The 204177-nt window shown below is 40.6% G+C and overlaps 7 protein-coding genes across 11 annotated transcripts; 4 read left to right on the plus strand and 3 right to left on the minus strand.

The window, feature by feature from the left end:
* Positions 1-28173: 28173 nt before the first annotated feature.
* palm2akap2 (PALM2 and AKAP2 fusion) lies at positions 28174-119982 on the plus strand. Of its 3 annotated transcripts, none has more exons than XM_084934869.1 (17): positions 28174-28731; positions 39575-39626; positions 52031-52111; positions 61185-61306; positions 72338-72452; positions 73245-73266; positions 74086-74211; positions 75118-75948; positions 82526-82611; positions 110492-110710; positions 110832-111194; positions 112346-112444; positions 112550-112651; positions 112838-114299; positions 114510-114688; positions 115413-115451; positions 117237-119982. In XM_084934869.1, exons 1-17 carry the CDS (start codon positions 28688-28690, stop codon positions 117363-117365), a joined length of 4071 nt encoding a protein of 1356 aa, XP_084790995.1. In that variant the 5' UTR covers positions 28174-28687; the 3' UTR covers positions 117366-119982. The 3 variants fall into 3 exon arrangements, with proteins under 3 accessions (XP_084790995.1, XP_084790996.1, XP_084790997.1); XM_084934870.1 differs by having other exon boundaries at positions 115413-115439; XM_084934871.1 differs by lacking the exon at positions 115413-115451.
* Positions 119983-121476: 1494 nt separating this feature from the next.
* Positions 121477-133065, plus strand: slc46a2 (solute carrier family 46 member 2). Its single transcript, XM_084934873.1, has 7 exons — positions 121477-122258; positions 123266-123436; positions 124010-124228; positions 124899-125070; positions 128463-128546; positions 130427-130583; positions 130665-133065. The coding sequence occupies exons 1-7, from the start codon at positions 121785-121787 to the stop codon at positions 130711-130713; spliced, it is 1326 nt and encodes a 441-aa protein (XP_084790999.1). The 5' UTR covers positions 121477-121784; the 3' UTR covers positions 130714-133065.
* Positions 133066-133321: 256 nt separating this feature from the next.
* On the minus strand, positions 133322-148431 carry snx30 (sorting nexin family member 30). The gene is made up of 9 exons (XM_084934872.1): positions 148109-148431; positions 144550-144765; positions 142892-143002; positions 142617-142775; positions 142057-142246; positions 140590-140789; positions 138677-138766; positions 138189-138341; positions 133322-137144 (listed from the first exon to the last, which is right to left on the minus strand). Exons 1-9 carry the CDS (start codon positions 148241-148243, stop codon positions 137067-137069), a joined length of 1332 nt encoding a protein of 443 aa, XP_084790998.1. The 5' UTR covers positions 148244-148431; the 3' UTR covers positions 133322-137066.
* A 657-nt stretch (positions 148432-149088) lies between these two features.
* LOC146383564 (SOSS complex subunit C-like) lies at positions 149089-155372 on the plus strand. The gene is made up of 4 exons (XM_084934877.1): positions 149089-149416; positions 152945-153041; positions 154034-154121; positions 154887-155372. The coding sequence occupies exons 1-4, from the start codon at positions 149392-149394 to the stop codon at positions 154983-154985; spliced, it is 309 nt and encodes a 102-aa protein (XP_084791003.1). The 5' UTR covers positions 149089-149391; the 3' UTR covers positions 154986-155372.
* kiaa1958 (KIAA1958 ortholog) lies at positions 155365-159079 on the minus strand. Of its 2 annotated transcripts, XM_084934876.1 has the most exons (6): positions 158815-159075; positions 157617-157926; positions 156653-157133; positions 156389-156568; positions 156081-156272; positions 155365-155997 (listed from the first exon to the last, which is right to left on the minus strand). In XM_084934876.1, exons 2-6 carry the CDS (start codon positions 157917-157919, stop codon positions 155690-155692), a joined length of 1464 nt encoding a protein of 487 aa, XP_084791002.1. In that variant the 5' UTR covers positions 157920-157926; positions 158815-159075; the 3' UTR covers positions 155365-155689. The 2 variants fall into 2 exon arrangements, with proteins under 2 accessions (XP_084791002.1, XP_084791001.1); XM_084934875.1 differs by having other exon boundaries at positions 156389-157133; positions 158815-159079.
* A 673-nt stretch (positions 159080-159752) lies between these two features.
* LOC146383566 (sorting nexin-18-like) lies at positions 159753-172187 on the plus strand. Its single transcript, XM_084934880.1, has 4 exons — positions 159753-161140; positions 161466-161759; positions 162042-162424; positions 167721-172187. Exons 1-4 carry the CDS (start codon positions 160419-160421, stop codon positions 167945-167947), a joined length of 1626 nt encoding a protein of 541 aa, XP_084791006.1. The 5' UTR covers positions 159753-160418; the 3' UTR covers positions 167948-172187.
* On the minus strand, positions 172140-192178 carry LOC146383567 (chondroitin sulfate proteoglycan 4-like). 2 transcript variants are annotated; one of them, XM_084934879.1, is made up of 22 exons: positions 191980-192178; positions 188686-188849; positions 186996-188102; positions 186486-186896; positions 186293-186414; positions 185180-185288; positions 183764-185092; positions 183564-183656; positions 182432-182929; positions 182198-182326; positions 181400-181585; positions 181129-181311; positions 180132-180308; positions 179716-179914; positions 179506-179637; positions 178186-178364; positions 177887-178082; positions 177624-177795; positions 175656-176052; positions 175393-175545; positions 174537-175115; positions 172140-174391 (listed from the first exon to the last, which is right to left on the minus strand). In XM_084934879.1, the coding sequence occupies exons 1-22, from the start codon at positions 192041-192043 to the stop codon at positions 173258-173260; spliced, it is 7713 nt and encodes a 2570-aa protein (XP_084791005.1). In that variant the 5' UTR covers positions 192044-192178; the 3' UTR covers positions 172140-173257. The 2 variants fall into 2 exon arrangements, with proteins under 2 accessions (XP_084791005.1, XP_084791004.1); XM_084934878.1 differs by having other exon boundaries at positions 183764-185288.
* Between the last annotated feature and the right edge of the window lie 11999 nt (positions 192179-204177).

The raw sequence follows: 204177 nt of genomic DNA on the forward strand, positions 1-204177 counted from the left end.
CGAATGCAGACACTTACCTCAAAGGACACGTTCATATATATATATACACACACATATACATATATATATACACACATATGCATATACATACATATATATATATATATATATATATATATATATATACTACACTTCTTGTAGTTGATCACCAGGTTTGCACACATCTCAGGAGGGGTTTTGGCCCACTCCTCTTCACAGAAACTCTCTAAGGCTTTAGGTTTCTTGGTTTCTGATTCTTGGCAACTCGAAGTCTCAGCTCCCTCCACAGATTTTCTATAGGATGGATTGAGGTCTGGACACCAGCTAGACCATAATGTGCTCCTTCTTTAGCCATGCCTTAGTTGCCTTGGGGGTATGTTTTGGGTCATTGTCATGCTGGAAGATCCATCCTGAGGAAAGGAGGTTCTTTGTAATTGATTGATTGATTATATTCTGTGTGCCTTTCACCAGCCAGTCAATTACCTTATTTCCCAGTGGCACTTGATAGGTGTCATGCACAGTGGGATTATTTTGCACCAGTAGTGGGAGCGGTGAGACTAAACTAAAACAGAAGAGTTGTTACTGTAAAAACAGAGAAATGAGCTGACCTTTGCCAAATTTTCCCCTGAGCCAGGGGAAACTGCATGCTTGGATCACTACAACCAGCAGGACCACAAAAAAAGCCAGCACTGCTGGCAGAAAATTACATTACTGAATGGAAATGCATATTTTGATGTTTCAATGTTGCATAAAATATTAGAATAACTTGTCTTTTACATATATGACCTATATTTCTGAAACAAAAGTTCACACACTGAGGCACAAATAATAAAAAAAACAAAACAAAACAGAATGTGTCCACATACAGCCTGTATTGGGAAGGACTAATGGTGATCTGTTGCTATAAATAACTTGGCTCAGGAGGTTGTCGTGGTAACCAACAAACTGATGCCAGGGTGGGAATGCTCAGCCCCTTAAAGAGAAAAGCAGACTCAGCGGAGGGATGAGTAACCAAAACGGAAATCTGTAAAGGCGATGGGGCTGATACGACGACAGGAAAGGAAAGGATAAACGTTCGCATAAGAGGAGAAAAATACAGGAAGATAAGAGATGAGACAAGTGGAAAAGGAAAAAATAGAATGGGAAAGTATTAGTGTGGATATCGATGAGGATAGGGAAGCAAACATAATGAATGTTGATAAGTGATGCATATACAATGAAGAAAGCATATACAACTGAAAGAAAGACAGAAATCTGATGAGGCTAAGGACTGGAGGAAGATCAACAAAGAATGTAAACACATATATAGAGGCGTAATAATGAAAAGATTAAAGATGAAGGGACATAACATACTATAGAACCTAAAGCATTCATGTGGTCAAGAGTTTTCAAAGGCAGAAAAATTATGAAATGGGCACTCTGTCATTCACATCCGTGCCATGCACACTTTAAGCAATCAACATTTTCTCAGTCCAGTCCAGCAAATAATGCAATTCTTGCACTCTTGTGCTTGTCTCATATTCATTTGAGCCTGTGTCTTGCACTTGGTTTCACTTTGTTCCACTCACCTTAATTTCCTTTTTAAAAATAGCATGCTTTGGGTAAAATATTCACATTAACTCTGCTATGTTGAAAAATGTTGCTTACCCAGTACATTTAATGTAACAGTAAGTGGCCTTTACAATGATGAGCTGGAGGCAAGGCATCTTACTATCTTACTATTGCCATAAACCCAGTGTGCGAGGCCACTGAAGCCAAAAGACACTGTGTGCTTATCTCTGTGACCAAACAGCAGTATTCAGTGATGAAATGGATAAAATCACATCACCTGTTTTTCATAGTTTAGGTTCTGTCTCAGCATTCTTGTTAAAAGTATAATTTGAGCTTTTCATTGATATGCTTTGTCACATACTATCAGGTTTCAATTTAAAGACCAGTTTCACTCTTGTGCATTTATATAGTGCTGTGCAAAATTCTTGATCCACAACTCATACAAGTCCTCATACAGTGGACTTGTGATTAATGGGAACTGGTTATTCTATAATCATTTTCAATGGACCAGCTCTAGAATCCTCGCTGAACCTGAAACCTTTTTTAGTTATGCTGCAATGGGCTTAGGCTGCTGGGGGCTTCCCATGATGCATTATTTCTTTGTTTGCTAAACATAATAACAACAAGAGGTCTGTCAAATGTTAGAGAGCTAATTTGAAATGATAAGTAATATATCTCCCAGCCCATCTCTGATCAGACTTTTAGGAAAAGAAACCTACTTTTATCAATGGAGTGTAAAAATAAAGTGTATACTGCACAAATACAATTAGGATATCGGTCACAAGGTGCAATCATGACCTAAACAAATAGTAGAACTTGTATTGAATGGGAGTCCCTGCTTACCTTCCAGGTCTGGGTGTACTGCCCGAAAAGTGGGTTTTTCACTCCATTTGTACATGTACAGTAGAATCGCAGGGGTAGTAGCCTAAGTCTTGTTGGGCTGGTTTTAATTTAACAGAGTTACATGATTTTTAAAATACCAAGGGTGTCAAAATTAACCTCTTGGTAGTTCTAATATTAAACTATGCCTTTTGATCATTGCATCATTGCATGTATGTCCTTATTAAGGACTTATTAAGGAATTATGTCAATATGTGGGCATAGTCTAAAGATGTATTGTTAACTGGTAATTATGTGATAATGTATTTCAGGTCATGTTACAGAGTAATGTAGAAGTAAAAGTACTAGTAGTGTGATGAATTCGTTTATCTGGAGTGCATTTAAGTAACATAGGGCATTACTAAAGATACAAAAAAAACTGTAACGAGTAATGACCCCAACACTGCTGGCTGTAGCATCTAAATGAAGGGTATTGAAATAGTCAGACTAAGATGAGATGAAGGCATAAATGACCTTTAGAAAGTCACTGAAGGAGAAAAGTGGCGTCAGTGTGATTAAGTGCCCTAAATTGAAAGAAAGTTTGTTTCTCAACAGCATTTTTTTGTTCATCTTTTTGGAAAGGGTTTTGTGTAGATGTCTGGGGCCAAGGTCACCACTGATGTGGAGGTCATGAGTTCCAAACAATTAGACTTCTGTCTTTAAAATTAGAAGAAAAACACTAAAAGAATTTAAAATAATAAATAAATGAGGTTGTTTTCTCCTCATTTCGGTTAAGAAAGCAGCAGCTATACAGCTAGCCATGACCACAACTACCCATGTACTGTTCATTGATATAAAACTATAAACTGCTTATGCTATAAAGAGGTAGTCTACTTCCCACCATTGACCATGCAGGACAGACAGATGATGGTGCTGACCTAGACTCTTCATGCCTCTAACAAGACCCATACAACAGCTGTCTGCCTTAATATGTGCGAACAGAGACTAATGCTGACATGAAGCTTTAACGGGATCACAGGGAGAAAAGTGGGGGGTGGGTCCCAGCTGGGAAGCCAAAATGTTTGGAGGGGAGGATTGATGTAAAAGAGAGGGGGCGATAGGGGAGTGGGAGCTGTAAAATGAGTGGGAAAAATCAGAGGGGGAGGGTCGCAGGGGAGTGAGCAGCAAAGTATGGCACAGTTGAAGTTGGTTTGAAGGGAAAAGGAAGAGAGATGTGTGAAAGTGAGAGGGATAATAGGGGTGGGGATATTCAAGGGGGATGTGGGCTTAACGAAGAGGGAGATCGGGGTACAGGGAGGATTATGAGGCGAGACAAAAGCCCTCAGAGCTGGAGATTTTCATTTGCATCAGCCACAAATCATCACATCCTTTCTGTGGTATTTTTCTGACATGTTTCATTCTATCTTCATCTGTTTGATCATAAACACAGTCAGTAGAGAATCCTCTCTAATGCTGTGTCTACATTCCTCTTCTTATAGGCACTTTCCTTCTGTTCCTTCTCTCCTGTTTTTTTATGTCTTGCCATTTCTTTGCTTTTCCCTGGTTGTCTCTCGTTCTCCATTTTCATCTCGTTCTCCGTTTGAAGAAGAGCTAAGGAATATTTCCCCAGAGAAATCCTACAAGAGCGAAGCTCTCCGGAGTGTTTGTCTTTTCTTCCAGCACAAAATACAAATAAAATCAAACTTAAAGTTTTGCTTCTGAGCAACCTCTCAAACGGTTCCTACAGGATGTGTGTACGCCTACTGAGCGCTATTAAATTTGACATTTCGAATGTCTTCCATAAACTGTCCTCTGGTCGCTGCACTTGAATTACTTTGAACAAATGGGATAATCTGTTTCAGGAGAATATGCAGTCTAGCTTAAAGTGTCCTTTTCTATAATTCTGAAAGGTGCTCAGTGCTCACAGTGGAGCACTTAAAAATTTAAATAACAGAACATTTTGCTCATTGAATACCAGGTTTCAGTGCTCTTACTCATGTCTGTGTGTCAACAGAGTGGCCTGGTTTCACATTTTTCAAACCACACATATAGCAAATTTAAAACCACAATTTTCATAAATGGCTTTTTTTAATTGTTTCCCTTTGTAATATGAGAGCTGTGCTATTAGGTGTTCTAATCTGAGTAACTGAACCAGACCATTCAGTTGTGTTTGTGAAGCGAATTTAAAGCCTGAGGAAGTATTTTTAACACTATTTTCTGCCAAATAATGTTTTTGTTTTGCCAAAGTATTCACTCACTGTGTCTTTACTGTTTCGCTAGCTCAAACCTTCCCAAAGTGTGGGGCCCGCCCCCTAGGGGGGGCGCAGAGCCATTGCAAGGGGGCGCGGTATGAAAAGGGAAAAACAAAAAAAAACGCTTGGATACTGCTAGCACGGGGCTCCCACACAAACTCAAAGCAGGAGATGAAGCATAGCTGAATATGTTTCCAAACCAACTTCATTCTAAGCCAAAGTCTAGAAAATATGGTGAAGCATATCTTCCCTTTGGCTTCACCTGCACAAGTGCCGAGGTAGGTCTCCCTGCAGAATTGGTTTTCACTTCGTCAGGAGCAGCGCTGGGCTGTTCACATCACAGACAAACAGTATCCCACATTCTTGATTTTTAGTTCACAAACACTTGTTGTAATGACTAACTACTCCTGACATTTTGGAGATGTTAGCTCTTTATACAGTAAAGTTACAGTGGGATACAAATAATATCAGGCTGATCCTGCCACGATTTGTTCCCTCGGTTCAAATCACGGACAAACAGCATCCCACAGTTTTTTATGTTTTTAAACCCATTTTGCACAGAGACGCATTTTTTGAAAAATGTATTGATAGCAATGTTGAATATTATTACACAGGAAAAAAACAACTACACGTAAAATAATCACACCGTGACGCCTCTGCCTTTCTAAATGGAGGGACAGTAACTGCGTGTTTATGTAAGCGTGTAAAACCTGAAGATAGAGAAAACAAAGGGGGGGCCCAGCAAAAAAAGTTTGGGAACCACTGCGCTACCTTAGCTTAGCTTGTAGCCAACTCGCTAGCAGCATGGCCTCTTCATCTGTCCCTCCTGCACTTTCCTGCTCACTGTGTCAGATGTTTAGTTACTCCTCGGCCTCCTTTAGCAGTAATGATACTTGTAACCAGTGTTGCCAACTCCTCAGTAAGGAAAATCGCTATTGGCTGTCCTAAAAGTCGCTAGAAGTCGCCAAATGACGTCATCGCCTAATTTGCATAATTGGTCATGCTAATGTAATTGTAACCTGCGTTGTTGGAGAGAGAAATAACATCGTGGAAGACACACAAAGTGAGTAAAAAACGTCCTAAATGCAGTTAGAATTTATTTAGAACAACAAATTACATTTCTTTTAGCAATTATTGTTTTTTAATGTCACAATTCCAACCCTGCTTCTTTATCCGGGCCTGGACCGGCAAAAGTGACCCGAAATTGGCACTCTGGTGGAGTTACTGTGTGTGAGAGTGTGTGTTTATAAGTAGTTTTAAACTTTGTGATCCACAAAACAGCATAACAGTAAAAGAAGAATTGACTGCGTTACAGTCAGTGCGGGAGCAGCGGCTTCGCTCATGCGCGATTCATTTGCCGTTTGGACGCACAGGTGTGAACGTCTTCTTCCCTGATAGCAGCTGGGGGAGGACTATCCTCCGCCTGGGAGCGCTTTGGCATGGGTGAGGTGCCCAAGGCAGCATCGCTGCCTGTTGAGAGTAAGAGCGATACGCGTTTTCACGTCAAAAAGTCGTCATAAATAAGTCTCCAGTAATACCAGAAAAAGTCGCCAGATTTGTCGCTAGTCGCTTTTTAGAAAAAAAGTCGCTAAGGGGGTCTGAAAACTCGCTAAATATAGCGACAAAGTCGCTAAGTTGGCAACACTGCTTGTAACAAATGTAGCATATTTGCAGCTCTGGAGGCCAAGATTACTTAACTGGAGACTCGGCTTCGCACCCTTCATTCATCCGTAGCTAGCCAGGCCCCTGTAGCTGGTGCAGCCGAAGATAGCGTAGGCCCCGCTAGCTGTTCCCCGGCAGACCCCAAGCAGCTGGGTGACGGTGAGGAGGAAGCATAGTCTTAAACAGAAGCCCCAGGTACACCACCAACCTGTTCATGTGTCTAACCGTTTTTCCCCACTCAGCGACACACCCGCCGGGGGTCAAACTGTGGTAATTGGTGATTCTGTTCTCAGACATGTGAAGCTAGAGACACCGGCAACCATAGTCAATTGTCTTCCAGGGGCCAGAGCAGGCGACATTGAGGGAAATTTAAAACTGCTGGCTAAGGGTAAACATAAATTCAGTAAAATCATAATTCACGTCGGCAGTAATGACACCCGGTTACGCCAATCGGAGGTCACTAAAATCAATATTGTGTGTAACTTTGCCAAAACAATGTCGGACTCTGTAGTTTTCTCTGGTCCCCTCCCCAATCAGACCAGGAGTGACATGTTTAGCCGCATGTTCTCCTTAAATTGCTGGCTGTCTGAGTGGTGTCCAAAAAACGATGTGGGCTTCATAGATAATTGGCAAACCTTCTGGAGGAAACCTGGTCTTGTTAGGAGAGACGGCATCCATCCCACTTTGGATGGAGCAGCTCTCATTTCTAGAAATATGGACAAATTTATTAAACCCCCCAAAATATGACTATCCAGAGTTGGGACCAGTAAGCAGAGTTGCAGTCTTACACGCCTCTCTGCAGCTTCTCTCCTCCTGCTACCCCCCCAAAAACCCATCTCCATAGAGACTGTGTCAGCTTCCAAAAAGACAAAAAACAAACTAAAAACCAGCAACAAACAACTTAAACATAAAAAATCACAAAGAAAGAACAATACAGTATCCACATCTGAACCAAAGAGTAAAACAGTGAAATGTGGATTATTAAATATTAGGTCTCTCTCCTCCAAGTCTCTGTTAGTACATGACTTAATAATTGATCAACAAATTGATTTACTCTGCCTTACAGAAACCTGGTTGCAGCAGGATGATTATGTTAGTTTAAATGAATCAACACCCCTGAGTCATTCTAACTACCAGAAACCTCGAAGCACAGGCCGGGGAGGCGATGTGGCAGCAATTTTTCACACCAGCCTATTAATTAATGAAAGACCAAGACAGAATTTTAATTCATTTGAAAGCCTGATGCTTAACATTGTCCACCCCAGCTATAAAACTCAGAAACCAGTCTTACTTGTTATCATATATCGTCCACCTGGGCCTTACACAGAGTTTCTCTCTGATTTCACAGACTTTTTATCTGATTTAGTTCTGAGCTCAAATAAAATAATTATTGTGGGTGATTTTAACATCCATGTAGATGCTAAAAATGACAGCCTCAACATGGCATTTAATCTGTTATTAGACTCAATTGGCTTCTCTCAAAATGTAAAAGAACCCACCCACCACTGTAATCACACTCTAGATCTTGTTTTAACATATGGCATAGAAACTGAACATGTAACAGTGTTTCCTGAAAACCCTCTCCTGTCTGATCATTTCCTGATAACATTTACATTTACAATAATTGATTACACAGCAGTGGAGAGTAGACTTTATCACAGTAATGTCTTTCTGAAAGCTGAAAGCTCTGAAAGTTTAAGAATATAATCCACCCACTGTTATCATCTTCAATGCTCATAGAGCAGAGCAGCTATCTGAACGCTACCCCAACAGAGGTCGATTATCTTGTTAATAATTTTACCTCCTCACTATGTTTGACTCTGGATACTGTAGCTCCGGTGAAAACTAAGGTCTCTAATCAGAAGTACCTGACTCCGTGGTATAATTCTCAAACACGTAGCCTAAAGCAGATGACTCGTAAACTGGAGAGGAAATGGCGTGTCACAAATTTAGAGGATCATCATTTAGCCTGGAGAAATAGTTTGTTGCTTTATAAGAAAGCCCTCCGCAAAGCCAGAACATCTTACTATTCATCACTGATTGAAGAAAATAAGAACAACCCCAGGTTTCTCTTCAGCACTGTAGCCAGGCTGACAAACAGTCAGAGCTCTGTTGAGCAAACCATCCCTTTAACGTTAACTAGTAATGACTTCATGAACTTCTTCACAAATAAAATTCTTATCATTAGAGAAAAAATACCAATAATCATCCCACAGATGTAATATTATCTACAGCTACTTTTAGTACCATTGATGTTAAGTTAGACTCTTTTTCTCCAGTTGATCTTTCTGAGTTAACTTCAATAATTACTTCCTCCAAACCATCAACGTGTCTTTTAGACCCCATTCCTACAAAACTGCTCAAAGAAGTCCTGCCATTAATTAATGCTTCAATCTTAAATATGATCAACCTATCTCTAATAATCGGCTATGTACCACAGGCCTTCAAGCTGGCTGTAGTTAAACCTTTACGACCCAGCAGTCTTAGCTAATTATAGGCCAATCTCCAACCTTCCTTTCATATCAAAAATCCTTGAAAGAGTAGTTGTCAAATAGCTAACAGATCATCTGCAGAGGAATGGCTTATTTGAAGAGTTTCAGTCAGTTTTCAGAGCTCATCACAGCACAGAAACAGCTTTAGTGAAGGTTACAAATGATCTTCTTATGGCCTCTGACAGTGGACTCATCTCTGTGCTTGTCCTGCTAGACCTCAGTGCAGCGTTCGATACTGTCGACCATAATATCCTATTAGAGCGATTAGAGCATGCTGTAGGTATTACAGGTACTGTGCTGCAGTGGTTTGTATCATATCTATCTAATAGACTCCAATTTGTACATGTAAATGGAGAGTCCTCTTCACACACTGAGGTTAATTATGGAGTTCCACAGGGTTCAGTGCTAGGACCAATTCTGTTTACATTATACATGCTTCCCTTAGGCAGCATCATTAGAAGACATAATATACATTTTCACTGCTATGCAGATGACACCCAGCTCTATCTGTCCATGAAGCCAGATAACACACACCAATTAGTTAAACTGCAGGAATGTCTTAAAGACATAAAGACCTGGATGGCCGCTAACTTTCTGCTTCTTAATTCAGATAAAACTGAGGTTATTGTACTCGGCCCTGAAAATCTTAGAAATATGGTATCTAAGCAGATTCTTACTCTGGATGGCATTACCTTGGCCTCCAGTAATGCTGTGAGGAACCTTGGAGTCATTTTTGACCAGGACATGTCCTTCAATGCACATATTAAACAAATATGTAAGACTGCTTTCTTCCATTTGCGGAACATCTCTAAAGTTAGAAATATTCTGTCTCAGAGTGACGCTGAAAAACTAGTTCATGCATTTATTACTTCTAGGCTGGACTACTGTAATTCATCATCAGGAAGTCCTAAAAACTCCCTGAAAAGCCTTCAGCTAATCCAAAATGCTGCAGCAAGAGTACTGACAGGGTCTAGAAAGAGTATTGGCTTCCCTTCATTGGCTTCCTGTTAAATCCAGAATTGAATTCAAAATCCTGCTCCTCACATACAAGGTCTTAAATAATCAGGCCCCATCTTATCATATCACCCTATTAGAGCACTTCGCTCTCGCACTGCAGGCCTACTTGTTGTTCCTAGAGTATTTAAAAGTAGAATGGGAGGGAGAGCCTTCAGTTTTCAGGCCCCTCTTCTGTGGAACCAGCTTCCAGTTTGGATTTGGGAGACAGACACTATCTCTACTTTCAAGATTAGGCTTAAAACTTTCCTTTTTGGTAAAGCATATAGTTAGGGCTGGACCAGGTGACCCTGAATCCTCCCTTAGTTATGCTGCAATAGACGTAGGCTGCCAGGGATTCCCATGATGCATTGAGTTTTTCCTTTCCAGTCACCTTTCTCACTCACTATGTGTTAATAGACCTCTCTGCATTGAATCATATCTGTTATTAATCTCTGTCTCTCTTCCACAGCATGTCTTTCATCCTGTCTTCCTTCTCTCACCCCAACCGGTCTCAGCAGATGGCCGCCCCTCCCTGAGCCTGGTTCTGCTGGAGGTTTCTTCCTGTTAAAAGGGAGTTTTTCCTTCCCACTGTTGCCAAAGTGCTTGCTCATAGGGGGTCATATGATTGTTGGGTTTTTCTCTGTATCTATTATTGTACGATCTACTGTACAATATAAAGCGCCTTGAGGCGACTGCTGTTGTGATTTGGCGCTATATAAATAAAATTGAATTGAATTGAATTAATTTTGCAGAAAAACAAACAATATTTCACATCTTAAACTATATGTACACTGTACCTTTTGGGGCACAGGCCACTTGAAACAGCATGTTAATCTTGCCTTTTACAGCTTTGTTTTTTTTTTGCATCACTATTTAATATTCATTGTTTTAATGTGCATGATGGATTATCTATTATTCGACTGTCGTTTTTTACTTAACTTGTACTTAAAATTTCTCATAGTTTCTCCTGCTTTGTAAAATACCCAGATGTTAGACAAAGTTAACCCAGTCCATAATACGACCTGCACCCCAAAAAGTAAAGCATATTGTTTGTTTTTCCACTAAATTACCAGGAAATTGCAGAGTACTTAAAATGACTTACTCACTACTTAAATTTATACTTAATCTTTCATATACAGTATAATTATTTCTTATTTGTTTCCTGTAATAACCTGTCTGTTTACGCCCTTATTCTAGGTTACCTAACTTTAAGTGTTTGTATGCAAATATAATAACATTGAATTTTAAATTTAAAAAAAACATTGAAAATCCATTTAATTACAGGGGAATTACACCCTTAGTCACTGGCTGTATTATAATGTGCTACCATAAAATGTTCTATGACCTTTACTAGCAAGTCACTAGGGTGGAAAAGAACAGACTAAAGCTCACTTCTGCCCTTTTGGAAATAGTTTGTTTGTTCTGTTTATGTGCTACACATTGAAATCACAGTGATTCTGCAGTTTAGACGCTCAGAAGTCACTTCTTCAGGTGGATGGTTTTAGCTGAATGAAACCAGATGTGCTCTAAGAAGCTTAAATAGGGTTATGATGTCAGCAGAGGAAGGGTTTAAATGGCTGCCATAGCAACACCAATTAAGCTATACACTATGAGTTATAAAGAATTATAAAGAAACAGGCTGGCACACTATTAAAGGACTTTGACTGAATTCATTTTCACAATATATAATAATTCAGGCTCCAATTTGATCATAGTCTGGAGTGTATACTTGTAAACCTCAGACTGAAAATCCACAATAACTCACATCTTACGTCTAAATTAGCCTCAGGGAAAAAAAACAACCCATAATTCTCATCTCATTTTTAAATGAGAATGACCAAAAAATCTTGCTCCCAAACTCATGAATACTTTCAAGAAGGCTTGCATAGATAAACATTTTCATCCACTTTGCTGCAATTTCATACTTATGCCCTGGGGTTCTCTGTCAGAAACACAGATCTGTGTGGTCTGATCTAAAGACTGAGAGATCATTCATACACAAACACATATATACAGTATGTGCACATAAGATCTAGCTGCCTGTTTGTGTGATTAAATCACTGTTGTAAGACAGAGCAGCCAGCATTCATCTCCATTATAGACTCAGATGGTTAAAAGCTTATGGAAGCAATATGAGTCAACACACACACACATGCACACAAACAAATGCACACCAGGACAACAAAGTGGAGCAAACACAGTAGTAATGGATTTGGCTCAGGGCACCAAAGTGTCCAACAGTGGAACATATAAAAAATATATCTATTGTACTCAAGTACTTTATATTTTGAGAGTTTGATTCAATTCCACATTATAAGTGCACACAGTAGACACGCAGATGATCAAACCTATGATAAAATAAAAAACTATCCATCACAGGAGAAAAGTAATTTATTACCGGTCAGAGCAGAAATGTGCTCCCCATGCGGATAAATAATGTAGACTTACATCTGCAGGAGATAAATAATACAGCATGCAATCTTTTGTTCAACCACTTCCTTTCTTCCCTCTTATGTTTTGTCACCTCCCCACCTCTCACAGAGTCTCACAGGTCAGTGAAGATAGCACAAGCTGCAATGTGATGCAAATCTACCAGCCACCCGTCTGTACACTAATATATTTAATGCTGTAAGATTCTTCTTTCAAAACGAGGGAACACAAAGTCTGTTTAGCCTGTATTTCCATTAGCTTCACTCAAAGGTCACTCTTTTTCAGCAATGGCTTTGTCCTCATAAACTTACTGACTGTATGTGAGCATAATGCTTGATTGCAGCAGTAAATTTTTTGTGTTAGGTAATTTACACTGTAGGACACAATGCAGCAGCTGTTATAAATGTCAGGACTACGGTAATAACACCATCTAAATATTAGGGTAGTCTGACATTATATCTATGGTTTAAAATCACTGTGCCACTGGAATTACACTATCTGCTGCAGTAATTCTAACTGGAGATAATTTACCCTGTTGTGTTCACATAGACAAGTATATCTCTATTCATTGCACTATGACTATGGTGCACTTACATAGAGCCACCGTTCATTTCTGTATATTTTGATTCCAAGGAGTGAGACTTTCATGTGCGCTTTTACTGCAGTCTTGCGAAATAACTCTTCAGGATTTCTGAAGTGTTTCTTTTGACTTTGGCTGCTTTTTCACTTATTTTCAGTCCAGTCCTTGTACCTGGTATTTTCATTGAAATGTTTTAACTTAAAGGTTTTTTTATTTGTTTATTAAGCCTCTTAACACTGACCTATAAATCATTCAAGGATAAGGCACCTAACTCAAGACGAAGCAGTCTTGTGTCTACATATAACAGACAATTTAGCATAAACTCTGTTTTAAATTGTATCTTTAGACACTTTTTTACTAACAGGCCATTGCAAAAACACATCATTTGGTCACATTTCTTTAGATGAATATAAGGAAAATGCAAAAATAGCATAGTTTGACAGGCTTGTGTTGATAACAAGGTGACTTCAAAAGACCTATTAGATGAAAACTTGGCATATCTCGTCATGTGTATTTGAAAAGTTGAGAAAATTAGACACATGTAGTAAAAAAAGAACTGACAGCCAGATGAAAAGTATCTGAAAGTCATGTCTTTGTGTGTCAGGCCTGACACAGAACCTGAGAGATGCATCTGGACCTTCACTTGATCCATGTAGTGTTCATCAAAGCCTGATCAAAAATGGTGGAAGAGTACAGTTCAATTTGTTTTCAACTGTTTTGTTTTTACATTCATTGGGGCCCAATATGCCCAAATATCAAAAGAAATTAAAAATGCATGCCATGGAAGAGTTCGGGTCTTAGGAGGTTAAGCTGTGTTGAAAATAAAGGTTGTCATACCAATTATTGACTTGGAATTTTATTTTGGAATTTTACAGACTCCTTATTCAGTGTATTTCTATATATCTTTTCAGTGATTTGCTGTACTTATTTCCTGTTCCTAGCAGATTATAAAGAAACAAAAGGGTGACTCAAGGCTGTTGCACAGTACTGTACATGTTACAAAATTTATAAAGATAAGATGAAAAGGTTACAGGTTATTCATAAACAGAAACATACTAAATACTTAAAGAAACAGCAAAATATCCTTTTTATGATGAAGATATCATTAAAGAAATGTGAAATTACACTTGCCACTCTTATTCATCTGCATCCTTTAAGCATGTTTACAGCAACATTGACTGCCATGTGCCCAGCAGCTACTAGAAGCATATGTGTGTTGGCACATGTGAGATCACCATATTTCACATTTAGTTTTCCGTTTGGTGTTTGCTCGAAGCACACACACTGTGAAACTGATCAATTTTGAACATCAAAAATAATTTCACCTTATATAAAGATCAAAAGCTAGACAGCATAAAATGCAATCAAAGATGAAACTGGCAAACCTGTAGCCAGGATGATGTCACGTCAGACCTTAGAAAACTCTTTGTTTTTATAATCCTTTCAGGATGACACAGCGTTCTCAGCCAGGACATTGTTTTCCAATATTTCCTTTACCTGTTATGATTTTGAGACATGGTTATATAGATTGTTTTACACAAAGCAATGTCTGATTAAGCATAAGATCAACTCTGGGCATATGCACACGTGTACTCAACAGATCTGGATAAAAACAGTGTATAGAGGTGTCTAAGTGTGCAATATGCACTGACTTGATGTTAGTATCTGATAGCTTGAATGCCTTTGACTGTTTTTACTATAGCAAATCAATCTTATAGACATACACCATTGCTATCATTGCTGTTTGTGTAATAAATAAAATAAATACCAGTGGAACAGTAGTGGAATGGATGTTAAATATTTATGCTGGAGCTAAATTATGTTGTTGAAAAGACACTAGGAGTAAAAGGAGGCAGAGAAACAAAGACATTTTCTTTTCTTTGAGAATTTATGACAATGAGAGAGAGAGAGAAAGAGTAGGAGTTGCAGCCTAAATTAGGGAGACAGCATCTAAGAGGAAAAATAAAGGCAGGGGGATCCAGAGCCTGAGAAAAGGGATTATGTAGGCAGCAAAGGAGCAGTATTACGAAACCATATTTGAGATTCAGAAAAAGTACCCCTGAGGTTTTCTTTAACATTTAGGTTAACCTTTCGTTACAGTGGGTGTGTAGACCGCTTGCCCCTGCTCGGACTATAAAAACACAAGCAAGTGTATCACGCCTGAGAGGATTCAATCACGCAGAATGTCCAGACACACAAAACCACTGAGGGAAGACCTGTTTCAGCTGTGAAACATCTTAGCAACTGATTTCATTTTCTGGTGGATTAGTACAGAAAAAAATGTGTATATTAAAATCTATATATTTGAGAGTTGGTCAGCCATTCTCAGAACATGAAATTAAATCAATAGCAAGTTGATATGGGGAACTGATTATTTTTTCCAGTCGATTTTATCGACTGCAGCTGTGTTATTGTTGCTGGCTGTACTTCCCTTGATGTTGGAAAATGTATGACCTGTTTAATCTCACTAGCCACTAGATACACCTATCCAAATGTCTAATCAGCCAGTAACATGACAGCAACTCAGTGCATCTAGTCATGTAGACATCATCAAGACGACCTGCTGAAGTTCAATCTGAGCATCAGAATGGGGAAGAAAGGGAATTTAAAGGACTTTGAACATGGCATGGTTATTTGCACCAGTCAGGCTGTTCTGAGTATTTCAGAAACTGCTGATCTGCTGGGATGTTCCCACACAATCATCTCCAGGGTTTACAGAGAATGGTCTGAAAAAGAAAAAATATCCACTGAGCGGCATTTATCTGGGTGAAAATGCCTTGTTTATGCCACAGGATAGAGGAAAATGACTAAACCCCTTCAAAGAAGGCAACTAAAATAGGTAGAAGGTAACTGAATAAAAGCCTGTCATTATAAATAAGATATGCAGATATGCAAAAGAGCATCTCTGAATAGTAGTGGTGTGCAATACTGCAAATTTTAGTATTGATCTGATACAAATAAACATAGGCCCAGTACTGCTAGTAATAGTAACAACACTGATAATTTTAACTTGGGCAGCTCATGGATGCATCCTGCCTTGTATGAAGGGATATTTTCTTGGCACTTGTTAGGCTCCTTAAAACATTGTTTTGCACAGCTTGCCTGAGTATTATTGCTGACCACGTCTTTCCCTTGTTGAACACAGTGACCAACTGGTGGCTGTTTCACGCAGGATAATGCACCATGTCACAAAGCTCAGTCATCGCAAGCTACAGCAGCTGCTTGATGCTGTCATATCATTATGGACTAAAATCTCTTATCTCTGTTTCCAGCATCGTGTTAAATCTATGCCAAGGCATTTCTAAAGGCAAAAGAGGGACCAGTGCATTAATGAAGTGGTTGGCAAGCTCCAATTAAATCTCCAAATTGATAAACATGAGTTACAACTTACGAACAAACAAATATGTGTACATTTACTGAGAGCAGTAGAAGTGGTAAAAATTAACTACACTATTTGCAGCATAGTGGAATAGTAAAAGTGTCTTGTTTAGAAATTCTACATGTTTTTGCAAAACTATTAATGGGAAGAAGATATAAACAGCAATTTTAGTGAAATAGGAGAGGAGGAGAGGTTGCAAGTGATCACAGATATATATAAGAGAAACAGAAACATTAGTAACCACTTAATTTTGCATTTATAGCTAAAAGGTATTGCTGCTAAAAAGGGGCTGAAGCTGTATTTGCTTTGCAGCTGGAGGTAAATAAATTTTTAATTAGGGTTTAGCTGCAGCAAAATATTACAAAACTGTGTCACTTGTTGTCTGATGGCAGTATTTCTGAATTTAATGAGCAGCAAATTCATTATGACTTACATAACAGAAACTTCTTTGTGTGTATACAGTCAACGTTTCACAAGTAGGTTACATTTCAGCTTCTATCTCCACCACCCACTACAATATAAATCTAATTTTTTCAAGTGTAAGTATGAGACAAGTGCAAATTAACACAGTGATTATGATGCTGCCCTGCCGTAAAAAAATATTCTCACTTAAGGAAATAAACGTTTTTTGAGAGAGTTTCCAGTCCAATCGTGTGCTCTGTAAATATCTTTATTATGCCCGGTAGGATGTTTACTTGTGCTCCAAGGTAAATAAATAATGCAATGTTTAATTAGTGTAACTCTAACTTTGCTAGAGTAGCAAAGGCTGCTCTTCACATACAGATAGCATTCTCACAGTGGTCTCCTACTCATCATCTAAGAGCTTTTTAATGCTTGCTAGACAATCTTTTTATTAGTTGAAATAGCTTCTCTGTGTTTTTTCCTTGTGGCTCAGGAGGTAAAGTTGATCGGCGACTACTTTCGAAGGTTGGTGGTTTAATTCCCCCCTCCTGCACCAGAAGTTACCCATGTGAGAGTGTGAATGTTTGGTTAAAGTGCTTTGGCCATGAAAAATGTGTTTGCGTGAACTGATGAATAAGACTCACAAAGAAACAGAGTAGAAAAACGCTGCATAAGCACCATATTTGCCATTTTTCCACCAACTTTATCCTTAGAGATAAATCTGTATCTATATAGCCTGCTGCACATTTACCTCTGATGTGTTCACTTTGCCGTGCAAACAGCTGATAACATGAAACACGCTTGTTGAGTTTAGCTACCTCTCGCTGTTTTTAACTGTAGCACGATCATCATCGTTATTTTCCCCAACAGGCCTCACCAAGAGTGGAGTTTATGTTTGTTAGTTCCTCATCAGCTGAGAGACACTTTAACAGAATACATAATAAAAAGAGAGATTAATGTGAATACTTGTAAAGGCCGTTGTCTCCCCCATCTGCCACAAACATAGGACTGAATATGCGAGGAGTCAGAAGGAGACAGAAACATTATGAATGCCTGAATGGATGCATATTCAGGCTTTTGAGAAATGAACTATTAAATTACACTTATTATCAGAAAAAAAAAGTTATCCGAGTATTTCAGTGTGCTACTTTGTAACACATTATCCCAACACTGTCGTAATAGTTGGAGTTGGCTCTCTTTTCCCTGCCAACATGATCCACTATGAACCTCATGGTAGTAAAGACCTGCCAGTTGATCTTCGCTGCAGGACAGCAGTTTTCTCAGAGGTCTGGGTTTCGCCAGTTCTCTGCAAGTCAGCGAGTCAGTTTGTTGTACAAGCAGGAAAAGTCTGAGACTGTGTATCGACATATCCAGCTAACAAAGATTCAGTGTGTGTGTGTGATGTTTGTGTGTGTGTATGTGTTTGAGAGAAATAGAGGGTAGAGTTTTATAGACCTGCAAGGGTACACTGAGAATTAAATGTGAGACAATGCCATTGTCCTTCACTGTTTGTGCATTTTTACACTCACCTTTCACCTTTCAAAAACGTGCTCACCCTCTTGGACCTTATTAAAGATGTAAGAATAAATAAAACTCACAAACACACACACACATCCACATAAACACAGGAAAACACAAGACTTCCTTAAGCCTTGTCTGTCTTTAAGTATACTGCTGGGTCCTCCTGTTTTCTCCTACGCAGCACTATTTTAACAATGTCCCATTATTGCACATGCACACCCACATACACACTCACATTCACACCACTTGCCCTTAGGGAATTATGAGCCATTAATTGTGATATCGATGTTGTAGTTGTGGCGGGTTAGTATATTTTACCATATCTCTTATGCCACAAACGCCACAGTGATGCAGCCAACACAGAGGATCCACACTGTGTGCACGCTCGTGTTTGTGTGTGTCAGAGATTTTATGCCTGCTTTGTCTTCATGTGAATGAATTGTGTGTGTGTGTGTGTGTGTGTGTGTGTGTGTGTGTGTGTGTGTGTGTGTGTGTGTGTGTGTGTGTGTGCATGTGTGTGTGCAGGCATGCAGTGGTGCGCCGCTCTCCATTTTAATGGCAATTCCGACAGAGCCTTTCCCATCTCGCCGTTGTCATGGCAACCAAGCGGGTAAGCGGCCACGTTAGTCTCGGGGGCCCTGGCCTTCTTTTGCGTGTCACAGCTGCGCGCTCACATGCACATATACAGACACACACACACACACACACACGTGCATGCATAGACACCAAAACAAACCTGCAGAAATCATAAGTAGAAGTACATTCAACCCACAAAACAAACATTTACTTGCCAGTGTGCGCACACACACACACACGCACATACACACATTGTTACAGTACTGTATGTACACACAGCACCCACCCACCCTCCGAGCACAGGGTTATCCTCACAGTTATTCCCACACAGTTTCCCCTCCTCCAAACCAGTACTTGGGATTTCCCAGTAAAATGCTAACAGTAATGTTCCTCCCTTTACCGACTGCTTTATAGCTCTATATATACTTCACATATACTCCACCGCCCCAACAGTCTGAACCGAAGTGTTAGCCCTGTGTCTGTGTGTACGTTATGAATATGACTAGTCAGCGAACAGGACACAATTAACAATCTCCTCTCTGATGTTTTATTCACACTGCTCATAGATGGATAAATGTTGACGGCAGATAGACTCCACATTGCCATCAGACCAGAACTCAGAAGTTTAGTTTATGCTTCAAGCTTTTATTCTGAAAAACATCACTAAGGAACTGGCAGAAAAATTTAATTAACATGGTTTTATTTTATCTTCTCAACTGTTGAAAGTGTTGAACCATGAAAACAGTATTCAAACTTGAGATTCTGTAAATGTTTGGGTATTTTTTTCGACATAAGACATTTTGGAAAGCATTTTTCCTGATAATTTCAGGAAAATTAAAAAGTGTTCTTATTACTGTGCAATCTGAAAAATGAACTTCATTGCAGAAATCATTTTTACATCTCTTGCAGATATAAGTGAATAATATGGCTTTCTAATTAGTATTTGCACTCCGTCTTGCCTTGCAACAGTGATGCAAGACCATTTGGACAATTTGCTCTGAGCACACCATTACACAGTATCCAAGGGCCCGAGTAACACAAACTGTGATCAGATGGTGAGCCACTCCGTGCACATATCATCACCCCATGCCAATTTTGTGACTGCACAGACTTGTCTACAGAAACACTATACATGCAGTTTTCAAGCAGACTGACTACTCGTCCATCATGTCTGCACCTTTCTTACTTACCTTCTTACTCAGCTGATAGCTATGATATTAAATACCAAAAAAATAAGGTAAGTGTCCTTTGTATCCCATATTTGGTTTGTCACTGTCCATTTATTTTACATTTTGATGGCAGACTGACCTTAAAAAACAGGTGCTAAAAATAGCAGTGAGCCTCACCTGTTCCAGTAGTTGCACTTCAGATCAGAGAATGGGTCTCTTTTGTTTAATATTTTATTTCTTTTAATAACTTTTTCCTGACTGGAAGGATGTTGCCATCCTGCATGTTCCTCCAAATCCTGCCTCGGATGTTTATGAATTGTTTATCACCACCGTAGCAAACACACGTATTTGCACAACTGAAGTGGGTCAACCACTCAAACTGTCTGTATCAAAGTTAAGTATCTGCAAATGTTTTTGTACCGCTTTAAAGCACTAGCAGTGAGTGAAAATTTGCATTGTCATTTACTTGTTTTGATTGCGTTAAAAATGTCTTATACAACTTTTATGTTAAAAGTTTGTGCACATTGTTCTTATTATTGGGAGCGATCGTGGCTCAAGAGTTGGGAGTTCGCCTTGTAATCGGAAGGTTGCCGGTTCGAGCCCCGGCTTGGACAGTCTCAGTCGTTGTGTCCTTGGGCAAGACACTTGACCCGTTGCCTACTGGTGGTGGTCAGAGGGCCCAGTGGTGCCAGTGTCCGGCAGCCTCGCCTCTGTCAGTGCGCCCCAGGGTGGCTGTGGCTACAATGTAGCTTTCCATCACCAGTGTGTGAATGGGTGGGTGACTGGATGTGTAAAGCGCTTTGGGGTCCTTAGGGACTAGTAAAGCGCTATACAAAAACAGGCCAGTTACCATTTTTATTAATTATATTTCTTGTATAACTGCCTTAAGTAATGAAAATCTGATTCATAAATAAAATGCTTGGTAGTGTTCATTTAAACTGGTTGGTTTTCTGTCATAGACATGGCTTTTAAGCGTAGTCCACACATTTGTAAGAGGGCTGAGTTCAGGGCTTTAGGAAGGCCAATCCAGGAGCTTAATGTTAGTCTGCTTTATCCATTTAAAAACCATTATTGATGTGTGTTTAGGGTCATCATCCTCTTGGAACACCGATTGTATCCGAGTTTTAGCTGTTGATTTGAGATTAAGTTGAGCCACCATGCTGGACAGCTACTACAGTGTGTTCAGGTTTGAAAGCCTTGGCTTTACTTTTCCAAACAAACCTCATTTCTCATTCAAGCTTGAAGGTGATAATTTTGGAGCAGGGCCTTCTGTCTTGGTCTGTGCCCTCTCAGTCCATGTTAATGTAAACCTCAGATGGTTTTCCCTCAGAAGGGTATAAAATCTTTAAACATATTATTACACCGTTACTGAAATCCTGTTTTAATTATATCCTGGGGGGTGGCAAAATACCAGTATCATGGAACTAAGCGCTTATCTCTGTAATTTCAAAGTCTGGAAAAGACAAAACTGGATGTAGCTCCTATAGACATACAGTGGCCCCCTTGAACTTTTCCACATTTTGTCACATTACAGCCACAAACATGAATCAATTTTATTGGAATTCCACGTGAAAGACCAACACAAAGTGGTGTACACGTGAGAAGTGGAATGAAAATCATACATGATTCCAAACATTTTTTACAAATAAATAACTGAAAAGTGGGGTGTGCGTAATTATTCAGCCCCCTGAGTCAATACTTTGTAGAACCACCTTTTGCTGCAATTTCCTAATTTCCTCTCATCTGAGAATGATAGTTTTGATCATCTTGCAGATCCTGACAAAGTAGTCGCACATCTGAAAAGCTTACTAACAGATGAGTTTGGAATTTGCAGTTATTTAGAAATGGCTACGAGAGATCTTCCCAGCTTGTGTAAATCTACAGTTCTTCACTGAGTTCCTTGGACTTTCCTTTGGACTTTTGTTCTGAATACTGGTTAATCCAATGCGATCAAACAAATTGTTTTTATGCTGGCAAAAAGAAACTACCAGTTATAGTCAATCAAGCTTACCAATAAGAAGTGTTTGTGTATATTTGACTCTATATATCATTTTGACCCTGTGTGGATTAGAATAAATCCAAAATAAATTCAAACTTGTGCATCCAGTTCTTGTTTGTTTGCTTTTTAAGTCCTTAAAACTAAAGTATTAGCTTTAATTCAAGGCCAATAGAGAGTTGGACAATGACACACTATTAAAGATGATTTTGAATCACCAGTTAAACTTAGAGGCTTGTTTAAGTTTCCATGTCCATGAGCACGTTTGGATCAACTTGGGTCTTACGGAAAGTTTGCAATCAGACGACAAGCACGAGACTCTGTGTAAAAAGCCGCTTAGCTTCTATCTACCATGCAGATTTGTCCATAGAGATATAACACTGCTCCAAATATGCATTCACCCTTAAGGTGGAATTCAAGGAACAAGAATGAATACTGCTGTTGATGTCCATAGTCCACGTGTGCAACAAAGTGTAATTGTCATGTAACAACCACTTTGGGTAAAAGCCAGAATGTCCAGAGGGAACTGATACAAGCACAAGAACAACCTGCACACTCCACACTGAAAGGCCACTAATTATTTTAGGTCCTTCAGGTATGTTTTGATGCCTAATGTTCTGAGATTTCATTTCATTACAATGAAAGCAAGTTGTTCGTGTTTAAAGTGTTTTTGTCCCCAGTATTAGTGAAGTCATTTGTGTTGGAGTAAAATCTGTTTGAGGCACTAAGTGGGTCAGAGTAAATCCCAGTTGTGGTTCCTGTGGTATACCTGGGTTATTTTAGCTCAAAGACTTTCTTCAACAACCAAAACCCAGCGGAGCGGAAAGCAGAAACCACTTGTCTCTGTCTGTTTTTCAAAATGTGTGTGCATCTGTCTGAGAGTGCAGGAACCAGGCCTGGCATTTTTGTTATACAAACTACACACACTAACAAGCTAAATGTCTGACACAGTGTAGAACTTACCTTGAAAAATATTTGCTAAACAGCAGAGCACTCTCTGCATGTTCAGATATACAACATCAGCTTTTGAGACGAGGCTGAATTGTAAGTTGTCATAGACATTTTTTGAGAATTGTAATGAGAAAAACAACACATATAGGGAGAGATAATGTGACTATAAATTGCAGTAAATCTCTAGTGTAATCTCTAAGGTAGGAACTTACTGGCATACTTCCACTTTAAAGTCTGACAGCCAGCGCCCTCTACTGGACGCTTCAAGGAAGCGCAAGTCCAGCGACCGTCAGTTCTTTAATCATTATTTTTTAATTGGAAAGAACATAGATTTCATAACTTGCGGCACATCTTCATTATTGCACACATAAAAATGTGAAAATTCCAACATAATCAAAAATAACCTTTGAATTATAACATTAGTCCAACAAACTTTTCTATATGAACTCATAAACCCATAACACTTTAAATCCTGCATATTTAGGTTATTATATCCTTTGTTACAGTATAAATAATGCCTCATTACATCTGTTTTACAGTAAATATATAATTGGCCACAAAATAATGACAATAATTAGCTTTCTTTTGCAGAGTAGACTGAGAGTATAATCACATAAATCTTATTATCTTTCAAACATTAGTTTCTTTAAAATACATAAACCCTGTTTTCAGGATCTCTTAAAAACAGAGTCATTGTTCCATTTGTACTTACACCTATATGTCTTTTTTTTTACATGACTTATAAATTATCAATCACCTTTTAAAATTTTAGAATGGCTTTATAAATAGTGGCTCCATAGTGATCCCTGGTTTGTTCCTGGGACAAACACAAATCCCTACTGAACAAGGAAGTAGCTTTAATAGCTTTATAAATCCATAAGATGGCAGTAGACTTCATGATTTTAAAGATATTCTGCAATCATCATCATCTTGGGTTACATATGCAGTACGACTGTATGATATTACAGGGTAGTTCACATTATGAGTCACTTGATTATCGAATGCTACTAAACCCAAATGTGACTAACTGGTGGCCTGGGCACAAAACAACACCTCATAATATTCAGTTTCTCCTGCATCAATATTCTTTACTCAGTCTTTGAAAGGCAGAAAATGTTAAGTCCCAGCACTAATCTGAGGCCACAACTCATAATATCATAACTGCAGGGGAGCAGAGTGAAAATGGAAAAAAGCCACATGTGGCAGATTCTAATACTCTTGCTAAATGTCAACAATGAGCCAAAACATGGAGAGAAAAATATATATATATTTTTTTAAATGTCATTTTCAAACACATCCATAGAGTTGTAATTGGTATAATAACCACAGCTTCAGACTGTATTTAAAAGTCATCCTGAAGCAACACATATTCCATATGAATGTTTCCTAATATTAAACAATTAGCGCCACATAATCTCAGAACTCAACATCCTTAACAGTTAAATTTCACAGATAAACTCATGCCCCCCAGTCTTCTTTAAATATTACATTGAAATGGATTCTGTTTTTTTGTTAATACAAGTTATTTAACATTTGAATTAAACTAAATTAGTCTGCTCTCTAATGGATCAGTTCTTCTGCATCCTGCACAAATTTCAGTCAAGTTTTAGGTTTCACCTCACCCTGCTCATCTAAGGGTGACAATGACTTATTTTTAAGACATCAAAGTCTGTCACTGTGCCCTACACATGCTCAGTGAAACAGATCTTCAATACAAGTTCAAGGCTCCATTCTAGGGCCTTTTTAAATATATATATATATATATATATATATATATATATATATATATATATATACATATAACTTCTCCTGCACACAAAACCGTGTTTTAACTGAAGCTGGTGATCATAGCCCTTCAGCAAACTCCACAACTACTAGCTGAAATAAAGAGCTCAAAGGTTTTATCAGTAGAATATCTAACAACCCTTTTATTTTCTGTTGCCTTTTCATGCCTTGTTATGAAAACATGGATCTCTTCTGTGAAATCCTCTGCACAATGCTGTTGTGTTAATGCATATCCATTTATGTTTTCTGTGCTTTGAATTTAACTGATCCAATTTTCTGTCTCATATGTCTCAACTTTTTCTTAAATGTGCTCATAAACAAATTGAGTTCAGTAAATAACCTATAATATTAAAACTTTAAATTTCTCAAAGTTATGAGTTTATAAATGAGTCACTTCTGAGCATCACTATTTCTTCTATATTAGAAAAAGACTTAAGAAGAACCAAGCCCATGGGGATAATTCATTAACTGTATATGTTAAAATCTATATATTACCATTATAATATACTGCCTACGCTCAGCAACGTGAATAACCAAACACACGCTAGTAAAACACAACCTCCAGGGTGGGATTGAGTGTTGGTGTGTGTAAAAGGGGGTGGAGGGTGCAAGAGTGATGCCCATTTAAGGTCACTACCTAAACCTAAAGAGCTGCCTCTAAATAGCTGACATACCAAGCAACACGATAACCATGGACTCAACACAAACTGATGGGAAGGGACACAGAGGGAGAAAGAGGGCTCAGCAGTGAGGAAGCAGATGAGTTGAGAAGAAACCATACAAGTGATGACAAAAGTGTGACAACCAGGAATGTGAAACATGTCAGTGCTTTATGAAATGTGATATTCACTTTGTCCTTGAGCCAGGTAAATGACCTGCACAGCGAAAAACTCAAGACCAAGAACATTTATGGCAGTATTGAGCTATAATACAAAATAGCTTTACGACTTATTTAACCTCCTAAATCTTATAATTTGTCCTTTTTTTATCTGCACCACCCTCCCAACAGTCTGGAATATTATGAAACACAAAAACAACTGTGAATATCTGGCACACACAACTACAGACCATATGTTGTGCAAAAATACCTGTCTTCCCCATTATGACGCTCAGGTTGAACTTCAGCAGGTCGTCTTGATGATGTCTACATTCTGAGTCTAAATGTGTTGAGTTGCTGCCAAGTGATTGGCTGATTATATATTTGCATCAGCAGGCAGTTGAAGAGGTGTACTAATAAAGTGGCCAGTGGGGGAATATTGATTGGTTTAAAAGTGTGCTCCACTTAGCTAGTGAGATTCTGGGATAGATGACAGACAGATGGGTGACGGTGGTAGATGAGTAGCACCTTAACCCTAAGGGATTTGAGTTTTTGTTTTACTTCAGCTGTAATCTTTTGTATTGCATTGTAAATGTTTTCATGTCCTTCTTCCTGTCAGTGGGGGGAAAATATTGGTTAATAACAGCAGGAAAAAAGGAAAGATGTCAGAGTGAGGCACGTTCTCATGGACTTGGTCAAATATTAAAAGAAGGAAATAAGAGAAATCAGAAAGATTCGATTCTGCTTTTCCCTGGCCCCCTTTCATTGCTGCTAAGTGTGCATCCAGCAGGTTATAGAGCCCATAAAAAGACATCTGAGCTCCTTGTTCTGCTTTCTGAGAAAAGTTCCCATAGACTAAACAGCACTCACTACCCTGCACTTACAGTAGCAACCAGTAGTCAGTTTAAAATATCTGATGACATCCAAAAAGCCACAAACCACTTTTACATTGGGAATATCTGTAATATGTTGTGTTAATTCAATACCTGATACACAATCCTCTTTGTGTTTTCAGTTTGTTTGTGGTACTTATCTGAGAGATCTGTAGTTAGACACGTGAAACTGCTGCCAGCTGTGTATATTTATAAACTGTTACAGTGAAAGACAAATTAAAGAACACGTTACAGTTTTGTTAGATATTTTTGGAGTTATAGAGAGAAAAATGGACATTTATCTTTCAGTGTGCTGCACTTCTCCTTGACGTATTAGATGTGTCATTTCTCAAGATGAAATCTGAAGGAACTAACTGCAATCTCCCAAATGTAGTCATTACATGTCCAAGCAAAAATTCTAAACTAAGGTTTTTTTTATAGCCTGTGGCGGGAGATTTCAGCCAATCACAGGTCTTGCTGGGTAAGAGCAAAATAGTCTACATAGATAGACGTACATGGCTGAAGAGCTTAGAGGACTTTCACCCAGAAAAACAGGCTTCATATCCAATCTAAAACCAAACATCTCTGTGGACATTTGGTTTAATTTTTCAACACATATGACACAAATAATTTAACACGTGATTGTCTGGTGTGAGGGGCTCTTGTTAGAGATACGAGAGCTGCTGGGGTAAGGACGCATTTTCAGTTTCTGTTGTGTTTTAGTTTTGGATGCATTCTCGCTGTAAAACGCCATACTGGGTACACCTGTTCAGCTGCTTATTAACGTAAATATTGAATGAACCACTCTGATAACAGCACCTCTGTACATTTAGGATTTTAGAGATGTTTATGACGGCCTGCTGAAGTTCAAAATGAGCATCAGAATATTGAAGAAAGGTGATTTAAATTAACTCTGAACATGGCATGTTTGCTGCTGCCAGACTAGTCTGAATATTTCAGAAACTGATGATCTACTGGGATTTTCAATCCTAGCTAAGGTTTAGGAAAATGCTCCGAAAAAGAGAAAATATCCAGTTCTCTGGAAGAAAATCAATTATTAACGTTAGATTTCAGAGGAGTGTGGTCAGACTGGTTGGGCTGATAGCAACCAAAGTATTACAGAAGAGCATGTCAACCCTTGAAGCAGATGGGTTACAGCAGCAGAAGACCATATTGGGTGACATCCCTGTTAGCTCAGAACAGGAAACTGAGGGTACCGTTTGCACACTCACAAAAAGTATGCAATAGAAGATTGGAAAAACGTTGTGTGGTCTGATGAACACTCTAATGGCAGGATCAGAATTTGGTGTAAACAACATGACAACCTGGACCCATCCTGGCTCATATAGGTGAGATGGTGTGGGGGATATTTTCTTGCCACACTTTGAGGCCACAGCCTAGTTGAGTATTGCTTCTGACCATATCCATTTCATGTCAAAAAGCTATCTCAAATTCATTTCTGGAACCTGACAATGTGTTCACTGTCCACAGTCACCAAACCTCCATCAAACAGAGCACCGTGAATGTGATGGAACAGGAGATTCACATCATGGATGTACAAATCTGCAGCAACTGTGTGATGCTGTCACATTAATATGGACCAAAATCTCTGACAAATGATTCCATCACCCTGTTAAATCAGTGCCATGAAGAATTAAGGCAGCTCTGAAAGTACTAGCTAAGTGTAACTAATGAAATGGCCAGTCAGTGTAAGACAGTGTGTTCTGTCATGTTCAAATCAGTGTTATAACACAGCACAGTCCTGTCACTCTTATCCCTTCAGAAATCTTCCATTTCTGAAATCTTTTTTTAAATTGACCAAACAGTGTCTTTTACTATCCCACCTGTCTCTTTAAAGAAACCCCTCGTCATCCTCAGAGGGGAAAGGTTGTTTGCAAGAGGTAGTTAGTGAAAACAGGCTGGCCACTCCTTTCATTATCCTTCAACTCCCTAAAGCCATTGTTTCTCTCTCTTTCTCTCTGCTGCCTCTTTGCCGCCCTCTCCTCCCTATCCCTGGCTATATCTCTGTACAACAGTCCTTGCTTTCTTTCATCACTCCCTCCTATACCATATCTTTTGACTAAATTCTCTTTCTCGCTCTTTCTGTCTATATGTCCTTCTCGCTCTCTCACTCACACACATACACGCACATGCTTGCACCCGTTGCCTCCTGCTAGCAGAGCGGAGTGATGCAGGAGCGGCGGCAGCAGCTGCTCTGACACATCCTGGCGTATAGAGAACACACACCGAAAAGGCAGAAGGAAAGAAGGAGGAGGAAGAGGAGGAGGAGAGGAGAGGAGGAGGTGGAGAAGATACAGAGGCAAAGAGGGAGGAGGACGAGGAGGTGAGGAGGAGGAGGACATAACTCTGTCAAAAGGACACTAGAGGACAGGAGTGGGAGAAGAGGACGAGGAAGGAGAGAGAGGAAAAGGGAGCGCAAGAAGCAGGTGTTGCAGCCATGTCAGACACACCTTTGCAGCGGAACGGCACGGCAAACGCCCCGTAAGTAAACCACGTTCATCTTTATGTTTCTATCTCCATCCATCGCTCCCTTCCTCGCCCGCATCCCTCCTCTGCTCTTCCCTCTCTTCCCTCCATCTGACAGCCGATGTTGTCATGGGAACGGGAGCTCCGTCATGGTGAGGCTGCTGCTCAGTCATGACTGGAGAGGAGACACGCGGCACACCGTGTACACTCCTCCCTCTCTTCATCTCACTCTGCCTCTCTTTTCTTCACTTGCCTTCGCACTCCCACCACAGATATCTCACCTTAAAGCACATCAGCCATTTAATGCTACGCTCTGTTTTCCTCTCTGTGTTGCTGTCTTTGCTTTGTGTCTTCAGCCTGTCTCTGTAGAAAATCAGCTTTGCACTCCTTTTTGCTCATTTTCCTCCATCCCCTTCCTGATCTGTGGTGCATGATATATGTATATATATATATATATATATATATATATATATATATATATATATATATATATATATATATATATATATATATATATATATATATATATATATAGAGAGAGAGAGAGAGAGAGAGAGAGAGAGAGAGAGAGAGAGAGAGTATGTGTGTGTGCAGTGTGTTAAGTTGTAGCATTGTCAATGTGGATGCTGCAGGCTTGGTCCAGCTTTTCTGTGTCAGCACAGTCCGCCATGCTGCAGACCCCTGCTTCCTGTGTGTAATTTTTGTGCGTCTGTGTGTGCGTGTGTTCATTTGTATAGCTTTTTTTTTTTTTTAACTCATGAGAAATAAACCAGTGCAAAAGCAGAAAGAGAATGAAATTTTAAAAAGCCACTTGGTGAAATTTAACTGCCAGTTATTTTCTAGACACAGCATGAAAGTCAGCCTAAAATGAAGCAAGTAGTCATGAAACCACACAGCCAAGAAAAATGAGGAAATATGTGTTGAGAATTGTGTTTGGGATTAAAAACGATCTCTGTTGCACAATGCTTTGCTCGTTCTAAGAAAGAACATTTAGATTATTCTTACATATTTAAAGATAAAAGAGTCTTTTGTAACGAGGAATGCTGTTCCAAACAAAACCCTTTATATCAGGAAATTATCTTATATGAGTTGAGAAGACAGCTACAGTTTTGTAATGTGTTTTGTAAAGCGAGCCTGTTGCTTTAAGAGAAAATAATATCATGGGTGGTTTGCAGTGTGTTTGCAGATTTGGTGTTGGTGGATGTTTATATTACAGTTCAGGGAATAACAATTAGGAGGAAAGACAGTAGTTTGCAATCATGAAATCATGAATATAGTCAGCAAACTGTCCAGATTCTTGACTGGAACATCAGACAAAGACAGACAGTCTGAAGTTGTTAAAACGTGACTAATATTTGGTATCCATATCCAGAAAGCAGACACTTATTTATTTAAAATTAAACTCCCTGCCAATACAGGAAAACAGGTGATTATATACCTAAACTAGCTCACACAATAGTCTACCATTGTAATATACTTCTGCTGTAGCTGTGGCCTCTCAAACCAATTTCCCCAGGCATAGAGTTCTCAAATCCTTGGCATAGATGGGCATAGCTTCTAAAGGAAAACTGATGTGTAATTGTGTAGAAGTCCATGGGAGAATGGCCCTCAGTTCCCTTACTCTGTGACCTCAAATACTTTCCTATTAAATGTAATATTTTGTAAGTCATGGTCCCCATTAAGGTCAGAAAGGAGGATAAGGCAGGTGCTTTAGGGGGGGCCTCCTTTGTGATTGATACGTCAGTACCATCATTTAGACAGCAATTTAACAACTCTAAAGATGGTATATTTTTTTATAATTCATTCACTCTGTGCTGCTTTGACTGCCACACTGTTAATTTTGCTTGGTGTGTGGCGCAGATGTCTCAGTATTGTATGAATCATGGCATTAAAACATATTAACTTGCATCTTTTTCTTCCTTACAACACTGCTGAACCTTCGCCTTGAACTATGAGAAGCTTAAGATGCTCATCATACTAAAAATGTAAAAAAACAAAAGAGATAATGGATGGTCAGTTGATATTAAATTACAATATATCAGCGTGGTTAGCGGTCAGTCTGTGGTCTCACATGTAATGTGATCTCAAATGTGGTTTTGTTTCTGTTAGTAATGATAGATGTTAGAAGATGTGAGTTCATCAGTTCATCAGATTGCCTTTTCAATATCCATTTATTCTGGCTATGATGTGTCCTTGTGCAGGGTTTGTTTTCTATGTTGGAAAAAAAACCTCCAGAACTATCAGAAAAGCAAATGAGTGATCAGTGATTTGGTTTGAGTGGCATCCAACTTGACTTACTGCAGCTAACTACAGGCTTAGAGCCTCAATCTGCAATCGTCAGACACTTTGACTGACAGTTTCCAGTGTCTTTTTTTCCCTTTCCTCCTTCATAGCCACACCCATGATCAGGAAAGGCCAAGAAGGTGCAGCGAGGCATTAAGCAGACATGCTTTGCTGCTGCATCAATAGTTAATGTTATAATTGGAAAAATGAGGCAGTGCTGTTGTGATTCAGCCAGTTTATCACACCCTATCTGTGCTTTCCTCTGCGCTGTGGGCTCAGTTTAATCACCGTGTACCCTGTGCTCTCCCTGGGTTGTCCACTGATTCAGCAGAAAGACGAGGTAGTAGTTGTGGTCATGTACATTGCAGACGCCACAGTGGCAGATGGCCCACTCTCTGCTGCTTTTTATTGCATATACAGCCAAGTCTTAAAGGGAAGGCGTATAAATATGGATGGTATAAACTGATTAAAATTTACTGGAAGCACATCAAGATAAAGAAACACTAATATTTTAACAGTCATTTGTCCTACTGTTCAGTGTTTTGATTGCCACTTAAAATGCATTGGAAGCATGTTTATATTTGGACAGTTTATTGATGCAGACTGTATAATGAAATGAAACGATCAGATCATTAGAAATAATCAGCAGATGAGATACTAATGAGTTTCTGCCAAAAGGTCTGTGTGAATGATTTAAAGATAATGAGTTATATAAAAAAAATGAAGAAATTGAAAAAAATTGTTTCACAAGTGAAATAAAAGGTGAAATGAAAACATTTTTAGAGCCCATTCATTCAGTTGAGCCCACTCTACTGAATCTGCTCTCCTCAGAGTCTCAAATGTCTTGTTGATGTGCAGGGATACAAGCAAATCTAGTGGTCTGACTCCTTTGACACTATTGATCAGCATGTGTTAATCATGAGACTGAGGCACTGGGTGGGTATATCTGTTGCAGTCATCATTAGTCCCCCTCTCACACTGTAGCTCTGGAAGCTACTTTCTGTGACCTGTTTTATTTCTCTTGTAATTGCTTCTTTATATCAGATTTGTTAAATGCTTTAATTTAATGGTTCATTTTATGACATTGTCCTTTACATCACTTTTAAACCTAGAATTAAACCTAAACTAAAGTTTTTAATTCTAAAAATATCGTCTGTCCTGCGTAAAGTCCTGGATGTCGGCTAACTGAGATTCTTATTTATGCCCCAGCCACCTTGGTCCCTCAGATCATTTGAAATCTGGGTCCAGTCTCTCCCTACATTAAATCAGCAGTTAGAATAGGGAAACTGTCACTTGGATTTGCAGGTCAGAACTCTGGTTGGATCCTGTTTTTATCAGTTGAGAAACATCAGTAAATTGCTCCTATTACATCAAAATCTGAGATTTTTATTCACGCTTTTATTTCTTCTCGGCACGATTGTTGTAATTGAATCTTGACCCGAATCAATAAAACCTCCATGGATCATCTGCAGATTGTATAAAACTCTGCTGCAAGGCTCTTGACTAGATCCTCCAAGCGCTCCCACGTTACACTCCTGTTGCTCTCTCTGTGCTGGCTCACTATTCAATTCAGAATTGAATTTAAAGTTCTGGTTTTCCTCCCTTCAGGGTTCTGCATGGTGAATCACCTACCTACAGTATATTAGTGACCTTTTACAGCCATATGCCCTCAGCAGGACTCTCAGGTTTTCTGATCAGGGCCTGTTATCTATCCCAAAATCCAGACTAAAACCTCAGTTGTGCCCCTTCAATCTATAATTTGCCCTCGAGTCTATGATCTGTGAGCCACAGAAAGACTCATCTTTTAAATTATCATTTGTGTTGCATTTTACTTTGTTTATGTCTGGTCTCAAGTGGTTTCAGTACCTTGTCTGCAGAGGCACTATATAAATAAATTTACCTCCTAACTTATATATAAACAGTAATATATTAAAAGATCATTAAAAGATTAAAAGATAGTAAAAGATCCAGCCTTTTTCCTTCCAGTGCATCAAAAATCACCTAAAGCCAGAACACAAAACAGTTGTTTTTACAATTAACATGCTTTCGTTTTACTCACAGATTTGCTCTTACAAATAAAAAGTGCCCGAGGATGAGACGTGCAGATTACAGCTAGACATTCGGAAAAAGAAGGAGCCAAAAGAACATGCTGAGGTTGTGAGTTTCTCAAGGCCAAGACCTCTGGCTTCCCATCTGCATCTCAACTATATAGCAGCTTTTATGGATGCATGCAGTGCCTAAAATAGCATGCACTGACATCCATGTGCACTCCCCTCTCTCAATGTAAATTGTCAGTAAATTCAGATAGAAATGAGAAGTTTGCTTCATTATAATCTCACTTTGCAGTTGACTAGAAACGTTTTAGATTATATGTCATGTACAGTATTCAGCTTTGAATTCAGTGTGATCTAGGTGAGTTATTCTAATATGCTTGTGGGTAATACACAAGGTTATGCTTCCTTAAACGGTGTATAGGTACCCTGATCTGGTTTTATGTTTTGTGTGGTTTTTTGTGTGGAAAGTAGCTGTTAACAATTAACGGCAACGGTAAAGAAAACCTGAAGAAGCTGATTCACATGAGACTGTGGCAGACTAAATACAGACAGCTGGTTGTTGAGATGAGCAAGTAGTAAAGTAAATATGTGTGATGAAATACTGAAAGCTAGTGTCTTACGAAAGTGCATGCTTCAGAGGCTTTTCTACCCTAAACTGCCCTTCATAAAGGCTGATCATTACATCTAAAAAGGACTTTATGAAACTACAGGATTTAAAAATGAATGGGGAAAAGGTGAAAATGAGTTTGAAAGAAAACCCCATAAATTTGTGCATTTTAAATGCAGACAGGCAGACAGACTGTGTGACACACAAACCCAGCTTGGCTTCTAAGTGATGTATAAAATATGAATGAGATCAAGGTCTGGCAGTACCATAGCTAGAAATATGTCTGTTTGGGTTGCTTTTACTCCCTCCACATCCTCTTTCTCTTCCAATCTCTCAAACTCACATACAATAAGTAATAGTTTGTAGTCTGTAGCTGATGTGTGCTTTTAGTTATTTGGGGGAAAACTGAAATGTGGGAGTATGGAGCTCAGGAGAGGCAGGCAAAAGTCCCATTAACATTGCACACACAGATGCAATTTTCTGTCTTACTTTCCTTGTCCATATTTGCTCATTCCCTTTTCCACCTACTCTTACTTTGCATGTTGTTACATTTGTGCGCACGTGTGTGTGTGTGTGTGTGTGTGTCTGTGGGTCTCACTGCTTCTGGTTCCACATCTGGAGGCCATTAAGTCTGGGCTGGAACTGGGGGGGTAGGCGGGGCTGGGCTAGCTGTGCAGTGAGGTCATCGCGTCCTCGTTGCGATGCAGAAGAACAATGATGCTGTTGTCTCCGTCAACGACAAACCAGCGCGTCTGACGCCAGAATGAAGGGGCTGGAGGAGGAGGGAAGGTGGACAAGGAGAGAGTTAAAAGTACAGTAGGCCAAAAACAAGAAAAGAAAGAGAAGTACGATGTATTATTAGTAAGGAAGAATGATTTGTAATGACAGTGCGAGCAGCCAATATGAGGTAACTGGTATAAATCCAGGTTAAACTAAAGCACTCAAACATGCCAGACTTGAGCTCTGATTACAGTCATAAATTGTTTATTTTCAAGATCCCAAATAGTTCAAGGTTATATGGGATATGATTTATGTTAAGGATGTGGCAATGCGTTCTAATGAAGATGACTTTCAAGGTGTAGCAGAATGATATATTAACAATTTGGCCCAAAAGAATATGTGACCAAAAGAGTTACAAAAGTTAATCATTAGGTAGCATCAGGTACAGGACAAATCTGATTTAAAAATAATTTTACTGCATAAAAGAGACACTTTCCAGCAATGTATTTGCTTCACAGTTGTCCTCTGAGACATTCAGTGAGGTGATTTTTGTCTTTTTTTGTTAATTCTTACCAGATGATGTACATAAAGATGACTGAACATTAGTTACTATGAATATTTCAGTAAGACTGAATAAGTAAAACCTGAAGCATAACTAAATACTAAAACATTTTATAGCTGTGACAAAAGACATGCAAAGCTAAATGAATGCATCAGCGGTCCTGAATCCCACCAGGCTACAGTATCTGCGCCAGAGTTGACTGTGTGCTTTTTTATGCAATAACACTATAATAACACATTTATCATTTCTGGTTGATTTTCCCAGAGTATCTTCAGTGTGTAAATATTAAAACTATACACACTCACTCAAGGGACAGCTGCAGTTTTTTTTTTCATCCACATTCTTGTCTTTGAGTAATGCAGTGGCTGTTGTGTCCTTGTGTGTCTGAATGCAAGCTTGTGTGTGTGCGTGTGTGTGTGTTACATGCTTCTGTATTCCCTAAAGAGTTATCCCGGACTGCTGCTGCTGTTTCTCCTTATAAGGATGTCTGCTTGTGGAAGGAGGGACGAAGAAAAAAGGAGAATGAAGAAGAAGGGCACATTTGAGGGAGAAGAAAGAGAAAGTGAACAGATGGAAGGAAGGACAGGTGGGATACGAGTAGGAATGAGAGCACTGGGGGGGGGGGGGGGGGGGGGGGGGGAGTGATAAAGGTAGGGAGGATAAGATGAAGAAAGGGTATTAAAGGAATTGGAAGGAAGAAAAGAAGTTGAAAAAATGTAAGAAAAAATGAGTAAGAACAAAAAAGAGAAAGAGAGCAGGAATGCAGCAAAGGAAAGAAAGAATGGGCAGAAAAGGTAAGACAGGAAGATTAAAAAGGTCTCAGAGGTGTGAAAAGAAGAATATGTGAAACTCAGGTGAACCTAGTGAGTTGAGGATGAGGAGAAGCGAGAACTGGGCCACAGGTAACAGTGACCCATTTAAAAAAATCACTGCCTTATCTGTGTGTGTGTGTCTTTCAATGATGTCTTTTTGCAGTTTATCTTAACAAAGATGCTCCACTGATGTTCATCTCCACACCCAGCTCATGGAGCGACACAATAATCTTCCTTTTTTGATCCTTTTTTTTCACCCTGCGTCTGATCCTCTAATGTAGGCAGCTTCTGTTGATGTTGCTTTGATTTGCACTAAAATAAATGGATCACCAGAGAGGCCAGAAAATGGAACCTGCCAAGTCAGCTTCTTCGATGATAGCGTGATAACCATGTGTAGTCTAAAATTTAGAACTGTGCAGGTTTGGGCTTTTTTATTTCTCTTCTAAAACTCACATCATACAACACATGTTTTCACGTAACCATCACATCAGAGCCCAGCGATAGCAACAGCAATAGCAGGGAAGTATTGCAACACCTGTTCGCAGCTGCAAGTTTGTGAACATGGGTGACCTGTTATTTCAAAGGAATTGCATCAATTTGTCATTCCCTGTGAACAGTTTGACGCTGAATCACCACTGTTTAAACATCTATTTAAGACATCGCAACATGGTGGAAAAATTGTTTTGAAATGAAAGATGCCATCACCTGGACCTCTTCCTAGCAAAGCTGAGCTTCTCTGCCAGAACTTATTTATTATCAATATGTCGCTTAGAACAAAAGAAAACATTTTAATCTGCTGAGCTAAAAAGCTTTAGCATTAGCAACATTTAGGTTGAAGGTTTGACCTCCTGAGACTCTGTGTCCTCATATGGAGACATTACATGTTGTCTTCTCAGCACATTTTGCCTCAGTCTTCTCAATAGTGTTTTATACTTTATAGAGCCTGAATGATATGTTATCTTTATGACTAATACAGATATTTGGTGATTTGGTGGATTTTTATATATAAATATTGCCAATATTTGGCCCAAAAGAATATGTGACCAAAAGACCCATGAAAGGCAAGATTACTTAACAATTCTTATGTGTAGTTATTCATTGACTCCTTTAGGCTCTACTTGACTCTACTCAGAGAGATGACTGTTCCTTTTGTGATTTTCCAAACACATATGTTGCCAGGGGGGAAGTTGTGCCCTCTTGTAGACAAACTTTGAGATTTTAACATTCATAACATTGTTGAATGATGCTTCTCCCATCTCTTCTTCACTATTTTCATTTTCATTTATCAGCCATTATAAATACCAGTACTGATAGATTGGCAAATGGCTAATATCAGCTGAAAATATCAGTCGTCATCGGTATGTCAGGCAGACTATACACTGCAAAATCTCCAGTGTTAAATTGACACTAGAAAGTGTCTATATGTGTCCACTCTTTTGAGTGTTAAATTAACACTTTTGACAGTGTTATATTTCTAACAGTAAGATAGTCAGTGTTAAAGATTAACAATGACTAACACTGAGCTGTGCTGATTTTCTATCACTGGAAAATAACTAAAATGCTAGTAATATTTCAGTGTTAGAACAAAAAACACTGCTAATGTTAGTCATTGTTAATCTTTAACACTGTTAGAAATATAACACTGTCAGAAGTGTTAATTTAACACTCAAAAGAGTGGACACATATAGACACTTTCTAGTGTCAATTTAACACTGGAGATTTTGCAGTGTAATATTTTGTGAAGCAACACTGACCTTATTTTGTTGTGGTATAAAATAAACCACCTATCTCCAGATGAGAGCATACTTTTTTTAAAGAGACACATTAAACTAATTTCTAAAACAGTAACGATTTCCTGTTCAAAGAGGAAGTTTAGATCATTTACTAACCAGGTCAAACTAATCACAAATAGATAGTACAAAGTAAAAATGGATCCCAAACCATAGCTTGAGTGTCAGGAGGTTAAACTGCTTACTCTGAAAGACACAAATACACATGAATTTTACTTTTTCAGTTCAATAATAAGATCAATATTTCCATAGCAAATGGAAACAAAGTCTGCTCTGGCCATCGCTGGACAGTTTTTGCTGTTGAACTGTGCACCCAGGGGATCAAAATATCCCCTGGGTGCTGTCCATAAAGGGTGACAACAAGATCACTTTTATCTCCTACTCCACTATTACAAGATAACACTATTTCAAGTAATAACACATCCACAGATGTCTCCTTTAGTTTTCAGCCTTGTATGCTGAACAGGTTCTGATCACATGACACCAGGGACCTGTTGGCAATGTATGGATGTATAAATTCACTCATGTATACATTAGTTTATCCATGCAGAGGTCTAAAAGTCAAAACCAGAATCTTTAAATGGACTCTGAAGTTCATGGGCACTCTTCACTGCAACTGAATTAGTAACAGTGAGTGAGTACATACAAAGCTTAGTCAGTGTTCCTCAGCAAATGTTCCAAGGAAGCTTTGTTGGGACAAATGAACAATGAATTACAATCATTTTAATTCAGATCTTGACACTATGGAACTCAACTTGACCATATTTCTTAAATGATAAAAGCAAGAAAAAAAACTGAGGTTTTAAACATATATAACAGAAATATCCAAACCAATATAGGCCCTAATAAAGAACCTTGTGGCACACCATAAGTTAAGAGAAGTGGAAGAGAACCTGAGCTTAGAAGTGGACAAAGAAAAGGACTGAGGATATGAGTAAGGATTGTTACTTGTCAGTGGATTAACACACAGTTTTCTGAGCTCAGAGTTTAGACGTAACCAGAGCATCCTGCAAGTGTTCCAAGGAAGCTTTGACTCAAGTCGTGAGTCAAAGGAAATGAAAAACCACAATAACTAAACTGATTAGCTTCTATGGCACCATTGTGCAGATGTTTTTGATAGAATTAGATTGGTCAAAAAGTCAAAAGTAATAAGTAAAATTATTTACAGGCAATCTGAAATAAAGGGCTAGGTTTTAATGCTTTAATTCCCCTAAACAGTGATTTCCTTTTCTGTATGTTTATCTCCTGCTCCTAAGAAGTGATCAGTGATTATGGCAGGAGGTATCACTTTGTTGACTGATTTCAGTAATAACACGGCTTACATCCAAGTCACCTTTAGGATAAGGAGAAAGGAAAACTGCTGAAAAAAGGGGTAAAAAAATAGTCCTATAGTTTTCCTTTTTTTTTCTTGTCTTGTCTATTCTTGAGCGCCTTTGGGGAGTTCATCTTTCAAATTTGACAAATTACTCTTTTCCTTCTGTTTTCCTTACTTCTGCAATTTTGATTTCACTGTTTTTTTCTCTACCTCGTTCCTTTTTCTCCCCCCTTTTTTCTCACACAGCTCGACCTCCATACTGCTAGTTCTCTCTCCCTTTCCTTCACCATCCTTCTCTCAGCTGCTCCTCCCAGCTGTTTAATCACACATGGCTCATGCCTAAAGAAGAGAGGGAGGGAGGGAGGGAGGGGACAAATGGGAGGAGAGACAGAGAAAGAAAGAGTGGGTGATAGACAGAGAGCGAGAGACAGCAAATGCAAGCAGTGGGCTGAGTGTGAGGGCACATGGCCAGTGAGTGAGAAATCTTTTCTTCCTCTCAGCGCAAGCCTCTTCTCCCGTTGTCTCCTCTCTCTGGTTGGATTATTGCCGAGGAAAGACTTCATCTGGATACTCCTCCTCCTCTCCCTGTCTCCCTCTCTCTCCTCTACTTTCCACCTCTCTTCCTACCTCTCACTGAGGGACTGCAGCTCTCCTTCTTCCCCGATCTCACCTCTTGTTCTCCTCTCACCCCCCCTTTCCCCTGCTTCCCCCTCAGGATGTCGTGTGAGGAGGCTCAACTCCACAAAGAGAGGCTGCAGGCCTTGGCGGTAAGTCACTCTGTTTAAACAGGTTTTTTTTCTTTGCTCGGCTCTTCTCTCTCTCTCTCTCTCTCTCTCTCTCTCTCTCTCTCTCTATGTGTCTTTGACCTTCTGTCTGTGAGGTCTGCGGTGTCCGTCAGAAATAATGTTTCACCTCAACGTTATCGCTTTCTTTCATTCACAGTATAAAATTTCACATGGCTGTCTCACACCTCCGGCTTCCAGAAAAGTTTTCCGGTCCTTTCTGCTCTTATAGCCTGCCATTCCCCCTAAGTGTACCATTGCCATTTACTTTTTAGTGTCACTGAAACACATACACGGTGCAAGAACTGGTATCCACTTTTATGTCTGTCATTGCTTCCAGCCAAAGTGTACTGAACTGAACTTAAATGACATAAAACCAAAGACGGAAAGTCACAGTGATCCAAGGATGAAACCCAAACATGGACTAGAGGGTATCTTATCTAATGTTTAGGCAAATTAATGTCATAAGAATCAAACTTAAAAGAAGTTGGCTTCATGATCAAACTGAATCTGTACATGTCTGCGCAGATAATCGTTTGCCTACATATTCCGATATGTAGTCATTGCTGTTTCCTTATAGTGAAGTTTTAATGAAGAAAAAATAAATTGGGCACTGCTAGTGATCTTTTCTGATAGAAATCTTGCAACAAGGAGATACATATGAATATGCTTAACATGTTGGAAGCCCTGCTGCATGACATCACAGCCTCCTACACCCATTTTAATCAAATAAAACAAAGCGATTTTTGTTGCACTAGTTGTAATGTGCAGTATTCCCCTACTAGCTGTCTGTCTTACAACACTGCTTTGTTTGTCTTGTGGTTCCTGTCAGCTGTCATTGACATCCATATCTCCACAACTTGGAGGAGAATCAGCTTTTTAGTCAGGTTTTGAGGTATACTAGCTTCGCAGTTGTTTGGTAGTCTAGAATAAGTTTTGATAGTTGCCGTTGTGTTTTACCATCAGAAAGGCATCTGTGGAAGCGTTTGGCTCGGGGCTGATGGGACTTTAGAGCAACAGTTACACCGAGGCTCACTGCCTGGGACTAAATTTGGCGCCAGCTAGGAACCACAGCATACCACGCACACTTAAGACGCTCAGAGACACAGGAACACACACACGCATTTATACACAAGTGTATGTGCGGTGGTTGGGGTGGGGGCACAGCAGCAGCAGCAGATGGAGAAACTATTTTGGCCATGTTTAAACATGGCAGCCATACCAGGCAACATGCACTTACACCAATGCAGGACTTTTAGAAAGAGAGTGGAAAGTTCTCACGGCTCAAACAAGCAGAAGCAAAAGACTCTGTTTCTTGCATAATCCTTGAACATTTAAAACTAAAGTGCTGAAAAATCAGTTAATAAATAGCACAAATGAGTTTTGGTTTCTTGAATGAGGCCATGAAAAACTGCAGAATATTCTGACTCTTGCTGATACTGTAGTTTAACAGGTAGCACTGGAGATCCCACTGTAAATGCCAAGAGCTTTGACATATAGTAATGGGCAGCCGCTGAATACAATTAAACCACTTGGGCCTCTTTGTCTCATCTAAATGAACATTTGTCTTGTTTCAGCTAAGTGTGTATACACTATATCAAAGACAATAATAGTGCTAATAGCTTTCAGCCCCAACCAGCCACTTAAATAGAGAAGGGCTACCATTACACTAATAGTACTAAGCGCTCCGTAAGCCGAAAACTTAGCCAAGCAGCGGAGGTTAAGAGTAAATACAGGAGCTGGACAAAGTTATAAAAACCTCTTCTGACTCATTCGAGTGCAAGTGTTTAGCCGTGTGGTAGCAATTTTAGCAAGCATTGTTTGTCTTCTGCAAAGATATAGAGAGGTGATTTCTGTCTGACTGGCTCTCTGGATAAGCATGAATAAACCCTTGCAGAGCAGTATGTCGTGCACACATATATACACACTCGTCGTCTGCGGTCTGCAGCTGACATGCTAATGATTTCATCAATAATTGATACTCATTGTCATCACCATCAGCGTCCATCCTCATCAATACTTTAGCAGATCTTAAGACAAATGGAAGGCTTCCTCAGAAAATCGGAACAGTCTTTTCTGTGTATGAGCCGTGCACAGTGTCATTTTCATTGCTTTATCACATGGTACTGACTTCAAGTTTGAGGCCACTACCATCCATTTAAACTGCATAAAAATTCACAATCAGGTAGCAGACATCTGTTATTAAAGAATTAATTTACTGTAGAGATTCATTAATAACGCATGGTGCTAATGGATGTGAAAGATGTCTGAATTCATTAGATGATTTACATCTTCCTTTAGGTATTCTAGGAGCACTTTGGTCTTCTTGGCATGTAAACAGTCAGTTTATTTCCTGTTTAGACAAAGAATTAATGACACTTAACACCAGCAACTGTTGTCTATTATGTGCTGACATCCAAATTAGTGACTTCTAAAGAGAAAATAAACACTGATTGGTTTGTTCTTCAGATAATAATATTGCTTTGAGCATTAATTGATCAGTAAAACAAAGAAACAGCAAAATTACCAGCATTTAATCTAACAGTTAATTAGCTAAGTGGCTCATTTGTCCATCCCACATGCGAACAAAGATTCCCACAGTCTGATAGTGATTATGGTCTGTCAGCTGCCAGTGGCAAGTGGTTTCCATGGCTACTAATTGGTTAGATTAGGAAACAGTTGTGATGTCATGTTGTTAAATCCAGGCCTCGGTGTATTATTACTATGTAATTATAGTAGTCAGATGGAGCTCAGCCTGGCCAGGGTTCCCCTAAAAGCTGATGTGAGTGTGTGTGCATGTGTGTTTGTGTGTCTTTGTAAACTCATGTGCTTTTACCAAAGTCTTGCATGTGGTTTCCAGATCAGCCAGTGAATGCCGGGTGCTTCATCATTCTAATTAACTGTTGCCCATGTGGCGTACAAGCCACAAGCATGGAATGGCAAAGCATATGTAAAAGTCTATGAGTCTTTGCCTGCGCTCATTCACGGACTTCTCTGTAGTGTCTGTGATATGTTTACATAGATGACCTCAGCCCTTTGGACTCTTAGCTGCCCCCCCTTCCAACGCACACACACAAACTCAAATGCACACAAGCCCACAAATTTTTCGGGGCCAAGTCAGAGGGAAATTAAGAAGTGGTACACGAGGATTGAGATGATGGGAATGTGCATTTTCGGGAAAGACAGCAAGCAAAGCATTGACATCAGCTTGAACCAGAAGCAACACAGAGATAGTTACAGGACAAGCATTTTGGATTTTTCATTTAAAAAGATAACCTTTGGATCTTTTGCTGCCTCTTTAGTATGGTTCACAGCACTGCAAGCCTGATGTTCCATTATGATCTATAATACTTTGTGGGTTCAACCAGAAATTGATATTGTCCAAGATCTGTAAAGTGGCTGATTTTCTCTTAGTTATCTCTAAAAGAGAAAAGTATGCCTGGGGTAGGGTGAAGTTAAAGGGGATGCTATAGGTAGAGCTTGGCATTAAGATTTGTGACTACGGCTTGCAGTGGAGGGCTGGGGTAATGGGTTGAGTTAAGTGGGGGGCTGGGCCGCCTGCAGGCATTTGTTGTTTCAGTTTGTGCATTTCACTTACCTCCAAACTGGCAAATTCTCACTGAAACATGTTGTTTTTCTATTTAACTTTAGGCTTAGCTTTCATTTGTGACTTTCTTTTGTCTTCTTTTTTCACAATATTTATGAAAACTATTATTACCTCAGTGGAAACTGTTTGTTCCTGGGTCAATCATTTGCTAACACCAAAAGACATTTCTTACTAAACCACACATGTCCCTTCAGTGGTGTTCACAGGCTTAAGTACCATTTTAGAGGCATATCTTTAGTTTTGCTGACATGGAAGAAACAAAAATGGTCAAACTAATTAATAATATATCATATATGTTAAGTCTGTTTTCCCACATAAAATTGCCCAATATTTTCCCTGAATTTATGTCAAAGGTCTCCAATGAGCCAACTGGATCCTGGAGAACTGATAGGTGGTTAGAGTAGGTCTGGATTGCGAACTTTGGTAACTTATGGGGGTGGGGGTGTTCCTGGGGGAAATTCATATTGGAAAGGAAGAGGAGGTGTGGTTTGTTGAGCGGCAGGAGGTCTGGGGCACGGCAGGCGTTACATGCCGTCTAAAATTAGCAGCAGCTGCCTTGGGCCAACAGGACATTTTGGTATGCCTCTATCTATGTGTGTGTGTGTGTGTGTGTGTGTCTGTTTCAATGAGCAGGGTTGGAGTTCACAGAGACTTGAGAGATGAGAGGATGGGATTTAGCTGCAGAGAGCTCTGCAATGTGGAAATAATCCACATTGCATTTGGGCTTAGTTGAATAGTAAACAATCTAGAGTGACCGGGCAGAGAAATACCGCAGAAGTATGGAGGACCAAAGATGTCAAAATCATAACTGTATTACAGATGTGTCGCACCTACAGGAGCTCCTCGGCCATGGAAATCCATGCCATGAAGTCCCTGACACAGTTTTTGTATTGATATTAATACCGAAGGAGGAAAAGAACTCTTTATGTGTGGTAGCGGAGTATGGGTGACTTTTATGCAGTATGCACCTCAGCGCATAGCAACCTCAGCATTTCACAGTCGATGACGGACGGAAGAAATGTCACAAACTTCTCGTAATTGTGGCATCCTCTTAGAGCAACATGCTCCAATTTAGTGAGCTCTATAGAAGGGAGCTCACTTTGCGATTCAGTTTTTATAAATGTATTAATTTTTTATGTTTTTCTTTTGTTTTTTTACTTTGTACCTTTGTGCTTTGTAGTGTATTATATGCTACTGTGAATATTTCCCTGTTAATTTCCACAGATTCATTTATTTCAGCATTTTCTTTTTGCATTTCTCAGTTAATTAAAACACAAATGTAAATATATGTAAAAAATAAATAAATAAATAAATAACTTTCACTTTTAATAATATTTTATGGATTTATTTCGTTCGTTCATCAGTTAATGTGCCACTTTCGGTCCTCCATATCAGAACAGTCAGCCTGACACGCAGCAAAAGTCATTTTAGCAACTATACCTAATGACAGTTTCATAGGTCTCAAAATAAATGCATTGTGGTTTACTATAAGCAGCAGCATTGCTTGATACTCATGTAAAAGCTGTCTGGAGAAATTTAAAAAACTGAAACTCTGCTGTGTTTATGTATATTTACATCATGTGATTTTAAAGGTAGGGATCCTCTCACCTAAGAGGAGGACATGATGAATAACATCAACACCTGCTGCCATCGCATGACAACGGCATGCAGGATGTTTAAGCAATGTGCTAAATTAGCATTTTTTGTGCACAAGCACTAGCTAAGGCCTTACCAAGTGAGCATTATGTTAACTCTAGGCATAATAACAAATTAGAAATGTCTGAATTAGTTATAGTTATTCAATTCATATAGCCACCACCTTGATTAGTGAAAGGGATACTTTCAAACTATAGACTTTCAACTATTTTCTGCAACGCTTGCTAACCCTGACCCACGACAGCTCTTACCAAAATAGTCTTTGATTAACTGTGGCTGATTTTGTTTCTTAACTAATCAATAAATTGTTTCAATGCTAAATTTATGCATGCACACTTTAGGTTTTAGCTGATGGCTTATAGAATTGTGCAGAGATCTTTTTAGCCGGTATCAGTGCAGAATCAAACCCATGACACTTGAACCACAGGTCCATTTCAGTCTCTGTTCTCTAAGCTGTCAGGTATGCCTGCGTGCAGAATGGAAGATGATCTTCACAGTGAGATTTCTGTGCTGGGTGTGTTGGCATGTACAGAATGTGACCTATCTGATCTGTAGCCCACTTCAGTTCACTAAGTCAACATCAGCAGAACTTTAATACTTACATCACTGTTTAATCACATTATAATTATACCCTCCTGACCTAATCATCGATGTGTGAGATGTGCACCACTAGTGTGGAATGTTGTTTATAAACCAAGCAATTCGCTTTCAAGCCCACGTCTGTCTTGGGAATTGTTAATCAAACTGTCCAACAGAACAGATAAGTAAATTGGGTCAACATACAGCACAGCTTTTTTTGTTTTGCATTATAGTTTGTTATAGTACATGGCAGAGTTGTGATTGATGATTCTCAAAAATCTCATACCAACTCTTCCAGTTGACACACAGTTTCACACAGCAGCTACAGGGAGGCACACAGCCCCTCCCCTCACTAGCAGCTGAACAGTGGTTGACCTTCACAACACTGAAATACCCTCTATGAGGAATTTAGAGAGGTCACTGAAGCTCCTATTTTACCAGCATAGATGTATTGAACTGTTATAAAGAATGTTAACCTGGCCAGTGTACCTAGTCTTTCAATCAGCAATCAATCACATTCATTTTTTGTTAAGTTATCATGTCATATTTAATTTTATATTGATTTTGTGTGTACTTCTCCCCACTGAAATCCAGACTTCTGTCTGTTATTGATGACACACAAAACCTTTTAATTAATTTAATGTATTCCACCTTTTATTTAAACATTGGACTCAGAGTGAAAACAGTGTGCTGCATATAGTAATTGAAAAATTTGGGCTTTGTGGAGAAAAGACAGAAGATGTAGGTACACCTATAGTCACATGTTAGTACTGAAGGTTATTTCCCTTAATGAAGTAGCCTGGAAATGAGTCTGCCCCATATCACTTCTAGTTCCTATAGGCCAGCGGTCTCCAACCTTTTTTGCGCCACGGACCGGTTTAATGTCAGAAAATATTTTCACGAACAGGCCTTTAAGGTGTTGCGGATAAATACAACAAAATAAAATGATATGACCAAGACAAAAATTTTGTAAATATAATAATAAATGTGAATTCACTGTGTAATTGTGTAACTTTGTTACCAGCGTCCTCCTGAAACGCGCCAACAACATTGAGAGTAACATCCTCCTCTCTGACCCTTAATGCTCTCTGGTCGCTATGGTAACGCATAAATATTTCTTTCAAAATAAGACACACAACTACAACACAGGAAACTGAGTTAATGATAAAAACTCTGAAAACAATACATTTCACACCCGAGCCTCAACTCTCGCGGCTCAGTACCAAACAACTCACAGACCGGTACCAGTCCGTGGCCTGGGGGTTGGGGACCGCTGCTATAGGCTCCAGCCCCACCCCTGAATCATTTAAGACAAAATGTGTGCATTTTAAATAGTGGTATAAAATGTGCTATTCATGCTCCCAGTGCTGACTACTATTGCGCACACACAGACTCTACTTGGGTAGTAAAGTGTATGAGTAGATGAATATTCATTTAAAATCTAGTAAGTTAAATTCTGGTGCGATCGCAGATTGTGACTGAGATGGGTGTGATTGCTGTTCATCTGTGTGTAAGGATTGTGTAATTTGTCAATTACTTCCTGTCCCTCACAGGAAACTCCTATCAAACATTAAGTTTGGTAGGATGTCGACTTCTATGCCTATTAAGTTCTTTTTTTTTTTTCTCGTATCAACTGAACAGGAAAAAAGAGTAAGAGTTCACTGAGCTGAGCTTAAATTTACAGGAAATGTAACCAGACAACTGACATTTGACTTCATCTTCACTGCCGAAACTTTAGCTCTTTAGGATGAAAATTCGATCAAGAGCACTTGGTTGTCTTGTGAGGTTAAACACACCAGCAAAACTGTGACAAATTAGAGTAAACTGTACACTGGAGATTAATCATTTAAGTTATTGAACACAAATGTCTTCACCCTTTAGACTGTGACAAAAAAGATATACGCTCTGCATACAAGCTGCCCTGTAAGCCAAATAGGGCCAAACACTGTGAGTCAGAGTGTGGGAAGTCATGAGTGTGTCACCAAGAATGTCAACATATTTTTCTGAAGAGGAGGATGTGACCACTCGGAGAGAGTACAGTGAACAGAGCGGGGCTCGGGGTCATTATTCCTGCCTGTTCAACTCCACAGGGGAAAAAACTTATTTCACTTTTTATTAAGCCCTCATATTCTATTGAAGACATTCTTTTACTGTTACAGTTCAGACTCATACAGACTAATCTATTCAAAATTACTAAAAGTTATTCCACCAAATTTGGTAATTCGAGTGCCATTTTTAACATTACACAAAAGCAATTACTTCATTGTCAAGAAAACTCTGCAGGTCTCTCAAAAATGTTCTCTATTTAGCAACCAACCACTATTTTAAAGTATTATATTCAGTAGCCAGTTCTACAGTTTACATGACAGCAGAGCTTTTCTGTGGACAGGGATGCCCTATACATTTTATTTCTGGGATATGATGATGAAAACCAAATGGCACCCAAACCATCTTTGATCTGGCGATGTCAACCATCATCTGTGCTTATGCATTCCTATATAGTAAATGATTGTCAGACGTACAAAGCACACACACTGGCTGAGTGCTGTTTATTTAGAGAGTATATTAGTGTGGGCTTTTCTCTGTCTACGTATTCAAGCCTGTGAGTCTATTTGCTTTTGTGTCTTTCATGTGGGCGTGTATTTGCCTGCGTGCGTGTTTTGCCCATTCCCTGACCACATGTCCTCGACAGTCCCTGACATCTGGTGACCATACCTCTGCTTACGCTCTCTGACTATACTTCGCCAACCATGGGAACCATGCCGCTGTGTAGGCTGCTCCTGTATGTGTGTGTCTGTGTGTGCGACAGAGGGAGAGAAATGACTTCAGATTTGGTGTATATATTTTCACAGCCTGTGTGCAGTTTAATAATATGTTCTGATAGTCTGCTATAGTCATATAGCAGTTTTGCACCTTTCTTTTCAGGGGTTTCTTGTTTTTCTTTGTTTCTAAAAAGAGCAGGTCCAAATGTAGCTTTTATGTGCTCCATCTTGGGTCCATTTGGTAATTTCCTGGCACCAAATGAACATGTTCGCACCACAGTTGGAAAAGAGGCACACCTGAGGTTGTGGGTTTGCTGAATAGACAGTGCAGGGTAATTTTGGTGCACACTTTAGCACAAAATTGCATTTGCTCCTGCTCAAACTACTTCTTATCCTATCACAAACACAGACGCCGGGTTTTAATAGCTTTAGTTGGCAGGCGCATACACAGAGACATCCAGACTCACTCAAGTGTGGTCTACTTTCCATTTCTTAGACATTATTTTCATCTGTTAAATATTACCAAGGAAAATTTGTTATATAATACCATTGAGTTCAGTTAAATGTTGTTATAAATGTTGTGATAAGTGAGCATCCTTCAGATGCGCTATCCTCCCAAAAACAATCCCACATGTCATTAGTTCAAGCTGTTATTATAGCCTCTAATTATGTTTTATAGCATAAATTAACCCGTGAATAATTGCATTTAAAATTTGCACCAGTATGAGCAACCAAGTAATTTAAGAAAATTGAGCTACCTCTCATTTTGCAAAATTACATATTGTTGCACAAAGTATGAACTTTTCCTAATTCTAACCAGTGTGGTTGACTACACCAAAAAGCAAATGAAAATAAAAAGTCAAAGGTTTGTGTGCTTATAACTAGAGCAGACTTCTTCTTCTTCTTTCTTTTTTTTCTTTTTTTTGGGCACACACTGAAAACATTCTTTGATAACATCTCAAAAACAGATGTCTGATAAATTATGTAGAAGACTTGGTGATACCCCTTCAAGGATCAAGGTGGTTGTGTGCTTTAGTCTACCCATGAGTGTAGCTATGTTGTCAGAGGCAACTGGCACCTGGTAGGGTCTCACAAGGCAAGGGACTTCTAGGGAAAAATGGATACAAGGGTCAAATCTCTTAGCTGACTCAGGTGGCCAGGTCTTCATTCACGGAGCTCAGCCCAAATGAGACACATATGATTGGATTGGATAGGCCACTAAAGGGACTTTGGTGTTTGTTAAAGTGCTTATAAGGCCTAGAAGGTAATCTTGCTGTTGGGGAATGTTTTCTGGCTGTCATTTGCACTGACAGAGTCCAGAAGACTAAATCTTCTTTGAGTCTCTGGTGGTGTGCTTTACGGTGGCCCTCTCGGGAACAGCATGCCTGGTCGCAGTGGAGTTTTGTTACTAGATTTCTGTGCTGATTACAGTAACAAACACCATGTTCAAGTGTAAAGGTGTTCATAAGTACACCTGGCAGCATGCTGGAGATCCATGATCGATGATTAGAAACTTTATCAGATCTGCAAAAAGGCCAGTCAGCTGTCAGCTGGTCAATACCTGTTGGTGAGTTGGATCAGGTGGCAGGGAGGCCTCTGCGCTTAAACTTTATGTTTAGGCAGCCCTCAGTAACACGTTGTGTGCAAACAAGGAGGTGCATGTAGAATCTGCCAGTAACAGTTTTATATTACTGCCTGGCATGATTTACCAGGACAATTTTATTTGAGTATTTCTGTTTGGAAAATTTGTGTTTGTGCCCAAAGTGTTTGTGTGCCCTGTACAGGAAAAATAAAGCCCGGGATCTCATTTCCACCCACATTAGAAACTCTTAGGCAGAGAAAATGCTGGAGAGGTGCTGATTTTGATGCAGAGCAGTCACAGGGTCTTTAAAGTAACAGAATTGTATTTTTTTACATGCTGAAACATCACAAGCAACAGCAACAAGTCCCCCAACCTTTTCATTTACCTATCTTGTTTCTATATTGACTCTTTTATTTCTGTTTTCACCTGTTTCCTGATAACATCTATTGAATTCTCCTCTGCTCTATTTTTATTCCATTGTATTCAGCTCCGTATTCCCTTCTCCTCTTTTTTCTATTCTGCATCAGTCTTCACTTACTTTGTCTGAGAAATGGTCCAAGGTTCATTCATATTTGGGGGGTTTCCCCTTATGGCTATATTTAGTCAACAGGAAACGTCCCAGAAATCCTCAGTCTACTCCCACAGAGTAATGAGTGGGAGAGATGAAGCCACATACACATCCACATTGTCTCATGCTCGTCATCCCCAAGCAGGCTTATACTGGGACCTGCTTTGTTTGTACATTTCCATGCATTTATGTGCATGCTTTAATCGTTCTAGTTTTTTGTGTGTATTTTCTTTGTTTTCAGCTTAAAACCTTCCACTCACCATGCACCCACCTCCTCTCCCACCCATTATTTATCCTTTATCTCCACATAAAGGAATGTTCTTCCCACCCCAAGTTCAATGACAGTGCCACGTGGAGTAATCAAGGCCAAATCTCTGCTCTCTATATGGCTTGTGAGCACCAACCCTTCTCAAACCTCAATAAGCTTTCACCTCCAACCTCTCTAATACTTTCCTTCCTTCCTGTGTATGCCCCTTGGACCATATTTCTACCCATGTCTTCATAAGGAGACATTTAATTGCACATATGTACAGTATGCGGACAGCGTACAGTGTAGTGGAATTTTTTTTTCAGAAAAAACAATTACTATGAATAAAATCTGGCTTTAATGGAGCATCCGTGACAGTACTCGACCAGTAAACTCTACCACACCTTATCATTATTAAACTGAGATCGACAGTGTATCGCATTTCAGTCTCTGCACACTTCTAAACTGAATTTGTTTAAACCTTAATCTCTCCATTAAACTTGTCCCAAAGGGATCTTTGTCTTGCAGATTGAAATGCACCATTAAAATGTAAACACATTCAATCAATAAAACAATTGTATTCTTATGCCTAGGCGCTGCTGAAAGCTGTCTCTGAAGGCATTATGTTTTCCAGTTGTTCATCCATTTATCCCTCAGATCTCACATCTCACAGACTACTTGTGGGAATTTTGGAAACTTGGCACGAACATTGCCTCGAAGTCCAAGATGAATTTTGAATTTTGTGGCCAAAAGGTCAAAATTTCACAATAGATGTTTTAGGACATAAGTCAAAAATTCAGACATAATCCATCCATCTTCTTGATCAGTTATCCAATTCATGGTCATGAGGGGGATGGAGTCTATCTCAGCCGTTATAGGGTTTAAGGACAGGTTGCCAGTCTATCACAGGACTAACACATAGAGGCAGACAATTAAATGTATAGATTTCTGTAAAATGTATAAAAGGACAGGATCAGAAATGAGTATATCAGAGGGACAGCTCAGGTTGAGTCTGGAGGCAAAGTTAGAGAGGTAAGGCAGAGATGGTTTGGACATGTGGCAAGGAGAGAGGATGGATATACTGGACAAAGGATTTTGAATATGGAGTTGCCAGGCAGGAGTAAAAGAGGAAGACCACAAAGAAGATGTAGTGAATGAGGACAAGCAGAGGGTTGGTGTGGCATAGGAAGAGGTTAGAGATAGGAGATGGAGGAAGATGATCTACTGTGGAAAAGCAGCTAAAAGAGGAAGAGGAAGTCAAGCATCAGCTCTACTGTGACATCATTACTTTTATTCTTTTCAGGCAATATTAAATGCTACAAACTCAAGACTCAACTTTACAACAGTAACACTTTGATTTTTAACTCTTACATTTCTTTGTCTCACAGGAGAAACGGAAGCGGCAAACTGAAATTGATGATAAAAGAAGCCAGCTCGATGACCTGCTGCTGCAGCTGCAACATGTCAAGGTATGTTGTGTATTTATGATACATATGTTGGGTACATATGATACATATGTATAAGTATTATTTACAGTTCAAGTAACGATTAAATGCCCTGTTGTTTTTATATTAGAGCAATAAAACGTCATCGCCTGTCTATGTGCACATGTGCAAAGAAATATCACCCTGGACATGCTCAGTAGCTGTTTATCCATCTTTGCATAATTCAGTTATAACACTTATGGTACCACTGTAAGGGCTAAGTTTGAAAATTATATATTTATTAACATTTTTAAAGACAACAGACAGAGAAATTCCAACATTCACTCAGTTGAACTTGGATGTCTGACAAAAGTCCTGGATTGTGATGTACTTACAGACTTTTCTGCTTACTCGTGTTACACAGAGCTATTCATTACTTGAATGCACTGCGTACAGCTGAGCTAAAACAGTGTGAGCATGTGAGAGATACATTTTTGACTAAGGTACTGGTTGATTAAAATTAGGTCAGCGTAAAGGTGAAGGGAAGGTGAAGAGTGCAGATTAGGGTTAGTAGTTCACAGGGGAATGACGTGAGTCATGATGCTCTTATGAGTTATTGCTCTATCCTCTTTCTTCATCTAGATATAACCTCGACCCTTGAGAGATAGATCGATTTGACAGCTTCCTTAACTGTTTTGTCTCATTTCAGCATGCTGCTTTTCCGCATGCAAGTGTGTTTAATTACTCATGAGCATGTGCGAGTGTGTTTGTCAGTTTTTGGCTGAGATGTTAGTGATTCCACCTCAGTATCTCCTGGTGTGCAGGCCTATTAGAACAAGAGTTTCCCTTGGCTAAGCAGGCCCTGGCATGGCTGTTTTCTTCTTTACAGAAAAACACTCAAATCCAAACACACAAATATATCCCCTCATAGTTAATGCCAGCCACTACCGGTAAGCCAAGATTTTTGTTTCAAGTAAACACAGATTTGATGTCCAAATGAAACGTAGGACAGAGGACACAAGCTGCTGACACATTATGAGTTTATAAAATGAGCAGCTTCCAGGCATCTGTAATTTATGCGGACTTCTTCTTTCAGCTACTAAAGAATTATTTGACCTTGTACACAAAACTCACCCAACCAAACCACTGTCAGGTGGAGACACAACAGACTGAGGCATCCCATAATTTTCAAGCTTTGACACACGATGTGACGCTGTTTAAACTATATGTCACTGGACTTTTATTTAAGTGTCGTCACTGTGTTTATAAAATGTGTGCATGAGCAACACAAGTCAAATATGGTGCTGCTCTGGTGATGTATAATTGGTTTAACTTCAAAAGATAATATTAGGAAAATCCCACAGCCGTAGCTGCTGCAGAGTTGCAGGGTGGTTAAGAGAATAGCTGCGGGTACTCATTAAACTACATAAATATCTATGGGAACCAGTTTTAATATTTGCAATAAAAATGCATTCCATTCGCTAACTAGAGCCATTAAACACACTTGGCATGAATGAATCCTTTATCAAATAAGTCTGATTCCACATACTAGTGTTTTCCACCATTTAACACCCAGTTATGGGAACATGGGCAAAACAAAAACATTGATTCAAGACATGTGCACTTTCATTAAAGCATGCAGTGCAGTTCAGCCACTAATTGGGGTTTACAGTAACTCGTATATTTGGTTTTGAGCCCTCTGAAGAGTCGAGTTTCCCAGTTAGGGCTCATCTGCAAAGGGTGTTTATCATTCTAAGCATATGCATATTTTATACGTGACATTTTTTAGTGTGTGTGTGTTTGCTTTGAAAGTGCTGATGAATCAGTGCTTCTTTCTAATGTCTGTTTTCTTATTTGACCCGATCTGGGTTATTCTTCACTGAAAGTAATAATCATAACAAATTACACATGACACAAACTGCTGACATTTCAGACTACTGTGATGACTGCTATTTAGACTAATAGCCACTGTTGTTTTATCAGTGCTGCACTGATGTGCTACAGTGCTACACTTACCAACTTTTCAGTGGCACTTCAGCTAAGTTTGAATTAGTCTTCTTGCAAATGACAAAACTTAACTTTGAAAACATCCATGTTGATGCCACCTACTGGTTTCTGCACTTCTGCTTTGAAGCCTCAGATTCTGGCATCCATCCTTGTTTTGTGAACTCTGAAAATTAAAGAAAGAAATCCCTGTTCAGCTGCGATGAAAGCTTGGTTTACATTTCTAACAGTCAAACTTAATCACGGATGGAGTTGGACTCCACCAAAGGGTCTTTTGTCCCTAATTCTGCTTATAATTTGTATGGACAGAATTTCTAGGCACAGCTAAGTGTTGAAGGGTGTTCTCAGGTGGTCTCGGGAGCTCGACTCTGCTTTTTGCTGATGATGTGATTTTGTTGGCGTTATCGAGCAATGACCTCCAGCTTATATTGGAGTAGTTTGCAGCCAAGAGTCGAGCTACTTGGATTAAAGTTGGTACCAAGTCTGAAGTTCTCAGCCAAGAAAAGGTAAAGTGCCCACTCAAGTTTCCATCTAAAGTGGCGGCATTTAAGTGTCTTAAACGTGTTCACAGGTGAGTGGTCAGTGTAGTGGGACACTGACAGGGCGATTGATGTGGCATCTGCAGTGATGTAGACAAGTTTGTTAAGGTGAAGAGAGAGCTGAGCAGGAAAGTGAAGTTGTAAATTTCTTGGTCAATCTATTTTTCCACCATTCCCAATCTTCATGACCTGTGGGTATTGACTATAGAAATTAGATTTTGGTTACAGGCAGCAGAAATGAGCCAGGACACCTGGGCTCTCCCTTAGAGATTAGGGGAGAAGCTACTTCATCTGAGGTGGTTCAGATAAATGAAAAACCAAGAGAGGTCAGAATGGATCTTAATCTGAATATGTTTGCTCTATCTGCAGAATCAAGCCCCCACTGATCTTTAATGATCTGTGTACTTTTCTTTCATACAACACCAGTAGGCCTGAACTCCAGATGTAATCAGCATCTGGTCACACAGTTCCATTTAATGGCCATTACCTCTAAGTGCCACGCTGCCAGGCAGCATGAAGCAGGCTTTGTTGAGCGCTCTCTGGAGACCCAGTGGCTTGGGAGAGGAAACGGGAACTAGAGCCCAGAGATTTGATAAGGACCTCTGGGCTGCATGATTCAAGCTTCTCAGTGGAGGCGATGATGTGAGTCTAGAACTTTGTAAACATCGGCATGACTTCAGAGCAAAGTTTAACCTTGGCTATGAATTCTCTTTTTGAAGCAGTGTCTCCATCTGGGCGTTACATATTTTGATAAATTGGTTATTTCACTTTCTGATGACAAGCACAGACATTCATAACAGCCTGAAACCCTCCCTTTAATAGCCGAGTTCAGAGTGGTTGTGTGTCACAGCTCAACAGGAAATGGAAAGTCTGTTAAACAGCATGAGAGAGAAGCAAAGAGCCGTCTGGTTCTCAGGGGAAACAAGTTATTCACCAATGCTTTTTGATAGCTGAAATGCTACGGAAAGCTGTTATATATATATTATGGTATTGATAAAACTCCACAGTGTTGGTAAGAGGTCAGGCACAAATATAGCCAACAATGCATCTCTGAATAAGTGATGGTTTCTAAATCATATAGAGAATACCGCTGTGATCTCGATGTGGAATGTGGAATTTGCTTAATGAACTTGAAACTAGCTGTTTACTTTAGAAGTTCACTAATGTTTGTGATGGAAAACTGCAGTGCAAGAAAATCAAACATGGATGGGAAAATTTAGCAGAACATAGTTTTTAAATTGTTCGGTTTAACTGATAACCAGGTTGTGCAACTGCCTTTCAAAATATTTCTGTCATACACTCACCAGACACAGTGCAACTTGCTAGCACCTCATGAACCACTTTTTCCCCCTTCAGAACTCTTTATTGCACACATTTAACAAGGTGCTGGAAACACTGAGATTGAGATCTGGTGACTGTGGAGGCTATTTGAGTACAGTGAACTCATTGTCATGTTCGAGAAACCTGTTTTAGATTATTTGAGCTTTGCAGCATGCTATACACTGTTGTCATAAAGGGATGGATGAAGTCAGCAGCAACACTCAGGTATGCTATGGTGTTTAAAAGATGCTCAGTTGGTACTAAAGTTACATTTAGTTCAATTCAATTGTTTTATATGGCGCAAAATAACAACAAAGGCTGATTCAAGGCGCTTAGAGCCAAAAGTGTGCTAATAAAAACACCTCCACACAGCAGCCTGAATTGTTGATACAAGGCAGGATGGATCCATGATTTCATGACCTCACCACCTGAATGATGCAGCCAAGATCATGAGACCAGGCAACATTTTTCCAATTGTCTGTTGTTCAATTTTAGTGAGCCCATGAAATTGTAGCCTGTTTTGAGCTGAAAGACGGTGCACACGGTGCAGCCTTCTGCTGCCCATCCCCTTCAAAATTCTGCATGTTGTGCTTTCAGAGATGCTCTGCATATACAATTTGGCCGTTATCATTTGACATTTGCCATCGACGAGGCTTTTTTTCTTTATTGGACCATGTTCTATAAACCCAGAGATCTTTGTGCGGGAAAATTCCAGCAGATCAGCACTTTCTGAAATACTCAGGCCAGCCTGTATGGCTCCAACAAACATGTCACTTTCAAAGTCACTTAAATCACCTTTTCCCCATTCTGATGCTCAGTTTGAAACGCTGCAGGTCATTGTGACCATGATTATACATGCTTACATGCACTGACTTGCCACCATGTGAGTTTCTAAATATTTAATTAGGTGTGTGTGTGTGTGTGTGTGTGTGTGTGTGTGTGTGTGTGTGTGTGTGTGTGTGTGTGTGTGTGTGTGTGTGTGTGTGTGTGTGTGTGTGTGTGTGCGCGCGCACGGTGGGGGAGTCACACGGGTAATTTTCAGCTCTATGACCTCCAGCCAAGCAACAGTTTGACAGTAAACAGCTAAAAGGTGAATCAGTGTTCCCGTTCCACTCTGTTGCGGTAACAAAGCAAAGCTCCAGACAGAAACGGAGACATTAATGGCGTAAACAGAGCTCTGGCATTATCTATAAAACATTAAAGAAATCCAGAGCCTGTGTGATGAGAAGATTGGCACCCTGGTTGATTTTCTGTGTTTAATACTGCAAGAATCAGACAAATAAACCTGGGGTTTAATGTGGGGCTTAATCTATATTGTTTATCCATGAAATGTAAACACGGGGCTACAGGGACCACATGCAGCATATGGAATTTTTGTGTGCCCAGATATGTCTCTGGGACAAATCTGGAGACAGAAATCGAGACGCAATAAAATACCATAAAACACAGAACAATGTTGTTGGTTTTGTTATTATAAGGCATAGCGAAACAAGAATTGTTTCTTTAGCTTATTAGTATCTTACAAATCATTTAAACAGAAAGAGAGAGACAGTAGAAAATCTGCTTCATATTTTATCCCTGTTTAGTCTAATTTGAGAAATGTTTGTGCACCAAAATACCATCTGTCTCTTCACACAGCAGTAAAATGATCAAAGGAAAATTTTTCACTAAACTGCTTGTTTAGTAAAAGTTAATAGAAAAGCACCATGCTCACAGTGAATGTACTTAAATTTCTTTCCCTTTTTGGAATTCGAGAAAAAATAAATTTGTTATAGTTCACAGAAAAAAACACCCTTAGTTGAAGAAAACAACCTTGACTGTACATGATGATATTTAGCCTAACAAAATAACCTTGTTTACATCACGGAGAATGGTTGCTGTAGCTCTCTCGGGCTTGTGGGATTCGCCTTTAACAAAGAGTAGTTTCCTACGAGTAGCAGCTGAGTTCAGAGTTCCTGTGTTACATAAAAACTCCTACATGTTTGGTTATTTGTTCTAGCTGTGCTCGGCAGTGATTAAAGGAATCTAGCCCCCGTAACGGTGCTCCGGTGGCAGTTACAGTTTTTCTCAGTCGCTTTGGTGCGTTCCTCAGAACACCATTAACATTTGCACAGCAGTTAGTGCATTTCCCAAAACAATTAGTGCAAACTGCAAAACCTAGTGGATAGCCTGCAAAAGCACGTCACATGCACAGAATTGATTATCCATACCTCAAAAGCAAGTATCCATGTCAATGAAACTGTCAGTGCCATCAAAATGAAAAGTCTTGACACCATCTTTATGAACAAGATAGTCAAATGGCATTGTCATGTTTCCACTATGACAGTTTATAATTTCAGTGTTTCCCATTGCAAAAACAATTGGTGACACCTGAAAATGCTGACGACAGCACTATGGCCTACCTGTACAGCCATCTGAAATGTGCAGTAAAGTCACTGTAGATGTTATGGGAGTCTTGGGAGTAACTGAGACACTGAATACGTACGTTACACATTTCCATTGTGTAGAAGTGTTTGTAATCCTACAGAATTGTGCAAAAGAAAAATATGCTACAGTCACTTGTTCACTGTAGAATACATGTAAACATAAAATCACCCATTTGGTAGAGCTGTGCACTAATGTGAACAATAAACAGCACATGTAACAGTACAGTAAATCATTCTGGCACATCCAGACGTTCCTGTCTGTCTGGCCACATATTTTCATCTACATCACAACAGATGTTATCCCTCGCAATGCAGCGAGGAAAGTATCTCCTGGAGTGGCGAATCCATCCTCTGCAGGACCCTGCTGTGATGTCGTCACATGCTGCATCCATGGCTGCTAGCAGGGCCATTTGCTCATGTGGATGCCGGTCATAAACTTTCCACCTCCAGGCAGAGAAAAACTCCTCTATTGGATTAAGGAATGGGGAATATGGAGGGAGATATTCAACCAGAAGTCTGTCATGTGCTGCAAACCACTCTCTGACCTGATGGGAGTGGTGAAAACGGACATTATCCCAGACAACAACATACTTGCTGAGTTGGCCTCCACCTCTCTCATTCTCAGGGACTAGGTCCCTGTAAAGAGTGTCTAAAAATGTCAGGAGATGTTGGGTATTGTATGGACCAAGAAGGGGGATATGGGTGAGGACGCCGTTGTCTGAGATGGCTGCACACATGGTAATATTCCCTCCGCGCTGACCAGGGACTTCAGTGGTTGCCCTCTGTCCAATGCGATTTCTTCCACGCCTTCTGCCTTTGGCCAGATTGAAACCTGCCTCATCAACATATATGAATATGTGCAGTGTTTCCCTGGCTTCCAGCTCCAGTACACGCTTTAGAGAGAGACAGAAATGCAATGTCACAATATGCCTGTGTACAGTAACAAACAGTAATGCATGCATTTGGTAGAACACATTGTAGAGTATGTGCTGTGGAATTGCAAGTGTACTGCATGAAACTACGAAGTACTGTAAAACAGTTTGCAGTGCAGAACATAGAAGACCAGCTTTACCTGCACATACTGGTGACAGATCTCCTTCACCCTGTCACTGTTTCGTTCAAATGGCACCTTATACAATTGCTTCATGTGGATTTCATTTTTCTTGAGTACTCTGTCAATTGTTGAAATTGAAACAGATTCAATATTGCCAAATACCGTGTGATTCTCTATGACAGCGCTTTGTATTTCTCTCAGCTTTATTGCATTGTTTGCAATGACCATTGCACAAATGGCTTCTTCTTGCTGTGGGGTAAAAAGGGGCCCTCTTCCGCCTCCGCGAGGTTGTCTTACAATCCTATGTGGTGCAGAGTGAACTTTTTGTGAAATTGCAAATACAGTACAGTAACATGTGATGTGTCTGAGATGGCACAGTACAGTACAGTGTATTACTGTTTGCATACCTGTTTTCCCTACGGAATGTTTGGATGATTGAACTGACAGTAGTTCTTCCAATATTGGGTTGCACCCTTCGACCAGCCTCCTCCATGGTGAGGCCGTGATTGACAACATGGTCCACAATTGTAGCCCTTATTTCATTAGGAATCCGCCTATATCTGCCTCTTCTCCCTCTTCCCCTTCCCCTTCCTCCCCGCATCCTCACCCCTCTTCCACGGTGCTGACCTTCCATTTTGTGTCACAGAAGTGTAGAAATGGTACACACTAGCTCCTGCGCAGTTTATATATGCTTGCCAATTGGGGATTCACAGGATTCATCCATAATTGACAGTGAACAAGTTGTTTGTCATTGGTTACAACTAAACTTTCACACGCCACCTCATGAGTGACAGCTGTGATTCACCTGAGATCAATTGTTCAATTTCGGAGACATTTCCAGGAAAAATGATACAGAAAGGTATAGGATTTGCTTGACAGATGGCCAATATTTGGCATGTGATAACTAGTTCAACAATTTTGTGTGTGATGACTCAAGCAATGGATGTATGACTATTAGTTTTATTGGGAACGACTATTCAGCATCCATAGGTATGATTACTTTTGACTGACATGACATAAGCAAATGGAAATGTCAGAAAGCAGCAGGGAAATGTATGGAAGCAACTGATTCATGTCCAAAATCATTTGCAGTTTGTTCAGAGAGAGGAGAAATTGCTACTATGATGTGCACAAATGACTGAGTGTTGTGGAGGTTGAACTAATAGTTATGAGAATTTCAATTCTGATCTGAGAAACGCACCAAAGCGACTGAGAAAAACTGTAACAGCATGTTTAACAAAAACAGTTCTAGAGTCTAGTGAAAAAAATGCATCCGTGCTTCTAGTTTTTAAACCTTTGCATCTCTATTTCCCACCAACCTCAGTTTATATGCTAAGCCAACCAGCTGTGGAGTCATGGCATCATGATCTTCTGATCAAACAGGAAAATAGGTTAATCTATTCCAAAAGCAGTGGTTAAACTTGTGTGAACTTATGACAGAACAACTCAGATTGATTGTTACGTATTGGCAGCCTGTCTGTTCTTGTAAATTAGATGGGGATTATCTGCAAACCTTAAGTCTGAGAGTGATTGCACCCTGGTGGGTCATTGCTGGGTCTCCTTCCACCAGTGGTCATCCAGAGGTTGAGAGTATCATATGCTCAGCCTTGTGGACAGCCACTTGCAATTAGTTGCAGACAGCAAAACAAAATTCAATACAATTACCAGTCAACCACGGATTTGTTTCTAGTCACAAGAAGGTTCCCATTCTATTTGTACTCTAGAGTGACTGAGCCGTTGCGTGAACTGAAACCAGCATTTCTTTGCGTCCTCAGTCCAAAGCTATGCGTGAGCGGTGGCTGCTCCAGGGCATGGGAGTGGAAGAAGAGGAGGCACGGCGGAAACAGCTGGAACAAGATGAAGAGCAAGGGAAGAGACTGGAAGACATGATACACAGGTACAACACATGCAGTAACGAGGCTTGGGTTTAGTTTGCTCTTCATGGACATTCTGGCAGTGCTGCTGATTATCTTCTGTTGTGGTTAGAGTACAGTGCAGGACATAATACATTTGAAGTGGGATTAAACAAAAGGCAGAGCTGATATTAAACAGATGTAAGCAGCGGATTAGATTAATAATAACAAAAGTTGTCACATCCGGGTTTTTTTTAATACTGAGCTTCTTCTTCTTCTTGTTGGCACTCTGCAGCCTTGGCCCATTTGACATATTTCCAAGAAAATCAGTTTTATTATCCCTTTTTGCTCCTTCTAGTCTTATATGTAGTCATCAAATAAGGGCTTTTTTTTTTTTTTTTTTACATCTAATTCACAAAGAACACACTGGACATGCAAAAAAAGGGACATAGGAGGAAGAGAGTGAGATACATTTAAAGAATCAAAATAGAGTGATGTGACTCTTTTTGTGCTTCCTGTTTCTGTGTCTCCGGGAGGAGCTTCCTGATTCCCATCAAGTATTGCTGTGAGATAGTCACTTATTCCCCAGTGAAGTTGGGGGCATGAGATCATGAATAAAGTCCCAGCCAGTTCTTTCTATTGTGATTCTGGGTGTGAGATTGGGGTTGGGCTACAGCTTTTCTTTCCTGAGACAGACAGAAAGCAGCAGAAAGCAGAGGCTTTGTCTGATTTCTAGTACTGCTTAATAGTAATGATGTAGACGCTGGTGTGCAATAAAATGAAACTGCACAAAATAAACGAGTGAGGTCTTTTCATTCTGGATACAAATTAAAAATGTAAAAAATATGTCCACATGAGATGGCCTTAATATAATGTTGATATCCCCATATTTGGCAGGACCTGAAAAGATTAGCCTATTTAAAATAATGTATGCATGCTCAATGGTACAGAATTCCTAGTGAGAAGAAAATAGGGGGTTCTCCTCTTTTATTAGGGAAGAGAAACAGGAAGAAGCATGAAGCAGTGGAAACTGTTAATGTTGTATTTGGGAAAAAAGAAAAAGATGAGGAAAAAATATTCACAAAATATTCTGCCAACAAAAACTAGCATGGATTCATAAAGAGTAAAGCTTAGCAGCATAGCAGGATAATGGCCTGTAAAAACAAATCAGTTAAAATGCAGTGGAGAGTCGTTGTCTCGTAGCTCGTGTATATGGGTGAGTGAGATCAGAGCACGCTCCGAAAATCAGGCTTGAGCAAAGGCTCTGGGTGAATTTGGCATCAATGAGTGAGGCTCACTCCACCACCTCATTTATCAAATCTCTGTATGAAAGAGACTCTGTTAGCTACCGTAGGTTATCACTGCTGCCGAAATAACATCAACATGAAGCGTTGTCACGAACTCCAGGATAACATTTGCTCTTCTATAAACAGAACAGCCGTGAATGGTCACAGAGACAGCTTTGTAGGCCAGAATACAGTTGTGATGGTGAAGCTGCCTCACGTGAATCACTTCATTCAGCTGCAGCTGAATAGAGTTGCTGTCTGATTTTTATTTATTTTTTAATATTGCAGTTGTGGTTTTAATTAGTTACAAAAGCAATTAAACTGTAAAGATTATTATCTGCAGTCTGGTTTCACTCTCCTACAGTCCAGCCTTTTGAGCTAAATCAACTCCAGCTTTATTTATCACTGCAACACAAAAACAAAGTGTTGCACAGCAATCACAAGTGACAGTCAAACTCTCTAGACAACTGTGTGGCATTGGATATTTTTTGAATTCTGCATTCTCAAATCCTAAAAATACACACTGAGTTAGAACAACCGCAGTTAGCTCCAATAACAGCAACAGTGGGCCAGAAAGTCCTGAAAGCCATACTTTTCTTGATTCCCAGAAAGTTTTGGAGTAAATGTAGAAGTTGGTCAATGCCTTGTTGTCTTGCATACTAATCCTTTGTTTCGCAAGGTAGACTGAGAGAGAGAGAGAGACAGACAGACAGACAGACAGACAGACAGAAAGATAGATAGATAGATAGATAGATAGATAGATAGATAGATAGATAGATAGATAGATAGATAGATAGATAGATAGATAGATAGATAGATGTGAATCAGGGTCTCAGATGGCTGCTGAAAAGTGCTTTAACAGGAGCTCAGCTGTTTGGCATTAAAGTCTCAAGGCTTTCAGAAAACAAGCTTTTCCAGTGGGCAGGGCTGGACTGGGACAAAAAGATTCCGTTTTTTACGGGACGGTTGGAAACTCTAATAACTAACCTTATAAATAAAATAAGATAAAACAAGTTCACCATCAGTAACATCATAGCACCCGCCCAGCAGTATATAAACTCTGTCATGCTAGCTAGCACGCAGTACGAGTTATTGTAACTGACTGTAAAAAGTCAGCATAACGAAAATAAACTACACCTAAACTTGGTTTATATCTGACCCAGATAGACTGCAGTCGTAACTTCGTACCTGAAGTTCAGTTCACTGTCTCGGGTCTCTGCTCCTCCTGCCTTTCCGTCATCTACCTGCCAGTTCGTTGCATCTGCTGGCCTCCACCACTTGCTAATGTTACTGAATCTGTGGAAGCTCCGCAATAGCCACCACCAAACAATTGAGTTATTTTTACACATCTCCCAGCATCTGGCCAATCCACCACCTTTCAGTGTTTATACCGTCACGGGAAAAAAACGAAAAAAAAAAACAGCAAAACAAAACCCATCGGCCCATTAATACGAAAAATCACCATCGGCCCACCGGGCAAATGCCCGGTATGCCCGATGGCCAGTCCAGCTATGTCAGTGGGTAAAATAAAGCCACAGTGCTTGTGTGTGGGTGTTTGGGGAGTGTCTTTATAGTCACACAAATCCTAAACCTGAAACCCGGTAATGAAAACATTGTACACAAATAAACATGAAAAAATAAGTGTATGACCACCTGAATGAGAGGCAGATGATGCATCAAAGGAAATTACTTCATAAGTATAATCAAATGGAACTCCCACACAGTCGTGCTTACTGCTGAAATATTTATTAAATTATAACGTTTCAGTCTGCCCGTCCTAGATTGTAGGTAGATTGATACCATATTAGCATTCTCTTTTATACACACACACAGACACACACACGCAGGAGCTAATCAATTATCACATTATCCAATCAGAAAAGCAAATGACTCAGTGATTCAATAAACACTTTAGCAGTAAAGGAGACGGCGTATAAAATTAAACATCAACAGTAGGAAAAAAGTGTGATGTCATGGTGTGAAGGTGGGAGATATTGGAGGACTTCCTGCTTTTAACACAAGCTTCAGTGGACACTTTAAAGACCGAACGAGACAAAGACACAGCAGTTGCTCTTTTAGAGATGCTTGTCTCATTTCATGCACCGGAGAACACGTAAAGAAAAAAGAAATATAGAAAGAAGAGGAACAGCTGTGCTGCTTGCTGAGCATTAAATGCAATACAATAAGTGTTATTGGATAGTCCAAAGGAACAGACAAACCTAATGTAAAAACATCACTAAATAAGAATTTGGTTAACATTAGGAAAGTATCAGCACTGACTAGCTTTGACCTTCAACTGGTGATCACGTAAAGTAAAGGGGGGGTGGGGGTGCAGTGGTATCTTTGTGTAGGCCATTTCATCCACATACAGTACTTGGACAGCACAGACAGGAGGAAGGAGAAGACGTTAACTTTGCAGAGCCTGGAGAACACACAGACACAAGGAGACAGAATGAGAGAGTGGAGGCAGCAGTGGTAGTTTTACAGATATCCCTATCATTACATGGACAGGCTAAGTAAACACAGAGAGGAATACGGCACTGTGACCCGAGCTATACCCACACTGTGCTGCTTTTGGATCATTGCTTGTTTCATGTTGCACAGACAGCGTTGTGCGGATGTCGCTGTCACTGTTGGGGAAACGTGTGGTTTTGTTTTGTTTTTTATGTACAGCTTGTCCTCCTACATATTCAAGACATGGAGAAATATGGTTTAATCTTTTTTAGAAATCAGAAAATAGCTTCACTAAAAGAATGCAGGTTTTGAATTCAAAGGTAGGCCAGCGCAGTCTTTATTTAAACATGTAGAGCGCGTACGTGTGCACAATCTCACTTTTCTATTTGTGCACTCGCTAGGACCATTTTCCCTAATTTTCCCAGTAAATCTGCAGTGACCTCCATTGCACAGCAGATCAATAATGCTCCATCTTTTCATCACCTTGACTAACTATCAATAGATTACCAGACCAGAAAATCTGCAAGTGCAAAAGAGGCAAATGGGGACACATGAGGTCCAGCTGGCAGTCTGACTATAGCAAAATATACTTATTGCAACAAGCCCAGTGAAATGCCCTGTGTTGTGTTACATAACACTCCAAGAGTATTTGTCTTTTGCCTCGCAGTGGCAGTATGAGAGCAGTTTCTATCTGTGTTTCAGTTCAGATCATTCCACGGCAGTTTCAGCTTGTAGAGTTCACCATATCAGCATTTCACAATCACACATTTGCCTCAGCTGTAAAACCAGACGAGACAGAAACCATTTTAGCTTGAGCCAAATGTGACTGCTGTGAAAACAAAGTCTTTCCTCACCAAAACTAAATTAAAGGCCAAAATTAGTCCCTCGATGTGACATATTTGAGACAAGAACACCAAGCTAGAATCAGCTAGAATAGAATAGTTAGTAAATTCCTTACATTTTGTGGGTGGGACACCAAAAAGGAAAGACTGAATTGTGTTTATTGTGTGCTACATTGATTTTCTCTTCCACGGATGTTACATTGCAGGTTTCAACATAAATACTTTATAAGTTAAATTTGAGCTAAAACAGTTAACTTGACAGAAAGTAGTCAAAAGTAATTTGATAAGGGATACATTTGTTTAGTTTGGTAGCAACAATACTTTATACTCTCTACTTCTCAGGTGTAGTGATTTTCTTTTGTAGCTGGACTATCAGCATCTATAAAACAATTCATTAAAGGTCCACATTTAACTCACTAAAAAACATCGCAAGAAGTCATAGACTTTATTAAAACTGTCTAAATTCCTTAAAATCATCAACCTTTTTACTGTTATTTAATACTTATACATCTAAAATATAGTGTTTTTAAGGTTATAGACAAACCCCTTTCAATTTGCAGCAAGCTGGGAGAGACAATGTATTTTGTGTTAAATCTACATCATAGGTACATTGTAATTTATGCCTAAATTATGCTTCTGCTGTGAATCTGAGTTTGCGGTGTAGCCCGCTTAAGTAACCATTGCCATTGCCAGGTGTGCATTTACAACACATAAGTATAAATCCACTGTAAAAAGCCTGCACTTTACACATCAACTTGCACTCCTGTCTGTTTCACTTCCTGTCAGCCGTCAGTTTTCCTTCCTTTGCACTCTCATTAGTTAAATTCATCTATGATCATTTATCCAGTCAGCCTCCCCAGTTTATACTCCCTGATGTTTCAGTCTTACAGTTGCCAGATCATCTGTTTTCCACCAGCTTCTAGTGTCTCCATTGTTCACAATACAGTAGATCTCATCATGTGTTCATGCTTCCTGCATGTATGACCCCTGCCCAAATTAAAGATTTTTATTATTTCCCCTCATATTATTGTGACGTATATGCTTTGCATTTGTGTCCATACGTCTTACCTTTTCTTGCTCTCTGTAGCACAATCTGTGACTGTAAACAACTGAGCAGATTAAGACTTATGCAGCATAATGCATCTTTAACTTTGTGTGCGAGCTTTAGCACAGGACAGTTAATCATTCAAGCAGAAAGGATCAAAGAGCTGCATGAGTTACAGCTGCCCTGTGTGGGTGTGTGAATGCAGGCTATAAAATGATCATAACCAAAGAGTAAAAATAAGAGATTACAGAGCTGGAAATGGATCGTGTGCAGCTTGCATCTTTGCCAAGTGATTTGACTCAACAGAACAACACTCAGGAGGGAAACAAGACAAAGTCAGGGTCTGAATATAGATTTCTGGGCCTGTGTGTACAATCTTAAAGAGTGATTTCACTCTTTGACTACATAATGTGTGGGAGTAATTGTTTTGTGAGTTAGCAAATTTGAAATGGAAAGCAGGCGTTCCTTTTGGAGTAGGGAGAAGAAGACGAGAGTCTTCCATCCTACTAACCTATTCATGTGGCTAACTTATGTGTTGTGCTAAATGTTTTTGTTTGTTTGCATTTGAATTTCAAGGCTAGTGATACTAATTGGTGCTGAGTCACTTTACCAGCCTGCACACTCAGGATGCACACAAATACAGAATTAAAAGAACACTGACAAACAATTATATCTCATTAAAACCTTAGAGCACACTATAAACCAGTTATTATAGGCAGCACAGTGGCTCAGTGGTTAACACCATTTCATCACATCAAGAAGGGCCTCCATTTGAACCAAGAAACCAAGTTAGGAGCTTTCTGTGTGGAGTTTGCAAGTTCTCTGGTTTCTCCTACCCCTGAAAACCATGCTGTGTTAACCCTGCCTATGTGCAGCCTACCCTACTGTATATGTATTTATACCTTCAACCTCCTCGCTGTTCTAAATATTGAAAAGCTATAAATTGAAGTACAGCTTCACTTATAAATACATGATGTGGTTGGAGCTTCTTCCTCTCTCGTCCTCTCAGTGTGTCTTTGCTTTGTCTGTTGCTGTATCTCTGACAGCCTGCGTGCACATGAATGCATGCTCTCACACACGCACACACTGAAACAGATGTCGGCTCTTCCTCCTCTTGTGTGATGTGGAAAGCAGTTGCTGCTGCGCACCCAGGCGTATCCATGGCAACTGGACTGTGGTTGGCTGACAAGGCGGGGACAGTGACATCACTGGTCTCATTCAAGGAGTGCCACAGAGATAATAATGCTGCTGACTTCTTTTGTAGAAGAAGTGTAGCAGGAGAGTTAAAGTCATGAGCCTGGTTCTCTGTCTTTCCCACCCTAAACCAACTAGCTTTCCAGCTATAAGCACTTCATTTTACTTTTTTTATTTTGTTTTTCTGATTTTCACAAGTCTAAATTTATTTGATGGATATTCTTAATACTAATATGTTAAATATTATGGTGTTTTACTAATAATTAACAAGTAACGGACTTCATATAGAGTCTGGGATTAGGTACAACAGCTGCAGTTTTTCCTCACTGAAAAACTACCAACCAGTGTAACAACCCTCTCACCCAAAACTAAAGTTTACGGAGTTTTATTGTTGGCATGTTAAAGGTTTCCCCACTAGAGGGTGCCAGACACCCACATCACTAATGCCAGCGTCACTCTGTCTTTACTTTTTTGCCCGCATTGCTAGAGATCATGCATTTGCGAAGAATAGACTAGTTGTGTAAAGGGTGTTTACACAAGTGTCCTGACATTGGTTTGAACCAACGATTTCACATTTGGTGTCACCTCCTCATAAGATTTGTTGCCACTGACATTCAGTCCAGTCCTTTTGTAATTTGGCAAACCTCATCCTCCCTTGCTTTCTTGCCTTAAAAATGGCGACTTGACAGCCACCCTTCCATTGAGACCATTTCTAATGAGGCATCAGTGAACAGTAGATGATTTAGCTGAAGGTCTAGATGCATCTTTTGGGTCCTGTATCAAGATTTTGATATATTTCTTTCCTATTTCTTAAGGAAATTACTTTCAGATGCAACTCATCTAATGTAGATTTTTAGCCCTGTCATTTCTTCATCTGTCCTCCTCTTTTCCAGTTTCCTCAGATTTTTTTAAGCACACATTGCACATCATCCTAAATAATGTGTATATATATATATAGATGCTTTCCGCTATTGGCTCTTTTGGGAATCACGTTGTTAATACAGAAAATACTATTTTCTATCCGTCAAACTGTTATCTTTGCTATTTCCCACAGATTCAACAGAAAAAAGTGAATAAATTATGGTTGTTTTTTTGTTTTGTTTGTTTGTTTGTTTTGCAAACAAAGTGCCTAAGGATATAATTTAAAAGTGAATAAAGCAAGAACTTTGAAAGACCTTTAGAAAGTCTGATTTCTTGGAAATAAAATATAAAGAAATGAGACTTTTGCACTATACCGTACACTACCTGACATTGTTAAAATGTAGCAGGATGAGAAAACTGTCCAATGTCCTGGCAAAAATCTTGCTTCTCTTCCATTTTGACAAGACCTCTTGCAGCTCAGAGGAAGCTGAAGTAAAATCCTTTTCCCACTAGAAAGGAAATGAGCTCTGGGGGAGCTGGAATAAGCAGTCACATGAGTGGCAATAGCTTGTAGAGACATCTACTGTGGTTAGATAATACCTACTGTAGGTAAAAGCAAAAGATTTGGGAATCTTTAATTTCCTGTGTACCACTGTACAGTTTATGTGTGAGTGATCTAAACGCCACAGTACTCTGTATGTTTAGACTCTTTAGACTTTTAAACCAATATTTTATCTTCAATTTGCAGCAGTGTTTTTTCTTGGGTATTTTGACTTCCAGATGCCAGTTTAGTTGTGACGTTTGACAGGATAACATCTGGAAGTTTGATACTCTGACACCTATGTGGGAGTGCATGGTACTGAGTCACAATTATTCAGTGTATCTGAGCAAAGAATGAACAGTGTGACTTCATCACAAATCACAGTAAGTTCAGTTTATTCAGTAGCCATATTTATACAATCAGCTCTGGCCTCTTGACTGCTAATTAGACGTGTCACTAATTACATTTCTCCAGCTTGTACAATTTTCAGTTCCATCAGGTGTCAGCAATATAAAAACAGTTTGACAGATGTTAAAGTAAATTGCTTTACTTCAATTCAGTCATTCTGAAAAATATAAAAGTTTAATTAAAAATGTTTTAGTAGGTTAGAATTGCAGAAAAAAAAACGTGTGAATATAATCAGGGACACTGTAACAGTTTACATTAAGGTAGTTGTTTCTTTGCATTCATATAAGTAATATATTCGCTCCTTATTAAGCAAGCATTTATGCCTTATTCTGCATCATGACTTATACTTCTAGTCGTGAGAAAGATCTTACTTTGAATGGGGAACAGATTCTGAATTAGAAAGACCTCATTTAGAGTTATTTGTAGTTAGTTTTGTTACATAAGAAGAGATCATATTTAGTTAGTGCTACTAAGACTAATGTTGTGCTACTCACAGACTGTAAAGTTGGTACCTCTTTATAAAGCCGTTTTCTGTTTGGAAATAGGAGTCATTCAGAAAAATGTTGGTGTAAAGAAGTGGCTTACAGTGACTTTTACGGAAACATAATCCCACACACCAGATTTTAAAAATCCCAGCTAATTGCTTTAAGAAAGAAGAAAAAAGAAGAAAAAAAATGTGATTATTTTGAACTGTGAGTCATGCTAATCGACTCAAATGGACGCTAAGAATAAAAATATGGAGTTAGAAAAAGCTCAAAGGTCACTTATAGTAATTAACTTTTGTACCTTAAAATAACGTGTGGCCTTTTTCTATTTTTTCCACGTTGTGACCTTGTAATATCGCACATTGTTCTTTCATAAACAGATAAAACTGATTGTATGACATATTCATATGATCATTTTTAGACATTCATGCTAAGATTAGTGTGCTACTTAAAAAAATAATAATTACACATTGTGGTGCAGTCCTTGCCTCTAAGTTCAGTGTTGAGTAATTGTTTCTCCTACCATCAAGGCTAGAGTTAAAGATAGAGGATCGCTGTATTTATAAATAACTGACTGCGGTCATTTCTTCCAAATATGAAGATGGGAGAAAATGCTCACAAGTTACTTAAAACTTAATAAGCTAAATAAATCAAAAAAAAGCCCCAAATGTTCCACTTCATCATGAGTCAGATATGCTGTATTATGATCATCAGTACACACTGATAAGATGCTGGGGCTTTACAGAATAGAGAATGGTTTTACAACAGCTGCCTTGTATTTTGCAATATATGTTTTCTGTAGCAAAGGCAGACCTGTTATTTTGGAGTACCCAGACCCCTGAACTGTATTATTTCAAGCAACACTGACTCACCGTCACAGTTAATTAACAGCACAGTTACATAAGCTAATTATTTTTGCTAAGAAACTAGTTTTCACAGGAAAGCAACATTTCACATAGAAGTACTAAAAAACTGATTTTTGCAATCTGCATATTTACCACATCAATAAAAAAGGTTTATGAGCTCATATGAATGAAGTGTCCTTGAGCCTCACAGTAAGTCTTTGTACTGCTGCAGTGCTCTTCAGTTAGCTGAAGGTGAACCTGGGTAGCAACGCTGACAGACAGTGATGTATAGACTGTGTTTTTCCTTTTTTTAAAAAAATAATATTTCAGGTTTTCAAGTGACTATTGACAATACAGTGAAAGATTTTCAAAGCAAATCCTCCAAAATATCTAATCAGATATATGTGGTCTACTCATTCTAACAATCAGTGCACTTGTTTCTGTAAACTCCTTCAGATAAGATAAAGTGTTCATGGTCGAAGGTGCAAATGGGACGACTGACCTCTACTAATTCTTGACTGCTCCGGGAGAATTGTTGCTAGCATTGTTGTGAGCCATAATGTGTCTTTTACATGATGTCACACACATTGACTCACAAATTCCTGATGTCCCAGAGGATTGTATCCTGAAGTAAGGAAGCTTGGTCCTCCTCCCTTACTGCTTCCTAGTATTGTTGTTGCATCCATCTCTTAAATGTCCACGTCAGCATTATGTGTGTACTTCCATGTGAACATTTTAGGTGCAATTTAAAGGATGGCAGTAATGACTTAACAGTCCTTAACAGCCATTTGTTTAAAAAAAGTTATAATTAACTGAATGCATTTGCATTGCATTAAGCCCTTTGAATAGCAAAAGCAAAAACATGTTGTTATCATAGCAACAGAGAGAAATGGTTCATAAACCTGCTGAAGGAGGATGTGGAGTTTTTCCTGTTGTACAAAGCTTTTAACCAGATGATGGCATGTTTTTCTTTGCAAGTTCTTTAAAACCTACCAAATCTACCTGGTCGTTTCTCATGTTAAGCATCTGGATGATATGCTGATGAAAATTGTGAACCTGACAATGAGCCACAGTTAACTTTGGATTTGTCTCTTGTGTTTTTGTGTATTTATAGGCTCGAGTCTGAAATCGGTGCACTCGAAAGTGAAGAGTCTCAGATTTCAGCCAAGGAGCAAGTTCTTCGAGAACGCCTGAAGGAGACAGAGCGCTCAATAGAAGACCTGCAGAAGGTATAAAAACATGAAGTGATTCATGCATTGTTGAATCAATACAGACTTACTATACCCCAGCCCTGCTCAGGATGTGCAAGTCTTCTTTTAGTAGTTCAACAGCTCATTTTAATTTACCAGCTGTGCTTTAGGTCACAGTAAAGGGTATTCCGAATAAACTAACAAGTAAACAAACTGCATTAAAAGTGCTCAAAAAAGATGGTCGTGCAATGTGTGATCAAAATGTTTTTTGACTCCGATGATAAACAAGAAATGTGAGTGATCCCTTTTGCACTTCTGCATCGCTACTGCTATTTGACCACTGGAACATGCCCATCTTCAGTTTCATATTGATTCTCAAAAATGCACTGTAATCAAACATTAGCTTTTGTTTTTGTTTCATGTTGACAATAGTCAGTTATAATTAGAGCTGCAGCTATGACCCAAGCACCTAACACCAGTCTTCAGTGGAGTAGTGCATAGTTTCTGAGACTGAAAGTGGCACACTGGGTTATGAGTCCTTTTTTTCCCACACTCATAAGGTTGTGCACTGTAGATTTATCCCCCAGGGTCAGTTTCTCAGTGGAAACTTCTATTTCCTGCACATTTTCAGGCCACATCAATGCAATCCTTGCTCAGTAGCCATTCTATTTACCACATTTAGCTCCTTAGAGTTTGTTCTCATCCCCAAACTTGTTGGACTCAAGTAGCACCGAAAGTAGTAAACACAAAAATACAGAATTGACTGCTGGTGCACACTTTCCCCCAAAAAACGAAGTTCAAACTTCTTTTTTTGTCTTTTCTCTCTTTCAGAGTCTGATGTCGCAGGATGAAGGTATGGGCAATGACACCCGTGCGAGCCTACAAACATAGACATGTTAACTGAAACTGCACAGAGGTGTGTGTGATGTGTGCATTTGTGTGTGTGGATAATAGTCTCGCTGAGGCAGGAGAGATGCAAGCCAGAGCTCGCTCCTGAACCCCCAAACACACACTAGCAGAAACTACATAACACCGGCATGAAAAAGCACTCAAAGAGCGCGCGGCTCAGCGAGACTATTGAAGCTCACACACACACACACACACACACACACACACACACACACACACACACACACACACACACACACACACATACGCACGCACAAGGCCATGACTCTGCAGCCTGCAGTCACTGGCTTTATCCTCATCCCATTCACCAGCAAGCCCTGTAAGCCCCAAAAGCTTTGTTCCTGCTGTCACACACACACATAGACACAAAAGAACACACACAAAGCAGTAACATATACACAAATACGGACACACACACACACTTCTGCTGCATAAGCAACGAACCTCAGGGGTACTAGAGTTGCTGCGGACAGAGAAACAGAGCTGAGGAGAGTTAGATGGTGTGTGTATGGGTGGGTGGATGTGTTGAATAGAGGCGGGCAGGGTCACACATGGGTGTGGTTAGTTACCCTGTTGTGAGGCCGGGCTGTTTGTGTGTTTTTGTATCAGGGTGGACTCCACATCACTGAGGTGTGTGTATGCGTGAATACCCGGTGTGTGTTTGTGTGTATTGGCATGTAGTTAATGTAAGTGTGTGTGTGTGACTCACAGCCTCACAGCTTCATCTCATTGTCATTTCCCCTCCTGTGCTCCTGCTCACTAGATGCCACTGGCTGCATGTCTGCTCCTCTCTCGGACCGCATGGACCCCGATCCCAACCACCTCGCCCTGGCCACGCAGCACCAGACTGGCCCACCTGCCCTGGGCGACAACGCCAGACCAAGACCTGGTAAGACTAAGGGAGGAGAGGAGGGTAAGGGAGGGGGAGGGGGTGGAGAAGAGAAGAGAAGAGTGAGGGAGGGAGGAAGGGAGGACAGGACAGGACAGTTCTGGGCCTCAGCCAAGTTGGATTATAACCTGCATAAACTCACACGGAGTCTGAAGCAGCACCGATACGTTTTCTCTAAACTAATCAAATCTCATAAACTTTTTTAAGTTAACTTAACCACATGTATGGAAGCACATGGGCTTCGGTGCTTTTCATGATTGTCTGTATTAGAAAACGTGGAAATTTAATTATAATAATGTAATGGATTATGTATTAGTAGGTGCTAACACAAGGTCAGCTTTGTATCGGTTGCGGAAGCCACATTATTCTTTACACAGGGAAGATACTGAGAGCATGGGGAAACTATTAACATAGCTTTTTACTTATCACCTTTAAAGAAAAAAAAGTAGGGGAAACATATAAGTTTCACTACTATGCTTCACAATGCTGCAGATTTTGAGGTAAGGAAAGATCCACAAAATAAAATCTCAGCTTCTAGGGAACTGTGGGAAACGTGTAGTATAAAAAGTATTAAGCTTCAATTCATATATTTGTAGAATGCCAAACCATTTGTTCAGGCTTTGATCGAGATATTTTCCTTTTATAGTTTGATTAATTTTTGAGAATAAAATAAAATCCTGGTTATGTGTTTTTTACTAATTGCACATTTAGCAGTAAACAGAAAACACTATGTCCCTGTCCTCACGCCTCACTTCATCCACTTTTTTCCCTCCCATCATCCCCCCTTCCCTTTCCTCACTCCAATCCCAAACCCCTCCACTGGTCCCCCACCCCTTCACTCTTCCTTCCTTGTTCCCCACTCCCTTTTTGCATCAAATCTTCCCTTCTCCCTTCCCTCCTTAACAGCCATGTTTGCCATGGAGATCAACGTGCAGCACGACCCGCAGACTGGTGAGCAGCGCATCCTCTCGGCCAACCGCGTGAACCCATTGGATGCAGCTTCACGTGGGGTCAAAGTCTACGACGATGGCAGAAAAGTGGTCTATGAGGTCACTTCCTCTGGGGGTGTGTCCACCACCACCGTAGAGAATGGCTGGAGCTCTGAGCAGGTTGACCAGCTGATCCAGAGAGCTGCCAGACCTGTAGTACGAGGCGGGGATGGCGGGAGGGGTCAGGTGACAGTGACTCCAGCTGCCCCACAGGCATATGTTTCTCCAGCAGATGTTGATGATCTGTCCCCACCCTCCTGTGCCCCGCCATCCATCCCTTCTAGCCCACCAGCCCAGGTTACACTCCAGAGGGAAAGCCGTCTGGGCATGATGCCCCCCTCCTCTGCTGCCGTCACGACCCAACCAACATCCTCAGGCCACCCGGGCACCGAGCTCACTTACCCGCCCCAGGCGAGCGTGGAGCACCCAGTCACCATGGTGTTCCTCGGCTACCAGGACGTTGAAGACATGAGCGAGAGCAGACAACTGTTGGGATTCGACGGCGCTGTGAAGGCTGAGGTTGTTCTCATCGATGAAGATGATGAGAAATCACTGAGAGAGAAAACAGTCACCGACATCTCCGTCATCGACGGCACAGCAGCAGACCTCGTGTCGGGCCGGCCAGTCACGTCTGAAGCTGTCAGCACCGAACTGTCTTCTGATGGCCGTGAGCCTGACAGTACCTCCTCGCCCCCTGCAAATCCAGAAGCCAACACGGTCCCCCCACCCGGCCTCACCCCTGCTACAGGTACAGACAAGAGGAAACGCTGCCAGTGCTGCATCCTCATGTGACTGAATCTTCTCCCTTCTTCCACCCTTTTATTATTACCCTCTTCTCCTCTGTCTTTGGATGATTACTAACAGAAGCCCTGCCTTCCTCCTCCTCCACCTCTGGACTCTGATCGGCTGGCACACTCATACACGCATACACGCTCTTGTCTGACTGTTGACTTTTTACTCAGTTGCATTACCACCTCTACATCTCTTCTCTTTCATTATCCTCTCTGTCAACACGGAGGCTCTTTCTTTCCATCTGCCGTCTCCTTAGACAACACAGAATATTTTGGAAATTCATGCAGGAAGCAAGCTGCTGTATTGCTGCTATACTTGTGGTGAAATCAGACAGAGAGATGGACAAAATTGATACTGGTTGACAAACAGCTTAAAGAGGGTCATACAAAGCCAATCTCAGCGGTCAGTAAGACTTTATGGACAATCAACTCACATTGATATGCTCTCTAACCAAACAGTATGTCTGGTTCTAAGGACAATCAAACAGCTCATCTCCTTTACTAAGCCAGTTCTTAAAATATTAAAAAAGACAAACACAGCCTCAGTTATATATTTTTTTTACTTCTTTACTCACTCACAACCCTCCTGCTGTTGTTTTAACACATAAGACACATAAACAACCACACACGCGACATACAAACTCAAACAACCAACTCCTTTCCTTGCGCAGTCTCTCACTGTTGAGGAAGGAAAGGTGGGTACTCGTTGCCTTGGTTTCTTTATGTGCCTCTTTCATTCTACCACACTGATAGTCCTAACAGAGATTAGAAGTAATTAGATATTAATTTCTTTTTTTAATTAGCTAGCTAATTTTTTTTTTGTTTTTTGAAACTTAAAGGACTCTGAATTGTTGAGACAATGTTTTCCTCCAATGGGAAAGCGAGTCTTTGATGCTGTAGTTAATTTCTCTCTCTTTCTCTCATCCATCTGTCTCCATCTTCCTCTCTCTCTGTCGCTCGTTCTCTCTGGTGTTTCCTCCATCGACTTCAGCTATTCCACTGCTGAGGTCATTTCCTCTGATTCTGGCACTTCCTAACTCAACAGCCAATGAGAAGCTGTGGAACACCTTTTGGCAGCCATTAGGATCTGCACAGTCAATTTTCCAGTGTTTCAAAACACTACAGAGCACAGGAAGCTAAGGGCAGCTTAACAAACACTCTGGCAGTGAGGGAACACGCATTTATACCTATAGAAACAACCACTAACAGCCTGGGCACAAACATGTGAATAATGAATATTAACGAGCACTACCACTACTAAATTACAACTATAATAGCTGTGCTCAAATGAGCTTTTAGACAGTGATCATGTGCAAATTACAATCAGCGTTTTTTTGTCCATTAAATTCACTTCATTGTCTCCACCAGAGATCCATTATACTCTTTCAAGTGCAAAGAGACTGAAAACACTGCCAGCTGTTGCTATAGCCGTCAACCAGGCCCTCGTTTACAAGGGTGCTACAAATTATCAAGGCCTGGTTGTCATTATAACATAGTATATGTTACACTGCATTGGCTTGTTTTCAGAAAAATCTCTCAAAAGCAGCAATTGTGCTCATTCAGTTGAATGATAATGGATGCTCTGGAACGACTTTACTTCATTTCAAGTGTCTTTCATGTTGGGTAGAACAGGGAGGATGGTGGTGCTCAATATAGATCTTTTGAAAAGATTTTTGGAGAGTTAATGATTACACTTTGCCATTGTACCCTGCAGAGAGACAAATGAATGAGGTCACTGAAGCTATAGGGACCAGATAAGAAGCACGTGATTGAAGGAAATGACTGCGCTTTTTCGGCCATGTTGGAAGGTTCTTATGACCCAGATAATTAGATTTAGGGGTATTCTGTGGCTCAGGTGTGCCCCTTGATATAGGAACTATAAAATCATGAATATAACTAAATCTAAAACACCGAACGGAACCTAAACTATTTAACTAAAGGGAATAAATTGGACACAGGATGCTAAACAATCTTTTTTTTTTGAGTGCACTATTTTTCTTTCTTTCTTTTTTTTTGCTTTACTCATCCTGATTCTACTGAAGAACATAGTGTTTTTTTCCACACTGTGTACCAACTCTGATCATCACAAATAAGAAACAAAATAGTATTTAACAAAAACTAGCAGATTTCAATAATTGCTTATTTTCTTATGTGGCTCTGTGCACAGCCATACATCCTTTTAATAAACATGCTTCAGTGTGATTGGCCACTGCTGGTGTCAGTCAGTCCAGCTGGCTGTGTGATTGGCTCGTCTGGTTTCCAGTGTAGATACAGAATGTAAATATGCTCTATATTCTATTTAGTGATGATTTTATTTTCCACATCTATATAGAGATCTAGAGATAATTATAGTTATTATGGTACTAGGCATTGTTAGAATGTCCTGTGATACCATATAATGACTGTATGAGTGCACACACGAGAGCTTTGTATAATTTCATTCTCTCACTTCACTGCTGTGTGTATTATTAACACCACCCATCTTATGACCACCACAAGCTTTTTTTTGGCCAAAAATAAAATAGCCAGATGTACTAGACATAATTATTTTATTTATCTGCACACAACAAGTGTGAAGGCTGGAGACATTTGCCTGTTCAGATTTACTGAAACATGAACAATTACCTACAGCTATTTGTTTTTAAATAGTGAGGACACTATGCAGAGAAGGGTTTTAAGGAAAGTATAATGTTAGTTTCACTAAAGTGTGAAGGCGATAGGAAGTAAAGCAGAGCAAAGAAAAGAAAGAAACACCTATAAATGAAAATACAAATCCCAAAATAGCAAGACGGATCTTGATATCAGAACCTGACTGATCCAGTTTGCTTGTTTGGGAATGTGCCTGTGTTTTTCATGTAATGCAAAGAGGTATACAGTGTATGAACAACAAATTTGTTGAGTTTACCAGCCCCACTGCCACGCCTGCAGTACTCCTCTGACTCTGTAGGGGTCTCTGTTTTCCTGTCTGCCTGCCCTCATGATTGTATGCACTGTTAAAACAGAAAGGAGCCATTTTCTATTGTTCACACTTCTCTCTCTCTCTCTCTCTCTCTCTCTCCTTTCTCTGGTTATGACTTCACACTGTACTCCAGTCTTCACTCTCACTCTCTCGCTCTGTCTTTTCTGATGTCTGTATCTTCTCTCTATCTTTGGTCAATAAAGCTGAGTTTCTCCAGTTCCCCCCTGCTGTCTCTCGCTTGTTGTTCTTTCCATCTATAACTAACATTCACTTTTTTATTGGCTGCTGACAATGAGAGCACAAGCTGTCCTTACTGCACCCAGCTGTTATAATACCCACTGCCACTAACGAGCACGCATATTGTGTTTTCAATGGTCACCTAAGACACTCTGGACATCTACAAAGACACTTTACAGACCAGTATATATATCTCAGTTGTGATGGGTTTTTAATAGCATCCCTTTAAACTATACTGAATATAAATACATTTAAAATGCAGTCGGTCAGGAGAGGTGAAGGAGAGGAAGGTGTATGGTTGTCTACAATTCATACATACAATTTTAAAAACAGTTTCAATAAGTTAGAAATTAGAGTCACTGTGTAGATGCACATTAGAATAATTTCATAGTATTAGTTACAAATATTCTATACACAACTATTACAAAATACAACAAAATCTTGAAAATATAGATTAACCGAATGCACAAAATGCATAATTTACAACATTTTTTTTAATGTGAATGGTTTGAATTTTGAAGTGGCCTAACTGAGACACTGTAACTGGCCTAACACAGACACTGTAACATGGTGCGAGTCTGTTCCTACAAAAAATATCAGCATATTAATATAAGATGCTGTGCAAGTTTTTTTTATGGATTTCCTTTACAGTATGACTTATCACTGTTTATGAAAATCTGCTCTAGTAGTGCTGCAACAGTCCTACAGGGAGAGATACTGGGAGTATGTGATATCTAATAAAATGATATGATTCAAAAGAAAAGGTTGATAAGACAAGTGTTAAGAAAGCATTCAGATTCCGTGAGTAAAAGTACTAATTTTACACTCTAAAAATACTACATTACAGGTAAAACTATAAATGGGACAGTGTATTTATAGCTCCAAGAGAAAGGAAAACACTGGTATATATTTAGCATCTCAGTTCTACAACAGTCGGTGTAGGTTGGAGCTAATTATTAATCATTTCATTTACTGGTGCTCTAAATATGTTCTTGCAAGTCACACTAATCATCTTTTTTTAACTGGAAAGAAATAACACTACTGACAAACATCCATCATCAGGCACAATACTTTCTCCAAGCAAAAGTTCAAACCAATAAATTGTAACAAATGAAAAATTCTGTTTCACATGTATACGACTTGGGGTAGTTCGATCTATAACAAAGCATGATATTGTGCAAGCTGAGCACAGCTACATTCCACCATTGGGCACAACCTCAGGAAGGTAAGTATTTGAGAAGGTAGATAAGAAGGAATGTAGGAAGGAGGGCAGAATGACTGACAAGCGAATTTACTTTTAGGAAAGTAGCGCGCAGTTACAAGGAAGTACAAGTACACTAAACAGTACACTAATAAACAGAATCACTTGTCCACTCGTCTGATTTTACTGACAACTCACAACTTCACAACAGTAAAAGAAAAGGGTGAGGTAGAGAAAAAGAACCTGTCACACTATGAATTTTGCACTCCAGAAACATGGACAAATAGTGCTCTTAAAGCACACTTCTGTAGGACTAACAGTGCATTAGCAAACAGTAAACCCCTCAAATTTAGTTATAGAGATTTTACACAGCAGTTGTGCTGTATCATCTTTCCTAATAGTTTGTGTTTATATTGGTTTGCAAATCTTTTCCATAAGATATAATTCAGGGTGATAAATGATTCTCTTAGGGAAGTCGTGACAACCAGTATCTGGAAATAGCAATCAGGTTGCATACACACTCTCAGTGCACAGGATGGGTGTGTATTGTGTGATAATCAACAGTAATTGACTTATCTTTAGCCAATGGCAGCCTAGTGCCTTTAACAGAAACCAGGACTGCTGATAATTATTGCACACACAGGCATACTCACACACGACAGGATAATAATACATGTGCCTAGAGCTACTCCACTATACGAGCATGCATCATTGAGATGAAGGAGATTTGGCCAGCTTCAAGCCCCCTTATTCACCTGCACAGAAGTTCCTATTATATCACCTGAACAGAAGTTCAGTAACGCTAAAGCACAAGAAACAGAGTAATGATGGAAATTGTTGGAAAAGTTGGAACTAAGAGTGCACATGGCATAAAATCATTAAAAAAAAACAGCAAAAATGGAAACAAATTCAAAAGAGAAATCATATGACAGATGCAACTAATGTACAACGTAGTCATCCTGAGTTTTAACAGAGTGCCAAGTATTATTTCCTTTTATACTACAAGGTTTATTACAGGTCTACCACTACTGGTGCTGATGGTACTAATTCTGCTACTGCTACCTCTGCATGCCACCTTTACTAACACCACTTTCATTAATTTCACAGCTGTCCTTCTTATTGTTCTTTTTAGTTTTTCCTTGCCAGAATGTAGAAGTGTAAGGTAGTTTCATGGTGTAGCAGAGTTTAGTATTGAATAGTTTCATCTATAATGCTTTAGAAATGACATTATATTTTACAAATATTAACAGTAATATGTGCAAAAGCTAAACCATCTAAAAAGCAGCAATAATAGAATGTTAATCAATCAAACTTGTAATCAAACCTTAAAGAACACTAAATCTTTTATTTTAGAACAGCAGTAAAATTGCTGCTGCTAACTGCTAACTACTGTAGCTTCAGCAGTGGCAAAATTAACATAGTTGTGACAGGCATAGTAGTAGCAGGAGTTTAGCCAGTACTATCAATGATTGTCCTGTAGAAGCCCAGTAGAAGTAGTTTCAGAATGAATCTATTTTGACAGATCCATGCTGATATTTTCTACTCCTACAGCAGTGTTGCTTCTTCATTTGCAGTGAGCATGGGTGTAAGATATGAAATCAGATGTAGTCCCAATGAGGAAGAGGGTCAATAAATGGGCAAAGAACCTGATCAAGAGAAACTACAGCCACAGCGTGTGATGAAGCATAAAGATTTACTGTCAGCATAATGCTAGTGCAGATTAGAGAATTTTTAAAAATTAACAACAGAGGCATATGCAGAGGCATATGAATCCAACCCATACATATTCCCAAAGGAATACGTTAGATGCTTTATCTGATAAACTTTTAGAGTATCAGTATAGATCTGCATGTAGAATATTAGGCTAAAAGAGGGTTATTTATTTACTTCATAAGAAATATAAAGACGGTATTCAGTAAGTGAAACGCTCATAGTTTATACTGACTGATATGTTCTCAAGAAGTCAAACCTGGGATCAATCATTGTCCTGTGTTTTGTGTTTGGAAGTGTCATCAGAGGTTTGGTTTTTAAGCATTTCTAAATATTGAAGCATGTAATAATTGTGTTCATTTTGATCTGATTATAGATCCACAGTGCAGGTCTGGTACCAATAACTTCCTGTTTGTTTGTTTTCCAGTCTACAATCGGACATCTGGAGTTACTTTGACAACAGCAAATGGATGCCAATCTCCAACTGCAAACACAAATCTTCACACTGCTATGGTGAGTAACATGTATACAGAAGTCAAGCAAGTTTAATTTAAAACTTCATATTGCATCTAGAAAAAGGGCAAGTGTTACCTCACAGTATTATTCACATAATGTGTTCAAACGTTAGTCAGAAACCTTGGTTTGATATATAAAGAGGAAAGGACTACCCTAGATAGCTCTCTCAATTTCAGTCAACTCATGGTCTGTAAGGTGCCCTCGTCCTACAGCTGCAAAACAAGCCAAAATCATCACCCATGCACTACTAGGGATGGGTATTGATAAGATTTTCACGATTCCGATTCCATTTTCGATTCTGTTTAACGATTCGATTCTTTATCGATTCTCTTATCGATTCTTTTTAAAAAAAAAGGAGAACACTAAGGTCGATTAGCCTAGAACTTTGTTTTATATCTTCTCTTTGAACAAGATAGAAATTTAGGAGTAACATGGCCTTACAAACCCAACAGTGAGATCTTAAGAGATCCAAAGCCTACGGCTCTTCAATGGGGTGTCACAGGGTCCCCAGGAAAAAAAATTGTAAATGTAAAATAATAAAATAAATATTCTTCTGTAGCAATAACAAAGTATAAGATAAATTATTCTGTAGCAATTACACAAGAATATCCAGTAATGTCCCTGCCTACAATTAAACACATTCACTTACCGAAAATCGGGGCATCTGCCGTGGCAAATGGGTGCAAGCCTTTTACCACAAACTTAGTCACTGCTCGGTGACATTCGTCTATCCCGGCCTGAAAGGAGACGCTACCTGTAGACTGCAGCGAGAACTGCCAGCATCTGAGCCAGCCAGACTCTCTCTCTCATCATGGTCACCTAAATGCACAGTAATGGCAGGTTTTGTAATAAGGCAGATCGCGCTAACATAATATGCACTGTTAGTTGATTATTTACCTGCCGCATTAACGGGAGAGGACGTGCAAACGTTACCGCTGCTGCTGGGTTGAGATTCACGAGTCCGGAGCGGAATTAAAAACACGACATTCATTTAAGGTTATCGCGTGTTTTGTGAGCAAATGCTTTTGCATATTCGTAGTGTTTCCTCCCTTAAATGAAATATCTACTTTTCAAGTATTGCAAGTCGCCCTGTTGTCATCCGTTCTGGTAAAGTATAACCAATCTTTTGAGCGTTTGAGCCGCTTAGGCGCCGTGTTTCCTGCCAGGTAAATGACGCTCCGCAACGTGGTGACGTCATTCGGGGCGACTGGAATCGATAAGGGAATCGTTTGCAAAAATGGCAAACAATTCCAAGGAATTGAAACAGTGGGAACCGGTTCTCAACAAGAACCGGTTTTCGATACCCATCCCTATGCACTACCATGTTTGACAGTTGGTCTGAGGTGTTTGGGTTGCACTTGTCATGCAACTGCACGTGTCCCTAACCATCGTGAATCCTCGCGTTAACTTTTATTTAGTACAAAAAAGCTAGTATTCATCCTCCAGCTTCACTGTGTTTATATTATACTAACCATAGCTGTGTAGCTAGCTACCAGTGTTGGGAAGGTTACTTTTAAAATGTATTCCACTACAGATTACAGAATACATGCCCCAAAATGTATTTTGTAACGTGTTACGTTACTCAATGAGAGTAATGTATTCTGAATACTTTGGATTACTTAATATATTATCAGGAGTTTTACAACTACATGAATGCACTATTGCTGTGTGATTTATTACTATTACTGAAGGATACTCGCCATACCAATACCAACTAGATTTTTAAATCTTAATATAAAATGAGTAACAGTAGGGTGGACATTAGGTAAGGCTGCACTTTTTGCAGCGATCTTGTATAGAAAACTATTCCGTGCATATATAAAACAGGTCCAAATGGTAGTAAAGGGACCTCTGGCTAATACGTCAGTTCCGTGTCGGGCTCGTAGCCGAACACTAGCTTTACTTTGTTGTCTGGGTCAACTTTGCTAGCAAGAGACAGAGAGAGGCGTTGAAAGGCTGCTCCAACGGAACTTATTGTTTCGGAGGAAAACATGAACACAGAGTACAGTCGAGTCTTAATAGCTCACTTACAACTGGGCTACACTGCCCATGAGGCTACATTCTTTAGGGCTATGCCTGTAACACTCTGCCTATTGCCTTCATATTAAATAATTTTTTGAACAAATTTTTTTTTAAATATTTCTTTACGTCATTATGCGGGCCGCAAGTAGAGGTGACATGGGCCGCAAGATTCAGACACTGGCATTAGAGCCTCTTAATGTGTGTTTTGTTTGAGTTTCCACCGGCGTGGATTTACCAAAAATAGAGAGGGCATAGCCTAAATATGAAACAGGAAAAGACCGATGTGTAATCCATTTATTTCAACAAAGTAACTGTATTCTGAATACCACATTTTTAAACGGTAACTGTAACGGAATACAATTACTCATATTTTGTATTTTAAATTCTGTCTTCATTTGGAAGTGATAGCAGAGCTGTATGTTTCAATTCTTATGAAATCCCTCAGTCAGATTGTTACATTGTTACACCTGTGTAAAGCATCCGTACTGATCAGTGTTCATTTGACTTTGGGACCAGAAACGGAGTTTGGACCTGGAAACGGCTAATGACGTCAGACTTAAAGACGGGATAACCCTCTTAAGTCCTAGCGTTAAGGGTGCACTTACTTTCTCACAGGACTACAATCATTTACATGACTCTGCATTAAATTACACCAATGGTTAAAATGAGTAAAAATGTAAATTAAATGTAAAAAATATGAATAAAATATAACTAAAATTATTAAATAAAAACCAGTAAAAACTTTAGCTCAGTAGATGACATGGCATAAAACTGGACTAGACCATTCACTGGTATAAATATAACTAGACTATTCTAGAATGTAAGTATTTCAGTAAATATTCTAACTTCAGAATCCTTTAGAGTTCTAGAGCAGTGTTTCTCAAACTGTGTTACGTCACGTGTACCACTACTGGTACTTGCGCTCTCTCTGGTGGTACGCAGGAAATTTCCAATTTTTTTTTAAGATTAAATAATATACCATTGTGGAGGTATGCAAAGACGACATGAGAGTTCCCGAGGCTCTTCTGGGAGCTGGAGTCAACCAGAAAACGTCTGGAAAAAGTCCTCTATGAAGAGCAGCCTTTGCTTATCTGCAGCAGTTGCAGCTGCTACAGAGCGCTGGCGGGCTCGTTTCCCTCAGCCTTAAAACTGCAAATGCATCATTGAGATGAAGGAGATTTGGCCAGCTTCAAGCTGGCCAAAACTGCTGCCATCCCAGCCACCATCGATGAGTCGGAGGCCCCCAGGAGAATGGGGGCGCGGGAGATGCCATCAGTGAATTGGGAACTATCGCATGGATGCCGAAGCTCCTGGTAGCCAGGAGAATGCGATCCACTTCTTCTGTGAGTGAGCGGTAATCCTTCACGGCCAGCAGCGGGGAGTTGGCGAGGCCAGCATCTGTCGGAAGAAGACGTGAGTGAAGAGGAATCCACTGTCATCCATTCCTAGCAAGGACAGCATGCTCTCCATGAGCTCGAGAGCGGTACCATCACACGGCCCAAGAGAGAGAGGAGTTTCTTGACCCGCTCTGCGTCTGAGAGGGAGTAGCACTGCAACAGCAGCAGCGCCTTGAGAGCGGTGTATTTCCCTTGGGTGGGGGCATCCCGGAGAAGGGTCATCACACGACAGGTGGACAGCGGAACCAGCAAAGCCACCACATGATGGTATTTCGTGTCGTCGGCTGAAACGCTACAAAGAGCAAACTGAGCTTCGACGTGCACGAATCAAGAAGGAGGGTTGTGAAGCCGAAAATCCGGCAGCTTAACCACCAAAGCAAAAATGAAAACATACAGCTCTGCTATCACTTCTGACATAAATGAAGACAGAAAACAAAAGAGCAGTGGCGTTTGTAGGGTTACTGAAGTTGGGCTAGCTGGTATATAATGATGTGCTGTGTGGTGGCTAGCTACACAGCTATGGTTAGCACATTATAAAAACACTTTTTTCACATCACGCTTTGCGCCACGTTATTGTTTACATGAGATGAATTGCAGAATGGCAGATAGAGACAAAATACTGTTACTGTCAATCTTACTATCTTCAGGTTTTACATGCTTACATATACACACGCAGTTACTGTCCCTCCATTTACAAAGTCAGAGGCGTCACGGTGTAATTATTTTATGTGTAGTTGTTTTTTTCCTGTGTAATAATATTCAACATTGCTATCAATACATTTTTCAAAAAATGTATTGATAGCATTGCACAGATCAATATGTATTGTATTGATCTGTGCAAAATGGGTCCAAAAACATAAACAACTGTGGGATACTGTTTGTCTGTGATTTAGACAGGGGGGAACAAAGATAGGTTTCACCATATTTTCTAGTCTTTGGCTTAGAATGAAGTTGGTTTGGAAACATATTCAGCTATGCTTCATCTCCCGCTTTGCGTTTGTGTGGGAGCCCCGTGCTAGCAGTGTCCCCCCCCCCCACCTAGGGGGCGGGCCCCACACTTTGGGAAGCTCTGACTTAAAGATTGGATATCCCACCTGCTGTAAATGTTTTAATGCAGTACGGGTGTTATTTTTATCATTATGTCACATCCTGTTTATGACAGTTACAATATATAACACTCACATAAGAAATAAAATTGTCTCTGTAAACTGTATGTGGTTTTAAATAGGCCAATACTACTGTACTTTAATGTTGGTCATAAGGGTGGTACTTCAAGAGCCATATATTTTATGAGGTGGTACTCATTGTGAAAAGTTTGAGAACCACTGTTCTAGACTGTTCCAAGTTGTTGTTCCTCAGAAAATGCCACACGAGCACATTTGAGAGGGAGGTGTTTGGGGGTTATCAGAGCAGGAGGTGTAGGGGCTGAGAGGTGGGGTACAGAGGCAGGGGAGAGAGTGGGGCCTGGCCGGGCTGCAGTCAGATTGTTTTGCGGCTGAATAAATGAATGAAATAAAGGCAGCATGGTGGTAACCTGATCCGCGCGGGTCGGTCTCATTGTGCTTGGCTGGAGCTCGCGCTGGCTGGTCGCTCTCCGATTGTCTCTGGAACGGGACAGAAAACACTCCCAGGACCTCGCGAGCCCTACATTATTCAGCGCGCGTGCCTAAAAAAAGGTAGGGAGTGAGAGAGAGAAAAGGGGCAAGCGGAGAAGGGGGAGAGAAAAAAAGAGGAGGAGACCGCTAGTTGGAAAAGCTGGCGCGTAAAAGGAGCTCAGTCCCATCTCAGTCAGAAGCCACTGTTACCGTTATTACCGCCCCTGGGAGCACGTGAACAACCGTTAGGCTACTTCTCTTGTTCGTTTGTTTTATTTAACGTCCCACCGGCGGTTGGTGCCGCAGTTTGAACTGAGGTGAACGCTGAAGAAGAAGAAAACGTAGGAAGAAAAGAAGAAGTAGCGGTTAGTCCGTTTCCTCCGCCGGTAAAAACCAAAAACTAATCCCGGTTATTATCCGCTAATTGGCCGGTCTTAAGGAGCTCCGGAAATCAGCGATTTGCTGCACATCAATCTCCACTCAGGTAGATTAAATTATAACATAAGTAGTTCCTAAAACATAGCGGAAATGTGTCTGAGCATAAGTTTATGCTGGGAACTCATTCAGTGAAAGTAAAACGGTTGCTTTGGTTGAATGGCGTGTGTGTCAGCTGGACTTGGGGGGGGGGGGGGTCCTCTGGGGTTTGTTAGCATGCTGAAAATGTTGTCAGCTGTGCATGTGTGTATGTATGTGCTTCTGGTTAATAGAAACAGAGCCTGTAATTACACTGATTATCTTTAGAGTGGGAGGACACAGGATACTGCACTCTCCTCTACTGAGAGAAAAAGAGAGGGACAAGCAAAGGAGGTCAGTGGACCAGACTGCTTGCTGCAGTAGTCTCTACAGCATGTCTATCTCTCTTTCTCTTTGTGCACCTCCTCCGCCTCCTCTGCATCACTTTAACCTAGATATAGGAATGACCTTAACCTGGTTTCCATCCCCCATCCAGCATACTGAATGACTGGGCAGAACCAGAGGGACGTTTTATTAATGCTGCTATCAGTATTTGTTTTTTTTTTCTGTGTTCCATTATTGTAGCTTCTCTTTTCTTGTATCTTAATGGCTCATTTTTCAAGGGCTTCTTCAGTTAGGTCACCTTGACCCTGAGCTGGAGGAGCAGCTAAGAAAATTGATGGATGTGCAGTTAAATAAAGGTCCTGCTATTGTGAAAAACATCTTGGTCAAGTTGCAGTATACACAGTTTCTGCCACGCCCCTGCCCAAACAAAAAACATAGGGGTTGCATTTTTGAAGACTAAGTATGTTATGTTAACATTTTATTTTAAAGGTAGTTACAGAGTAATAGGGGATTATAGTAATAAGGGAAGCTAGAGAAAGAGCTGCCAAATGAAGCCAGACTTCATTTGTTTGCTGGAGATTTTTTTTCCCCATTCTTTTCTTTGCTCATAGCTGTTGCCAAGCAACTTGAAATTCTTTACTTTGAAAATCTTCTTGCTCACTGGTGAGTGGACATTGCTAAGGTGGATTTCTTTTTTTTTGTAATCTAATCAATGAATGACTTGACTTGATCCTGGAAATGTTCAATTATCGCCATGCCGTTTTCAGTTTTCAATAGAAGCATATATTACTGATGTTGCAGCTGAAAGTAAATAAACAACTTAACTTGACCCTGTTTTCTCATCACTTCCAGTTTTGCTGATTGGTTTTGATCTCATTGATTGATTTTACTTCATGGTAGATTTTCCTTGAGTACAGCTTGCTGGTACAATGCCAAAGGCACGATGGAGGCTTTGAACATTCTTCCAGTTATCTTGTAAAGAGATTCCCCCCCCCCCCCCCCCCATTTAACAGCATGTATTTACTTTTCACTTGGTTTACAAAGCAGTTTCAGTAATACAGGCAAACACAGCCAACTGGGAAGAGGAAGTAAAGAGGCCAAGACATCACCAAAGCAGTATAATCATGGAATTTTAACCCAACCAGGAGTGAAATCTTTGGGGCTGATGCATAGACACATTGGTTTTTTAAGTCCTGTTATGAAGCTGTTGTCACCTTGGATAATACTTCTTTCTGACTTTAATGGCTATAATTTATAAAATTTACTTTTTTAAATGTTGTGTACAGTATGGCCTGAAAGTAGCAAGAGATGAGCACATAAAGTCACCAGGAACTATCACATTAGGAAAAACTGGCAAAAATTGTGGTGTGTGCAAAACTTTTGCAACTGTATGCAATCAACTTGCGATCTTGCTGCCTTTGAAATGGTTGCTTCAAAGATAAGGACCAGGTCTATCAAGCCAGAACCTTATAGATTTGAAACTGAAATTACAAAATTCCTCCACAAATAGAGATGTAGTTGGTGCAGGTTGATGATTTAACTCCAGAAGGACAGAGATGAACTGTAACATTGTTTTTATTTAGGACTATAACCAGAATATGACCAATGGCAAACAGTTGAGTTGAGTCCAGTCCACAGATGCAAAGAAATGAGTTGCGGAGGAGTTGGGTTTAGTCTGTCAGTACAGACTGACCCAGGTTGAGTGTAGTATTTGCAGCAAATATTTGCAAACCTTCACCAAACTGTCTGAGAGTGATTGCAGTCAGTCTGAGTCAGATCTCGATTGTTTGGATACAGGTTGCCTCCCACCAGGCGACCTGTGCAAGTGCCTTCCATTAAGAATTGTTGCCCAGAGGTTAAGGATGTTGCACACTCAAACTTAAGCAACCAGTTGGTTAATTCAGCTACATATAATCACTCTCTGACAAAAAATTTAATGAAATCACCAGGCAACCAGTAATTATTCCTAGTAGCAAGGATGTTGCCACCCTATTTTTACGCTAGTATTGCCAAACTTAAAGTAAAACTTTTTGCATCCAGAGGCACTTTTATTACAGTATTTAGAGGCTTATTTTTTGGGGGGGTGGGGGGATTTTTGATGATGATATATTTTTTCAAAGTTTACCTGGCATGTCCCACTTCAAAATCTAAAAGAAATGCACACCCTCACACCTCCTGCAGTTGCTCTCTGGTCTATGAGTCAGGCCCATCCCGTAGCCGGAGAACCACTGTTTTATAGTAGTATAGTCCTAAAAAAATGTAATAATCAAAAACCATAACTGATTTAAATTTGACCACTGTGCGTATCAAAATATTCTCTTTGTGAAGCATAAAATTGTACCCACCATCCCAGCACACCTGTATAAAATATAATGGGGTCAAATATGATGTCACAAGGTCACTTTACTTTCCAAAAAGCTGGGTCTCCTGATGGCCTATAACTCTCACATAGAGTGACAAACCATCCCTTTTGCTGCAGAACTGCATCTTTGTAAAACACAGACAAATATCTCAATCAAGCCCATTGTGAGATTTTGGCCCTTGTCTATTGAGTAAAGTTCAAAGTTTAGAGGTAAACAGGGTTATGGTAGAGATTCAAGTCTGTTTTATCACCCAGACTCCATTTAGAATAGCTGTTCATGCGTGTTGACTATTTTGTTAGGTCATCATTTGAAATCGCTAGCTGGTTCTGGAAATAACGAAGCCACGCAGCAAACTGCCAATTCAGGCAGACTGTTTGCCAATACCTCTGTTAGGCCCAGTGACAGAAAAAATCACAGCCAGCTCTCCAATTCGATTCTATAGTTGATGACAGGATGTATCTATCACATACTGAATGTCCCATTGAGACAGTCAGTGGCTATTAGAAAAGCACATTTTCAATCCACACCCCTCTCAGCACTATGGATAGTGCAAGGACATTGACAGGAACAACAAAGTTATCAGTGATGTCTACCTCAAATCTCTCCTACTTCCAGGAAACACACACACACACGCACAATCACAGGTTATGTAACAGCTGTGTGTTTGATAATGCTGAGGCTTGCTGAGCCAAGAGTACACAGGAGGTGGAAATAGAAATAGGGTCCTGCAGGAGGGATGGGATGAGAGAGGCCGACAGGTTGACAAAGGATAATAGATATGGAGAGGGATAAAGGATGGAGAGGTTAGTGATGATGTTAGTTGGAACACTGGATGGAAAAAGAGTGAAGAAAACGTGAGAAAGGAGGTGGAGGATGCTGTTAAGAAGCCTGTCTAACCTCAAAGTTCTCGAAGTGTTGTTGACATTAACTAGCCAATCGCCTTTTACCGTTTGATTTTTTGATGGGTCTTCAGTAGCTGTTTCCGAAGACGAAGTCCAAATAATACAGTGAGTAGTGCTCAACGGATACAACACATTGTGGCAATACAGTAGACTGTGACCTCTTTGTACACAAATATTGAGTGTATTATCAGCTGACAATGACTGGATGACATGAATAGGAAAGGCAACATGTGGCTTGGGTGTTTGTGATGGAAAGCATGTCATGTGAAAGCTCCTCAGGCCAGTTAATGGACTGAGCCTTGAAAATTATTTTTTTCCCAGCATATAAACAAAGCCTCTTCATTTCTGTGCATGTCTCAAGTAGTTGGAATTTTAAGTAGTTCTTTGGGGTGTGAATAACATTCTGTTGCTATTTTTGTTTAGCTCATAGGACTTGATGACAGCTAAAAGTGACTAAGGGACACAGTGGTGTCTTTATGATTCTGTTTTATTTAAAACAGAAGTGTATGCAAATGAAATCAATTACAGGGGCTGTCAAGAGTTTCCACAGCTTTGATTATATGTACAGTGAAATTTAGCAACACACAGCAAAGTAATGCAACAGAGCATACGGGTGATACCTACCCTTATAAACCCACCCGTTTTTTCTAAAACTGTGGGCATAGGTCCCAAAAATATTTGGATTCACCAAATCTATAAAGAACTATTTAAAAAAACAAACAAAAGAACTGCCCCTTGGGGGAGGTGATTGAGAATGGTCCTTCCACCTACTCTAAAGAGTCTGGTAGCTTATTTAAAAGAAATCTATGCATTTTTCTGTTATTTCATACCATTTCACAAACAATACTTGATTAAGCATCAGTGACCGCAACCCAAATTATGCCTCAGTCACATGAGAGTAAAAATAGGATGGCAACTAGAAAAAAATCAGTTGTTGCCCTGGGATGATATTGAATTTAGTGAGCATTTGCAAGTAGCTGGAAGTAGCTGTCTTGTGAAAGTAGTGGTCCCCCAGGGGTTGAACATACAACACCTCTGACAGCACTCCCTGTCAGACATATTAACATGGGGTTGTAAATAATTGCAGTCTAATATATAAGCATAGACAGGTTGGCAGCACATTGCAATCAATCTCAGTCAGAATGTGTATTGAAGAGTGCTACTTGTCTGCGACACGTCTCTTTTAAGTAGGGAACTTGAGTCAGTTTTTTGCTAGCTGGTTGTCTACTGGTTATATTACTATATAAAAGCCAGGCTGCTGAGTGTTATTTTGCAGTCAAATCGCCACACTGGAGCAACTGCTTCACTTTAAGTGAAAGCAATTAATGTGAATTTCATTGGAAGGATTAAGGGGATTTAAAAAAATTTCTTTATGAAGGACAAAAAATTCTGATTTGGACTTTTTAAAATGTGGGAATAGTGTTTCTTTAGTTGCATAAACAGTAAATTAAACTGCTGTTATAAACAGTTTAATTTAAATATTAACTGTTGTTTACATTATTTTAATTGTCTGGAGCCAGGTAATACACTAATATATCCAGTAGTGAATAAAAGAAAGTTTGAATCCAGCTTCTAAAACAAGCCAGAATTGCCACATTCCAGCTTAGAAAAAATGTCATCCAGTGTATTGCTATTTGTGCTCGAGGGAGGAAGAGAGCTAGTGGGATGCAGGAAATACAACAATACAATCCAGCTATGTAATGGCTGCCAGTACACAAACTCCACTACCCGCTATTGTCTGCAACATCCACCAAGTATTGTTGTACTGAGCAATAGAAGCCATTCATTTAACACAAAGCAAGATCAAGCCACCTGCTATCACAAATGCTGTTTACAACAACACACAAACATAGACAATGAAAGTGCATTACAAAAATGCAGAGGATGCAGCACAAGAGAACTGCTCTTAGACATAACACTTTTATACTGACATGGTCAGGAAACAGAGAGCTGAATTGCCTGTAGATGGAATAGTTTGGCTCAAAACTGAAGCAGAAGAATAATCAGTGTTGCATGGAAGTCAGGAGGGATGTTGACCTCTATTGCCAGGGCTACAAGCTTATCGTACTTCAGCTTTAGACTGGGGTATCCCATGTAGGCTTTAAATTTTACAGGCTGTGTGTTGTGAAGTTGAGCCAGAAAGGTAGAAGCTGATGTCCAGCCATCTGGTTACTAACAACAAGAACGCCTTATTTTTCCTTTGGGTTCAGCCAGGCAGAGTTGCAATCAGTTGTGCAGGATTCGCAGTTGCTGATGCTGTAATTTTTACAATTTCTCTCTGAGATGTGTGAGTGTATGTGTTTGTGCGTAATGACTGATTCTGTTGTACAGTCCTGGGGGGAGTTTCCTGTAAAGGTTACCCAAGGTTATGGTATTTGGAAGCAAAACTCGGGACACTTACGGTTAACATTTCATTGATGCGCATTTCAGGAATGTACTGGTAGTGAGCCAGCTGAGACATTTTTGCAGTGTTACAGCAAACAGCCACAATATTAGCACCAGCCGTCCACTCAAGATCGGACTTGTCAGGAAATGGACACTCGATCTCTGGTGATGTTCCGTGGTGTCTGACACCTGGACCCTCTATGTCCTTGTTCTTGACTTCCTGCAGATGCTTGATTAGACTGGGACATAGGGAGTTTGGAGGTCAGCTGTCTCTTTCACCCCTCGTGCATTTTTATGTTTTGCACATCATTAATTTTCTGTTCTCTCCTATCACTCATCGCTCAGTTTCTTTCTATAATTCATAACAGCTCTAAAACAAAGCTGCCATTTGTCAAACCACCAGGTCTTCTCCACACACACACGTGGTACACATGTACCAAACAGGAATCATTTATATTGTATTTGCTGCATAATAATATTAATAATAATTCACTTTAGATATATCGCAAATTTTAAAATCTGTGTTTATAAAGTGCTTCAGAGGAACAACAAAATAAAACAAACCATTGAGACCAACTACTGGAAGTTCACAGGAATTGAAAAGTTTAAATTTAATTTAATAAATGTAATAAAATTAATTTAATTTAATAAAACTTTAGCAAAAATGGAAACGCTTATCTATAAAAGTCTGTTTTGAGATGCAGATGACTCCACCCATCTGATTTCCTTGGCCAGACCATTTTAGGGACTCAGGGCACTGACTGTAAACGCTCTCCCTCCTCTAGTTTTCAGGTGTGGTGCTGGAATGTTTAAAAAAAAAAAAAACTTTTCTTGAGGACCTAAAGGTTCATACTGGTGCATAATCTCTAATATAAATATCATTATTTGAATCATGTTAAAAACTAAATGAGTGCTGCTACATTTTGACGTATTCTCTTCCCAGTGCTTTTAATTTACATTCTTCCTTAAAAAAACAAAAATCAACATGGATGGAAAAAACAGTATTCAGATAAATGGATAACGCAGTGACTGTCAGGCTCAGACATGTTTGCTGTCACTTGCTGTTTTCGTCCTTTGCGAATCCTCCTTCCTTCTAAATACTTGAGGCTAATGAGGTAGCTTCCGGAAATAGACTGGTGATTAACACACTGCTCCTTCCCAGTGTGAGGCAGAGCAGAAGTAGTTAATGCTATAAGCTAACAGCAGGAAACCGTTCACTCTCTTAGGACGGCAGTGTTAATATGCTCTGTCTCATGGTTGGGAACAAACCTGCATGTGCTACTTTCGCTGGGCAGCTATGAGTATGTGACATATAAGTATAGAGATGGGAATGCTTTATCTAAATTGATCAACTCACACAGAGGAAGCGTGCACTGATGATGGATAATGAGGTTAGACTCAAATCTAGATAAATTTCTATTGATCTAGTGTCGTTACATAATTTATTGTAGCTTTATAGTTTTAGTATTGACACCAGCTTTGTTTGGAGGCTCTTACTATTTACTGGATGGTCACTTAATCATCAAACGTTCATTTTGTCTGTTTTTAGGACAGTTTTAGAGATGCCGTCATGAAGCCAACTAAAAACCTAGCTTTGTGTATCAAACAGTCTTTTTGTGTGTGTGGTGCTGTAAGTCTTTCTTTACTCTTTGACCCAAACAATGCTAAATTTGAACTGATGTGTTGATCTAATCTTTAGCCTCCATTGATGTCAAACATGTGACACTCATAGCTGTGCTAAAGCTGTGCTAATTTGATTAGCTGCGGACTGATTGACTGTAGTCTTGCATTAAAAACTGGCAACAAAAGCAACGGCACGCATCTGTGATTTATATCTTGATGGGAAACAAATTTTAATTCAGCAACCGATCCAGCAATTTGTGGTTGAACTGCTAAAATCCACTTTGCTTTTATTGTACACCACTTCCTAATGGCTTCTTTTGACTCTGCATAAAATCCACAAAAAAATTGGCACGCTAGCTTCTCTGACCACATATCTTAATTTTATTGCAAACCTTTGCCCATTTGCCTGTTAGCTTCGCTGTGTGGTCTCTGCACCAAGGGTACTTTGGGACAAAATGGTAAGGTGGGCTAAATCACGCTGGGAAAGGATTAGAATTATATGCTTGGTGGCTTTTTCTTCACACACACATGTGCAAAACCACATCCTCGAAACAATCAATCTCAGCCATCCATGTGTCTCCGGCTCAAGTGAAGGTTTGCTCCTTCGTGTCTGTTCTTACTTTATATTTCTCATCTAACCTGTAGGTTTTCATTCTCATGATCTGATACTATACAGTCTATATTTGTCTGACCAGTGTATCTTGGAGGTTACTTATTCTATAACAAACGGTTTGTCATTGTCCAACAAATTTTGTGTTCACTTTGTGGATGTGTGCAATGTGATGAAACAAGGGGAATGATAATTGACTGCACGCACTGCGGCCTGCTGGATTAACAGCAGGGGAGAGCTGGACTGTTACATAACCAGTGGAGGAGGAGGCTATCCGTGAACCATACACAGTAGTGGAGCTCAGCAGTAAACTGTTCCACAGTAAACTATGAAAATAAGCAGCTAAAAAATATTCCAATTACATATATATATATATATATATATATATATATATATATATATATATATATATATATATATATATATATATATATATATATATGCTTACATATTATATGGGTCTGACTATTAAAAACAGATAAATACATATGATCACACACTGGGTATATTATATCTTCCTAATGTCATATATATATATATTAACTCTAGTTTAAGATGTCTGGTCCATTTTACTGATTAGTTACTAATCAAATTAACCTATTACACCTAATTTCATGTCTGTGTCTCGGTTCCTGCTGGCAGAAATTAGTGCCTACAGTAATTTAATCTGCAATTTGTGTCATATGATTAATGACTTTTTCGGGTGATGCTGTGGTAATGCTTGATTTAACTTTTATGCACATATTCAGTTTTTAAAGTTGGTCCTTGACTGTTTTGTTAAAAAAAATGTTTTGTAGGGTATTCATGGTTTTCCTGGCTCAAAATGGGCCTTTGGGGTTGACTATATATATAAAATTAAGCAGATAGTTTTTGTTGTCTTGGTTAGGTCATTTGACAGGGTAAATTTCAAAAATAATAATAATAAAGCTGTGGTTAAAATACTTTTGTCACAGGTTTTTCATTTTGGTGGAACCCCAAATCTGCATGGCTGGGCACCAGCCCATTATTCCTAATTGTTTCTTTTAAATCTCTCCTGGGAATCCTGTGATAGGTTTTGTTGACACTGTTGCTGTTTAGGGTAATCAGCATGACCTGACTTTAAAAAACAGGTTTTGAAAAGTACATATTCTACACCAGCAACTGACTCACTGTACCTCTACTGCCACATAATACATACTGTGCATATTGCACCAGTTCACTGGGCAAGTAGCCCAGTACTGTTTGTTTTGCTTTCACAGTATGAAATATTATTAAACACACAGAGATCTATATTAAAGCAATGGAGTCATGGTCTTTAAAGACATACTGTTAGTAATATTGGGACAGCTGTCTAGTGTTACTGTGTTCAGACTGCTTTTTCTTCCAGTTAGCTCTGTGCTTGTGCTGTGAGTGTTAATCTGGCTGTCTGTCCTATGCTTGGAGAGCCTGTGTAAACGACTGGTCACACTCTCTGACTACAGACCTTTCTGCTTAAGAGCCCTCATCGGTGAGCATGACAGTGTGTGTGTGTGTGTGTGTGTGTGTGTGTGTGTATGTGTGTGTGTGTAGCATTAGTATTCAGCCTGGAAAATCTCACTGAATCTGCTGTTAGGCCCTTTGTTGTTGCTCCATGAAGGGGTCTCAGGGGTTCTGGGTTTGAGTGTGAGTTGTGTCAAGAGAGGTATTTAAAGGAATACGAGTGATATGACTCCAGACATGCATTGCATTTCTGTGTACCACTCAAGCTTTGAAAAGGGACCTTAACATGATTTCTGTCTGGTTGTTGTTTCAGGCTCTCTGGCAGTGGGTAGGTGAATATTATTTTGCAGTGCTGCAATAAGCTGTCATTCTGTGTGTATGTCTGTGGCTTATGTCTGTAGCTTAGTAGAGATAAATAATAGACAGACTTATTATTTTAGTCCTAATAGAACAGGATGGGCTCTGCTTTATTTCTGCTGTGCTGCTTGGCTGTGAATTGTTTAATGTGGGGGTTGCATGGACTGCAAATGAAAGCTGTTACATCCATCAGTCAGTATCCACAGTAACCCCCACCCACTGGCCCCACAGGCGAGTAGATCAAAGTTTTACTAAGCCTTTTATTTATAATATATATTGGTAGACTTATATTTTCTATTAATAGCGTAAATAAATAAATGATGAGTTTTAAGAAAGACATCATTTTTTTTGCTGACCACCAGAAATTGAAAGTAACTCCAAAAACCTTCCAGTCCTGCAGGAGTCTTTGGGAAAACAGCTTTCTGACTTAACCTTTGTAAACACATTTGTGTCACTCTATTTAGGCCAGATTGAATAAAACATATCATAAATTTTGGTCATGCTGTGTTTCATAGTGCAGGATTATCCAGGCTTTGCTCACTGGTTTGTGACTGACAAGTTGAGAATTTTCACAGTCAGACCTGAGTCTCTCTCATCACAATTTGTTTCAAAACATCAAGTTGGCAACAGCGAAATCGCTCATCCTGAGGTTTTCGGGAACGAATGAATGACTGGCAGCCTGGATGCTGTCAGGCAGTCAGCCTGCAGTTGACTGACATGATGTTTCAGCCAGCTGGTGCCTGTCGGTGTGCATATTCTCCATGTGCCTGCCTCTGTTCTCTCCAGGTACTCTGGTTAGGTTCCCACCAGTTGGGTTAATTGGTGATTCTAAATAAGTTGTAGTTGTAAATGTGTGTGTCAGTGTGTCTTTACGTGTTATATCTGTGACAGCTGGGATAGGCTCCAGCCCCACCGCAACCTGAATTGGATAAGTGGAGGAAAATGGGTGGCTGTATAGATGGAATTTATCGCAGCTTATTTGCATTCTGACTGGTTTTATTTTAACTTGTTTTTTATTCTGTAGCTTTGTCGCTGTGTTAAAACAAACCAACACTTTTCTTCACATTTAAGCTTCCTGAGCAGGTGGCTGTCACAGTGCTGGCTCTTTGCTGCTTGCTCTGTTTGTTAGAGAGCAGAGGCAGTAGCTAGATGACAGCCCCATCTTTAATGCTGTCAACCTTTTTGAGAAAAAACAGAGGCTGCTTGAGCTTAATCTTCATTTGTGTTTTTAGTGCTACAAAGACCAGTAGCTTATGCAAGAAAAGAAAGAAAAAACCAAAGTAGTTATAAGTAAGAGGGTTTGCTTCAGCCAGTTTATTTCACAGGTGAAACAGCAACTGAACAGTCCACTTGTCCAACAAAAATGTGTTACTTGGACATATTATCATGTTTTAATCATTTATTTATTTCATTAACAATCAGCAACTGGACAAAAACAATTGGATAATCAACTTGTTGTCTTTCGAGTTATTTAAGTTGACCCAACTGACCACATCATCGATAGTAGTCTGCATTTGTGTGTCTGTTTTTGTGCAGGTGGCATGTATTTTTGGATGTATTTCCTGTGTTGAGTGCCATTTCCATGGACACAATTTACCACAGCTTCCTGGTTTCCTGTTGAGATGACCCTGTGAGCAGTGATAGGCTTATATCCAATCAGTTGTTTCCTTTAGTTTGCCGGATCTTTTTGTTTGACTTTTGGAAGACTGATGTGTTCACCGCCCATCTTTTATGTTGTTGGTGTGGTCTTCATTTAGCAGGACTGTTCTGAGATTGAAGGATGGCAACATTTCATTGCAGACTCTAACTTTACTCAGTATTAGCCAGGACCCCTCTGAAAGGGGCTACTTTTGATAGGATGTTGTAGCCTGGAGAATTTGCTTTGACAGACATTGTATCAGTTAGACTGCACAACAGATGACTGACACATTTCACCTCAACCAGATGTTATGAAGCCAGCCTTTTTTTGGAAATAGATAATATTTCCCAAATCTTCATGAAAATTGTTTTTAGGTCATTTAGAAAATAGATTGGTTCATTTTCATGGTTTAACCCTCTTTAAACCTCCTATAAATGTGTAAAAGCAATACTTTTACAAATTCCAAAGGAGAATGAAGCATTTTAATTTCAGCTATGTCTTTATTTGTCACGGGAGGAGACACAAATCTTTTTAGGGTTGCATCAAGAAGAGCATCTGGCAATCTGTCAATTCAAACATGCAGTGCTAATCGCTGTGGTGACCACTTATGAAAGTAGCTCTGTCCTTATTTGTTATATAAAATAGAATTGTTAACAATACTAAGGAGTTTTAATCTGATGTTCATTTTAGCTGGGATAATGCAGAAAATACAAACTTACTGTTTGCAGATCTAAATGAATTATGACTATACATTGAATGTAACATTCAGCTAGGATTCAAAGATTTTGTTATCATGCAAATTTGTTGTTATTGAAAGTTAAACTATCCATAGTCTCCTGGCTGCAAATATGCTTTAGTTGGGCATTTTAACATGGCAGTCTGTGGGGACTGACTCAGTTTTGGAGCCAGTTTCAAGTAGCCATTGGCATAACTGCAATTTGAAGCTTGACTTCATTTTACAGTCCCAGAGGTTGCTGCTTGCCTGCAGGCTTTGTGGTCTCCCGTGACCTATAAAAAATATGTCACTCATTGAGAACTTGCCTCAAGGAATCCAGATTTCGCTCCCATGTTGAACTTTGCCAAATTAACCCTTCGCATATTAGGAACCTCACACTGTGTTTTTTGGGGGTTTGTTGTTTTGGGGGTACAATATGTGAAAAAGTTACTTGTAACTTTATGCATAAGTATTGTGGTGGGGGTAGAGCTGTGTCTTTCTGCCATGCTGTAATAGTTAAATGTGTCATTTGCTGTGTTTTTAATCAACCATGATCAACTTCCATGACATAAGATTGCTCCGGGCATCAATAGTGTTGACCCAGTTGCATGGAATTACACATAGAAATACACACATGACTACACAATCACTCACACTGCTGCTGTGTTCCTCAGTCTGTGACTTTCTTTGTTTTCTCATCTTTCACGGTTCCTCTAATACATCCAGTACTAAGTTTGCAGAAATTAGCTTATCACTAAATTACTAGCACTGGCATACACAAATGACCATCACAAGTTTCTTTGTTCATTACACCCCTCCCTGAAATTAATCTCCCCGGTGCATATGCAATAATTGGGTTAGTGTCCCACTTTTCTGTGACCACTTTCCCTTCATCATATGGCCCAGAGTTATTTCGAGCCTGGGAACTCACTGATGGCTTCTGATTTGTCAGTTCAAACAGGGGCACTTAAAAGGGGCAGGAGTGGCACAGCTCACATTTAATTTAAGATTTAAGTCGTTTTTCATTGTGGTCAGGACTGAATTCACAGTGAGGCTATCTCCTGTCACGCTCAAGTACAACTTTTTCTGGGCTTTCTTTCCTTTAGATTAGAATAACCTCTCTTACCTCTGTTTTCCACATATTCATACTGATTTCTTTCAGTTTTAATAAGATCTGAAAAAACATACTCGTTAATACTAAAATTAAAAGGTGTGAAAGATGACATTTCACTCCTGATAGTCAAAGAAAACAAGATTAGTGAGTGCACTTTATGCCTCTTCAGGTGTATCGCATCTGGCTGTGCTTCTTTTCAGTACAGTATCGCAAGTTACCAGTAAAAAGGAGGAATATAGTTAAAGAGAGCAAATTTATTCCCAAGGTTGGGAAATTACTATTAGAAGTACACAAAGTTTTAAATAAACCTATAACAAAAACAAAAAAGCTTACATAGGGTGGAATACCTGATTAAAATAAATACAATATATAAGGATAAAACTGTTTATTGAAGTAAAAATTAACCAAAATATACAATTAGATAATTGTACAATTAGATAATTCTAATTAGAGTACAATTAGATTAAAAAAATAAAATGTCTACAATTTCCACAAATATTCATATAAATGTCATGTAATTAAGACATTTCTAAGAAAAATAAAAAAACAATATCATTGTATGACGTAGGAAAGATTTCCTGTGTCTATCCATGTGGCGGTGGAGCCAAAAAAGGGAATCTTCTTATCTTCAGTTACTGGTATTTAGCTGTTTGTAGCACCATCCTCTTTTGTTTTAGGAGCCACTAACACAATCGGACTAATTGCTCTCGTAAACTGGACAAAAGTCTTTCCACTTCAGCTGCGTCCTTATGTAGTGTTTGTGAGCAGAGAAAGTGAACCGTGACCAAGATCAGCTCTAATTTCTAGGAGCCTGATCCTATGACCCAGCAAACACACAGAATGAGACACGCAAACAGCGTTAGAGTAACGCTTGAATACAAAGACTGATTCATATAATTAGATGGTTAATGCTGGTATTTGCCATTTGTGCCTGTGCTTTATCTTTAACAAGGGGGACAAGCCCATCAAACAACATGAACACTAACTTGCAGGTTTAGATTTCTCTACTGAAAGCACTAATAGTAAAATACTTTGAGGTGACATGGTTAAATTAATTTTATTAAAAGGTGAATACAGACAGTGAATCAGTCTAACCTTAATATGAGCCTGAGTCAACAGTCCTATGCTATGATGACAGAAGAAAATATCATTACTCTCTTATCAGCCCCTCCTATTTTCTTCAGTCATCATCTCCTCATCATCGCCTGCTTCTCGCTGTCGGCTCCATTCCGACAAGAGTTATAGGTTAAAGGGAAAGTAGGCAAGCAGCATGCTCTGGGGAAAGAGAGAGTTTGTGCAGGAAGGGAGGAGGCACAGGATGGATGTTTTGTTGCCTGTGCTTATATGAGGGCTTGCACAGAAGGGGTCTTTGTGCATGAGCACGTGCATGCGGGGAAAGACATACACATGCACACAGTTTGCCCATGACATCACAGCTTACCGTTGCAGCCTGGCAGGAATGTGATTGAGAAAGGAGAAGCTTTGTGGAGGAGAGGAAAAGAGATGGGAGGGGAGGAAAAGGAGGAGAAGAAGAGGAGGAAAAGGCTTGGCTAGAGAAAAGTCCGGCACTCCCACTATCGGGAACGAGACAGGCCAGGGCTGGACAGAGCTAAATAGGAAAGCGGATAAAGCTTAAGGAAAGAAGATCTACGGATGTTATACAGTGCAGCTTTTAAACATTACACCATGGAAGTACAGATATCTCAAAAATAGATTAATCCAGTTGTACTTGAAGACACCATTAGGTGAGTAGTAACTAGTAATTTTTGTTTAACAAATTCATTTTTATGACATTTCTTTACATCTAGTTATTTAGTTCATTAGATTGTACTTTTATTTGGGAGAGACATGGTAAAATATTCTGTTCACGTTTTCTTAGTTTTCCTCAAAAATGTTCAAATATATTTGTTAGAAAGAAAAATCCTGTGAATTGTCATCTAGAGCAGGTAACTGTGAACTTGAATATTGTAACAGAGAAGAAGGGAAAGTGATAGAGGAGGGAGAGAAATCCAATCCAAGGCACACACCCTAACAGATTTTTGTAAGTTATGTATGGCAAAGTTGAAATGCTGTTGATTTGCTTGTCCAGATGTTTGAACGTCATGTTAAACTGCGCACTTTGGGCTGTTTAACCCCAGCTGTGTATCCCCCTTACTCAGTCCACCTGTCTGGCTGCTGTCATTGCCAACCTATTACTCATCGTGGATTAGTTAAACCACTGATTTATGCCATGAAATTTCAAATTGTCTAGCGTGAATAGTGATTAAACAAAGAAGATGTGGTGAATAGCACTGTTTGGCCTGGGTCCCCAATCCAGGGTGTTTGGGTATGAGAACACAGGGCTAAACCAGCACCAGGCTCTGGTTACCACTCAGGATCATATTCAGTCAGGAAGCAGATACGACAACACCAGCTGTACTGGGTTACACAGAAGTGTAGTGTGAGTGTTTGTGTGACTGCGTCATCATACTTTCACTTCATGTTTGCCATGTGTTTTGGCGGATTTGCGTGCTCTAGCGAAAGACCATGACGTGATATTAAAGTTATGGAAAATGTGTGTATGTGCGCGTGTGTGTGTGTACAGCCTGTGAGTCATGAAGTGTGTGTCCATGTATTTGGGTAAATTCTCATCTTATTGAGTGTGTTCCCCACTACCACCATCCAACATCTCCAGCATGCAGCTTAGTATGTGTGCTCAGATACAGAGTATGTGTGTCTATTTGTGATTTTTGGGTATCACAGCCAGAGCCTAAGCATTTCCAGATGTGATAGCTGGAGACAGGCAGAGACGGAGGCAGAACGTGCGACTCTAGCTGACTCATATAGAGTCATGATTGTATTCCACTGAATTCCCACCCAATATAAAATCATAATACACCCAATGTAATTTAATATGTTATAGTAAGATGGGTGCAGGGCTATTTAGACTCCTAATATCATGTTTTACACTCATGTTACTCTTACAGCCAAAACAATGCTATTTATCCTTCATGTATATTTGACTGCTTTTGGAAATGTAACAGCTATTGGGCACATGTCTGAAGTTTTCAAACATTCAAGCATATTATGAGCTGTGTCTCTTTTCCATAGACAGATGGTTTCTTTTCACACTCACAAACAGATGCATGCAGACAGCTTGCTCCTTTAGCCAGACAGGGAAGGTGTACAGTGTCCTTCATCACAGGTATTAGAGCCCGAGCCTTGAGGACAGGCAGCTATGCCTGGAATGTCAGTTCACCTCTATTGGAGTCAGAAACACACAAACACATACACGCATGCACACCTGCTATACAAATACACACCCTTGAAAGAACGCACTCTTGCGTGCATGCACCGATGCACAGCTACAGTCACATACACACTCCTTTTGTGTGTGTGCAGCAGAATAGCACTGCATATGAAACATTCCTGTACTGTAGTACTGTTTTCCTGGGCCAGTAACAGGATATCCTCCCCCTCTGTACTGTCCTGCCTGCTGGACACGGACTCCTACACACACATTCCAGCACATAAAAACACACACACACACATATAAATGTGTGTAATATTTGCAGCAGGTCAAATAAGTAGACAGAGGAGCTTATCTGGGCATGAGTGTGTGTAAAAAGAAGGGACATCTGGTCCTCACATGATCCCGAATATAATTAACTGGGTGAAAAATCTTTTGACTTGTTGAAGGCAGAGTGTGAATGTATGAGAGATGAGAGATGGAGAAAGGGAAAAAAGAGCCTTGAATTCCTTTTGCTGAAATGATAAAGTAGTAGCAGAGGCATTATAAGTCGAAGACTCGGCACTCCGGGAATCACTAATTGAAATCTATTCCACAACAGCAAAAATGGTGGTAGAAAAATAACTTCCAGGATTATAAAAAAGGTCTTTAACTAATATGGGGGAAAAGTCAAACAACTTTTTGTGCAGTTTTTATTAGATTTGAGTTATGATTTGTTCAGTTTTTATGAAATTTAAATTAAACAAGGTAGAGCTTCAAAATAGTTGCCCAAATACATGCCCTGAGTCATTTCATCATGTCTGTAAAATTTAGAGACTTGCCTGTAGTAAAAGTAATAAGACAGCCTGCGATTAGTTTTATGATAGTTTAACCAATCGCTGTACAGAGAAAGTAATTATAAAATTGGTCTTAGTCAAAACTAAAGCGCTTTTTGGAAGTGGTGTTTTTGTTAGCTGTCCAAATGTCTCTAGAGACTGTATCAGTCTCGCTCACTGTATCAGTACATTTCTTTTGTCTGCAGGATTGAGTAAATATTTTTTGAGTCCATGAATGCGTTTCTTTGGCATAACTTTTTATTTCCCTGATCTCCCTCTTTGAGAATTTGATTTTGTAAAGAATTCACTTTAAAGGCCAGCTGCTGAATTGCAACACAAGGTGGAGGCTTATTCCTTATCGTTGATATGAGCAAGAGTTAAGAGTTGCACACATATTGTTTTCATTTGTCATTAGCAGACATAGTGCTTAAGATATTGGGTATTGTGAGGTTGTTGTTAAGTACTGTGCTGTGTGGGTTGCATACATACACCTTCACAAATACATGAGGAAATGCTTTTTTTCTGGCAGGCAGCGGGAAGCTGGATTGGGAAGAAGAGTTATTATACGTTTGGATAATTATTATTTATATTTGACTCTACAAATCTTGGAAATCAGATACTTACTTGGGATGGCATGACCTTGACCTCAGTGACATGTGAAGAAGTCCTTTTTTATCATGATATAGCCTTCATTGCAAACCTTAAATAAATATCTCTAAAATTCTAAACATGTCTCAGAGTTATGCTGAAAAACATAGTTCATGCAATAAAGTCTTCTAGGCTGGACTCATTAATATCAGGCTGTTCTAAAAGTTGTCTAAAAAGGCCCCAGTTAATCCAAAACTGCAGTGAGAGCACTAGAGACAAGAAAGAGTCCCATATTAGCTATTCTTCCTTGGCTTGTTTGGGGTTCCTAGAGTTTTTAAAAGTAGAACTGGAAGCAGAGCCTTCAAGTATCAGGCCCCTCTTCTGTGGAATCAGCTCCCAGTTTGGATTTGAGAAATAGGCACTCTCTACTTTTAAGAACTTGCTCTCCTGGATCACGTGACTCTGAACCATCCCCTAGTTATGCTGCACCGAGCATTTCTTCTTCACTCACCTCGTTTCACTCCCCACATGTTTCTGTACCACTGCAACATGTCATTAATGTTGGTCTCCTCTCTCCCTTAGCCTGTGTAATTTCCTGTCCCCATATGCTCTCTTTTTCTTTTCTGTTTCCTCTAACCATACCATCGGTCACAGTGGATGGCTGCCCCTGTCTGGACCTGGTTCGGCTGGAGGTTTCTTCCTGTTAAAAGGGAGTTTTTCCTTCCCACAGCTTGCTTGCTCACAGGGGGTCACTTGAGTGTTGGGGTTTTTCCCAGAATACTGTAGGTTCTTACAATATAAAGCGCTGTGAGGTGACTGTTGTTGTGAATTGTATTTTTGAATTCTTTTTTATTTCATTTTTACTTTTTGTTTTTAATTTAGTTCAGTTTCATTTTCATTCCCAAGTTGGTTGGTTTGTTTGTTTCAGTTTAGTTTGTGTTTGAAAAGTTTAGTTTCAGTTTTGTGTTTGTTGGTTTCATTTTGGTTTATGCCTTTTAAATTATTATTGTATGAAAGGTGTAACAGATGGGCAGGATTTAGGGAAACCATTACAAGAATTACTATAAAAACACAGAACTTTTTCTAAGCAGTTGACTTACTGTCTTGTAGACATCCATCAAAGCTTCATCAGGGACGCTGTGATAATAGATTTTTTCCAAACTAACAAGCACTAAAGCTAAGCAGATTTCCTATATATTTTTCTTTAATTTTCAAAGGTTTTTTTTGTTTTGTCTTATATTTTATCAAAAGTCAAGTTTTTTTCATATAAAGTTTTAATTTTTTAGTTTAGTTTTAATTAAATGTAAAAACTTAAAACTTTGGTTGGAAGATGTTAATATATTGCCAAACCTGTTCTCACAACAAGTTATTAGCAGATTTCTGTTAACATTTGTAAAGACAGTAATTTCCCAGAGGATAAATGTTAATAAACTCCATGCTCTCCTCCCTTTTCCTTTAGCACCAGTATGAGACTGACATTTGTGGTTTCTGGTAAAATCCCCCAACTATTGGATGGCTTGTTATAAATTCTGTAAGCTGCTTTTTGAGCCCCATCTTCCAGTAAAAATATTATTCATGTTAATGCCTTAAAACCTACAAAACAAAGTAAATCTCCATTAATTTTAGGTGTCTTGTGTCGTAATTGGCCAACATTTGCATGTTAAACCCATATAGGGGGGGAGGGGGTCACTGAAATCCTGATTGAACTGGCATTGTAACCATGCTGATGTTAGTAATTAGGACAAAAAAACACTGTCCCTGAAGACTCACAAATCCATTAGACAGTGTTTTGGTTTTTTGAGGTCTATTGTTATTTTACACACTAGATTTTACAAGAGGCACATTAGAGAATGTGTTAATAGATAGATAAAGAGAGAGAGTATGGAAGCAAAAAGATGACCAAGATGCCCTCAGACAACATTTTTATTAAAAGGGAGGTGGAAGAGAGCAATAAAGAAAAGATGAGTAGGGAGGTGAAGGGAATGTAGAGGAAACTGTCCCTTCACAAAGCTTTTTAAATAGAGCTGGTCAAATCCTCCAAGAGACTTCACTGGCCACTGTTTCAGCATTTGAGCAATCCCAGAGAGCAGAGAGGAAGGAAAAAGGTCAAAAGGGGCGGTGAAGAGGAAGTGTAGATCAAGAAACTGAAAGGGAGCAAAAAGAGGGAGTGGTACGTGAGGAAAAGAAAGTGATCCAGGCTTAATTTTCATGTTGACAATAAATCCAGCTGAATTATGCCACTGATTGTCCAAAACCACGTCCTGTGAATAGTAAGAAGAAGGAATGTTCCCAAATGGTACAATATGACAGTCTGGTAGTTTATCTGAGGCCTGAGGTGGAAGAGAAGAAAAAGCTGCTCACTTTTGCAGAGCTGTGTTATTAAGTAATCAAAATGATATGCGAAATTTAATTTTAATCACTTTAAGCATATTTGCACTGCAAAAGACACTTACAAATGTGGATTGCACAACACTGGACATTATATTTCTTCATTTCCACTTAATACTGTACAGCTGCTGTTATTGTATATATATATTTATATTTCTTCATACATTCTTATATATTTCTATGCTGTGTATTTGTGTATTGTGTATTTTGTTGTACAGTTATTTTATTTTCAACTTTAATTTATATATTTTATCTTATTCTTTCCCAGTCAAATTTACCCTTCATTCTAATTTGTTGTTGTACAGTTATTTCATTTTTAACTTTAATTTTTGTATTTTATTTTATTCCTTCCTAGTTAAATTGACCCTTTTTAATTTTCATATTTATTTCCTATCTTATTCATAGCCTTTTTTTCTGTTTCTTTAGGTCACGAGCAGTTGTGTAAGCATTTCACTGCATACCATACTGTGTATGACTGTGTATGTGACAAATAAAATTTGAATTTGAATTTGAAAAGATATGATTTTAAAAAAATGAAAAATATCCTCCTCATAAAATCCCAGTGCTCAGGATGACCTCGTGAAGTGTTTGATATGTCTGACAAAATGTTGAAAACACCCAAATTTTCAGATTTGTAATCCTGGTGACATATTTTCTACTAGTACTACTAGTACTTCTACTCGTATGTGAAGTTGACAGCTACTTTTCTCTCTAATAACCTGTTGGTTAATGGTTAATTTATCAGCAGACTAGTTTACTAAAGTTATCCTCACTAAATCCCCTCACACAGACTGAAATATTAAAAAAGAGGGGTCAACAACTCCTCATTAAGCTCCTGTTAGAGATACACACATGCTTAAGGATGAATTATAATGGCTACAAGGCAGTAATGAAGGAAACCAACATTTTTAGACAGTAATGTCCAGGAAAAGAGAAGGTCAATAAAGGCTGAACTGTGTAAATTTAGCTTCTTATTAAAGGTTTATCTGGAATGTGAAGGATGATTCATTAAACCAGGTTGAGGATCTGATCTGTGCATACTAATGCTTCAATCAATATGGACCTTACAAGACTCTCAGCTACTGCCTGTATCATTCTTCCTTGAATGACTACAAGTGATATGTAAGTTTAAAAAGTGTATTTATAGAATGAAACATAATATATTTAAAAAAAAAAAAACCTCTTATGACAGAACATCACCATTTTGCCTTATCTGGTGATATGTGCTTCATAATGTTGTGACATACTTTCAAACCATGGTATAATAAGTATGATGTAGCCGTGTTAGCTGACCTTACCTGTGTATTTTTATAATAGTGTGCAGTACATATTAAATTCCATTAGATGATATGTAGCAGTTGTCTATCAGTCAGACAATTAGTCGGAACTGGCCCAACGTGCACCACATTAGGAAAATCTTTTGTGTTTAGACGACATTCATTCTTCTCAAAATAGCTACTGACAACATGGCCCTGAGCCTGGTGCTTAATCTGAAACACTTAAGTGCAGCTCCTCCTAGAAAAGACGAGTGAATGTGTGTAAAGGTGTATCTTCAACCTGAAATGTCTTCAAAGCTGACATAGCAAACAGAACGCCTGAGTGCTTTGACTGTTGTAGCAGTTTTCTGTCATACAGAGCAACTGTGTGTATTTTGTCGCCCCTTAGTGGTGGGAACCAGTCAGAACAGTGTTCTGCTGCAATGCAGACCAAAAAAAATTCATGTGTGAATTGATGTGTCTAAATGATAGTGGTTAGAAGCGGCTGGCCTTTCAAAATAATATCTAAAGTTATTAAATGTCCACATTGTCTTTAATAAACCAACTATCAGTCAACTTTAGCCGGCAGAGCTTCTGAAACACCAATGTTTCTTTGTTGATAGAAATCATGGCAAGCAGAGGATGTCAGTGACTCAGTCCCGAGAGAGCGAGCCCTGAAAACTGTCAGTTTCCAGGAGTCAGTCAGCGTTATCACTGACAGGCCTGCAGCCATGGAACTGGAGAGCCAGCAGATCCAGCACGACTGTCTCAGCAGTCCCAGTAACAGAGCCCACAGTCCAGTTGGAATGAAAGTAGAGACTCCTGACAGTGAGGTAGTGCAGGTATGCAGATCAAAACAAGTTAACTAAAAGGTTTTAACTTCTTGTTTTATTATTTGAAATTGGCGGCACATTCTGTCACAGTATTTTTCCGTAATTTGAAATATGACCGTTGTTTCCACAGGAGATCTGCTACCTGGACCAGGTGTTAGATGCAGCCTCAGACACACCCACAAATGGGAACTCCTCTCTGTCACGTCACACCAAACCCATCAGCATAGATGGAGCTTCTCCTTCTGTGTGTGTGTCACCCTCCTCCCCTGTCAATCACCACTCGATCGTTGTGGAGGGACAAAAACAAACCACGTTTCTCCACCAGGACGAGTCTGCCGTTAAAACCAACGGGCACGCGCAGGGAGACGAGTCTGGGGGCAGCAGGGCAAAGTTTGAGCTGCGAGCATTTCAGGAGGAGAAACGCCCAGCCAAGCTGTTCACCCCTGGAGAGGAGCAGCAGGTCAGGGTGACGAGGAGACGTCCCTCAGAGGAGGTAAAAGGCTGCTGGATAATGTATCAGACTGTAACAAATACGCTATTCAGAAACACAGCCACAGGAGACCACGGTTTGTTTTATCAAATCAAGTCTTATGAAATAAAAATGATGTAAAACAAGCAAAGATGAGTTACTTGGGGTAGGTTTACCCCATTCACTAGCATGCTTTTGTTTATAATGATAAATAATCATTCTAACACGAAAAACAACAAAATAAAATGAAAGGATTAGTACTTAATGCAAAAATGTGCTTGCTTTCAGTCGCTCTATTTTAATACCAGAGGCCTACTCTTAAAGACCAGTGTTCCTTCATTATTACTATACAAAATATAAAACATCTGGAAACATTTTTTAATGTACAAACTACGTAAGTAGAAAGGTCATGACTCAGATCACTGTAATGTTACTGCCACATAAGACTTCATATTGAATTGTGAAATACAGGCTTGAAGGAAGGAATTTTGAAATTGAAAGTGTGTGGTAACTGTCAGTGGCTCATGATATGACATCAAAGCCCAAAAAGACATATGTGGTAACATAAATAGAAACAATGGTAATCCCCTGAAATTCTGTCAACAGAAGGGGCTCAAAACGCTGTTTTTGATCCTAATTGTAATATTAAAGTGTCATACTAAGACCACAGTCCAAAATGTAACCTCCCACAGGCCTCAGGAGAAGCCTGAAAACTGCGACACTCTCCCACAATAGTTACACTTACTCATGCACTAAAAGATTTGGCCAAGACTCGGGATTTTGCAAGGTTACTATTTGCAAGGAGTACAACTTAATTCCTTGAGAAATTGTTCCCGTCATGCTGCAGATTTCCAAGGAAGAAAAACTGCTGAGTAATGGAACAGACACAGAAAGAGCTTTAGTGGTTTGTTCTGAAAAAAAGACAGCTCTGACCGAGATTTATGAGCACCTTACACTGAATGATCGAGACACAACTGCTGCGATTTTACCGCAACACGATTGTGTGACACTGACGTTGCTTGAAAAGCTGTTAGCATTACTTGTAAGATGGCATTAACCAGTACACAATACACAATAAAAACTTTCTTTGTTTCCTTGTTGGTGCACTAGTTTATTGGAAATTCTCTTTGTACATTTTCACACTCTTCTTCTCCTGGTTTGTTTTTCCATGTCAGGTTCAGGAATTGGAGCGTGAGCGTCAGGAGCTGATCAGAGACCAGGCAGTGAAGAAAAACCCTTCGATTGCCCAGCGCTGGTGGAACCCTCCTCAGGAGGTAGATCCCCATTTAATCTCTGGTTGTTTTCTTTTTTCATTTAAACTGTGTTGTCCTAATGACAAATTGATTGGTTTGCCATTTTGTTGTTTCAAATCATTCAAGATCCCTTTGGAAGAACAGCTAGAGGCAGATAAGCTCGAGTCTCTCAGGAGGTACCAGGAGAGGAAACAGCAGCGACATAATCACACTTATGCATACACACAGGTAAGACACACAAACACATGCACAAAACAAAGGAGCTCAAGCTCACACACTCAAACGTGTTCTTTGACTTTGAGGAAGCATGATAAATTTGGACTGTAATAGATAAAATAAAGATGTCTTAAGCCTTGTTGCTGTGCAGTTTTCTAATTGACTCTTTTGTATTCTGTACTCTCATCTGTTTTGCAGCCTCAGGTGTCAGGCCCTCCCACAGTGGTAACCCTTGATTCGGAGCTAACCAGGAAGGAGGACATCGTGGAGGAGCAGATCAACTTCTCCTCTGCTAGGAAGCAGTTTTTGCAAGGGGAGGCTACCAAGAAGGATGTAGCTCCTCAAATATACTCTGCCAAACCCTTCTCGAAATCCACAGCCAGGGGCAGCCACGGGAGCAGTGACATTGTTGCAGAAACTGGGGAGACACACGTGACCTGGTCTGATGAAAGAACTAAAGATGAATTCACATGTGCGCTAGCTGTGATGACAGTCCTACCTGAGGAAGAGGAAGCAAAAGGTCATTTCCATCCAGCTTTTCACCCAGAGGAGTCTGACTCAGGACTGGACGAGTTATCAGTCCGCTCTCAGGACACTACTATATTTAGCTTGGATAATGTTTCTGACAGCGGGGCTTCGCTACCCCCTACCCCATTGCCACTTACCCCTGTGTCACCACCTACCCCTCAGCCAACTACTCCAGTCAACGGGCAGATGAGTGGCAGTCCAACAGAAGATGAGCTGGAGTACCACGCTGGGGTTCTTGTTCAAAATGCCATCCAAAATGCCCTAGCAGCTGAAAACGTAGAAGACTGGCAGCAAGCTGACTTGAATTCTTCACAGCTGAGTACCCCTACATCTCCATGCTCTGTATCCACAAGCAGCCCAGTGCCAGTTTCTTCCTCCCCTGTGTCTTCTGGTGGAGCCCCCAGTTTCCAGTCACCTGTGTCCTCCAGTCCTGCGCCATCCAACTCATCCCCACAGCCAGACAGGCAGCCAGTGGTGAGAGTTGTTTCCCAAGAGAAGCCATCAGAATCACAAGAGGCTCAGAAGCAACAGCAGTCCCCAAGACCAGCACAATCACAGCTCCAGATGCCTTCTCCTCCACCGTCTCAGCCTGTCTCACCACCACAGAGGCCCAGAGATGGTGGTCCCAGGATTAAAATCCAGTCCTCCTACACCAGAGCGCTTGCTTCATCAGCTCCAGCCCCAGCTCCTGCGCCTGTGCCTGCTCCTGCCACAACAGCTCCTGTCTCTAGGCCAACCCCTGTATACCGTCCCCCATCTCCTCCAAGCCCAGAGAAACCAGAGTTCAGCTACTTCAGTAAATACTCAGAGGCGGCTGAACTGCGTAGCACGGCGACAGCAGCGCGAGGGCCAGAGGTGGAGGCGGCTAGCGGCCCATTCCGCCTGCGCTCCAAGAAGCAGCGAACTCTGTCCATGATTGAAGAGGAGATCCGAGCAGCTCAGCAGAGAGAGGAAGAACTGAAGAAGCAGAGGGAGGTGCAGCCTACCGTTGTTGTCCGGCCCAGCGGCACTTCCAGCAGTAGTCATGGACCTGTGAGGACGGGGATGCGGCACGCCACTATTTCCCCCACAGATAAGATGAAGAGCAACAGTTTGCCAACTAGACTCACATTGACAGCACGGACAGCGCCAGGTCAGTTAGTACTGCAGGTCCTCACAAGGGTCATACAGTCATCATATTAACAAGCTTATTAGTTTATTTTAAATGCCAGAATCAACCCAACAACAATAGCTTTGGCTCCAAACGATGTAAATGTAACAATTATTAAAAAGAAAAGAACTAAAAAAATGTTTAAATAACCCATAGTATGGATTTTTTTAAATTTATTTTTTGGGTTTGCAGGAAAGATTGAGAAAGTTCGACCTGCGCCACCTGTCTCCCCCTCGACCTCTGAAGGAGCCCTGTCTGATGCTGGCAGTGAGGACTCTGGAGGATCACGACCCAAAAACTTCATGCAGACTCTTATGGAAGACTACGAAACACACAAAGTGAAGAGGAGAGAGAAAATTGAGGACAACAGTGTAAGTATTTCAACCCAGGGAAAGATAAATGACTAGATACAGAATAAGAGAAAGAGACTGAGGTGCTTTTCACTGCAAAATCAAAAGCTTTCTGTTGCAGAAAACGTGTAATACAAAGCACCACAAACTAATGTAGTAGTTGTGAGCATCAGTTATTATAAATCCCCTGATCTCTGTGAAAGTGCCAAGAGATGACCCAGTTTGTCACATAATACGTATTTGTTCAGCCGGGCACCTGGTATGAGCACATACTGTACATCACCAAAGGGTAATTCCCAGCCTGGAAGAGAACAGAGTCAAACAGTCAGAGTGAAAGTAAGAGGGGCTTTCTGTCCTGACCCCATGTTTTTGTCTTTTTTTTGTTGTTTTGTAATAAATGTAATTCGACACCAGAATGGTCATGTATTCAAAATGGGGTCTCACGAAAAGGTGAAAGGTTTGGCACGCAAACAGAAAGAAATTGTTGGAAATGTTGCGTAATCAGAAATGACAGACAGAAGTTTCACTTTTCAGTTCATGAGCACCGCACGCTCAAGTTCATATTCACACACAGCAGATCCACTGGGAGGGAACGTTTCATTCCAGCTGCTGTAAGATCACATACTTCAAGTTACTTGCAGTTGTTAGCTGCTAATGTTGTTGCTAATTGTGCTGTTGTTTATCCATGATGACATCACATGTGTTGACTTCGTGTACTGTTGCTTCTCTCCTGCTGCTCGATCAGTATGCCCGTTTGTTGCTGGCTAACGAGGTAACCACTGAGGTACCTGAGGAATCTCTTCCCTCCTGTAACTGCCTTTACTGACAGACCTGGGTCAGACCATGCACATTAGATTCATATACAACAGAGTCCAAGTAGATGGCAAAAATCAGCTTTATGCAGTGCTGTGCAAAAGTTTCAGGTACTAAATGTGAACTAAGGATGGATTTAGATCCACTTCCATAAATCTTTCTTCAGGGTACAATAAAAAGAAATCTGGTTAATATTTAGTGTGAGGACCCTTTCCCTTTACAGCATCATGGCCTCTCTGGATTCAGAATAAGCTATTTCTGAGTCAGTGTTGATACTAGGGTGAGCTTGAATAGTCAGTTTTGTTTAGGAAGAGTATTTGGACTAAGTGGCCCATGGGAGCCATACTAAGAGCTGGCTGGATTCTCTAAAGACTCAGGAAAAGTGCTTCAGTGCTTCCACCCCGTTAGCTGAGAATATACTGGATTATCCTCTATGAAAGAAAAGAAGTTACAGTTATGAATGTGGTTTCCATTTAATACCATAACCTGCTGTTATGTTTTGAACATCATCAAACTCCCAGCTGAGGAATAAACATGAAGCTCCTGTAATAAAACCTTTATATATAAAAAAGAGCTCTATAAAAATAATCAGAGTGAGTTTAAATTTGCATTACTTGTGTGTGTCTCATTGGATCGTTGGGATCATAATTTATTAATTGGACTTTGGGTCCCTCATCACATTCAGTTATTAATAATAAGAATCTAAATGTGTTTATTACCTAAAACCTTTGCACAGAAGTGTAGCATATATCAGTATCACCTGAAGAAACTGCCTATTCACAGTGATTTTGACTTCCCGAGTCCAGTTACAGAGTCAGAATGAGAAGAGTTCCACTTCCACTTTGTTGTTTTCATCTTCTAATTGTCCTTCAGTCAGTCTTTTAGAAATGAAACCAGTGCTGAAAATGTAGATGGTAGATTGGAAACCATAGACAGGGCACTTTCTGAACAAAACCCACATGTGTTTTTATGTCTGCTCCCAGGTCTGGTTGTACTCTCATTTCCTTGTTCTGCTCTGTGGTGTTGGTGCTGGTGCTGCATGTGCTTGTCTGTGGATTTGGTGTGAACCTTTAATCCACACATTCCAATTTATGTACATGCTGTATAGAGTGTTGATTTAAAAAGTTTCTTTCAATATTTAAAACAGAAGGAGCCATTTTAATTGTGCCATATAGCTATATATGATAAATATGTTTGTAAATGATATTCAAAAATGTGTAGTCGTTAAAAGATACGGTACTTGGGTGTGCTTCAATCTGACACTACGTAATTGGCCTGAGCTTTGAGAAACTCATGTCCATACTTTTCTATCATCATGACTGCTGTCAGCCCTCTGCCACTACCCACAATCCACTTCACCTACACCCTGTCCTGATCTACCCTGGATTCCAGTTGACAAAGAAATCTTTTCCCCTTGTCTGTCTGCTTGAAGGTGATTGTGAGTATCAGCATGGGTGTGGGAGAGGAATAATGACTGGACACGTTTAATGTGGTGTTCAAGCATGAATTTTCCCTGAAATGGAGTAAAGTTACTTTTGTTGTTGCTGTCAAACACTGCAGGTGCTCTTTATTTTTGTCATTTAATTAAAGTGATTAGATGTGCGCGCCCTCAGTGTTTGACATACACTGCATGTCATGTTAAAGTCACTGTGGTGTGCGTGTTTTGGGGTTTTTGTTGTTGTTGTTTTTTATGTTTGTAACAATTACATCGCTCCCGGTCGCACTTGCATCTGATTGGTTGCTTTGTAATCATCAGGTTCTGGAGGCCACTCGTGTGACCAGGAGGAAAAGCGACATGGCGCTGAAGTGGGAAGCCGGCATCTATGCCAATGAGGAAGGCAAGGAAGAAGAGGAAGAGGAGGAAGAAGAGGAGGAGGAGGAGTAAAAAACTCCCTTCAGAGACAAATAACAGGCCAATTGGAGAGAATGAAGGAAGAGAAAGACTGAAGGAAAAGTGAGAAAGCAGGAAGGAAAACTATTTATTTTATTAAGAGTATCTGAAGATCACATGACCCCAGCAGTGTGAACCAGTGGGGCTTTTTGGACCTGAAAACTGAAGGTATATTAGCATGTTAAGTGGCTGAGGATGTGGGAGATATGTGAAGGTGGTCACCAATGAAAGAGACACTTCAAAGGTGTTTGATGGTGGTTTTAGAGCAACGTTTAGTGTTTTTAATAGCTGGTAGATGCTAAATGACTGAAATATTCTTAGGATTTTTCACCTTTATGCTATTATTCAAATAAGATCTACAGCTTTTATTTTGACTGGTTGCCTGAGACTCTCTGATGGTGGTTTCATCTGCGCGTGCTATATAATAACCGCAGTCGTCTTCTGAAAGTGTGGAAAGCTTTTAATCAAGAGGACGATATAAAAGATAGGCAGATGCAGCTATTCAAAGAAAAGAAAGTTCTGAGAGGAAGTAGACAAGGAGAGGCCAGATCACCCTCTTATTTTTTGTAATTTCAGAAATACTTTTACCTGGATTTACTGCTGGAAAGCTATTGTGTTTTCCAGGAACCGAACCGAAAGGTGCCCCAGAGCGTCACTTTCAGAGCCCATAATAGCACAGTGCAGATATGACACAAGTTTGACACGCTTGCCAGGAGCTTTTGCCTTCTTGTCAAGCATCTTTACTGAATTTTGAGCGGTCAGCATCCTTTTTGTGTTAAATGCTAGTCAAGAAATTAGCAAAACTAGCAAAACTAAACTTGCCTTAGACCGCCAGTGCTTGTCGGTGCACGGTATGTATTGTATCCTCTCCTATCCTGCATTACTACACTGTCGGTAGACCTTAGGGAAAATAAGCAACCACCTTAGATAGAAAGTTTGCCTGTAATCGCTTCTTTTCCAGTGCAAACAGAAAGAAGGGGGGGGCTACCTGCTGGTAGTGCTTGCACCATTTGAGTGAATGTGTGTGTTAATTAAAGGGCTGGGTCAGGGGTTTTATATTAAAAAAAATCACTTATTTTACTTTTGTTGGCTACGTCGCTTTGTTGACCTGTGCTTTCTGATGATGTAAGCAGTTGTTTCATGTATTATACTGAGGTAGGACTGTGTATTTGACCTATGAACGTCTGTATCTACTTGCTAGCCGAGGATAAAGTTTGATGAAAAAAATAATCAAAAAAGGTTTTTATAAGAAGTCGTTATACCAAAACAGAATGTTATTTAGAGAAAACCCACCAGCCTGAGCTCTCCACGTCCTTTTTAAGACGTACAAGTGTGCGAATGGATTCACACTCCTTTCCTAACCTGAAACAAGCACAGCTGAAAAAAAACTGCAGTGGCAAAAAGAAGGCAATAAAGGTCTTTTGAGACGCTGAGCTGTGCTGTAAGTTGGGCTTGTAAGGGTTTTTTGTTTTTTTACTAACTGTATTGTGACTGAATTTTGCAGAATGACATTGATTTTGTGTTTTGAAGTGTTGAAATCATACAAAGTGACGAGGAAAAACAAGATTCAGCTTCAAGAGTAAAACAGTAAATACATTTTAACACAACCACACTTCTCCCTGGAGTATAACAGACTGTCTTTAATTTAAAATGAAAAGTAGAAATGTGTCAAACTGGCTGTGGAAACGGTATTTCTGGACAACTTTTGATTGTATTCCTCTGTCGTAGCCTGTGAGATTCGTTTCTGCGTCCAGATGTGAGGAGAAACAAAAGTGTTTATGTAAACCAAAAGTCACAGTTTTGACCTGTCCAAGTGCCCTTCAGCAAGGCAGCAACTTCTCTCTTTGCTTCCAAACACACTGAATGTACGCTGAGCTAAACCACAGATGTAATTGCTGGACATCTACTAACCTATCAAGTCAAGCCACCCTTTGCAACTTATTCTACTCGGCTGTCTTGTGATATGCTTTGTCAAGAAAGCGTGGCACAAACGCCATAAACCAAAAGTGAAAATCAAGGACTCATGCCTCTGCAGTGTCCACTTCCACCAAACCCGAAACAAATAATATTAAAACCCACACATATGTTCCAGAGAATCATCCAAGTTCTCCTTTCAGGGTCTTCTGTGGTGCAGCAGAGGTGCAGTGTCTTTAACGCTGGTATGAGATTATTTTTGACTTAAAGGCTAAAAGACAACAGGACGGAAAAGGTTTTCATCCTTGTGGGAACCAATCAAAGTTCTCATTAGAGTCGCTTATGAAACGTACACACAGAGGAATTAATGAATGGTGTGATTTATTATTATTATTACAATTATAATTATTATGCTTTTGATGTTTGAATTTATGGTGCAGAGATGATTTTATTTATCATTTTAAATGCTGGTAGCTTGTTTTCGGCCTACAGAGCTTCTCCAGTGTGGGACTCACTGTCTGTGTGTGTGATAAAGCAATCTTATTACTACAATATAAACACAGTATAACCCCTGTTCCTATGTTAACCACTTGTATGCTCATACTCTGCTTTGTTATTTTATAGCACATGTAAGGCTCACAGTTACACACCCACTATACATATTATGAATATTTTCTCATTAAAAACAAAACCTGTACATGTGGGTTTCATGAGTGGTTCATTTGCATGTGTTTTCCGTGTTAATACTGGAGGTGGAGGTGGGGGGATCATTTCATTGTCCATATACATACACTAACCAAAGGGACACTTCATTAGCTACACTTTGCTACCCTATCCTCTGAATGTGGCAGCAGAGATTGACTCGTCACACCAGGCAACAGTTTTTCTAATCTTCTATTGTCCAGGCGTTCTGACTGATGTCCCACCAGGATAAGGCCCAGAGGAATACCCAGGAAACGCCTCGGTGTCCCCTACTGAAGAGCTGGATGAGGCAGTTGGTTAGAGGGACATTTAGGCTTCACGTTAGAGACTGCTGCACCCGTGATCTGGATAAGCAGTTGAAAATGGATGGATATTGTCCCGTTTTGGTGTACAATAGAATTTCAGTCTCCGTTTCCTGTTCTAAGCTGACAGGAGTGGCACCTGGTGTGATCTGCTCCTGTAGCCCATCTGCTTCTGTGGTTAACTGAATTACTGTTGCCATCCTATCAGCTCAAAGCATTCTGCGCATTCTCTGACATCAACAGGGCATTTTCATCCAGAGAACTGCCACTTACTGGATGTTTTCTCTCTTTTTGGATCTTTCTCTGTAAACAGACGAGCAGTTTGTGAAATATTCAGATCAGTCTATCTGACATCAACAACCATGCTGTGTTTAAAGTCACTTAGATCATATCTTCCTAACTGTGATGTACAGTTTGAATTTATGTCTTTTTGACTGTGTCTACCTGCCTAAATACTTTGAGATGTCTCCATATGATTGGATGATGAAGGAGCAGTTGAACAGCTACCCACTGACTTGGCCAGGGAGTATACATAGAGTACACTTTACATTACAAACATTTTGAAGGAGGTATGTCTCATTATCGGACCAGAACTGAACAAGCAAACACTTCCTTGAGTTCTATTTGTGAGCTGTAAGCAGCAGCTTTTGAAAGTACCTTGTAGTTAGTGAATTGTTGAGCTTGTGGGAACCCATTGTGAATGCGCTTTTTTCAGTTCAAATTATTTCTATCAACATACAACAGAGACCACTCTAGCAGAAGCCTATCCACAAAGACTGCAGTCACTGCTGTTTATTGGAAGGAAATTAAATGTTTCCTGTTTCAGGCTTCACCTGTTAGAGGATTACCTGCTTTGTGGTTTACCTTGAAATGAGCTGGCAGTAATGTCTGTATATGTGCTGTTGTATGCATGCGATATCTACTTCGCCTACAGCTCTTCATGGAAATTTACAGGAACTGCACATTTGATTTGGCTTTGCAATACCTGTGTAATTACATGGGTGGTGCGTGCTGGGGGGTTTTTTTTTCAGCATTTTTCACATTTTAAGGTCACACACTGATAATTTATTTAAAAGTGTAAATGAAAATGAAAGTATACCAGCTGAGATGGATTAACTGCCTTCAATGGGTTCATATCTAATGCCATGTTTTGGATTGCAGCTCAGTTGTGTTTCAGTTTTATATCTCAAACCTAGATAAATGCAACGAGAGATGATTTGTGTGGAGATATAATAGGGAGCACAGAGAAATGGTAATGATGAAAATGTAAATAGTGGCCCAGAGCCACTGATGAAAGAAGGTGGTTTCCTAAAATCTGACAGAGTGCACTGAAGCCAGCTGATCAGCAGCAGGGGATGAGGAAGTGGGCGTGTTTCCTCGGTGAGGCTGCTTAGTTTGAAGCACACGCGCGCGCACCCTTCACTTACTACTGACGGAAGAAGTCCTAGAGGACGGTCATCTTTATTTTTTTTACAAAGTTACAACAATCCAGATCATGGTGGTACCGAACTTGTGTCAAGCAGCCTTCGCGATGCTTCGGCAGATCGAGCCGATCATCGTGCTCGAGCAGCTGGGCAGCACTCTCTTTGATACCGCGCTGCAGATGGTGGTCAGGGACCGCTGTGCCAACGCTACCGACCCGGGCCACTCCAGTGAGGATGCCCAGCAGAAAGCCATGACCGACTTCTACATGATCAACAACCTCATTATCCAGCTGACTGCCATCCTTCCTGCGCTGTTCCTGGCAAGACTGAGCGACCGCGGCCGGAGGAAAGCCCCCATCGTGTCCCCCCTCACCGGCTACCTGTTGTCTAGGGTCATCCTGCTCCTGGTAGTCGTTCTAAAACTGCCGCTGCAGGTGATGTTCGCGGCGGGGACTCTCCTCGGGCTCTCCGGTGGGTTCACCGCATATTGGCCCGGTGTAATGACTCTAGCTTCGCTCGGCTCCACGGCGGCCGACCGCTCCAAGGTGAGTTACAGGCGTGCTGCAGCTGCAAAGCCGTGGAAGGAGCGCCGAGAGGAGCCTCAAAATAACTTACTTTCAATCACAAAACTTTGTGTGTGACTGTAAAACTGATGATAATGTGCAAAAAGTAAGAATTACAAGGATATAAACGAATGAGTTGGGCTATTAAAGAAGAACGTTTCTTTCTCTCTTTCTCTCTCTCTCTCTCTCTCTCTTTTTTTTTTTTTTACCAGATTTTTCAGTCTTTCGCTATTATTTTTTTCAGGGATTTCCCTTATTCAAAAATGGCCTTTAGGTTTTATTGCTCATGTGAGCACAATTGGTCGATATACGAGTCTGCGTCACCTCTTTTAACTAAAATCTATGCAATGCAGATGTTGTACCTAAAAGAAACACAATAAAACTCAAATATATATTCAGTGAACTTAAAAAAAAGTAAGCTTATACTTTTAACATAAAGCCATAAACACTTTCTAAGTCTGAGAGTACTGTGCTTCAGGAAGCACGTTATATGCACACAGGCGATCAAAAAGAAAATTACATTTAATTACCAAATCACCCAGGGTTAGCCCCCTCTGCTGTGGAGCCAGCTCCCAGTCTGGATTCCCTCTCTACTTTTAAGATTAAACTTAAGACTTTCCTTTTTGATAAAGCATGGTGATAGTTCTAGATCAAGTGACCCTGAATCCTTCCTTAGTTGTGCTGCAATAGGCCTAGAAAGCTGGGAGCTTCCCATGATGCACTGTTTCATCTTCACTCCCTGTGTTAATACACCAATCTGCATGTAGTCATTAGTTATTATTAAGTTATTATTACTACTCTTGCTCTCTTCCACAGTGTTTCTTTGTCCTGTTTGCCTCCCTTCACCCCCAAACCCGTTGTGACAGATGGCTTTTACTCCCTGATTCAGCTGAATTGAACTGAAAAAAAAAACCCCAAACAAAAGCAAAACAGTTTACTTTAACTGATTTATATTAAAAGAAAAGAAATAACCCTGTGCCCCCTTGCAGGTGTTGATGAGGGTGGAGTTCACGTATGGGTTAGCAGGCGTGGTGGGCAGCCTCGCTTCTGGCCATCTGTTCCACCTGTACAGCTCCAGTTTGGGACGTGGGACCATCCTGCTTATCATCAGCACACTGCTGCATCTGCTCTGCCTCTTACACTCCATATTCCTGCTGCAGGTCAGTGTGTGCATGTGAGAGGGTTCAGAAGGGCGAGGGTCCAGTGTAGCCATGTGTTTTTTGTGTATTTCTAATCAGATTGTTTATTTTTATTCTTGGACTCTATTGGAGCAGCTTTGCATGATTCACAGTATATTTTATAATGGCCCTTCATCCACTTTGCTTCTAGCTCCTCCCCCCTTAAAGGTAAGTTTTTTCTGATTAGCTGCCCCTTCAAAACAAAACGGCTCTGAACACCAGGTAGAGATAACCACATTCAGAGGATCTGATCCTACTGACATCATACAGAGCCAAAAGTAGAAAAAAAAACAAAACTTTTTCCTCTTTGGTGACCTCACCATGACCTAATGACCTAAAAGTACATCTATGACATAAAATAAAGAACAGCAAGCTAAATTGTCGATCATTAAACATGCTGCTGTAATAATAATGTAAATAATTACATTAATCTGTAATTATGTGTCTTATAACTAGAACCATCTTTATTCATGTTCTGCCTTCAGTTTTAGCCACGCGTGCTCGCTCTACCACCTCGCCGAGCTCATATACCACGCATGTCCGTCTTTATTAAAGGTGAAAGGTGTAAGTGATGGAGAGCTGGAGGAGAACCACCACCTCCTGTTACGCGCCTCCACTAACTCTTCAGTTGTCGAGGCTCCTGTTGAGATAAACCGAGTGAATGTGGCTCTGCTGTTTGTGGCTGCCATCCTGTACGACTTTGCAGTGGGCGGAGCCATTGAAGTACTGGGCGCCTTTGTGCTGAGAGCACCACTCAGCTGGAACGCCACTCTAGTAAGTTTTTTTACCCCATTTTTGTGATTTGATGCAAAAAAGATGGGATAAAAGTAACACTGCTAGTTTTAAGTCTATTTTAAGCAGACGGGACAATTCTAAATATTAGCGTCTAAGCTTAGCCATCGGTTGGCTTGTGATTGGTATGTTGTTAGCTAATGAGCACACCCTTGTTCATCCTCCTTTCTGACTGTATGACTATAGTCTTCTGAACAGACTGAGGGAGCTGAGGTATGTTTTCCCACAAATGTCTATACCAGGGGTCCCCAATCCCAATCCACAAGGGCCGGTGTCCCTGCAGGTTTTAGATCTCACCCTGGGTCAGCACACTTGAATCACATGATTAGTTCATGGCCTCTGGGGAACTTCAAGACATGTTAGGAAGGTAATTTATCCATTTAAATCAGCTGTGATGGAGGGCACATCTAAAACCTGCAGGGACACCGGCCCTCGTGGACTGGGATTGGGGAACCCTGGTCTATACAGCCAGGAGTGTTTCTGCAACCAGAGGAGTTTTAATGACCCTGCTGGTCATTAAAAATAATGCAGATTTAAGGCACTTAAGCATTAATGCCATCTGTTCTAGTTGCATAGTCTGTTTATTATTGCCTCTCTATCGCTGAACATCTCTCCCTTCTTTTTTTTCTCATTTCTTTTCCTCTTTCTTCAGGTGGGGTACGGGAATGCAGCAGGCTGTGTGATCTTCCTCACCAGTTACATAGGTGTCATCGGGTTTCGACGCTGCTGCAGCGACACCTCGCTCATTCTGATCGGCATGGTGTCCTTCGCTGTCGGGATCTACTTCATGTCCTTTGTAACGACGACCCTCACTTTCTACCTCGGTAAGAACAAACATGTTACACGGATTTTATAGTAAATTTGTGGTGGATTAGCAGCTAATAGAGACACTTCATCCAGAAGATTTGAGGCGGGTTTAGAACTCATGCCACACGCACAGGCCACATCCTTCATTTTCTCCTATGACCTTTAAACAGAGTAAATAGGCCCCCAGTTTAGCGCCCCTGGTTGATCAGGCTCAATGCAAGCCTAACCTAGGACCCTTTGCTGTGTGTTTTCCCCCACTTTCCAGTATTCTTCTCAGTCATGTCAAATAAAGATGAAAAGCTGCCCTAAAATAATGTGTTTTTAAGTGAGAAAATAAAAAAATTAGACGCTGAAAGCAACAAAGGCCCAGTTATGTGACTGCTCCTAACCTGTTCTTCATGTGGCACTTGGTATTGTCTAAAAAACAGATCAGGTTTAGTTCCCAGAAGAGCTGCGTGTTCAGATTCCAATCATTGCTTTTATTTTTACTTTGCCAAGTGGTTCGCACAGCAAACAGCAAATGGGAAAAAATGTGTGTTTATGCTTTGATGGATTAGAAAGTTTGACTCAGCAAGCAAAATAAGTTTGTGTGCTAAAATTCAAGCTGTTTATTTGAGTTTACGTCAGACCTAAAACACCACCATGAATCATAAAAAAGTAGGAACCAAAACAAGGAACTAGGAGTGATTATAAGCCATAAACACTTTTTCCCCCTTAGTCTAAGAGTGCTGTGCTGCAGGAAGCATGTTATATGCACACAGGCAGTCAACAAGAACATTACATTTAATTACCAAATCACCCAGGAGTTAGTTTCAACCAATTAAGTTTGATAAGGTTTATTTAACCCTTTCATGCATGAATTATGACCTCAATCAGGATTTTTTTCTTAAGTATTTTTATTCATCTTTAGGCATGAAAAAAATATTTTTGAACTTCATATTTTTTAAACATGTACTTTGCAAAGAGTTTTTTACATATCCACTTAGTCCACTGGCTGGCCAGTGGGTGGCAGGGTACGGAGTCACACATCAGTGTCCAATGTGGTGGTTTATGTGCAAATATGCTATCAACACTGACACAAATACAAGAAAACAGCTTTTGAATAGCTGTCCACTGTAGTGACCACTATAAGAGATCTGCATTCTTACTGAAGGCTAAGACATTCAATACTCAATATGTACACCCAGCAAACAGCTACTCAGCTAAAGCTCGTGGATAAACATGTGGAAATGTAAAAAAGGACATTTCTCAGCAGTTGTGGTCTGGTCTATTTTCTGGCTATAAACAAATGAGATACTGTGTCTTAATTATTGTTTGGGCGGGATTGACACCACTAGGATATTTTTTATTTGCTATTTATCATACTTCACTTCTGAACTTGGACAATATATATATATATATATATATTAGAGATGGACCGATCTGATATTACGTATCGGTATCGGTCCGATACTGACCTAAATTACTGGATCGGATATCGGAGAGAAATAAAAAATGTAATCCGATCCATTAAATATCAAAAAAACACCTCACAAAACTTGCAACATGGCGTAACTCGGCCCATAACCTTAGCAGTCGGAGCAGTGTGCATCACGTGATAGAGCGGCTGTGGCGTGGGAGACCTGTCTGGTTCAGTATTTGGAGCCTCGCTACCAAACCGGCATTTCATCTCCGAGGAAGTTATCCCAGAGAGAAATAAAGCAAGTGTGTAAGTTCATCTCTGAATGTTTGTAAAGCATTCCCGCGTTAAGCTTAACAACCGATATATGGAGCAACTGCCTCTCCCTCTCTCTCCTGCTGCTACTTCAATCATGAAACTGATCAATGATCAGCTGATCGGCTTATCTGTCGTGAGTCCGTCTCTCTTCTTTGTTTTTGGCCCACTTCTCACCAGAAAGAGGAAACCAGCAGCTGAACAACAGCAGCATGTTTAAGCTTGATAAGCTGTTGTTAGAATTTATTCAATATTACTTTGTACACCAGGATCCTTTTCTACCTAGTTGACGGCTGGTAACTGTGCAGGGGCGGATATAGCAAAGTTTAGCCAGGGGAGCCGATAGGGCATGAACAGGGAAAAGGGGGCACAAAGAAATACTTTTCTTTCTTATTCTCATTTAAAATGTCCAGCTTTGAATAATTAATTATCTGAATCTTACACCCAAAGTTTTAATCTGATGTAAAATGTATAGAAGTCCATTACTGTATATAGTAACTATTAAGTCTAATATACCCTAGTAAGCTGTAGTACTTTTTCCTTTGGGAAGGTACCATCTGTGCAGTCTGCAGTTCTGTTGAAGAAAGATGTTGAATCTATTTAATTACTCTTGAAAAATAATTGATTTCTGTGCATTTTTTTTCACACTGCATCAAATTAAAGTTGATTACGTCGATTAAGCATCATGAGGTGGAGCGTGGTTCCCTATTTTTTTTTTGCTGGGAGTTTGGAACCCTATTAGTTAGGTTGCTTACTCTTTAAAATACCAGAATAGGGAGGATGGTGTAGGTTTAAGTTTATTAGATTGATCAGTATTGCTGAACTATGAAATATTTTGGGTGCAGTGTATTTTTTGCATACAGGTATAACAGAATAGCTTTAGTGTTTTATTTTTTTTTTAAACTTGAGTTTGAACTTATACAAAATGCAGCAAGATATTAAAAAAACAGTTTTATTTATTAAAAAAAACACTATACCGGATTCATATCGGTATCGGCCGATATCCAAATTTATGATATCGGTATCGGACATAAAAAAGTGGTATCGTGCCATCTCTCATATACATATACATATATATATACATATATATACGTGTGTGTGTGTGTGTGTGTGTATATACATACATACATACATATATATATATATATATATATATATAATGTGTGTGTGTGTGTGTGTGTACAAAGACTAAAAATAGACTAAAAATCCTTAGTCTCAGTATTTCTTAGTCAGGTAAAAACCTGTACTACAAACTGCCTGATGAGGCATTGATGGACATGGTCATTGAAACTTGGGATGTTTACGAAACAGGGAGTTGACCGCTTTGTGTTTTTATTCTGATACATGTGCTGATTTTTCTAAATCTTACCTCTGACATATGCTTTGTATGTTCATATCTTAATAATTATATCTCAGTGACCAGAGCACCAGCTGGCAGTTATTCAGCAGGGAGATATTTGGTGGGTCAATGCTGCCTGTGAAGGCCTGACCTGTTTCCCTCAAAGGATTTAGCCTCTGAATTGGGACATTGTTTTAAAGCAAGCACTGCCGGATTAAAAATTATATTTGTTTAAACACCAGGTGCGACCATTCTTACCCAGAATGGGCAGCAGTAGCTGCATAGCTATGGTCGGGTTTGGCGGATTTGAAGAATTCATTATGAAACAAAATGTTAATCATGAACGTTTTCTGCAGCTCGTGCACTCACCCTGTTTGCTCTCATCCCGATGACCACAATCAGATCTCTGCTCTCACAGCAGGTCCCAGCGTCTTCATGTGGTGAGTACGCAGGAAAGATTTTTGAGCACTTAACACACTCTTTGTATTTCATCTTAATCTGACTTTAAAAAAGTGAGAATATTGGAGGCTGTCATTTGAGCACGTGAATGAATGTATAATATTGGTGCCTGAACACAATGGATGAAAACCCAGTCTGGTCATTCATAATAAACTCGACACATATTTACTGACTGCAGCATAAAAATCAACGATGGCTTCAGAGTTCGAAGAGCAGAGCAGGTTGAGAGTAGGCTGGAGTGATCTGTGGTTGCATTAAAGCAACGACAACATGACTTTTCCTGCGAGTTGTGTTTGCTGTCTGAAGGTCATTGATACGTTAGAGGGGGAAAAGACTCACCAGTCCTGTTTATTTTTAATGCTCGTGAGAAAATACTGTGTCAGCAAAGCATTGTCGTTATAGGCTGCTGTGCCACCAGTTTCATGACTCTTAAACAGGTTTGTCAACTCTGACGCATTAAAGTTCATGTCACATGCGTTACACTGCCCCATGAAAGAGCGAGGCCCAAACAACTTACTAATTAATGAAAAGACCATGTATGATTTAAGCTTTTTTAGTATTAGCTGTCACATTTTTCCACTTTTCAGCATAAGCAAGAAGATTTTATAAGCCAGACGTTAGCAGGAGCTGTTTCTTGTTCCAGCTGTTTGGTTTTTTTTTACTGCTTTATAGGATTCAGATGTGCACGCAGGTGGCACAACGCTGAGGACTTCATTTATTATTCAGTTATTATGTAATCGCAGAATTTCCCGTATAGCTGTCAGACACGGTTTCTTTTCTTTCTTTTTTTTAAATTTAGCACATAGTCAAATGATCCTCCACAAGGAAGCACTTGGTGAGAGTGTTAAGGAAGAACTGCCTTTTAACAGGAAGAGACTCAGGGAGGGGCAGCCATCTGCCATGACCGGTTGAGGGAAGGGAGCATTATTCCTCAATTAGTGGAGAATAGAAGGATTGCTTTGTGAAGCCTCGCAGCAGTCTGAGCTTATAGCAGCATCACTAAAGCGGATCCAGCTCTAACTATAAGCTTTTTCAAAACAAAAACAAAAGAAGGTTTAAAGCCTAATTTTAAAACTATACTCCCCTGAAGCCAAACTGGGAGCTGTTTCCACAGGAGAGGGGCCTGATAGCTGAGGGCTCTGCCTCCCATTTTACTTTTAGTAAATCTTGGAACCACAAGTGCACCCTGATTGCGAAGTGCTCTTCTTCAATAATATGATACTGTGAGGTTTTATTATATTTTTTAAACATCTTAATAAAGGAAGACCTCAGGTGAAAGGGCCCGATTGGTGGAATGCCACTAGAAACGATTCATTGACTCTGTTTTACTCCCTGGTGAAGACCCGTGTGCCGAAACCAGTTGGAGTTTTTAGGTTAAACATAATCTTCCCTGTAAAACTGAAGACATTTTAATTTTATTTTGAAATGTGGTTGCCTTGGAGTCTTGTGATATTTAAGCCTTAATAAAGCTACCACCATTTTAAGTCTTGTGTTTCAGTGTGCATGCGCTGAGTTTGAGGGAGTTTTGGATGCATGTGAGAGGATCTGTGCATAAGCAAGTCCTCCATGTGATCCCTTTAAGGCTGCTTCACGATAAACAATGACCTGCATATTATAAGAGCCTGCTCTGCAACTAGCCAGAGAAGGCTTCCTCCCTCTCTGTCACACATGAACACACAGTTTCCAGGTGATTACAGGATCAGATCAATTTACTGCCAGAGCTTTTTCTCCCGTCATCTGCTTGAAACGTCAGAAATGCAAACACACACACACACACAGAGCAGCAATATCTTGTATAGATTAAACAAACAGCAAACTCTTCTCTCTTCATTCCCTTTGTCTTCCATCCCCTTCTCCTCAGGCATGACCCTCACCTTCCTGCAGCTCGCTCTGAAGTTTGCCAGCCTGGCGTACATTCCCGCTTTCACCAAGATCTATCAGGGAACCCTGGACTGGTTCCCAGGCTTTGTGTTCACACTAGCCAGTATTTTCACAGTACTGGGAATGACACCCATCAGGTATGTGTGCCCATCACTTCAGACTAACGTGCCCGCCTTTCAGAGTCTCATTGTCTCATCTCCTCTGTCTACTCCCTCCAGTATCATCGGCTGCAGATCACCTCAGAGGTGGCAGTATGAGAAGATTTAGAGCGGCCGAACCAGCAACATCATCACCAGCAGCAGAGAGTGAGCATTGGTGCAAGGCAGAAGGGAACTGAGACTTGAAACTACTTCCTGTGCTGTTAAAGCAGAAAAAGCATTTCCTATCCTACAGGCTTCCTCAGTTATAAAAGAGGGCAAACAGTATTTTTACATCACAACTGCCTCACAAAGACAGAAGCTGCCACGGTGATTTCCACATAGTTTAGGATTTGTCACGGACTGCGTTGGCTGCTTCTGTCAGCAAACTGTTACTCACACTCAGTTTTCAGCCATGGGTCATATTTTAAACAACTTCGTTAGGAGTTTTGTATCCTGGAGTCCTCTCAGGCTGTTACAGGAACAGAAAGTTTGACACAAGTTGATCTCTGTTATAAATTCACCTGTTTTTACTTAACTGCCTACTGTTTTTGTGGATTTGTAAACTAGAAGCTAGAAGTGGAAGTGTGGTTATAAAATCGGGGGGTGTTTTTGGCTGTTACTGTTTCTGTTTCCATATTTAAAGACTTTGCAGTTGTTACTGTACTTGCACAGTAATGTGCACAAACTTAATGAGAGTGCTGCTCTGATGCCAGCTTAGCTGCAGTTTGGGTTTAGGTCAAAGCTACACGAAGTGAATCCAGTTTGAGTCACAGACGGTGTAAACGGTGGACATGGCCACTGTGATGTCTCAAGGTGAAGCCTCGAGGCTCGAGAAACCGCACAGTCATTGGCTAACAGCTTCTGACTGAGTCTAATAAAGAGGATCATTTATGAAATCTGAAACTAGCGACATTTTCTTACATCATCTGTACAAGTCCTAACCCTGCAATGCCATCTGTATTATTTCTCAGACATGAGTTTAATGGCCAGCCCCCTGCTGGCCACAAAACGACAATACAGATTTCATCAGACGCAGAAGGCACGCCCATCTTTTTGTACTGTTTACGGTCTGTGTCCTGTTCACATCACCTTAACTCCTCTAGAGGTCACTGTTTCTGAGGTGTGACTTAAACCTGCTGCAAGCTACACTGCGTTTTACGGAAGCTTGTCTCTGCCAAAAACAGTTTCTGGCATCCAGAAATGGAAAATTAGAGTTACTATCTCCGAAATTTTGGTCTACAAAATAAAAAATACAGTTATTACGTCAGATAACGAAATATCGAATGAGCTCTGCCAATCAGGGTTTTTTTTTTTTCAGTGGCGGAAACGAGCTTTCAGCCCCAATACCAAACATACCAAACTTTTTCTCTCTTTTTTTTTAAACAGTGTTGTATTAAGCTCCCTGATATAATAGCTAAGCATTACACCAGTGGCAACGGACTAATTGCATGCACTGCTTTTTAAATCAGCAGGGCTTGCATAGACGCCACTACAGATTGGGCAACAAGCCCAAAAAAGTTGAAAGAAAAACATACTCCATAAGTCTGATGCGCACTGTTGCACATTATAAGACTGAAACACGACGTTCAATCTGTAAACCATAGCAAAACATTGCCCAGTTTTCTTTAGATTGAACCGATTTTTGCTGCTCAGAGGATATTATTGATTTTTTAAATATCAAATATTTTACCACCTGTCTGCACCCAGTGGCAAACCAATGTAAATTATTAACAAAACAGTCACCTCTTAATTTCTTTGCTGCCAGAAACACAAAGACACAGAAATAAGTTTCACAGGAAGCTAATGCTGCGTATTTGACAGATTAATCCTACTGACGCAGTTCGTAAGGAAACAAAAGGAAAAATGTGTTGTGCCTGAAACATTCAGCGCAACGTTAGCAAACGATCACAAGTGCGTGGACAAGTGTTCTGTGGATGGGAAAAAAACTGCTGGATTCTCCCCCGCTCATGACTCCGTGTATCATCACCATCGGTCAGCTGCTCACAACACATATTTTAGGAAAAGCTTTAGGTTTGGTGTCATTTGACGTTCTCGCACACCGACTACTGGCAGTCTAAGGGATCTTTTTTGACATAACCTTTTGTTTGCTTTTATATATTTTTATTATCCTTACATATTGACCCACTAATTTATTTGATTGTGCTTTATGTTCATCTGTCTAAGTCTGAAGGTACTGGTACAGTTCTGTGCATGAATTTATGTAGAAATTTAAAGCCATATTTTAGTTATTAGTAGACATGTTTGTATAGCTGAAGTAGTGCTTATAGTACTGATTGAAGGAAACCAAATGAAGGTTTTTTTTGTAATAGTTATTTTGCATTTGCACATTATTGCACTTTTATTTGTTGACGGTGCATAAAAGGGGGCTTCTGCTGTAGTTTAAATGAAATTATTAAACATAAAGAGCAACTTACGTTGGTGTTCGAGCTGCAATGACACTAAATAAAATCTTTTTGTTAAATAAACATTAAGGCTTGTTGTGATGTTTTTAAATTGTCTGTATGAAAGAATATTTAAATATTCAATCCTTTCTAAACCTCTTCACCCAGAGCATAACTGCAGTATATTTCATTTTTTGATGACTTATATACACATATACACATACACACATATATACACATACACACATATATACACATACACACATACACACACACACACACACACACACATACATACATACATACATGAAAAGTTACAGAAGCAGAAAAATATCAAATGCATTCATTCTTTTTATTATTGGTCCAATATATCAGAAAAACCCCAATTTGTGTTAAAGATAAATTGCATCAAAAACAACATCAATGTACAAGCTTATTTATAATTACAACAAAATTGTTATTAACATCCAAATGTACAATAAGGGCTCTGAACGTAAACAGCACACAATGAGGAGGAACAGAGGTTTTAAAAAAACAAAACCATAACAGACAAAAAAGTGATCTGAGTTTTAGACGGACTTGGTCGCTTTTATTCATCATGTGCTGAAAATCAGATCTTCTCTTCATGTGCGAATCCACGCTGCCGGGACGATGAGAGGAAGAGAGAGGCATTAGGGGCGGAGGATGTTTGGCCTGGAAATATTTGAAAACTCTCCCCTCCAACAGGCTCATAACAGACGTCCCTGTTTGAGGGATTTAACCTGAATCAGCTTCATATACAGCATTTTTTTGAATGTGTCTCAACTGACTTTAGACCAGTTTGTTTTCAATTTTTCGGCAAATTAAATTAGAAAGAAAAACAATTTTTTTCCCCAGCAGAAGTTTCTGCCAGGGCCTTGAGCTACATATTTAGTGCAAAACAATTCAGCAGGCACATGTAGTATAATAATAATAATAATAATAATAATAATAATAATAATAATAATAATAATAATAATAATAATAATAGGGCACTGGCTAATAGAGAACATTGATCACACTAAACAGAGCTATTGTTGGAGGTTTAATGTGCATCAAAAGTAAATCTGTTTTGGTTGTGGCAGGTTTACACTGTTCGTGCACATCTCTAATCCCTTTTAAATCTTTATGCACTCATATAAATCCCAAAGATGCCCTCCAGTTTCATAAATGTGTGTCTCACATGTCAATTACTTCATTTACACCAAAAGCGATGCTCTACAGATGCACCAGTGCCTAATTATAAGAAATCAAGTAACAACAACAACTCACAATCCTCAGCAGATACCAATGTTGTACCTTAAACAGAACAGGAAATGGTGTTTTTCAAGCTTTATTATATTTATTTGTTTTAGTTTTTTTGTAATATTTATGCTACATTTCATCCAGTTACTTCTCAAACTGCACTCAGGGTTCAGTGAGTTTTAGCTACAAGCAAACATCAAGAAGAAACACGTAAGTCGTCTCATTTAATGTTTTTAAACCGATCTGGGGTTTTCTTTAGTATAAACAGATGTATGATCCCTTTAATTGATAAAAGCTGGCACCTGATGTGTTTGTATGAGTACAATCAATGTGGGAGCAGCTACAAATACTGCTCAATAGCACTACTAGTGGACTACTACTAGAACTTAACAGTCAAACTCTAAGGTTTGAGCTATTCAAATGCAATGGGGTTATTATAGGACAACAGTATGGGCAAAAATGATCGTAGTAAATCTTTGGATTTTCTCTTTTAGCCCTGGTGCATCCATAGGCCGCTCCACTGCAGCTGCCTCCGTCCAAGATACTTTCACATTGTTGACTTTTACTAGTTACAGAGTAGCTGCTTCACTCTTTTAAAGCTTAAGGGTAAAATGTGAAAGGCAAAAGTAGATAAGGACAATAAAAAAAAGAGAGAGAACAAAATAAACCCAGTTCACTGGCAGCTGCAGACGCCTCGTCAGGATGCTGCAGCGCTTGTATTTGGTTGCATGGAGGCGCAGGCCCAGTAATGTGACGGCTACTTTACATGATTGTAACAAAATCTGAAAGCAGCTCTAGTCTGGAAATCCTGTCAGTGAAGGAGAAACTCTTAACCAACAGGAGGACAAAACGTGGTGACTGTGGAAATGTCACATGACTGAGTCTGCCTGGGCGTCATTGGTCAGGTTTTAGCTACTTTCAGAGTAAAAGGAAAGCAGAATAAGCGAGCTGCATCTACTGTCTGTGCTTCAAAACCTTTTTTTCTGGGTTGGCAGTAAATAAGAAAGTTTTAAATAATATGATTGCAGTGAGGGGATTTTTCCCATTCAGGAGTTGGAAAATAATAAAGGAGTGTGATGCAAAAAGTGTGCCTCACATACGTGCTGCAGGGCTCCACCTCATTATCCCATGAGTCACAGCTGAGCAGATTGCTAACAGAGCTGCACCGCAGAGGGTTTCCACGCTGTTCAGTACCTCAGTCTCAGCCCGTTTGGTTAAAACAGGCAATTTAAGAATTTAAAGTAATGTGTTGCATCGCTCGGGGTGTCGTTTTTTGTTTCTTGCAATGTCTCACTCTTAACATGACACAGCAGGGATTTTTCCACTAGCCCCAGAGGTTTTAGTTCCTCTGTAAGCCAGCAGCATGACCACACTGACACCTTATATTCAGGATTCATGGCTTTCTTATTTTCCATAAGGGATGGTTATGCATGCTTCAGTGCAGGGTTTTATCACTTAGGCAAGGAAATAATAATAAGTTAATTTAAAAAAAAAAAATCCAATGGTAAAACATTTACGTCTTCTTACCACTGGAGCCTTCACCTTATTATTATTATGAACCAAATGCACCGTTAACATCACCAACTGAGGTAAGTCTTTGCTTAAAGAAGAAAGGAAAGGTATAAATGGGAATGGTGAGAGAAAGACGATATCAAGAGAAGCCAAAAGAGGTAGCTCACTTCTTCACTTCCCCCTCATTTCAAAAGCGTGGGAGAAAACTATTAACAGCTTGGCCACAAGGTGGAGCCGCTGTTCTCTTAAAAACTCCACCTTCCACAAAGTGACCTCTCAGACAAACCTCAGCGTTCAGCTCAGACGCCCATAGAAGCTTGTTGCCATCACTTAAAAAAGCACAAACAAACAAAAAGTTTTTGCTACCTGTAACTTAAAAATCTGAGTTATAATCTCAAAATTAGTTATTTTCTCGTAAGTTTGAGTTAGTGAGACCAGAGATTATAGCCCAAAATGTTGATTTATAGATGGCAAGAACTTGTTTTCTTCTGTACGCACCTTCATCGTCATCGCTGAACACTGTTTATCTCCATTTATCTGTGAGGGTTTGTAGCAAAAAAAAAACCCCCAAAAAAACCAAGACATACTAAAGTGACCCTTTGGGAAAACACGCAGAGGTCCCACTTGAACATTTATCACATACCACCTGATTTTTGTGGGTTATTTTTAACAACAGGTGCAGGAACGACAGGGGTGAAGTTTGTGACCTTTGGTAAAAGTATAGAGTAAAAAAAAAAAAAACAAAACAAAAAAAAACAACAGGTGTGGTGCTTTGAGTACAAGAGAGTAAATTCCTGTTCATTCACTGTTGTATTTCCCAGAGGCTTTTACAACCTGGCAGGACAAAGAAAAAAAAAAAAAAACATCTTGAGGATGTTTTGAACACATCTAAAACGAACCTAAGATACTTCATAGACCCACACAGCAGCAACACCTTCATGAACAGTTTTCTCAGTATGAAAATGGGAGAGCGTTGAGTAAGAGACTGCGGTTAAATAAATACAAAGCAGCATTGGCAACCGACTGTTAACTCGAAATATGAAGTAGAAAAAGTCAAAAAAAGAAACAAAAACTATACATAGTAGGTTTCTCCTCTTTTCCTAGCTGTCCTCGAATGCACCGTATGTTTCCTCCTTAGCGGACCAAAATCTTAGAGGGAGACGACTCCCCTCATACAATCATCTCACAGGAGAACAGGGGCCCCGAGTCCAGCAGGTAAACCTGCTGCCCTGTTGGTCTTTTTCCGTGGCATGAACGAGAGAGTGTGTGTGGAGAGACGGAGAGAAAGAGATAGAGAGATGTTTCAGTTCGTCTCACTCGTTTTGTCTTCAGTCTGTTTGTCCTGGAGGAGAGTTATGAGCGACTCCCACGCTGCCTGGCACTGCGCAGGGCGGAGAAGGACGAAGAGTCGGCCGGCGTGGGGAAAGGATGAGGTAAAAGGGAAAGATTGGAATTATTTAGAGGAATTCTGAGGCTGCTCTGAGAGATTTATGTTTGTAAAAGTCATGTTTTCACAGTGTGAGCTCAGAAGTCTGTACTGTGATTCCACACATCTGCCACAGAGGCTGCTGAGGATCTACCAGATAATAAAGGAGTCAGATGGCTCTACCACTCACACATGAGTACAAAACATTCAGTCTCTACGGGCTAATGAGCGAATGCACTTGAACAGTTTCAGAGAAATTTCAGGGAGGATAAGGGTAACAAACTAAATACAGAAGTCTGACATTTTTATGCATTAAAAAATAAACTTACACAAGATCATGAGAAGAACAAATAAACAACCTTTGTAATTAAAGTACATGAAACAAACAAGATGAGAATTTGTTAGCAAGTCTTTCACACCTTTCCTAGGCCTCATGACATCCTACAGTTGTAGTCAAGAAAACGGGGCAGGAGGTAATTATGTGGACTATCTGACTGCATGCCTGCTCACCCTAAGCATGTGCAATTTCCACGTAGAGAAAACCAAAAACAAGGTGAGAGTTGTGCGTTATCAGTGCAACAACGGCGACCAAGAGTTAAAGTTCATTTATAGTAATATTGAGTTGTGCTCGCATCATTAAACAATATTTCTCTAGTCTACATAAACTTTTTAAAACTCAAATAATAAGAAACTGAAAAAATGAACCTGTTTTTTATATCTTAAATTAAGTGCAAACTCCGTATACATGAATAGATGGGATCACTTTGGAGAGAGGTTAGTGTTTGTCTTCTTGTCATCTGTTGACCCTTTCTTCCCCCCAGACTGCTGCACATCATTTAGCGTCTCCCTAACTGCTCCCCTCTGTTTTCAGTCTTTATGCCACTGTAAAACTGGAAACACTGGTATCAGTGTGAGTGTCTCCAGTGACCTTTAAGAACGGCTCGTGTGCTGCCTGAGGCTAAAAGCTGGAGTGTTTTTACAGAAATTACACAGGCGTACCTTTTCATAATGGGTGACGTTTTTGTCGGCCATGCCGGTGAGAAGCTGCTTGAAGTCTTGTCTCTTGTTGCTCTGCCAGCGCTCCCAGTCTGCCTTCAGGTCAGCGTTGAAACACTCCATTTTGTCCTGGCATTTCTCTACCTCCGCTGGTATCTGGTATAACACAGACAACATCAGCTACAGGAGCCATAGGGGACATAATACAGGACTAATTTACAGGACAAGAATCACAGGGGGGCGAGTGGTGCAGGAGCGTTGGTGGGGATGGGGTGTGTATTAAATCCTGTGATGTTTGTATGGGCAAAAGATAAAAATGAACAACTTTATTTAACATCCGACAAATCTAACCTGGTCACCTGAAGAATGATCTCTTAACTTGTAATTTATTAAGTTTTCAATTCTAAGAATGCCAGTGAAAAGTAAAGACGCTCCCAGAAGTGACAAATGCAGAAACGGCAGATTCAGATGAAAGGAAGGGGAAGGCTCACGGGCGTTCTGTCCTCTTGTTTGCGCAATACGGCTGCTTCTAGACGGCCTTCGTACTCCGCTTGGCTCTGGTCTCGCTTCCTTAAAACATTCTGTAAACAGACAGAGAAGGTCATACGTTTTATTTTGCTTTGTATTTTATAAGAAAGACAACATGTGCAAACTGTTAAACTGAGACAGAGATGCTGAATCAGGAGCTTGGCGAGGACAGGACATGACACATGCAGAATCTCACACCATACTTCCTCTATTCAGGTTCAAAGGTGATGAAAGCAGTCGGTGCTCGACTGTGTGCAGGCAGAAGGACTCGCACTTTATGCTGTTCTGGGTAAATTTCTGCCCTCGTGTATTTTCCTTATGTTCTCCGCTATAAATAAATGAAACTAATCCATGGTTAAACATTACACATTTTTAAGCTTGTGCCTGCGAACCGAGCAGAACTGCCGTTTCCACTCTTTTCCATCCAAAACCTATAAATGTGTTTACAGTGGAAAACTTCAGTAGGACTTTCCTCTGCTAATTTTAGCTCAGTAAACCAGGCATCTTTTTTTTCTTTTTAATTTGGAAAGAAACAGGCAAAAATATTTTCATTTCACATAACAGTTTGCTTCTTTTAGTCACTTTTTTCCTTTATATTTTTGCACATTAAGGTTTGAGACAATGACACGGTTTTTGTAGTTTTGCCTCTCTCTGCCTGCACAGTCGAGATGTGGTTGAAGTGCATATGTTCTGCTTTAATTCTGGTTTAACAAAATAACTGTTGAGGAATATTGCTATGTTTATACACAGACCCCACATCTCCACAGGCCCAAAACTAACTGGACAAGCTAACATCATTTTATGAGGATTGTTATGAAACCCTTTTGCAGTCAATGACCACCCAAAGTGTAGAACCCATGGACATCACAAAAAGCTGTATTTTCCTTCCAGGCCTTTATTTTATCCTTCAGTGGGTTTTTTGCCTTCAGTAACTGAAAAGCACGCTCTGGAGTGACATCAGGTTGACTTTTAAAAACATTCCCTTTCTTTGCCTTGAGAAACCCCCTGGTTGTTTTGCGTCATTATCCATTTGTACTGTTAAACACTGTCTGATCAGTTTTGCCCCATTTTGCTGAGTGTACGGCTCTGTATGACTCCCAATTCACCCTGCTCGTCTATCAGCAGTCAGATCATCAATACACATTAGTGCCCTGGTTTCACAGGCAGCCATAACAGATGATGTTGTATGCTCCAGGTCAGGAGCTGTTTTTGTTTCACTTCCCATCATTCCATCATTCTGGTAAACGGTTCATCTATGCAAAGAAGTTTTTTGGCCAATACTAATCTGGTCCTCGTGCTCCAGAGTGTAACCAGTGGTTTGCATCTTGTTGTAAACCCTCTTTATTTACACTCATGAAGGCATCTCTTGATTTTAGACCTTGACAATGATGTACGCACCATCTCAAGAGTGTTCTTGGCTTAGTTAGATGTTGTGAAGGGAGGTTTTCTTGGCCATGGAAATAATTCTGTCATCATTGACTTTAGTTGTTTTCTGTGCTCTTTCGGGTCTTTTGGTTTTGATGAGCTTGCCAGGGCTTTCATTCTTTTCAAGCAAGTTAAGCAACTCTCTCGCTTTGTCTTTTCAGCCTAACAATCGCTTTTTTCACTTGCATATCTCTTTGGACTTCATATTGATCTTTTATCTGTCATGAAATAACAAGAGAACAGGCCTCATCTGGCCATGAATGTTATCATCAGCCAATTAATTACTGTGAGTTAGTATAAAATGTCCAAAAAATTCTAAACAGTTAACGCTAAATTTTTGTTTAACCTACACCCGGGGACTAATTAGCAGAAATTAGAACACTTTATTTTGTTCCCTTTTCTTGACACATCAAGCAGACGTTACACGTTTTTAGTGCCACCAACTCCCTACCTTCATTGATTCGATGTAGAGAATGTATTCTCTGAGCACGGGTAGAAAGTCCTGGCCCATGTTCTCGCTCATGTCCTCCAGCGCTCCGCAGCACGTCGTCACACAGCCAGCCACGCCCTCCAGAGGGCGCTGCAGCTCCTCCTCTGACCCCGCCCAACTGGCATAGACTGTACCATACTCGCGTAGCTCAGTTAGATACTCTAGTCGAGAGATGGGGTGAAAGAGTTGGTTAGGTCAGATCTGACTTCTTAAAGTCAGAGTTACTGCAGAGTACTAGTGCTGGGAAATAAATCACAGCAAAGCCACAAGCATAGTTTTTTTTTTTTTTCTTTTACACTATTGTTTTTAACTTATTTTCTGTACAGCACTTTGGTCCTGTGCTGGGTATTTTAAAGTGCTTTATAAATAAAATTGGATTGGATTGGATTACACTCCATCACCTCACAGGTCTTTATTATTTACAGTCATCAGTTTCCATCTTATCTCCTCTAACAAGGCCGCCGCGGACAGCCACTGGTCTACAACTTGAACAGATGGTGCCGAGCAGCACTTCACGTGGCTGGTGGCAGTTATTTACACAGTCACTTTTCATGCATGAGTTAGGCCTGCAGTTATCAACCACAAGGCCCAAAGGTCTGTGGATTCCTCTTCAAACAAACACACTCCACAGTCAATACTGCATATCAACTCATCCTAAAACTCATTGCTTGTGTACCCGGCACAGACTGGACGATCGCACATGAAATTCAAACAGCCGATGCTACAAAATGCTACCAGCAAAATGGCCAAGAAACATAATATAAAGAGCAAGCTCCAATGCACTATATGCACTCGTTGCTTGCTGGTGCCTAAAATACACATTTGGAAGAAGTAGCCTCGATGAAGTTCATCTGTAACCACAAGCACAGTGGTAAACATACAAATAGCTCCTCTATAGTCACTGAGGCTACGCTGCAAAGAGCACAGCACCATATGAATTTGGCTGCTTCCTGCATGTGCCTAAAATACACGAATGGGGTAAACAACTCTAGAGCATTTAACTCTTTATCCAGCCATAGTAACATCCGATACAAATGAAAGCTTCTCTTTTGGTTTTTAGCTTCTTTTTTTTAATGATTCAGCATAATTATTTCTCCTTTTGTGGGTTTAATTTTGAATGGAAAAAAATAGATAAACAGTTCACCATATGTAACAGCAAAGGTGTCGGGGACTTTTGATGATGATACGAGCCTCCTACATGAGGTATTTCAGGCATGTCCAGCTAAGAGAAGACCACTGGCCAGCCAGGACACTCTGAATAGGTTATGTCTCCCTGGCTAGCCTACATACACCTCAGATTCTCTCCAGAAAAGCTAAGGCAGGTGACTGATGAGAGGCATGTAAGGGCATCTGTGCTCAGACTTCTCTGGAAAATAGATGAAGAAGGAAGAATTATCATGCTTAAATAATATTTCCTCAGCCCCTTACCTGATTGCTCTTTGAGGATCCTCTGAGCGATCCGGTCGATGGTTCCCAGTTTCTGGTTAAAGGTGTCCAGGTATTCTCCCATGGCGCAGAACTCAGGAGGTCGCACTCGCAGCTTGTAGCCTCCAGCCACGTTCTTCACAGATTCACCCACTTTGGATAGCAGGGCCAGACCCTGACGTTTGTTGAGGTCCTGCGAGCAACAGCATGATATTGATATAAATAGGCAACCACATAAGTTTAAAAAGGTTAGACAGTAAAGAAAATATGATGGTAATCGTGTCTCCTCTCCTCAGTGGAGATCGAGTATTGGTGGCGATTAAGACCATTTGAAGGTCTTTCGTCTTAAAGAGAGCAATAAAAACTTTGCTTAAAGACATTTTAAGCAAGGAAATAAGAGGTCTATATTTTGTGGTTTTATATTTTTCTGAAAGCTTACAGCTGAGGTTAAGCTTTTTGAATTTTCATTTATCACGCAACAGCACTCATGATTTTCCTTTCTTTTTGACCTATATTCATATATTAGTGGGACTGCTTTTCTTCATGGGTTACCGCCGTCTCACCTTGGCAGACAGGAAAGCATTTAGATGAGGGTTGAAGGAGAGGACGGGGTGGTCTGCAACTCGTTTCAGGAACTTGTCCAGGGCTTTCATCCTCGTCTCCACAAACTCCTCGGAAAAACGATCGACCACACCCTTCATCACAAACTTCTCTGGCAACGGCTGGAGATGGGAGGACGATGGCAGAGCGGGGACGAGACGGGAGTGCAAAAGAGAGCGTGAGAGGTTTCTAATTGGCAAGTGGCACAGCTGGTTGCAACAAAGCTCGTGTAACCTACTGGGATGAGGTGGGTCGGCTGGCTGTCCTCCAGCTTGGTCCTCAGCCAGTCAAAGTCCTGATAGCGCCGCCGAACAGAGTACTCTGGCAGGTCAAACTCTATCCGTGTTGTCTGAGGAAGAACACACACAAACATTTCTAAATTAAATTCTTCATATAAAAAAAAAGGAAGAAAGAGCTAGAAAAATACAGCATGTGACAAGGTGGTAAAGTCAAACAGGTCCATGAACGCAGCCTTTTGTGGCCGAGTAAACTTTACACCGTTTGTGAGTTATTTTGTAACAGTTTAACTTAATTTAGAAAGAAAAAAAAATGGGAAAATCATTTAGTATTCACACTAGGCAGTGCATGTGTACACACACAAAAATGCACTTCCTGTCTCCCCACTGAATCGGTTTATGTCATTAAGCGCTGAAGAAGAAAAAAAACAAAAAACAGAGGATCCACCTGCTAAACACAAGTTACAGAATCTCCCTTGCGGAATATCATTTTCCAGGAAAGGTTCATGTATCTGAGATGACCCGTTTTATCAGGATACAAGCAAATTCAGGTCTAACCGGTTCATTCCATCTCAAATAAATTATTTAAACATTTTCTGCGCAACCACCTCTGATTTACTTGAAACCTTTATGGTTTTAAAATGTGGACATACATACATTGTGAAATTTTAGCCTCATATATCAAATATTTTTCTAGATTTTTATTTTCACTTTCGGGCTTACCCTCCTTCTCACGAAACCCGCAAAATAAATTGCACCAGGCAATCTGTCACATAATTGTCCCTTTGTTTCACTGTGGGTTCAGAATTTGGTGTCCTTGCCTTTCTAACAATGGACAATGCAATAACAACAGCTTTAAAAACAAAAAACTCATATACACATAAAAGTGTAGATTTAACACATTTAACACATGGTTTCTGCTCCAGCATCCATTTCTCTCTTTGTCTGGAGGTGGCAATATTCTCTTGCCTGCTGCTGCTCCTGTGACAAAAGCTGGCAACTATAACTAATGTACATTTGTACATCATAGTATTTTTGAGATAAAACATCAGTGTGTCTGTGGCTTTAAACTGGAGGTTAACAACAGCAATCTCTTAAAACAGCAGAAATTAAGAGATGTGAAAACTGAATTTAGAAAAAAAAAGGGGGCTCAGTGAATAAACAGACAAAATACACCCACTGCAATATATAAGAGTCTATGAGCTGTCACCATGTAACCTTTCACAGCTTTATCAAGAAAAGCCTGATTCCTATCTACACATCTTAAGTTGTTAAAGTGCTCTGTGGACAAAGCCCATACAAATGTGTCAAGTGTATTTTCCTCTGTTTACATCCTTGTTAGGTAGCTTCCCTACCTGTGCTGTTGCACTGCTACACAGTCATAAAAACAATGCACTGCAAGTCAAAAACACCACAGAGTATCTTTAACTTACACCTTCCTCACTGGTATGTTTTTCTAATTAAATATTCATTTTAACACTACATCACAGGATTTTTCAGAACCTCCAGCAGCTGCATTAAAGCTCTGCGCCATCATTAAATGCAGGTGGAAGAAAAAAAAATACAAGAAAACACTAAATAAAAGTTTCATTAAGCAATTATTTTCTATAAAATAAAACAGAGTTTGTTCACATTATCATGACACCAGCCTGTAGCAGACCTTGGTGGAGACTCTGTAAGTGATGTAGGTCTCCATGGTGGAGACGTGTTTCTTTGGGTCGTCGACAGTGACGAAAAGGTCGTGGGTTTCTGTGTCGGCGTAGGGGTCCCGGCCATCTGAGTCCAAGTCATCGTCCAGCTGCAGCCTGTTGAACAGCACGGACGCAGAAGCCGGACTCGGCGTCTCAACCGGCGTCCCGTTGGTCAGCCCCATTTCCTGCATGTGAACAGATAACCACAACATCATGACACCAAAATACAGATGCTGCACTCTGCAAACAAAGAGTAAAACACAGATCCCGAAGCTGCCACTGCAGTTTTTTTCCCTCTCTGTCAATGGCGCTCTTGTTAGGCCCGTGCAAACATCCTACATCTCCTACACCGTCCTAACTGAATGATGGATAATGGGAGGGAAACAAACAGCTCTGGCATGAAATACTGAGAATTTTTTTTATCTTATCTTCAAGTAAATATATAAAAGTCACTACTTTCCAAGGGCCTTACTTAAGAAATAATAGTTTAGAAGACTAACTAATAGGTGCTGCTAACAGTAGAGGTGCATGAATCATGAATTATTAAAACTGTACTGGCATGGAATTGAAGTTGAGAAGATTTCAATGCTGTTCTATTATCTTTTTGTTGAGCACTTTTGGATGCATGTTGCAGAAAAACGCATGTATTCTTTTATTTTTATTTATTAGTCCTTTATTTATCCAGGTAAAAAATCTCATTTCCAAGAGAGACCTGGCATCATGGCAACAAAAGTCAAAATACATGTACCACATAAGTATATAACACTTAAAACAAATACAATATCCCATACAAACATGTGAAAAATATACAATAACAGATCAAATTAAGAGAGACATTAAAAACAATCACATTGAGTAAAAGAGTTATTCTCTCGTTCCTTTAAGATGGACTTAAACTCCCCCAAGGTAACCAATTCTGATAATTTCAGTTCCTTCTCCAGATTCAGATCCAGGAAGCAGGGGCAGCGTATTTAAAAGCCTTTTTCCCCCAATTCTGTTCTGATTCTTGTCTAGAAACATGTAAATAAGGGGTGAAAATATCAGTGGTGCAACCAAAAACTGCACAAAGGATCATTTTTGTTAGCAGGAAACAACATAACACAAACAGTTTTATTATGGACCGCTGGAATGAGGACTCGTAATGTAACATTTGATTTTCTGTGAACTTCTGGTGACAAATCTCAGCGGCTGTCAGAGTCTTCTATGGCATCACATGAGAAAATGAACTACTTTCGTTGTGTGAGAGGCTCATGTTCAACCACAATTACCTTTTCTTTAAAAAGAAAAAGAAAAAAAAGAAAAAGAGGGTCTGTGGATAAATTTCTACTTCAATCGCTGTCAAAAGAAGTGCTTTCCCTCAGTTTGTCCACACAGTTTCTTCACACTGCTTTCACTCATTGCTGTGCACACAGGAAACACACACACGGGCGCTGACGCTGTAAATTCTCTTTTTTTAAAAAAAAACTTTGGTGCTAACCTGCTTTGGTAATCACAGTTGAGATAACTGCATTGGGCTGATGTTAATAAGCAACAGGAGAGTCCAGTACGCACTGACAGTGAGGAGGAGAATAAGAAAACTGTATGTGTCTAACGGACACGGCAGAGCTGACAGATGTTTGTGACAACCAGTCCCGGCATTGTGGCCAATCAGCAGATATTTAGAGCACAGGTGTTACTAAATACATCAAGTGCCACAACAGCATGTCAGTGAGTCACCAAGCACCGAATGGAATTTAACCCTCACCATCATCAATGTAATATTTCCACCTGAGCTTTTTTTTGTTATCACTAAATAACACCAGCTGCTCCTTAAGGACATGTTTGCATATTTTAAACACTTATGGTCACGCCTAAAATATGAACTTGCCAACTTAAAAAAATTATACATGTTTATGTTAACACAAACTACCTGTGCCTGTTTTTGCAGGTTAAAGCTGCAGCAAGTAGGACCTATGCTGCTGTGATCAGTTGTTTTGCTGTCCCAATGTCTGCAATTGTGCCACTTGTGAACTTGCTAAATTTGCTCATGCAACCACTTTCCTACTATCTCTCAGACCTCAAAGTTACACAATGTAAATCCTTGCTTTGTCCTATCAACAGCCCAGACCTCGAAATAATCAAATGAACTTCAAAATCAGTAATAAAGAAAATGTGCACTTCAATTTTTATGTGACTGATCCAATCTAGCACCACTTTCATACCCCTCCCTACAGACCAACATGGGCACACGCCTATTAGATAAATCTGTTGCATCGGTACACACACCGACAGATGCAATTGGGATTTTTAATCATAAAAGAAAGCCTCCATCTGTCATTATCTTTTTATACATATGATGTGTTATTGCACACCTGCCCACCCTCAAATTTTTTTGCCGTGGATGTTTGTGTATTTTTCAAGATTGGGCGTCCATCTCCCCCACGGACTTTGGGATCGAACCTTTGACTCATCACATTTGCGTTTGTCCACTCTACCTCTCCAGCCACAGTTGCCTAAATCTAATAAATGGCTGAGTGAATTCTACTTCCTTTGCACTTTTTTGCTCTTTGTACTGTTCACCTGATCCGGTCTGAAACAGCCTGTGATTGTCCAAAGTCTTCCATCATTGACCAGAGTTTATGAAGCCTGAAAACAGACAGCAAGGGAGGTGCAGGAGTCCAGTTCCCTTTTGATTAGTTCCCACTCAGACCACTTGAGCTGCAGTATGCTTAATGGGTTATTGTGGTGTTTGTTTCCTACAGCTTCTTTAAGGAACTAAAAGCACCCTTAGGCATGCAATTTCGGTGTTTAACATTATACACCAGATCCTAAGAAAAATAAGATCTCTTATCTAAATAGAATGATACTAGACCTGCTCTGGAGCCTGTGGCATTTCCATTTTGCTAAAATGACTGGACAAATGGTTTGACAGGAACCAGACCCATTTGGCCTGGGTAATCATGTACAAGGAAAAGCCACAACCATAATGATGCCAAGAAGCTTCATACTGGCAGTATTACAGCATCTCCTGTAGGCAATAATTAACCGCAGTATCAAAGTGGTTGCTACAGTTGTTACTACAGTAAACACAGCAGCAGCAGCAGAAGCAGGGAGAATAAAAGCCATGTGATATGCTTGGATGGCCCATCTTTGTTTACTCAGCTCACCGGGGTTGAGATGGATGCCATGCCCACGTACACACATAATCCATCTTAAATAGTGAAAACACAACACTCGCGGTTTTACTTGCGAGTTTGTGTCGATTAATTTGGGCAAGATATCCAAACTAGGTGAATTTGCTGTTTCAGCACTGATTTAGTGGCAGACTCAGAGGGTTCAGCCATGTGCTCTAAAACCTCAAATGCAAACAGAAATTAGTGTTTTCCACAGTTTCCTCTTTAAACTTGCATCGGTTTTCTCCTACTTATTAACAGGGGGAATGATAAACACTGGCGTCAGCCGTAAAACAGTTTAATCAAAGAGGGGTTTTGTTTGGGTAAGCGTCCTCTTTCCATCCCCCACCGTCGGTGAAGCCCCATCAGATCCTACCTTATCCCTTCCACCGCTGACGGTGACATCTGGCCCGGGGGAGAGCGGCTCCTCGGCGGCGGACAGCGGGTGGAGAATCTCCGTGATGGGCTTTTGCCCCGAGCTGGCCAGGCCTCTCGGAGTGCTGATACTCATTGCGTGGAAGGCGGGAAGACGTGGCCGGGTATCTAAGGAGGTAACAGCTGTCCGTTTCTCCGCGGCCGTTACGGTTCTGGAGACAAAAAAGAGGCTTTCCCCTCCCCTCCTCCGTTCAGGGTCTCTTCAGCTGAGATGTTTCACTGGTTGCTTGACCACAACTGTCAGCTGACTCCTACTGCGCAGTTCCGGAAGTTAAACGAGAAGAACCTGGATGTAAACATGTCAGTCACGTGACAAATGACGAAGGAATCGCTGAAGATCGTCTATTAGGAAGATGTACGAACAGATTTGCAAGAAGATTTATATTTTACAGAAATACATCAAGAAACAAAACAGGTTATAGTTTACAAATGGCCCAGGAAAAAAAACACAAGAAGCTAAGTCAAAATTTTAAATTATTATATCAAAATTGCAGGTTATTGTCCTCAGATTTCAGGTTATCTCAAATTTTTAAGTTATATGCCTCAGAGTTTTGAGTTATTATGTCAGAATTCCCACTATGTCTGAAAATTTCAAGTAATGTATCTCAAAATGTCTTGTTACTATCCCAAATTCTTATTTAAATATAAAGAAATCAATTAGTTGATTATATATATATATATATATATATATATTAAAAAACAAAAACTAAACAAATATCTAAATTTTTATCACTGTTTATCTTAATGAATTTATTTTTGTCTTTTATTTATTTTTTGTTTTACTTTTTTTTTTAATTTCTCCATCTTACTTTTATACATGTTGTTATTTTTGTAAATTGTAAATAAAGACCAAGGTTTTTTGGTTGCTTTTTTAAATTTCCTGAATAAAGGCAGAGTGGGTCCTCTTTCCTTTACAGTCTTTTGTAATTGTGAAACCGGTACACGCGTTTAAGAAACAAAAATGCGGTGAAGCACAGATACACAGTCGAGAGTTTTATCGTCTGTTACAAAGACACTTGCTGAGGTGTCCATCACCAAGTCCTCCTGTATGGTCTATTCTCTCTAACTAACTTACATTAATCACCGTTGAGGACTTTTACTGATGAGCAGTTTCCAGTAGCGTCGAAACAATCGCAGCGGGAAGGAAACACCAAGCATTTGACCGTTAATATAACCTGTTTGGGGTTTTTTGGTGTCCGCTGTTGACCTCTCCGACTCTCTGAGATGACTACTAATCCTCCAGGACAAGGTAATTCATTTGTTTTGGGTCATTTAAGTTCTTGAGAATCGGCTGCTGAATACAGGGGCGTAGCTACCAGCTCTGGATACCCTGAAACAGCCCCCTCCATGAGGGAGGAATAGGGCAAGAACCTCCACGAATGGGAAGCGGATTTATCAGTTAACTTAGACCAAAACTTCTGGTCTCAGATATGCTTAAAAACCTTTTATTTAATTAGAAATCCCAGTCTTCAATTAATTCAATACAAAATACTACATAGAGTACACTATACAGGTCATCGGATGTTCAAGATGGGCTTTACGTCTACCAACAACTGTTCACACTGTCAAACCAATACACCGGACAATTATATCCACGCTCTTTGGTTCTGTCCACCAGTTCAGAAGTTTTGGCGCGAGATATGTGAAGACTTATCAAAGTGTCTGAAATGTAACATTCCAACTTCCCCTTTAGTGTGTTTGTTGGGCAGCTTAGATTATGTCACTACAGAAAAGAATATAGCCCATTTGGTTTTCACTGCCCTATGCATAGCCAAGAAAACAGTCCTCATGAACTGGAAAAATAAAAATAATCTTAATTCTAACCAATATAGAAATTATCTAATAGGTTACATTAGTCTTGATACAGCCTCTGCCACCACATCAGATCAATTGCTCTGGGCTCCTTTGATCAGCTCCATCACCTAGTGGGGGTGGGGGGTCATAGTTTGGTCCTACCTTCGCCGTTGTGATTGGTGTGGGGGTAGGGACAGGCTTGGGGCGTCAGGGGATTCCCCAGAAGCGTCTTCCTTGGAGGGCTCAACCCGGGGTTGCGGTCATGGCCTGTTAAGGGCTCTGTTGGCTCTTAGGTGATGGTTTCCTCGTGGCTGCGTGCAGCGGGGCTAGGGGAGGGTCTGTGCTGACGGACGTGGGTTACTGACCTGAGAGCCTGGCTGTCCCTGGGTGTGTCCGGGGCAGGCGGGGTTCTTGGGGTGCTCCGTCTCTGGGCTGGGGCCATGGCTGGGCCTTGGGGGCTTGGGTCCTGGTTGGTGTGTCGCCGGGGTTGTGGGCGGGTGGGTGTATGGGGGCTCAGCCCTGGCGCAGGGTGCCGCCGGTGCATCGAGCCACCTGGGGGGCTCTTCTACTGGTGGGGGAGGCTTTTACATCTTACAGGATGTCTCCTCTCTCCAGGAAGTGACTCTGCAGGTGGGGAGAGATATAGGAGAGGTGGAGGAAGATCTCAGCCTGGGTGTCTATTGTCTTGTGTAGTCTGGAAGATAAGTGGAAGACGGGGTGGGTGCAGTTTTCTCTGTGGTGGGGTCAGTGGGCTGCCCCAGGCTCTGTGGGGCCGGGCGGCGCTGCTGAACTGGGCCCCCGGTCCGGATGGGCCTGGGCCCCCTTTCCCTGGTGGGTTGTAGAGTGTGGGGGTGCCTACTGGGGTCAGCAGGGGAGCTGGCCCCAGGGAGGGGCCACTCGCCCCTCCCTTCCTTCCCTCCCCATCTCCAGCTGCCTCCCTCTTCCCGCTCCACCACAATCACCCACGCATGCAGGGCCTTGGGGTAAGGATGTGTCACCAGGGTGCAGGGGAGGCATCCCCCCCCTCTGTCCCCTTCTGGCTGCCTGTGCCTCAATTTTATCTCACAACTTAGACATTCACATTACTCACACTCTCATTACACATACATATAGGATCTTGGGGGTGGGCACGCTACACGGAATCCAAAAGACCATCAGGGTGTACACCTCACCCCTGGCGTCGTTGCCCACCTCTCAATTTTAAATACACGTAGACATTGAGGGCTATCAGGAGGGGCTATGCGCTTACCTGCTGCTCTCTGGCAGGTAGCTCCATGCCCTCCTGGGTTTTAAAGGCACCTTAGAACACTCATGCATCAACACTACATATGAGCGGGCAGAGGGAGGTTTGGAGTCTTCACACACCCCCGTTCTCTGCAGCCTGTTGGAGCGGGGGGGGCTAGGAGGAGGAGTTGGCCGTCCGACTGGGGTCTGGAATGTGGGGCCTCCCTGCTGCTGCCGAGTCGGGGCGGTCTGCTTCTCTCCACCCCAGGGAAAAGGGTAACACCACCTGGGTCTGGGTGCAGTTTCCCCCTCGAGGGGCAGGGGTACCTAGACCCGGGGCTTAGAGTACGCTTGGGGAGTGTGATTGTGTGTACAGTGTCTCTTTATGTCTGTCTCCACATTGGGTGAGTGCTGAGTAATTGCATATGAGAGCATGAGGGTGGGAATGGATGTCTGTATCTGTGTGTGCCTGTATGTCTGTGTCCATATGTCAGGTTGGGTATCAAACGCCACCTCTCTAGGCCCTCCATGGTATGGAGGCCTATCTCCCCCCACCACTCCCCCTGCCAGTGGCAGACGCCCTCAGACATTGGTGCGTTGGTGGTTCTTTGTGTTCGGGGATGGGCGTCCAGGTACCCACCGGCTCACTCCTGGTGGCTGCTTGTCGGAGCCTGGGGCTCGCTCGGGCTCCTTCAGGGGTGGGGTGCCCTCAGCCTCTCGGCCTGGGGCTCGTTCACTCTGGCACAGCTGGCTGCCGGCGGAGCTCACGGGCACGTCACTGCAACCCCCCCTGGCTTCTGCTCCGCGGCTGCTGAGCGACCCCTCATCTGGGACTCTCCTCAGCTCTTTCCGGGATAGTGGCGCGGCTGCCCCTCTGTTGGTCTTCCTTGGTCTCTTGTGCTCTGGGGGCCTCTGGATGTCTGGAGCCTTGATCTCCTCCATACCTGCTTCATGCCCTGGAGGACGGGGCTGTGGCCCCCCACATGCAGATCATTACATGAAGGAACCTTTTAAATACAAGCGCGCTCACGCTCACAGGTGTACACACGGGTGTTCACACACACAAACTACACCCGTTTTGGCTGCTACCTCAAAGCACACTGTGCGCTGTCGATCTTACGTGCTGCACAATAATATTTAATATTTAGTATTTACTGTCATATTCCCATAGATCATCGCGATGATGTTGTTTATTATATTGCTCTCTTTTTCTTTGCTTGTTTTCTCTTTTTTCTTTCTCAACAGGTGATCCAGGTGACTGATATATGTATTTTTTGTCTGTTTGTTTTGTTGGTTTTTGGTTTTTGCCCTTTATCACCGCCCCTCTTCCCCGCTCTTTTTCTTTCCCTCTTTCTTTCTCCCTTTTCTTTTCTCCAGTCAAGTCTGTCCCGTGTTCAGCAAATGAAAACAAAATAAACAATAAAAGCAAAGGTGAATCAAATAGACCAATACGGCAAGGCTGGGATGGTCCATTTGGTAAAGTAAATCCATTGGGTGTCTTTCTTTGCCTTTAGACAACAATTCTGATGGCAAAAAAACCAAACGGGACAGTCAAAAAAAAAAAAAAAAAGAACCTCCACGATCACAAGAATCATTTTTATTGTGTTTTCTAGTAAATCTTGCTATAAATAAGATCCTAAATAAGCTTAAACACTGTTTAGCTTAATCTTTTTGGATGTTTATTCAACATTCAATTGTAATTACCCAAAAACGTGGCCATTATTAGCTGTCCCTCACTCTCTTTTTTTTTGTAAAACAGCCTTCCCAAACAAGACCCGGGTGGCTATATTGGCAGAGCTGGAAAAGGAAAGGAGGCGACTGATGCAGAGTCAGTCCATGAATACTCCTGGAGCCAGGTAGGCGTAGTATAGCATAATCCAAGTAACAGAAGGGGGTGGGGGTATTAAGTCTGTGTGTAAAGCTTACCTGGGACATTAGTATGTGTCATGATCTGATGTCCTCGTGTTGGCATTGGTCCTACAACATCATAATTACTGTTGCATATGGACCATCAACTACAACGGTGATGCAAAAACATGAAAGAAGTCATCCAAGGACAGGACACACGCAAGTTATGAAGGTAACTTTGGTTCTGTGAATTCCCAGACATCAAGTTGGATATGTCTCCTTGCACTGCATGCAGGTTGAGATACCATGTTATAGCCTACATCCAGTCTCTAGGAAGCTTCTTGAGCCGAGATGTTCCAAGTGACCAGCATGACTGGCAGTTTCCCGGGAATTCACAGAACCATATTTACCTCTTTCAGTTTAACTCCCACCTCCCTGCCAGTAGCATTAAACAAGATGGCTGGCTTGTACCTGCAGTGCAATAAGGAACAACAGCTGGACACTGTTGTACAGATTTCCCCTTGTGAAACACGTTTCATTGCCATCCGAGATGTGGAGAGACTCCTGACAAATGTGGCAAATAACATCTGAGGGAACAGGTGTGCTCACCACTCCATATGCTTATTTTATTGTAAACAGTCCAGTGGGAAAGTAGATTTTTTTTTGGGACACAGCTTTTCCCCTGTTGTTTCAGTTATGACATATTAAGAGATGCTCCGAGTGTGTAAAGCTCTGTGCTGCTTCAAATCCTGAAGCCTGAACTTTAATGCCCTCATTATTATGACAAGGCGCCAGTCGCCATCCTCTAATGTTATGACTTCACAACAATGTGACTGGACATTTGCAGCGATGGTCCTGGAACAATAATTATGATGATGTTAGAACACCAACATATAACCTGTCATTAGTCAGGCTTAAAGGGCCGAGTTCAGGCAGAACAAAAAAGACTTTGGTAATTTTCACATGCTTCCATGCCATCTTTTTCCCTTCAACACTGTAGCATCTCGCTGGCCCGGCCCAGTGTTAAGGACTTCAGGGACAACGCAGAACAGCAGCACATCGCTGCGCAGCAGAAAGCTGCCTTGCAGGTAAGACACCAGAAACGCTACTAGAAGTGCAACCACATTCAATAATAATTAAATAAACCAGCCCTGTGATTACCCCTCCTCATTATGAATCTTACAGTGATTACAAGCAATCCTACACAGCATACATTAGAAGAGCCTTTTGATAGGAGCCCAACTAACACTGGATTTATTTTTTTAGGCGTGTGTGGGGGGGCGTTCCAGTCATTTATTTTACAAGTTTACTGCTTGACTCCACATCACTGTGTCCTCAGCTGTGATTACAGTTACAGTGATTACAGCTGGTGATGAGCGTGTCAGAGCTAATCTGCTGGATAAACAAATGCCAGATCCCACATCTGTGATCTGAAATCCCAAATATTTTTACTAAGTGCTGGTGAATTAATCATTGGTTCAGGCATGCTGTCTCAAACTACCTGATAGATCTGAGGGCAGCATTTCTTGTAAATTACAGTTACAAGAAAATACCAGTAAATACCAGCTGGGTATCACTTAGCAGTGCGTATGTGCTAATGTAGATTAGAGGTTTCAAGGCAACTGGATTTAAAAATGAGCTGCATTCAATCCTCCTTCTATATCATTAACAGTGGGAAATAACTATGATTTGTTATCAGGCTGTCAATATAAATTCAACCTCAACAAGTTAACTGATAAAACAGAATAAATGAAAACACAGATTCTTCATGTCATGCTGGTGGTGTGATTGCGTGTTTGGGTGGCCCTCTGCTGTCAAGCCTGTAGTTAACACCTTTATTTCTTTTCTTGCAGCATGCACATGCACATTCTTCAGGCTTCTTCATCACTCAGGACTCCTCATTTGGAAACCTCATCCTCCCAGTTCTTCCACGCCTGGAGCCCGAGTCATGACGTTTTTTACGTCCGATCTACCTTCTGGTGTGAGAGGCGCAGCTTTGGAACAAGCTGGGCGCACACCACGTCTCTCATCTTGGACAGCTGTTTGTGATGTCGTAAATGATCTCAGGGGAGTGTTAAATGACCTCTCTTATGTTTTCATGACTAAGAAAGCTGGTTGCTGATTTTTAGAAAACCTGCACAAAGGATCAGAAGACTGTTCTACATGGCCGTGAAACATTGCAGTAAAGGTTATATTTCGACTGTTTTCGTTCTGCTGTGGATAATAAAAATGTTGCATACATTAAAGATGATAACAGGAGTGCTTCTGGACTCTAACACACCCACTGATGTTCTTTGAGGGTGAAAGATATCAATTTAATAAATGGAGGAAAAAACTTTTTTTTGTGGTTTATTGTAAAACAGCCATAAGAAACACATTTTTTAGAACCTGATGAATTCAGAGCAGCTGAATCTGCCGTGAAAGTCAACAAGTGTCAGTTTCACGCTTCTGTTTCATAATCGCACAAGAAAAAAATCCACTAGACAGGAAGCACCCATGATGGTTGGAATACAATCGACATATGATTTGAAGTCAATTATGTTAAAAGTCCTAAGGTGGTATTTTTCTCTGATTTTTTTTTTCTATACATAAAGTATGCAGAGGTTTTGTAGGCCTGTGCCTCAGTCAGGCAGAGCGAGCACCATACATGAAACTGTCACTTTGACACAATGGGCAACAGTTCTCCTTTTGCCTTCATTGTTTTGATCTTGGCCTTAATGGTGTCATCCATCGCCTGCCGGCAGCGGTGGGCGTAGTGTGCCAGCGTCTCCTCCTTCTCATCCCATGGTGCCAGTGCGTGAAAAACCTCTGGAGCAGCCAGGCTGAGCTCCGCTATGGCCGCCGTGCGAGAGATTGTGTTGCGGTCCACACCGATGCGGTCAAACGCCACCTTCATGGAGACGCTGCGGCGAAACTCCTGGAGGGCAGCCATGTAGCGTGCTATCACACCCACCACGTTTTTCACTACCAATAAAAACAAAAAAGCAATGTTTAGCACAGCGAGTACTCTGTGACACATTTATCAGAGTGTGTCTATGTGTCCTTACTCCTGACTCGAGTGTTTTCTCCATCCCGGCTCCTCTTGCTCTTCGGGGTCCGATGGCGCTCTAGAGGATGAAGCTCCACTTCCTCAAATGAGTCAAACAGCATTGGCAAATCAAACCCAGCTGCATCATCAGAGGACGCCATGTGTGAGCTTCCAGGTTCCACCTGAGTGGAACAACGAGGCCACCTCTTCTCTAGAAGAAAGAAAGAGAAGGATGAGGACTGAAGATTTTTGAGAAACCAACTAACTCTAGTTCAGTGAACGTGATTTTTGTGTAAGGTTACAAACGGCACAGATTCGTGAGCTTACCGGGGCGCAGTTTGTCCTGCAGAAAGTCACAGATGAGTTCAGCTTTCTTCGTGAGTTCATGTTGCAGCAGCTCTTTGTCCTGCTTCAAATTGGAGATCATCTCTGTCATTTGTTGGTTTCGGCTGCATTCTGCTAAGAGTAATGCTCGCAGCTTCTCCAGCTCACTCTCGTCTTCTTCAGCTTTACAGACACACAAAAAAATTACAAACAAAAACAACGTTATGTTTTGTTCCCCTGACGGTATGAAAGCATGCGAGCTGGTACCTGTGTTCTTCTCTGTAGTCTCTGTGGCAGAGCTGCATCGCTCAGCCTGCTCTGTGGTCCCTGCTGTGCAGCTGCCTCCTCCTAGTACCTCCATCTCTGGATCCATCGATCCCTCACAACCCGCATGTTGTCCATGCTGGGGCTGACAGCAAGATGAAAGAGCCTTTTTTGGCCACAGTGTTTGTGTGATTTGAGAGTATGTGTTTGGTGCCTGATGAGTCTGTAAAACACAGACTGGGTCTGTCTCTGCGAGCCCAGTGTCATCGTCTTCTGCTGGGGCGGATTCCTGTTTGACCTTCTTTGCCGCGATGGCTCCTCCCTGGGCCCCGCCTCTTTTCCTAGATGGCCGGGGCTCATAGTCGCCATCCTCATCTGTGGCTGATGAATCACATGCAGCAATGTCAAAAAGCCGACCGCTGAACTCCTCGCCCTCTGATGCCGCTTCACTATAGGAGAGGTCACATGATGTTCTCACTGCAATCTGAACATTTAGAAAGAGGTGATGTCCAACTGTACAACCTTATAATCCTGTACATAATTGTCTCTATAGCTTTACTGTAGAGTTCATGACAACTGTACAATTCATTTTCATGTAAGTCACCAGTTTACATCAAATTAAGCCTTAAAATTATGCATAACTTGCATGAAATCCGTGGACTGTAACTTAAAGATGGCTTGTAACCACATAGCTTCCACGTTCCAAAAACAAAGCCACTGTAAAAGTGATTTAAGAGTGCATTATTTCACCAAAAATCCAACATAAAAGTAAGGCTGCAGGGATTTTCCAGTCTTGTCTGGGTTTAATCATATGTTGACAGACAAAGTATTAAAGGCTCATGAACCCACATGCTGATTATACACTGGCCCTAAGCTCATGTGAATTTGTCAGTAACCCAATTCTTTGCACATTTGCACATCCCCGTGTCATTTCAGACAATACCAGCACCTCACATCTTTACCTCACCTTACTGGTTGGACGACCTCCAGCAAACCTCTCCTGGCCTAGTCTGGTACTGGCTGAGCCACCACAAGTGTTTGCATTTTCACCAAGGGGCCAGTGGTAGGCGTGTCCAGCCCCACAGCCCCACACAGCAATGGGGACGCTGCCACCGTGCGGACCAGATTCAGCTGTCAGCACATTGCTGTAGGAGCCACGGGTGATGTGCTGCAAGCTGGGGAGGAGGTTACAGATGGTGCCATGGCTGTGAGCCCAGCGGACGAGTTTACACAAACTGTCCGAGGTGGTTTGAACCAGGCTGGACATCATAGGATGTCTGAAACAGAGAGCGAGAAGACGGTGTTAGAAACACTTTAATATTATTTATTTGTATCTGTTGCTAATATCACTGGCATCATAGATAACAACTGCTTCCATCAGCTGCCTTTGCTGTTATCTTTCTTTCCTTTGCTGCTGATGCCACAAGTTTTTTTTAATAATTACTCAAGGAAATTCACATTTACAGGCGGTGCAAGTCTTGATTTGATCCATCTTTATTTTCAGCCACGTGTGACCTAAACTGAGTCCTAAGAACAGCTTCTCATATTAGAGGATCAAGATTTATTTTTCAGTTTTTTGTGTTTTTGACTTTCTTCAATTTTAGGGTTTACATTATGCAAAATGTTTCATGTTCTTGTATATAAACTGGCGATTTAAAAAAAAAAAATACTGTTTTCACTTTAGCAGACAAAAAAGACGTGCTGATTTTTAATGCATGTTTACCACAAATGACCACATCTAATCTGTTAGTGTTTTCCCCTTTTCTCCTCTTTAAATTACCCTCAAAGAGGACTTGTTGCTTTGCAAGTCCTATCGTGCAACAGCTGTATACTACACCTCGTAACATGCAGCTGCTGCAATACTGAATCCCCTGATTCAGTTTACCATGGTAAAGATTACAGTCACATATTTATGAAGGCAAAATTTTCCAATTCATAAAAATAAATCTTGTCGGTTACAAGACGCCTAATTGTAGCTACAGCAAATGAACTGTAAACACAGAGTGTCCTTCAGTTTCCTGTTAAAAACAATTTATATTTTATTTAAACTGGCATAAATCATCAATTTATCTTCCTCTCGATCAAATCTGTCCACGGGCAAATCCTAATTTAACAAACACAGGAAAACAAAGCACCTACAGCACATACACATGCCTCATAATTACCTTTAAAAAAGAAATCTAAATTAAACCAGGTCCATGCAGGTTTCACATAATCTGACTGTCCTCATTTATTCCGCAGCTGCCTGCAGTAAGCCAAAGCAACTCTCAGGTCTTATGTGCTGACGCGAAACACGCTTGATTAAAAATAATAATAAAAAATGTCCAGCTTTTGTTTAATTATTATCTTCTTTGTCCGGTAGGTTTAATATCGCCACAGTTGAATGAAAGGGTTGGTTTACTGCCAGCAAGTGGACGGGAGGATGAACTGTGCTCTGCTTTCAGTGGGTGATGAAACAGCGACCTCTAGTGGGCAGAGGGGGATATTAATAAAGTACTATAATATATATCCTGCACATGCATATTATTTGTATTTTATTTTTGTTTTGATACAATTTAAATTATAAGAGGATGAGAAATAAAATATCCCATTCATCCATATAGATTGTAAGACTGTTAAAAAAACATTTAATATTTGTTTTGCCGGGTTAAAACATGTTTTTACGTATTTATATATACTTATTTTCTCCCTGACACCCAACTAAAAAGCAGTTTCACAGCAGCATAAGCAGCCAAACAAGTTGTGCTGTCACAAAAAAAAATCTTCTCAGATTACAAATCAAGCGAACAGAAACTTTCAGCATGTCAAATTGATGCGAACACATCGTTCCTGCCCGGTGAAGCTGAAACATCCAGGAACTTGATGCAGACTTTACTTTAAAACACAAACAGTATTTTATTTTTAACTTTTTATCAAAGCCCAAATTAACTTTTAACGTTTAAAGTGTGTATTTTTAGCATCCTGAAGAGTGACTAGCGAATTTCTCTAATTAACATAAGGCTTGTTAGCCCGAGACCAGTTCAAAGATTACGTGCAATGACGTCATAGCCCATAAAGCAGGTTAACTGGGGCAGTTAATCTAACATACCCCGCTTGATGTGGATTGTTCCGTGTCTGGATAAATGAGTGTATAAAAGCTGGAAGTTTTTTGGTTTTTAAAAGTTATTGGTCCGACTTCAGAGACTTGACTGAACTTGTTCCTGGCTCCACCCTCCGTTAGTCAGCCTGTGTAACTACGTGTTAGTGCTGGTGCCTTTAACTTACAAGCATCTTGGAGAGAGGAGGGGAAAAAAGAGACTTTCCCCCCGGCTTTTATCTTAGGGAAAGACGGCTATCCTGCTGTCGCAAGTTTGTTGGCTTTAAACTTGAATAGTCGGTGTCTTTCCGTAAGGGAGAAAAAAGGACAGGTTTTGAATGCGTTTTCGGACTTGGATTAAGTTGTGCATGGAAACTAATGATATTTGAACCCGAGGAAAGGAGAGAGAGGAGGTGGGTGTCGGATACAGGACTACTTTTGCGTGTCCGTCTTATTCTTTTGCGCGTGGATCACAGATACAAGCGTGTTTAATTTGGTCAAAGGTGGAATGGTTTGTTTTTTGTTTTGTTTTTTTTATCATAAAACTTCCTAAATCTGATTAAAGCTGCACAGATCCTAAAGGTTTAATCGTGCTGGAAGACATAACATTTTCGAGGAAGCTTTGAGAATCAGAACCAGAAATATATATATATAGATATAAATATATAAATATATTGCAGCAGTATTGAAATTATGGCGCTGAAGGCCAAAGTGTTGTACGATTTCCACTCTGAAAATCCAGGAGAGATCTCCATAGCAGAGAATGAGGTGGTGACTCTGTTTAGCGAGGAGGAGCTGGAGGGTTGGCTGGAGGGGGAGAACAGCAGGGGGGAGGCTGGCCTCTTCCCTGCCTCTTATGTTGAGATCATCAGAGACCACATCACCTCCAACAACAATGGCTTCTCCTTGACCCAAACCAAAGTCCAGACCTCCTACACATCCTCCCAGCCTCACAGAGGATTTGGGGCTGATAGCAGCAGCTTCCACACTAGCCAGGGCAGCGATGATGACTGGGATGACGAGTGGGACGACAGCTCTCCTGTGGCCAATGTCCCTCAGGGTCTCAGCAGCAGCCCTCCTTTGCACCCAGTTGCCACCTCCCTGCCGGGCCGTGGGAGCTCCCAGCAGCAGCAGGCCAAGAGTTCAGCCACAGTGGGGAGGAACCTGAACAGGTTCTCCACCTTCGTCAAGTCCGGAGGGGAGGCCTTCCTGCTAGGGGAGGCGTCAGCTTTTGTGAAAGATGGAGACAGGATCTGTGTGGTGATGGGGAAGCATGGACCCGAGTGGCAGGAGGACCCTTATCCGTTCACGTGCACCATTGACGACCCCACCAAGCAAACAAAGTTCAAAGGGATGAAGAGCTACATGTCATATGGCCTTACTCCAACGCACACCAATGTCCAAGTCAACCGCAGGTATGTATCGTCTTCCCTTTTCTCCACTTTTCAGATTTTTACTGCGGTTTACGAAATGTTAAAAACAGAGCTGTGGATTTTTGCCATCTGGAGCCTTCTCTTGTTTCCTCTCTGAGGTTCCCTCAACAGCTTTCACATTGTTTCCATGTCCCTGTGTCTGTCAGTTGAACTACACTCGAATTCCCTCAGGGCTTGTTGGGAAAAGATTCCTGCACTTCGCCTCCATTTATCTTTTTCACTCTGTCTCACTACATGCTCCTGGCATTTACCTTACCTCACTTATTCAAACAGTCACAATTTCTCTTCTCTCCACTCCTTCCTGCAGGTATAAACACTTTGACTGGCTCTACGGTCGGCTCGTGGAGCGCTTCCCTGTCATCTCAGTGCCCCACCTGCCAGAGAAGCAGGCCACGGGCCGCTTCGAGGAGGACTTCCTCTCCAAGAGGAGGAAGGGTCTGATCTGGTGGATGAACCACATGACAAGCCATCCTGTGCTGGCGCACTGTGACGTTTTCCAGCATTTCCTGACTTGTGGGGCGGATGAGAAGGCATGGAAGCAGGGAAAGAGGAAGGCAGAGAGGGACGAGCTGGTCGGGGCCAATTTCTTCCTCACAATCAGGTAGGAGTCTGAGAATTGGTCTTTATTAAGATGCACATAGCATTTTTGGAAATGACAAAGTTTTTTGTCAGGTTCTTTTTAATAGTGTTAAGTTTAGCTGAAAGATATTTGACCTTGTATAGGGAACTAATATTATAAACTACGTTCTTTGCTCTGTTTTAACAACTTGGAGTTGAAGGCCTTTAAAAATAGGGTGTGCCAGATAGTGAGCAAAAGATAAGCAGTAGAAAAAATAGCTTCAAGATTTAAAATGAAAATCTTCCCCTTTCTTTTTTCCGTCAGCCCCCCGTCTGTACCTCTGGACCTGCAGGAAGTCGAGAGCAAGATTGAAGGCTTCAAAACATTCACCAAGAAGATGGACGAGAACATCATAGTTGTGAACACCAGCATCAACGAGTTCGGCCGCAAACAAATATCGGGGTTCAAAAAGGAGTACCAGAAGGTCGGACAGTCCTTCAAACTCCTGGCCCAGGCTTTCGAGCTGGACCAGCAGGTCTTCTCACTGGGCTTGAACAAGGCCATTTCCTACACGGGGGAGTCTTACGAGGCAATAGGAGAGTATTTTGCTGATCAGCCGCGGCAGGACCTGGACCTCATTTCCGACCTGCTGGACATCTACAAAGGGCACCTGGCCAACTTCCCTGACATCATCCATGTGCAGAAAGGTGGGAGAGTGTCTTTGTCTTCATGTTGGTAAAAAAATTCAGCTCTGCAGTCTTAGAGCACAAATGCAAAGGAAAGATGTTGAGCACATTTTTATGCAGGGCTAACGTTTTAATACTGCCTTAAAATACTTTCTTGGGAAAATAAATTCTAATTAGTAACAAACCAATTATGAAAAATCAAAAAACGGCAACAAACTGGGAGGAAAGGAAACAGACTCGGCACCAAGTATGTAGGGAAGCTTTTAACTGGCGTTTAAAGAAAAAAATTTAAATGAATTATATGCGTCTAAATGCTTCTAGCATGTCTGTTAATCATGCAGACATACAAAGACCCAGATTCTGACTGTATCCCAACCAAGAGAAACATCTGTTTTCATTTAGTGAAGAGCAGTGTCAATCTGCGTCGAAAACTGAAACCCGTGGTCCATTGTAACACTCGGGGTACTGTGCGAGGGCCTGTATTTGCTCATTTTGAAAACACACACACATTTACAAAGCAGGAGTTGGCTTATTAGTTCCCTGCAGGTTGGGAGGAGGGAGTTTCTCCTGGCACGCAGAGTCCAGACGTTTGCCAGACCGAGAGACACTGTTTCTATAGTCCGCTGAACTCTGTTCTCCAGATACAATCCCAGCTCCCAACTGTGGAACGAGCCTGAATTGCAATAGTCCGTGTGACTGACAGGGCTTCACCTTCTTTCCTGTTGACAAATAACAAGCACATTGTTTTATGCCTCGCAAAGCCCATTTACTTACTAACTCACTGTTTTTTTCCTGTTAAGTTTTTCATGCCAAAGTTTCTCTCCACAGAGCATCATTGGTTCGGGGTATTTTATATAAAATGGGACACCAAATAAAAACCAGTTAAACCAGTAAAACACATTTTACTTAAATTATAACCAAATTGATAAAAATCTCGGAAAGAAAGGCCAACGTAATTGAAACATTTCAGGTGATCTCCCACAAAGTAGTGACATAATTCTGGGGCACCAACGTGGGTTTTATCACTGAAAACACTGACTGGCAACATTTTTTTGTCCTTTTCATACAAAGTGTTGATTCTGTTTATTCATGGTCGGTAGCTTCAAGTGGACTTACACAGCTCAACAGTGACCGCCCACTTTTTTTAAGACCTCCACTTCCAGTAGTGAATTTCTCATTCATTTTGTCCACTGATGTTCCAGAAAATTATTACATTTTATATACATTTAAGCCTTCAAGTGATCCAGCCAGCTACAAGCCAGATCATAACCATGAAATCATTTGATTTGGATCAAAAATATAAAGCAAAATGAAAGTCTACTCAAGTTTCTTCAGTGTTGTGCTCACTAATTGACCTGATGTGTAAGGGTTTAAACATTTCAGTGGTAACAGAAACCTCTATGGTTTTCCTACCCTTGATGTCAGTAACAAGGTATATCCTCTTCTAGTTTTCAGCTAGATTCTATCCTGCTGTAAACTAAATTATAACCCTAATTATAACACATCCAAAGAAAATGACTAACACAACTATAAAATAGACCCAGCATGCAGAAGAATTTGTAAGCCTTTACAATAAGCACTCTCAGACTTTTGTAATCATCTCTGCTGGTGTTAGAAAAGGTCAGTATCCGGTGAGTAACATCCTTCAACCATTGACCATACTGCAGAGTCGACACTGCTGCTGGGGTTGTGAAATAACTTAGATTCGCATAAGATGACTGGCTTAGTTCATGAGGCATCTGATTTGATAAAGAAATAGGCAAGAAGGAAAACAGGACTCCAGAGGGTTTACATTTCCAGACACATCAGGCTTCATTTTTTTCTCAGCAGCAGCAGCTCCACATTCCACTAATTTCTATCAGTCTCATATTGTCTCATATACACTTTCTCCAGTAATGGCTGAATTAGAAAACATATAAAATGGCAGCTGTAACACCTCATGTTTGACTGCTTTGTTGAACTACATATGTCACTTACGGTGACAGTCATCTATGCCAGCTCAGTCTTTTAAGTCCAAAGGCTACATCTGATTTGAATGAGTGGGAATTCCTGGGCCTCTTGTACTCTGTTGCCCCGGGACTACAGGAATCCAAAATGGAGCGGTCTCAGGATTACATTCCCCTCCTCCTCTTTTTTTGTTCCCCCTCCTTTTCCTCTTTCCTCCTGTTGGTTAAAGAAAAATACGAAGAAGAAGAAGAAGAGGGGAGGTGAATGTATGAGGGGGTACAGAGAGTTACAGAGCTTTACAAGATTTCCTACCAGCATAACAGTACAAGAGTTCAAATTATAGCTCAGTAATCCCCTTGGCAGGGAGGAGAGCAAAGTCCGAGTTTTTTTTTCTTTTCTTCACTGTGGTGGCAAACTTGTGCTTCTGATCTTCGTGAGATAGAGAGAAGGAGAAACTAGGTCAGCACGTTCAAGATCAGCTTCCTCGCAATTTCCTCCACATTCATGTGAGTTAGTCCTTAACTCTGAGATCCCTCTTTGTTGGTCATGTCTGTCTGGACTGTACAGCCTCCCCCCCAAAGCTTGAGTCACTCTAAACACTGTGAGTCATAAGTGGGTGATGGGTATCTTCAAAGAAACCTGGCAAAGGTTTGCAACAATCAGCACATTTCTGCAGGTTTCTCAACATGTCCTGATTTTATGTGATCCAGTTACGACCTCGTGAATTTTGTATTGCACAAGTTTCTTTTGTAGAATTGTGTTTTAATTATTTGTGTAGAAGTTCTAAAAAAATCCCAGACTTCCTTGATTTGACTATTGAGTTTGACTTCCTCTTTCCTGTGTAGCCACCCTGATGTCATCAACTGCTTTGCAGACATTTATTTTGAAGTCTCAATTTTCTAATTTTTCTAAGTGTTGTCTCAGGGGGAAAACTGAACTCCTACGAGTGTCTTTTTTTTAATCTGAGCACAAAAACCCCCAGTCAACCCACACAAGCTAAAGAGAGCACAACCATATAGCAAGCTATGAAGATGAATGGTTCTGTTGTTATCATCAAGTCCTGAGAATTGGTCATTGGGGGTGTAAAAGGGTATTTTTTTATAATGGGGATTTTATATTGAAAAATAAAATCAAGTGGCGGTATAACCTTAACCATATAAATTTTGTCCAATCAGAAGCCTAGGGGGCAAAAAGTTGCTAGGCAAAAAAAGGAGGAAAAAGAAAGTACTGTGCAGGAGTCCTCCTGTTCCTTCCATTCATAATAAAGTCTTTGAGTTATCCAGTGGCTGCTTTAAAAAATGTCCTTGTTGTATTTTTCATTTCACAATGTGCCAAGTGTTTTCAGTTTGTGAAAGGTCTGGACTGCAGGAAGGCCAGTTGAGTGCTCTTCTAATGCAAAGCAATATTGCTGTAATGCATGGACAGTATGTAGTTTAGCATTGGCTTGCTGATATATGCAAGGCCTACCTTGAAAAAGACTGCATTGTGTGGATAGGAGCATATGTTGCTCTAAAGCTGTATATACCATTCAGCATTAATGCTGCTTTTCCAGATGTGCATGCTGCCAGTTCCACACACGCTAATGCATCCTCCATACCATCAGAGATGCAGGCTTTTTAAATGAACATTAATAAGAAGCATCCAGAGAAGATGGCAGCGTTTTTGGATTATACTCGAATAAAGTTTTAACCTGTCTAATTTCAAGATCATTTCTTGAAGTGTCCTGAGCCCATGTGGTGATTTACATGACAATGCCATCATCTCAGATTTTCTCATCCAATGTTTGTGAGTTTTTACTTTTAAATTTTGCACATTTAAACTTTGCATTTGGTTCTTGTTTAAACTGTTTAATGTATTCTCTCCCTTAGTGTATTTACCCATTTTATTAGTTCTTAGTTGCTTTAGAGTAATTTTTCCCTCAGTGCTCCATCTTTTTGTGTCAAGTCTCCCGTACGTTCATTCATATTTTCCACTTTTAGATATCTCACTTCCTGCTTTATTTTGAAAGTTAGTTTTTTCCTTGTGCTTTGCTTTTAGTTCCCTTGTCTTGGCTCTGCAATTTAGTTCAGATGTCTTCTTCTCCCCAGATGTCTGCACTTCCTCTAATCACCCTTCTGTTTATGTATAGTTGCTGTCTCCCCTTGTCCTTTGTCAGAGTGTCTGTTCCCCTTGGCCCAGTGTGTTTCTTAGTAGTTTTTTTGTTGTTGTTTTTTTTTAAAAAAAAATGTTTTTAAATCCCCCCCAAAACTGGTCACGACAGACCGGATACCTTCACTGAACCTGGTTCTGCCTGAGTTGAGGTTTTTCCTGTTTAAAGGGAGTTTTTCCTTCCCTGTGTCACCAAAGTGCTTGGTCAGCACGGGGTCATCTGATTGTTGGGATTGTTAGACAGACAGAGAGGCCTGTTTAAAACTGGCGACGATGTTGGCGTCAGACTCTGGGCCATGAGAGTTTGTGTTGGATGTAGTACTTCATTCTCACGCCTGTCTTTCTAAACAGAGGAACAAAATTGCAGATATTAAGAATAACAGTATTGCAACAGTATTTTGCCTGCACCTACCATTACAGGAAATTGTCTCATGAAAAAAAACATTGCACATTATGATGTCAAAAAGGACATCATACCATTAATGTGGCTTGCCATTAAGGGCATACCACATTAATGGTATGCCCTTAATGTGTCTCTGGAGGCTCCATTTTTAGTGATCTGATAAATGGAGATAACAGTTTACGTGTAGGCTAAAAGCTGAAAGCTAAAAACCCAAAAATATCTGTGTATGTGTTGCCACAACCTTTAGTGACTGTAACTTCAAGTGTGCAAACTTAGATTGTTATCTTATCAGCTATCTGTCACTGAAGTGTTCTTGTTTATCTGTGCAAAGAAAGGAAACCTGTTTTTGAGGTAATGTATTTTTAAGATAGATGAATATCAAAGCAGAGTGGTAGTTAGCACTGTTGCCGCACAGCAAGAAGGTTCTGAGTTCAATTCCACCATCAGGCCTGTGTGGAGTTTTCATGTTCTCCCTGTGTTTGCGTGGGTTTCTCCCACAGTCCAAAGACATGCAGTTAGTGAGGATTGCCCACAGGTGTGAATGTGAGTGCGAATGGTTGTTTGTCTCTGTGTGTTAGCCCTGCGACACACTGGCGACCTGTCCAGGGTGTACCTTGCCTCTCGCCCTATGATAGCTGGGATAGGCTCCCGCGACCCTGTAAAGGATAAGCAGAAGCGAATGGATGGATGGATAGCTGTAGAATATTATTTCAGAAATAAATGTGTCAGGGTTTTATTTCCAGTGTTGTCATGATCACAGAATATTTTTGAATAAGTTTTTTTTTTTTAACTTTTGAACTCTCCGATATATTTTCCCAGGTGCGCTGACCAAGGTGAAAGACTGCCCAAAGAAGGAAGGTGAGCTCCACGACCGCTGCAACATAATTTCTTTCGCCACGCTGGCAGAAATCCAGCACTTCCACCGCACACGTGTACGGGACTTCCGCTCACAGATGCAGTACCACCTACGCCAGCAGATCAGCTTCTTCCAGAAGATCACGGCCAAGCTTGAGGACGCACTGCAGAGATATGACGATGACCAGTAGCACAAGAGTGAGACAAGGAAGAGAACAGACTACAAAGGCTTCAAAGAAATGGGTTGTGGTGGTGGTGTCATCCTCTCATAATCGAGAGCATCTTATTGTCCTTTAAAAGAAAAATCTTTTTTGTGATGATCCCTCGCTGTCTGGTAGGAGCATTGGAAGAAAAATACAGGCCATTTGACAACTTCTTGTATTATCTGAAGCTCTGATGAATGTTCCATTAACAAGGATTTTGCTGACGCTCCAGACACATGTTGCAACTCAGCAGGATTGCAGCAGATATTTAAAACAGCTGCTCTCAGTATGACTGGAGCTGCGTTTGAGTCACAGTTTGAGGGTCACGTGACCGTCTCCACTGCCTCTTCATGGGAGCACTCGGTCGGGAAAGAACAATCAACAACAGCCCAAACAAAGACTGGAAAACTAACTAAATCGCTTGAACTGGATGTTTTAGTGCCTGAAAGATATAAATGTACTGATTTGTTTTAACTTGAATGACCTGCTCAGTATTGTTTCAACAAGACAGCATATGAAAGGAAAGAGGGCACTGTCTACTTTCCAGAATCGGTTTCAAGTCTGGATTTCCATCACAGCTTGAAATCTGAGCTACCTGTGATGTCTGACTTCTTTCACATCACCCTCACCTTGTTTGCATTTGAAACTTTTTGTGGTTGAACATTTTCTCTTAAATGTTTTAATGGTGAAGCGGTACCGCAGTAATCTTAACTTCCAGATGTTTTATGAAAACCTAATGCTACATCTGTCTCTCACCCAATTCAGGGTAAGGTTAAAAGCTCTTTCAAATGCCAGCTATTTCTGGCATGGAAACAGTAAACCGAGAGCATGCAGGCAGTGATTGTGATTATAGCATATTTTACATGCTTTAGAGTGAAAGCTTTTTGTTTGAGAAACATGGCAGTCCTTGTGAAACTGATCAACTTGTACATCTCAGACATGCATCACTAACAGACCAATTCTTTTAATTCTATTTGGGGTTGGCATTGTTCAAATACTAGACATAACAGCTTTTCAACTCCCTTCTAACACGCCACCAAAATATGACCACAATGCCTCACGTGTACTGATATAATGAGCCCGATTCACCCAGAAGCTCCTTGGATTTAATCAGCATTGAGTTGCAGGCTGAGCTCTCTGAGAGACAGTTAGGATTTGTTTAATATTACTTATATTTTCCGTAAAAATGCAGAAAACTCAGAGATACAGTTCAGTGGAGTTGGTTACAGGGGTTTAAAGTATCAGCCACTGTCAGTCTGAGTTGTGGTATCAGGTGTGACTTCATTCTTTTCCTGTGATTTCACTTTACAAAGTTTATAATGGGACAAACCACCATCCTGGTTGTTTTTTAGCTGTTCACTTGGATCGCTAGCAAAAGTGAAAGTGATATACTTTCAATATAACATGATGGGAGAAAATAAAAAAATAAATAAAAGCAGAATTTATTTCAGTCATGACTCTGTATTGTTGATTATTGGCATTTTTGCACAATATAGGCCCATTTTCTGCATATTTTAGGGTGTTTGTTTTGATGAATATTAATATATTTGTGATGATCACACACTATTCGGACAAAAGGTATTGTGCCACACTTCTTAATCTTTCATCTTTTTAGTGCCACGGGTGTATAGAATCAGTTACCTAGCCATTCAGCATGCCTTTGCAGTCATTTGTGAAAGAATAAGCTCACTGAATTCAAGTGCTGTAATAACACGCCACACTTTCAAAAAAATATATCCATAATCAGCTGTACCCGCTGAAAAAAAATGACGGTTGAAAATCAGAGAAAAGCCTATGAAACATCCAGAGTTATCACTGTAGATGCGCTTAGTCAGTGTTATTATTCTTGTGTTAAACTTTCAGTTCAGTTTCAATTATATAGTCCCAAATCACAACACCAGTCACCTCAAGGCACTTTATATTGTAAAGTTAGGACCCTACAGTAATACAGAGAAAACCCAAACAATCAAATGACCCCCTATGAGCGAGCACCTGGCGACCCTGGCAAGGGAAAACTCCCTTTCAACAGGAAGAAACCTCTGACAGAACCAGGCTCAGAGAGAGGCAGCCATCTGCTGCAGACGGTTGGGGGTGGTCGCACATTTTAAACCCTTTATCAGGTGAGAAACAATGTTTGGTGACTTCACTGGACATAAATTAGCCTCGTTTCCCCTTCTCCAGGAGGCCATAGAACCACTTGGATGTTTCCTACCACCCACCTTACCATATAGTAATTTATGTGGCTGCTTCACTGACCTTGATTTGGACTGTGAAAATTACAAATGTGGAAACGTTATCAAAAAATAAAAAACTTGCAATATAGACCAACTTGAATTTCCAAACATTTCAATGAGTGACCTATAAAGGGTTATGCAAGGGTTGACGTAAGTCCAAATGATGTAAAGTTCATTATCAGAGGGTGAACATGAGGCTCCGCCCAAACTGATTTCCACGTGACCTCTGAATTGGAACAATGCAGGCTTGTTTATGCAGACACTACTGTATGGTTACCCACTACCTGTGATTCTTTGAATCAGGCTACCAAATGGTGTAACTTAAACAACTTCTCATCCATGGTTTCTACAGCTGTCCATGTTCCTTTATCTGAAAGCCCATGTAGCTTTCAGTTACACCAACACAGTGACTTCAGTATCAAAATTCAAATACAGTTAGAACAGAAAAAGCCAGAAAAGTACAGTCCACATTAACATTAAAACAGTAATCCATTACTTTACGTATTTACTCCCTGAAAACTTTAGCTGCACTTCTCTTTGCACGTTTGCTTTAATCACCCAAGATACATTAAGACAGAGTTAACCATGTGACATGCACATCACTGCATATCCACACTAATGACTGTGCTAAGAAGGGGACATATGTTGGCACTTTACTGTCACATTCTTGCCCGTTCATGGAACAGGTTCATACTAAATATCTCCTCCCATCAGAAGTATGTTTCTTTACGCACGTTACCTGACAGCTGTTGCACAAACAGGCATGAAAGAGCATGTTTGATTTGGTTTTTGTTTCTGTTCACTGAATATGCAAGACAAAAAAAACCCCAACATAACACAATTGGCATAACTGTTTGATGAGTGCACTGAATTTACTGAATTACAGACCAAATCTAATATGATTACAGTGATGTTACCCTTCCTAGAGAAAAGTCTCTCATCTCTTGTTTTCTCTGGTGAAGGGACCACTTCACTCCTTGCTATCTGACACCAGAGTTCAAAGACTGCAGATCAGGTTACTCCAACTGCAGGCCCTTCATTATTTAGACTGTCCTCTTTCTCCCCTCCACTCAGCCTTGATTTTACTTTGAAATTGTGCATTGTGTAGAATGCGTTCAGACTTACCTGCAAAAAAAACAAACAAAAAAAACAAGACCTTTCTGGGGTACTGCTCTCTAAATGCTGCCTGATTCATTGAGTTTTAAAGGTCAGAGATGAGGGTTGTGGAGCGGTGATACAAAAAATTGGACTCACACCAGATGTTATGCATGTGACCAGATTAAGAATCTACGTGGAATTCTACAGTGTAATGCATTCAGAATTTTTGGTGTATGTTATGGTGTTAACGCTTGTCACGTGCATGCCTGGCCACAGATATACATGTAGAGAAACAAGTTTTCTGTACTCATTCATGTTGTTTACAACAAATCCTGGCTCTGCCATCTGAACGTCACAGCAGGGTGTGACAGAGTATTAAGGCCACATTAAGAAAAAAATATAATTTTGCCACGGCTGCTTTTTTTTTTTTTCAACTTTATTCTCAAAATGCGGCACTAATACTCCTTTGTAGCAGGAACTCATCAGAACCAGGTAATATCTTCTGTTGTCCAATTTTGGTGAGCCTCTGTGAATTGTCACCTCAGCTTCCTGTTTGTAACTGATGGGAGTGGCACCCAGTGTGGTCTTCTGCTGCTGCTGCCCATCTGCTCTTCAGAAATGCTTATCTGCATTCCTTGGTTATAACGAATGGTTCTTACTATTGCCTTCTGCTCAAAGCTGACTGGCATAAACAGTATTTTTTCCCCACAGAGATGCCTGCTGGATATTACCTCTTTTTTGCGACATCTGCTGATGCTCTGTTGGAACTCCAGCATGTTGTCTTGACCATGTCTACATAACTAAATGCAGTGATTTGCCAAACTGTAATTGAGTGATTAGATATTTGCGTTAATGAGCAGTTGAATCTGTGTACCTAATAAAGTCAGTCAGTTGTCTGTTGGGGTTTCATTCGTTTAAATACCCTGGTATTAAAATGGGCAACTTTATTGTCATAGATGCTTGGTGTTGGCCATTAACAAGGAAATAAAAGGAAAAAGAAATGCCACTAAAAAAAATAACGTAACATGTTTAGATTTGCACAAACAGCATGGATATTTAAGAAATATTTTTATTAAAAAAACTGTCACAGTGCGTGGCAAACAGATGCAGCCATACAAGGGGTCAGAATTGACAGAAATGTTGAAGATAATCAAGTACATCTTACAATGCATCATTATTGATCATAGAAGCAGTTACACAGCAGGAGTAGTAAGAAAAAGGACACAGGAAAGTACAGGACAGGGAATAATGCCTGTGTCTGTACATGTGGGATGAGTGTTATAGCTTACAGTACATTTAGTCGTATGTACAAACATGATGATCTACTGGCTGACGTAATATGTTTTAAAAAAGCAACACCTGACATCTGTACAGCGTGCAACAGCTGTGGGTGAGTGACTTCCATTACCAGTTATATATGTGCTAACTCAAAATATAGCTGCTGTAAATGTGGTTCACATTAAATGAAATGAACCCTGGGCCACGTTTCACTTCCTCCTTCAGTATAAAATGTATTATTGCAACAACTCTTTGCTTTAAGGAAAATAAGATGTAATTTTCTTGAGAAGGACCCAGGGCAGGTTGTGTTCATTGCTTATAACTAGGAAATCTTTAAAAGAAAAAAGAAAAAAGGAAGAAGAGCTTTTTAAGCAATAATTTCCTCTGTTTTTACTCAGAAGAGTATTTCACATCTTAGAAACAAATGCTAAAAGTGGGTAACACCTCGCGGATGAAGTATTATGGGTATTTCAAGACAGTATTAATGGAACAAAGTCATATTTATTAGCAACGTAACTTAAATGTGATGGCCATTGCACATTTTACTGTCGTCTTTCCAAAAAGTACATGTTGGATGTGCCTTAGGTGACCATTGGTGTTCCCTGGAAAGCAGACACATATCTTATATATACACACACACACACTACAAACACACCTCTAAGGCACAGTTTTTTCAGCATTACTACCCTCAAACCCAGTACTGGCCCTCTTTTAGAGTTGGAGTCGGGGACCTAGATCTCACAGAGGTCCTGAATCCTGTAGTACGTGGAAGCGGATTGCTAGAAGTTTTATTATCTCTTTCATTACTGTTACAGCCTCTAATATTCCCATCACCACCAGCTAAATCAGCCTCAAATGGCCCCCAGAAGGTCATTCCAGGGGCCAGACTCCTCCGGGGACTTGTGGGCACCCTGGGAGAAGTTGGGCAGCTTGCAGAGCCGAGTGGGGTGACCATAACTGAGGGCATAGCCACACTCCGCTCTGGCCTGCCCAGATACGGGCTGTCCTCATTGGGAACCGGCACTGCAGCGAGTTCCTGGACAAGTCGAAGCCGAGCTTGTTTTTCTTTGCGATGGCGGAACACCAGGATCAAAACTATGAGTATTATAATGAGAAGCAAACAAGCTAGCAGCGGAAGGATAATGAGGAGGGGGTCCGACGCAGGACGAGGCAGAACCTCGACATGAATCAGCTGGGTGTCAGGAGGGTTCTCCGGACCGTGTTTCTCTGGGATGGAAGGAGTGTGGGGCTGGGGGGCATGGCTGTGACCTCCTCCTGCTTCCTCTACGCTGCTCTTTGACCTCCCTCCAGGACTCCCATTCCGTGTGTGGTTCCCCAGTCGGTTATGAGGCCTCAACTTGTGATGTGTCCTGTTGTGGTGCTTGTGTGACAAAATGTGGGGGTGCAAACCCACAGTGACCTCACCGCGTGCCGTAGAGCCTCCTTGTCCACCTTCCCGTCCTGCTCTTTCGGCAGTTGTCCTGTTGTGTGCTGGTAGACGGGCTGTTGTGTGTTCGCGACCTATCTTGTCTATTTTATTGAAACCACCAGGACCGTGATGCATCTGGTGATGAGGTAAGATGGTGAAGTGAAGCTCGCCCTTTGCTGGCTGGACATTTCCAGACCTCACCAGGAAGCTGAAAGAGTCATTAAGAGGCGTGGCGGGAGCGTGGACTTGAGCTGTTGTGAGCGTGGATTCATTATTGTGGAGCTGGTTGTCGCTGTCACTAAGATTCTCCTCGATGGCAACTCGGCCTTGCACCACATCTCTGAATGTGAATGACTTCAGGACCTCTGACGCTCTGTTAGGATCATATGTTATCTACACAAACACACACACGAAAACACATAGCAGAGGAGAAAGTCAACAGCAAACCAGTCAGACATGCGACATACTGTAGTTTTATGACATTGCAGCTGGAGAAAGGGACCGTCTAACCCCGACTCATTACAACAAATGGCTTTACCTTGACTAGTTTTCCATGTTTTGGTGGAGAGAGAACCTCAAAGACCGGGTTGGCTCGGCTGATTCTCGCCAGCTCTGAGGCATCAATCATGGCTTTTCCCAGTTTCACAGCGATACCACTGGGGACTCGAACTGGCTCTCTCAGGTAGATCAGAGGCCGCACGGTCACTTTCACCGTCGCTGTTACATTTCCATAATTAACGCCAGGTGACGAGGCTGACACTGACATTTGAAAGGTGTCCTCGGACTCGCTGAGATCAGTCATGTGATAGACGACGCGTCCAAACTGGAGGTCCTCGTGGCGGAATGTGGTGACCTCCTGGTCGTTAATAGCGATGCGTCCGTGGCGAGGGGGTGTGGTGACAGTGTAGGAGACAGTGGCCCGGCTCTGACCATTGGTTTGAGCTGCAAGCTGATTGGTTGTCAGGACAACCGCGGTCCGGCCTTGAATCAACGACAGGCCAGTGTTGTTCACAATGGACACCGAGGGCTTAATAACCTCCAAACTAAACAGCTTGTAGAGTGGACGGTGATGGCCGTCTGTTACGTTGAAGTAGAAAACTCCTGTTGAGGGGTCGCCCTAAGGGAGGAAACATTGAAAGGAAGAACAAAAGACACAACGCAGAAATTAGTAGTGGAAAAAACATAAACATGAACTTTATTCACTGCTTTGTTACCACAGAATAATGGCACCACTTAGCCAAAAATAAGGCATATTGAGCATTAACCATGTCCAGCACTTTTTAAATCTCTGCACAATCACAATTACAACAATGTAAGTCTGACGCTATTTTTTTTTCTAATTACATAACACTGACACATGTTTAGGCTTCACTGCTGCAGTAAACCTTCTTCACCTGCTGTATAAAATGCAGCCTGCCGTGGTTGACGTCGTACTGGGTGAATGAGGTCACCGGCTCCGGTCTTTCCCCCAGCGTCAGGTAGCCATTGTTGGGCTTACTTATCACGAGGTAGTGCAGCTCCTCTGGAGGAGTATCATGGTCCTCCACCTCGACATGGAAAAAGTGAAGGATTAAGAAATGATGTAAAAGTTTTGTAGACGTAAAAATAAATTGCAGCTCTACCTAAATTTATACTTGTCCTTTTTGCACTTACTCACCTGAAGACTGCTGGGTCCAAGTACAACTCTCTCCCCCACTACCACCTTCATACTGGGAGCCCTGCTTCTGATCAGTGGTGGCTGGTCATTGACTGGTGTTACTGTGATGTTGAACATCTCTGTCACCCCTGTGGTGTCTTTAACGTGATGATGAGAAACTGTGTCTAGTGATGAAAAGGGAGATGATGAAGCAGAGTACAGAGAGGAAAAGGAGCTGGAAGAAGAGGAGGAGTCAGAGGAAAAAGCCGACAAGGATGATGAGGAGGAAGAAGAGGAGAGATCCAAAGGCGCCACCCAGGCCCGAAAAGTGAAGCTGTCACTTGTGGTCTCAGAGTCATCGTGGAAGTATGTGATGCCAAACTTGTTCAGGGTGACTTGTGAAAAATCTGGTTGGTTCCTGAGAAAAGACGATAACCCAAAAGCCATATTTGATACTTTTTTTCATATTTACATGGATGCATGTATTTATATATATCAATCAACACAAGAAGAGAATAATAAGTGGCGCTGAATGTTCTGCATTGTCTTTTAACTTGACAAGGCCGAGGCCTATTGACTTCTCCTAAGTGATCATGATTCACTATAAATTGTAATTTCTCTTTGCCAGCATAAAAAGGATTTGTTAGGCAGCAGTCACTGGACTCTGTGACAATGGAAAAATCCAAGGAACTCAATGAAGATCTAAGTAGAAGAACTGTAGCTTTACACAAGTTGGGAAGGTCACTTGCAAAAAAAACCCCCAAACAAACAACAAAAAAAACCCACCTACAAGCTGCCAATGGAGAGACGCCAAACTGTGTTTCATTGTTCTGGTAAGAGTGACAATAAAGATCTATCTTATCTTATCTTGCAGCCATTTCTAAAAAACTTCAAAGTTCAAGATGATCAGTTCAAACAACTGTATGTAAGTATAAGTTCTTTAGATGTGTCACTACTTTGCCAAGGTCTGGATGAATACCCAAACTGTCACCCTCAAATGAGAGGAAACTGGTTAAAATGTTCAGGAACCACCAAGACTCAAGCCTGACATGAATGGAAACTGCTGAATGCCGGCGTCGCTGTCCACAATGAGACAGTTTGGACTAAGAAGGTGTAGAGCAAGAAAGAAGCCCCTGCTCGAAAATCAACGCCTTCAAGTTCAACTAAAATTTGCATCTGTTCACATGGACATGCCAAATGGCTTCTGGAGAAAGGTTTTATGGTTAAATGAGACAAAGACTGAGCTATTTGTCCAAGAGCTATGTGTGGAAGAGTAAAGGCTGGGCTTTGAAACCTATGATTACGGTGCCAACTATCAAGCATGGTAGCAGTAGCGTCACACTGCCAGTGGCAATGATATAATTGGACAAAGAGGATGGCATGATGAAGAAGGAACACCTACAAAGTCTTCGAGTTCACCTCAAATCAATAGCTAGGGAGCTAAAACCTGGACGTGATTGGGTGGTTCTAACATGACAAATACACAAATACAGGATCCCAAACACCTCAAAACTGGTTTTAAAATTGATAAAGCAGGCTAACATTAAGGTTCTGGAATGACCTTCTCAAAGCCCCGACCTCAACCCGATTAAAATTTGTGGAAACCAAGGAATTTGAATGAACTCTACCAACTCTACCAAGAGGAGTGGTCAGATATTCAGTCAGAATTATACCAGAAGCTTGCTGATGGCTACCAGAAGCATCTGGCTGAGGTATAAAGGACATTTAACCCAATACAGGGGTGTATGTTCATGTTTAAGAGTATACATTTGACCCCATGTGGATTAGAGAAAATCCAAAATGATTTCAAATTAAAATTTTTATGGCATGATATAGTATATGTAAACTAATCCCAGCTGTATAATGATATATATCTTTTATTGAATATATATATATATATTTACTTTTGCTCTGTATATGGTATTACATTCCTTTGATTTTAATTTTGTTTTTCAGTTCATTTCATGACAAATAAGAGCAGCTATGTACCTGGTGAGATTGTGTCCTCGAATAGACAAAATCCCGTAGCGAGGCAAAGAAATCACACGATACATGATGTGGTGGTCTTTCCGATGGGACTCTGGGATTTTTCCCAGGAGATTAGAGGCATCAAGCTTGGACCTGTCTATTGTCACCCTGCCTCCTTCAGCCACCACAGCACCTGAGTGATAAATACAGACATAAATGTAGTCACCCTTATATTATATTCTTCTTGCCACATGATATTTATTAGTTTGAAACATAGATAGTACCTGCATTGTTTATTAGTCTGGTCTTGTGGTGAGAGCTGTCATGATGTTCATTGGCTTGGTAGGAGATCAAGATGGTGAAGGTGTGTGGAGGAAGAGAAGCAGGAGGCAAAGACGCCGTGAAAGAAAAAGTGTCTGCAGCTGACCATCCCACTGACTCTGGCTTGTTCTGATCATACAGGATAACGCCATCATCCAACTAAGAGAGCCAAATAAATGAGGAGGGAAAAGAGAATTTCTTTCAGAAGTTAGTCCTCTTAGAAAAAACAAACACTGACACATGGAGACACACACATCCCTACCATGCTCTGTGTAAAGGTGGAAACATTTCTTGTGGAGTTGTCCGGCATACGTCGGACCAGGCGGCCGAGTTTAGGAGGAGAGGTCACTGCAAAGACCACGGACTGGTTCCTCCTGATGTTGCCGTCAGCAATGTTAGTAACCACCTGAAGCTCCTTGTCTGAGATTGGTGTCACAGAGCCTTCAGGATAAACAAAAAAAGTAATGCTAAGGAGTGAATCTACCGAGTTTAATGTATTAGTAGCAGGTGACGCCATGTGTCAACAATGCCAGAGTGTTTGGCCTTAACGTGACCAACATCTGCTGTTTTGCTGTACATTTCACTCAGGAGTAGTCTACACCTAATATGGGCCAGATGTCATGTGTGTTGTGGCATGAGCCCACACAATAACCCACGCCAAGCCCACCCCACACCTTTGTAGGGCATGTTTAGTCTACAGACATCCTGTCACTGAGTCAAAGTGCCAAATGCAGCCGAGGTTCAAATATATTTGTCATCTGAGATCGAACATAACATTGTAAAACAAATATATCAAACAAAAATTTCATACTCGAATGTCTAACTGTGCTCATTCGTTCCTTTGACTGTCCATTGATTGTCAGCGGAAAAGTTGTAGCTAAGTAGTTCATATTGTTCTTAAAATAGCAACATAACCAAAAGAGAGATCAGGAGGAAATGTTTTACTTTTTCTCAAATTCTCTTCTCCCCCCCAATAGTGCCACATTAGGTCAAGTTCTTGCAGTTTTAACTGATGTGCTAGAAGCACTGTAACCGTTTAGCCTTTAACAGTAAATCTATATTCCCAGTTTCAACACCAATTTTCTCAACACGTTTTTTATAAACTGTTTTTTACTTGACTGCAAAATATTGTAATTTTTCTCATCAAAGCAAGTAAAATAGTTGTGTGTGGTTATATATAAGGATAAATGCTGTACATATGAGTAGGTGTCACTGTACGCATGTGCTTTATAGGTTTTGGTGTGAACATAAGGCACTGTGGTTTAGAGTAGCGAGGCCACCCAGCGGCATTGCAGTGTATTACATCAGCGTCTCACTGTTGTGCCTTCAGAGCTGCCTTGATTCTTTGTGACACAGATTCACCACAGTGCTAGAAACATTTCTTAGAGATTTTTTCTGAAAGTCCCGTTCCACCACATCTCAGAGGTGTTCTGCTGGATTGAGATGTGGTGACTGTGGAGTACAGAGGCCATTCTGAGGGTCTTTTTAACTTCAGGTCAAGATGTGACTTCAAAACCATCAGTCACTTTATTTATTTATCTAGTCATTTACTGATTTATTGAAGCTGGAAGAGCAGGTATACCTGGGTAGACTTCCATCGGGTGGTTTCTCTGCAGGGTGAGGATCAGAGAATGGGCAGTTGTGCTAAAGATCTGACGAGGAGCAAAGTTGAGGCCGTCATTCACTTGGAAATGAAAGCCACCCGACGGCGCCCCTGCAGACAGACAGAAACATGTGGTCTACTCCTCTGCTGAATCAAAGGTCTTTTTAGAAAACAGCAACACATGCTTACCATTGTGCACAAACACCAGCTGCTTGCTTTCTATGTGACTTTGAGTGAAGTTCAGAATGTGCCTGGAGGGGGCGCTCTTCAAAGCCAAGTGGCCATTGCTGGGTGGTGTCACTATGAACTCCAGCCCCTCAGGTGGAGTGTCAGTGTCCTCTGCACTGAGATCGCCTGTGGTTATCTCTGTAACAGAACTCACCCACACCTGAAGAGCAGAAAGGAAACACGACAAGTCAGCTTGGCTCAGCATGACTGTAAAGAGATATAGATATATAGTTACATAGATACATTTTGTTTGTTTTAATATGCACTAATAAAAAAGCTGTTTCATGACTTTTTGATTTAAGTGTGTCTTTGAAATAATTTTAGCTGAAAATAACAATTGTGTTGACTCTTCTTATCAATGTGTGGGCATTTCCCACCTTCAGTCCGTGGTTGGTTGTAATCACCGGGGTCTCATCATTGACAGGTGTGATGTTGATGTGAACGGCGCACGGCAGGCTGTGTTTCCTGGTTTCCGTCTGGTTTGCCACAATGGTGAAGTTGTCTCTCAGGGTGTCACTGCCGTCGTGGATGTAGGAAATGTACTCCCGTTCCACCTAAAAACAGATGTTGTGTGGAAAATGGAACAAACGAATCCAATGAAATGATAGCTCACATCATAGTATGAAGCATTTTATCACAAAGATGAGCGCTACATTTAATTTAAGGAAAAATCTGCCAGGTATTGTTGTAGGGTGATTGTGCTCAAGGTCAGCAGGTCAACGGAAAGTGTATCTTTTGTATATTTCGTGTTAGATTTTATTTGCAAAATACATGACCTGATCAAGGATGTTTGACCTGAGTATCGGCCATGAAGATTATACAAGTTTTGTGAACAGGTAGAACATGGGTATAAGAAGAAAACATCTATTTTTTTCCACTTATCCAATACAACGTCATGGTTGGAATAGAGCCAATCAATGCGACCATAGGGCAAGAGACGGAGGATAACCACTCACACCTACAGCCAATGTAAAATCACCAGTTAACCCTATATGCATGTCTTCGGACTGTGAGAGAGTATGAGAGGACTCAGACAAACATAAAGGTCTCACTGGCTAGTGGACAAACCCAGGATGTTCATGCTGTCAGGCAATGGTGCCAACCACTGCAGTACCATGTCACCCATGAGATGAACCCATTAAATGACCAACTGTTCCTGTGTCCTAGTTTGCTCCATTTGTGAGAAATTATTAAAAAAAAAAGAACCTATTAAATGTTTTCAAAATTGTAACACATGGTTGAGTTGATTGCCCTTCTAGTAAAAAAGGGTCTTTTCCTGCTTTTTGATGCCTCTGAGATGAACACATGGAGTCTTTCAGTCTTTAAGAGCTACGTGTGTAATCAAACTTGGTTTTTGAGTGCGTTCGGTCAAACCTCAGTGTGTGTGAAAGCCGTGATAGGCATCCCTGGAATGCGGCTGTGCTCCAAATGTCCATGTCGTGGTGGATTGATGACCTGATACAGGAAGTTCATCCCAGAGAAGTGATGGCTGGCGACTTTAATGATGTCAGAGGTCAGCGGCATAGAAGACCCCTCATCTAGGGTCAAGTCGGACACCTAAACAAAAAATGTGTAGAAGAAAGTAGTGACTGACTGCTTTCTGGTTTGGTAAGTTGACCTCCGTTTGACCTTTTTAGGATTCTACCTGCAGAGGAAGCAGGATTGGGATGATATCAATTTCCAGCCTGATAGGTCCAACCTTTGTCACCCCATTGGTTGCTTCCAACAGAACAGAATCATTGGTGCTTCCTGTGGTCTGCTGTTGATAGATGACCAAGCCCTGGTTCAAGTCCTCCTGGGTGAATGTGGGTGTTGACTGCTTTTTGATACCCTGCATGGAGGGAGAGCGTGAACAGACCCATTGACTGCAGCCTCATTGTGACCCATTAAATACTTTAATAATGTGCTGTGCAACTTTTGTGGGCCAGTTTTGACAGTATAAGTATGGCAGACTGAAACAGGGGTGGCTGTAGCTCAGCAGGTAGAGCAGGTCACCTACTGATTAGAAGGTTGGTTCGATCCCTGGCTCCTCCAGTCTGCATGCCAAGTATCCTTGGGCAAGATACTAACCCCAAGTTGCTCTCCGATGCGTCCATCGGAGTGTAAATGTGTGTGAATGTTGTTAGAAAAAGCACTCCGTTTAAAGTCAGAGCATGGGAGAATGGGTGTGATTGGGTGAATGTGGCATGTTATATAGAGTGCTTTGAGTACTCCGGGAGAGTAGAAAAGCACTATATAAGAATCAGTCTATTTACCAAACACTAAGTGACAGGAAATGAGACAAGGGCATTTGTAACCCTTTCCAGACTAACAGTTGTCAGTGACTTTGTTTCTCAGCTGTACTTGAGCTCCTTTAGATTGTGCCATGATGTTGCTTTTTGAGATCTCTTAGCCTACTTTGTCAGACAGTTTCCATTTAAATGCCTCTTATGGAGGTACCTACTTTATAGTGCTGTCCTCCATTCATGCGTTGATGCTTGTTGTCAGTGGACAACCTCTGAATGATGCCAACTGTGGGAAGACTGTGCACAGTAAAAACTATCTCTGAGGGCTGACTGTCTTCATGGACCACCTGGTTAAAAAAAGAAAATCACAAAAGTGATGCTGAATATGAAACTAAACATATTTTATAATCAGAGAATTTACCTGCATATGTGAGGATCTTGGTTTTGCTTACCTCTAAGTTGTCCCTGCTTATAGAGATATTCTGTCCCTCTTCCACCACCACTGGCCGGTTGTTTCTGACTGTTGGTGGCCTCTGATGACTCTCCAGGTAAATCTTTACCGAAACTCCAATGTCTAGATGTACCTCCCTCTTCCCTCTTTCCACCTGCCTCTCTGTGCTCCTTTCTCTAGCTCTTGCTGTCACATTAAAGCTATCCGACAACTTGTGGCTGCCATCATGGCGATATACCAGGCGCCCTGCTATCAAGTCTCGCTGGGTGAATATTGAAATTGCATCTGTGTCTGTTATAATCCCACTCTCTCTGTCAATAAAGCAGATCACGCCATGTTTAGGTGGGATGAAGACCTCAAACGTCACTTCGTGTGGGTCTCTGATGTCAAGGTTGCTGAAGACACTGAGGTTAGCAGAGGTCAGGGTCGTGATCCCACCCTGCTGGACCATGATGCCTGTGTTGTTCTCCACCTGCAGGTAAGGATCCTGCGCCATCACCTGCACCCCACAGCAAAAAGAAGACCAATCATGCTAACATGAACTTCATTATTTTCACACTAAAGTGTCTTCTCAAATAAACGGTATGAATAGAAATAAATTAATCACATCACATAGGAATTTATAGTGAGTGCCTAATCTGTATCTTTGCCAGATTTCTACTGCTTGGTTTACTCAGCTTTTTTATATTTGTGCCAATCATGGGTCTAATGGTTCAATCACAGTGAATCACATGACTCGGAAAAACTCTGTTTCCCAGAGGAAGTGCCTTTGTAATTTTGCAGTTAAAAATAATTTCTGTTTAATGTAGATTTCTGTGCTTGCGAACAGAAACAGATTTGAAAATAGATTGTGTGTAATTGCCAAATTGAAACCAATCAATTATAAACTGCTGGCAGACTGACTCAGTTTTATTGATGTTTTATCACTGTCACTGTTGAAGTCAGCAACTGACTGCCAGTCACCGCAGACTTGGTCCTTGTCTTCAACACAACGATTTAATGGCAACAAGATCACATTGCACATGCTCATAATAACTTTGTGGGCAACCAAGTTTCCTCAGCGTGACTGCAACATTACCCTTCCTGTCATTGTTATTAAACCAAAAAAACAAAACAAAAAAGAGAATAATCACCTCCAATAACGTTGAAACATAATGCTTCCCATCAGATACGAAAAGCACAAAACGCCCAAAACTCACTCCTTTGTGGACAAACAGCACCTTTTTCTGAGATGAGAAAAAGCAGGAGGCCATCATGACCAACGATAAAAAAAAGCATTAGCAGGCTTTATAAAAAATATACAAACTATAAAAGATACCATTATTACTCTTACCTGTTCGAGGTCTCGCTGTGTGAACTCATACAACTTGTGGCTAGGATCACTGGCCAGCACCAACTCTCCCATGGGGATCCCCCTCCGTGTGTACACCAACCAGCTGTCCTCGAAATCTGAGTCATCATCACGATAACGAAGGTCACTCAGCGTCACCAATCTCTGGCCCTCCCGTGCCACGTGGAAAACTTTATCCACAACCCTGACGGGCCTCTGATCATTGACGAGCTGCACTGAGATATTAAAGGTGCGTTGTTCTCCATTTCCGTCCTCTTTCTTGTTCGCGTGTTTGTGAGCTTTGTAAACCACTATCTGAAATGTGAAAGAATCCTGCTTAGTTTCACTGTCGTCGTGAACGTACATGATCCTTTCCTCAGTTATATCCTGATTTGTGAACGCCATAATGTTGTCATTAATTGAAGTTGAGTTGGAGAGGTTGATCCGCCTTATGTGCCCATGCCTGGGGCTCTCTATAATGTTGTAGAGGACCTCCCGGTTACTCGCTGTGTGAGTGAACAGAATATCTCTGGTGATTACTTTACTCCCTCCTTCCATGACTGAGAGACCTTTGCTTATCACAGTGACGGTGGTCGACTCGGCTTTGATGTTGATTCTGAAGTCGTAAGTTGTTGAGTTGGAGTGAGCTGAAAACACCTGAAAGCTGAACGTGTCTCTCGTGTCGTCATGTTGCCGGTTGATTAGCTCGTACCTTACCAAACCATCACTGATGTTCCTCTGGCTGAAGGTTGAGTTCCTTTGAAGGGCCTTGTTGTTGAGGAGAAGCTGACCTTTCTTGGGTACCGTTACCATCCTGAAATGGAGGTCACTCTCACTGAGCTTAACACCCTTAGAAATCACATGGAGGTCCTCGGGAGTGAGAACAGCAGCCTGAACGCCATTGAGCTCCATCTTACTCCGTGTGATCTTGAAGTGAATCCATCGTACCGCGATGGGGAAAACAGCCTCTTGTTTAGCCAGGGAACCGATACTGACTTTAAATTTAAAGTGGTCTGTGATGTTATTCTGCATCTGTAAGCCACGGTAGGTGCTGAGGTATCGAATCCGTTCTTTTTCCAGAATTTTCTGGGAGAAAGAGGTCGCTGGCTTCCATTCGCCGCTTGAGTGTAACCTCTGGAGCTCGCCATATTGTGGGAACTCTGTAACATTATACCAGATTTCTACTGTGGGGTCAGCCACATTAACTTGTACTGCAAGGTGATTGGTGGTGATGACTGAAGCTTCGCCTTGGTTCACCTCCAGTCCGGTGTTGTTCACCAGTTTATCTTCGAGTGGCACGGTTATTATCCTCAAAACTACTGTGTTGCTTACCTGACAAAGGGAGAGGGAAGAGGCAAAATACCATCTGAGAGGATAAGACATAAGATGAGAAAAAAGACAAGCTGCTATTTTACTCACCTTCTGCCCGTCACTAACCCTAAGAGCCAGCCTAGAAGTTGAGACCCCTGTGTGGATAAAGCTGACCTTACCCTCCTCTAGATCGTTTAGGGAGAACAAGTCGATGGGCCTGGAAGATAAGAAGGTGAAAACCTTGGAGGTCAAAACAAACAACAAAAAATGTTTTAGTTAAAAGTTGTAGTAAGATGAAAACTAGGGGGAAAAAATTAGAATAATACTGCTTACTAACTGAAATGACTTCGTCCAAGACAAGTGGATGAAACAAATTGGTTCAATTCGTTTTTGTCACTTGGTGCAATGTCTGTGAAAAAATCCTACTAAGAAACACTTTACCAGATGAGGGGCTAGGCCCAGCTTTGAAGAAATACTCTCCACATCTGGGCTCAGGAAGTTTTGGAAGGACTCTTTAACACAAAATCCCATCATCAGAAATACAAAATTTGGGAGACATGTTCCAATAATCAGCACTGATATAATTTTAGTTTTGCCAGTTTGGTCAAATTTGTTTTCAAAATTGTCAAATACACGAGTAAATGCAAATGCTCAGAATGGGATTTCCACAGGTCGATCTTAAAGTAGCAACAGCACTGAAATCGGTCCAAATTTTAAAGAGGACTTTTTTATGGGTTTCATCACATCTTGTATAGTAATACCATTTCTGAACTTTTTCAATCTTGCACCTGATTATTACTCCAATTTTTCTGATTAAAAAAAAAGCATCCACATATTTTTGCACATTTTGTTGTAGTTTTGCCTTAAATCTAGCAATCAAGATGTGACTGAAGGGCAGGCTTTCAGCCTTAATGCAAGGGCTAACACAAAAGTATTACATTAACTGTTTAGGAATGACTTAAATGTTTATGTAATGTAATATTTATGTAATGCTCCAAAATCTACTGAGGTATAAAGTGACCACACAAACAAGTAATATTACAATAAAACTCTTATGCTATGGCAAAAGGAGAAGCTGTCATGAAGAGAAATCAGCAATATTTTCTTCCCAGGGTTTCTCCTTAATTATACACAAACAGCCACTTCCAGAAAAGAGCTCAGTATCTGGATCTAAAAAGATTTGCAATGCCCTATTAAAACTGTATAAGCCGTAACACCAACCTGCCAGGGTAATCCTGATGCTCAAGGTATCCAGCCTCAGTGTTGAGGTTTCCCAGGGAGCTGAAAACAAGCTCCTCAGGACTGCTGTCAGGGTCTAGCACTCTCAGCACATCTGTAGTCAGCTGGGGGAATTGTGAATGCATTAATTTTGATCTTTGTACGTATAATTACTCAGACATTTTGCTGTACCCACCTGTCGTCTGGACTTCTCGAGTAGAGTAAAATAGTTTCCCTCTGGCAGGCTGAGCACAGGGGCATCGTTCACAGGACTGATGCTAATTTCGAACTGGTGCAGACGGTTGCCCTTGAGAAACACAGGAAGCTCCTTCTTATTGCTGGAGAAGACTGAAAATGTGAAGAAGTCACTCTGGTCCTCTGAGCCGCTGTGAACGTACATCACCCTGCCCTGCCAGAGGTCCAGCATACTGAACGTCCGGTCCTTCTCCTCATTTCCTATCGTGATGGTCCTCTCCTGGCCCTCGTCCAAAATCCTGTCGGGGTCTGGACTCAGGTCCAACCGGAGCTGGCCATGAACAGGCTGTTCCTCAACGCGGAACATAAACTGGGATGGATGAATGCCCAGTTTACGGAAGTCCAAATTCACCTGGCAAAGAGTCCAAAGAGAATTATATATTGGTGCTGCTTATTTTTATTTTCACGATTACTTAAAAAACACTAAACTCAAAAGACAGATCAGCACTACCTTTATGTGTTTTGGTTCAAGAGGTGCCCGGCCTCCCTCAGATACTTCTAGTTTCCTCAGCATCAGGAAGTTAGGGCTCCTCTTCGCGTTAGTCTGTGCAGTTGTGATATCAACCCCAGGAAGATCTGTTGGGCTGGTGAGACTTGCTCTCTGTGGAGCCTGCCCTGTCCTACAGCCCACAGTGACATCCTTGGTGACTATGGCATGAGGTAGGCCTGTTCTTTGAGTGTTCACCCTGATTTCACGGAGGCAGCCTTTAAAGGAACCTCCTCCTTCTCCTCCAGATGGAACAGAAATCAATCCAGCTCGCCTTGCTTGTCCCCGAGCTGCTTCATCCAGCCCTCCTACGAAGAGAGGCCCCGTGAGCTGGATGACCTGAATCTCTGGGCTCAGACTGGCCTTCACCAGCTCTTTGCCTACCTTCAGCTGAACACTGTGAGGCAACAAGTGAAGCTGGATGGTGTACCAGGTGTGGTTGCTGTTTACATTTGTTAAAGAATGCAGCTCAGTTTTACTCCCCTCTCCACCTCCTACCGAAGCCACCAGATGACCACGTACGATCTCAATGGCAACAAACCCTCCCTGATTGTCAGAGCTATAAAGGACAATGCCGTCTTCTTCTTCTTTTGCAGCGGGATGTAGTTCACATTCAAACACTCCCTCTTGAAGCACATCCCACAGTGGGAGTGACATGAACGCTTCTGAGCTGAAAAAACTGACAGGATCTTCTTCTGTTGCAGAAAACTGTGGACTACAGCCCAGAGATACCTCATGGACGGTCTTGTACCCAGAATGTGGCCTGAGACTGGACAGTAAGTCATGTTGATTGAAGACGACTTCGTCCATGCAACCTCTAAACCCAGAGGAGATGTTGTGAAGATAGAGATGTTTTAATCCAGCTGTCCCGCCAACAAGGAGTCCATCCTCCACACCGAGCTCCAGATCTGGTCCCTGTATTTGTAGGCCGGTGTGGGAGTTCTGGTCCACAGTCATAGTGATATTATGGCGGGTGTGGGTGAGATCCACAGTGTGCCACGCCAGATCACTGAGATGGATGCCCTTTTCTGAGTGCAACGAATGCTCACCTGAGCCCAGATCAAGACGCACCTGAGGATTAAGGGGGGAGGTGAAAAAGGAAAAAGTTCATAAACTCAAAAAAGTTGCAAGGAAAGCCGAAATATCACACATCACATGTTAAATATGTGTGTACATAAAAAACAAAATGAAGAAAATGAAGGCTTTTCCACAAATAGAAATGCAACTGAGATCTCTCTAACAGCACCAGTGACTTGCACTTGGTATTTTTATTAAGCTATTGTGGTTTTCTGTCTTAACCTCACTCGTGTATGAACTTGTCTGGAATTAAAGCAGTGCCGGGGGGGTTACTTTTTTCCCCACTCGCTGAGCAATTTGACGCCAAGATTTCTGGGTTTAATCTTCTGCCTGGTCTTCTTCTGGATAGTAAATTCCAGCATATTTAATGAGCTAAAATGGCCCGAGGGACAATCTTTACCCTTTTTTTCCCTTTTTTTTTTACGTCGGCCCCTGGACAGTTTTCACTAATCCGTAGCCATTTTACTGAAATGGATATAGCCTTTATCTTACCTTGTCTCACAGTGATACACTTTGTCTCACATTTTTTGTCTTTGAGATAAAGAAGATTAGTTTCTTCTGTGTTATAACCTCTTACCTGCAGGTACCCAGAGATCAGCTCCAGAAGCATGAAGTCTGTGTGTCCTGCTGCCAAAAACAGCAGCCCTGACTGACTGGAGGTTCGAAATCGAACATGGATTAACGTCTGTATGGACGTCTCAACTGTCCGCAGGTAGATGTAGCCATCTCCGTAGAATGAAACTGCAGCAGTGCAACAACAACAACAAAAAAGACAAATATAAATTGAAGCCTGAGCTGTCACGAAATCACTAAAACATTGTGTAGTTAATCAAAGATGCTCTGACAGCCATGTTTCAGGATTAAGCTTAATTTCATTTGCTACCATACAGGAAGCCCTCATAGCGATCTGGTGGTGATTATAGACCTTCTACCAGGAAAAAACTCTTCCATTAACCTGCATTGACTGATCTGTCACTATGTGCACTCTGTACCTGCTATCTGAAGTCAATTAATGAGAACTAATGCATTCTGTAGGGGTTCATTAGACGTCATTAGACCCCACCATTGACCCTGATGACGCAAATTGGTCTTTTAGTTCAAAATACATACCATTAACTTCAATGGGAAACTATGGGAAAAATATACATTAGAAGGAGTTTCAATCAAGGCAATAATGTGCACTATATTGCATGACAGATGTCAAAAAGACAAAGTGAGGCATGACTGTGGCTTAGTAAATCTGTACTTATACAGCAGAGCACATACTAGGAACGTTCACATTTTAGCATGATAGCATGATTACATTTGCACTAAACGCAGCAGAAGTTCATCTTTTTAAAAGGCATCACAGTATTTTCTAATGATAAAAACCATCTCCGTGGCCATTCATACTACACCAAAGTTATTATAGATAAATTAAATGACAGTAAAAGGAAAAAAAAAAAGATTTTCCAAAGAAATTCCTATTTTGTTTTTTTTTTTGTTTTGTTTTTTGAGGTTTTTATTTACTTATTTTTTTAATAATTTCTAAATAGTTATTTATGTGAATGACAAAAACTGCTTTATAATTACAAGACAGTCCATGCAATATGCTATTTTGTAATTTTACCCACAATTTTAAACATTTGTTTCTTACAGTTTAAACCCAAACAGTTGTGGTGGCAGATCTCTTTCAATTACAACAACAGCATTTTATATAGATCATATATAAAGTATTTGATATTCATCTTGAGCCATGAATTAGTGCTGACAAAAATTCAAGAAGCGTTTCCATTACTTCTGTTTTTATTCACCTTTAGTCCAATGATCTTTATAATTAAATACAGATGATGCTTGCCCGTCTCTGGCTTTATAAGCATGTAATTACAGCATACTTTTATCTATCAATGAGGCCAGCATATCTACCACTAACTATAAATGAGCACCAAAAAAGTACGAGTGTCTTTAGCATCATCGATTTGATGTACAAAGCAGCGACACGCTCTCTGACTGTCCATTTGTGCAAACTGTGACGTTCAATGGATAGAGGTCAGAGCCATGTGTCTGGATGCATGCAGCTGCAGTTTGGTGACACTAAAAATGATTCAAAGCTCTGTAAAAGCAGACAGCACAGCACTGCAGAGGCAGTGACCACAAAATGGAAATAAAGGGACAACTTATATGACAAAAAAGGGTGGCAAAAAAAAATCAATGCATTTTAAAGGTAAATTAAAGTTTGTTTGTTTCCACATCGCACAGGAAAAATATTAACAATCCAGGCCTGTATAATCTTAAATAGTTAAGATTAACAAATCTATTAGACTACCTGTCATAACAACAAATCTATCAAAACTTTGTTTAAACTTATAACTTGTGTTTATTACGCAAATAACAAACTAATTTCACTTTTTATAGGCAAATTTGAGCTGACACACTGGAATTCTTAGAAAAGTCAAAAATTGATCAAGCACAACATTCAACCACTAAAATGAATTTGTTTCTGTTACAGCAATACAAGTAAAAACTGTAATTTGGTATCTAAATTTGAAAAAATAATAAGATGCTCTTCACTATTTCTTTCAGCTTCTTTGTAAAATGTTTGAAAAAAACAATAATTATATTTTACTGGTGGATTAACAGTTACAGACACATTCAAAAATGATTTTGGTGAGTGCTAATGCTAATGTTAATTTAGGCATAAATCTTACTCTGGTTGGTGGTCTATTAACTTTGTTAAGACGTGTATTTGGTCTCTAAACATATTTTTGTGCTTTTGGTTACACATCTAACATTTAGGTGTTTAGCGCGTGCTTGCTGTAAATAACTTTAACACGGAATTTATTTTTTCATGTATATTTTGTAAATGTAGGGGAATTTTAATGTTGGTACAAAATTTTAGAATGAGAAAAAGTATTTACATTTATGTGTCTGCACTGTAACATATGTCACAGTGGCTTAATATTTTTTTTCTTAAAATCCCTTCTTATCTCTGAGTGGGAAAACTTTGCTATGAAAGCTTTTATTGACTATATGTGCTGCAGTGTGAAGTACTCAGTCAGCAGACTGGCCCAGCATGCCGCTCCGCATAAAGCCTATAAGCCCGCTGTCAGTATAACCCACGTCTGTCCATGCATCTCTAATCTGCCTCTATGATAGCAGTGAAAATTGGATTATTAATAATCTTCCTACACTCGCAGACATCTCCAATGTGAATGCAAGTCACTTATGTGCTCTGACAAACAGGTGTGGTACAGAGACATGTGTAACTGCCCGAGGCAAAGCTGGTGACCATTAGAAAGTTTTGCACGCATACAAAAACTTTCCAAATGTTGTTAAGTGTTTATATTTAAGTGGCAGATACCTGTAGTGGAGAAAATGACATATTGTTTTCTTGGACAAAGAAATGTATTGCAGAGAAGAGCTTAAGAGTTAAGATCAAAGCTGTATTTGCGAGGATTACCACCACCAAAAATGTAAAATTCCTGGCATCAGCTCAACTAACCATGTTGCCGCAAATTCATAAGGGCAAGCATTCTCCCCCAAATATAATCCATCATAATGCCATATGTCACCAGTCTGCAATGTTAGACAGGATTAGATAATAAGCAACCAACTCCCAGATCCATTTGAAGTAAATCAAAGGTTGTAAAAAAAATAAACAGGCCTAAATAACACCAGCAAAACCTTCCTTTGTCTCTATAATGATGGAAATCATTTCAGTGCAGCAGTAATGTATAAAATACACGCCAAGAACCCTTAAGAATTATTTTTCACATGCATCTAAAGGTGAAAGTTTTCTCACGTTGCTATAATGTATTGAAACAAATGCCAGGTTTAACTTTTACATCTAGTTTAAGACAAGGAGTATTTTTTTTCCTCTGCAGGAACCTACCTCCATAAACGTGTCCGGTGGAGACCAGCAGCAGCAGAAAAACATCAGCCAAAACACTCCCCATGGTTATGTAGGCTCCTAAAATCTATTTTGCATCTTGGTTAAGCGAAACATCTGGATGCATGACTATGCAGCCGATTATCTTTACTGCCCATGTCACTCCTAACACTGACAATGTCAGGACAATCTCTTCATGCTCTGCTGCTGGCCTCGGATTACAGACTTGGCTCCAAAAAAAAAACAAAAAAAAAAAAAAACATACCTGTGTCTGTGAGCAGAGCGCAGAGAGGTGGAGCTCCACCCTCGGATCCTCCCCTCAAATTCAGGAGACCTGTGTGTGTAAGTATCAGTCGGGAACACAAGGGGGAGTTGTTGCAGCATATGGAGACAGAGATGGAGGGGGGAAATGAGAAGGTACTTTCAGAAGATGGGGCAACCTCAAGAGCCGAAAAATGAGACCAATGTGCAAGTGGAGAAAACTGCAGTACCTCTAGGCGCCACTTGCGGCTCCCATGTTTAAATGCCCGACTTTACATCATTAAAAAGCATGTTTCCATTGCAAATCCAGTTTGGCCTCTGTTGATAATTTTCTTCACAACAACTCGGAATGGGGTGACTTAAAAAACACCAACAACACCAACAACAAAAAACCTCTTTGACCAGGATAACTGAGTTATAGTTGTGCGGCCTTATTTTTTTAAGATGTCCCGATACAGTCGCTAGAGTTCATGGAAATCTTCAAGGCATCATCATAGACAATATAAAACACTGACTATCTTCTGAAAAAATGAAGCCAGTGCTAAAGTAAGTGAACATAACATTTAAAGATATCACAAAGTGCTTCACAACAGAAATGCTAAAACTTATTTATACAAGTTAGCCAAAAGCAATCTTATAAAAAATTTTAACTGCTTTTTAAAAGGGATCACTGAGCCCACAGAACTCAGGCTGGGGGCTCAGTTAGCTACAGTGTGACATGTGAGTATTTATAAGACTTAGTCAGAAGCCTCGCAGAATCATTTTGAACAGCCTGCAGATGTTCCAAAGACGTTTTGTGAACACAAGTGAACAATGAATTATAATAACTGAGGTGTGATTAAATAAAAGCATGAATAACAATTTACATGTCAGAGTGTGACACACTGGAAGTTAACTTAGTGATAAAAGCAAGAGCAAACCAGAAATCTTTAACATGAGCATCCCGAGTGAGGATGAGTCAGGAGTTACTCTAAGGCTCATGACAGAAGATTTGGCAAAAGTGGAAGAAATCCATTGGGGACACAAAGACTTCAGTTTTTTTCTTCATTAAGTTGGAGAAAATTGTAGGCTTTTCAACTTTTAATGGAATCTAAGTGGGTATAATAGATATGTAGCTAATAAATATCTTTAAAAAGAAATACAACTTAATGTCATTTGCATAGCAGTGATAAGAATTGTGCTTAAAATGTGTGGAAGAGAGAGCAGATAGCAGAAACCATAAGGGTCCCAAAATAGAAACTTGTGGCACACCGTAGGCAAGAGAAGTGGAAAAGGACCTGAACTTAGAAGCAGCAACAGAAAAGGTTAACTCAGATAGAACCACAACCCCTTCTAAAATCATAGCAATAAAAAGTAATTTTGAGATTGGGCTGTAAGTGCTAAGAAGAGAAGAGTCAAGCTAAAGTGCCGTAAAGCTGCATTTTATCTGAAGGCCACCAGATGGTGACAGTTGCAGTTACAAAAATACTTCTGGTCCTATACAAGTCTATGGGCTGTTTGTTTGACTAATGTAAAGACTCCTGATGAGATTATGGGCTCATATGGGCTTTTGTAAAATTATGTTATATTTTGACTCAAAAATCAAGATTATTCTCGGTCCAGTCTTTGGGTAAAGACTTGTGACTTGTGACAGAGAGCATGAATGAGCTCTCTGTCTTAGCCTTGCAATAGACTAGCAACCTGTCCAGAACGTATCTCTCCCCAGATTGGATAATTGGCAGAAAATTGATAGATGGAGTCGATAATGTGCACTGTCACTTTATTACTAGTCTGGCCTAGCTGAAATTAATTAATTAATGAATGCAATTACTTAAAAATCTGACACAATGCTGTGATAATCGAGGTTCTGTTCCTCTTACTGACTGTAAATGGCCCAGTGGTTTTAGATAATAGCTGACTAGATGGATGGAAGTATGTGGATCTGTGTTCATTCAAACTCAGACTGGCTCTCACTCAAAAGGAGTTCTGTCTTTAGGTTTAATTCCCAGCAGACTGAATAATACATTCTGCAGCCTGGTTTCTTAAACCGAAAGGGTCACAACCAAAGTGGGTCACAGTTCCGGACAGGAGAAGTGGACTATTTTAATGAGCCTGGATCCCACGCTGAGAGGATTACTGTCTTGTCTTTTAGGTTGTAAAGGTTTTTAAAGCTCAGCTAGCAGACAGCAGATCAAACCAGTCTTTATTTTTGTCTAATTTCACACTTTTTGCTAAACTTAATGAAGCTGATGACAGGAAAAAATCTTTTAAAAACAAAAAAACTGGGAAAAGTTTATTAAAGTTCATTAACATCACTATTAACTGAGATATATTTTAGCAGGAGTATCACAAACTGATTCACTGTCTATTTGCTCAGGAGCATAAAGAACTCTTGAGCAAAGATAAAGGGTCATGTGGGCTGAGGAGTCCAGATTTACCCTGTTTCAGACTGATTGGCGCATCACGCCATCATCCTCAATCCTTTTTTTTTTTTAACCACACAGCTTTTCTTTTGGTAAATGTAACATTTTTTCTGACTGCACTAAAAGTTTCACTAATCTATATTCAGAAATCAAAGCAACAATCAAAATTGAGTTACCATATTTGCGTTATATGCAGTTTTACAAATCAAAACAGATGTTGTGCGTTTCGTTTTCACTTTTACAAAAATGATTTACACAACTCGGCACGCCGGGGATTTGTCATAGTGCAAACTCAGTTGTTTTTCCCTGCTGGAGTCAATCAAAGGACTGGGACAAACTGTGGTGTTGTGGGAGGAGAAGTGCTCGAATAAAGACAAAAAGTACAAATAACGGCAAAAGATTATCTTTAATACAAAAGAGATTAGCTGAAAAATAAACTCAATTCAGTCTTCCGCTGCTCGCAGTAAAGCAGGCAACATGTCGTACAAATATTTCATATAAATCTATCCAAAGGACCTGAAATGTGGGCGGTTTTCTGAGATTGAACAGCTACATAACTGTATTGCACAAGTTAGAGAACAGGAACCACCTGGTTCCAAGCTAAACAGCACAGAGCTGGAAGAGATAGAGGATTGGGACTGATTTAACCCGAAAGCAACTAAAACAACAAAAACACATCGCACATCTGGGTGGAAGAGACTCAAACCCTGCTTCTTACGCAGTCACCACTTTACAATGTTTATAAATGAACATGTAAAGAAAACAGAAAGTTGCCATGTGTGTTCGTGCTTGCACTTGTATTGGTTTCTGCTTGCATGGGGACAATCTACTACAAGAGAAGAAAAAGTGCAGCACATTATGCACCTATGCAGGGAAGATAAATGACTCACTGTTTTGATACCGGAGTAAAAATAAAGTTAATGGAAGGAAGCTTAAAACCTTGTGTGGGCTCTGGTGTAAACCTTGGCCTGAGCCATTTGCCCATTTCCAGTATGAAAACAATAATTGAGTGACACATCCATTTTGTATTCATGAACAGGTTGCATAAGAAGGGAGAGAAAGAAAAGATGAATGCTGGGGAAAATTAGCGACAGAAGGAGATTTAGAAGGTCGGGATTCTTTCGCTCAGACAGGAGGTGGATAATTAACAACCTGCAGGGTTTTTTCCTGTTCTCTGGGCAGTTTGCCTGAAATATCATGGCATTTCTAACAAAACTTGACAAAACACAGCTCAGGTGTGGTGGTGTGTGTGTGGGGGATAGACTAGAGCTCGATCAGTCATTTATTATGGTAAGTGTTCTCTCTCCGTCATTGGCTCATATAATATACCACACTATTAACACACTTTGCTTGTGTGTGTGTTGTGCATGTGTGTGTGTGTGTGTGTGTGTATTCCATGTCTAAAGGCACCTCTTCAAATGTTTAGGGGAACTTTTAAGATATTTGATATTTCTTTGCCAAAACATGCAACTTGATGCTGAGACCAGCTGCTGCCTTTGCTCGGGGACACCTTAGAGTCTTTGTGTGTGTGTGCATCTGTGTGAAAGTGAAGTGAGGTGTGACTTACAGAGAAGAAAGTACATCATAAAACACAGGCATCGATAGCAGTGTTCAAAGATGGGAAAATGAATGTAAGACAATCAAGGATACTGTTAATAAGGAACTACAACTCTAATATTCTAATATTATGCTAATGCACAATAACTGAACCACTTTTTACAAGCAAGATATGCAGAAGATCATCTCCGAACACAAAAACCCCATTAATCCTTGGACCAGATGGGCGACAGCAGCACCTGTCAGCTGAGAACAGGAAACTGGGCTCACCAATATTGGACAACTGAAGATTGGAAAAACCTTGTTTGATCCAATAAGGTTCAGTTCCTGCTGCTATATTCAGATGGTAGGGCTTTGTGCAAACAATATGAAAACAAGGATCCATCCACGCTTGTATCAAAAGTTGATGGTGATGTAATAATATAGGAGATGTTGTCTTGGAACTCTTTGGGCCCCTTAACACCAGTTAAGCATCATCTAAACACCACAGCTTACTTGAGTATTGTCACCGTCCATGTCCACCACAGTATACCCATTTTCTAATGGCTGCTCCCACCATGATAAAACATCATGCCCAAAAACTCAAATCATCTTAAACTGATTTCTTTAAGACGACGGTGAGTTCACTGTACTCGAATGGCCCCCACAGTCACCAGATATCAATCCAGTAGAGCAGCGGTCCCCAACCCCCGGGCCTCGGACCGGTACCGGTCCGTGAGTCGTTTGGTACCGGGCCGCGAGAGTTGAGGCTCAGGTGTGAAATGTATGGTTTTCAGGGTTTTTATCGGTTTTCAGCGTTATTTTGTTATCGTTTTTATCGTTAACTCGGTTTTCCTGGGTCTTTTCACGTGTGTTATGAATAAATCTTCTTTTTTTCGGTACCGGTACTAGTTTTATTTTGTTGTATTTATCCGCGACACCTTAAAGGCCGGTCCGTGAAAATAATGTCTGGCATAAACCGGTCCGTGGCGCAAAAAAGGTTGGAGACCGCTGCAGTAGAGCACCTTTGGGATGTGGTGGAACGGGAGATTGACATCATGGCAGCCACTGTGTGATGGTGTCTTGTCAATATGGACCAAAATCTCAGGTGAATTTTTCCAGCACATTTTTGAATCTGTGCCATGAAGAATTAAAGCAGTTCTGAAGGTAAAATGGGGTCCAAGGCTAGCAAGGTGCACCTATGCTTCTCGATAGTTTTAACATTTAAAATTAACAGACTTGAGTTCCAGCTTGAGGCCCAGCTATCCCACCTTACAAGTGCTTTCCTCTCAAAGTCCTGAGAAAATAAAGATGGGCAACATCTGCCGGATCAGCGCTCAAAGTGATGAGTGATGGGAAGGGAAATTGTAGAGGAGGAAGGATGGGATGGGATGAGAGGAAATGAGCGTACATTTTTTTTTTCCAAAATGGTAAGAAAGTTGAAGAAATGGAAGAAACGTGCTCATGCAAGGGGACATTTTGGTCATCAGTGTTGTCTATTTTTTCCATGTTCAGCTTTATAAACTGCCATGTGAAAGGAGATTGGTGCTTGCTTTTACAAAAAAGCCCATTAGAAAACATTGAAGCACAGGTAACACTTTTAGAGCTGCATGCGTGCAGAAATTTACATAAATGGCTTACGGGTCACATGCACCTCTTTGCTCTTTCTCTTTCTATGTTATTTTGTCACTCACTGAAACACGCACACGCGCACACACACACGCACACACACACACACACACACACACACACACACACACACACACACACACACACACACACACACGTAGGCGCTGCTTGTTTCCCAAACACAATTTCACACTTTCAGACGAGGACTGTTTTGCTCTCATTTTAACTCTTCCTCTCCATCACTGTGACAAAGGTCACGCTCCAAACACAATGGCTGCTGGCAGCTGCTCGCCTGACTCACTGCCACCAGTTGACCCTGCAGCTGATCAGATAATTTAACTTTGTTAAAAGACTTCTAAGCAAAACATAGTCTGCTTCTGCTTTTGCACAAAGGCAGGAGCTGGACTCTGTCACTAGCAGACATGGAGCATCGCTTTATCTCACCGAGCAAACATTTACGATAACATAAAATACTCGAACATGTGATCGATGACACGTACAGGACACTGCAGCTCAACAGTGTGACGTGCTGTCACAGTTTTGCTGCTGGTTGGCTTTCAGTCACTTGTGTTGTAGCCTGGAGACTGTAAAAACAAACAAGACTTGTTTGTGAGTTTAAAAGAAGGAAATGCATTACATGTCAAGTTAACATCAGATTTCTTTCAGTGAAACTTTCCTCTGATCTTTTCTTTAGCTACGGTGATACATTTTCTCAGCAAATGATTCTGATTCAAAAGCTATTTTTACACAAGTGGCTGCTGAAAACCTTCCCAAAATACTAAACAAGCTAAAACTGAATTTAGCACATAATGTGGAGGGGGCTAGAGAAATTGAAAGTGAATGTTCCCCTCAAGATACAGTCATGATTTTTAATCAGTGTATGACTACATTGCAAAGAAGAAACATAGTAAAGTAGGCATACTTAAAGAAAATGCACCATCAAAAAGATTAACAGTACTGTATGCATCAACGAATGCACAAAGCTCTTCACTATGCATTAACACAAGCTCCATCACCCACTGTTTTTTAGACCTTCCTTTAACAGATTCCTTTATCTCCACCTAAACCAGTACAACTAGTACAACAGCTCCGTGGTGTCGCATCTTTTTTTGAAAAACAACACTGAGCTTGGGAAGACAGCGAGGGCCTCGGTATGAAAGAGCCAATTGTAAAGTTGAACTAATTAGGAGGCCACGACTGAGAATCTGAGACAAAAAGTGGGGTCAGAAGGTCAAACCGAACCAAGAAAGTAAGTGAGTTAGATATGAATCAGCTATTGTTGTCTGCAGAGTGGTCTAATTTCATGTTTACAACTGGGTTTCGTGAAAATTATTCACATTTTGATGCTCTCCATGAACCAGAAGTTGTATTCTGATAACTGTTGTATCCTTAGTTCTTCTCCAAAGTGAATTTTGGTGCACCTCAGCAGCACTTTAATCTACTAAAATATTAACAGAAGCAAAACTTAAATGCAACATTTTCACTTGAACGTTATTTCCTCTGCCAAGGAGGTTATTTGATTGGTTTGGTTTTGTTTGTCTGTCCAAAATTTATGGATGAGGCAGAGTCTGGCACAGCTAAGGCGTCATGGAGTCAATCCTAATCTAGATCCAGGAATTTTTGGAAGCTTTCTTTGCCATTTTGCAATACATCTTCACAATATATCATCTTCATGTTCTTAAGAAAATATGACAAACTAATCCAGATCCAGATATCCTGGATCCAAGGATTTGTTTCACTTTAAAAGAAATTTCCAGCCTTGGCAGAGCATGTAGTAGTAAAAACATTTGTTTTTATGATGTGAAACATTGTGGAAATGCCCCACTTGTTAGAAAAAATGTTGATTTTTGTACACGTTATTATTTTTTGCCCTATTAACACCAATAATAACAAGCGCCGCTCTTATGCAATAATTTAATAGGTTCGCTTCACCTCTAAAGGTTGTGCAAATGCTAAATAGCTCAGTTATAATTTGATTTCCCCACTCTCTCTTTCTTTCCTGTCCCACTTCTGTGTCTGTCTTTTGCTACAGGAACGAATCACTGCCATGAGTGGAGCTGAAGTGGCACTTCACTCCAAAAACAAGCAAATCCTTCCCACCCTTTGGTGCTGGCGTTAAAAGAAGAGCTGTTTACGGTCCAGATTCAGGTCACAAATCACTGCTGATGTATGAAAACCTTATGTACATTTGTACAGCTATCCATGTGAAAACTATTAAACCTAACCAAAGGATTACAGACTCACTTAAGAACTGACGCTATCTTCGCTCTTATGAAACACTTTTGAATCTAGTTGGATAAACTCGGAGACTCTTGGCAGTCTTGGTGGAATTTTTTTTTTTTTCCTTATTGAAATCTTGACAATAATGTTTCCACCAGACATGGAGGATATATTTCTGTTATGAAACAGCTACGGTCAAACTGCAAAATTGATTAACCCACAAACAGTCTCTTATTTTTGTATTAGTTACTACAGAATTGCACAAACCCTGTGCAGATGCCAAACCTTCTTCTTTTTCTTTTTTGAAACGTTTTCTAAGGTCAAACTCAGGCAAAAACTATGTCAGGTATTCCTTATGTTGTGCAGGAGTCAGTGACAAACACTGACTTTCAAAACTGGAAAACATCACAGACAAACAAACACATGACCCCTCCCACAACAAACTGCCTCGAGACACGTTTTAAATCTAGCACGGCGCGAGTAAGTGGACAGCAAACAAAATGCAGACGCACAGGAATGTTTGCTGTGACTCGTTAGTGACGCACTATTTGTTGTCGTGCAGCGCTGCAGTGCACTTACTGTTAAACACTTTGCACGTGTTGGTGGAGGGGTTGAGGGGAAGGGACAGAGAGAAAGGTTTTGTTGTGTGGCCGAGAGGGTGTTCTCCTTTCCTTTCCTCTCTTCCCTGAAAAGCCCACCCGTCACTCTCCCGGTCTCCCTCCCTCTCCTCTCCCAACACCCTTGTTGCTCCTAACGTCTTTCCTGTGCAGGGGAACGATCTGTTCCCACAATGTGCAGGACATGCCTCTTTCTCAAACACGCACACAGACCGCCAAGTCATTGTGAATATTAATTATCAAAAGGAGATCACATTTCAGTAATAAACTCACTCTCTTCTTTGAAATAAGATTGTTTGTTTCTGTGGTTTTAAGCTGTTTTTTGCAGATTTGAAACTCTCGGGTTTGTTATTGCTTCATACTCTTTTCCAGAGAACTTCCTACAGCACTACAAAGGCTTGTGTCATCACACATCAACAAGTCCAAGGAGGACAGGTGTCCCATATCTAATGAACAACAAACTGAAAGAAGGGATTTTTTTGTATAAGGAGCCAATTCCTGAATAACTGATGGCACTTTGCCCAGAGCTCCCACTAATTAGTAACTCAGATCTGCACTCACATAAGTCTGAGTGAAGCTAAAAATTTGGTCAGTTACAGATTTTAGTGCTTTAGTAAGTTGATATCTCCCACCAGTGTTTGTTATGTAAGTTCCTGGCAAAGCCCACAAAATACCCTGGAAAAACACAAAGTTTGGAATAAACCTTTCGTGTGCACCAAGGAGCAAGCAGGAACACAAAGCTCGTTTCCTGTTTGTGTCACACTCAGACCCCTCCCCTCCATTTCCTTCCCCGGGGTTTGATTGTGAACCTGCACCTGCAACTTAAGGCCAGCACAAACGCTTTTAGCTGGACTCAGCTGGACACTGAATTCATCTGCAGCACAACAACATATGGAGAAACAATACAGCCCCTGCTTGAAAATATCTTTGTTTTTCACTGATCCATGGTGGTACACAATGGAAAGTCCAGAATGCCCTCAGATTCCTTTGCATTCTTCCCGGTTAGTGTAGACAATGTACATTTGGTCACTACAATGAATCTAGCCATCTTATTATGTAGAAGAATGTGAGGAATGTGAGCAGCGGTCCTACTTTCTTCAAAGTATAAAGATTCTGGGTCACGGTGACGAATGTGGCCAAAGAAAAATGTGCATTAATACAACAAATCTTTTTAACTTTTTTTATTTGAAAATGCTGTAGCATAAAACAAAATGAATCCAGCTTATTACGTTCAACATCACAAGAAACAAACACACTAATATATCAGCATCACTGATAAATATATATTTTAATTTCCAGACTCTGGTAGAATACATTGCATGAATATGCTTTGCATTTCTTTCAGGAGTATGACAGCAATAAGGAAAATCATAATCAGCCCACTTTAAACACTGTTATTCGTCTCTTTTTAAAAATATTTTTTCTGGCTTTATTTGATACAGTAAAGAGTGCCAGGAAACTAGAGAGGGGAAGACACGTGGCAAAGGGCCGGGGTCAAACCCTTGCCTGCCACTTTTAGCCATGCAACATACTGTCACCTGCTCCTCCCAGTGAGCTAAACTGGCATCACTGTTACTGGACTCTACCACCAAATTATTTTATTCTTGAGCTCCACGATGCATCACAATGACTCCTGCAATTTCTCTCGTTGCAAAACAATCACCACAAGACAGTTTCACACAGTGCAAAAATGTTATTTTTGCAGTTTGGAAGTCAGAGATAGGACCGCCAGGGCCCTGCTTCTGACTGTCACCGAGTCGACAAGACACCAAACCCTCTGTGGTCCCTCCTGTGGTTGGTAAGCTCACAGGAGAGTAGACCTATGCTACTTCACTCTACTATGCCTGGTGGGGCCTCATGGGCTAAGGCCAACCCACCAGGTGCTCGCTCAGAAGCCCGGGCCTTTGCTCCTGGGTGGGACCCTGGTTACACTGTCCTGGGCAGAGTAGACTGGTCCCTTGGTCTAACGGTCATTGTGTTTGGGGGTTTTGAACCACTTTTTGTCTGGCTCCTCACCCAGGACCAAATTGCCTTGGGAGACCCCACTAGGAGCAAACTGCCCCAGATGGGACCACTGAAACAAACCCCTCATCCACCAAAGGTGGTGCTTCACAAAGGGGATCTGTTGTGCTTAGCATAAAAGCAAAGATGTTGATTTACGTTTTTACCCTCACCTATCGTCACAAACTCTGTGTAATGACCCAAAAAATTTGATTTGGGGCCCAAGTGATGGAAATGAGCTTCCTACAAAATGGCTGGGCTCTCTTTTAAAGATAGGGTGAGGAGCTCTGTCATCTGGACTAAAGAGGCTACTCCTCAAAGAAGACAGGTAATGTGGTTCAGGCATCTGAATAAGATGCATCCTGTGAGTTTCTGCAGAGCCTACAACATAACCTACACAAGTGGCCAGAGCTGTTAACAGCATTCATGCTTGTCCATGGTGAATTCTTTGTTAAATACCTTGTGGCTGTGAATCTGTGGTTTTCTAGCAGCCATTTGTTTCTATCTTGCCAGCCAAGATAGAAACAAATGAAAAGCTGGGACTCTTTCCCCCCCTCTTGGGTCCCTTCTCTTTGTTGTGCTCAGTTTTTGTATCTGATTCAAACATAACTGTCCCACAAGTTTTTCCAGTTCTCTGAACAGTCTCTTATGTCTGTTCTGATAGGTTTGGCAAACTCTCTGCGGGAATTTGCTGACATGTCAGAGACTTTGGTTATTATTATTTATATATAGGTAATGAGTATTATTCTTTCACTGATTAACTGAAAAACTGAAACGATGAAGTAGCTGGAGATGCATAGGAGGAATCAACAACACTGATGAGGAAGGCCCATGCGAGGTTAGTGTGTACGTTATGTCCTAGGGTCTCACAGGGGTTTGCATTTACAACGTACCTACAGAGGTATAAATCCCATGTGAGGGTTTGTGAGATCCCCCACACCACCTGAAACCAAAGAAACAAAAGCTTTACTTGTTCTGGCTGCTGACAGTTTGTTTCTTTTTTTAATTTGCTGTCACACTCATAATTCTGACCATCTAACAACAGCAATGGACTCCCCTTCACAGAGTTAAAAAAAGAAGAAGATTTATTTACTGAAAACTAGTGTGTACTGATATACGTTTTTTATTATAAATGTAATTCCTAACTTTAATATTGTCCATGTGAAATATTTAAGACTGTTGGAGTATGCAATCTGATATCCAGGTAATGTGATTAACATAATGAGTGTGCGTGTGTGATAAGAGACAATGAACAAACAGGAGAATCCACTTTAAGTGTGACTTATTTGTACAGACTGACACCAGCTGATGCTGGTTTGAAACGCAGTATTTCACTCAGTCAAACAGTTGTTTTAGCTTAAAGGCCAAAGTTCTGCTGCAGGCAGGTGAGAGTGCTTCACACCTGAACTCACTCCTGTTTAAAAGGTGTGATCAAGTCTGCTCTGCACAATAGTGTAGCTGTCACAAAAGCCCTTCACTTACCTAATGGTTCACCATTTCTCCTCTACCACTCCATTTGGGAACCACTGACATAG

This window comes from Perissodus microlepis, chromosome 7, assembly GCF_051167445.1.
Source record: "Perissodus microlepis isolate ML-2025 ecotype Zambia chromosome 7, ASM5116744v1, whole genome shotgun sequence".
Lineage (NCBI taxonomy): Eukaryota > Metazoa > Chordata > Actinopteri > Cichliformes > Cichlidae > Perissodus > Perissodus microlepis.

What these genes read in the sequence shown, in the direction of transcription:
- palm2akap2 (XM_084934869.1), top strand. Translation starts at nt 28,688, where the DNA reads ATGTCAGACACACCTTTGCAGCGGAACGGCACGGCAAACGCCCC. An exon ending in AGAGGCTGCAGGCCTTGGCG is followed by an intron (nt 39,627 to 52,030) that starts GTAAGTCACTCT and finishes TTTGTCTCACAG; the next exon opens with GAGAAACGGAAGCGGCAAAC. An exon ending in CAAATCTTCACACTGCTATG is followed by an intron (nt 82,612 to 110,491) that starts GTGAGTAACATG and finishes CTTTGTTGATAG; the next exon opens with AAATCATGGCAAGCAGAGGA.
- slc46a2 (XM_084934873.1), top strand. Translation starts at nt 121,785, where the DNA reads ATGGTGGTACCGAACTTGTGTCAAGCAGCCTTCGCGATGCTTCGGCAG. An exon ending in GGTCCCAGCGTCTTCATGTG is followed by an intron (nt 128,547 to 130,426) that starts GTGAGTACGCAG and finishes CCTTCTCCTCAG; the next exon opens with GCATGACCCTCACCTTCCTG. An exon ending in CTGGGAATGACACCCATCAG is followed by an intron (nt 130,584 to 130,664) that starts GTATGTGTGCCC and finishes TACTCCCTCCAG; the next exon opens with TATCATCGGCTGCAGATCAC.
- snx30 (XM_084934872.1), bottom strand. Translation starts at nt 148,243, where the DNA reads ATGAGTATCAGCACTCCGAGAGGCCTGGCCAGCTCGGGGCAAAAGCCC. An exon ending in TCAGCGGTGGAAGGGATAAG is followed by an intron (nt 144,766 to 148,108) that starts GTAGGATCTGAT and finishes GTTCACATGCAG; the next exon opens with GAAATGGGGCTGACCAACGG. An exon ending in AACAAGAGGACAGAACGCCC is followed by an intron (nt 138,342 to 138,676) that starts GTGAGCCTTCCC and finishes GTGTTATACCAG; the next exon opens with ATACCAGCGGAGGTAGAGAA.
- LOC146383564 (XM_084934877.1), top strand. Translation starts at nt 149,392, where the DNA reads ATGACTACTAATCCTCCAGGACAAG. An exon ending in TACTAATCCTCCAGGACAAG is followed by an intron (nt 149,417 to 152,944) that starts GTAATTCATTTG and finishes TTTGTAAAACAG; the next exon opens with CCTTCCCAAACAAGACCCGG. An exon ending in AGCAGAAAGCTGCCTTGCAG is followed by an intron (nt 154,122 to 154,886) that starts GTAAGACACCAG and finishes CTTTTCTTGCAG; the next exon opens with CATGCACATGCACATTCTTC.
- kiaa1958 (XM_084934875.1), bottom strand. Translation starts at nt 157,919, where the DNA reads ATGATGTCCAGCCTGGTTCAAACCACCTCGGACAGTTTGTGTAAACTC. An exon ending in GAGGTCGTCCAACCAGTAAG is followed by an intron (nt 157,134 to 157,616) that starts GTGAGGTAAAGA and finishes CTAAATGTTCAG; the next exon opens with ATTGCAGTGAGAACATCATG. An exon ending in AGAAAACACTCGAGTCAGGA is followed by an intron (nt 155,998 to 156,080) that starts GTAAGGACACAT and finishes TTTTATTGGTAG; the next exon opens with TGAAAAACGTGGTGGGTGTG.
- LOC146383566 (XM_084934880.1), top strand. Translation starts at nt 160,419, where the DNA reads ATGGCGCTGAAGGCCAAAGTGTTGTACGATTTCCACTCTGAAAATCCA. An exon ending in AATGTCCAAGTCAACCGCAG is followed by an intron (nt 161,141 to 161,465) that starts GTATGTATCGTC and finishes TCCTTCCTGCAG; the next exon opens with GTATAAACACTTTGACTGGC. An exon ending in AATTTCTTCCTCACAATCAG is followed by an intron (nt 161,760 to 162,041) that starts GTAGGAGTCTGA and finishes TTTTTCCGTCAG; the next exon opens with CCCCCCGTCTGTACCTCTGG.
- LOC146383567 (XM_084934878.1), bottom strand. Translation starts at nt 192,043, where the DNA reads ATGGGGAGTGTTTTGGCTGATGTTTTTCTGCTGCTGCTGGTCTCCACC. An exon ending in GCTGGTGTTTGTGCACAATG is followed by an intron (nt 179,638 to 179,715) that starts GTAAGCATGTGT and finishes GTCTGTCTGCAG; the next exon opens with GGGCGCCGTCGGGTGGCTTT. An exon ending in GGCTGCATTTTATACAGCAG is followed by an intron (nt 175,116 to 175,392) that starts GTGAAGAAGGTT and finishes TTCCTCCCTTAG; the next exon opens with GGCGACCCCTCAACAGGAGT.